Source organism: Venturia canescens, chromosome 1 (genome assembly GCF_019457755.1).
Source record: "Venturia canescens isolate UGA chromosome 1, ASM1945775v1, whole genome shotgun sequence".
NCBI classification, from domain to species: domain Eukaryota; kingdom Metazoa; phylum Arthropoda; class Insecta; order Hymenoptera; family Ichneumonidae; genus Venturia; species Venturia canescens.
Genome location: NC_057421.1, coordinates 17374492 through 17618284, shown reverse-complemented (window position 1 = coordinate 17618284; position 243793 = coordinate 17374492). Strand labels below are relative to the sequence as shown.

The following is a 243793-nucleotide window of genomic DNA, read 5'->3' as shown; positions in this document are numbered from 1 at the left end:
CGAACCCCGCAACGAAGTGTCGCGACGCTCAAATAACCGAAAAAGATACTCCACAGGAGTTACAAAACGAAAAGAATTCGACGGTGAGTCTATAGAACAGAGCGATGCAGATCAGAATTCGAGTCAGTTGATTGTACGATCAATCGATGATTCTAATCATTATTTCTATCTTTAGAAAAATGGTTTGAGCGTTTCTGGTAAAAAAAAAACGACTCTACAGCGCACAGGAGACAAAATTCAAGGGTTTAGGCAAAAGTATCGAATTTTCTAAAATTGTAAGAGAATCGATGCACCAAAAGTGAACATTATCGGGTCAAATTGGTACTATTACGAGTTACGAGAGACAAACATGTAGTCAAGAAATAGAATAGAATCGTTTCCTGTTCGAGTGACATATTGAACCGCGATTTCCGGCATTTGAAAAGCGCAAATGTCAGAAGGGTATTGATGTTCAATGGCGGACATGTTAGCTACTATAATTATAATCATAATGAATCATTGCCATGTCCATGTCGGAATATTTGACACTAAAAATGTGCGATTTCGTTGCAAACAGTTTTCAATGATTCAAGAATTTCAACTCAGCAACTATCTGTGCTTAGTTGGTACTGGTTAGATGTAGCTTACTTGGAAAGCTGTGCCAGATTTTTTTTCAAGCGGACGAGCAACGAGTGCAGTTTCTCTTACATTTTCCCGGAGAAAAAAACTGCTTGCTACGCTCGGCGTGATCTTGGTAATCCTTGTCATTTCTTTCCCAAGCCCATGGAACTTCTTCTCCCTTCAATTCTATTCTCGTCGTTTTATACGCGCTCTTATCTTCTTATACTTTTCTCATTCGTTAAGTCGTAATCTTCGTTAAAACTCTTCCGTGTGATGAGAATAATTTATTAATGCTGAAAGAGATATTTTCTCACGAATTCCTGTGCCCTACTCAGGCTTTTCTCTTCAACTTAGCATGAATTTCCGACCCTCGCAGCTTTTACTTCACACAGTCACACCGGAAATAACCATTTTTTTATTCATCGTTGACATTGCCTTCGGTTATGATACATTCGAATGTACCCAATCTTATACAAGTTTCAATAAACCAGAGCTTTGTAATAAGGCGTTTCATTGAGATCCACCAGTTCATTCACTTCAGGTATGTCAATAAACATAATCAAATGAGAAATCCAAGAGAAAATAATGAATGCTTGCACAATCACGATGTTTTACAAGCAGTTATGATTATACGATGGAAAAATCGATTTTTTTTTATTCACCCTCCTGCCACCCCCTCTCTATTCTGTTTTTTCGACTTTGATTTTCCCTTTGATTCTCTTACTCCTTCTAATGGCCCTCGGGACGAACGTCGTATGTTTTCCCGCTGCGGTTTGTTTTCCAATCCTTCTCAAAAGCAACACTAACAGCCATGGCAGAAATAGGTCCCCCATTTTCTCGGTTAGGGTTTTCTTCAATGTATTTGTACGAATATCTGGCAGCTACGAGCACTAGGGAAATTTATCGATTTTGGTGCAACGCACTTTTCATGCCACGGCACAAATATAAGCCCTAAAGACGAAATATTTTTGGCCTGACAGTGTCCAAGTAAGTGAGGAAATCATCGGTGCTCAGCGATCTGTTTGACATTGCAAATGATTTTTGAACTTTGGCAGCCTCTCGAAGTATTTTTCACTTTCATTTCCTTTGTACGATGTTGATTTGTAAAAGATTCTTGGATGAAGTGAAAAATTTAATAACACTGAAAATAGCACGCTCATTGGCAAATGTGAGTAAAAAAGTGTCTCAAAATAATAGACTTTTGATGACGAAACGAGAAAATAACTGGAGTACATTTCTTTCCGCGGAAACCGACAATTTTCATAAGACATACATTAAAAACTTGTGGCGGAAACGTAATGCAACGATGCGAGTTTCTGAACGATCAGGGCGAAAGGAGAAGCTCCGTCTTGGGGGTTGCTGAGCTTCCTCTAATGGAATACAGCAAAAGGAATTGATACATATACAGTATAAAGAGTATTAGAGGATAAATTGCGACGAGGAATTTACGTAGGAGAAGCACGTAAGGCATTTTCTAGACCGAACTATTATGAGGAAAAGAGCTCTGGTAAGAAGGCAGTGCCAATGGGAAATGGCGTTCGCGATGAAAGAAAAAGAGAGGGAAAAAGGGAGAAAAAAACGTTAAGGTATATAGTGAATGACGAAGGCGGGGGCCTGATATCCCTAGGAGCTTTCCCGTGTCAGACGCTTCCTGTGTTCCTTTCTACTGCTATATAGTATATCGATCCCTCGTTTTTTACCCTCCTGCTCTCGCTCTCTTCGAATCTACCTAGCTACGTACGACGTTTCTACTCTTCACCCTTCGCTACCTTTCTCTTCCTCTTTTCTACTTTTCAATCTATATTGCATTCGGCATCTTTATAACGGGTGTCCTAAAACTACTCGGCCCCTCAGCTTCCTGTGCTCTTTCATCTCTGTAGATTTCCAAAAAAGATCACGTAGAAATCGATTGTACAGCATCGAATCGTTCTCCCTCGACCCGAGAAAAAACAGAATTGGTAAGAACAATGCAGGAAAAAATGTCGCCACGTACAACAACGAGATGTTACACATCATTGCTCTGCTACCAACGGATTTATCAATTTTTTTCTTAGAACTGCGACAGCGACTTTCTTAATAGTAGAATTAAGAGATCTGCGTTTTCAATATATGCGAAAAGCGTAAAACAACAATTGGTCTTTATTGTTATGATCCAATCTAATTTTTTCTTTACTATTTGTACGTCAAGGTACTCACGAGAAAGTAATATTGAAAGTTTTAAGAAGCTTTGAAATTTATCATTGTACACGGATATTTATATGTCTATATATTTGAACAAATCCCTTTTCATTCCTGCAGACCCTCAACCTATTGAGAAAAAGTTTTACTAAACTATTGTCTTCTGACTAAGTCCTCGTAAACGCAGTGGAGAGAATCACTTAAAAAGTTCCGTCTTCCTAATTTATCTTTTTCTCTTCTCTTTCTTCTCCGTTTCAATCGAGGATTGAGAGATATTCATCCTGTTGAAAAATTCAATAGAGCTAAAGATTCGTTTAATGTTGAAGAATTCCGAGAGACTCAAGCTGCTGAGATAATTAAGTATCTCGTAATGAAATTCAAGATACCGTTAGACTTTTCAATCGAGCTTACTCACTCGTAAACGACATACAACCTTTTTTGCTTAATGATTCATTTTTAATAACCTTGACAAAATCATTGATTTCAGAAACATGGATATTCGGTGAGAAAATCTCTTAATAAGTTGCAACGTATGGATCCAATGACGAATACGAATCTGTGTGTCATTGTATAGTGCAATGTTAATGCCTGTTGTGATCGATTGCCACATTTAATGAGCATCTAATGAATGCTTTTCTCAAACAAGAAATGCTCCTGGAAAGTACTTGCGACTGCTCAACGATTGTGTAACCTTTTGTCAGTTACTTGAACTGTTTGCATAATACATTTGAGAATCAGCCTCCTTAAGAGTATTTTAGTTCTAAGCACTTTTGTTGTAGCTCCTTGGATTAGAATTTATTAAGGTCGGGTCGGTGATTTTCAGTGTCAAATTAGAAATTCATGAGAGAACATGGTTGAATAAATTATTCCAGGGACTTGGGTTCGACTTTCACGAATGGAAATTCGGTTTATTCGTTCTCATGAGACAACTTGGTGAATCTTGTAGGAATAAGTGTATCGATATCAGATGATTTGTCTCATTAGGAAAAAATGCAGGGCCTCACGAGAACGAGCATGAACACAAATCCGTAGAAATTAAATTGAGCATAGATTTTTTTCACGACGCTCTGATTTACGTAGAAGTTTAAATCTCGAGTATGGATACGACGCCCTTAAATTTGCGATATGAAAACCATCTTTTAAATATTTGGCGTCTCCAGAAACGACGTTACAGTTAACGCGACTATCGACGTACTCTCGGTTTATGAGCATCCTCAACTTTAAGGTGCCCCTTGAGAGAAAAGCTATCGACGAAGTTGCTCGTCTACGACACTGAATAGGGCATCGTATGTGAATAACATATTGTTTGTACAGTGAATGTAAATTACGAGGACAGAAATAATATTATAACGGATACATGTAACAGAAATACCGAAGATAAAATAACGGTTCGAATAAAATATTTAACAAATTCGCTTTCCAAAAATATCGCTGCATCTTCGTTTCATAATTTCTTCAGTAAAATTGACACTTCAACTCGAATCTTTCTGAATAATATTCTATTGATTTCCAGCGGGAACGCGGTGAGTTTCCCAGCTCCAAATGTATTCTATCGAATTTCGAGAAAGCAGATTGAATCTAGAGATTAGAAACAAGCGTTAGTTTAACGACTAAAGCTCCAATCAAACATAGTTCTATAAGCTCCACTAAGACGTGACCCGACTATTCATCAATTTTCGATTTTGACCGACGAGAGAAATTTCATTAAGTGCTAACCAAAATAGTGGTTAGCACTTCGTGAGAGAATGAAATATTTGAAAGGTTCGTAATCAACTAAATGAGAGAATTTCTAACGTTGAATATAAATGTATACCATGGACACGGAAATTCTTCGACATCATACAGAGATCAAATGAAGCAGGGCAGCCAGAGTCATTCGATTTAACACAGAAACCTGAAACGTGGCCCAGCGGCCCTTACGTGATAACTGAACGAGCACACGAAACCCCTGCAACTTGAACACGTCACGCTTCGATGCATTGTGTACTTACAACGCGATTGTATACACGTACTTAATGTATGTGAGTTAGTAAAAGTCTATACAGACAACGCGTGGACAAACGAAGCATGCTTCCTCGATTGCTCGCCTGTATTATGTGTCCTTGGCCCAGGTTACCCCTGCTAGTATCAGATACATTAAGGGTGGGAGTCTGCCTCACCGAGGGTGCGTCATGTCAACGTTGGGTGATTCAGTCGAAGGCTTACAGGCTTCTCGTCAAAGACAGTGAGGAAGAAGAAGATGCAGGCGCGTGCACACACTGCGGCGGTCCCTCACATCGGAAGGAAAGTCTTCGCGTACGCAACAGAGAGAGAGAGAGAGAGAGAAACAAACGAAACCCGAGAGCAGATTGATTACTCCAGCTCCAGAGAAGATAAATGTGAATCTGAATTACATTGAAAAACGATGTAAATCGAATGGTTGCTCGGAAAACTTGAGCACTCGATTCATATGAAATTCAATATTACTAAATCGAGTCCGAATTTTCTGAAGGATTATAAAACTTCGACTCGATTCCGCAGTAGCCAAACGCTACTGAGAAACACAGAAAGGCTTTGATTATTAAAAATTGAGATAAAAACTAAAGAAACTCGAAGACGGACGATCGATTTTCAATCAATCAATATCGTCAACGCAGCAGAATTTATGAAAAATTTTGAATAACAACAAATATTGAAAGTTCAATGTATACACATCGAAAATAAGAACAACGATGCTCTTCCAAAACTCAGTAAAAGTGCGAATAAAAAATGACCTTTTTTAGTCTCTGCCGTGTCGACGAATTTTAGCACAGACACGAACCCAGATTTGGAGGTTTAGGGCGCGAGTTTATTGTGTGGGAAAGCGGCGGTCCTCTTACCCTTATCCAACAGAACTGCAGACTGCATACCGGCCATTCTACATCACCCTCATTGGACTGAGGTTCATGCGTCGTATCAGAAGGGGACAGCCAAGCCTAGACACTGTGGTACCATACACCGCGTTATACGACGTATATATTGAGCTCCTACACACGTGAACTTGAGGGTGCATGTATAGAGGGAACGTAACGTCATCCGTATACACAAACACTCCCTCGTGTCGCTTTTAGGGGGATGATTCTGTCGTTGCGCGCGCAAGAGACTCGACCACATAATCGAACTGGGAGCGCCGCGGGTTTGCCGTCAGCGACGTCGTCCGCTCGGTTCTTCTCTACGGGGTGTATCGTGAAAAGAAAAAAGAAATTTCGCGCGACAAACCTTGCATTCCGGCGATTCATTGTAGTTGTTGCACACGAAATTCAATCGATCAAGGTCCGATCAGACGAAGACGAGGAGCCCGAGAAAAAGCCGGTTTCGCTTGTGAAAAAAAAAAAAAAAACAAAAATATACAAACAAAAAGTATCGCGAGGATGCGAAATAAGAGAAAAGGTGGAGGAGGAAAAAATAACAAATGAAAACCAATAATCCGCATTGTACGTCAGGTGTGCGTATCACGGAGTAAAGCGAATTTGGGTATTTATTGTGTGATGTAACTCAAGCATCGCACACTCGTTTTCATTCTCGATATAAACAGATCCGGAAGTGAATGGGACGTGAAATTCGGTCGAATACAAAACGCTGCTATTTCATTCGCAGGTTTAATCTTCATGGTGAAATATTTCGAGAGTGATTGTTCAACGAACACTGGATTTTAGTGAATAAACGAGAAGCTGGAAGTTTGTTTGCGACCTGTTGGATGTTTGAAAAAGTTGGTGGAAAATTGTGCATGTTTGACACGAGAAAAGCGGTTTTTTTCGTTAATGCTTGAGCTGTTGGGTAGCTGCGAGTGACTTGGTGCCTCTCTCTTTCTCCCTCTTCCTCTACACTCCTACATCAGTTAGGGGTGAGTTTTCTACGCGCAATGGCGCCCAACGTGACCAGTGAAAACCTCACCGTACTGGCACTACTCGTATTGCCTCGTTGCTCAATCGTCGATAACCGAAACTCAGATTATCGGTGAATACGGTTTTTAACCCTCTGGATTCAAAAATGTACGTTTATGTGTAAAAAAAGAAACGAGAGGAAAGAATTTTCCATTGAAAAACATTGGAGGTGCGAGAATAATTCGTGTTGGGCGGTGGTACAAACGTGATTTTATTTCTTCATGGTAATAATATCGAGTGAAGTGGCAGTCTGATCGAGTCTCTACTGCTTCCACTGAATATCGCGTTCCTCGACAACTGCTCGACTAAAAGTGTTACGCAGAGCCAAGTGAGACCTCCGAATCGCTCAAAAAACCGATTGGAATCTGGCTGTTGAGATATCAAAGTCGAGACAACACTCGAATCATTGCGACACTCCAGCTCTCCTGAATCCACGTTACAACGATTTACAGAAATGTGATTCTCGCGGTGTCCTCAAACATCTGGGCTCTGTCACAGGAATCAGGATAAATTCAGTGTTTTATGGATTCACACCGAAGTGACCCGTAACCAAGGAGAAACGAAAAAGCAATTAGCTCGATATTTAACATTTATAAGTATACGTCGATGTACTTGTCTCAACGTACTCATAAAAATGGAATAGTTATTGGCACTGGTGCAACATGAAAATCCGAAAGAGATGTCCGCATTCGAGGCGAAAGGAGAAATCGAAATTTTGATTCGCGTTGATACGTACATAGAAGGATTCACACGTTTTGGTATATCGGAGCGCAAATACAATCTCTTCGCTTCGTTGGCCATTGGGCATAAAAATATTCATCTTCTTTCCTCATCCAAGAATATGTCCAGGACTCGAAATTTTGCGATGCTTGAAAGGTCGCTCGAGACATCGAGTCGCGGGAGGAAAATAAAATCGAGAAAATGTGGGAAGTACAAGCTTTAAGGTGAAATTAAGTGTTTTGTGTGTGCGTGGGTTCGTGCGTTTATATGTGTGTACGGTGTGTGCGGGCGTGATATTACGCCTGCCCGGTGATAACGTGCAATCCTGGCGGAAACGAGAGCCGATACGGCGGCGATGCAGGGCACGGAGAGCCCCGTCGGGTCCAACACCCAGAAGACCCATCAGTATGTCGGGCCCTACAGGCTCGAAAAGACCCTGGGAAAAGGACAAACCGGTGGGTTCACCTATTTTTCTCGTTTATTGAAATGGACGTACTCGGATTTCCGCTCTCCGCGCGACTAAAATCAGTCTTTCGAGGTTTCTCAAACCTTTTTTGAACCTATCGTGCATTGTATGGTGTGTCGTGAAAATAGCGTTGTTTGGATTACGACACGAATCTGAATTTTAACTCCACAAAATATGTACAATCCTACCGAAAACGCGACGCTTCATTGCCATGAGATTCATGAATGAACACTCGAATTTATATAGCTCCATTGAAAATCAAGTTTTCACCACTTTTTCCTTATACGCAATTCCTGATATTTCACAACAATTTATTTGATGAATAAAGGTTTTTCGAATGGAGTGGAGTGAATAAAAAAAATAGGCAACGAAGGGGAAAGTCTTTTTCCGTTTTGATATCCGGCACAACCCTCACCAACGTGGAAATCTTGTGTCGGCAGCTATTACGAATCCTTGTAGTTCTTAATCTTAGTAATCCCCTTGATTTTTCCTACTGCCAATACTTTTTGGATCGTGCTTAATGACTGCTCGAATTACACCCGCGATTCAGCATTATTTTGAAACTTTCTTTCACACTGGCCCTCACAGTTTGTTTTATTTGCCTCTCTCATTAACGAGATTTATAGTAAGAAGGGAAAAAGGAGGTACTTGAGCAGTGGGAGCCAACGTGTGTTTACCGATTAATCGATTTGTTATTGCTCTCGTAGATTCTGGTTAGCCCTGATCCGTAGTGTTATGGGCGTCTATTTTTCATCCTCTCTTTACCAGAGTCTATTGTTCCCGTAATTGTTGCGTGTATGAGAACTCATAACTTTGGTGTCGATCAGGAACAGATGGCTGAAGAGTTACCATGAATTATTGGATTTCTATACAATGCAACGTGTAATCCTGCGTGTATGAGATCGAACCGTTGGAATTTACTGCGCTCTCGAAATCCTCAATTAAGAGACTCTTTTATCTGATTCCCCTGTGTTCGGTATAGTGAAAAATATTCACGCAGACAAGCGTACTGCAAACAGCGTGGAACGAGCGGTGGATAAAAGGTTTTGACGAAACTTGCTACGCCAATGAAACCGTTAAGTTCATTAATGGAACATCGAATCGAAAATTCAATCATTCGTCACTATGCTGGCGATTGAATTGTCGACTATCGAATATTACTGCACTGCAGTTAACATCAAGAAGCGTGGAATTTCCAGAATTTGCAATCCATCCTTCATTCTTGTCGAGATGATATTGCTCCACGAATAACTCTGTTCTGTGGCGTACTTTTTGGAGATGAAAAATATAACAAGCTCGGTAGTCATGAATTTGAGGAAATTCTGAAAATGTAATTTCGAAATTTGTCAGTTCTAGTTGGCTTTGAGTTGACTGTTCAGGAGTCTTCTCTGACGGAGAATTATTGTGAACAATCTCATGCACGCTGTTGAGGACAAACGTTTTTGGGCGTGACCATTTCGAGTGTACGCGAAATTCATCAACTCGAGAATTCAGGTAGTACGAAGGATCTCATCACGATTAATTAATCTCTCTTGTCCAACGAGACGTCCAGGCCTAATTTTCCGTTACATCGAGTGGATTGCCCAATTCCGCGTGTGGTTGCCCATTCCTTCATATCTCTGTGCGCCTCATTCGCTATAAAGATGGGACGCGTTCGCAGTTAGTGTTGGACCGAGCGAGGGAGATGGGTCGCACGTGAATATAGCTAACTTGATTTCTCATCGTGGAAAACCCAAGTATCCCGATCGATAAAATACCACGGTGACCTCCCTCGCGCTCTCGAAAACCAATAACTTCCGATCTCCTTCACAGACTTTTATATTTGCAAAATAATCCAACTTTGCACTTATCTTGGATACAGATTTATTCTGATGAAAATCGACGTCAATAATTCCTTGAAATTCTCTCGTGCTCACCAATTTCATGAGCTTTTTCAATTCACATTTTTTCTAAGAAAGTATGTTATTCCTCCGAGGTAAAAAGATGCTGGTCGAGCGGTGATCTTGGGTTGACGTTTTAGAAGTTGTTTTACCTCTTCCCCACTGTCTCATAATTAGGGCACCGGTCGAGTTCTCTGGACGATCCATCGGTCTTGGGCTCACTGGGAATTCTGCTGCTCACTTCCACTTGCACCGGAGAGAGTTGAAAGCGAGTGAAAGAACATAGTAAGAAGCAAAGGTAACAGGAATTTGAAAAATTCACTCAAATCTAAATAAGCGAACGCTGGACGGACGATGAATTGGTGATTGCACATAGCCCCCGCGCGAACCCATCAAATATCTGTATCCTCCGCGCACCAAGCAAGTACAACACACGATATTGGTTAGTCCATGTACACCTGACCAAATATACTGTCTCGTACATGGTCACCCTGTTCGATTTTCAAATGTATATCGATGTGCTCGGTCGGTGCCAATTTGTCTCTTTCTCCCCTTCCCCCCCCCCCCCCCCCCGTCCCCACAGAATGAGGCTCTGGGCATTCGGAATATTTGCCAATTGGTCAGTTTGACCCTCGTTCTCAGTCGAGTGTGTTGGTGTACTTTGGTCTGTAGTTCTGTCCCCTTTGTGGTTTAGGATTGATCCAATAAATCAATATATGAACTGAGTGGCTCATGCAGAATGTTTCCCTTTGAACCGAGCCCTTACATGTCTCACTATTTTAAAGCAGGTTCTAAAGGTAAAAAAATCAATCCTCGCCAATTAAAATGGCAGAAAATCATGCGAGGGCGTCGTGCACGAGAGATTTGCCTGAGGCCCTGTGCAATTCTCGAATGAATTTTTTCAGAAATATCAAACATTTCTTTGCCTCTTACTTGAGCGCCGGGAAGAAGGTATTGAAGGACCGAAGTGCTTTCCTTGAGGGAGACGAAGTGATGTGAAAATTGCAGAAATATATTTGCATCCTGTGAGGTAAAAAGCACGTACAATGCCATCTCTTGGCATAGCGAGGGTACTCGTAGAGAGATTGATAGGAGCGATGCGACAAGGGGAAGAAATTTTTCCTCGTCTTTCATCGCATACTTTAGAAAAAAAAAATAATAAAAAAAGGGAGTGAAATAAAACATGGAAATAGAGGCGACGTACAAGATATTTTTTAACCTTGGTACACGAAACGGCCTCAACGATTTGCATAATGTCGCCATAAAAATTGACGATTTTCCGCGCTGCGAGGGGAACGAGAGCTTCTTGGATAGAAGAAATTTCATACATTGCAGAGGAGCATTCTTATCGGCATGTCAAAAAAATTAACCGCTCCTCCCCGCCCCTAAATTCGGGTCCATTAAAAAAGGTGTTCTCTCGATTTTTTACAGTTCATCACTTTTCATTGGACCTGAAAAATAAGCGCCAAATGTAAGTTCGTGCGGAAAGAACCTTCACCGGTGTATAACTACGATACGAGCAATTTTCGAACCTGCACACCTGTACAAAATGTTATTCGTGCTTCGAACGTTTGCTCGGAGGTAAAACGATCCTCGGCATAAATGGGAGCACGTACGTAGTGAGAGACGAATTCAAGAGTGAAAAGCGAAAAATAGCGCATCAAAATTTCAAGCTGACGGTTAAATTAAAATTTGTGGAGGAAAAAAAATAGCTCGCGAGCAATTTCTCCTCGATGGTTCCCGACTTCCGAGCACTCTCTTGTACTTATCATACGTACTTGACTCCATGATTTCGATGTATACTTAACTTTCTTCCCCCTTACTCTTTATTGCGCAACCTTGAAGTTTATAAAGTCGCGGAAAGAAGCTCGAAATGTTCGAAAATATGTTTATATATGTTCGCTCATCTGTGTATGTGCATTGGAAGCGGGTGAGATAGGAAAAACTGTTGACACACTTTTTAGCGCGGGTTAAACTTCAAGACTACCCGCAAACACACGTCGCAGCGTAGCTGGTCCTACTGCTTCGTTGTTGAACCTACGGGGCTTCTCAAAGCCCTCTCTCAAACTATCTCGCGATACGTAGATGCACGTACACGTATTCCTAATGTATAGCTGACTTTTCGATTACGGTACGTAATGTAAGCGTCCCGAGCACGTGCACCGTCACACGTACTTTAATGCGTTTTTTTTCTTAGACGCACCCTCCACGGAGGGAATTGTGTATTCCACTGAACGGGGAAGTACAGAAATAACTTTTTCGAAGAAACTTTAAACAAAGGCCAAGCGTATGTGAATTTGGAAAACAAGAGCAGAGGAGGGAATTGAAAGAAAAAAAGAAACAAGAATTTCGTGAGAGCTTATCCAATAGTTTCGTGACGAAGGAATTTTTCATTCGCATTCGAGTGATCGCGAGGGTGGTTGATTTTTTGAATATCGAGAATTAGATTCTATAGAGCAGTCTTGCTTGTCTCTTTATTTTCGTCAAAAAGCTCTGGATATAAAGTGCTATTCGCGCACTCTAGAATATGCTTTTTTTTTCAACTCTGCGCCGAGTTCCTACCACGCCTTTTGATGAAAATCGAACTGTTCGCTGATGCTCACTTCAATAGCGAATGGTTATTCCTTCATAAGAATCGTTTGATCACATGGAAATGCCAAGAAAGTATCGTTCTTGAACATAAACTTAAATATAGCCGTTGAACTTTCCCAGTCTCAAAGCCCGGTGTGTGCACCAAAAGAGCACCCTTGTACGATCGTAAGTAGGATGGAAAAAAAAGTACCAGAGTCAGTGTAACTTGACGCCTCGTCAAGAGTCACAGCTCTCTTTAAGTGGATAAAGACGCCTCGCTGTATCTTGGACAGACGCCGTTCACACCGTGTACTTTCTTTCGACGGTTTAAGCCAATTTCACGAGTTCTCTGGGAGCCATCAACGCCTGGGATCCAGCCTTGCTGTGGATCATTTAAATTTTTTTTCATCTGTATTCCATTTTCATTTTTATTACATTTTCTCTTTCTCTCCATTTTCCTCAACGTGGTTTTTTCTTGTTCGCTTTTTTTCCTTCTTTCTCCTGTCTTGCAGTAATTTCATTAGGCGATGCCATTTCAATGGACGGTCTGGCTTATCCAACAGAATTATTCTTCATGAAAGCATTGTCAGAGGGCTTTTGAATTCTGTGACAAACGCGATTACTTTTGCTACTGGTTAAAAAGAGTTTTCGATCTCTCCACTCAAATCGATTTTATGCTTCTAATTGTTCGCTCAACTGTTATGCCAATTTTTTTTTCAACACGCGAGTTGTGGCACGCAACTTTTTTGCTTTACTTGAAGTGTGCTCAAATATTCAAGTGGTGCATTTGACTCGAGAGAAATCTCGGATTTTCCTAAATGCGTTCGTCGATTCTGTTATTACCTTAAAAGATTTACGTTCTCATATTTTTTATTGCAGCAAATTTTCAAATGCAATTCCAATAAGTTAGTTCCATTCGTGCATTTGTGTCGAGTGTAGTGACTGACGATGCATACATTGAAAGGATTAATTCATGAGCATCAATCTGCACCTCTGAATATCTTCTGGTAAATGAGAATGGAAACGGTAAAGACTGTTGGAGGCACACGATCGACGTCAACGGGACAGATATCGCTCGTTGAAAAATCAATAGCACCAGCCCTTGGGGACTACTTTTAAGCTATTCCCTTGCGCGATGCTCGTAGCAAAGTTTAAATTCCATCCCATAATCGTGAAATAACATTCATCTATTTTTAATCTGTATGGATGCATATTCGAGGGAAATCACTGCAGTGGATTGAGAGGTTTCAAATGTCCTTGAGAAATTCTAACGTTAAGGGGTCTACCCTTATTAGACGAACAAAAAAAAGACTATTTTAACGATTTTTTTTATCCGTATAAATTATAAATATGGATATAAAAAGTATTGGGCCTAAAAAATACACTCTTTAAAAAGACAAAATTTTTTTTTTATTTTTACTTTACTCAGTTTTCGTACAGAAAAATGGGGGAGAAGAGAGGTCCAAAAAAAAGACGCGCTGCGTTGATAAAATCTCTGGAATGCATGATCAGAGAAAAAAAATAAAGATGATTTTAGATTCAATAGGTAAATGGCTATAGCGCATATCATACGATTTTTTATATTTTAAAATATGATGAAACAACGGCCATTTTTCCAAAAACTACAAATGTGGTAAAATTTTGATAAGAATCGGTTGAATAGTTTCGGAGATTTTATCAACGAGCCGTCCAAAAACGTAATTTCGAGAAAAACGCGTTTGAACAAGGGCAGGTACGCGATACGGCACTGAGCGGTGCGTATTAGCGCGCTCAGACAGCCAAGTAAACGTCGCTCAAAAGTACACTTCGACTGCTCAGATCTTTATAAAATTTTCGTATGATACTTTTAAATACTTTCGAAAAATGCAACAAAAAAAATCGATTTTTTGAAAATTCTAATAGGGTAGATTCCTTAAGCAACTTCTGCAATGATTTCGTGTTGAAAATTCGTTCTCTTAATGCGATTACTTCACTAAAAATTTAGCGATTCATTTTGAACACTAATTTAAATATTTGATTTGACAGAATCAAATACTCAATATCATTTTCCTCGCGTTTTTTTATTCCTTCAACTTCCTTTCGCCAAGTTCTTTATTTATCATCCTCGTATTTCCACGCATCTACTTATATTTGTATATTTCCTTACTTTTTCACTTTTTGCGTGTGTCATGCTATGCATAAGTCATATTCAGAACGCTTGGACGCGGCGCATCCATAGGATAGAAAACTACAGCCAGGTTTACTGCAGTATTAGTGCACATAAAATTCGTATCACGCAATGTGCACACGGTCCAAAAATATGTGTATATTAAAGTGGAATATATGTACAGATAAATTTACGAAGCTTCACTCCGAGTATTTATGGGTCTCTTTCAAAATATTTTCATCCACAAGAAATGAATTTTTCAACAAAGACAAGCTGAAAATACATCAAATTCAATGCTTGTTTCTCCCTCGAAAAAAAAATATTTTCAAAAATATGAGGAGAGCGTAAAAAAATCAGTCAAAAAGGAAACTGTGCAGAGAACCAGCGTCAATAAAACAAACCGCAAATTTCCATTCGTCCTGTTTCTCTCTCAGCACATAATCAGAAGGCTTTTGTATAAATGCTTATAATACCTGTTATAAAACCTCTAATAGGTACACGATGTTCTGTCTCTTCGTTTTTTTTGGCACAAGAAAAGACTGGAAAAAGCTCGCCAAAACTTGTTCGCGACATCGATGTTTTAGTTCGTTCCCTTCTCTCGGCCTTCCTGGAGCACGAAAATGTTACCATCATCAGTAACAATGCGGTGCTCTAGCCCGCCGAACGTCATTTGCAATTCTGTCCTCGTATCACGTACTTCAACAAATCAGGTGCTCTATATAGATCTCGGTCACACTTTTCCCACATATTCTGGGCGAAGCTTATAGTTTACTCTTCTAGTCTGTTATACAAATATCTTTTTATAGCATATGTAGAAAATCTGGGCTATAAATAACCAGGAAAGCAGGACTTTGCAGGATGTTGTGCTTTTTAATCGTGCTTTACTGTCCTACGCTGTTTATTTCGAGCTCAGCAACGAGCCAGATAGCTGGAGACAATCTTGTAGAGAAGATCCAGCACGCATCCGGAGGGACGAGCATCAAAAAGCGTGGGGCTGAATGAGCGATTCATGGGAAAATACATTTCCAGCACTAACGACGTGGCACTGGAAATTCTGCGTTATTTTTTCTACTCATAATTTAATTAAGCAAAAATGTATCAACTATACTCGGTATTCGACCACGTTTCAAACGAACTTCCAGTGCATAAATAAATATGAGCAAGATGAAAAATCTGCTTGCTGATGCTCGATGCTCGTACTCGTAGACCGATGAAATTTTGATGATTCATGGAATTGGTAACCATGCATACACGCGATTTTCATAAGTGCGTTTTGTAATTGGAGAAAGAATTTTTCAAGTTGCTATTATTTTGTAGCGATTCCATTTTGCCCCGCTTTTTTTCCAACTGTCCTCTCGCGAAGCATCCCACCCGTCCTAGTGCTAAATCATGCGAAGCTATTTTCGGACCGTGCTTACCCCCTGTTAATATTAGGGAAGCCGCCTATGAGAGAGGGAGAGAGAATGATGGCTTCCCACCCTTCTCGTGTCCACACGTAAAACCTTACTGCACGCTATATAACACACGGCCAATTCAGCGTGCACGCCAATTTCCAGACTACATCTTTTGCACTCTCTTTCTCTTTTCTGCTCTCGCCCTCTTTAAGAGCGTTCACAACGTTTCATCCTCTCAAAATTTACGGCATAAAAGTTTAAGCCATTCTTCGACAATTGCTTTATATATTCAGTTTTCTATGAACTTTAGAAAACAACTGGAAGCTAGTTCTTTACCCTCCGATTTTAATATGGAAGAGTAACTTTTCTAACAAAACATTTTTTCTTGTCGCTCGACCATTGCATTCCGCCGCATGTGTCTTTATGATGAATGTCCTGTTTGTGACAGTTCACTGTAATAATAACAGTAAAGAAAGAGGCCGTGGCAGAGCTCCGTGTACTGGAGCTCACGATAGTCAAAGCATAGATGCAAAAGTGTTGAAAATTTCCTACCATGCATCCAGGATACGATCTAGTACTTGGTTAGATTTCATCATGTAGTTTAAGGGGGAATCCTCCTATAAAAAGTCCAAAAAATCGATTGTTTTCGGGAATGTTTTTGGATAGACGGAAATAACTCAGCACAAAGAACTTTTCGGTATAGTTTCAAGGATATTTCAAGAGTACAAAAACATTGTTCTAATGTGAGAAATACTAATTTGTACATGGCTTATGCGCAAAGTCAGATTGTCGAAGTTTCTCAGCTGCGTACAATGTGGAGATCGTAATTATTGTCTGCAACAAAAATTCCTAATTTTTTTCCATTTTCATATATTTTCCTTCCATAAGAACGTATAAAAACCCGAAGAAATTGCGAAATTTTATATTTTTAGCGAGTTTGAAAAAAACGCTTCTAAAGAAGAATATCACTCTAACGTGCTTTAAATATAGAATTTCGCATTTTTTTCGGGTTTTTATGGTTTCATATGGAAGGGAAATATACGGAAATGGAAAAAAAATTTTGAATTTTTGTTGCAGACAAGAATTACGATCTCCACATCGTACGCAGCTGAGAAACTTCGACACTTAAACTTGGCGCATAAACCATGTACAAATTAGTATCTCAAATTAAAAGAATGTTTTTATACTTTTGAAATATCCTTGAAACTATACCGAAAAGTTTGCCATCGTGAGTTATTTCCGTTCATCCTAAAAACATTTCCGAAAACGATCGATTTTTTGACTTTAGGGAAATGAAAAGGTAATGTGAGAGCAAAGAACTTGCTTTCCAGAATGGGGCGAGTTTCTCTTCCCTTATCTTATCTTTTATGAGTATTTATGTATTCGTATACATAAATACAATGCTTTGGTGGACGAATAACAGTCACAAGGTGGTATAGGGTCTGGATATATAACTCTCCCAACCTTTGACTCTCAGCTTGACAATTTAATTTCGCGAGATCCCGTTTTTCTGTAATTGCATATAATCCTTCTTCCCCCCTCGTGAAACGTCGTATCGTTGACGAGTGTAATACCAGCGGCTATTGCCCCACGTCTGTATTCTCTCTCCCGCGTTTGTAATCGTTTTTACCTCGAAACGAACTTTTAGCCCATTGCTCTCATGTCTGCTTCCTTCGTTGTATTTTTAAAAACTATTTATACTTTTTCACGTGCGCAGGTCTGGTGAAGCTCGGAGTTCACTGTGTGTTGGGCAAGAAGGTAGCTATCAAGATCATCAACCGTGAAAAACTGTCGGAGTCCGTGTTGATGAAGGTTGAGCGTGAGATTGCCATCATGAAGCTCATCGATCATCCCCATGTACTCGGTCTGTCAGACGTTTACGAAAACAAGAAATATCTGTGAGTTACATTACCATGTGGGAACGTTTATTTCTCATTTTACGATGCTCTCATTCCAGTTTCAAAAACTTCAAGAAACTTTAGATAAAATTAATATTCGTTTTTGAAACTCTACTTAAAATCGATTGTGCAGTAAAAATTAATGTTACTTACCAAAATATATTTAATGATTCTCATCAATACGATCATTCCTTCAAATGATATTGCCTTCTTCGTAATAACATCCTGACGAGACATTCAAATTTAAGAGAATCGAGTCAAGCACGGATCAGCCGTAGCACGAAATTCTCTATCTTCTAGACAATCAGTAGTAAAATTCCGTGCACGGTCAGACAAGTTTCCCCCTCGTAAATCCTTGCCGAATATATGGCTATCATTATATATGCATACACATCAAATCTTACGATACGTTTTTAATGGATCGAGAAACTCTCAAGGAAATGTTTTATCGCTCTATTTTACAGCTACCTCGTTCTGGAACACGTCTCAGGTGGTGAACTCTTCGACTATTTGGTGAAGAAGGCACGCCTAACGCCGAAGGAAGCGAGAAGGTTCTTTCGTCAAATCATTTCCGCGTTAGACTTTTGCCACAGTCATAGTATATGGTGAGCTTTATTTGAAATGTGAATACTAATATTGGCTGATAACGATAGCGAATTCGTATCGATAAATTCTCTCGTGTATCTCGATAATGTAACGACCTTTCAGCAGTTCCGAATCGCCCACTTTTTTCGCTTCAACATTCCAATTCTTCCGACGTCAATTTGACTTTTTTGAGAGTCAAAAAGTGTCAGTGTTTCACAAATTTTGAAATCGTCACTGTTCATCTTAGTTCTTCCTGTTTATGAACCGAAATTTTAAATCGAGAAATCAATGTCTTTGTGGCTGGTCAAAAAGTCGTAATAAAAAGGTGACAAACTCAAAAGACGTACAACACGAAGGGCAGGAAATATGTACGGTGTAGGTGAAATAAACGATTAAACGCATAAATAATGAGAAGCCATTGAAAAGTAAACAAAGGTTGGCGTATCTGTTCACCCTCGGAAAAAATGGGTCAAGCTCTTGTCACGGTTCTCTCGCCTCTTGTTTCGCTCTCTTGACCAAGAAAGGAAGAAACAATGGATGCGGCTACACAAGAGGAAATAGACAAAATGCGAGACAGAGAAAAGATTGCCTCAAAGTCTCGTCGCTTTCGCGATGAAGCCTATTTGGCAAGCTGTGGAATGTTCTCTATTGAGTCGTTGTAGACCGCCAGGTCGATTGAATAAATGGTACACGCCGATCAATTCCCTCTAATAAGGCTTGGGAAATAACTGGCATCGTCATCATTCTATTAGATTGCTAATTCTTGAAGACACTTGCGTGCCTCGTGAGATAATTTATCGAATGACCGGAAATCCGGTCGTGACCTCCATTCCTCGCCGAGGTGGTCGTAAATTTTAGACTCTTTACCAAAAATAGAAATTTAATTAAATTTTTGTACGTCGATAAAATATCAAAACTGTACAAATTGATCGAAGTAGTTTTGAAAATTTCCAATTCACCCAATGTCGCTTATGCATCTCTGTGATTCAAATGTGTTGAACGATCTTCGATCGAGGGTGAATATTATAAAAGAAGAATAATAATGGAAAGACGAAAAACAGCAGCAAAAGTGCGTGAATAACGAGATCACTTCGACTTTAGTAATCCCCCGGGTCTCGTCACAATAAATCCATATGGAAATTCACTCGGAATGATGCAGTCACCGAATCGTTTTTTATGTTCACAGTCACAGAGACCTCAAGCCTGAAAATTTGTTACTCGATGAGAAAAACAATATAAAAGTAGCGGATTTTGGTATGGCGTCGCTGCAACCGGCGGGTTCAATGTTGGAAACGAGTTGTGGCTCACCTCACTACGCCTGTCCCGAAGTTATTAGGGTAAGGACAAATATATGGTGAAATAATAAAATATATTCCATGAACCTGATCTCGTCGATATGAATCCACGTGGAAAACGTTGCCCCCAATATTGTTCTGTATTTTCATCCGCACTAATTCGTTCCGTCACGACAACCTCGAACTTAACGACACACGACAATCATTTCTTGCAGGTAAATATTGCGACGATATTATACAAAGGACTAATCCTGTATCCGACTCGCGTTGGAGAAACGATTAATAAAAATCTACTATTTCCAAATGTCGCAACTTTGTGAACGTACCCGAATCGCTGCTACGATTCTTAATAACGTAGAAATTGGAAAATAATCGAGCCTGGGGTAGTTTTCGATGTGGTCGTAGATCAGCGAATTTTACGTTTGAAATTTACAAGATTTCAATCGTTTCGATTTAAAAAATAGTCGGCAAATAAAGTTTGCACAATATTCTGACTATTATTGCGAAAACGAAAGTCGAAGGCGGTTAACCTCGGAGGATTGAAGGAACGAGAATATGAAATCGTAACAGAGCATTCGTCAAGTATGTACGGAAGTTACAGCAAGCCCTAAACTTTCGTCATAGTCGCTCAAGTGACTCGTGGCGAAACTCTCGTTATCGTGAACGAACCGGACAGGAAACTATGAAACTGCGGGAACAAGCTCGCGGTGCACACCGTCTGCTTACGTGCATGTTTACATCGTCATGAGTACACAAGGTGTTTTACCAAAAATCGAGATAAAACCAAGGACTTTTTATTCAATCCCAAGCACTTTTTTCCTTTTTAATGGAAAAAACTGAATTGATATTCATTATTTGAACCAATCAGGATTCAGAATTTTACCATACTTTTTGAACGTTCCAAAAAAAAAAATTCGATTTCTCTGTTAGCAAAAAACTTTCGAATAATTTCCAACGACTCCTTGTAATTAATGTTTCTATCAACGATCGAGTTTTCAAAGGTTCAACGATCTGAAGAGCACGCACGATTAGTAACTTTCACCCTCATTTTTACAAGCTGCAAAATCGTCGGTTAAAACTTTTGCAAATTAGGGCAAATGGGGATTATTATTCCGTTGTAGAACAACCCGCTTATCAAATTCTATCCGTTGTGTGTCGCTTGGAATTTAGCAATAGAACCACAAGATCATGACGGAACGAAGCTTGGTGGCACGCTGGACGTAACGAGCAATTTCAGGACAATCTGTAGACGCTTTATCAACTCTCTCGTACCCGATGTTTGAAGGGATGTAGATAACGACGTTGACACCCCAACAAACTATCTCTCTTCCTTGCTTCTGATACAATGTCCTGCCACACTCATTAAGCACCAACTTCGTCCATACGGAAATCTCGGTGGGCGTTGATAAAGCTCTCTTGTTTCTGTCGCGACACAGAATTCTTTTCACCGTGGCTTTTCGTGTATATTGTTTCCGCATTCCCATGATCCGCACACGCGAACTTGATGTTGAATTTCGTCGTGTTTTGTGCTAATCGTAATCTGAAATCTTTCGCGATAATATTGAAAAACTTTCATAAAATAATTGACGAATTTTAGCTAGTAAATGTGAGAAGCTCAGCAGGGAAGGCAAATTTGTTTGACTACTTTTATTCGTCGTGCTGGGTGTCGAATAACTTGAATTTGTGTTTATTTGAAACAGGGCGAAAAGTATGACGGGAGAAAAGCTGACGTCTGGTCATGCGGGGTTATTCTATACGCTTTGCTCGTCGGTGCTTTGCCCTTCGACGACGACAATCTGCGTCAACTTTTGGAAAAAGTGAAACGCGGCGTTTTTCACATACCAGATTTCGTACCTCCCGAATGTCAGAATCTTTTGCGCGGTATGATCGAGGTTAATCCTGACAAGCGGCTTACGGTTAGTATTTCGTCAGCGGAACTTTTGTAGAAGCTGTTTCGCGAAGAATCAACGTGTTCGAGAGCTTTGCTATGATAATTTGTTGGAGCTTCGATCCAATTTGAGAGCTGAAAATGAAGATGTTTAAAAGTAAAATACGATCACGAGCCATCACAATTTCCAAGGATTGTGTCGATAAATCACAGATTCTTAAATGTCTCAACACAGTTGGCGGAGATCAACAGGCACAATTGGGTCACGGCAACCGGTAAGGGTGAACTCGAGCTCGAGTTGTCCATGATGGACGTTGTTCAGACCCACGTTATTCCGTCCGTCGATGCTATTGATCCGGACGTACTACAAGCGATCGCGAGTCTCGGATGCTTCAAGGAACGAACGAAACTCATTCAAGAATTGCTTAGTCCGAAGTAAGCATTTTCATTAAAATCTACAGCAGGCCTTCGAGCTCTGTGAAATCTTAAATATCACAATTACAAATCGGCTCAACTACTTTGGCTAAAAGTACTGCTTTAGTTCTGAAAAAATCAGTATTTCCTCAAGCTCGAAAGATCACTTGAGAACGAACGTAGCTTCGATGTCTTTGGAGTCTTTGTGCTTCTTAATTTTCCAACGAATCGTAAGAATTCGTGATGAGTTTGTGTGTTTGAGCCATGACTTTATTGTTGGCCCAAAAATAACCAAATTGATAATCGTTCAAACATACAATGACCACCGAATAATCATGCCTGATGATCATTATTTGTTGTATCATTCGAGACGTGTAGGAACCGAGCCATTCGAGACGGCTTGGTACGCTCACGAACCGTTCGATAATTAGATTCCCAAGCAAGCTTGATACGTTCTCGACACCCTTTTAATTACCTCGTATCACTATTTCAGTCACAATACCGAGAAAGTTATATATTTTCTATTGCTCGAGAGAAAGAGAAGAAGACCAGCGTGCGAGGACGAGCTCGAAGTAATGAGAAGTAGAATTCGTAGTACGAGCGGGCAATCTGAAGCCGATCCACCGAGAAAGAGGGTTGACACTTGTAGAGTGAACGGGAGTGCAGCACTGAACTTGGGTCAAATATCGCACGGGTCCCCATTGACACCGAGAAGACAGTCAAGGTGAGAGCGCGAATGAAAAAAAAAAAAAACAAGAAACAAAAATCGATGTACAACGAGCCCATCCTCGAACCTTTTCCAACGTCATCGAGATCGATCTTTTATTCCTGTAAAAAAAAGCGAGCCCGTATAAATTTTACGATTTTTCAAGTTTTCATTCTTTATTAAATGTTCGATAACCTGACCTGAAATTTCGCCAATCTGTTCACATGCGCTTTGACCGTACTGTTATTTAAAATCAGTCATTCGTAGAATATTCGGATTCATGAAAGGAATACCTTAATTCATGGCGAAAGGATGTTCGCGTGTTGAAAACTCCTCTGCGTTTACGATCGCTCGATTCCCTGGAGGATTATCCTGCATATGAGCATGATATTTAGCGAACGAGAAGACGATTACTTGATTCCGTAGTTATGTCAAACCACTTGACGGTGTGCGCTTATGAAAAAAGAAGGAGAAGCGCCCTTGAAGGTGTTTGGCTTCCTCCACCGAACATTAATTTGAATGACGCGAGTCACAGGATGGGGATGTGGCTGCACGAAAGACTATATAATCAGGCGCGTCTGTCCATTGATTTTGTTTATTTTTTTATTTGTATCGATTATAAAAATGCATCAAGTCTTTCGCGGCGTGAGTAAAATAAACCACACGAGGAAGAAGAAAACGCCGAGTCAAGTCTCGACACGAGCAGTCTTTTCCACCTGCATATTTTCTCGTTTCATTCCAGTATACATTCATTCCGCGTATACATGCAATAAATGTTCAATGATCAACACACGAGAGAGGAAAATATATAAGGGACTTGGCAAGCGCGGTCGCGTGCGATTTACCGTTCACCAACGGGGCTCGCACGCAATCGTTCTACCTGAACACCCTCCCGAGATCTTTACAAGCGCGTTTTACTTTGATTGCCTAGCTCCTTTCGCCTCGCGAATTAACGCAGCTGGACGATAATTGATACTGCTGGGAAACCGAAAAAAAACGTCCATGAACGCAAATTTCGAATCGATCAATGTTTGTTAGTTTGAGCTTCGAGCAAACATTTGAGTTTTCAAAATATCTGGGCCACAATAATTCATCTGGAATTTGATCAGCCGTTAAACCCACGAGGAAAAACGATCTGATGATAAAAACTCTGTTAACTATTTTTTTTCCATGTTTCTATGTAACATCACGGAAAATAGCGCAAGGCACCATCCCCGTCGTTCACCAAGTACGGGACCTCACACCCACGCGTCAGATTCGCTCGCCTCAACACCCGGAAGCTCGCCGCTTCACGGACCAAACGTGGCAGGTCTTTTGAGCCCGAGAAGAGCGACACCGAGCTCTCATCACAGCCAAACCGGAAGTCCTCACAGACTGTCGACTGTCAGCACGAGCGGTGGTAATGGCGCTAGCCCAACTTCCGGTAGCCCAACGCCCATTCCACCGCCCTCGAATGCGGGTATCGAACTCAGTCAGATACCCCCATTCGAGAGCGGTGAGTGTATTCAAAAGCTCTGTACTACTTTTAATTAGAATTCCATGCGGCGAGTCGTTTTATTTACGATCAAACAAGCTTATCGAAATAATGAAAAACTTTTTATCTTTGGTTCACGGTATAGGAAACAAATATTTTACTACAACGACACATTCTTTTTTTTTAACATAAACACATGCAGACACAGCTTTCGAATTATTTACAAAACAAATACACATTTCGTATCATTTTATTTTTACAAAATTCATCAAAGAAGACTCACCAAAAGAAGATAAATTTTCGAATTATTTTTTCTTATCTTCAAGCTTCATTTTCGAGCACTCGATATGACAGTTTAAAAAGAAAAACGACTCATAGATTTAAGCCTACGTTTCACTCGTTCCGATCGACGCATCCTCGTACTTTGAAAAGTTATTGATAAATTGAGTGAGAATTAAGTAGAAAGGGGGCGAAATGAAAGCGGGTCTTATTTGTGTCGACTAAAGTCGTAGATCCCGGGTCAAAGGAGTCAACGTAACACACAGGGCTCAACGGCCTCCGCATAGTTTGAAATTTCCTGCGATTAATGGAGTCATGCTACGCGACATCGTATAGCTAATTCCGATTTCAAGTACAGCGAGTAAATATAGATGACAATGACGTAATGCGGTAGCGAAGGAATATCGGTCGCGTTAAAGCCTCACGTGATCCTGAACAGGGGATGACCTGACGTTGACATATCGCACAAACGAGCCAACTTCCCATGGAACAGGATAACACGGTTTTCCTCCAATACACACATACTAATACGCGTAGGAGTTAACGCTGTGTTTATCGAATTACGTTAAGGGCATACGCCAAGTGTTTACCGTTACACCTCGAGATCCAAGGGTGCAGGTACAGACGCTGCGTAAAAGCGGTGGAGCTCGAGGAGGTCGCATGTGTTTACAGATATCTCATGACTATTCAATGTTTGCTCATCTCTCTTGCGACAGAGCACTCAAGTTCACCATCGAATCTTCTAATTAATCGGACCGAAATTATTTCTGCTACGTGGCCTATCGAGTATCGAGCCTTTCAGACTAATTCGATTGAGAGCTTCTATGGGAAAATTCATTTTGGCTCAGAACGAGCCCTCCCGAAGCTATATATGCACATTTCCAACAAACTGTCAAAAGGGCCGAGATGACCCTTTCGCATGCTTGCGCCTGCAACCCCACTTCCGCTCGATTTCTTCATCAATTCTTCCCCATGCCAAACTTCAAGCTCAGTAGCCTTCTTCACTAGACGACCTCACGCTTACTCTCCTATTCTCTAGACGGCCGCTAAGAGTGTCACTGCTCTCTTTGACTCACCAGCATCTTTTGACCTTTCGAGAAGTTCAGCTCCACAAACCGTGGACGCGTGGACTCTCCCGAGTACTGAAATCATTGCAATGGACCAATCATCCATTTCAAACCCCCCCGAATTCCTTTAATAAGTCTGATTTTGGAGCGCGACACTCGATTTATGGCGAAATTCATGAATTCGTTATCTCTCGGTTATGTTTCATTAGGATGGGGAAAAATGAACTGAACTCCAGCTCCGACATTCCTTTCGCACTCGCACGCCTTACAAAATTCATGCTCGGTACCGAGGCCTCTAAATAGAGGAGTTTTACTAAGCACCGCCCCTGTTCGAGAAAACGCTAACGAGATGCTTTAGCTGCGAGTCAAAGCAAGCTCTCTCGCGTTGGGAGCTATTATTTTTCCTCAGAGTTCTCCAGTTTTAATGTATATTCCAAAACATAGTTCTGTTTCGGTGGTAAATAGATAGGAATTTCTCATCTCGCGACTACTTTTTTTTCTTCATTTTTCATCTATTCATTTTATTTATTTAAACCTCGCGGTAGACGCGTCAAGGCGAAAAAGGTCGACGCAACATAGTTTTCAGGGCTCACTGGAGCAAGCTTGAAATTTAGAGAAGAGCTTGAACTTTTTGACACATTTTCACAGTGAAATTCTTTACTGGAACAGAACATTCAAAATATTTATTTTCGAACAGCGTTCTAGTAGGCTCGTGGAATAACAAGAATCAATAGTGATTGTATATTTCAATCCAATTTCCAAAATTCTTAAAAAAAATAGCTTTCCTCGACAACTTTGAAATCTTAAGTCAATTTTGTACTGACAATATAAAAAGTACAGCAACAAAAAAGCTAAAATGGAAGAGTTGACAATCTGCAGTTTATTTCTGATTCATCGGTTTTCCGAGAATTCAAATATTCTTTCGCCTGATTAATTTTCTTTTTTTATACTTCTTGAATCGCTTATTTATGGGAACTGATTTCGGGTTTGAAAGGAACAATGTTTCGTTGATAGGATCGCGGATGAAATCAGTGCATAAGGGTTTTTTATTTCCGAGGTTCAAGGCTGTTGAAGAGCAGTGAATTGTGATGAGTAATGTATTGAAAAATCTGTTATTTTTTTCACAAGTGGATTCTGGCGCCCATCACTGGAGATCGAGACTTACAAATATCAAGAATTCATTCCTCGGAAGTCCCAGATTCCATCGACGTAAATTGCTCACGAGTACTGATGAGGTAAATTTGTTTTCTTAGTCAATTGAATGCCAAATTTTCACAATCGTGTTAGGCCAAGTTAATTGAAATATTTTTTATATTTTTTCAGGTACACCTCACGCCCGATTCATCGCCAGAACTAACGAAGAAATCTTGGTTCGGTAGTCTAATGACGACCGAGAAAGACGAAACTTTCACGGTTCTAGTTAAGGGAAAGCCTCTAGCTAATGTCAAAGCTGACCTCATTCATGCTTTCTTATCGGTAAGCCTAGATCGGTCTGGTCCAACAATAATGATCCTTCGTTCGTCACACTCAATCTCTGAGAAAGCAACCTCTCTCGTCGAACTTTCAAAACCAATCCATCCAATAAACTTCGTGGAATATTATCATTTTATGAAGAATTTTAATTCGTTGCTTAACCAAAATACACACGCACATTTCGTTCATCAAATTTCAATGAAAACCGCTGACCTGATTACGATGAATCTTTCACGACAGCAAAGATTGCTGTTTGTGGTTTTACATTCTGATGTTTCAACTTTTACAAAAATGTAAAAAAAATTGTAAACAGAATTTTTCAAGTATTATACAAACCAAGTTCTTGATTCTCGTTTCTTGTATGTTAGAATCGCCATCGAAAAAGTTCACGTCACTTAAAACACACAATAATAAGTAACATTTTATTCTTTTAAACTCCACGAAATGACATTTTCATGATTGCAGATAGCTGAACTGTCGCACAGCGTGATCTCGCCCATGTCCTTCAGAGTCGAATATAAGAGAGGAAGTACAACACCTTCGATGTTCCAGCGTCAAGTTCGGTTTCAGGTGGACATCAGTGCAATTTCGAAACAACCTAGTGAGCCGTTTTACGCCATAACTTTCACGCTATTGAGTGGTAAGTTTCAAATATTTTAAGCATTCGTTCTACAACTTTGTTCATTATTTCTGTATTTCGAGAGATTTTTGATGATCTTTCTACGAAACCGTTTCAACGTAGACATCAAAATGCATCCAACGAAACTCCTAAGTCTTGGTCATCCATAAAAATTGCAAATGAACTGGTCAGACAGAGGAAGATTGCAATGCGAGAGAATATGAAAAATTCTTGAGTTCGTGGAACAGCAGCCCTGCCGAGAAAAAATTCTTACTTGATAAGAATGTGAACAGCAGGGTATAAAAATGTAAACGCGAGGGGAGCACAACTATTTGGAATAGGGAAGCGTACACGAGATTTACTACGAGGGGTAGCTCTTGATGCTATTAAGAGAATTCCGTACGCTTGACTTATCGCGATCCTCGAGCACGGGTTCTTCCATTCTCGTTGACAGAAAACAGGGATATAAGGGAGTAAAGGGATTAGGAAGTCTCTCTTGTTTTCGTCGATGATTTAGCCAGCCTGGTTGTGTGCTCTTATGTACTGAGTCAATACATACGTGTATATGCATATCTCATCGGAAGATGTAATAACAACTCTGTACATACATGCAGACGTTTGTGTATGTATCGATGCTGCTTCTTCTGGTTTGCTATTTGGCATTTGGCATCCATCCAAGCGCAACTAGATCGATGTTACCTTGGCACGTTTCGTGCTGTACGCTCGTCCGATCGCATGCCTTATCTATACTTTCCACAAGAGACGACGAAAATCTTGCCAGTTGCCAGCACATAGGCGAGAGTCTTCGATTTTTCTCTTCGTTTCATCGGCCACGAGCACCAGTTCCAACGTATATATTGGTAGTCTCGAGGGCTGTCACGAAATCTGCGTAGCATTGGAAGAAACTCTGTTCCTCGATCGTAGAAAGTTCTGAGCCGCGAATGCTCTATTTCAATGCTTTAATCTCTATTTGATCGTGAATAAAGTCGATTTACTTTTCTCATGTTTTTTTTCGAACAGGCAACATACGAAGATTCCGGAGGGTCTGCGAACACATTCAGTCGCAGGTCTGCTCGAGAAATGCGAGCCTCGCCCTCGGCAATCAGAGCAGAGCTGCTCCGTCGAGTCCGCGGGCCTCTCGAAAGTTCACTACGGAAATGAGCGAAAGTTCGAGCTGCGGGAGCGATACCAGCGAAAGACTGTTTCTGAATCCACATCCTGCTACCAGACAGGTAGTTTGTTTCAATAAGGTATCGCATCATCTCTCATCGTCGTCATTTTTATGAAATTTATTAAATAAGCTCGTGCCATTGGACAATATTTTCATTGACATATCGTTGACACTGTCGCTGTAGAAATCGTTTGAGTCGTCGGATCATAACGTCATCACGTTTTTTTCCATTATCGATACACTTTTGCTCGTAGGTTTAGTGGAATCAAGTTTTCCCATGAAAATTCAATCGTCCATTGATTCATTGAAATTCGTATTTTTTACCGAGTTCCGACGTACCCGCCTCGTGTTTTAATCTTGTTCACCAATGATTTTTCTCGAACTTAGATCGACTCGGATCTTGAATCGGAGACATCGGCGTTCGACGTAAAATCACCGACTCGTGAGAATGGAAGACGCAGCTCAACCTCGACTAACAACAATAATCAATTACCGGGTGAGGTTACACCGACACCGGAGAGTCCACCGAAGGCGGCAGTTCGAAGCAGTTCCGAAAGTCAAAATACACCGGAAAAGAAGTGCGTGACTACCATGAGCAGGAGCAACATAGCGTGATATTATGAGAACTTTCGTTTCGAGTTTCGATCGAGCCTTAAAAATATGTGGGAAAGCGCTCAACGATTCTGGTAATGAGAGAAATAGGGTCGTCACGAACACTGAGAGGACGACAACTGGCATGACGATGGAGACGACGATCGTGGAAGAATTTGTACCTGCCAAAATTCATCGTTCGCGTATGGAAATACGGAGAATAGAAGGAAAAGTCATGCTATATGTAACGAAGATAAGTTTGGCTGGAAGATTTGAAAGAGGAAAGAAAATAAAGTGATCGAAGGTCCGAGAAAGTTCATCTCAGCGAAGGAATATTTCGCGAATGCTAGAAAATGCAATGAAGCGTATTGTAAAGATTCTTGGGGGTTCGGAAGGGTAAAAAACCGGTCGTTAAAAATCGGGGAAAAAGAGATGATTGAAAATACATTTGAAAAATCTCTCACCATTACAGATTTCCTTCCAAAGACGTAGAAAATTTATGAAATACGAAGAATCCTGGGATCGACATCGACGCAGATCGGCCGAATGAAAATATTGCATTTCTTATGGGAATCACGTATTTTTTCGAGACCAAAGCTGTTCGTTGAGCACGCTTGAAACGTTTTCGGGAAAAAAAGCAAAAAATTTTAATCCGTCTGACGTTAGGCTCGTGCGTCTGAACCCGCTGAAATTTCATCTCGAATACTCGCCCCGTCGCCGTGATAATGAAATGGAGATCAGGAGGGAGGATGCTCTGTAGAGGAATTAAAACGAAATTGCATTCGTACGATACGGGAAATTTTGCAGCTACGTCATCTACATTTAATCGAAAATCAGCATTTTTATTTGAGGGTGCTTTGCGAGACGATGGAAAAGAAGATCCTGCTGACCGGATTATTTGCATGGTTGGAATTCGCGTTCATATTGGCCCTATCATTACCAGATTACGCAGATCGTGCAGATTTTAATGTGCAATACATCGTCCGCGATGAAAAACTGGTAACGCTTAATACGGTCGGAATATTAACATATAAAAAATAAAATATTAATATTAATTATTGAAGAAATATTGAAAAATTCAGAAAAATAAGCCGATTAAGGAGAAATTTTGAAATGAAATTCCGTGCACGTGAAACCGAAGTGGTACGAGGTACATCAATTTTACGGTGGCTAGTGTTAACTAATAGGAAGTAAACTTAAGATATATTTTCTCAACAAGACATATCTCACGAAAGATTCAAAGCTCCATAATCGTGATAAGCGATTATATAAAAAAAAAAAAAAAGAAAAAGAAAACAAAAAGGATCAGGGACGTTTTCAAGACTCATTGCAATTTGTTCATGAATTTATAAAAATTCTTTGCTAAAACGCGTCCGATAGTGTTGAAGGTGAATTGAAAATTCATTCAACGTATTAAAAATTAACCATTTCCATATTTCTAGTTATTTCAAAATATCCAATCGAACATACTGTAGAATGTTCGAGGCTCAGAAAACAATAAAATATTCGGTACGTCGATCTAGAGACAGATTGAGAGAAATATGTCGAGACGTTGCCAAGGAAAAACCGCTAAAAACGAGATTCGAATGTTTAGGGCTGATTTTAGATTCGATTCAATATGACACGTTCCAACAGCATAAATATCGTTATCGTCATTCTTGTTTACGTTGTTATCATTCGATTATTAGTATGATGATGATTATTATTATTATTATTATTATTATTATTATTATTGCCATTATTATATTTTATGTATTTGTAAGATAGTCCATTGGGTGCAGTCATTACTCATTGCTTCGCGGTAGCCAAATAATTGAAAGAAGAAAAAATTAAATCCCACGAGCTGTCGATAGTCTGAGAGTACGATGAAGGAAAAGGACGAATCTTTGGTAGGATCGAGAGTCGCCGATCAACGAGAAAATTCTTCATCTTTTTTTGTTGAAAAATAAAAATAAAAAAAAGTATCGCCGACGTAAAGGATATTCCTGGAAAAATGGTACACAATTGATCATGGAAGTAACTGTTGACAACTCTTGTTAAAAAAAAAAGCAGTAAAACGCTATCATCTGTTTCCTGAACAATGAAGACTAATTATCCTGGAAATGTAACAACTATTTGAAGAATCGTTTGGTACAATTATTACACGATAGAAAGAGTAAAAATTTTTTAGCGCAACTCATTAAAATGATTTTCTGTTTGCTTTTGAATAAAAAGTTGTAAAAATAAGTTTATTTGGGATTATTCGAAGCTTCGACGTTAATGGATAGACGTTATTTGTTGGCGTACAAATCTCGAGCATCGTTTCGAGGTTTGGCAATACACGAGACATAACTGTAAACGCGATAATTCACAAAGTAAACAACGCGAGTGTAATATCTAGCAATTATTAACAAAATCATAATTATAATAATAATAAGAATTAAAAAAAATAAAAAGTGTTCGAGAGACATTCATTTAATCGAGGTGAGAGTGCGAGTGTGTGGGAGCGTTTGGATGTCTCTTATAATAGTTAACGTTTGAACGGAAATGTAAAATATACTACTAGGAAGATTGTGCGACTTCAGTTATCTACTTGCGTAATAGTAATTGAATTATCGAAAAAAAATAAGAATAATGAAATAAAATGAAAAAAAAAAAAAAAAAATACACACGGAAGATCGAAGGAGTGAGGGATTAATATTTAGCTAATGTATGAGCGATTCATTGTTGGAGAAGAAATGTAAGGTGAAGAATACTGTAATCGGAGACTGAATCGAAGGCCGCGTTGAGCATAACAATTTTCTTAAATATCATTCGGGAAGACACCAGTTTGTTTACTATTTTTTATATCCGTGACGATGAAAAGTGGCTTTGAACGAGAATATTAACGCACTGAGAGCATTTGTGCTTGCCCGAAGTTTTTGTTTATTAATATTTTTAGTTCAAATTCTAAGATTTAAACTCAAAATAAAAAAGACGTATAGTAGATTTTTCACATTTTCCAAAAAGTTTAATTTTTCAGTCGGAAAAAATGTTATGTAAGTCTTTTCAAACATTACCATTTTTACGCGATGTGCATAATGGCAGTAATGTTAGTAATTTGAAATTTGCACGAAGTACCTTTACATCAGCTGTTATTTATTGAAAAAAATGAACGCGTTTTCACATAGAAATCCAAAAATTTTTTTAAAGTTTCAAATGTTCTCAGTACTTCTCGCGGATTAATCTTCGAACACAAGTAATTTTTTTCCACAATTTCTTTGGAATTTGGACTCTCATTTAAGAATAATTTGGTTTTTCGATTCAAAACCACGTTTATTTGTGTTCTGAATATAAAAATTCTTAACGATTAATGTTGTTTTTTTTTTCACATGTCCTCAGTAAAGTTAAGTAACACTGAAGATCTAAAAATTGAAATTTTCGTGTACAGAAAAGTCCGCAAGTATCTTCGGCTCGGAGCTAAAGTACTTGTTTATTTTTTGCTTCTTGTTCATTTCAAATTCATGCCCATCAGTGAAAGTTTATTAGATACGAATAAAGAAACACTCGCGAAAGAAATTCATACTAGAATATCCATATCCTAATGTCTACTATGAATGACGATTCAGCAAATATTCAATCCGAAAAAGAAAGGAAAAAGCTGACGAGGGAAAATATCGATATATTTTACAATCCAGTGTTGCAGAACGATTTTCAGCGGCCCTTCGATGCAAGTATAAGTACGATTCTCTTTACGATACGTAAAGTCGATGATGTATTGCCATGAATATAAAACGACGACGAAAATCCTCTAGATTATTGTTTACAATAAGGCTTTCGAGGCTCTAGCGCGTAGTAGAGAATTTTTATACAATTCATCAATTGAAATGAGAGAGAGAGAGAGAGAGAGAAGGAGAGAGAGCGAGAGAGAAAAAGAGGGGAGAGAAGAGAAGGATTAAAAATAGCCCGCCGTCATTTTGTTCGTTAATTGCGTGTTTAAATTGTTGAAAAAAAAATACTTAAACAAAAATATCGTTACTTTCTCGTATGAATGCATCCAGAGTATGCACTCCGCATTCTTGGGGATAAAATTTAGTAAGAAAAATTGAAAGGGAAAAAGAATTGAATTAATACTACTCCCGTGTACTTCAACAGCCTAGTGAATACACGGAACTCGACGCGTGTGTATAAACGTGCATTTATCACAAAAAAACTGACGTTCACATATGTGGAGCCTATCTGTAATATAAACTATCGCTTGATGTTTCAATAATTTATCACTGTGCATCTAATATATTTATATAATTATCTCGTAATAGAGTTCGGTCGATACGGTACGTGATTTATTTATTTATTTATTTATTTTTTTAGTATCGAGGAGAACTGAGTATGGAGACTAGTCAGGTCATTTTCTACGAGCTAAAAATCACTGCGAACACAACTATTTTCACGGGAGTTTGTATATTATTTATTGTAGAGAAAAATTAAAAGCTTTTTGAATCGTTTATGCTTATTTTATGATTGTGACGAGCCTCGGGTTCGCTAATCAGGAATATTGTCATTTTTCATTTGCATCGTACTGATTTTCTCAGAGATAAATTCCAACAAATCAAAAGATTCCTCACTTTTTGAAGGCTCAAATTTTCTTCAGATGCAAAAAATCAATTGAAAATCAATTTATTCAATGGGTTAATGAAACTGTATTGATTGTAAAACGTTGACTAGTCTGCATAGCTCGATGGTCCTCGTGAAGGAGAAAAAATAATATATATATTCGCGCCGGCGTGTAAACGAAATGAATTGTCTATATTTCGTCTCGTGTACAGGATAAATCGTACGAGTATGAAGATCGTAAATCACAGAACCTTAAAGATGCTTGTTTCGTTCTTTCTTTTGGGCAATCGTCGACATTGTTAATGAATCATTCCCTCGGATTGAAAATCTTCGATTTCAATGAGGCGGAATAAAATAATCGTTTCGTCATTATTTTCAACCGCGTTCTGCCCGATTTTGATGCTCAATCTCTCCGTACGATCGCTATAGCTAGACAAGATTATTTATTCAGCGTACTTTGTAACTGCCTTTGCGTTGCTCGTTGTAGTTAAATCAATTGGGGTGTTGCGATATATGGATCAATTTGCACGTAAGCTTTGTCTCAAAGGAATGCTAAAACCAGGTGTTCCAGTATTTGGAATGAAAATTTTTCGAATAAATAAAAGATCGATCTTTCACACGTTTGTATGAAACAAATTTCCTTCCCAACTTCATTCGATCATCACAAATAATAACGTACTATAAAAATTTCGCTCGAGCAGTACGAAAACTACGAATAGTTGAACGACCTAATGAAGAAAAAGAAGCAAGCTTCGAGTAAGATCGATCGACAGAGTATTCGAACAATAAATAAATGTTCAATTATCTGGGACATCAATTTGACCTTACCTTCGATCTGCCACTTATTTTCAAGCGGTGTTCACGCATAACGGCGGATTATTTTCTCGTAATAGTCGTGCTAATCTGGGACAATTCTACACTATATTCTTATGTACATACGCGTCTACTTTTATGTTTTTTTTTCCCCCATTCATGCATAAAAATACTTTCAAAATCTTTCATCTAAATAAAAATAACATCGCCATTATAAATCGTGCAGCATTTTCTCGGGAAAATGATGATTGTGCGAGAAACAAAACACCAATAATAATTTAACAAAAGTAAAAAACAAAACAAAAAAGAGAAAAAAAAACAAAATACGGTTGAGTGTTCAATTCGCAAATACCGAATCACTAATATATTTTATATACGACCATGAGTCCACAGAGCACACGGAAGACGCATGCACACTGTATTTCGTAGATAAACTGAAACACACCTGCGTGCGTATATATTATTTATATAATTATAAATACAGAAAATGTACGCAAAGATTGTAACAATAAAAGAGAAAGAAAAACAACCAAAAGAAAAAACAAACGCAAAAACATATTAATTGGACCGACTGAAATTAGTGCTCGCTTTGGTCTGCCACACGCTAACGTTTGCGCGCTTGCTATATTCGATCTGTTTTATTATTTTTTTTTGTTATTTATTGCTTAATTTGAAGAATAAATATGTACATGGGAGAAAAAAAATGGTGAAGTGCGTAAACATAGGCGATTTGTAATGAAATTTCGATGGGAAAAAAAGAAATAAAATGACGAAACAACGAACGATTCGATAATACGACGACGGAAATAAAGCATCAAATTGCATCCATCGAAGGAAACGGATCTGGCGAAATGGGCAAAACTTTTATTTCGTTATAGCGCGTGATTGCGCTGAATAAATTGAATTCGATACGTATTTAGATGAATCAGAAGATGCGTTGTGACTCCCTGATTGACAGCCATTTGTTACTGCGTTTGTTTAATTACAAACTTCATTCGATGGCTCTGAATTATCCTCATTTAGCGTTGGCAACAATCATACCCATCCGTTTTTCTCATCAATGGAAATCAGAAAAGTAAACCCAAACGAGCACGTACACGTTCATTGAAAAATAACCGATTAAGAGCAACGGTTGAAAATAGATTGTAAAATGGAAAATAAAATAAAATATGGGATGAAATCGTTTAATCCGTGGTTAATAATGCGTCTGCTATTAATGAATTAGCGTAAATTTGGTGACACGTCCATGACAACTGACAATAAAGGATGTGGTTGTAAAGGGGCTTCTCCAAATTAGATGAATCAAATTATTAGAGTGGATCAAAGCGAGAGGAATCTTATGAAAAAGCAAACGATATGAAAGAGATGAAATGTGGATTGAAGCATGTCAAATGTTTCGATCTTTGTGTCCGTGTGAACTGAATGATTATGATAATTCAATGATACTTTCAAAGTAGGGCGTTCGTTGATGATATTTTTTTGAAAAACCTCTTAATTACTTAAATTCGTAATCGATCGCCGGGCAACGCTGAATATAGACATAACGAGGCCTGTTCGCGAATTGGCCACCATCCCCGTCCCTATTTATATAATACTCTGGATATCTACATTGAAAAACGAATACATTGAAATAAAAAGTAAAAAAAAAAAAAAATGAAAAAAAAAACAGGAATAGTGAATAATTATTTTCGAAATAAGACGTTCGGCTCGTAACGACTGTTTGCAAGGTACAGAGACGAAAAAACGGATAATCGATGAAAATACACACACGTTACAACTCAAATTAAATTGACGCGGGAAACGTGTTGTAATAATGTGCGTTGGAACTGTGATTCAATTGATAAAAAGAAAAACAAAATAAAGCCATAATTCGATCATGGTTATGCTTAGATCGTGCAAAAATCAGTTACATGTGTAATAAACAGCATCATTTAATATATCAATCTCAATTAGGAGATTATGATTAATCGTCAAAAACGCTTTGTAATAACAATTTTTATATGTATACTATCGCTAGTAGTAAAGAGATATTAAGGATTTACGAGGTGACCCAACCATCGTTACGATTGATTTGTTGAACGATTTATATATATTTAAAACAATATTTGTTTTCTTTTTTCCTCTCGTAATAAAAAAGAATAAGGAGATTATTTGTCCATTTAATTAACCGTCGTATTAACTTTACGAATTCGAGGCGTAGCTATATATGCATATTTTGAGACATATACACTTTGAATACATGTGACGATTGTCGGTCATGAATTCTCTCATATTATCCATTGATTGAACAATATATCAATTGATTATTTGCGGATAAACCAAACACGTATCGGTGATAAAAAATTGAAAAATTTTCAAGGGAAAGTCGTAAAAGAGTTTAAAGATTATTACATATTTGTTGATGGCCAATATCAAATATGTATTGAAACAATGATGGTGTTAAAAATGCAACACTAATAATAAACGGAACATTACTAAACAGGAGTTTATTCAACTTTTTAATTGCCATTACGACACTGCTGTCTGAGATACTACGTCAATATCGAGGCATAAAAATATCGACATTTTATACTTTTAAAGTTATTGATATTTCATGAAATTTTTACGATTTTCTTCTATGTACAGAAACTCTCTAAGGCACACATTGTAAAATTTTTAATTTCTTTGTTGAAGAGGCTCGAGGAAAAGGGTCTCATAATCGTTGCTTCATGTGCGTTGCTGCTTGTCCACAAGTTTTTAATAGGTTTCATAAACTTTCAAGTGCTCGTGTTTATCTTTGTTTTAGTCCCATCCTTTTCACCTTATTTTAGCTCCACGTATTTCACCTTTGGATGATCAAAAAATTTCAACACTTTTTTGTGAATAAAAGGTTTCAAATGATTGTACTACCTCGAGTTAGGGTCGAAAACAGCCACCAGTCGTGTTAGGAATTTATTGTGTCAATATTGCTTTTGCATGCAGCTTTAGTCACTGCATTTTTCTTCTGACGAAGTGACCTGATCGGCGTACAAGAAACGAGTGAGTCAGCTCAACGACAGAGAGTCTGTCGATGCCAATAAAGTTATAATTTCTCGTACATGTCGTTCGAGTTATAATTCACCACCGATACTTTACCTCGTACGTCGCACACGTTGTGCTAAAAGTTTTTAGTCGCTATTAAAACATTTCAACCATTAATTAAATGTAATCGTCTACTCGCGGTCGTACTGTATACTGTACTTCGACAAATGGAAGACAAATTCGAAATTGCACAGCTGTTTATATCACTAAAAACGGAGAGAATAAAAGGAATTCTTTTTTTTCACTGTACAGAAAAAAAGAGCGAGCGTGCATCGAAGCCGGACACAGGGATCAATATGAAAAAGTGCAGGGACCACTACCCATAATTACGTCTCGAATGTATTATCTAACAAATGAAGGGTCAAAAGTTTTATTTCCTTCTTCGAATGAACGGTCCGGTCTTGCGCGATAACTCGTGAAAGGGACTCGGCCGTCTCAGTCTATGGTGAACCATCGTGACGATAACCTTAAAGCTTTTCCGATGGCAGTGAGTACTCAAAGATAATCATTCATTGATGAAGGTGCGTTTGAATCGTACTTTATTTTGAAATATTTATCGGCTTCCAGGACGACTTTGATCGGGCAAAACATTTGTTCAAATTGAACGAGCAAGTATTCACTGTCATGGGTGTATGGCCGCTGCATTCCACTTATGCTAAATTTTCCGTGTGGTTGATTTATCATGTGGTTCATACATGTGCTGTAACCGCCGATTTTGTCGAAATATTTGGAAACTTTGATTTAATGGTTCTCAATATTTCGGAGAACGCATGGAACATTATGGTTATATCGAAAATGTTGGTCATGAGATTCTCTCGGACACTCGTGGGTCTTACCGAACGGGTGATAGAGGCCGTTGATGAAAAATCTTTCGAAAACCACGACGAGAAAAAAATGTATCTCGCTTACAATGGCGTCGCTAAAATCTTTTTCAAACTTTGGGTGCTCATGGGCATTGTCACCTCGGTTGCCATTCATATAAAGCCATTGGAAGTTCTTCTTCGAGCCGGTAAAAGCAACCATTGTTCACGCGATCTGCCATTTTAAGAAGATTTTAGCTGTGTTTTTTTTTTGTCAAATTTATCCTCGTTGTATAGTATACAAGTTTCATAAAACTCACTAATTTCGTCGAATTTTTTCCTCTTTCGACCCTTCTTTATTTTACTCTCACTTTCATTAAGTCGCAACATCCAAATGAGGTGATTTTTCAATTTTTCTAAAAAAGTACTGCAGAGCTGATCGATTTTTTTAACCAGTCTAACGGGATGACGGCGTCATGACAATATAAAGCTTACACTCAAGAATCAAATAGTTTTTTACACGATTATTTTCAATGAAATCCCATCCCCTATCGAAAATGTTTATGCCGAGAAAAACGTCCATTTTTTTTCTATATCAATTATTGAAAATATTGACGTTAATTATTCTTTAATTGCACGACTTTTTCGAGTCGGTTTTTTTGGTAAAAAAATCTGTAATATTCGTATGGACTTAGGATTTTTTTTCACCTCGAACTGAAAAAAAAAAAAATGGTTGTCTTTCATCAGGAGAGCAAAATGAAACCATTCTCCTCGAACTACCCTATCGTACTCGAGTTTTCTTCGAGCTAGACACTACAGCCTTTTGGATTATGTGGGCATATCAAATCCCGGAAATTTACTTGAATACGTTCCAAACGGCAACGATCGGCTATTTGTTTTCCTTGATCCTTCACGTGTGTGGAGAAATGTCCGTATTGGCGCAGAGAATAAAAAACATTGACCTGGGTCCTCGTGAAGAGGATCGGTCTTCCAAATTAGTTTTTCAGGATATCGTAAAGAAACATCGGAACATTCTAGGGTAAGGTTCTAACTTTTACATTTCGAGCATATCATCACCGCGTTGGAGTTCAACTAATTTTGAAAAAAAAAATTGAAAAAATCACATTCAATTACCCCTCAATAATACAAGCTTAGAAATCATAAAAATCCATGTACCCAATGCGAATAGATTGGTAGCAGATATCAACGAAGTATTCAACATACTACTTTTGGAAGAACTTTTTATATGCACCCTGCTCATTGGTCTCGCAGCTTACAACGTTATAGTGGTACGTAATCATGAAATATTTCTTTCGTCGCTATTTTTCGCGTGAAGTCATTCTAACCGATCGATTTTTCAATGGGCATTTCAAGAATCTTGACAATTCAGACAAAACTGTAATCCTCGCCTCGATGTTAGAAAGTACAACGATCCTTTTGTTGATTTATGGCTACTGCGTCGCTGGCGAATATCTTATAACCGAAGTAGGTTATGGATCTCTGTTTTTATAGTGGTGTTTAACTGAAAAAACTTTTTTCTCGTGTATTGTAGCCATGAAATCGAGGAATTAAAGAATTTTTGTACCATTTTTATACAGAGCACAAACCTTTATGCAGCATATTATCAGTGCCAATGGTACGAAATGTCGGATTCCTTCAATAAACAACTAATCATTTGCATGATCGCTTCTTGCAAACCGATTCAATTAACGGGCGGTGGTTTTTATATTTTTTCTCTAGTCGGTTTCACAGGTGTAAGCATAACTTTCGTTAATAACCATGAACACGGAAACTCAGGTGGATATTTCTGTGAAGTTTTATTGTATGACTTTTCTGTACAGGTTGTCAAAACAGCAGCAGGTTACATCTCCATGTTGCGAGCAGTGATATAAACGGAACGAGGTTTTCCAATTTTTTACTAACTCCCTTGGCGAAATGTTGCTCATCCTAAACTTGTGATTTCCCATTTTTCAATCCATCATTTAATCCCTTGTTGTCCGTGCATCACAAACAATAATTTTTGTGTAAATTTTCTAATCATTTGAATCATAAAATTTCTTCTGTTTTTCATGGTTCCTATACTCGATTGTTACTGATATTCAATTGAAGCGCGTTGTTCGCTCAAAATAGTGTTATCTCGTTCCATCGTCGTCCGACCCACCCACTTTGCTATAATTCACCGTGGATGAACATTTTGCAAGGCAATATTCGTAGAATTTCAACTTTGCAATATGAATTGCAAATAACAAGGGGAGAATCGCATGTAATCTGTTTTTTTACGTCAAGCATGAGCTCGGGATGTAACACAATGTCTGAAGATGAACTCAAATATAGAATTTTCCGATGTTCAGTAACTGCACATTGAAACAATAATAAAGTAAATACAAATAGAAAGAGCTTCTCGTCGAATCATTTTGTTCTGTAGGATCCAAAAGAATTTGACAGCTACTGGAGAAAAAAGCTGTTACAAAAACAAAAATTGTAAAAAAAGTTTATGACAAATATGGGACGCGATCAGTTGAAAAACATCCAGCATTAAAAGTTGAAATGCAAACTTTTCGTTGAACAGCGAAATTGACCGTTGGAAAATATACTATAAATTTTTCTAAGATTAGCCATATTATAAGATTTCTAAGATTCAGCCATTAAGAGCTGAAATTTGATAATTAGCAAAAAATTACAATTACATGTCTTCTCCTGCGGAGCTGTGAATATTGTTATTATGACTGGAATATCGTAGATTGCACAGATTTCGGTTGTGCAAATGCAAAGCACCAGCTTTAATCGATAGGATTTCATGCATTGATATAGGATTGATCTGAACTATAGTTCGATCTCTTCCATGAATAAAGATTTCTCAATATTCAAGAGCAGGCCACTTTGAACTCTACAAAACGTGATTGTAATCAAGAAAAATTTGCTGAGTATTGAAAGGTGCAAAAATGATTTCATCCTCAGTTTCAACGACTTAATAAGGTGAGAATAACCTCGCTCTTCAATGCCATAGCGAGATCATCATACGTACCAACAGAATAGAACGAAACGATATCACATCATACAGATCGATTAGCCTCCTAAAACCACACCAAAAATACTAAAAAAAATTCTTCCAAGAAAGCTAAAACCGTACATCGTAAAGAACGAGCTAATCCCACTACACCAGTATTCATTTAAAAACAAAAATTCAAAGTTCCCTAAGGTTTGACATAATGGGCTACTTTCCAATCGACAAAATCAAACGGACCGTACCACAATTTTTCAAATTGCTAAAATCATATCTCACCAACAGAAAATTTCGTGTACTGCAAAGACAAGCGCGTCTTTAAACTCTTGTTCTATTCAATAGACACAACGAAGGCAATGTTTGTGGACGATACCGCCATATTAGCGACCGAACCATAGCATCCAATACACAATCGAACAACTCCTGTACAGAATAGAAGAATAGCTCGAGTAATGGAAAGTGAAAACAAGTGGAACAAAAAATCGACACAAATCACTTTCGCAACAAGGAGAGATAACTGCCCCAGTGTCACATTATACAGGCAGATACTACTGTCGGACAATGAGTTTAATACTTAGGAGTCCACCTGGACAGACGATTAGCCTGGTCAAAGCACACTAAAACAAAAAGAATAGAACTGAAGCTGAAGAAGTGTAATGGCTCATCGTCAAAAAATCCAGAGTTTCCCTCTACGTAACAATACTCAAGAGAAACTGGGCACACGAAATCCAGTTTTGGAGCACAGCGTCGAACTTGAATATAAAAATATTGCAAATCACCAACACGCCTTGGTTTGTCACAAATGCAGACATACACAAAGACCTGCGAATCAACACGGTCGGGGAGGAAGTGAGCAGACTCAGTGAAAATTATACAACTAGAATGAACAGCCACCCCGAACACTTCGTAGTAAATCTGCTCAGAGTAGACCACATCAGAAGAAAATTGAAGAGATGTAAGCCAAGGGATTTAAACATCAGATTCAGAAGACCGAACTGAATGTAGGCAAACCACTAGGGACAGGCATGTGAAAACACCCTCGGGCAGCAAGATGACCGAATGTTATAGAAATAATAAATAGCAGTTGGAATAAATTTTTTTTTAAATGTGTGTCACTGTTTGTGCACAAGTTTCTAATAGATTTCACGAACTTTTAAAGTGCTCGTGTTTATCTTTGATTTGTTTGCATCATTTTCATCTCATTTCAACTTCAAGTATTTCACCTTCGAATGATTTAAAAATTTCAACACTTTTATGTAAATAAAACGTTTCAAATAATTGTACTACCTCGAGTTAGGATCCGTTCCTATATCTTGGATTCGATTGCAATAACCCCTTTTGTTTGGTACTATGTCAGTAAATGACCACTAGCCGTGTTAACAATTTCACGTGTCACTATTGCTCCTGCACCCAGCTTTGGTGAGTGCGTTTTTTATCTGACGAAGTGACCTGATCGGCGTACAAGAAACGAATGAGTCAGCTCAACGACAGAGAGTCTGGCGATGACCATAAAATTATAATTTCTCATACATGCCATTCGAGTTTAAATTCACCACCGATAATTTTCCTCGTACATCGCACACGTTGTGCTAAAAGTTTTTAGTCGCTATTAAAACATTTTAACCATTAATTAAATATAATCGTCTACTCGCGGTCGTACTGCATACTGTACTTCGACAAATGGAAGAAAAATTCGAAATCGTACGACTGTTGAGATCACTAAAAATAGATAGAAAAACGAATTCTTTTTTTCACAGTCCAGAAAAAAAGAGCGAGCGTGCACCGGAGCCAAGACACAGGGATCAATATAAAAAAGTTAAGGGAACCACTACCCATAATTACGTCTAACATCTAACAAATGCAATGTTGTACAACTGGTGAGATCATTAAAAATGGAGAGAAAAAAAGGAATTTTTTTTTTTTCACTGTAAAGAATGAAAGAGCGAGCGTGCATCGAAGCCAGGACACAGAGATCAATATGAAAAAGTTTAGAAAACCATAATTACGTCTCGGATGTATTATCTAACAAATGAATGGTTGCAAGTTTTATTTCCTTCTTCGAATGAACGGTCCGGTCTTGCGCAATAACCCGTGACAGGGACTCTGCCATCTCAGTCTATGGTGAACCATCGTGACGATAACCTTGAAGCTTTTCCGATGGCAGTGAGTACTCAAAGACAATCTTTCATTGATGAAGATGCGTTTGAATCGTAGTTTATTTTGAAATATTTATCGCCTTCCAGGACGACTTTGATCGGGCAAAACATTTGTTCAAAATGAACGAGCAACTATTCACTTTCATGGGTGTATGGCCGCTGCACTCAACTTACGCTAAATTTTCCGTTTGGTTTATTTATCACGTGGTTCATACATGTGCTACAACCGCCGACTTTGTCGAAATATTTGGAAACTTTAATTTAATGCTTCTCAATATTTCGGAGAACGCATGGAACATTATGGTTATATCGAAAATGTTGGTCATGAGATTCTCTCGGACACTTGTGGGCCTTACCGAACGGGTGATAGAGGCCGTTGATGAAAAATCTTTCGAAAGCTCCGACGAGAAAAAAATGTATCTCGTTTACAATCGCGTCGCTAAAATATTTTTCAAACTTTGGGTGCTCATGGGAGTAGTCGCCTCGGTCGCCGTTCATATAAAGCCATTGGAAGTTCTTCTTAAAGCCGGTAAATAAGACAACATTGTTCGCCCACTCTGACATTTTTAGAACATTCGACCTGTGTTTTTGTTTGTAAATTCACCCTGGTTGTGGTACGGTTTATCACAAGCTCCGAATCACACAACTCAGTTTGGTTAAATCTTTTCTCCTTTTGGCCTTTCTTAATTTTACTCCCACTTTTATTAAGTCGATGATAAGACGCAACAACGTAATGACAGGGACCTTAGAAATTTTATTCGTCTTCACTGAATGTATTCTTCTGTACTTCCGGTGCATGACAACACAGAGTCTATACCCAAGAGCCAGATCCCTGATCGAAAATGTTTATGCTGAGGAAAACGTTCATTTTTTTGTATTTATATCAGTGATGGAAAATATTGACATTAATTTTTCTTTAATTACACGACTTTTTCGAGTCGGTTTTTTTAGTAAAAAAAACCTGTGGTATTCGTATGGATTTAGGATTTTTTTCACCTCGAACTGACAAAAAAATTGGTTATCTTTCATCAGGAGAGCAAAATGAAACCAAAATCCTCGAACTACCCTATCGTACTCGAGTTTTCTTCGAGCTAGATACTACAGCCTTTTGGATCATGTGGGCATATCAACTCCCGGAAATTTATTTGAATACGTTCTTAGCGGCAACGATTGGCTATTTATTTTCTTTGATCCTTCACGTTTGTGGAGAGATGTCCGTATTGGCGCTGAGAATTAAAAACATCAAGTTGGATCTTGGCGAGGAAGATCGGTCTTCCAAATTAGTTTTTCAGGATATCGTAAAGAAACATCGGAACATTGTTGGGTAAGGTTCTAACTCTTACATTTCGAGCATATCAACACCGTGTTGGGAAAAATTCAACTCTAAACAATTGAAGTCGGGCAACAAAAGACTTTGTGACTTTATTTTTACATTAAGGTAGTTCGTGCTCGAAGGGTCGTATTTTATGGGTGTTTGAACTCAATCGATTCTTATTCCCGAATTAAAAATATAATTACTTTAAATTAATGTCAGAGTTATTAATTCGAAATTGTAAATAAATTTTTTTAACTTATTTTTTGGCGAATCAAATTACAAACTATTAATTAATCAGAGATCCATCACGGACTGAACCCGAAATTTCATTCATCCCTGGCTAAAAGACTAGTTTTTTATGTAAAAAATCATATTAAAGGCTATGCGAGGAATGGGTCAAGCCAAGAAGATACAAAAAGCAAAAATAAGAAAATGTCAGGTTATACGAGTGCTCATTGCCAATTTTGTTCAATCTTTAACGTAATATATCTTTATTACTAGTAAGACAATCATCTCGAATTTTTTCCCAAACCTTCATTATATATTTCATTGTTATTGTGTACTTTTTCATAAACCTCGTAAGAAGCGTCATTCATTATATGGAACGATAAACGATTTTTTACGCATCGTCCCTACAACCCTGTGTATTTTTCTTCATATTTAAACTCGTATATCTGAATAATCAATAAGACGAATCCTTTTAAATTCAATATGCGTGTCAGTCGACTTCCCATGTAAACTATGTGTCAATTTCAAGAAAATCGTTTCGTGCATGAACTACCTTAAACTGCCGTTGAGTTCAACTAGTTTTTGTAGCCGAAATCAACACATAGACTTCATAAAATATTTTTCAAAAAACGACATTTCGTTGTGGCTGAAACTCGCAATACAAGCTTGAAAATCATTAAACTCCATATCCTACATATGCAGTATAATAATATACCCAATGCGAATAGATTGGTAGCAGATATCAACGAAGTATTCAACGTATTACTTTTGGAAGAACTTTTTATATGCACCCTGCTCATTGGTCTCGCAGCTTACAACGTTATAGTGGTACGTAATCATGAAATATTTGTTTCGACGCAATTTTTCACGTAAAGTCATTCTAACCGATCAATTTTTTCAATGGACATTTCAAGAATCTTGACAATTCAGACAAAACTGTAATCCTAGCCTCGGTGTTAGAAACTGCAACGATCCTTTTGATGATTTATGGCTACTGCGTCGCTGGCGAATATCTTATTACCGAAGTAGGTTATGGATCTCTGTTTTCATATTGGTGTTTAACTGGAAAAAAATTTTTTCTCGTGTATTGTAGCCATGAAAGAATTTTTGTACCATTTTTATACAGAGCACAAACCTTTATGCAGCATATTATCAGTGCCAATGGTACGAAATGTCGAATTCCTTCAATAAACAACTAATCATTTGTATGATCGCTTCTTGCAAGCCGATTCATTTAACAGGTGGTGGTTTCTACATTTTTTCTCTATTTGGTTTCACAGGTGTAAGCATAACTTTCGTTAATTATACCATGAATACGGAAAATCAGGTGGATATTTCTGTGAAGTTTTATTTCGATTTTTCTGTACAGGTTGTCAAAACCGCAGCAGGTTACATCTCCATGTTGCGAGCAGTGATATAAATGGAACGACGTTTTCCAATTTTTTATTAACTCCCTTGGCGAAATGTTGCTCATCCTAAACTTATGATTTCCCATTTTTCAATCCATCATCTAATTCCTTGTTGTCCGTGCATCACAAACAATAATTTTTGTGTAAATTTTCTAATCAATTAAATCATGAAGTTTCTTCTGTTTTTCATTGTTTGCAAACTTGACCGTTACCAGTATTCAGTTGAAGCCATTTTGCCATTCTTGTCGTGTCATTACAAACCTATCACCACACCCACTTTGCTATAACTCACCGTGGATGAACGTTTTACAAGGCAATAATCATAGAATTCCAACTTTGCAATATGAGACACAAATTACAAGGAGAGAGACTCATGTAATCTGTTTTTTTAAGTCAAGCATGAGCTCGGGATGTGACACAATGTCTGAAGACGAACTCAAATATAGAATTTCCCGATGTTCAGTAACTGCACATTGAAACAATAATAAAGTGAATACAAATTGATAGAGCGTCTCGTCGAATCGTTTTTTTCTGTATAATCCAAAAGAATTTAATAGCCGTCTCAGCTACTGGAGAAAAAAATCTGTTACAAAAACAAAGGGTGTAAAAAACGTTTGTGACAAAAATACGAAGCGATCGATCGAAAAACATCCAACGTTAAAAGTTGAAATGCAAACTTTTCGATAAACAGCAAAATTTACCGTTAGAAAATATACTATAATTGTTCTAAGATAGTCAGCCCATTGAGAATAGAGCTGAAATTTAATAGTCAACGAAAAATCACTATTAAAATTTCTTCCCCATGAGTTTGACGACTTTTGATGTTATACCAGGAAACATTTCAGTGCCATCTTCGTTTTTGACGTCAACGAAGTGACGTTCGAGAAGTAACTCAAAGCCAGCTTGAGCAGCAGCTTTCTGAGCAGCTGGAGCTGTGAATACTGTTGTTGTGGCAGGAATATCGTACGCTGCGCAGATTTCGTTTCTGCAAATTTGAATAGCACCAGCTTTGATTAATAGAATTTTGTGCATTGATAGGATCGATCTGAACTAATTCGATCTCTGAATAAAGATTTCTCAAAATTTAGGGACGAGCCACTTTGAACTCTATAAAACGTGTTTGTAATCAAGAAAAATTTGCTGAGTATTGAATAAAGGTGCAAAAATCATTTCATTCTAAGTTGCTCATCTTATTAGCTTGAATTCGAAACAAATATTAAAACCCATGAACTTATATTTGTGGAAATAGAAAAATATGACGAAATAAAGTGATTTATTCAACCCATCATAATAAGTCATGCTGAATGTTATGCCCACTCTTTTTTATTAAAAAAAAACTTTTTTTCGTCAAAATCTTAAGGAAGTTTAGGCTGTACAGTCATTTTTTTTACCCAAAAGTGATGACCTGTACCTTTCAAAAGTTAGGCCAGTTTACAGTTTGGCAATGTTGCATACACTTTAAAGAAAAGTTGGGAAAAAAAAGACGAAAAACTGGTGAAAGCTCAGTCGAAAACACGAACAGCGACGATCCTAGCCTCAAAAAACTGCACGGAAAACAGATTATTATTAATATAATCTCAGCAAATCTCCTAATAAATCTGAAAAAAATTGACATTATTCGGCAAGCCTTGCTCATGTTGCCCGAAAAATTTCATATTTTCAGCATCATTTTTAACGGAGATATCACTGAATGTGTCTTGACTTCCATAAGATTACATGTTATTTGGCCCAAATTGTTATTGATTTTTCTCAGCAACGACGCTCCTAAACTGTCTGAAAATTTAACTGATTTTTTTTTACACTTCACTTTATAAGATGCAATCGGTTTAAAAGCGGTGACATCATTTTCATTCTAATGCCTCAACTTCCTTAAAACTACGAGAGCACCCGAACCGGAATAATATCTTCATTTAATATCCGAGTATCACATTACAGTTAGGGCCACTAATAGAACGAAACAGTTTCCAGATGTCAAAATTGGAAGTATTCCAAACTGCAATTTTCGTCTACTCTCCATAAACAAGTCAGTTTTCCCATTTGTGTGTGTAAGCAAACGATTTTTTTGTGGGGATCAATTGAAGAATATCCGAAAGTTTTACTTTCGAGAATTCGAAGGGACCCATACCCTCAACAATAGAAAATATGAACGAAATATTTACCGTGCATTAAGAAGTTCAACTCCAAGACCCTGACCGCGAAACCGTGAATCAACGCACAAGCCAAACGCCGTCATGAATTTGTCGACATTGTAAACTTCTCGAGGATTCTTCTCTGTCTCTAGGTCGTGCAATAATTTCAATATCTTTTGTGTTACTTCAGAACGAAACTGTAATGGAAAGAGAATGTTGTGAGTCACATCGTTCTATGTGTCAACAAGATTATTTTGGTCTGTCAATTGTAAAATATGCAAGGTGACTCCGATGACCTGAAAGTGGTATTTCACAGGGGAAGAATTTCACCATTTACTCTCTACAGCATACTCTAATCTCGACGTAGGGGGAACAAACAAAATGGGCGAACCACCCCTCTCCCGAAAAGAGAGAAAAACAGATGTCGAATTTGTCAGTTTCCATAAAATTGTCCACGCACGTTGTTCTTGAGATAAAAACATCCGTGCAAGATTCAATCTCAAAGTCTGTCTAAAATGTGAAATGTTTTTCGATTCGTTCCAACCGTACAGTTATCGATGATTAGATAAGGTAATCTCTCACAACAGAAAAATATTTGTCTCCCAAATGATTTTTCAGATTCTGAGAATACCGGAATATCGAACTATTTCTTCATCTATCCCGCCTTACGTAACGATCACTTTCCTCCTCAATGTAATGGGGAGCCACGATAACGTCAGTAGCGTAACAACATAGACAAATGATGATTTCCCACTGTTTTTGTCTCATCATTCCTTAATTTAATCATGACTTGATTGTAACTGTTTTCTCCAATTATTGTTCTATGACGTACTTGAATGATCTGAGAAGCAAGTACATTAATTTTTTTTTATTTTTTCAAAAAGTTCCATGATTCATCTCTACATTTGTTACAGGTTTTCAGACAGAATTTTTTGAATGGATTATTCAATCAGAATATTCAATAGGGCAGTTCGAGTTTAAGAGTGTGACTCGGTCACCTGAGCTCACTGTAAAATATCGAAATTAAATTTAAGACACTGTTTGGCCGAGTAGAAAAACCCTCAGGAAAGACGATTAGGAAAAATGTTTAATTGAGCCAAACCGTGTCAAGATTCCACTTTTGAAGTTTGCAAATATTCTCCTCTCACTCACAGTCCGTGGGGAGATACTGACTGACGCATATTTTTAATTCTAGCTCTCAATAAATAGCGTGCATTTCTTACTGCACAATTATCGACTTCTTGAATTACAGGAGCCTAATTTGTAAAATGCTACATATAAAATGAGGACTTTCTAGACGTCGCTGAAACTTGCAACGTTGGAGTCCAACGAAATGAACGAAAGAAACATTGGTAATTTATCAATTTTTTATTTCGCAAAGTATCGGTGCAAGTTGAGAAACTAGGAATTGCAAATTCGCCAGGAAACGAAATTGAAGAATTATTGGAGGATTTTTTAGACCAATTCGTTGGACTCCAACGCTGCAAACTTCAGCGTCATCTTTTTAGACTGAAAAGAAAATCTAAGGGCAGTACAGAGCCGGGTTTTCCAAAAATTTTTTTACAACTTTCCATTTTATATTGAGTTATAACTTCTGTTAAAAATCCGATTAACTGATGGCTGTGATTCATAATTCAACATGAGAAGGAGGAACATAGTTGCGTTTTTCACAAGAAAACTTCTTCGTCCGTTGTAAAACGTACTCCTAAAAGAATTCGAATTTTCCGATGGCAACGATTTTAAGTAGTTTTTCAGCACTGTCACCGTGGCTCAGCCCGTTAGAAAAGGCGTAGAGTAAACTGGCTCAATCAGCTGATGAACATAGTCACCTGTGTTTATTAATAAAACCCGACCCTGACCCGTCTCGAAACGATTTCAATGAACGAAGCTGATCGTTTAGAGTTTCAATTTGACTTTGAAATTTTTCAAACGGAAGAGCAACCACGATTACCTCGATTCCCGTCTGCAAGGCTTCTTCGGTAGCGTCACAGTCCACCAAAGTCATATTTACACCAGCCAACACAGGTTTTGGATTGTTACCGTCGACAAGAAAAGCTCCAACGGCGACACCTTGCTGAAGACTGAAGCTCCATAGTTTGCAGAAATCATCCATCGATGCGGCATCATTGACAATGTCTGAAAATCCGTTATAATATTATGAGATGCACTGAGGGAATGCCAATTTTCGATTGCACGTCAAATTTACACAATTCGGCTGGAAACTCACTCGAGCTACTGCATATAGGCTCGTCCCTGAGGAAAATCGTGCACATCAAATCCAAAGCATCGTCGAAACGATCGACAGGTATTTCTTGGATAGAAAATCGGGCAATTTTTCCGTCCTCAGTCTTTTTACGACCGTCCACCACGCGCCACACTTTCAACGGTCCTGGCTCTTTGTGCCAGCCTAACATTTCAGGTTTGTATTTCGTGAATTTCGTCATATCGAATGTACTGCAGAAAACTCGAAATAAACGTCGACTCGGCCAGAAATCAAATGTTCGTGCAACAGTCAGCTACCGACTGAAAAGCCTCTTCGTTTTTTTTCCATCCATCCACACTCGGAATGACAAGTAAAAATAAATATAGTGGGGACTACCATCCCCAGATTATTGGCCTTGTGACGTGAGGTTTAGAACATTTTTTTTCTTCCCCTCCATTCTACTATTAATTAGATAAATACATGACAAATTCCAGTGCGGAAATGAATAAGCACGTATGAACGCTCTTCAAGTTCCTCTATTCATGGAGCGCACGTTTGTACTAGTCTCGAAGTAGAAATCAAGTCAATAATTTTCAACATGTCGACGGAAATAAATGGCGTACAGTCATGTCCAATTGAAACGCAACGGGCTCGATTCTGACCGCGGGTCTCGAGCGATCACCCATTTCAACCCAGCATGACAGTATTTCGAAGAAAATTTTACCAATTTTCGAATGTGCTTAATTCTACTCCGGATCAGACGCAGAACGAACAATTGACAGCAGATTTTGTGAACGAGTCGAAAAATTATTATCACGACGTTGTCAAAAACTCGTCGTTTATTGTAATCCCCACACTTGCCGATGATGCACCAAAAAATTATCAATCTCTATGAAAAAACTACCTCGCTTTCTCGTGCGACAATTCCACGTCGTGTTAACCAACTCTTGAAACAAACCCGTCTTTTAAGGAGGGTGGATCTCGACGATACAATGTTGCCATGCTAAACCATGTTAAAAATATTAAGAATTTCGAAATGATAATAAGAATTTAGTAAAGTTTGGTAAATGTATTCTTTCAAAATATATAAGACAATACAAATTTTTTAGATTTTTGAACACTAAAGTTCACGTGTATAAGCATAGAGTTTACACATATACAGTTATACATCTCGTGCATAAGAACTTCGATTTAAGGACGTTGAGGCATTAGAATGAAAATGATGTCATCGCTTTTAAACCGATTGCATTTTTTAAAGTGAAGTGTAAAAAAAATCAGTTAAATTTTCAGACAGTTTAGGAGCGTCGTTGCTGAGAAAAATCAATAACAATTTGGGCCAAATAACATGTAACTTTATGGAAGTCAAGACACATTCAGTGATATCTGTTAAAAATGATGCTAAAGATATGAAATTTTTTGGGCAACATGGACAAGGCTTCCTGAATAATGTCAATTTTTTTCAGATTTATTAGGAGATTTGCTGAGATTATATTAATAATAATCTGTTTTCCGTGCAGTTTTTTGAGGCTAGGATCATCACTGTTCGTGTTTTCGACTGAGCTTTCACCAGTTTTTCGTCTTTTTTTCCCCAATTCTTCTTTAAAGTGTATGCAACATTGCCAAACTGTAAACTGGCCTAACTTTTGAAAGGTACAGGTCATAACTTTTGGGTTAAAAAAATGACTGTACGGCCTCAACTTCCTTAACGCTCAATTATGCGAGAGCCATGTGGTAAAAAAATTTGAAAAGAATTGTATTTGTATACTCGATGGCAAAGAACGTTATCACCAAATTTTATAAAATTCTGATTATTTTTATTTCGTGATCCACCCTCCTTAACGATACACCTTGGAACCTGCATCTGACCGATTTCGCGAGACGCCACTGAACAGTGTATTGTTTCTGAAGAGACATGCTTCTAAAATCGCGACCTCGTAGCCCTCGTAGAGGACCAAAATCGTCCCGAAAGTCTACGGTAAGGGCCGTCCTTGGGATGCGAAAAAGCGCTGGAGTGTTCAGCGGCTTGTACGGCGGACCCGTTCCCGCTCACTTTGCACGCCGCCCAGAATTGTTGCACAGAAAAAACAAAGTAAATTTTCAACGTCAAGGGATTTGCGCGCGAATCATTGCGAATTTTGACGATTTTTTTTTAAAATCGTGCTTCTGACAACCTCGTATCGATGCATCGCGCACTCTTTCTGCTGTGAATCGTTCAGTTTGAGTCCGATCGGAGTGAGACTGAGCTCGTTCGAGAGCTCGAAAAATTCTCCAAAAAATACTGTCCCGTTGCAGTCTTACCGGTAATTTTGCGCCCGAGATCGAACTTAAACGAAAAGTCGCTTTTCAATTGGGCGCGACTGTACACAACTGCGAACTCTCTCGCTCCAAACTCTGCACATACTCGTCGTTGTAGCTTTCAATCGTTCCCCCCTGTTAAGACTACTTGTGGCTCCAATTGCACGGTTATTCTTAAATTGAAATGAGGTTAAATCGCATACGATTGTCCTTACAGTCATTAATATTTTATGAAACAGACACGACGCCTTTTGCAATACATTTGATGTATCTCCGAAAATCGATCGTTGCACTAAAGGCTCGCTTTCATACACTGAAGCGACACCTTATAATATGCTCGTCGGATTGTTGCTTCAAAGTTTCACGATTCATTCACAGTTCGCCGGTTTGCGAATCAGTAAATTAACAAATTCGTTCGACAAAGTTCTGCGGTGACGGGTGAAAAAAAAAATGGAAGAATTCACTCCCACAATGATATTTTCGAATTTCGATCAAATTATATAAGCACTGGAAGGAAATGGCCAACAAGATTGAAAAGTCGAAACTCCTTCCGAAGATTGAAAAAATGGAAAAAGTTCAAAGAACTATCGACAGTCGGACAAAGTGGTTTTCCAGGAAATCTTCGCAGGAATGTCTGCTGGATAATCAGCGCTGGCGCACGACATCGCGATGAATTTGACGTTTCTAAGTACTTTTCTCTCCTCCTAATTAACCTCAGTTTCGTCTAATTATATCGCTGCTTCAGTAGAGTCTCAGTGATGCACGTGTCAACATTGTACGTCCAGTTATATTCGCCTGTCGTTGGGCTCTGATAAAACTCGGGGGTATTAGGCAACAGTCAGAAAAATTTACCTACGTAACGGTCAGCATGATCGCTGGATTGGATAACCGTAATAAACAACAATATCCGGTGAGGAACAACGCGTCATGCCAACTCGAAATTAATGCTTTCGATGTTATGCTGACACTTGCGATTTTTTTATTCACGAACAAGAATATTCGCTCTCGAAATTACAGACGATTTGTAATGTGTGCGGCTCGATACGAATTAGCAAATTTTTCAGCCACACTATATTTTCGTGTTTCATCAAATTTCCAAACTTATTCGAAACATTTTCGGTAAATAGTTTTTAGAATATGCTTTTGAAAGAAAGAAAAACATGATCAGAGACATTTATTATTTTGTTTTGGGACTGTACTTTTTGGAATGACGAAATTTCAATGGGGAGTTGCGTGACGGTTTGGACTCTTTCGAAAAATGGAGGATGAGACGCACTCTTGCTAATATAGTTTTTTCATCCTCAAGAGACTCGGTAGAGTCTCGGGACAAGTACATTGACAGCCCCGTCGTCTGCTGGTAAAACTTTCGAAAATTAACAGTTCCCGAAAAGTCCGGATAATCATAAGATTGCTAACCTCGATATGCTATGACGAAGAATAGACTAGATTATTGAAAAAAATATGAAATTTGTATTTGTTGAATGAGTTCGTGAATTTTTTTTTCAATATTTTCAAATGTTTTTATTTTCTCTCAAATCGTCTCCTCCCCCGGGACCTGCTTATCACTCGCGAATGCCTTCGAATTTCATGAACACGAATTGAAAATATTTACAAAAAAGTGAGCGAAATTTGCCATTTTTTATGGATTTTCAAAATATATGAAGATAAATTGAATAAAAAGAAACTATTTTGAAGAAATCGATATAATAAATTTCCACGTCGATTCGAATACTGCCTACCTAACCTAAAACAATGAATTCGTTTTAAATTATTGTATAAGAATGCTGCGTTGTTGATAGAGTTTACAAGATGGCTGAGCTTGACCAGTTTTCCGAATTAGTTTAAGGTGATCTATCACTTGTGCGAGTGCGAGAGAGATAACTGCAAAATGGTTGCACGGTTTACTCGGTCACCCTTGATTTTTTGAGAAAAATAAAAGTTATACCTTGCTCTCTGATAAAATGAGAATAGCGTGTAACTCATATTTTCTTTCAAATATCAAGCTACTCGGAATAAACCGTGCAACAGGATTTTTACCGACTGAACAAGTGACAGAGCACCTTAACACTTTTGATCAAATGAAATTTTTGTCTGAGAAAAATGTGAGACGTAATCCCACATATATCGTCAGGCATTTATCGACGAATGTTAAATGAAACGAGTTTTCTGTCTATTCTCTGCATGGTCTCGTAGAATTTGACTTGACCCATGAAACACTGGAGCGTGCGCGTACAACCGGCTTCGAATAGATTATTATTTTTTTTTCATTTGCCATGTCAGAATATCGTTTTCCTTAGCGTCTTTTATAAATTAAACGACAATTCTTATTTATTTGCGATTTATTATTTTATTTGATAGTAATTATTGGATAAAATTAAATTTCGTAACGAAAATTATGCCGAAACGAGACTGTCCCTTCGAAGATCATCACCTGTTACCCCAGTTGAAAGTACACGTTGGTCAGAAACACGTTAATAACGGCGTCAATAAGCATCGAGAAATGAGTAAAGTTTACGGTGAGTAGCGACGGAAAGATGTACGAATTTCGATAAAATCATTCCGAAATCGAACGTTATATTTTCCTGTCGTTTTATAATGAACAATCGATTGAATTCTCGCTGCTGGTATGTTTCATCCGAATTTTATTCCAATAGAAAGGACTCTCAGCTTGTTGAAACACGGCAGTAAAGAGTTTGACCGAAAATTGTCGATTAACCAAGAAAGTGAAACGAAAATGGTCTCTCCACAAAAGAATCATCAAGGCAAGACATCTGGTCTCAAACAAATGATCTTTGATGACAAGTTGAAACTTCAGTCTACTGAACATAACATTGAAGTAAATATTATTTTTTTAGTAAGAATATGAGTTTATTACATTTTCCATTGTAGTACATCAATTGAAAAAATTTTTGATCACAGGTATCGGAACAAGAAACTTGTCAAGCATGTAAAACCTTGGCTATTGTTGCTTACACGAGATGCTTTTACTGCAATAATTTCAAATGCAGCGATTGCCTGAAGGCATGCACCAAGTGTGAGGAAGATTTTTGCAACAAATGTTCACTGATTGTGTGAGTATAAAATTATACACAATTATGGTTATATCTATGCATGTTGGGGATAAAATTTCTCAGTATCGCATTCTTAATCCAATAATTTGGGAATTCATTTTCCGACATCTAAATAAAAAGTTTTTTTTTCGTTGCAGCTACGAAGGGGGAGAACACACAGAATGTCTTGCCTGTTACCGTTGAAGGTTGAAAAACTTATCTCATTTCATTCTCAAAATGTTTGCTCTCCATCCTCTCAACTGAATTGTGATATACTGGTATTATTTATTTATTCCACTTTTGAAAGATGATTATTGTATTTTGAAGGTTGTGTAAAAATGCATGCTCGATTTTGTACTATTATTTGATTAAAGTATCAATTGAATTGAATAAATTTGCTTCTTTGCACATTTAACCGCATTTTCTCAATATAAAAGAATCTCATCTCCTGAAACATTGTTCAGATTAATGAAAGTTTTTTTCAATTGAAAATTATTTCTCTTAATTGATTTATATGAACCTAATCATGCTTTGTCTGAAAACTTGTTGACACACGAGCATTGGAAAAATCGACTTGAATTCATTTTTTCGTCAATTATTCTTTGACACCGCATTAACTGTTTTGCCAAAAACGGTTATTTTTGTCACGATTCCAAGACAAAATACCCTGCTAACCAACATTTTTTTATAGTGTCAAAACAACCTAAATTATTTCTGCTGCTATTCACTGAATATCCAGAATATCAACACTTTTCTCGGAATAATAAAAAAAATACGTTCTTGCCACATGTAAAAGATTTTTTGATGAATTTTGCCGCGAAGAGTTGTTGAGCAGACGAAAGTAATGAAAGTACTTACGAAAGTAAATCGAATACGGATTTTCCGGTGATTCACTTAGCGAGGTTCTTCATCGTATTAATTCGTTACTTTGACACACTATTTTCGATTATATATCGATAAAATATTTTCGTTCTGTTGACCTCCGCGTTGTTGTCAAGTGACCTTCATCCTGTAGGAACACTGTTATTATTATTATTGTTTTCGTTGTATTGACTTCGGTTGAGGCACAGTGTTTACCGGGTAGAGAAACGAAAAAGGCGGTATTTTTTACATGCGAGTCGTACAGTCGCGTATATTACCCGGCACCCGCGTGAGTGGTGTTACCCTTGACGGAAAAAAATCGAAATAAACTTCGTGCAAGGATCGATGTCAAAACATCAACATTGCTTCATTTTTATCCCCGTTCCCCGTATTTTTATTAATAAGGATCCAATCATCTCGATAACCAGGTGAGTTTTTAAATTTTTACTGCAGGTGCTGTTCGGATAATTATCTTTTCTGTTTTTTTGTACACGCGGAAAAACTTAAGTTGACGAAGTATCAATCAGTATATCACGCTAACTCGGTTGTTGAAACTTATTTACTATTGTACGATCACTAAAAGTACTTCAACACTGTACTATGATTCTGTTAATTATCTCAAAGTGATTTTTCTCTTCGGTAGATCGTGGTATTTGAAAAAGTAATTACGGTGCAGTTCAATCTTTTTTTCCACGGGCCTAAGACGTTATTAACGAAACTAATTAACAAGGGTGGCGTGGATTAGAAAAAATGTTTGTTCAAGAAGTGAGAGTTGTCTAAAATGAAGGCAAATAAAAATTCAACTTTTTCTACATCGAAACAAGTTGTTAGAGCAAAAATGATTTCATGTGACAACAATTTAATATCATTTATGTCCTATCGATTTTTATCATCGAGACAACTTCCTCAATAAGGTCCTAATTCTATCAATGTCGCAATTACAGAGTCCTTTCCTTTGTGCCATCGATTCAACATGTCCTCAGATGAAGATTATTATCCTCCAAATGAAGCACCCTATAACCGTCGTCAACGCTGCAAGGGAAGAACTCGTTCTAGAATTCGAAAAACAAAGACTGCAACCCCAACAAGATCTCATGGAAAATCAGGAAAAGAATTCCTGATAACAAGAAAAAGCAAAATATCACCAACGATACCGAAAGAAAAAATAGAAGATGTAGAGAAGACAGATCCCAGCAAATTTAGCAGTGAGCCACTAACACCAGTCGAATTGCATCAATTGTTTCTCAAATTCAAAAAAGATGGACATTTTAAATGTGTTCCATCCACTTCTCTGTCATCTCAACCCGAATCGAGACCAAGAGATGGGAAACTTGGTGTTAAGAGGACAGAAGAAACTGAAAAGGTAACGACTTCAGTCAATCCCCAGAGAGAAGGTATGGGAAATAACACTGAGAAAGGAGAAACGTTGCCGCATGGAATCAATCCATTATCTGTTACTTGGTTGAATCCTCTACCCAACCTCTCCGGCAGTACGCTGCACATAAGTCCCGATAAGAGTTCTCTTATTCCATTGATTCCGCTGAATACACTGGAATACAACTGGGAGAAGCCAATGCTGTGCCAGAATTTTTTATCTTCTGGAACTTTCAGGGACAAAAGCAGGATTGACTTGTCTTCAAATCGGAATACTATTTCAAGCTTTATTCCACAAAAACAGTACCAGCCTCCGCTGATAACAAACTCCGGTAAACAAGTTTTTAACAAGCCACAATGGAACTCTGGCTGGAAATGTTTTGATCATGGCAACGAATTGCCCACCTCTCAAAACCAAGCTGATTTTTGCGGATTATATTACCCCAGCAACAATCCGCACATGGCATACAACGAAAAAGGTATGAGTGTGCCAATGAACCAAGCGAGTCGTGAAAACATTGGGAACCCCTACGAGATTTATGCTAAGCCACCGTCTACACAGATTTATCAAAATAACGTTTACAATGGTTTTGGCCAAAGCGAAAATGCACAAGAACATTTTCAAAACAGACCAATGAACCCGACAACTTCAGTTTATGTCTCACAAAATGGGAACGTTCATGAAAATTTGCCAATTGATTGGATCGGGACCACTGTAAATGACATTTCTAGCTCTCTTCCCAACTCCGGTGTACCGACTAACGATCTTCCGGATTCACGAATTTCCCCGCACTACAACTCAATACAACTCAATCATCCGATGCCGTCTAACGGATTTGGTGGAAATGAAAATTCAATAAACGGTTACAACAGCAATCCAAACGCAAACATGCCGCTAATGCCATGGAACAACCCACAGGTTTTTCCAAATCTTTGTTCAACCGCGAACGAATTATGCTATGCCAGTGACTGGTTCAACTTGTCTGTATCTCCTGGCCAACCTGTTGCTTCTAAGCTCGCCAACGAAGCGAAAAATATTGGCACTCAGCAAACTCATAGATTGCAACATAATCCATCCCATAGAGGTGCTTTCGTAAACATTGACAACCAAATGAGCTCAACAATCATTCCTCATTCAACTTACAGTGTCCCTGCAACAACAACAACTGCAAAGCTTGATAAAAATATGGAAGTAACTACCATCAATGGAAACGATACTGATGATTCTATCCTATTCATCGATGACATTTCAAAGGACGTAGATATTTGCCGAATGGTATCGTCGTTTCCATCGTACGACGATGATATAGAGTACGAAAATTATGAGGATGGTAATATTCCTTACAACGAAAATTCCGTTTCAACTACAATGAGTCTCAGTACAGAGTTACACTCTGGTCTGTTAACTACAGTCAAAACTGAAGACAAAAGCTTGTGCGAATCTTCGAATCATCCACAGTACAATGGCCATTCTATGCTCGACAATCAGTCTTCAACTTTTTACGATTTGAGTACCACGGAAGTACTTCAGAAGTCGTCGGATCGTCTTATTTTACAAGATTCAACCAATTTTTTAGCATAATAATCTTGGATAATTCGAATGAAATTGTTCCATTTTTGTAAGGAATAATTTTTCTTTTAAATTAAAAAATATTTATTCTTCATTGTGACCAACGACTGTGATAATTCACATCTTTATTCTGTAATACAAAATATACGAAACTCTCCGTCATAAGTAAACAAATAAGTACAAATTAAAAATGAAACGAACGGTACAAAGCAGCTTCCAAGTTTTTCTTTTTCCTCGTCCGAATCATTCGAATATTCAAGTAAATACATGTCGGTGACTCTTAATAATGAGCAAAATGACATAAGCAGATTCATATTTTTGCAACCTGCTTATATAATCTTTTACAATATATTCTGCATATATATAATTGTTGTAACAAAAAAATAGTTTGACAGAAGTAAATACATATATCAAAGTATTATCTCAAGTACGTTTGGAGAAAAAATTTACACATTTATCGTACACATATTTACATAGAAATTTTTGTTTTCTTTTGCGCGATATTGCTTAAAGTTGGCGAGTTGGTAAGAGTAAGTACAAAAACTAACTACCTAGTCGTAAGAACTATGCGAAAGAATTATTTTAAAAAAATTTTAGTCATGATCTGTACGAAATAAAGCAAAAGTCGCGTTTGGACATGCATGTCCAAAATTTGTTGGAGCGTCCAAAAGATGATTTTTTCTTGTATTCCTTCGATCTTTTACTTATGAAATAGACATGTCAACGTTACTTTTGGACGTTTTCTTTCGGTTGGAAAAATCTACGATGATACCAACTCCACTGGTGTCGTCACCGAGAAGACATCCTTCGACATCGTCCTTGTTTTTTCCAAATAATCTGAAAAACCAATTTTTTAAAATTATCCATATTATTTCGCACATGAGAATTATATTTTATATCCCAATAGAATTCATGCAAAAATTAGAGCCATTACCAGTGCAGTAACGATCGCGGACGGTCGTTTTTTATCGAATTTATGCGTGCATATTTTAATGTAGATAAAAGCTGAATATTTACCTACTCAGCGCACAGAATCAATCTCGTTGGTCCGCATACGAGGGATATCATGCGATTACAGTTAGGTAGAATAGAAATATAACAAAAGAACAAGTTACCAATGAAAAATGTAATGAGAGAAAAAATACGACTCTGCTAAAAAATGAAAACTTTCCAGTTATCTCGATGCAATAATCAAGCAGCACTAGGAATATTTATTTGCAGCGTAATATTTTTTAGAATTATTTTCCAGCTTTTTTATCATCCCTAAATGTTTTGCCCATGAATCAAAAAAATAGGCTGCGATTGAAAAAATATCATTTGAAGACATATCAGTGATGTCACAAGGTTAAATGTGCATTGCTAAACGAATACTGGTGCTTAAATGTTAAGTTATTAACAAAAATATAATAGCCAGTAATGAGATAGAAAATAATTTGAAAAAGGAAACTACGTTGGTTAATAGCTGAAGTTTCAAGCATTTTCGAATATTATAGGTCATAGGTTACTACGTAGGAAAGTCAAGCAATGTTCTCAAACAGATTGTATGTTGGGTATAAAAAGTGTTTAATTTTTTGTCCATGGCTTTCATCATATATCGTCAAAATCGACACAAGATTTCGTATAATCCAATCTTGTATGTAATTCTCATTCTCGTACTCTTTGTACAAAGCTTATGACTAACCGAAGTATACATCGAATCACCTCTTTCCAGAGGCACTACGAAAAAGTCTCGTCGATTCGCGTACAAAAATATAGTTCATGTGTATTGTCATCGAAAATAACATGTTTCTAACTCTGATATGTTCTGAATGATTTTTATCGCAATTCGTTAATCCTATCTTTGGCTAACAGTTGTAATGACATATTTTTTATCAAATAATTGATAAATAGGAAATTGAGTGGCAGTGACTATCTCTTCAGTCATATATAATTCACGTTTTTAAGTTATAAGGTAATGGAATAAACAAACATACAAGAAAATGCAACAAAACGATAGGTGATAGCAATATAACGAGCAAATTGAAATTGAGCCTATTGGCAAGAATTCACGGAACACATGGTTAATTTAATTATCTGTATATTCATAAAATTGATAAAGCCCAGTTTAAAGCATCGGAAAATAGCAAGTTTCGATATCTCAAAGAATATTTGCGAATTTGTGATTGCAACTTTAGTGAATCCATCAAATGTTCATTCAATGTAATTAAATATTAAAAATAAGAAAAACAAATGAGGATCACTATATTTTGGGTTAGTGGCGCGTTCAAGCGTAGGAGTTATCCTGATTCGTAGAAGACTCCAGTATTTGTATGTTCATTCCTCCATACCTGGATATCGTCGAGCCCGTTATGTGAAGCGTGTCAGGTCCGTCGTCAAGACCTCTATGTAATGATATAGCATCGAATTCTGTAGACCTCGCGGCAAAGTGAGCTCTCATTGCTGTCAAATATTCGGTCGTCTCAAGCGTCGACCGTGTCGGCTTTTTGTATCTGTCATTGAAAAGAAATTCGTTAAAAAATGAAAACGAGTATGCTATTCCTCTTTTTTTTCTGACAATTCGATGTATCAATGGGAATTAGGTGGTTTTTATTTGAACCGCTATTAAAAATTAAATAAAAATTAAATTGAATTAAAGAGCGCTACGAAAACTAAATTTATTTAAAAAGAAATAATTTTGCAATCGTTTAAAATTATCAAGTTAAAAATGCATTGCAATTTATCAATTTTCTAACCCAAATAAGCTGGGAAAATGGTACAGCATATAAGAGAATGAAAAAATTGTTTTAGAAATGCATGAACGAGAAAGAGATTTTCCGGTACTTACAATTTCAACATAAGAGAACTGGCTACAACGGAGACTGAACTCAGTGCCATTGCTGCGGAAGCCATCCAAGGTTGAAGGAAGAAACCGAAAGGACTGAATATCCCAGCGGCTATAGGAATGCCTAATAGATTATAAATACTAGCGAAAAGGAAGTTCAATCTTATTCTGTAGACAGTCTTTCTCGAGAGATCCAGACATCCGATTACGTCCAATAAATCGTTCTGAAATCAATTGCACCTTTGCTATATATTTTTAGACAAATTATGAAGTTGTCGAAAGTTGAGTCACTCAATGAACTATTCTTTTACAAATCAGCGACCATAAAATATGAACAATTTGATTGAATAATGATGAATTTTTACCTTCATCAGTACGACATCAGCAGCCTCAACCGCAACATCGGTGCCCGAAGCGATAGCAATGCCAACGTCAGATTGTGCAAGTGCAGGACTGTCATTAACACCATCACCGACCATTGCTACGCGGAAACCTTGTTCCTGGAGCCTCTGAATTTTGGCTACTTTGTGCGACGGTAAAACTTCAGCAAAAACTTTACTGATGCCAACCTATTTGCAGCAAGGGAAGGATTCGGTATAGTTAGTTTTTGGTAACGCTGGAATGAAAAATATATATTGTTCCATTTTTTATTTCTGTTGTACCTGTCTTGCAATCGAAGCAGCAGTTTTCCTATTATCACCGGTCAATAAAATTACTTCGAGTCCCATTCTCTTGAGTGTATAAATAGCGAGATGAGCTTCCGATTTGACGGTATCAGCAACGCTAATCATTGCTATGAGGGCGCCATTGACAGCTGTTAAAATAGCTGTATTACCAAGATCCTCTTCTTCTATCATAATGAGGTCGACTTCTTGGGGTATAAGAATTCCATTTCGTCTCATCCATTCGCGATTTCCGATGCAAACATCGTGAACCTCCTCGTTATCGGGGATCGCATCCTTTCGACTGTCACCGGGTGAGAGTAACATCTCGAGATTTTGATTTTGTTTGTGCTGTTCTTGATCGGACAACGATACGAAATCGATGGCAACATCGTTCAGCTTAAAAGTAGCTGAAGCGCTTTGTCCTTGTTGATTATGGTAATTGGCGATTTTTTCTGATTTTTCGGCCAGCGAAAGCATATTTTCGAGGTGAGTAACGCGGCATCTGAGACCACAACCGGCGACGGCGTGGAAATTTGTACAGAGACCACTAACCTCAGTGGCAAAAGTTTCTTTGACATAACGAACGATCGCCGATGCGATGGGATGCTCGCTGCTAACTTCGGCCGTGCCAACGACAGCAAGGAGTCGAACTATTGAAAATTTCTGATCGTTCGCGAAATATACTATTTTGGATACCATCGGCACGCCGTTCGTCAGAGTACCTGTTTTGTCGAAAACTATGCATTTTATTTTGTGAGCATTCTCCAAAGGCTCTGCACCTTTTATTAAAATACCATTGAGAGCTCCCACGCCTGTGCCAACCATTACTGCGGTTGGCGTTGCAAGGCCAAGAGCACAGGGACAAGCGATCGCCAATACCGAAAGTGCGCAACGAAATGCAAATTGGAATATAATCTCTTCCCGATTGATCGTCGACTCGTTCGCCCAATTTTCTAGAGATATCGGAAGATTTTTAACGTTCACGTAACCAACGATCGTCCACGCTATGAGCGTAAGTAGCGACAAGAGGATTACGAATGGTATGAAATATCCGGCTATCTTATCAGCCAATTGTTGTATCGGTGCTTTTGAAGTTTGTGCTTCTTCTACGAGACGAACTATTTGCGCAAGCGTCGTGTGTTCGCCAATATGTGTTGCCGTTATCAACAATGGTCCAGTTTGATTTATCGAACCACCGATGACGACGGAACCTTTCGTTTTCGTCACCGGCATACTCTCCCCGGTGATTAAACTCTCGTCACAAGCCGAATGTCCTGAAAGTACTCTACCGTCAACTGGAACTTTGGCACCTTGTACTACTTTCAGAATATCCCCACGTTGCACGAGATCCACACTTATTAAACGCTCTGAGAGTATCTCATTGTTTTCACCCAATGTCACCAGTACTGCATCCGTTGCGTTCAATGATAAGAGCTTCGATAAAGCTTCTGACGTCTTACCCTGTGTACAAAGAAACGTGTTCTACAACTATTCAAAATCACTCAATTTCGTCGTCAATAAATCCTATTTTAATGTCAAAGTTATTAATGCCAAGTACATTGAAACTGATTTCCAAAATTTCGAGACCATTTTGAGATACAAAAATTAATAAAAACTTATCAAGAATCTGTTTTGCAGTCCATAAATGAAATTAGCGCAGAGTTGGCAATGAAGTGAATCGGCAATGATTCTTCACCAACGCTAAAGTGTTTAGACACTAGAAAAGATCGACGAACCTTAGCAACGTGTTCCAACCACCGTCCCAAACTTATGAAAACCAACAGCATCGGCGGAGTATCGAAAAAGGTTTGTGGACTCGTATGTTCCTGCATCGCAATTGCCGCAGTGAGAACTCCGATCGAATATACATATGAAATGGTAGTAGTCATGGAGATGAGAACATCCATATTGGTCGTGCCATGTTTTACGGCACGATAGGCTTGTACGTAGAAATGCCACCCACCAAAACACTGAAACGATAAATTAGTCGTTATCCATAAAGGGGGAATGTGGAAAAGAGAAATTTCTAGTTTGGAATACATTTTGTGTATGCTTCAACTCACCTGAACGGGCGTGGAAAAAATAAATAACAGCAAATTTTCCCACGAAAGACCAGGTATTATACAGCACATTTCCTCGTGAGTTTTTTCGCCAATTGCCATTATCAGCATAAAATAAGTCATTATTATCATACAAGGTAATCCGAAAATGAGTGATATCAAAAATGCTGATCTCCATTTTTGTATTTCCTCTCTATGCAACAAAGATAATTCGTTATGGATAAATCAGTGGCTTAGAGAAATAATGTCGCGGGGCAAGGTCGAAGAATCAAAAGAGAAAATGTATGTAATCGATTCAATCAATAGTCTCACTTTTGATCGAGGTAGCCTCGGTTTTCTTTGTCCTTGTTACTAAACAACGTCGCCTCGAAGCCTAATTTATTGATCCTTTCGATAATATCACGTGCACCCGTTTCAGTTGCATCATATTTGAATTTTCCTCGTTGCGTTGCAAGGGCGACTACGGCAGAACGAATTCCGGGAATTTTTTTAACAGTCGATTCAATTTTGTTGACGCAAGATGCGCAAGTCATTCCTGTGATCTAGGAACAAAAATTCGTCATACATTTATTCTAGATACCGATGAGAATACTCGATGTTTTCTCGTCCTTGCTAAGCACCTTTAATTCAACTTCGCCCTCTCCTGTGCCAGGTTCCTCTACGAGAGTTGTGGGAAAACCAAGATCCGTAATGCTCAACGCTATGTCAACTGGACGAATTTTTTCAGAATCGTATTTCACCTCGGCTTTTGCAGCCATGAGGGCAACGAGCACACTCTCAACTCCATATAATTTTTTACAGTGTTTTTCGATCGCCATTACGCACGAAGCGCATGTCATACCCTGAAACAATGTTTTTTCCATTTCAATTAATTTTAAATTAGTAGAATTACATGACAATATTTTTGGAACTCATTGATTAGAGCTCACTGAAATTTCAGTTTGTAAAAGTTTTCTCGTAATCAAAGTTTTGATGGATATCAATGAACATCTAACGAAAAAAAATCGAATAGTTTTTTCTTTCGATTTTTCAGTCTTTGTGAGCAAACATTTTTTTTAAATTTCAAATTACCTTGATTTGTAGAAAGCATTGAGACAACTTTTCGTCAATTTTCGAATCTCCGCCACCTTTCATGGTTACCGCGTCATTTTTAATCTCTAATTTCGTGGTCGATTTCTCAGGGCGAAGCAAATTGTGGCCGTTAACTTCTTTGACGAATGCATCGAAACCCATTTCTTCAATGTACGTTGCGATCTGATCGGCAGTCATGTCCCCGCTGCTGTAAGATACTTTGGCTTCTTTTGCTTCGAGACTAACGCTTATCTCTTTGACTCCTGGTTTTCCTGATATCATTTCTGAAAATGTTTCAATTACACTGCGCATGAGTTTTAACTTTTGAATCATTTCATATGAACGTTTAGCTGACTTTGCTGAGTTTTTTTTATATCGACTGAGGTTCACAAGTGGTCGAAATATTTTTGTTGTTAGACCCCCCACTCCTTTTTTACCACGAAGCTACAGAAACCGATAAAATTTTTCTTACTTTTTTAAAAGCTCTTGAAATTCACTTTTCTACAAAATAATCATGCATGCCATTTGTATCGAATTATTCGACAAACTCTGTGTCATTTGAAAGACTTTTTACCTGTGATACTATTGACGCAGGACGAGCACGTCATACCATCTATGTGAATGCTACAAGTGCTAGTAATCGGTCCAATCTCTTTGCCATCACATGGGGAATAGCCATTTTCCCCGGGTGGTAAAAAAGCGTCGAATCCCATGTCGTTTATCGCCTCGACCAGCTCCGACGTCGTTGTTACATCGGTATTGTAGTCGACATAGCCAGCCTTTTCGTCGAGGAGCACCCTGACATTTGTGACTCCAGCACGACTCCCAATGGTCGATTGAATATTTTGAACACAGCTTTGACAGCTCATACCCTCGATGTTAATCTTTACTGTCGTTATTTTATCGTCGCTAGTGTTCACGCTCGATGCTTTCGGAGCTCTGACCAGGTGAGTTGTTTCGAGATCGAGCTCGTGATCTTCGTCGGCATCCCTGCAACAGTGATTTTCAAATTGACCATTTTTATTCGTGAATTCAATCATTTTATTTTCATTCTGAAATGACAGTAGCGGTTTAATCCTCGCACAATTTTCAATTTTTCTCAATATCCATCAATATCCATTGGCACATAAAATTAGATGCTGAAAACATTTTTAAATAGTAATATGCGAATTTTTGGGTAGTCGGCGTGTCTTTTCTTTGACAACATCCCCGATACGTCGACAACAAAATAATTGCTTCAGTGTTCGGTAAAATTCCTTTCTCTTACCGATAACTATCAGCGGATCCAGACCTCGATTCGATAAGAGGTTTTCTATCGTCTGCCCTGGCCATTTTACTCTTGAGTGGTTCGGAGCACACTTTAGGAATTTTTCGACGCTTTATCGATTCGAAACTGCACATTGACTTTTTCGTTGAATTATGCAATAATGCAAAGCCACGTTAATTTTGTTCTTCGAGCTAAATTATTACGATCGATTTAACGCCAGTCATCGAAAATATATTTATTTCGAAGACCCAAGTGACCATGATGTTTCAACGAATATTTTAATAACTACAAACAAACGCTTCTTCGAATTCGATCGTACCGATTCTCAAATTCGTTTATCCGAAATTAACCATCGTTATTTACTTTCGGAATATTTCATGTGAAATACGATGTAACACAAGCATGTATATAAGATAGACTCGTTTATCGCTGTCTCACCAAAGTCCGATTACTTGTGTGCGTCTGCGATGACGGTCTACTTATCACTACCGCTCGTGCCCATATGCCAGCAAGTTTAATTCGATTCGGATTAGTAATAGTCCGTTACGATATTACCCTCCCGTGTGCGTAGAGGGGACCGGGCAAAACGGGGTGCTTCAAAAATTACGCAATTTTCTATTTCATTCTTTGAATTTTGTATATTTTTTCAAAAAATGAAAAATCAATGGAAGTATTTGAAAATTTCTTCTTTTTTATCAATTTATTTTTAGTTTTCGAAATTCCTTTTTTATTCGTTCTTTTTGTATAAAACAATGCACCTCGGATGCAGAAGAAGCAAAAATTTCACAAATTTTCGAAGATTTTTGTCCGAGAAAATGTGTTTTTTTTGGTTAATTGCAATAAATTGCAGTACATTGCTCGATGTTTGAGAGTGAAAATAGACAAAGCTTCCCAAACTTTTGAAAAGTACAATATTTCCTCAGATACTCCATTTTGCCTCGGTTTCCTCTATTATGGAAGTTTGTCAGCAAGCAACGCCGGGCTCGCAGTGTGACGGAGTCTCGTAAACTGTACGCGCAATGCTGCACGCTCATGTTAGAAGACTCCCAATGTAAAGAAAAGAAATCACGTGGCATCGACATTCAATGGGAAGGGTCCAGAGATAAATCGATAACAATGACAACGATAACGGAGCTACAAGTTTTATTTATACTTCGACGAAAACATTGCGCTTCCATGTGAGTATTACTTCCGGTTTGGGGGCAAATTGTAAAGCATTACACGATCCGAGGCACAATTCATCATCCGCCATTTAATTGCAATTTATTGCGCTCGAAAAAAACGTCAAACGTTCCATGTTTGTGCGCTTATCCATGGAATCATTGATGGACAAGAGAAAGCATTTATTCACCGAATGATTATACTGAAAGTGCGTCCAAATTTCAATCACCTCACGAATATTTTTCCAAATTCTCGTTCACCGATAAACGGTAGAAACTCTTTCATCTTTCTTGCATAATTTAATTATTCAAACAGACTTTATCGTGTGCATGATCAATCCCATTTTTCGCGGGGCCTAACACTGTTCCAAAATCTATGAACTTTTATGAAAAATACTTCTATCATATAAATTTAAATCGTAGAAATGAATTATAGCCATCGATGTTTTAATTGGCGTACGCAACATCGAATATTGAAATGAAACTAAAAAATGTGCTGAAATTCAGTGATTTTGAGTGATAAAAAAATAACTGTATCAAAATACAATAACCAGTTGTGTTCAAATGACTGCTCAGGTAACGTGAATTCAATAAATCATCGAAAAATAGGCCCCTGAATTAATTATATTTTTGAAACTAATCGTTTGAATGAACAGGTGACGGGAAAGTCTTCACAAATGAAAGTACCAGTGCGTACTTTATACAATGAATATACGAACCTCGCGAGTTATTAAAAGTGTAATGAGATCGCGGGTTGACATTTGCCATCTGAAAATGATTCGCTTGTAAAACATTTATTGAAAAAATGTTGTGCTATTTGTTAATAAGTCCGAAGCGATGTCCGAATGTGTAGAGTGTCTTTTCACTTTCACCAAGTCAAATATCAGATTCGTATTACCAGCCACCGAACAGGTGTACCCACATCGAGCAACGATAACCGTTGTTCGTGCTCCGAATCAATATTATGTCAAGCAGCTGTTAATTCACACAGGTTCAATCATTCGGTTTATCCGTTTAATTAAAGCGTGTTAAAATTCGTTATAGTTCGATAATTGAACGCAAAATATGCCTCACTGAAAGCAAAAGATTTTATTTTATTTAGTGAAATTTGCACATTTTCTTCGTAACGAATCCTCGCGTGCATTCGAGCGAATAATAAATATGGCGGGATCTTCATTATTCGGCAATAAGTCATAGATTTTTGACTCCAGCTCTCGGTCCATTGCAGCATCACTGCCGGTTTATTTCCAGTTCAATTGAACCCCTGGATCTCTCATTATTTTAAAACAAAATTCAAAAAAATCCACACACGATGAAGCCACGGGACTTTCAGCAATCGCGCTTAAAATAACGTACCCTCATTGAATAAATTCGATTTCGTTGTCGTATAATAAAATGGAGGATATTCAAAGTGATTCGCATTGCCTATAGAATTATATCACGAATGTGGCGTGGGCGGGACTCGCTGACGCATTCCGAACATTGTTGCGCCATATTCTCCCTTGCTATCTCTTTTATCCCCACAGGGATCCAGCGACCCATATGCTCTCGGAGAGTTCCGTTTACGACGAATTTCGACCTCGCTCTTTTCCCTCAATCCCTCTGGGGGCGGAGGGATGTCTATGCTTGGAATTTGATGAAAAATACTTCCCTGCGTGTTATAAGAAACTGGGAATAATCGAATTCGAATGGATAAAAATTGAGTTTTTTTCCTAGGGACTTCCTAGTCAGTCCAATTGTTTCGACAGAGCTGCAGCATCATGCGAAACTTGCGCCTGAGTTTACAGTGTAACCCTGCCACGGGTAAAATTTGTAGGAAATGAATAATTAAAAGCTACGAAAAAATGTTGAGGTCTCATCGATATTCTTTCGATAAATCGATTCGAAAAAAGACTCGATTTTGATGAATCGAGTGTCCAAACTTAGTGAGCGTTTTATCAGCGTTGAGCGGCGTTGAGACAAACGATTCGACATCGCATGGTGCTTCGACGAAAAAAGCTGCTTTCTGATCAATATGATGAGCACTCAAAGACAGCTTTTCCGGCTCTATAACTCACGAATCGTCACGGTTTCTACACACGAAACACGCTTTCTTAAAAAAAGAAGCTGCTAAGCGAGCGACCACGTGATAGCACGTGACACCTTCTCGCGTTAAAATATACGAGTGGGGCATGTATTTTATTCATGAACAGGTTGCAGCGCTCACTTCAAAGTCATCAATCAATCGAGACGCTTGCGTGGACATTTTTTATCTGAGGAATTTAAAAAAAGTAATATTCTTGATACGGAATACTTGAATGTGACTGAGAATTTAGCCAGCTTCATTAGAATTGTATTTTTTCTCAAATCTCGCATTCTCTCAAACTGAAATTTACTCCCCCGATGATAGTGGTGTGTTACAAATGCCTAAAAATAATCAAGTTTTTCGCATTAAAGAAAATTGCCTCAGATTAGTTCGTACATTATGGTCATTTGGTTCTCCGTGTTGCCTCAGCAACCCATTGATTGCTGCAGGCCCGATTGTCGATTCCATTATGCACAATGCGACCGTGTTAACCCGAACGGTCGTCCAACTTATTTTTCATCTCCAAACTTCTAATATTTATTCAATTTTTGTGATTCAACAGAAGCTTGACACGATTCTGGCTTTTGGATAAAAATCGTTGCGCAGAGATGAATGAACGACTCGTGTCATTTATTCTCATGTGATACTGCGATGAACCGTTGACAGTTGTAATCTCGAAAGTTACGTCACAAAACTACAGAATCCCAGGCCGAGTATGAAATAAAATCAAACGTGGAACGCAGCCTGTGTGTGTGTGTGTGTGTGTGTGTGTGTGTGTGTGTGTGTGTGTGTGTGTGTGTGTGTGTGTGTGTGTGTGTGTGTGTCAACCACCTCGTATTTGCTTCTGCAGAATCACTTGTGCAAACAAACGTGAATATTCTTCTTGACGAAATGAAAATATTCGTATATTCAAGAACGAAATTTCGTTGAAAACGAAATCGGGAACAATGAAACAATCGAGTATGGAATCTTCGTGTTTTTCATTGTTCTTTATCTCGCGGGAATTGCGATTTCGAATAACAGCAATCGCTCATCCCAGATTTTGCGCTCGAGCTGAAATGCTTGGGGCGAGTTAATATTTATATTAAAAACAATTGTTCGTTCGGTATCGTCGGTACTACGGACTCAGTTTTTTCACTGTTTTCTTGAACCCGAGGCAAACCAATCGTTGTGCAGCGTGCGATCGTTTTACAAATAAGAAATAAATCCGCACGCTCTCGTGGTCGAAAAATGTTTGGACGGTTAGAAAGTACTGACCCGAGCAACAGCATGTTTTCTGGCAACGCAGTAAAATTATTTTCTCGTCCGCTGTGCGCGTGCGGTTTCTGGCCTCCGATTTTTGAAATATTGTTGTACATCTGACGCACTTTCTGCCCAGATAGACTCTGGACCGTTGGATAGAACTTGGTCATTCTCTCCTTGAGGAGCAAATACTGCTTGTTTGCGTCGAGGAAAATGGGGTTTGAGGACAAACACTTTTTGTTGAACGGTCAAAAAACAGGGACACTGTGCTCGTCGAATTGCCACGCACTTTCAAGGCCACAGCGATTTCCAATCATTCACAAGAGTCCCTCGAATCATAGTGCGCGCGGGGATGAACCGGACGACTTCGAAAGTGGCAATTTATCGTTCGCGACATTATTCGCTGATATTTGTAAAGACGATTTCGATGAAAAATCCGCGATGCGATTCAATGCTTTCCACTCTTCGCAACAGGAAACAACTTTACGTTCCCACCAATGACAAATCTCAATGAGACGTGCAGCGCACGTTCGAATTTGAAGGCTGTCGGAGATCAACTGCGGTACCTCGTGATTGAGAATTCTCAGTTGAATCGCGAGAGAAAGGAACTCGACTTACTCCAATTCGGAACGAGACTCGCTCTCACGTTCGCGCAGCAATATATAGTCCGAACTTTTGTGTATTCACACGCGCACGTACACACGCATCGGGTGTGAAACACATGACGTTTTAAGCAGACGCTTCAATGCTTTTTTCACGCGAAATTCTGAAGAATTATCCGGTCATTAAGAATTCATTAATTTATTACTTTATACGTTTTTCCAAGCTCTTTGGGTTTCCTGATTTTTCTCTCGGCAAGGAGCACTATCGAGCGGAAATAAAAATAGCAAATATTCGGATGTTGGTGATGAAAAACAATCTCAGCTGCTCGAGAAAAAAATGCAGAATATTTTGTGATTATTTATCAAAGCCTCAATCAGCTGGTATAATTAACAAACTTTGACGTTTTTATTCTTACTCGCATTTGAAGGGGGTTTTTATCCGGAAATTAATTGATAAGTCATAAATGAACTTACGATTTGAATAATTCATGATTTTCTTCAGTCAGTTTAGTGAATACTCCGAGAGAAAGTGCTTTCCTTACGCTTCTATGTACCAGCTTTGTGTGTGTTTACTTGGCAAGTTTCGAGCACACTTTTTCCCCAATCCAATGAATTTATGAAGATTGAATAGAAATTTATGAATGGCAAATTCAAGCAATTTTATGTAGAATAAAAAATCAGTGAGGAAACTTTTATTCGTCAAAAATATAAAGTTGAAACATTCAAATTCACAGTCCAACGAAATGATCTAAAAAAAACTCTCAAATCATTCCAGTAAATCTCGAATTTTCTTCCCTGCCGAATTTGCAATTCGTCATTTTTCAAGCCAGATTAATTATTCGTAAAATAAAAAAATGATGAATTCGAATCTTTTGTCCAAATTCAGATAAATTCGTAACATTTTGTACTGCCTTGCTCGATCAAATTGCCGAAGCAACATTCAGATCGAGTTATACTCTGATGACGAAGAAAGAGTTGGCGAGATATATCGTCGGAATTTCCCATTTAAAGATCTTTTTCCGTGATAGTATCCGCGATGTTAATTACTGCGCCGATACGTCACGCATCAAGCGAGAAACCGTGCTTTTGAATGGCGTTAAAACAGATATCGTGACGTAGCAACGTCGATTCTACTGACCCCGAGTCAGAAGGAACTTTACATGCGTTTTCTCAAAATTTTTTTCATGTTTTTTGCTTTTAAATCATCTATTCAGTGTAACTTTTCATTTGAAAAATTTAATTTCCACGAGAATGTAACAGTGCAATTGAGCTTTTTAGAAAAACGTGAATTCATTTTTACACTGGAAAATACCAAAATGTTTACGCTCGAATATTCACTTAATCACATCTGACTTTGAGGAGGTTGGATCGCGACGATACAATTTTACCATGCTAAACCATGTTAAAAACATAAAAAATTTCAAAATGATAAGAATTTAATGAAATTTGGTAAATGTATTCTTTAAAAATATATATGACAATATACATTTTTTTACACGTGGTAAAAAATTTTGAAAAAAATGTATTTGTGTGCTTGATGCCAAAGAATGTTATCACCAAATTTTATCAAATTCTGATTACTTTGATTTCGCGATTTCGTGATGCAACCTCCTTAACGTACAACTCCGGTATAAAGCTCTTTTGGTTGAATAAATCGTAACACTTCATATACGCTGAAATTCACTGCGCGTTTGACTGATCAATTGAGCTGTTTCTTTCAGTGGCGAGTCCATTGAAGACAAGTTTCTTACAGCGGAAGTGCATTCACGTTTCAAAGCAAAACGTGAATGGCTTTAGCGCAGTCTATTCGCCGTCGGAGCAACAGGGTGCGACTTCTTATGTCGAGTTTTCGTCCGGAAGTTCCGAGGAATCGAGAACGTAAACTCTATTGTCTCTCTTCTACTCTACTGCGACAAGCAGAAGCTTCCTCCCAGCTTATCGTTTGTATTTGAAATTTGATAAAAAAAAGTTCATTGGAATAAAAAATCCATTGAAAATTCGTTGTTTTTTTTTTCAATTTTACGAAATTGAGATACTAAATTTTCAACAATATTTTCCTTGCCTAACGTCACCTTTGATACATAAATTAAAAAAAGTCAGAAATCCTTGACATCCTGTAGGTATGAGGAAAAAATATCATGCCAATTTGGCAGGTACTTTGACACGGAAGCAGTAACGATTTTATCTTGAAATGATCGAAATGTTTTTTTTCCATGGATTCATTTTTTGAGTATAAAAACAAAATTATTGAAATTGATCCCTTTTGTAGGTACTCTGGATTTATGCAAACCTTCACACTAAATCGGACTCACCCCATTAATCGTGTATTATGTAATCGTGAATATTTCCAACCAGAATTCTTCATCGTGTGATTTTACTAATAGCACTTAATTTCACTTGTTTTAACATTCACGAAAAGCACCAAAAAATGGGTTTTATTAGCCTTTCGAGACTCAAATCCATGTGCTTATCTATAATCGCTCCATTACTTTAAAAAACGATCGTACGCAGGCTAAAAATTGCACACATTTGAGCAGCGAGGATATAAAAGTCGTGACTGGTTAGATTGAACACTTGTTGGCGAATTGACGTTTTTCGATCGATTGTTTTGGTCTCGGTTTCGTCTCACGAACAACGATTTACGTCACTAGCTTAATCGTTCAATAGTCTCAAGCATTTGTTTTATCTCATTTTACGTAAATTTTATTTGTCTGTTTAATCGTTATCTATGCCTTTATACCGGACGAAATTTTGGAGTTATCAGTGAGCGAACGAGCAGGTTGAAAAAGAAGAACGACGACACTATTGACTGATATGATTCAACGACACTTTCACACTTTCGGTGTTTTCTGTCAGGGTCATATTATTTGTCAAACGATCAAGTGAACGAAGATAAGGGGAATCGTGACGAAATCGAATGCAAACAGAAGGCAATCGGCGTGAACAATAACAAGACCAGCAAAAACAGTTTTCTTTGTTACGTCTCTTCTCACAAAGTACCAATTGCTTTTACTTTTTCTAAGTAAAAACAAATCCAATTTTTTCTTCGAGTTTTCCTTCCGCTTGTCCAAAGTCTGAAGTACACGGATGATCGTTTCGATCACTGCTTCCCAATCACTTTTATTGATTGTCTTTTTAGCACTAGCAGATCTTTTATTTTCTCAAGTAACACATTCCAAAGATTCTTCAAAATTTAACAGTAAATGGAAATTTTACGGAAGTGAAACTCCACGGATTGTTACTAGAATTTAGGACGAATGAACGTTGTTTTATCGTCAGTAGTGCAACCAAGAGAATGGATCGAAAAGACATCTTTAAACTGTTGAACTGGCGTGCAAAGCTCTACAAGGAAAAACTTTTTCAAAGAACTTTTAGAATAAATTTACAGTTTTAGTTTTCATTCCTTATGACTATTCGCTGAGAAAGATAACACCTGGACTGGGACACGTATAAATTATTATAGATTTCAATATTGAGGATTCGCAGAATAAATCATAAGTTCTAGGAATGGAAAACTACATTTTTTTACTGAAATGTTTATCGGCGTCGATAGTCATGAATTATTTTGTTTATTTGTATTCATCAATAGACTTAGTTGGACTCACTGATTCACAGGCGACTGACTTCTCGATTTTTCCATTTCCTTTTCATTTTCATTTTCTGTAACAAATATGGAAAAATATTAATTCATATATTTGATTTGACAGCACTGAAGATTATATTGTTGGAGCACAACAAAACTTTCTACTTCAATTCAATGTTTTTAAATATTTTTTATGCTCCGATTTTGTTCACACGCTATTTCTGAGTTCAAAAGAAATATTTTCTCGAGTAAGCAAATATTGCATACACATTGAGGATTCTAACGATGCTCACTGCAATCACGATAACAAAGGCAGGGTTTTCAAATCATTTCAAACTTGAGCTGTTCATTTATCACATTGACTGAGAAAATCTTTGTTATTACTTGATTGCTATTGCAGGAAACAAGTAAAATGCATCAACTTGTGAAAGCAAATTGTAAAAGTTCTTCAATATTTTTATGATCCCGGAGTATCAAGATCAATTTTCATAGTTCAATGGCCATATGTACAAAATTTTCATCCAAAATTCCACAAAAAAGGTTTTTCAGAATAGCACTTCTGTGCAACAATAAAAAATTATTCTTGAGCTCTTTGGAAAGCGACGTATTGATTAGTTATATAAAGATGGTAATAGAGGAGGGAACAAAAAAAACATTGTCATTTTATCAGGATTATTAAACAATATGAAATGCAAAAAGGAATCAACAAACCGGGAGGAGTTGGTATTTCTTCCTTAGTATTTTCTGTGCAAGCCGTGATTTCTTGGTTAATCCATAAGTCCATTGTTGCCTGAAAAAAAAAAAAACATTGGGTTTGATAAAGGAATCAGACTTCTGTACGCTGAAATAGAAAATAGCAAAGAGCCAGCTGTGACATTCCATCAGCATATTTTCATGAATGGCTATAATTTTCTTATGCACTGATTCCAAATTCAATGAACAGTTCAAAGTCAAATCATTATTATCTAATAGCTGCAAGGTAATGTATATCACTGTATTCTTTATTTGTAAAGAATTCAAAATAAATGCCTATGTATTTGAAAAATAGCAAGGAATCAATGCACATAACCGTTTCCTAACATTATTATTCATATTATTTATACGAAATATTTTCTACATAGAAATTTTCAGGCTTTGTACTAAGAACGAGAAATAGTGAATCATGATCTTTTCTGACTAAGCGGAAATGATAAAATAAAAAAAAAACTTTATAGATGTTACTATGAAAAGGCTAATATACTTAGATTTGAAACCTTCGTTTTGATAAATACTAATAATGCAATTGAAGAAACATGTAACAATTAGATTGATATTCATTTATGACACTTGAGGATTTTTTTCCCATTGGCATGTCAGCCATAATCCACATATTAGTTTTTTTCAGTATACTAACAATCTATGGCTTACTTTCACTCGATTTAATTCCTGTCAGTTTGAAGTGGAGTAAGATTGATAACACATTTACGCTTGCGTTCGAAGCGAATTACACTCTTCGAATACAACATTGAGATCGGAATTCAAAACCAACTATCAAAGTTTTCTTGTTTTCATCACAACACAAAAAATTATGCACTGTACATTGTACATAAACAACGAAGATGAATTGCATAGAAAGTTTTTTGGTTATGACAACACCATTATAGGACAAAGGAGAGGGCACTGAAAAGTGATCAGAGACTTCTTGCGTGATGACCTACGAATGATCATTCGTCGCAGAGTGCGCTGTTTCTTTAAAAAAAAACCGCGGAAGCATAAACAAATTTTTTAGATCAGTATATACAATATACATACTCCAAAATTTTTTAAATAAATGTGTTAACAATCATCGACAAAAGATCGACAAATGATATACACTCCCAGAAAGTCAAAAAACCAAAACTAACCAATTAAGTTTAAGTCCAGAGAACATCTTTATATTCTCGCTGTACCGGCAATAATAGGTTTTGAGATACAGCTGATTGAAAACCAACTTAACCAGCAACGAATGAAACCTAAACACATATAACTGTCGTATGATGAATGCAAGGAGGTTGGAATAAAAGGTTTTTGAAAGTGCCTATACTTTGTATATCTTTCGGATTACTCCACGTCGGCATTTCTTGTCATCCAATAAATATCAAGTCTTCGAAGTGAAAATTGACTCGTAAACATGTGGAATTTTTGTTGTTTGGCGTAAGAATAATTCGATTTTTAATCAATAATAGGGTTTTTAAAACTTGATGTATAGTAAGGTTATGGTGCACTCTGTTTATTATTTTCCATCCGTTCAAATAAAGTATTGTTTTTCGTAAACAACAAAATTGTACCAATTTAAGCAGCCGTATTTCGTTGTTTTTTTTTGCAGTGGAACGATTGTGGGAGCAGTCAAAATCGTCTCATTCCTAGTAGCATGTAAAATTTTCTGTGTATTGATAGTTTTACCTGCACTCATAATTTACTGGCGGCGGATATTTGCTCAAAGGAGAGCCCAAAAATCGAGAAAAGAAACTGTGATTGGCTTCTTTCATCCTTACTGCAATGCTGGTGGAGGCGGAGAAAGAGTACTTTGGGAAGCTGTTATTGCTTTGCAAAAAGAGTAAAAAATCTATTGATTATTTCACGCATACATTTTTTAAAAATAACAACAATACTTATTACTGGTTCGTTCTGGCACAGATATTCAAATATTCATATAGCCATTTATACTGGGGACCTTGACGCTGATCCGGAACAGATAATCAGACGAGTTGAAAGAGTTTTCAACATCAAACTCCAACCTGGGGTGGAATTTGTATACTTGCATAAGAGGAAATGGCTTGAAGCTAATGTTTATCCTCATTTTACGCTCTTGGGTCAAAGTCTAGGTTCAATTTGGCTTGGTATTGAAGCTCTTAATGCTCTGCAACCAGGTAATGTATTTCCAAGCAGTTTACATTTTTAATGATTCAGAACACATTTGTGTGTTTGCTAGCCTATTTTCGAAAAGGTACACTTTTTTGAATTTGAGATATTTTTTACCCAGCATTTTAAAATGCCTTTTTGCTATGGCAAACATAAAAGTTTTACTTTTACTCCCATCACTCTGAAAATTTTTTCTAATTTTCAGTAGGAAATTCATCGGTATGAAGATACATATGCTCAAGTTAATGAAAAAAATCTGATACTTCTATCCTTGAGATTAGGGGATCAAAAGTAAAAGCGAGCAACAAAAGATGTGGACAACGTAATTCATGAAACACTAAACTTTGCCGTTGCGCTGAGAGTTATATTTAGCTTTTCATATATCAATATATCTTTGTGATATGACTTTTTCACTATCACTTTGTCAGGTTGATTATGGAAAAAACAATTTTCGTTTTTGCCAATCAAGGGAACAGAAATATTTCATTGCAACCAGTACTGAATTTCATGGTTTATGAAAAAAAAAAACATGTGAAGAAGGATAAAATTGCTGACAGAGTAAAAATTCCTTAATTTTTTTTTATAGATATTTACATGGACACCATGGGCTATGCGTTCACTTATCCGCTCTTCAGATTCATTGGTGGTTGCAGAGTCGGCACATACACACATTATCCTACAGTGTCGACTGATATGTTGAGACATGTTTACAAGAGAATTGTGTCGCACAACAATCATCGAATTATCGCAAGAAATCCATTTTTTTCAGCAGCCAAAATATTGTACTACAAGTTGTTCGCCATGGTAATTACATCATCATGTTCTGAGTAAAAACAGAAGAAACGGTGTTGAGTTTTACATCGTTGGGATGCAACGAATATGATTGATTTTTTGAAAATTTCAACTTTTTGAAATATTGACACAGCTTGGAAAATAGATAAATTTGAAAACCTGTTTAGAATTCAACATGGCATTCCTTCAATATAAAATAACCTAATTTGCTAAAAGCTCGAGACATTTCGACCAATGAAAAGCCTATTATGTGATTTACAGATGTATGGTTGGGCCGGAAGGTGCGCTGAGACGGTGATGGTGAATTCATCATGGACCGAAGATCATATAAATGCTATTTGGAAATGTCCCCTAAAAACTCATCGAGTTTTTCCTCCCTGCGATGTCGAACATTTGACACAATTGCCGCTTCTCGAAGACGACCAGAAAGGAGAATTCATTAGGATTGTATCTGTGGCGCAATTCAGACCTGAAAAAGGTCATCCATTGATGCTCAGGGCCATGTATGAACTACGTACAATATTACCAGAAGACGTTTGGGAAAAGGTAGATACTTTTTATCGTAAAATGTTTCAACAAAAAATTCTCGAAAATAGTCACATCAATGAAAAGATTCTTTTCAAATGATTAAAAAATTCATATCAATTGCATTATTACAGGTCTGAAAAATTGAAATTTCTAAAGACAGTGTCAGCCAAAGATATTGATAAGAGATTTATTTGTATTCAGGTTCGTCTTATTTTAATTGGATCTTGTCGTAATGCCGAAGATGAAGCTCGTGTAAAGGATATGCAAGATTTTGCTAAGCATTTATCTCTCGAAGATAATGTTGAATTCAAATTAAACATTCCGTATCCAGAACTCGTTGATGAGCTTCAATTGGGTACGATAGGCTTGCATGCAATGTGGAATGAGCATTTTGGTATCAGTGTTGTTGAGTCAATGGCCGCTGGGTTGGTTATGGTTGCTCACGCGTCTGGAGGACCAAGGTACTTTTTAATCAATAAAACTTCAACAAAAAGGAATTGAATTAATGAAAAATTTGATAAAACTCGATGGATTTTGTTTTGTTTTTAGGGCCGACATTATTGAAACTCAATCTAGTAGTCGAACGGGATTTCTCGCCGATGATCCTGAAGAGTACGGTCGAATTTTAGCACATGTGATAAATATGACTCCCGAAGAACGGAACGTGATCAGAACTGCCGCTAGGTAAATTTCCAAATTCATTTGGTCTTGACTATATTTTTTTTCACTACTAAAATTTTACACTTTATAATGTATCATTTTCCATTTATCGAATTTTTCCTGTCTGACTTTTATTGCTTTTTTGTTGAATTTGTAAATTCAAAGTAGTTTGGAAGTTTGTAAAAGTGAACCGAGTTCTACGCCGGTTTGGCCCGTGTGATTTGTAATAGAAACTCTTCTTTTGACGAAGTTTCTTGTAACGAAAGCTTGACGAAACTTTTTCACCATTTTATAGGGCTTCGGTGAGCAGATTTTCGTGCGAGCAGTTTCAGAAAGAATTTCTACGAGCAGTGGCACCATTTTTTCGACCGAAGCAGGAATGAATATTAGGACCAAAAAAAGAAAACGAAAAATAAATCATTATAAAACCATTGAATTCATGGTAATGAATTGAATTTATTTGTAAATTGGAAACATTATTTCAATGATGAAATTGGAATTATCAGATGGAATAAAATTGGCATAACAGAGCGAATGAATTCTCTGGAACGTGTGGAAGAAAGACAAAAACGGCAACAACGTTTACGACTGGCTTGTACGAACACGTTGATGCGAGATGACTAAAAATTAAAAGCCAAATAAATGAAACCCCCAATTGTTGAAACTATGGCTACAATGAAACTGCTTCATTGACAAGACCACAGCCATCACATTCGAGAATGAAAGTGCCTGTGTCACCATCGCTTGCAGAATCTCGAGAAGTGAAATGGAGGCCACGATCGCCGAGCATGATTTCTGCTATTTGTATCGCTGTTTTCGTATGCTGCGTTAATTTCTGTTCTCCCAGTAATATTTGAGAACGTCCTTTGGCCAGTGCCATTAGAAGTATTATCTGCCAGAAAGGTATTGCGGTTTCAATGACTATTTTTATGATATTAAGTGCGGAATGGTAAAAGAATATTTTTTCTAAACACGAAATATATAAAAACCTGATCTTGTATGTGGTCATCGACGCAGCTTCCACTAATCAAAGGTTGTATAATCAGATCAGCAGCTTCAATACCTGGTGGAGGACCGTCTCGACGATTTGATCCCAAACCAGAACCGCCAAAAACTGAACCACTACTTGTCTGGCAAACTATGCTGGTATTGAAAAAAATGTACAAATCTCCTTAGAAGAATGTCGTTGTTTTCAGCCTATTTCTGAATGTTTATATTCGAGAAATATAAATGAATAGCAATTTTTAAAGAAATAAAAAGAAAGATTACTATAAATCAACACGTGTCGATTGCACCTTTTAAGTTTCGCAAAACTTTGCACACATAAAGGGTTTAATGAAAAACAAAATTATTTTTAAGAAAAACATTTTTAGTCAAAATCATGGCATTGTACCTCAATTGTGGTGTTGAATAAATAGGAAAATATGAGTGATTGCAATAGCATTGTTTCTTGCCTCAAGGCTACGAATCAGTCATTGAACCTCACCTCAAATTTTTCAAGTCAACATTTTTTCACGAGATTCGACTGATGGCAAAAAAGTTCAGACCTATAGCCTCGAACATTTTTTCAATAATTCGTGTACAAAACGTGAGGTTGAAAACTAAACATAACACTTTAAGAATCCACGGGATCTTCTACTCAAGTTTCTCTGTGTCATACTTTGAGATAAAAAAAAAATGGTGATGTAGAATACTAATCAAATTTAACGTACTTTATTCCAGATCCATTGCCCACTGCCATTCCTCTGTCCTCGCGATAAGCCTCGATGTTTATTGGTGGTATTGGAATGCTTGTTGTAGCAAGTCGATCGGATATTATTCTCTTAGCATCTTCAGCCATTCTATGCGCTTCCTTCACAATGAAAATTTATCACATGAATGAACTGTGCTCATACCAGTTTTTGAAAGATAAAAACACTTTTTTGGATAACAATTTGAATTCTTCGGTGGGCATAGTTTTTAAGAGAAGATAATCATTTATACGAACATTAATATTAACAGATCCAGCAACGTATGACCATCCAGATATTCCAGTTGGATCTCCAGGCTCCATCATTTCGATAGCTTTCAAACTCCTTATTGGTTTTATTTTCAAATGCACTTCACCACCTCCCTTCGGATAATATCCTCTGTGGAATAGTTTTTCATAATCGAATGAAAAATTTTTTTACGTTTTTCTCTATCAAGTTAGATTTCACGTTTCGATGCGAAAAGTTAACAGTGTCTAATTCAACAATGCATCTCTAAATCCTCCAGTGTGTCAAGAAAAATAAATTTTCCAATTTGCCTCGATGATTGGATTTCAATTCAAGTATTCCAAATATTTCATACTGAACAATGTTCTGCATTAAGTTTATTGTACTAGCCGAAGAGGAATCAGAAAAGTATGACGATATCCACAATTGTAACGGGTACCTTTTTAGTACGGTGAAGTTAAAATCTCCCCCAAATTTGTTAAGGTGAGGTCGAAAGACTTCAGTTAGATATTCAATGTGAGGGCCCATTGGAACATTAGTACCACCTCTGAGAATGATGGTTATTGGTTCTTCGGAAGGTAAAAAAAGTGCAACTGGAAGAGCTACTTGAGCTAAGAGACCTATGCAACCTGCGGTTTGCGTGTCAGCCTTGAATTCTCTCTTTTGACCTTTGAGACATCCGGGATGGAATTCTAAACGGGTTGAGCCCACATAGCCTCCCTTGACATTGGCATTGCACAAATCTTGTACCAATTCAACACCTAAAAACACAATGTCCCAGATTTTAATGGTGAACCCTGAGTTTTGAAGAAATGGCTCGATACAATCTAAGATAATGATGAAAACTGAATGATTTGAATTGTGGGCTTCTTTAGAGTTGTTATTTTAGCGGTCAATGTGAGAATTACCTTTAAGATGCTGTGCAGCAAGACCAGGCTTTGGCCGTCCAGCTCGAATGTTTTCGATCTCTACAGGTATACCGTAAAGAGCACTGAGGCTTATAGCTATTCGCAAAACTTGGCCACCCTGTCTATCGACAATTGGGAATGAAAATCAGATCTCTACAATATTTTTCAACTATTATGCGCAAAATTAAAATCATTAAATGAATAAGAAAAAAATTCCAATAACTCACGCCTTCTCCCAGACTCCCGTCGATTTTCAATAATTTTGACATGACTGAATAATCTTAGGACATTCTCATTCGGTAATTACTTCGTAAATGAAAGATCCAGACGGAAAATTCTCGAGTATTTATCGTCGAATATGTACTTATACCGCCGAGTTTGTCTACAGACCGGGACGCATTTAGTACCAGAAATGGGAGACACGTGGATTATAAATAGTATCCCTGTTGACAGCTTTTTCGTCCAATCAGAAATTGTCAAGGTCCAAGCTTTTGTTTTTATCGACCTCGCTATTGGTTCAAATTAATCGCTTGCTTTCGACTTAATTTTTTAACGGAATTAAGACCATTTTTTTACTGACAAATTCAGAGATTCTATCAACTCAAGGGTTTACTACAGGTTACATTAATCGCAATTAATCGTCACGAGAGACTCATTTGTCACGTCGACGTCAAGCTGTGCCTAAAACCAGAGTTAAAACGAAATGTACGGATAGTACAGATCTATTGGTCTCTATGGGGCTATCCATCTGTTATATGCGGTTATACCAAAATCCTAAGCACTGAAAACTGAATATAAGTATTGTAGTTTGCAGTACAGTGAAGACGGAACCAGGACGGAACGGTGCAAGACATGTGAGAACTCGAGACTCGAGCGCTACTGTTGGTCATCACTGAACTATCTCTCAGAATTTTCATTTCCGAATACTTTGAAAAAACGAAAAAAAAATCTATTTCTGCTCCAGTGACAGTTTCTCGAACGACCCGTTCAACGTTCAAATATGCATTTTCAAAGAGTTATAAAATATAGAAACAGTTCATAACTAGAGATAAACTAAATGTAGAGTGTATCATAGCAAATGCATCAAATATTTACCGCGCGTCTTTCACTCTATGACTGCTTTATCTTATCATGCAGTATTGAAGCAATCTAACGTCGAAGTCCTTCATTTATCTACGTTGTGTCTTTATTTAAAATTAATTTTACATGACATTTTGTCTTGAGTGGTGCGTATTTATGGTTACGAATAAGGATTCAATCGAATTGCTAAAAAAATAGATGCATTCGGTTGTCGGGAATTCTAATTGTAAGTTACTTTTAAGAAAATTGTTAAGAAAATTTTATGATTGCATATGGATATGAAAAAAAACTTGCTAAAATTGTTATTATAAAGTTATTTTTCCGTTGGTTCGAAGTACCATAAATTTATTGGAAATTCAGTAAGTCACTTATGCAGTTATATGATTCGACTGAATTTGCGCGAAGCAGAACAGATGGACGCGTATATATGTAATAATGAGGCCACGAATCTACAGCGGCAAACAGACGTGGAGCTCGCACTGGCCTGCATTCGACTATAATGTACGTTTTAAAATTATCTACTCGTCTTCTTCAGTGCCGGTGAGAATTTTGCGGATCGAGCGGGACCCGCACTCTTTGAACTCGGTTGACTGAAATCTCCACAATGTATTTTATACCTCGGCAATTGATGTTCGTCTCAAAAAGCTTCCTCGATCGCGCAATCTTTGAATTGGCCGATAACAAGCGTAAATGATCATTTTGAGTTCTCACAAGTTCACCTTTTTTCTGACCTCCGTAGATAATTTGCAATCCCTCGCGATTTTTTTAACACGAGTGGCCTCGGTGAATGTGGATCATAAAAACAAATTCGATGAGAAAAAAATGCTGTATTTTGAGGAAACTGACGGAGGACGGGAATTGCGAAACGATTAGATTTTTAGAGTTCTGTATATAGTGAATACAATCTTATTGGTCCTTTGAATGTGACGTAACGATATCATCGGTACTCGTGAGCGTAAGTAGTGAGCGCGATATTGAAAGGAGAACAGCAGTCACAGCAGATCTGGGCGCGAAAACATTTTTTTTCCTTCACAATAAAATGTCAAAATTGATAAAATACAGTGACGACTTGTTGGGCTGGAAGCGAAAAGCCGGTCCATTAAAAGTGTGGGGGGTTGTTGAAGGTCGCAAGAAAACAAGCGATGGAAAAACTCTGCGGTTTTCCATTCAGGAGGTTCCCGAGGATCGGTTTGACGACGTTCTGGATTTGATGTGCAAGGTGTTCATCAAGGATGAACCCATATGTGACAGCTTGAGTGAGTTTCGATCGAGAATTCGTGTCTCTCCACATTTTGTCACGAAGCATTGGATTCGTGGTGAAAATGTACTTTCCAATCGAATTTTAGATGCCATCGAAGATCCAGTCACGATTGAAGATTTCTGTAAATTATGGAGTTTTCCCCTTCAAAAAGGCATCGTCGTGGGAGCTTTTCTCATCGACGGGGATGAGCCTAAACCCATCCTGGCCGGTGTCAACATGACGGTTGTGGTTTGTGATACTCTAGAAAAAACTTTGAAAACGGCGGTCGAGGTAATCAACGATAGTGATTTTCAAAAGTCTATTCGTGACAGTAAGAGAAAAAAATATATTTCTCCATGTTCGATCGTCCTGCGAGAAAATTGAAATTATTTAAGGTATTACTGGATGGATAGCCCAGCCGATAAATTGTACCTTATTGGAAATTCCGTACTTCGTGATGCAATAAAAATCTGAAAAAATTCAGCAACATTTGGAAAGTTATCAACTACAATTATCAATAATAATATTGCCCAAAAGTTTTTAATAAATTGTTTAAATAAGTAATTTTTTAACAATTTTACAGTAAATCCTTGTTTTTTTTTTACGAATCGAATGTGCGCATTTTTCTGAACGCTCATGATTTTTTTCAGAATTTTCGTGGATTTTTGAAATTCCCTTTTTTAAATTTTTTAAGTGGCTCTATTTGTACATTTTTGATCCAGTAACCTTGAGACTTTTCAAAACTGATGATAAATATGACTTCTAAAACATATCCAAAATTCAAATTTTTAAAAATTTTTTCAAGAAATTTCAAAAATCCACGAAAATTCTGAAAAAATTCGTGAGCATTCGGAAAAATACACACATTTGATTCGTAAAAAAAAAACAATAGGTCACCGCAAAATTATTGAATAATTAATTGTTTAAACAACTTGTTATTAACTTTTGGGCAATATTATTATTGATAATTGTTGTTCATAGCTTTCCAAATGTTGTTGAATTTTTTCAGATTTTTATTGCATCACGAAGTACAGAAATTCCAATCAGATATAATTTTTGGTCGAGCTATCCATCCAGTTATACCTTAAACTCAAATCTTGGAGAGGCCAGCGAACAATCGATTTACTCGAATTTAACGTGCACTGACATTTGAAAAATGTCAGTAGTAAAAAATAATTCAAATATTCGGGATAAAAAGCCCGAAAAACGAGTTCCAATCGCTCTGGTTACGGATAATTTTCATTTTTGTTATATAGAACAAGAAATGACTCGATTTATAGAAAAAAAAAATTAACGACTTCCTCGAAGATAAGATACCATTGAGAGATACTCTCACTCATCCTCACTGTCATTGAGCTCAGTATTGACAGACATTCGATGAAAAAAAAAATAGAATTCGCTGCGTAGTGTTGTTCGATTGGTAATAATTGATATTGGAATAAAAATAATGATTTTAATCGATCTTTTAAGGAAATCCGGTGGTCTATTTTCACGATTTTTTTTGCCATTAAAAATTTAAAAACGATGTTTCAACTTTTCGGGCTTATTACTAAGTTTATTGAGCATACAAAAAAATTTTTTTTTTTATTTTAAAAGCAATATTTATTATTATAAAAATGCCGGTGAAGATGACCCTCTCGAAAAATCGGACTCGGACGGCGTAGGTGATTTCGACACTTCTACTCATCTCAAACACAAAATTCAAGAAGATTCTTAATCGGAAAGAGTGCAGTTATGGTCGGAACTAGAACAAATCGAAAAAATTAAAAATTGGCAAAATGGCGCGCTTTTGAAAAAAAAGTTCGTAAAATCGGGTCTTTTTCACTAGTTTTTGAGTATAAACAATAGGAAATTATTTAAATAAAATTATGATTCTAGTTCCAACGATAGCCATACATGTTGTGAACAACATTTCCAAATTTCAAGTGATTCGGTTGAATAGTTTTTTTGTTTTCACCCCCGCCGTGCCGAAAAAAGTCGTTTCGAGATAAATGAGTTTAAAATTTTGAGACAAGGAGCGCGCGGACCGCTCTTTACCTGGTTAGTGGGCTGTAGAAGCTATAATATAGTAAATTTCCGCATGAAAATTTCACAATATATTCTTAAGATACTATACTTTCGAAATATCGAAAAAAAAACGATTTTCTGAAATTTCTAAACCACCGGGTCCCCTTAAATACTTTTGGAAGAAAAATTTGTTTTATTTATTTTGCAGTTTCGGTCTGAAACAGCAACGAAGATGTTACGACTGATGGGTAGTTTAGAGAAGGAAAAGGATGTCCGAAGATTTTTCAACGTCGATAAAATATTATCGGCGTTTGGTTTGTGCGTTGATCCAGAATTTCGTGGTCAAGGTCTCGGATACGAGCTTCTTCGAGCGCGGTGGGTTTGGCGTTGATGACACTTCGCGTCGATGATTCTGATCGAGGCTGTGCGCAGTGTCGATCTTATTGATTAACGAACTAATCGCGAAATAATTGCATCTTTGAATGTTTATTAGCGACGAGATGGCAGTGGCGTACAATTTGCAAGCTACTTCAACGGTCTTCACATCAACATTCGCTGCGAAGAATGCAGCTCGAGCTGGCTTCGAGGTACTCGTTGAGCGGGATTTTGCCGACGTCAGGAATGAGGATGGCACGCGAGTGTTCCCCGGCATGGTGCACAAATCGGTGAAACTGATGGGAAAAAAATTTTAACTCTTCGTCGTGGAAAAGTGAGAAAAAGCAAAGCAGCACGCGAAAAAGCATTATCTTGGGCATAAAAATCGGAGTTTTCATAAAATCGAAAAATCGTGCATAAGTAAAACCTCGGAAGCGTCGAAGCCTCCGGGGAAGTTTGAATAATTAGGAGTGTCTTTTAAATAAAACTGGTTGTAATTCGAAACGGTGGAACTGATTGAGGTTTGCTGGTCACGAAACTTTACTAAGTAGGCACATATGTGTACGAACGGAACGGTGACCCGCTGCACTTGACGAGGGTCATCTCGCTGTTGCGAATGTTCTCGATTAACCAACGCAAAAAGGGGTGTGCAGAAGGGGGCTCTAAATCCACAGAAGCATGGTGTGGGGCGATCCGATGCGATGCTTCGGCTCGCACGGATAAAAGTTAACTATAACGAGAGCCGAGAAAGACGGAGAAGGGTGAGGGAGCGAGAAAGTTGTAGCGAATTGTACACAGACGTAGAAACGAACGTGAGAGAAAGGCAGCAAATGCTATAGATGAGTGAATGAATGAACGAAAGGATAAACGACGGAGGTTGGTACCCGAGGGGGGTGCACAAGTGGGAAAGAAAATCGAGACGCAGGGGAAAAACGGCAGAGAGAGAGAGAGAGAGAGAGAGAGAAAGCGAAATAGAAGAACGGACTTGCGCCCCTGCGTGACCTGCACGGAGCCCGTGAGAACCCCGTTTGGTAATCCGCGCTAAGGAGAGGGGGCACCTTAAGTGCCGGTGGCGCGTATGAGCCCTCGCGCTTCCCTTCGAGCCCCGATGTTACCCTGTCCTCAGCGTAGTAGTATTTCGTAGTACGTGCCGGCATTGGTGCCGGTAATGTGTCGAAAAGCCACTACTACTCGGCGCAACGTGAGATTTTAATAATCGCATCTTCGATCAATTCTGCACAACGAGAATATCCAGGGACTGGCTCGAAAGGACGAAATTTCATGGACCCCGATATGTCTATTGATCGCATCAAATTTTCTCCGGAAAACTCGATGCGAACACGCACGCACGCACACTCGTACGATGCACATTTTTGCACGAATAAGAATAAATAACTTAAACGAAAGCACATATACGAATCTCGGAGCTTTTTTCCCACTTTCCCAATCTGAAAATACTCGTGAATCATTGAAAATTTAATTCAATGGATTCTCGTACCGCCTTCTCGGAGATAAAAACTAACCGAGAATCGGGTCGACTCGAATCTATAAATATTTTTAGCACACGAAAATAAGGATTCGAAACTCCGGGCTGCGAGATTTTTAATGAAAAGCTCGTGCTCGCTCTCACAGCCCGGGATAACGTTCCACGGCTTGACATAGTGGAAGTACAGTGTGATGTAGTAAAGATATAGGGTAAATGCCGCGGGTGAGTATACAGCGTGCCTCCCAACATATCGGGCACATTATGAATCCTGATAACCAAGCAACCATAATAAGAGTGCTAGGACGCTCGTTTAATTTGCAATTTTCTTTTATAACGGACAAAAACATCATTATAAAAACTGTACTCGATCTCGTGAATCTTACTTCACGTCGAGATTCGTGTGAGGAAAAATCGGACGAGCCCCTCCCCCCATTGGCTTAGAATCGTTCCACAGGAAATGGGACGTTTGAAAATTCACGGTCGAATTTCGAACGCTTATTTTACTGGTCGGGATGAATTTTACTGTGGGATTCCTCTCGCAGTAGTTCATTCGCTGGTTATCGCTGCTAGAATTCTTCCATGTTATCTTGCACTTGAAAAATTTTAGCAGCAATTTGCGTGGACGAGAAATTTTCAATAATACTTGAGACGATTATAATCGTAAAAAGATTTTTTATTTCCGGCGTGGAATAACCTCGTGCGCCTATCCGTTGACGTTCTCCATTTCCTCAGTTCGTCTCGACACTGGGTGAATAAATCGAATAATGAAAAGGAGCTACGTCGATGTTTCCGATCAGATTTATGGCGAAGAGTTTCAGTGAATCGGACGAACTCATTTTTTGTAAATCGCCCGGTACACATGCATATGCGTACAGGAATATTCCGGAGCTCGCGTGTTTGCGCTGGAGGTTGGCGGGCGTGCCTTGGGAAATATTGTGGCGACTGCGCTGCTGCACAAACTAGAGCGACCCGGTGGCCTCTGACACGTTGAGAGAAAGGAATAAAAAAGAAACGAAAAAAGAAAGGAAAATGGTGTGAATGCCGTTCCGGATTCATTCAAACGCCATCCAATCATCGTACGTTTTACGTTGCTAGTTGCTAGTTCTTTCAGAACTCTGGCGTATAAAGCTAAGAGAAACTCTCCTCGCAGTTTCGTGCTCCGATGTATTCACCTCCCTCAATTATTACGGCCTAATTATTATCAATCGAATAACAGCCACCGCGTTTTTTTTCCTCCAGCTGTCTACCGTTATTCCATGCTTCGCGTGATATTTTCGCGATAAAATTTCTGACAATACGCTCATATTTATTCGTATTACAAATCATTTTTCGTGTGCGTGAATGATCGATCCATCCGCTGGCCTCTGCGGCACGCACGGAAGGTTCTTATCGAAGAAATATCTCAGATCCGAGGCCAGGCCTTTTTGGTAGATTACATGTGGCATGGGAAGTTTCAGCAGTTTTTTCACTTGCTCTTTCCCATTATTCTCGAATACCATTAATTGATAATCAACGGTTTCGGCAATTTGATCTAATCTTCTATTCGTTTTTTTCTCTCGAGTTATATAAAAGCCCAAGTGCTCGTAATGATTTCTATATTGCGAACGTCGCCAGGATTCTTCCTCGTGTATCTATGGCTGCTTGGAAACTTGTACGATCTAATGGTATGCAAAGCTACATCTCGAACCGAACATTCTCAAGCGAAATTACACTGTGAACGTACCGTGTGCGGTATGTATACGCACGACACTGAAGATTGTCTGCAACCTCGTAAGCTGTCAGGGCAAACATCTTCAGACGAATAACTTTTTCTACTATATGATAAGCCTCCTCGATTCTATTTTCTTCTGTGCTGAATTTATTGGATTCAGCCTTGTAGTTTGTTGGAAACTTTGATAAATATCTGAAGTACAACTTTGATTAAAGAACGCTACAAAAAAAATGTTGTTTGTCCGAAAGTTAATTTCATGATTTTCTGGTTAATTTTGCACAAAAACGAAGAAAATATACTCTTGTTTCATACAAAGTTTGCTTTTGTGATAGTTATAGTAAATGTACTCATTTTCATAGTGGTAAATAGCAATCAGGCGTTTTGTATAAGCTGAGAACATAGATTTACATGGAACAAAAGGGCCACGTATAATTTGATAGTTAAAATGAATCGAATCCATTTATATTTGTATGGTTTTATACGATGCCGAAGTTTGCAACGTTGGAGTCGAACGAAATTAACGAAAATGACATTTGTAATTCACCAATTTTTTATTTCACGAATCATCGATGTAGACTGAAAAACTACGAATTGCAAATTGGTCAGGTAGCAGAATTGAAGAATTACTGAAATTGTTGGAGAGTTTTTTCAGATCATTTCGTTGGACTTCAACGTTGCAAACTTCAGGTTTTATCATAAAATAAAAATTGAAATCACTGATTTTCAAAAATATCGTTCGAACTTTCTCCTGGATACAAAAGCAAACTTTTTCATGGCCTATCATTTGTTTTCCTTCAAACATGATCCAATCTACCAAAATTTCATACTTAAATGTCAATGTCAAATTTTGTGTTGACCCGCATTATACGAATTGATATGTTGAACGATTCAATTATTTTTCTATAGTGCGCAGGGTCAGTGTACGACGTTTTTAGTGTATAAAATCGATTGGAAAGACAAATATGATGGCAACGAAATCGAGGTAGAGATGAAAAGGAACGAGTGGCCCCAATCGGAAATCGACTAATCTCCTTTTTATATATTCGTCGAAAGACTATGGTGTCCAAGGGATTAGAAATCGTGTTTGTCACAGATTTGGGAGCCAGATCCGAGCCGAGTTATTCGAGCCATGTAGTTGCTTCCTCTCGAACGTCGTTCGAGCAGCAACTTGCCTCATTCCAATTGAATTTCTTGTTTTCCACGCGTGAATTCTCGATCGGAATATTTCCTCACTGCGACGAAAAAAAACACGGTCCGATGTGACGGCAGAACGGCAGGAATCGATCGACGAATCTCCGAACGACGCTATACCGAAGTTATCCAACTGCGCGGGTGATTTTCTCTCATTGGATTATAAAATTCAACTCAAAGAGATCAATTCGATGCACAGACACTTTATTATTCCGCCACTTAAAGTTATTCGCATTCCCTTTGAGAAATCCTCTTGCGAATTTCAGTTTCCTTATCATCTGGGAATTTTTTTCGACTTCTGAGCCAAGTCCACCGAGAATCCTCGACTTTGCGCCGCGTCCTAAAGAAACCTCCGCACAACCGTTTTCACTGACCGTATTCATACAGAGTGTAGAGCAATATATCCGATGCATAGACGAGTACTTTTTGATGCTACTTACACTGTGAATTATGAAGTTCGTTAAAAATTCATTTGCGGCTGTACTTAATAAACGAACGGGACTCTTGAATTTTCTATCGAGCTGCGGTGTGCACTTCCATTCGGCGTTCACAGGATTTTAATCGATTTGCTTTCGTTGCAGAATCGCAAGCGCGCGCGACTCATAATTTTAAGGTTTTACTTCATTATCCTGATTTCTGATAATTGTAACATTTTATCTCGAGAACGAATGAAAGTGGGTGAGAACGATCGGTTTTTCTCCCTCCCCAAATAGCCGAATACACGTTCGCGTGTTGAATCTCTGGAGCAAATCCTTTGACTATATTCTCGAGGGATGTTTAACAGAATCTCTTTGAGACATTAAGCGTAATCCACGAGAGGTTTGCCAAGCATTTTGGGATGCGGCGAATGGAGAGCTTTGACAGAAACAAGGATCGCCGTTGAATCGATATTTTGGGAGATGTGACCTCAGTAATGCGGTCACTAAATGCTCAAAATTCAATTGAAAGCACAGCGATAAAATAGACTGCTTGGCGTCTGCTTATCCGATTGGAGTAGCTCGATAATTGGCCGATGCAGAGAAACATTTGGCCAGCGAACATTTAAGAGTCGTCGATAAGCGTAGCCGCGCATTCGTCGATAATCAATCTGTTGGAAACTATACTTCATTCTCAATAGAAAACTATTTATCGCGTCATTTGGATTAACGAATGTATTAATTATTGCTGTAACCGGTGCATCGAATGCTCAACTCTAGGAATTTACAATATTTTGCACTGCAGCACGTGCCATCATTTTGGAATCGTTGATGTCGGAGTTAACCTGATCGAGATTGACTTTTGCTTCGTCATTAACTATGAGCCGAGGATCATGCAAGCAGAAATGTGTCACGAAATGTCAGAGATGTCGAAATTTTGTTTAGTTTCATCCAAAAGAAGGGATTCGTGCATTGAAAAAAATTCAAAGCTCAGTATGTATTTACTGTTACCTAAAAGTTTGCTGGCAATGGCAATTAAATTTGCAAGTTTCCGATTCGATGAATGATAATAAAGTGGTAAAAAAATCAGAACCTTCTTGGAAGTTGATTTCGCAACGGATATCCACGAATTAAGGTGCTCCTGTCAGGGACCCGAAGAAATTGAAAATACAATTTTGAAAAATTGAAATTACGATTAAGATGCATGCAAATAGATTGGGAAAACTTCCAGCCGCGTTACGGAGAATTCATCGAATAATTAGAACTTTGAAAACTGTATAATGAAGCTAACGGAGATTCCGAGATCGCCACATGCCTATTGAATAATTCACAGTTTGAATATCTTTGAATGTCGGATGCAAAATGCTTGATGGACGAGGAAAATTAGAAGAGATCTGTGATAATGATAAAAAGAGGGGTGGCCGTTGAATGTTTACAGGAAATATCAGAGATAGAGCTTGGAGAAATGTCGCACAAGTAGAAAGTTCGTCGTATTTTCGAACCAGAAAAATCTCGTCTCGCAGTTTGACTGATTACAAAAGAACGTAAGATTTTTGGCACGATCCCACATCCCCTGACAAAGCATTTTCCTGATCGGTCAAACTGTTTGGAAGCATTGAAACTCGAAAAATTCGTGGTGGGCTTGATTGAAATGAGCTGATCGATGAAAAGCGGCTGAGAGCGTGGATCATCCCCCTTAAAATATCGTGTAGAAAAACATATCGTTCAAGTATTCGCCACACCCGTCGTGACGATTGTAGGCAATAAAAATCTTTAAGAACGAAGGGTGTGAAGAATTTCCTCTCGAACGAGATGACTCTCGGTGCGGTAGCTGTCTCAGGTGTCGGCGGCGTACTCCGGCAAAATTACCATCACCATCCACTACCGCCCACATTTTCGTTCCGCTATGGGAGTCATTTTCGTTAAAAGCTGCTGAGCTTTTTAAGCATCTGCATATACATAAGCATATGCGAGTCTTCCATCCCATTCGACTTTCCCTCTGCTGCGTTCGTCTCTCCTATTCTCTCTGGCCTTTAGACACGCGACGTCGTCGACTCAAATACCCTTTGACTGAGCCGAGAGTGGTTTCGTCGAGTCTGATCGAGTTGCGGCCATTATTATATTGAGCAAATATATACATGCGAAGGGGTTTTTGGCGTGCGCCTTATGGAGGGATTGGACCTCGTCAGTGTCATTGGGAACGTCCGAAACTCCGTATACTAAAATCGACTCGTTCAAAGAGACTGCAGTGTCCTGTCGCCTCTGTCATGGAGCGAGGTACTCGGTGCCAAAAAGATCGGCTGTTCAATAACCCTCCGGTAAATAAGCCCGTCGGCGAAATTGGCGTTGCGCAAAATGCGCTGTAAAGAAAAAACAGTGTGTCAATATATGCGGAAAGTTTGACGAGACGCACTTGCCGAGCGATGTACCCGAGCGCAATATTATTACACCGTTAAAAAAGTAGCGAACCGATGAGAGCGCGTGATCGAAAATTGCGCGTGGAGATCGACGAGCAATCGCGGTGGTAAGCCCACCGTGTTTACCCTCAATTTTCGTTGTGCCCGTATTCCACTATAATATAAATATTACAGCAGCATACATATATATTTGGAGCGATGGGGTGTATACATAGTTTGGTGTCTTGTGGACAGGAATACGCGCGCACGTACACACCGCCGTTATACATTGACAGTGGTTCTCAGCCGTTTGAACAGTGGCATTGGGCTGCCGGATTCTCGAGACTCGCTCGCGAATAGCAAAGGCATCCTTGCGGAATGTGCGTGCGTGTGTGTGTGTGTGTGTGTGTGTGTGTGTGTGTGTGTGTGTGTGTGTGTGTGTGTGTGTGTGTGTGTGTGTGTGTGTGTGTGTGTGTGTGTACGCGGGGAGTGCAAACACAGGAATGGAAGGCGAGGGTGGCTAAAAGGGAGAGAGAAAGAGGGGAGATTGGGTGGGATGTAGGAAAGGACACTGTGCGGATGAGGCTCGTCGTGGAGTGGTAATGGTGCTACTACCACTCGGTATGCAGAAGGACAGCGATGTTTGCGGGCTTGGAAGCGAGTGGGTGAGACGAGAGAGCGACGACGGGAGGGGCGAGAGGGAGAGGGACGAGGACGATTCTGCGCGTTCGGGAGCGAGCAAACATGTCCGCCCTCGTTCTTCGGGGTTGAGGGATGTGCAGCGCGGCATCGTGCGCTACCTCAAAAATTCGGCGTCTAGTCCCCGGCGCGCGTTCGTGGGCGTTAGTGAGTGACGGAATAGTAAAGGAACTGAGGGAGAAAAAAACGAGGATAACAAATGAGCGAGGATAAAACAGTACATCCGAGAAAGTAAAGCAAAGGGCGAAGAACGAATGAGTTAACGAAATATCTAAAAGTGACGGGAAATCATTAAAACGTTGGATATAAGTAGTTATTTTATTAAACAAATAAATAAACGAAGTGACAAATATACAAGACGGGAACAAACACATAGTTAAACTCCAAGGAAAAGAATAATTGTCGGTCATCGTGTATATCGGGCAGCGTTTTTCCCTCCCTGCCGATTCTTCTTCGCCAAATACTTCTTTCGACAGGAATCTACGAGGAGAGTTCATAGAAAAGAAAACATATTGACGAACAAATAAACCTTTCTTACAAATATTAACGAGAGCCGTGACTCCACGAGCCAAGGAACGCGGTGTCGAGGATTCGCGTGTGTGCTGTTGGCTTGTTATATTTTTTGAAAGTATATTATATATTTATATTCATTTATCCATCAGCCTCGCCGTTGTATATAAGCAACTCATTGTCTTCACTCTGGAGAAAACAAGGTGCGTTTCGTGTTTGTGCGTATATCCGTTCAATCGAAGAGCTGTACTCGTATATTAGGATAAATTAACGTATGCATATACAACCTTAACTCGCAGTGTATCGGTGCTGGTGCGAGGAGACCAAAGCTTTTTTCCCGCGGTGATGATAATCACGGAGGCAATGTTCCTATAAGTAAAAACGTGCGGAAAAGAAGCGAACGATGAAAAACTTAAGAGAAGCGCGTATTTCATTGACGGAGGGGCGAGGGGAGGGAGGGGTGGGCGAGGGGGGGGGGGGAGGAGAGGAGTGAAAAAGAAAAAAAATTAGAAATATCGTAAGAGCCCTGAGGAGATGGTGTGGAAAAGAGTGAGAATATAAACGTACGAGCCAAGACGCGAGATAAGGCGAAGAGGAAGAGAGGGTTCAAGAGAGCTAGCACGAAATAGAGAACGGAAGAGAGCGAGCGCGATGAAAAACTGGTGGGAGTGAGCAAGAGCAAGCGCGCGTACCGTGCGCAAAAGAAGGAAGAAGAGAGAGAAAGGGAGAGAGAGAGAGAGAGAGAGAGAGAGAGAGAGGAGAATACGGTGGGTCGTATCGATTTCGGGGTGAAAGCGGCGTGACGAGGACGAGCGAGTGTCGGTGTGTTGGTTACCACTGGCCACAAGGGTGGTTTAATATGGCGAATCTTCCCTCCGATTCGAATCTCCCGAAGTTTGTATTAATCTGCAATCTCGCATTTTCAAATTTCATCTCTCATTCGGCTTTTCATGAATTCTTGTCCTGGTCAATAACCTCGAAAAATTTGAAATCATCGTCAAATTCGCTCGCTCGCTGGTTCTCGAGAACTGGAGAGAAATGCGGCTAGAGGGCGGTACAAGAGGATTCCCTCTCTTGATTTTCTCCACCGTCTACTTCTCTCTCTCATTCGAACTTCCCTTCCTCTTTCTCCCTAGCATTTATCATTGTATACGCGTTACTACTGTTACTACTACTACTACTCTGCTCGTACTACTACTGCGACTACGTCCGTCTGCTCTCTCGAAGCAACTTTCCGTCCATCCCTCCTCACAAGTTCGATCCCTCGTTCCCTCTCACTTGGACTCTTACCGAACCCTTCCTCACTTTTCACCCTGCCATGGGGCTCGCAACGCGCCCTTATACACCATGGATTTCCCTCTCTCTCTCTCTCTACTTTTTCTCTCGCGGACTCTGTCGCTCGCTGTAGACACAGAGCCTTGCACCCTCTTTTATCACCCTCTGCCTTATTTTTCTCAACTTCTTTCGCTGTGCACGCTCGTTTTTTTCTTCTTTATTCTCGCCTCATTTCTTTTGTCTTCTGTCCTCCTTCCCGCTTCATTATTCTTCTTCTCGGACTCCTCTTTCCTCACTATTTTTCCTGCTCAAATATCATCTTTCTCACTTTATTCCTTTCTTTCCTCGGTTTTCTTTATTTTTCTTTCCTTTCCTCTCTCTCTCTCTCTCTCGCTCTGCTTCTTCCACACACCCGCACATACACACTCGCTCGCTCGTCGACGCGCGGAGGCAGGCTCTCGAAAAAAGGGTATATCGATCCACGGCTGGTCCGGGACATCGGCTGGCGCGCCACCACGAAATCGTGCGAGCCTCTACTTCCTCGCGCGCTCTCCAGAGACCTCGCTCGCGCTACTGGCGCTTTCTTTCTTTCTTACATCTTCGTCAATGATGATCGTAATGACCATGAGCGTAATTATAGGTCTACTGTACTCGACGCTACTTTTCTCACCTCCTTTTTTCTTATCGTTTTTCTCTTTATCTTTACTGCCGATTTATTTTCGCAAATTCTCTCTAATTTTTATTCTAAGCTACACTCAACGTGCGATTTTATTCCCGAAGTGTTTTTTTTTGCAAACGCTCTCACGAAGGATATTCAAAGTAATTTGGGGCTGGAATTTGTGTGAAAAAATGTCTTCTGGAGTCTCGTTCCGTATTTGGTGGCATGGGTGGCGGAAGCGAGGGTAATGGGTCCTGGGAATGGGGAAAATATGAATTCGCACGTTCGACCATAACGTCGTACGAATTCTTCGACAGCCGCTTCTCCATTTTTAATAAATCTCACAAAAATCGAATTAAAAAATAGCTCATAGTTTAGCTATACTTTATTAAAAATTCAGAGCCGCCGCCGATTTTTCTCTGTCAAATGATCGAAGCTGTAAATTTTGCACAATCGCCGATGCAGCAAATGTTCGGTAAGGAAAATGGGCTTGCGCAGCGTTGAAAATTAAATATTTCACTTATGTTAGGTAGAGAAAATGACTTGTCGGCTCTACGAGCACCGAGTTTGGTACTTGACTTTTAAATACCGGATACTTGTCGTCGTACATATTCGTATATGGCTCTCGTATACTCGTCTAGAGAGGAAGTAACTATATTTTATCGATTTTGCTCGTAGCAGTTTCCTGTCTTCCTCTCTCTCTCGCGTCGCGAGCGGGTGAATGCCGCGAGTCTCTCCGCCGGTTCGTCGCTCTCTCAAAGCGACTGGGCGCGAGGTTCTCTTGCCGCCGTGGTCGTCGTCTCTCGCTCGGCGGGCCCTTCGCCCTCGACGTATTCGCGGTATCCCCGTTGCCTATTGCATCGGCGTGTGGGGCTCGCCGCCCCTTATCTTTCAGGATAAATCTTAGCGTGCTGCGGTCCGAGTCTCATGGTCGCGTTGTACATGAGTTAAATATAGACCCTTAATATCTGCGCCATTTATTCCCCGGGCATCCTCGTCCTTCGCCCTCGGATCGTCGATTTCCGCGTTTCCGTATATAAATTTTCGACGGCTACGTCTCTCCAGCACCGATACGCGAAAGAGAATAATCAAATGAATCTGTAAACCGCATTGAACCACACGGAGGGATTCGTTTTTACAGAGAACGAAGTCCTCGGTGGAGAGAATATTGAACTAAGAAGACTTTGAAGAATGAGGAAAACTGAGCATACCCAACGATCGAACAAGGACCAATCGGCCCTTACAGCGAGAGATGATTTTTAGAAGGTGAGCATTTTATTCTTCCGTTTCTACTATCAACCTTTCATCGCTCGATGTTCTCATGCCAATCACAGTGTGCATGTTCTTACTAAAATTATATGCTACATGCGCTTAAATCATTGGTGTAATTGTGATTGATGTCGAAAGTGATAAATACTTAATGACGTGCGGCTGTACACCACGGTATGATAAATCTATAAATGAGACCAGATTTCTGGATATGCGATGGGAAAAACACATTGACTGTATTCTAATACGTTTGATGCCAGCCGAAATGACGTTTTGCGTCACATTTGTGTTCATTTTCGTTCGTCCAATATACCGCAGCATGTTGCTATTGTTACGTCAACATTTTGGGATGTCGAATTTCTCAGTTTGTGATTTTGTGGATTCGGAACTTACGCGCACTCTCAGAATGATCGGTGAATGTTTGTGACAAATTTACCACGAGTATTGTGAACAAATTGCACAAATTTTGGATCTTCTTTAAGTGAAAATTCATAAGAATCGTTTGAAAATTCCTGAATAATTGTTATTCGTCGTTTTCACTGTATTTTTGAACTAGAAAAAAGTATAAAGACGTATAAGTAGCAACGAATCGTACCAGAACGGATGTTTCGATGGGATAAAAATCGCGAAATTCCGTCGATACGGATCGAGTTTTCATACCACTCGAGCCATATGAGCTCCATTCTGTAAATTCTCAATTTCAAAGGCTTCTTCATGTACAAAAAAGCGAAACTACAGCTGCGCCATTGTTTTTCCTCATAATGGGTAACTTTCCAAAGAATTAACATCGCTCTCCCGATATTGCGAGGACAATTAACGCCATTGTTATAAATCGTCGACTTGCGGTTAATCGTCTTTTCACACAGAAATATGAACGTGAGTTTTCTCGTTTGTTATATTTAACGGTATCAGTACAAGGTGGATATGGTTGAACCGGTTGGCGGAGCAATGCGATTTACCGTATTAGTTGGCCAATGGCTCAAGCGCGGTAAAGCAGTCGTCGCCAGGTTTGCAGCCTCGTATAATAACGTACGAAAGTAAATCTCAAAGGCGCAACAATTCTCTTGCAGTGTGTACAGTGGGGAAAGATCCCCTCTGCTTTTCCCCCATTTCACGTCTTTGCTATATCCATCCGTTGTATTGTGTGCCTCGTAACCCTACGTTGTTATCGTTATTTCGCTCGCCTTCCTCTCGTTTACCGGATTGCATCGCATTTATGCATATAGTTTAAGGGCCACTTCGAGCCCCGGTGCAATTCGCGTATCCTCGAGAAAAGGCCGGCACACTTTGTGTGTACGAAAAGTTGTCCGGGAATAAAAAAAAAAAGATAAAGGAAGAGAGAGAGAGAAGAGAAGTGAGAATTACGATGACCCGAGATGTGCGCGGTGAGCACTCTCGATACACAAATCTTTCACGGTGGAGAGCCAAGTTTTCTAGTCCATGGAGGGGTGCATACGTGTGTTGCAATTTTCGTGCGATGCGCTGTATTATCTTGTTTATATAATACAGTGGATTTGCACGGAAGTAAAAATTGCATTTGCCACAAGGAAAGTTTACTTTTCACTTATTTTCATGTATCTCAATCGCGATCCAGTGCGTCTGTGGATAGCTTCGGAAGAGTCGGAACCTCTAAAGTTTTCTTGCACGAACTTTCGAATGGCTTTTGAACTTTGGCACGCGCTATAGAATACAGTTGGCGTTAGATAAATTTGTTGGGAATGTGGCGCACGGTATTTTAGGACTCGTCGACCGGAACGACGTTTTTCAGTGTTTACGGTACACAGAGAAGATGGTGGTTGTGCAGCTGAGATGAGAAGGTTGTGAGCGCAGTGGAATTAGCGTTTGGCGAAAACGCTCCTTGAGACGATGCTAAAACAACTATCGAACGGTTGAAAGATTCTTTTGTTTTTTCAAAAACACGCACGGAAGCTCGAGGCTATTTTAACGAACACATTTTTTATTGCTTATAAAAATGGTCATTACCCGGACCTTTTGAAATGTTATTCCGCCCGTAAAACGTCATATTCGTTGTTCCATCGATCACTTTCGGCGTTTCCACATGCATGCAGATCCACACATACTCGACTTGATATCTTTCATCCCTTCGAACGTAGCACGTATATTTTCGGCTGTATGGAACAGGCATTCTCTCTTGTTGTTGGGTCAAGGTTACTCGGGCTTTCCAACTACCCCGTAGCGCGCACCACGGTATAGCAGCACCATCGTCACATCTCACCCCTCGTCGTCGTCGACGAACTCGTCGTTGCGAGCTTTTCATTGATTCTTAATGAGCCAGTAGAAAAAGCCTGAGGAATATGCTTCCGTTCCCACAATACCTTTCCCTAAGAACGACGAAAAAGAAAACCGTACAATTTATCATCCTCGAATAGGATCAAATCAGCTCACGAGCTGTCAGGATAAATAATTAGATACAGATTCAAATGAAAATTGATTTTTCTCGGCCAAATGATTGATGCTTTACGCCGTCGAAATTTTCTACAGAAATATTTAATCAGACTGGAATCGATCTTTCTATAATCGACCAACGAAAATGCTCCTATGGGCGTTTTGAACTCGCGAGGAACGAAGAGAAAACATTTTCTGAAAAAGATTTCACTCGATCTGTCCAAAGTCACCAGGCTCCCCTCGAACATTTGCTTCTAAATTCAACACCCAACGTCAGTGTTTTATTTTTTCGCCATAACAAAATTTACATGAAATATTTGATCCATGAAATTAGCGTGTTGTGACATCAATGAAAAGGAATGTCGATAAATGGCAGGTTAAACTTTGCATAGCTTCACCCTAACGAGGATCGAGGACAGCCAAAACACACAACATAATGTACCAATCCGTGTGTAGTACATATGTAAATACACGTACGCATGTGGGCGAGCAAAACTGTGGACTTTCCATGGCTCCTATTCACGCGTTTCGGCGCGGCTTTCAAGTATACCAACCCCCACCAGTTAAGATATACATGTAGGTCGAGGCGTGATGAATCGATTATTTGTTCCTGTTCACTAGTCCCGGCGTGGCGGAGCGACACGTATATACAACTGTACGTGCATATGAATATTTCAATGAATACTTCAATTTTTAAATCCTGACGGTTTTTTTCAGTCGTCGATTTTTATTACGATTCGTTACGAATTTGAAAATTTATAAGCTCGTTGACTTCGATGGTCACGTTGGTTTTCGAGTGTCCACTTCTCTTGGGTCGACCATGCGACAGCTTTAAAGTCATCAGTCGTTACGACACGCCTTAAAAATCTCAGAAATACAGTTTTTACTCTTTGCACAGCAAAAGTGATGAATTTTACTCCACTGTAAACGAAAAATACATGAAAGTTATTGTTTAAGGTGGTTCCTCCACGAGACAGTTAAATTAGGAAATTATTTAAAGTTGGCATACGTATTGTTTAACATATGAACAACACCTCTATAAAATTTTAACAAGTTTCACCATCCCGAACCCGAGATATATGTAATTGAAGTTGACTCAATTAACACGTAACATATGGACCATGCATAAGTAAACGGCACATTATTAATTCTACCGCTAGTACTAAAATTAGGAAGTTTATAAAAAACGAGGAGGAGCTAGAGCAGGATATCACAGATATTGTGAAAAAAAATCAAGGTGATTGACCATCTAGTTTGACAGATATAGCCTCGAGAAGTACGAAGGTTTAGGCTGCATACGATATATTTTGCAAGCGAACAAGCGAATGTCGTCTGTATAGACAACCTTTTCTATGTGTTGAAGCGTAACCTGGATAGTTCCGTCAAAAAATTTACTCACGATGTCGGATCAAAAATACTTTTAGAATAAATTTTACGAAAGCAAATGATATTTGTACTATATCTGCTGGCACCGAGTACGTATATAGGGTCTTTACAAAGTTATTGATTACGATCCGAACGAATTATCAAGCCTTTTAATATGCAGACAGTACATAACTTTTGGTTGGGGCTGTCGCAGAGGATCAACCTTAAGGTCAAACTCTTTTGTTTCCATTTTCACTCTGTGCTAAAGATTGAATATGAAAAGAAATTGGGGTTTTTTGTGTTTATCCAACTTTCGGAGTGAGAACCGTAACTTTTTATTTGTAACGGCGAAATAAACATTGGGGAAGCTCAAATCTGTCGAGCTTTGGGGGAGACACTTTTTCGTACGAGCTCATCAATTCAATATACGTTGAAGCTTGTTCCGAACACGGGAGACCTTTTTATATATACACGAGAGATATGTACCGTGTCGTCGATAAAACGCGAGTTCTGTGGAGCATTTATTTTTTGTTTTCACGAATTTCCGTCGAACGAGATTGATGCCTTGAGCGTGAAAGGGAGATTAACTATCGCGCGTTCGAACATGCGATGATATTTATTTCTCCTAAAGTTCAAAATCACTTATGAAAATATTTTTGTTTTTTTTTTTCGAAAGCATTCGCTCATCGTTCAATCCTATCGTCGATTCATGGTGGACTGTTTCGTTCAGGAAACTGCTCCGATTCCTCAATCAACCGCGCAGCGTTTGACCATGCGCGGATAAATGGAATTCACTTTTCTGACGATCCTACATTGAATTTTATCAGATTTTGAAGAATATGATTCCAATCACGTGTGCCAAACGCACTGATTGGGAGGATCGGAGTGAGTAGAAAAAAAAACATGCGAATTGATGAATTCGAACTTTTAAAATGGAAGAAACTGACTCGCATAAATTGAGAATGCGTTTATCTAATTTCTTTTTATCTCAAGCCTAGAAACTTCAGGATTGAATGATCGAAGGGGTGCTGCCGATGGTTTTCAATAACTAATCAGTTGGTATTGATTTCAGGCAGTGGGCATGACGTACCGAACTAATGCAGTGGCGAAAACACGTGCGCATCAAGTACGGTGGTCGAGTTGGTGTCGGTCAAGGACAGCAGGAGCAGGTGCAGTTGCAGGTGCGGGTGGTGCAGCTGCAGCAGGGAGAGCGGGGCGGGCGACTGAGGTATCAGATCTGCCAGGAGGAGCAGCAGGAGCCTCAACTCTCGTATACTCCACGCCGCAGCTGCAGCCCGACAATCATGCTCTGCTGCGGCCGCAGAAAAGTGAGTCAATATTGAACTCTTGTCTTGAATAAATCAAAGCATTTCAGGCGCCAACCTCGACGATTCCCGCGCAACAAATACGTCAGCGTGAAAACAAATCGATGTGTTCTGGCTTTGTTCGATATTTTTAAAAATAACGTCTACATTGAAAAAAAATGGATTCAAAATTGAATTCGTAAGAAATTATATACCATTTTTAAATCTCTCGAGGTCAGGAGAACGCGAGTAGCTTTTTGTCCAGTAAACTTATTAGTGGAAAGGTATCAGTGAGAGGGTCCCTTTGGAACGGGTGTACGATCAAAAGATCCCGAGCCAAAATATCCTCGATTTGAAAATATCCTATACACTCGTGAGACTGAATGACTTGGGTATTTTTATCTCTATTAATCAAGGAAACCATTGTTATCATTGTCAACGAAACTACGTTGGAACCATGTTCGAATGTGTGTGTCTGTGTGTGTGTGTGTGTGTGTTCTTCCTGCTGCCTGCTTGGCATAAATAAATAAAAACATTAAAAAAACGAATAATCATTAAACAAAGTTACAGATATTGTGCCTCAGGATATTTTGTCTTGGGACTTACTGTCGTAACCTTTTGGAACCGGTGGAATGGGGAGAAATGACGTGAAGGGTTTTTCATGAAAAACCACTTTTAGAGTCTCGTCGATCAGTTGGCGTGCAGGAAAATGGTGAAACCGAATGAAGTCCGCCGATCAGTTGAATTCGAAGAAGCAGCTCGATAACATTGTCTTGATGACAAAGTAATGTGATTGTACCATGACATAAGCGTGAATAAATATTGACAGGGCTTTCGAATAACCTCTTTCGTCCCACGAGGCAATCTACGAACACTTTTTAGATGCCTTCGTGTTCACGTAAGAGTACGAATACTGGGGAAAGAGGCTTGTTTGCATTCGTAATTGGGCCGATTTCTTCGGAACGTTGGGAAAGTCTTTATTGTAAGAGAAAATAAAAAATCAGCGAGAATTGTACACACATACAAGCGATTCTGGAGGGTTCGTAAGCCACGACGTACGTCCGTTTACGTCGTAATCTTCTCGCTAGCTCGGCGTTTTCGATCAGTTTAACGGAGCAGTAAAACTGAACCGTTTAATTTCCTCAACTCCATTCCACCGCGTACCTTCGCAGCCTCGTAGGCTTAGCTCAATATAGTTTGAAACTCCGTACTATTAACGGCAAGTTTTACGTTGAGGATTGTCTTTCGTCGATAGAAAAAATGACTCGGTGAGACGTTTCAGGTTCGAGAAGAAAATGCTTGCAGTTAAGTGCACGAAAATGATTGGTGTACAGCGGCCTTTTCAACATAAAGCTCTGCTATTCCGTGTCCGATTTGGTTCATTGGCACACGCGAGAGCTCAAATACTCGAGCAAGAACGCGTGCGCCGCCTCACGAGAGATCCCGATGTGTATTGCCAACGTAGGTGAACAAGGAGCCGGGGAACATGACCGGAACAAGGGAGAACGAGTAAGAGAGACAGAAAGAAAGAGAGAATGCGAGAGCGACGATCATATAGGCCGGGGAAAAGTTTTACGACTTTTCTCCAGGTCGAAACTGGCATTGCTGGCATACGGAGGAATAGCTCGGCGATGCTAAACCGTTCGACGGCCCATGTCGTTAAAAGTTTCTCTCCATTATTGCCAAAAGTTAAATAAAAAATAGGAGAATAAAATTGAAATAAAAAGCGGTGGGGAGGGGCATGACGAAATGATAGATAAGAGGCTCTTATGAAGATGTCGTTAACTCTTTTTTCTGGTCAATTTTGACAGTTGACAACGTACTTTTGTCGTTAATCTCACTGCGAGTGTACAATTGAGACAAAAAAAATTATATTCTCATACGTTTTTTTTCTTACAAATTTTCAACAGTTTCAGGAGGTTCATTTCGTAATTTCACTGAATCGCAAGAGTGAACAGTGCTCACGTTAAAATTTTCGGAGGCCAAAAGAGTTCACCGAGCTTAACCAGAGAGCGTTGGGACTAAAAATCGTGATGCTACGTATTCGCGTATATAAACAACTGTTGAGAACTGACCGGTGCCAAAACGATTACGGCGCTGGAGGTAGCCTAGTAGCAAACGCTCTCCGTCCATCGTTCTCGTTTTCCATTCGTTCTCGAGGCGAACAAGGGGTGAAACTTTGTTTCACCAACTTTCCCCCTCTTTAGTTTACTGTGGCGTATGTCGTATGGCGCACAACCCTCGAGCCTTTTTCTGCGAGCCAGTTCGTTGAAAATCTACCGCGGATCGCGTACGCGAAGATGTGAAGAAGCGAAATAACGTTGACGTATTTCTCGTTACCAGGGCAACATTTTCCAATTCTTTCCTCAGTTCTGCTACCTCGAACATTCTACTCTTTGGAAAAATCGAGATTCTAGAAGCGTATGCCCCGGATATTGGCCGTTCCTGCGGGTCAGGATGGCTCGACCCAGCTGGCAAGATTATTTTATTACGTGTCGGAAGTCTGAGCGCACATTGACCGTTTTCACTAGCACCGCAATCTTAGGCTCGAAGATTTCAGAGTATTAATCGAAAATAAAATACGTCGCGAGGCAGTACTTCCGCAAGAGGAAATTCTCGAGATTAATTGATTCGAAAAAACGAAATTGAGAGCGATCAGTTTGAAACTGCGCACGGTTGATTCCCCAGTCGTTTGGCTTCGGTTCTCTTTCACCGTTTACTTAACGGGTTCTGCAGAAAAAGCTTCGGGGGTTCGAAATCCTCTCCGGGAGTATCAGTTTCGCATCCATCGACATACAAGCACGCTTCATTAGGAGGGAAATCGTTGCGAAATCTCATTAAAATGTCCGTTCGGGCTGGAGGCGCGGTCAAACAAAAAATAAATCCAAGAACAGTGGCCACGTGAAAGCAAAATTGGCAGAGACGCGTAAAACTTTACGAGCATGTGTCGTATGGAAAATACGTACGAACGTTCGTTTCCGGAGAGCGACTAAGAGTCACAAGTACACGGACTTTTACGTTAAACCTTTCGCAGGAAGGACCCTAATACTTGTATAGAGCTTCGAGAGTCGTTGAAATTTCAACTTGTCAGAATATTCAAACGGCAACGGTCCACCGTTACTCACACACGTGCACACGCGTATGTGCAGCTTCTGTAGGACGTAACAGGGGTGTATAATCGCGTATAAAAACTGCGAGAATGTTGGAAAACGAGGAGTGAAACAAACGGACGTTAAGAGGATCGAGAGCCCGTCCCGTGTACTCGTTTGACACACGCCCTTTTGGACGGGGCAAAAGGGCGGAGAATGTTGCCAAGATATAGGTACGGTCCACAGTTTAGGCGAAGCGAAGGGACGGAGAGAGAGAGAGGGAGCCGAGACAAGATTATTTAAATTCCACTAATGATGTCATTAAAATAATAAACGATGTCGTTTAGAGTAGAATGTAACCACTCGAGAGCAAAAAAGGGGGAAAGAAGGGAGGGGAGAAGGAGAGAGAAAGAGTTGCACGGATCTGTCGCTCGGAGAGCAACCGGTGAACGTTTCATTTTTTGCTTACTCTCCACTCATTGCTAGCTGCTGCACAAGCCGAACGCTCCGTGTCTTTCTTCCCGCTCCTATTTCTTCTTCCTCTCTCAGCTTCGGTCTCTCTCCCTTATTCTCCTTCTCTCCCTCTTCCAGACTCCAGACTTTCCGGCCTTCCGTTTCATCGGCCCCCGCTGGCTTTTTTCCACTGCACCGCGTAACAACCCCTTTCGCTTTGCCGCAAAAACTTGTTCGCTGTAACGCGCCGCACACGATTCATAGTGCAGTCGAAGAAGGACGGGGGAAGGGAGGGCTACAATGTGTTTTGCAGGAATCTCTCTTAACCGGTTTCGTTCGAGCGGCAATATCCAATTCTCTGCGTTTCTCTCTCGCTCCCTTCGCTACCACCGAGCCGGGAAAAAAAGCTGAGGAACCGAAAAAAAACGAGACTTTCAATGTCTCGGAGAAATACGGTCCCGCCTCATTTCCTTGGAAATAAAGAGAGAAATAATGTTGAAACAAAAAAAAAACACTGGAGAAAGAAGCGGGAAGTAACAATAACAGAGGCACTGAAATACAGCGAGAAAGGAGAACGAGAAAAAATGAAAAATATACAACTGACTCGCGCAAAAAATAGCCTAAGTATCTGCAGGCTACTGCCGTCCGATAATTTTGCGAATGCTAGAAACGCGAGAGAAATGGCTCGGGAGTCACGCGAGAGAAACCGTGTAAAAAGAAAAAACTACTAAATGGTATGTAGTGCATCGACACAAGTCTACGTGTTCGAGCATTTTACTGTAAGAGAGACGCGGAAACGGTGAGATAAATAGATCGAGACTGTGTATAAATTTCCGTTTTGAGAGTTTCCAGCTCGTTCCATCTATTTCCGCGAACACTCGTAAGAATACAGCGGAGGAATTTCCGATACGGTAGTCTTTCGGGGATGTAGTTGAAATACGAATTCGAACGTCAACGGACGCGAAAGGGAGGTGGAAAAGGGGGGGAGCGAATGGAAGATACGAGAGGGTACGAAAAGCACTTTTCGATGATCCGCACGAGTTTTGACCTTAAATCATTTGGACATACAATTTTACGAATGCCTCACGATCTCCTGTAACGTTCCGGGAAAAATCTTAATTCGAGACGATAAAGTTTCTCAGTCACTTACTAAAAAATGCTGCAAATAAATCTACGACAAAACAAACACTTTCAATCGTCCAGACTACGTGAACGAATAGACCCGTCGGAATATAAAACAACTTCGAGTCACCCTGTACGCTGGATTCGTTGGAAGTTCGCTACATTTACTTTCTGGAAGTGAGTTTAGTGCGATCTTTCTACGTATTCTTGAGGTTGGATGAACCGTTTGTACAGAGCCGTCGTTTCCATTCTTATTTCCACTGGCTCAACATCGCTACCACATGCACGCTTTTCAACCTTTCGACGAATGTGCGGCCTGTGTACTTCCACGAAGCTTCTCCTCGCTGCGGAAAACGATGCGACTTTCTATAATCTACGTACATCGTTGCACTGCCTCGAGTATAGAGTAGTACGAGCTAGTACATATCCACAATACACGAATATCGTACATCGTACGGCCCGGTGAAGTTCTCCAATGTGGTGTATACGTGATACAATATGCTTCATTTATACACCAGCCCATATGATACATAGTCGACAATTAAGAGTTAACACACGCGAACTGCCCGTTTTCCATACCAACCATTTTCTCTCGTATCACGTAGCTTTGCACAATAAACTCTTCATAACGCGTTGAAGACGACGTGATAAAACGATCTTATCAACGTGCCATGAAAAAAGGAAAAAAGTATAATTCGTCGTGGCGCTATTTCTAGTCTGGCCACATTTTTTCTCGGTGTCTGACCACATGTGGTTTATTCTACTTGAGGGGAGTGCTGCTTTGAGAAGTCAAAAAAATCGATTGTTTTCGGGAATGTTTTTGGACAGACGAAAATAACTCAGCATAGCGAACTTTTCGGTACAGTTTCGAGGATTTTTAAAAAGTATAAAAACATTGTTTTAATGTGAGAAATGCCAATTTGTACATGGCTTATGCGCCAAGTCTGATTGTCGAATTTTCTCAGCTACGTATACGCGATATTGTACGCAGCTGAGATCGTAATTATCGTGTGCAACGAAAATTCCAAATTTTTTTTCCATTTTCATATATTTTCGCTCCGTATGAGCCTGCAAAAACCCGAAAAAATTGCGAAATTTTATATTTTTAACGAGTTTGAAAAAAAATCCTTCTACAGAAGAATATCACTTCAACGTGCTGTTAAGATAGAATTTCACAATGTTTTCGGATTTTCATAGGTTCATGTGGAAGGAAAATATATGAAAGTGGAAAAAAAAATTTGGAATTTTTGTTGCAGACAATAATTACGATTTCCACAGTGTACATAGCTGAGAAATTTCGACAATCAGACTTTGCGCATAAACCATGTACAAATTAGTATTCCTCACATTAAAACAACGTTTTTGTACTCTTGAAATATCCTTGAAACTATACCGAAAAGCTCGCTATGCTGAGTTATTTCCGTCTATCCAAAAACACTCCCGAAAACAATCGTTTTTTTTACTTTCTAAAGCAGGACCCCCCTTAAAAGAACGTCGAGCTCACGGACATAGATTGTCTTCGTTTCGAACCAGTCCAAGAGGGAGGAAGAAAGGGAAATATCGAAGTTGATGGAGAAACATCAGTTATTATAAATCGCTATTCTTTTGATTGATCTACAAGAAAATTTTCCATGGCCTTGTTAATATCGTAAAATAAGAACTCAGAGAAATGACAGTAGCCCTCGTGGCCAGGGGAGATTTCTGATTGATTCGAAAAGCAGCCACGAGTTATGTCCGAACGTTTTTGTGCGAGTAAGCAAGAAATTTCAAAGGAGAATCGATCCTGCGCGTTCATATATTGAATAAAATTCATCACAAAAGTGTGAAAGGTACACGAGCAAAAGAATTCGAAGCTACACGGTTTCACGTCTTTCTCTAATCATTAAATTTATTCATTGTTCAGCCTAATTATCATTTCGGGGTAACGAGGGAGAGTGAGCCTCGGCTTTTGTCTGAGCGGAGTAGTCCTCACCTTTTGCGGTTGAGTCGAGCTTTCCGACCGACATGTATATATAGAAATACATGCGGACGTGTAAGAATACGTGTGTGGCTTTGAGGCTCCCTTTCTGCTTCTGGTATATGCGGAGTTGGGTGCTCTGTCCGTGACGCGAACTCATTATTCATCGTCCAGGAGCAGGTCTGTAGCTCTCCTCTCTACAGCCTGTCGATAACAGATGGCCAATTAAGCACCGGGGTGTAGTGCTCCGAAGGCCTTCTCTCTTTCGCGTCTCTCGCGCGTACTTCGCATTCGGTAAAGCTTTCGCTAACCTATCGTTTCACTCAACGTCACCATCGCGCCTTAGGGCTACACATCACAAAAATATGTTTCAAGAATAAAAAATCAACGCAAAAAACAGATCTTTTTCTTCTCGTTTTCTATTTTATTCGTGTTTCTTTTTGCGCTTTTTTCATATCGTGACCGTTGATGACGTGAACGGCGCGAGAGTACGACATTTTATCATCTGCTCCCATCCCTTATGGCCCACGATAAAACGCTTCGACGAAAAACCTTGAATATCCCCAGACGCACCGAAGGCTCTAATGCAAAATCAATATCTAATTACCTTTTCTCACCGTTAAACCGAAGAAATGAGAATGGCGGGTCTCGCGTATTTCACCGGTTCTATTATATTATTGCAAGCACCATGGAGCCTCCTCTTTCAAGCAATATCCAGCATGGATATATCTATCCCCGAATGCGTATATAGAATCTCCGTCGTAAAATCATAGAACTGTTGATGGGACTGGCCTGGAGGTTTTCTTCAATAGTCTGGGAGTGTGTCGTCGGCTTCGTTGAGATTTCTTACTGGATATTATAAAAGAGGGTGAAACGAAAATGAGAAGGATCTCCGATGGTACGGGGGACATCTAATTTCTGGAACGTTCTTTTTCTCTCTTTCGCTTTACCAACGTCACTTCCTTTTGTCTTTACCTCTTGTACGTTTTGTCTTATCCTTTCAATGCTGCTTCCACAAACGAGAATAAAGTCACGACCGTCGTATAGTTTCTCTATAGTCATGTCCGTCAGCGTTTTGCCTCTCAAAAGAAAATAGTACGAAATAAAAAAGAAACTGTAGCATTGAAACTCAAGTCGTGTTTGAATTTCAGCCATTTAATGTCCCTACACTCAACCATGTCAAAAATATTCTTTTTTTGTGTCAACTCGTATGCGCTTGTTCTTAGAAATTTTATTTTCATACATTTTTTCAATCGGTAAACACCTCAAAATACGAAATTCCGAGATCCTTCGATATGATTACGCTTTGGGGACAAAATAATAAAATTTATTCAATTATATTGATACTGACAGTTCCACCATAGTAAAAAGACCAAGACCCATCCCTTTTATTAGAAAAATTCCAGAATGTTTTTCTCTGTAAGCATGGCAAAAAATGTTTTCAGTCACTTCAAATGTATATATTCTAAAGAATGCTCGATTCGGTGTACACATACGTATTGGGTGTATATTCGTGTATTTACCATAGAATTTGCTATGCTGACAGTAAAAATTTGTGATTTACAATAAATTTCCACTTATCGGTAAGTGGTGGTCTGCCATGAAAATGAAAATGAAAATGAAAATGAACTGACATGACACTCGAAAACAAAACGAAATACAGTTTTCACGTGCATCACTTTTTGCTATGCACATAAAGCTGTTTAGAATTGAAGGAACAAAAAATTTCAAATTTCAAAGATGCTGTTTGTAATCGGTGGCTAAATACTTTGAAAATTCTTGAAAAATAATATATTCTTCACTATACAAAACGAGTCGGTTTTCTCCCTTCACACCTAGCGATTCCCTGTAGAAATCGCTAGGTGTGAAGATGATGAATGAACCATTGTCACATGATGTCGTAGCGATATTTAAACGGGCCATTAACTTATGGTAAGCTATGCATATCGCCGCTTATGTATTTTTCCAACATTTGAGACCTCGAGCCTCTCATCTATCCACAAATCCATGAGAATTATTAATCTTCAGAAAGTTCGTGTTCCCTCGCTGCTCTCCATCTGCTTCTCTCTCTTTCCCTCTGTACCGCCGCGGTGGCTGCGTCTCCTTGTTGCCGTAGGTTAGGAAAGAGGCCACAGAGGACGTAATATTCCCGGTGGAGTAACCAGAAGCACGTTCACTCGCATCCTATTTCCCACACCCTCGAAAACCTCGGCAAGGTTTACAAGATTGTGAAGCAGATGGAGAAGGGGCAAAAGGGAAGCCTCGTCCTATGCTTCGAGGCTCGAGGGGTTGAAGCCTGCTGTACTCTTCACGTGTATCTATGCACACATACACACAAACGAACACATACATTTTTAAATGCATCTATATACATATACTTTAGCAATATGTGTTAGGGAACTCGAAGTTTCCTCCCTTCTCCTGTTCGCCCTCTCTCTTTCTCGGTAACATTCTATCGCTTCACTTTTCCCTTTTCGCATCCTCTCCAACTCAGCTGTCTCTCTCAATCTCTTTCTCACTTAATATATATATTCTGGTTGGCGGTAGCCCGCGGGAATGGGCCGCTGAGCCCTGTGTGTGCGCGTGTGTTCGTCGCAGTCCTCTCGGTTGGTGCTCGACGCGCGTTGTAATTTTCGACATCGACGTCGTCGTCGGGTCTCGTCTGCTATCCGCTTGTGTGTTGGCTCACCGCATAGCCTCTCGGTTTCCGGGCTTTCCTCACTTTGCCCGGCAGTAGGTACTATTACCTTCTCCTTTTTATTTCTTTTCCGCCTTCATACATGACATATATAGTGCTCTGACACTATTACTACCGGCGGTGATAGTTAGTCAAGGAAGCAGTTGAAAACCCCCAGAGCCCTTCTTCTCGCTTTCTTACATTCTCAATATATTCGTTTATCCCGCTTTTCCAACTTAAAAATCACTCGGCACCACCGCACAACGAGACTCGTTGGCTTCTTTTCAAACAATTTCCCAACGAAATGTGTGCCAACTGCGGGCCAAGTTTCCACTGTCTTTCAACCTTTCACACTCCAAAAAATCAATCCATTTTCGTGCTGGAGAAGCAGGGGAGAGTGAGGGAATTCCGGACGCAGGGTAAATATCGACACCGCAAATTTTTTCAGCAATTGTTTCCCATGACCATAAGAAAGTCGTTCCGCCAAATGATGGATTTTCGGGGCTCGGAGGGAGGGAAACGGAGTACCGTGTCAGAGCAAAATGTATAGTAAAAAAGAGTCCGTCAGTTTCACCGCTTAATTGGAAACCTTCTTTCCACCGTGTGTATGTTTACCACGTAAAAGACTTTTGGAGCAATAGTCCGCAAGTGATTCGATCGTGCGAGAACTCGAGTGAGAAATCGATACGAAATAGTATACGTTTTAGAAGAAATTTTCACGTCCAGCTCGGTCTGCTTTTATCGAAAAATGGCTCGTTTTCATTTCGATGTGTATGAATGTAAAATTATCGGCATTTTCGAAAAGAGACGGGGAGTAGGATGTCTGAAACGTTGGGGATGTGGGAAAGCAACTGGCATCGTCGATTGGTTCGACGCTCCATTCTTATCGGTTCGGCACGTCGCAACGCGCCCCGAAGTTCGGAGGGCATCTCGGAGTTCTTGTCCTTCTTTTTGCCTCCCTTTCTCCGAGCAGTTCCTCGTACATGGCCTCGGCTCTGGCTCGATTCGGAGGGGTCGGTCGGCAAGGGCGAGAGATCGTACACACCATTTCGATTGGGTCTGACATTTACTAGCCCGGACGCGCTCGAAAAGACGGGATGAGAAAAGTGAGAGAGTCGAGTGGCAAGTTATGCTATACGTACACACTTGCTATTCGAATCGAATATCCCGAGAGCGTGGCTTCTGTAGACGGTCTTCGTGCTCCACGCTATTTTTCGTTTTTTATTTTCTTCAGAAAAAAGTTGCAGCTATACAATTGGTGGTACAAATTTTCTCGGGTAGTTACAGATAAAAGGCATTCAACTGTCGACGTGACAACGATATTCGATGAAATTTCTATCGAAATAAAAGTGAAAAATTGCCATGTCTGCTTTCACGTATCGCGAAAAAAATCAATAAAAATGGAGAAAGTAAATCCACATCATGTCGGTGTACATGATAATATTGCTCGCGTCAGTACAGGGCACTCGCTCTCTATCTCAGTTTCGCACGATTTATTCGTCGGGGGAGAGGAGCGGAATGAGCTGTGCTACCTCGGCTTGTGCACAGAATAACCAAGATTTCTACAGTGTCAACGAACAATCAACACAAGCGGTTAGAACGAAGACTGTGAAAAGTTGGAAGTTTGATCATGCCCACACCATTTTTCATTGAAGAATACAATCTTTTATTTTTTTTCTGCGCGTCTTTCAACACTTCACCTTGTTATACCGCGCTCTTCAGGATTCTCGGTGCAAAAGAAATCCAGCACCGTTTGAATGGTCGAGAAGAAGGAAAACTACGTGAAAAGCGATTCGACTTTGGTCCAGCCTTCCTTCTCTTAAGCTTCATTGACCTGGTTGGACTGGATGGATCGCTTTGCATGCTCAATATCGACCGGCTCGCTTTGAACCAATTGTATTTAGACGAATCCGCTCATATACGTATATATGTGTTACTTCAACACAAGATCAGAGAATATACCCGCTCTTTATCCTCTCTCTGTGCTCCATTCTCGCCCTCCGTGTCTCTCTCTCGTACTAGGTCAACAAGCGCAGTGTCTCTGCCTCGATGTCTCATGATCGATTGCAATGCCCCAAAACTCTAGCGCAGCTACGTCTTCGTCGAGTCTGAATATAGTTTGGACCAGGAATAGAACATCACGAGGGAATTCGGACATCATCCGGACGGCTAGATCCATCACGAAAGAGTGTAGAATCGATTTGCGAAGGGAATATAAAAAAGCATTGAAAAAATGAGCTTATTCATGGGAACTTTAATGATTCGGGTATTGAAGTGAACGCTTTTTTAAGGGGATCTACCCCACAATTAGACGGGCAAAAAAAGACTATTTTCGTGAATTTTTTTGACCTGTATAAAAAGTGTTAGGCCTAAAAAATACACACTCTTAAAATACACGAAATGTTTTTTTTTTTTTTTCAATTTATTTTTACTCACTCTTCGTACAGAAAAATTGGTGAGGCGACGAGTACAATAACAAAGATGGGCGTACGCTGGAATGGATGATCGGCGAAAAAAGGAAAAATGGTTTTAGATTCGATAGGTAAATGCGGCTATAGCGCATATCATACGATTTTTGGTATTTTCAAAAATGACAAAGTGGTGGCCATTTTTCCAAAAAACTACGAAAAAGCACGTTTTTTTTCATCGTTTTTAACAAAAAAATAAAAATAATTCCACTCACAATTTCAAAATTCGTATGATATGCGCTATATAAAGGAAATGTGGTAAAATTTTGGTAAGGATCGGTCGAATAGCTTCGGAGATTTTATCAACGAGCCGTCCGAAAACGTAATTTTGAGAAAAACGCGTTTAAACAAGGGCAGGTACGTACTAGCGTGCTCAGACAGCCGAGTAAACGTCACTCAAAAGTACACTTGGACTGGTCAGATCTTTATAAAATTTTAGTATGATGAAAGATGCGATAAAAAATCGACTTTTTGAAAATTCTCGTTAGGGTAGACCCCTTAATCCGTAATAGGGATGCAGCGGGATCCAATCGCAAAAATACGGTTATTCTACCGCGCAATTATCCAAGAATCAATTTGAAGTCCCACCGTTCTATTATGAAAGAATCAACCATTGACTCAACACAACTACAGTTTGATCAGAGCGATTAGCTTGAAACACTTGCACTTTTTATGGCCGATGGAGGACTACGAAGAAAACATAAATATAACGACCTCGGTATAAGCAATTGTAGTGGATTCCAGGAAACGACAAGGGTACCTGCTCAGCAGAGAATATTCTCTGAGAATTTTCTATTACGCGAGAAGCAAACGGTTACCTGGAAAACTTGATTTATTAAACGATACGGGCCGGAGGTTTTCTCGAGATACAGCAACCGGTGTATAACATGTGCACGCGGAAAGACCATACTCGTGTGTTGTCGCGAGCTATCGATTTGAAACGGAGTTTCGCGTGTCCACGTACTTACCTTACATTGCTAGACCACTGTGATTCGAACTGAGTGACCTGATGGACAGACCATAATCACATACCTCATTCCATGTTACAAAAAAGATTCTATTTAAGAATTAGACATTTAAGGTAGGCGGTGGTTGTACGATTTTCTTCGAATTTTCTGGCCTGCTGCATCCACGATTATTTATAATGGGTTAGGGGCGAGGGGAAATAATTAGTTTAGGGGAGAAGGAGCAACGAATTGGTTGAGGGTAAGACAATTCATTATTCTCAAATCAAGTTCAAAGGATAATTGAGTTCTCGAATTATGGTATCGAATTCGCTTCTTTCACGAGTCTAAAGGAGATATGAGCTCGCGTGAAACTACACTTTTGTGGCTTATCTGAAATTCTTTCCAACTGATTAACCTGGACCTAGTTTTTGTGAAATTTCATCTCGCGTCTGGGTACTAAATCCATCGGAAGTAGCCGACAGGCAAATTTTTCGTTTCAAGATTATCTTTCGGATTTTTTTTCAACATCCAGCGATAAGACGACGTATAATTCCAAGAAGTTAACATCGTCGGAGCATCCACAAAGTGAAACGTGCGCATGTGATGCGAAGCTCCGCATATATACTTTGCTCGGGGTGAGCAACGAGTAAAGTCCTGCGAATTCGTATGCAGACGCTTCTACACTGTTGTGATATTTGGCAGTAAAAAACGTGGAATTAATTTTTAAGAAAATAATAAAGTGGAGACGAAAAGAGCAGGCAAAGCGTCAGAAAATATATTACCGACCGGTAATGAAAGACGAAAGATCCACACAATCATAAAAGAGAAAGAGAGCGAGAAGAAATTTATCTCTGCGTATCTGAAACTACAGGAGGAACTGCATTCACCCTTTCGCTGTCTCTATTTCTCCTATTCCCTAGTGGATTTGTGCTGTTGAATTTCGAAACGCAGGCGCGTTAGGCGGGCTATAATATGGCGAAGAAGCAAGGATATACTAAGATTTGCCGGTAGGAAAGACTCCCGCGAAGCCGAAATATGAGAAATATTAGACTCCCTTGATTCCCTCAGCAAAACCCAAATGTATTATTGCGTGGACGAATCCAAAAGAAAGAGCAGCACGCAAAGAAAGTAAAAGGACGAGGAAAATGAGCGAAGAGGGTGTGCAGAGCCTTCATACCGAGTGCTTTAATTCCATCGACGTTGAGCCCGCGTGCGTACGCTTGCGTGTGCGCCATTACTATTTTCATCGCGCGCGGTTCTCGAGAGCAGCACAGCAGTGTACGTGCTGTACGCAAGAGAACGGGGGAGTCGCGGAGGGCGGAGAGAAGGAGAATTCGTAGTGAAGGAAAGAACGCGAATGGAAATGAGAAGGAGATAAAACCGCTGCAAACCGTGCGACCGGTTACTATACTACGGCCATTACTACTACGAGCTTCCAGTCGCCGAAGAGGATAAGAGAAAGGATCGTGAAGAGAGGCAGCGGGTATACGAGGGAGTGGGAAATACTACTACGCTCTCTGAGTTCGTTCCTCGAGCGCTTGCTCCGGTGCTCATCGTCGGCGCAACTCTCCTGACACCCCCTGGGGCCACCTTTCGCCGTATAACCTCCGCCGTTTTCCTTATCCTTTCCTCTCTCGTTCCTGGCTCGCCTCTATCTGCGTCGTCAATTCTCGTGAAGCTGAAGATGCTTTCGCTCTCGACCTAGCCTGCGATCATCGAAGCGTCTGGTGGCGGGGGAATCCAACACCGCGGATCTACAGTTATATGTCATTTACCGCATGATTTCTCTCGCCGTTCCCTTTTTGTCTTGCCGGGTCGTTGTTGTTGCGTTCCCGTTCCGATATCCGCCATTTTCGATGGATTCTCAATAGCACTGTTACCGCGGTAAACGATGTTTACGATCGACGTTCGTACACCTTGTAACGTGAGGTGGCTGCTATTGGACGCGTGTTTAACCGATCCCTCTTGTCGCCAGAAAGGCTTTCTCGTAGGGTTCGATATCGCAGTTTATTCTGTCGAGTGCTAAATATCAAATGCTTTTTGAAATGTTGAATTAGCCAACGACTTATTGAGATCTGTTCCATTGAATCTTCAAATTTCGTGTCAGGCGCCTGCAATACGAAGAATGAAATTTTAGGAAATGATCGTTGCTGCGGTGAAAGAGGAAAATCTATCGCACGAGTATACGCTCGAAAAAAAAGTGATGGATGCGACGACGAACGAATATGAAGGGGCAATCGATGAGTTGTTTTCTACGGAAGCGAATCGAACGATCAGCCTCCACGTCAAACCTCGATTCCCTCTCGCAGTCAACGTCGTCGACGTTATCTCGTTGACCTGCCGGCTTGAGGTCAAGAGGGCTTAAGCCTTACGGAGGAAGTGGAGCGCTCTAATCCTACTTTTCCCTGTGGAACGAGAGCCACGCTTTTCTCCGAGTCGCGCACTGCTCGTCGTGTGCGGCGCTGTTACACAGTGTGTGTCCTATGGCTATAGGCCGCGCTACCTGCTTCGAAGACATTTTTTCTCTCCTCATACCTCAAGATTCACCGAGCCGGTGTTTTTTTACTATACGCAAGCGTCTCCCTGCAGTTAAGCGCATGCTTCGATGCTTCGTAAGACAAAACCCGCCGGTAAGCCTTTCTCCCTTTGTGTGTGTGTGTGTGTGTGTGTTTTCTTACAGGGAATCCCGGTCTACTTTGTCATACAAAAGCCGGGCCGATTGAGTTGGGATCGAATTCGGTCGCGAGGAGCGACCAAAATTGAATTAGATTATAATATACCGAGAGCTCCATTTATAAACAAGTCATCGATTCGAACTCAAGCCCTTCCAATCCTACGTGAAATTCTCTCTTCCTCTTTTACTTGTAGCATTATCAGTGGAAGCTAAACGCGCGTCGAGGGACTCAAAATAACCGAATCGAATTAGGAGACCCAGTTTTTTCACTGGTCAAAATCTATCTTTCGACTCTCCCCAGAAAATCGTTAAAGTCGCAACGGATTATTTGGATCGATATATGAAAAAGGCCGGACCGGCGCCAAGTGTATTTTATACATTTTACAAGGGAATATATAACGTTAGTGCGCACGAGGTTGTAGGCATTTCAATTTTTTTCCTGAATGCAACGCGCGCGTGGTGTTGAACGCGAATTGATTTATGGCCGGAGATCTGCTTGAGTGACACGAAATGTGAACGAGTTCATCCCCCTCTTTCCAAACTGCTACATCCGAGCGAGCATTTCAATAGGGGTCGTGGGGGCGGGAGGGGGCTGAGGAACGCGTGATTTTCCGGAAAGCCAAAGTCCGTAAAGCTCCCCTGACAAATCCACAAGCATCGCATAAAAATCTGCGGTTCCCATAACTCTTGGATCCCTCGATTTCTTCTAGACTATTTTCCATGGCGGGGGGCGGTCGCGGAGACGGTTACGGGACGATGCACACGACGGAGCCGGGCTCTGTAACGTAGTCGAGGCAGATAAAGAGAGACGAAACGTGAAACTACCATTCGTGACGTCACACCGGGTCGATAATACCCCACACACCCTTCTGTGCCTGAGAAGACAGGGAGGTTTCGCGCGAGCGCACAACCAACCAAAGTACTACATTGCCGGGTTGCTTATAAATACATAAATATCTGTCTACATGTGTATATATCCGGGGTAGTTTTTCCCAAACATTCTCATCACTTGCGAGCACTTTATTTCGACTCCAATGCGATCATTCGAACACGAATTATTGATGATAATTCTCATAACTTTGAGCCATTGTTTCAACGTCGTTAGACTACTAACGATTGCAAAATATGTGATACGAAAGTACTCCAAATTGCAGTGGGGTAATTCGCTTCTTTCAACGAATGCTGAGCTCTGAAAACTTATGTCTATCGAGCAGCTTCGTTGTACACGGAGAGAATTAAACGGTAATATTTAGTGTGAAATTCACTGTAAAATTAACCGGATATATTTGACTGCGGGGACAAGTTAACGAAAAATATTTATTCCAGTAACTGTAAAATTTTCAATATTTTGCCGAATTTAAAATTTTATAATAGTAAATATTGCAGATTGTGAAATTTACGGTTCGTGTATCAAGAGACGCGGTAGCGGCTCGACGCCATGTATTAAAAGAAAAATACGAAATTGGTGACGATTTTTTTTTCCATTTTTTAATAAAATTTACGAAACGTTTAGCGAATCCTACGTTGCATCGCGGTTAAATGTCTTTGCTTTGAGCACATAAAAAGAATGGAGAAATAGCCCTACCATGTCCCCAGCATAAATATACGTACAAAAATTTTTACAGACTGCAGCGTCGTAAAATTCACCGTGACGTCAAAATTTACTAAATACTCCGGTAAAAGTTCCTACTGTGAACAATGAATGTTATTATTTTTATAGGAAAATTCTTTTCCATAATAATGTCACGAATCGCAGCTCGTCACCGCACTATCGTTACCGAACGGTCATTTTTCAAATTTAATTCTCTCCGCGTGTCATTATAATTACCGTTTAGTGTGCTAATGTAGTTCTATGCAGCAGCAATAGAGAGCAATCGAGTATTTATTTATCACACCGTCTCGTCAAATACCATTTCACTACTGTTTCCAACAGTTTTGTTATCATTTTTCATCCGACTTACTTTCCTGGGATAAGAATCGATAGAAAAAAATTGAGATACCCGACCTACCAGAGAAAAAACGAGTATTGTATGTCTCCCGATGGTTGGGGATTGTACTTTCGATATATACATACGGGAGAAAATGAAAGAAAAACTCTTGGCAAGCATCCGAGTACACCTTCACCATAGCAGTCGTGCTTCCGATATCTCGGACTCGCAACGTTCCCGTTCAACCAACTCTGGTGGCTCTATATCACTGAGACTCGTTGGGCCGGCTCGCTGCTGCGGGCTATATCGACCATGCAGGACCGCTGGTCCCAGCTGCAGCACGCTTTAACCCAAATTGATGAAATCATGATGTAGTATATGAAAATATATGGCAACGGAGGAAGGAAAATGAATGGAGTACTGGAATACAGCACATGTGTGCTGTAACTCGAAGGGAAACTGCAAGATTATCGCATTGACGTAGGAAGTGTGATAAGTGCCCGGATTATAATGCTCTGATCAAGGAAGTGTCGATGTTCGCGCATTGAGAAGGAAATTAGTGTTACTGGATGGCTTGTGTCAATGGTATTACAATTTTTTCGGTCTGGATGAATTTGCATAGTTTGAGCTACAACTAGTGTCCTTGGGTAACAGTTTTTTGTTGCTTTTGTTCCGAGGGGTACTCCGAAACACGAGATTTGGTCGTTGAAAAAGTTTTTCATTCTCGTTGTATGAGGATTCTGAGGGATTTCGAGGCATAACGTGCTTGGCAGATGGAATCGTAATTGAAATTTCCGAGGACTCGAGTCTTCGGTCGCCGTCTGGTTTTACGCTGTTGCTTTTTCGCTCCGATTTTCCTACAATGGGAGACAAATTTTTTTAGTTATTTGACGAAATGTAATAGGAGAAATGTTTGCGGAAATGGGAAAGCTGGAAGCAATGTAGAGCAAGGTGAAACCGAACGATGGGCTTATATACATAATACTTCGATGTAGAGTCCGAGAAGAAAATGCAGCCAAACGCGGGCGCGTTTGGCATCGAAAAGCATAGGAATGTACAGAGAACGAGGAAGAGCAGGAAGTACGTGTAGAACCAAATTGCATATCGATTATCGATTATCGTGCCGAACCAGCTATTAAGAATTGCGTTCGCTTGCCTCTCCTCGTTGCACAAATTTACACCGAGTCCAAACCCCTCGTAGTGGATTGGCCGGAACGTCGATTTTCATTAAGCATTTATGCCGTTTGTATGGCACACAATTCCTCGAGAAAGTCTTCATCACGGTCAGCAGTGTAAATCAGTGATGGAGAAAATAGCGATACGAATACTAATTATGATATTACCAAGACCCGGACTTAAATAGCGAATTATTTGAATTAATTAACCAACTGTCAAAATGAAACTCGCATTTATACAAACCCTTTGACATGGAATTGTAGGAGGGGCGGGGAGAAGTGACAGACATAAGCGCCAGTCCCGGTCGGCAGGCACCTGCCAACCAGTTGCGCCCAAAGGAACCACCCCCGATGGTTATTCAGGGCGACTTCAGAAAGGTAATGAAACACCGCTGTTTGACGTCCAAAACGAGACAGAATCCAAATGTCAACATGATTTCAGTTCGAGTTTAAAGTTTATGAAAATACAATTCATTTCGTGCTGATTGTTACGCACACTTAAGGCCGGGGTGACGACTATTCGGTGGAAAAAAAACCCAGTTTTAAGAATTTTTTTTGACGCTATAGGTAATAGCAAATTAATTATATGGATTGTGACATCATATTACAATATACAGACAATATTTTGGGAATTTTTAAAACTCGAACGTCAATAATTAACTCGATGGTAGCAAATCTTGAGAGGCACTCCAGAAAAAAGTTGTTCATCGGTGAACAGTATATAAATCGAAATCTACTTGACAGATCGTTTTTAAATTTGGCATGCTATACTTCCTTACACAATGGACCAGGTGTCTACGAGAGCATTTTTTTTTCGATTTTTTGCATTTTTTGTGACACTTAGAAGTGAAAACACTGATTTTCGCCTTAAAAATGAGCTTGTTTGTTTATTGTGAAATTAGTAATTATGAAAAATTGGAAAAAAACCCTCTAGCAAATACCTGATTAGTTGTGTACGGAAGAAGCATGCCAAATTTCAAAAAGATCGCTCGAGTAGATTTCGATTTACACTGTCGACCGGTGGACAACTTTTTTCCAAAGTGTCTCTGCTACCATCGAGTTAATTATTGATATTCGAGGTTTAAAAATTCAGGAAATCTTGTTCATATATTGTATTATGATGTCACAATCAATAAAATAGATTTGTATTATCTGCAGCGTCTAAATAAATTCTTTAAATTTATTTCACCGAATTGACATTACCCGGGCCTTAACTCGAAGCTTCAACGTCGAATGGGAAATGGCACATGATTCATGAATTTCATGTCGACGCACAGGATACTCTCGTTTTAGATTCTCGGTAGTTAAAATTTTCCCGCACGACACTGTACGCGTCGTGACCTTTGCCAGGAAATTCACTCGACCGATTGTTTTATAGTGCGTAAAAAAAATTCTTGTGAATTCAATTAACTTTCAACATCGATTTCGAAACTCTGAAACTCAGAGTCGGTAAATAATCTCGATTTTTGTGTATGTCGATAAATTTAATGAATATATTTCGTACTCGATATCTGAGATCGCTCTGGCGCTATAAAATCGTACGGCCGATTGAATTTTTTGGGTAGAAAATTATACAAGCTTCTCCATACCTGAAGTAGAGGGACCGTCTTTCGCAGGTGAGCGGTATCAGCAACGAGATCTTCAAGCAGATCGAGACCGTAGAGAACGACCATGACGCTTCGACGGCAGCGGCACTCGAAGCCGTCGAGCGACGGGGCGAGATGGTTGTACGGGTCATCGAACCACGTCAAATGGGAAGACAAGCTTCTGAGGCAGCCAAAAAATTTATCTCCGCTCAAGTAAGCTCGATTCATACGAATCTATATCGACAAACGTACAAAAGATTTTTCATGCCAACTCGACGTACACTTGTGTCCTGTGACCCCTGCCATTCGTATCAATTTCTTTGTCTGTGACTGCGCCCTCAGTTCAGGAGACACATGGACAATTTTTCGAGATTTTATAAATATTTCAAATGAACAGTCATCATTTTGGAAAATCGAAATAACGCCTCGTTTCAAAAACCTGAAAAAAATTGTGTGAGCTAAAGAAAATAGTCCTCCGAGTTGGCGTGGATTGTAATTGCAGTTGAGTACCTAAGGAAGCTTCTTCATTTTTAACAATTTATTTCGAGATCATTTTGAACCACGAAGTAAAAAAAATCATTAAAGTATCTTTTCAACGCATAAAGTAATCTTTTCAGATTCAAATTTCAAATTGAAGATTTCGTAGAAATCTTAAGGTAGATCATGCCCGAAGGATCGTATTTTATAGGTGTCTAAATTGCATCGATTTTTACTCCCTGATTAAAGATACAATCACTTTGAATTAGTGTCAGATTTATTAATTCGAAATTGTAAATCAATTTTTTCAACTTATCTTTTGGCGAATGAAATAACAAGCCATTAATTAATCGGGGATCCATCACTGATCGTACCCCAAATTTCATTCGTCCCTGGCGAAAGTACTATAGCTTTTTATGTAAAAAATCGCATTAGAGAGCGCAAAGGGAAAACACAAAGGGAAATGTATGAATAAAAAAGTATTAATAAAAAGACAAAAGGCTATGACAGAAATGGGCCAAGCCACGAAGTAAAAAAGTGCTGAAATAGGCACATGTGATGTTATACGAGTGCTCGTTACCAATTTCGTTCAATCTTTAATGCAATATATCTTTATCACTAGTCAGACAATCGTCTCGAATTTTTTTCCCAAATCTTCGTTATAATACTTCATTATTATTGTGTATTTCTTCATACTCTTCGTAAGAAGGGTTCACTTGGTACATGGAAAGATAAACGATTTTTTACCCATAGTCCCTACGACCCTTTGTATTTTTCTCCATATTTAAATAATTTTATCACAATAACCAATGAGACGAACCCTTCAAAATTTGAAACGTGTGTCAGTCGACTCCCCATTTAAACTCTGTGTAAATTTCAAAACTTTCTCAAGAAAATCGTTTCGTGCATAAGCTACCTTAAATCTACTACCCTCAAAATGTTTGCGTGCATTCGTTTCCCCATTATTAGAAAAAAGTAAATAATCCACTGATGAATTCCAACTGGACGTCATAATGAAATTTTTCATGCCAGTAAACATAAAAGAAAATATTATTAGCGTCGTAAATATTCTACGTATATATTCTCCTCGAGACAATAATGTTCTCTTCAAGTACGTGTATTTCATAGCCTTTCGAATGAGAAAGAGAGAGGCCATTTAGCTACTGGCATTGCCAACACGAGATTGTTTCCTCGCTCGTGAAACGAGCCCCTCTTTTTCCTCCTTTTTTTCACTCAACTTCCTCCCACTCTCACATACTCCATCTTCGTACGTATGTAGTACATGCTACGTGCATAGATGCGTGTACGTGTATAAAATGAGCTCTCGTTTATTGTCATATATATCTTATCCCATTCTCTCATTTCTCTCGTTTCTATACGCGCACACCACAGGATCCTAAGCACCCGATATATTTCGTTGAGATAATTAAAAGACCGGGACAAACGCTCGGCCTGTACATTCGTGAGGGTAATGGCGTCGACAGGAACGACGGTGTCTTCATCTCGAGGATAGCACTCGAATCTGCAGTTTACAATAGTGGATGCCTAAAGGTTAGCCTGAAATTTATTCTTCATTCCCATTCTCATTTCTCCGCGCAGAACACCATCGAATTTCACACTTTTCAAGAGCTATATAAAAAGAGCACGGTACCTGGGCACCGTTCTCTGTGTTTGCAGAAAAAATCTCGAATATTGAGATAACGAGAAATATTCGCTGAACGGACGACAAATGTTTGAAATCCATGCAATCAATTTTCACACGAAACGATCACGTTTTTTCGCTCTCTATGGCGTGTGTGATATTTCATCAGAATATTATCGAATTTGAAAAAAAATCTTTGAAATCGTTCATTTTAATTCGACAAAATGATCAACTAAACTTGATCTCCCTAAAAGTTTTTAAAAAATTCTAGTGAACGGCTTCACTTCTTTTGTTTTGAAAATACTTTCATATTTTCACTGAGTTACAATAATTCGGTAAGCCAACTATTAACTTGATTAACTATTTGAAAAAAATATAAAGTCCCGAAAACCTACGACGCTGAAGCTTGCAACGTTGGAGGCCAAAGAAACGAACGAAAGTATCATTACGAATTGCAAATTCGGCAGGGAATTATTGGAGGCTTTTTTTGATCATTTTGTTGGACTCCAACGTTGCAAACTTCAGCATCACGAAAACCTTTATATTTGGATTTTTAAGAGTGTGGCAGGGTTTTTGTTAAAAAAAATGTTATAAATATTGAAAAGTTTGATCGGAAGTACGATGCGGTGCGTGTGCTACATTAGTCGGCGACCTTAACTGTCTGTAAAACTTGTTCGCGAGGTGAGCTAAGTAAAATATTGCGTGAATGATCGATAGGTCGGTGACGAGATTCTTGCTGTAAATCTTGTGGACGTGACGCACATGAGTCTCGACGATGTGGTAATAATAATGTCGATACCGAGGCGATTGGTACTGGCAACGAGGCACGGCCCTCATCAGCCGGTATCGCACAGTCGTCAGAACGAGCACAAGGCACCACCGGTCGTCGTGATAAAGCGGGAGCTCAATGAGGATGAGAGCGATCACGCGACGAGCAATCACATCAGGTACAACCGATCGTTAACCCTACCTTATGATCTATCTCATTTGTAGTCTAAATTTGAGGAAAACGAGAAAGCGAGACAAATTACATTTCAAACGTGCCATTGGATTACGACACTTTTCTTTTCGTGTACGAATTCCTCGGTTTCCAAATGGGTCATTATCGTCATTATCGACTGAAACGAAGGGAGAGCTTTTTAAAAAATATTCACAGTCTGAGAAAATCGAGGCGTTTCGAGGGATGGATTTAAATAAAGTTAATTCCGAGCAAAGCACAAATTTAGTTTTCGAATCCCAAGTGTCTTTAGCGTTTCAAAAAATCTTACAACTCGGAATGTAAAAAAAAAGTTTGTCGATCAGCCAGCATTGAATGCTGTAATCGAACAAGATGAGAAAGCAACAAAATCAATTAATACAAATCAGGGACAGCAATCGCAGAAGGGGTGACGGAAGAGAGATGCTACCGTCCCGTTCGAGGCTCGGTTTAACGGGATTGGGTTCGAGTCAAGATCTCGGCTCGAGCAACGGTGATCTGTATTACAATTCACGACCGGAGGGTCACTGGTCTTATCAACCACCTCCGCCGCCAGTAATCACCCATCAACCGAAGCCCTCTACGACTCAACACTTCCAGCCTTACGAGAGGGGCTATCCGAAGACCCTCGAGAGCCTCGCCGAGAAAGTAAGTAAAAAAGGAAAGTTCGTATCCGACGAACGAAAGACGAGGAGAGTCGTGCGATATGCTTTGCCGGCTGAAGTGATTTTTCATACTTTTCTGTACAATCGGGATTATTCTCTGGGATTACGCAGAGTTTAACAGTATCTACGGCATTCGATTGAGGCCATTAAAGTTTGGGATGCGTTCGCACTCACGGAAATATCGCTTCAGCCGAAGAGCTCTTTGGTAGGTCTAGATGTCCTAGGCGATGTGGATCGAGCACCCTTTACATCTGTCTGCACCGTTAATCACTTGTTTGCCCTCTGTTACTCTCACTGAAACCAAACGCCTCTGCTGTTAACAGAAAATAACGAAGTAATGAGACTAAATCGATAAGAGAAAATCCAAACTTTGTGGTCTTTTGATTAAACGGATTGAATGTTCAGGCCTAGAATATCATTGAGATTTTGTGATTACCCACATTTGCGAACGTGACTCTGTCCAGTGTGTATCCGTGCTTATATTGAGAAACAAAACAAAATGATATGCACGATCCCAAGGGGTAGGCCGGCCAAGCCTTCTTCTGACCGCGTCCGATCCGTTCGGATCGCAAGCACCGGACAGACATCCGTGATTATAGAGCTAGAAATAAAATTTTTCATTATTATTGAAAGACGATTGTTAAATAGTGCAATAAATAAGCTTCCGAAGTACGCGGACATAGTGGCGTCGGTCGGCCGGCCGACCGCTATACCCGTGTCGACGTGAAACTTTAATCACTAATTAGTTCTCAATGACAATGCTACGTTTATATTAACCAGGATTTCACGAAGGTAAAGATAACACAAATCTTCTTGATACTGCTATAGAATTTGTAACCATAATAAGTAATGTTTTACGATATAAATATACAATATAAAGATTTATATTCATGTATACCAATAATATTAACATGTGATTTATGTATCGATATTATGTATATATTTATATACATCTTTATAGAGATTTAGATATCGAAGCGAGTGATATCTCAATTGAATATTTATGTATAATTGCTATGTGGCGTGTCATCCCTAAATTTTCTGTTAACCCTGCTACTAAGAAGCTTTCTTCACATCCTCGTTTAATTTTTTCACCTTTTATTGTGTCTTTCTCTCTCTCTCTCTCTCTCTGTCACTCCGCTGCTCTCGCTACCATCGAGACTGATTCGGCAAATTTTTGTCACGTCATCTACGACGAGAAAATGCCGAATAGGAAAACACATAAACGAACAACGTTCAAGAGTCCTTATTAACGGCTGAGAGAAATCGAGCACAAAGAATAAAATTAGAAGCAGCAGTCTCCGTGATATGCAGAGCCAAGAAACGTGGTGTCTACCACAAAACATGAAAAAGGCTATAACCCTTTATTTTTCAATGCTACATAATTCAGGTACACTCGTTCTACACCGGTCCGGTGATGCCGACAAACGGAAGTCGTCGCATGTCAACCGGCGGTGGTATGCAGTCCGTGAGTGGCCGATTGACCGGTCAAACCCAAAATTATGGCTACGGTCAACACACTGCGAGCGGAAGAATAATGCCTCGGAGTGGCTCTGATCAACATCTACCGCGGGTCGATTACACGAGCATAACGACGCCGGCGAGACACACGCTCCTGAGATCGAGTCTCAAATCAGGTTGGTGATTTTTCTCTCATCCTCGATGATGGGATTACTTCCGAAGGTTATTTGTCAACACACAATTGGTGCGGTGGTCGTGTTGCATCGGGCCTGAAAAGTGTGTCACAAATATTGGGAGTTTTCCGGGAATTGTTGGGCCCCGAAAATTCTGTTTGCACCGAAAATCTACTTGCTGATTGTGAGTTATCCACATTTTTGAAATCCTCCATTTTGGGACTCAGGCTCTTCGGCGTTGCGTTACAACTCGAGATACAGTACGCAAACGGACACGACGACGAATTCTCAGCGAGCAGGTCAGGGTCAGTTCGGTACATTGACCAGGAGACACAGACCGTCGCTGGATTACGCTTCGGACACCGAGGCGACGTGTTCGAGCTCACCGAGGTCCGCTTACTACTATTATAGGCACAACGTCAATAATCCGGCGCAGAGTAGCGCCGTGTCGCATTTAGCAACACTGTCGCGTTCGCAAATTGGCCAAAGTTCGTCCGGTCTTAGATCGAATTCGTTACCACGAAGTGGCCGAACGTTGCCTCAACAACCTGGCCTCAGAACCGGATTGAGTACTGTCACGTCCGGGCTTATCGATCAGGAAGACAGCGATGGTGCATTGTCGGCGCCTGAACTCCCATCGATCAGGCGAGACAGAGGTAACAATTAGCTCTGATTTACATTCTCCTGTTCAATTGGTAGGTTCGAGAAACCCCGATATCTTCCTCTTCTACTTTACTTATTCTCGATTCAAGACGAGAAGTAGGCTTGACATTAGCCAAAACACGTTCCACTCGAATGCTAATCACCCAAGTGCTCCCAAGTTTTACGATCGATAGAACGAGAATTCTTTATTTCCCACTGAAACTCGTTGAATCGCTTTATTTTTGAGAGAATCGAACGCTCGTCTACATTGAGAAAATAAACTAACCCGCAATGAGAAATGACCTTTTTATTTCATCATCAATATAAAATGTCAAATCCAATCAAAATTGAATTCCAAAATTGACCTGGATTCCGAGCATTTATTTTTTTATCTAACTCCATTAAATTAACTATTCATCACTTTGGAAGAATCATCATGACAAATGACCCAATTGATATAAAAATAGGGAGGCTGTTTCACAGTAATCACGTTTGAAAACTCAAATATTCATGCGTATCGATTTTTCCACCGATATTCCAGAACCCAAATTAGGTTTTCTCATATTTATATTTTGATGTAGCATCCCTTGCTTACCGTGGCAGCGTAAATTCGATACGAACTTCACTATTTCAGACAAAAGCTACAATCTGTGATGTTACGATATTAGCACGAGTACGAAACAGCATTTACGAAACAGAAATCACTCGATGAAAAAACCATTCCAACGCTAGGATAAATCGTAATTGTGTAGAAACTTTCGTCATTCAGATTTTCTAGTACTGATAAATAATAACTTAATGTGACATCATCATACACGATCCTCTCCGTTATGCAATAACTGCAGAAGAAACTTTATGGCTTTGTATGAGGAGCTAAAGAAACGACTTCCAGTAATTGATTGCTCTCATTTCAAGCTCAAGGGAATATAATTGATTTTTAAATTCCATAGAAAGAATGAACAAAAATTGAATGAAAATTGACCGAATGAATCGACACAGGGAGGATACCATCGTCCCCGAGTGTCTTCACATCGGATGAGTACAGAGCCTGGCTGAGTCGGACACCAAGTACGAGTGCGTTGTACGAACAAATACGAGCTACAACGAGCAGGCCGCCCCGTTATACGTACAGCGCAGAAAATATTCACGCAGCTGCAAATGCGGTAACTATAAAATCCAAAGATACAAAGGTTTCTCTGAACGTAGAATTCACTCGAAATATCGCAATTGTCTTTGTCGTGGCTGGATTAAAAATTTGAATTAAGGATTCGATAACGAACGGAAGTTATTCCCAGTGAATAATGTGGTCGATTGCGATCTAGAATTCTGACAGAAATGTCGTATTTTTTTTTTCAACGAATGAATATACGATGAATGCACATAATTTTTGTAAATTCACGAAAGTCCATGTACCAGAAAAAAAATCTGACACTTGTGTAGGAACACAAAGTTGATCGATTTCGAATCGTTGCTGACGTAAAGATTCATTAAATTTCGATGTTAAATATTTGAAAAACACAATTTTGGTTGTCTGACTTGAAAATACATAAATCTCTGTATCTTGGTGACTTTAAAGGCCGAATACGGGGGCTATGGGTCGTACAGACCTCTGTCGAGTACACTGGATCGTTTATCGACGAGATCGGCATCTGCGCAACAAGTGAATCTCGCAAATCTTCGAGCTTCGACGGCCATAAGTTCGTCGAGTCATCGAACTGCTCCTGGCGGCCAAAGACCAGCCTCGGTGGCGTCCAGCGCGCGTGCTTCATTGGCCAGTCAAAAAGCTTCGTTGACGAGTTCGGCCAGTCAAAGAGCGACTTCCGTCAGGAGAATTAGAAATTTACTCGATCTCGAGTCAACGAGAAATATTCCCACGCCCACGCCTACCAGAACTCAGGATCAAAGACTGCTAGATATTAATCCTGCAGGTGAATTCTTTCCCCACAAATTTAACGGTTTTCTATTGACTCGAAAATCCAAGTTTCAGTATGAGCTACTTTTACACTTTTCGTTGCAATATTTTTCATCGAAACTGAGTTCGATCTTTGATTTCAGAGTTCCTTAAGTATAAGATAGAGAAACCACCGACAGTCGGTACTCCGAGCTCAACGAGCTCCCTACTGAGTTCTTTGGGTGACAGCGGAGGCGGTGATTTGGCTGGGGGTGTGAGTGGTCTCCTCTGGGTTCATTTACTAGCAGGCCGAGGGCTTCGTTCGACGACGTCATCATCGGCGGCCACGACGCCTTCCACGCCATCGGGTCAGCCTAATTTAGGTAACGCCTTCCTCCCTTATAAATAAACCAGCTAATTATTACTCTCGAATAAAATTCGTTTTGTGCTTCCCGATTAGGCGATGTTTTGTTCCATTGTTTTCAAAGTTACGTTGCTTCGCATCAGTAATTCACGCAAGTGGGACAATAAAAGTCGAAACTAATCGAAGGCACAATCAGTAGTTTTATATCCCAGTCGATTGCAAAAATGTTCTACCAACGATCCGGTGGTCCTGAAACCTGTAATTTTCTTTATAGAATCCTTGATAGTTTCGAACTCTGGTGTTTTTAGGGTTCGTCAAATCTCACTTAGACTTTGACTCGCACACTAGCGGGGGGGAATAATATTTTTTCACTGATTAACCCGAGCAATTAATAGTGAGACATTAGAATGAAAAAAAGTTTTCGATCGATTTTTAGTGACGAAAATGGGACGATTCACAGGTTGCTTCTTTCAATCGAAACTTTTCATGAAACTTTTCAGGTAGTTGCGGTCTGAGAGATCTTTATTGCGTTCTTGAGTGCGATAGAGTTCACAAAGCACGTACGGTAGTGCGCACCGGTGATTTGATGTTCGACTGGGACGAGACATTCGAGCTCGATCTCGTCGGGAATCGGCAGCTCGACCTGCTCGTTTACTCGTGGGATCCTCAGCACAGGCACAAATTATGTTACAAGGGTTCGGTGCATCTTGCAACGTTGCTCAAAGAGTCGCCTCTCCACCAACTCGCTCTCAAGGTCGAGCCGCGTGGAACGATTTATCTGCGATTGCGTTACACCGACGCCCATCAAACTTTCAAGCGTCGCGGGTTGCCCGTTATCTCGTTGGCAACGAGGGTCGCACCACTCTTCGGCGTCGATCTCGACACGGTCGTGAGTCGTGAGAGCAAAACCGGCGGAGTTCCTGGCGGCGTTTCAACCGCGTTAGCCATGGGTGGGGCAACCCAAAATGTACCGATCATCGTGTGGCGGTGCGTCGAGGAAGTGGAGAGAAGAGGCCTCGATATAATCGGTATTACGCTAATTATTTATTATCGAAGTCTGAATTATTAGAATGCAACGAAAAATCTTTGCATCTTAACTCTCAATTTCTTCGTTATTCAAATTCGGATAATCCCTGCTGACTTTTTTGTGGTTTCTGAGAAGATTCCAAACAATTTTCCATCTATTTTCGCAGTCCGAATCCTTTCTTTCATTCAGATCGTGTTCCGTTCTCATTCAGTCATTATCTCCTCTCTGGCTCGACAGGCTTATATAGACTTTGCGGTTCTGCGACCAAGAAGAGAATACTCAGAGAGGCCTTTGAGAGAAACGCGAGGTCGGTTGATCTCTCGCCCGACAATGTTCCCGACATAAACGTCATAACGGGAGTTCTCAAGGATTATTTAAGGGAGTTGCCGGAGCCACTATTCACCAAGTGTCTCTACCAGATGATGGTCGATGCACTTGCCGTATGCCTGCCGGACGACCCCCAAGGCAACGCTAAACTGATGTTCAGCATACTCGACTGTCTTCCCAAGGTCAACAGGGTGAGTTTTCATGTAGATTTTCGTCAGGAAGCCTCCAGTCTCATTTCACACGATTAGGCTTTCCAGAAGGTGCTATATAGAAAGATCCTTGAAACAAGCACTGCAGTGTGAGTGTGCTCATCGAAATTTTCAAATTCTCAGCAGCTTCTTTTAATCCGAATCCATTACCAGAAGATTCCCTCGACCTTGAATAATAATTAACTGCGCTCTACAATCGAATAGCACTGGGAACGAAATTTTCTTTTGTCTTCCAGTGTACTCTCATATATTTGTTGAATCATTTGGCAATGGTCGTGTCACAATGTAACAAGATGTCGCCAGCGAGTTTGGCCGTTTGTTTCGGGCCTGTTTTGATGCTTCACGCGGAGGACACTGGTCCGCCTCTCGACTTTCAACAGCCGATAGCCGTACTCAAATATCTTTTAGAGATATGGCCAGTGAAGTCAGGTAATGTTATCCATGGATCGACAACGACGACGACGACCCCGAGAGGCTCCAAGAGCTCTCATCTGCGGGCGAGTTACGAGACGAGACGTTGACGCGACGTGGCGTCATCGAACTCGTTTGCGTGCGCCTATTGGGAGGAACGAAGGATAAAGTTTCACTCGTGACACGGTACAGATTCATACGTAACAAACACACCGTACACACACGACACGACGATACACCACAATTACATTCGATACATTGAACACATTTTATAAGCATTAAATAGTTCATATTAACAATGACATCAACACGGAGACACAAATACATATTAAAATGCTTGATATGAACGTGTAGCGGAGTTATGGTAGTTTTGCATTAGATCGTAGATGATGAGAGGAATGATATTATGATTAAAATCTCGAACCGTTGTAGACGATTGAAATTTTATCGCGCCAATCAGACGTCACGTATCCGTCGACGTGTGGTTTTTTGAATAAATAAAAGAAAGAAGAAAAAAAAGAAACACTTTTTTCAATTAAAAAAACAAACATTTCTTACGTTGCTCTTGAGTTTTGTGGAAAAATGAACGGATTTTATGTGAGATTGAGAATTATACGGAATCAATATTTTCTCTAACTCGTCTGAAGGTTTGGACAACGAATAATATATTAATTGACGAAATACGAGACGCGAAGACCGAGAGCTTTGAGCTTGAATAACAGTGATTACGAACAGAGAGAAAAGTTTACGATTGTTGCCAATTCCGAAACGGTCATGCCTCGATTCTACGAGTTGAATTCCGTTGAAATTGATGGAGTTTTTAGTTCCACGATCCGTTCGATAAACTGAGGAGCAACGAGAAGAAATGATTTTGGCTTATAAATGAAAATGCGGAGTAAAAGAGCCGAATAATCAGTGGCTCATTTCACAGACAGTTCGGAAGATTTCTTCAGTCGCTTCAACGCTCCCTCGAGTTACGCTACAGCAAGTCGTGCGCAGCAGCAGCTCCAGCAATCATCTACATCAGCAGCAACAGCATCACCAGCAAATCCAACAGCAGCAGCAATTGCATCAGCAACTCCAGCAGCAAGTGCGACAGCCGGTGCAACAAGTTCATCAGGGAACTTTGGGACGGCAAGGTCTGCCTTGGCAGCAGCAACCCTCGCTTCATCATCAGGAGCCCACTTCAATCCCCGCATCAATCGCGTCCTCCATTCGTCCTCCACCACCGGTCAAACCACGACAGGTTTGTGAAGCTATGAGATCCTTTGAACTAATCCATCCTACTGAACCGAATCGATCGAAATAAAACACGAAATTCCTGATAAATGGGCCCAGGAGCATCACCATCTTCGACACTTATTACCTTTTTACTCATTATTCACTCGGTCAGTGTATCATCCAGGTGATAACGTGTGCATGCTCTCTTGTTCGCACTTTCTTTATCTTTTTTCTCTCTCACTTTCTCTCTGTGCATAAAATTTGACTATTGTTCACATTGTCTTGTCATCACATTCACTCGTCTCTTCCTTTCTTCGAGCTTGACGAAAAGAACAACATAGAGCGCACCGAAAGAATATATTGGAGTTTTTCGCAAGCTCCGAGCTTACTTTTGTTCGTTTAAGCTGTAGAGCAAGCTTCAAAACATGCGGAATAAAATATACCTAGAAAATGTGGCCTCAATTGTTCTATGGATTGCGTTTCGGAAGCTCGGAATCACTCAAATTAAATTCAGGTGTGCATACAGTCGACGAACAAAAAAATTGTCTTATTTTCGGAGAGCGATTTGAATAATTGGGGGAAAATTTTTTGGTGGGAAATTTAAAAATCAAAGTGGAACACGGTGGTCATTCGTTGTCACGAATTCGTTTTTTCATGTAGTAGATATGAGGCCTGAATATTACACGACCTAATTTTTTCTGTGTCGTGTAGCCAAAGTTGTATGTTTTTCTTTTTACACAACAGCGAGTTCTGAACTGAGAGAAACGAGTTTTTTTTTTTTTTTAATTAACAAATCGAAATCGTCATCAAATTATTGAAACGATTTGAGAACAACTTTTTAACGTCTTCCTGGTCTAGTTTTCCCATAATCAACCTTCCTGATGGGTGTGCGATAACATTTTTTTTAAAGCATTCGTTTTAAATTCATTGCGGGTATAACTCACAATCACTATCGCTCCATAACTCGTAACACGGCCGCGTAAAGGGTATAAGGGAAAGCCAAAAGAAAATTAAAAAATCAGATGAGAAAGCCTTTGAATTTCTATTATAATTGACAATTATTTGAATTAGCCTTCTCAACTATTCGTACTCTTTCTTTTTTCGCACGTATTCAGAGCAAGCGCAAATTGCCGGCTCTACCAACCCGCTGACAGCACAGAGACGCCGCTTCTTGCACAGGTATCATCTCGTTATCAGTTTATATCTCATTTTGACTCTCCAGTTTGGCTAAATTACGCCATTCTCCTGCCACACTCGTTTTTCAAACTTTCCATCCCTTATTTCCATTAATTTTGAGCTGTTTTTACTTATCGAAAACTCCTTTCCTTGACTGTGCGTTTGACTACCGCATGGCCACCTCGCTCGTTGCAAAAACTCAGAAATAAAACACAAGTGCATTGTTAAAAATGTTTTACGAGCATGTTTTACTTCATTAACCAGATATTTGGGTCACAAATACTCAAAAATCATTTCACCCCATTAATTTTTTCTCGAGATTTCATCATTACGTAATACAAGCACGTTAGGATCGTTCCCCTCTACCCAGTGAACTCGAACGAAATAATTATCCCCGAAGTATATAATCCTACGAAATACAGGAAGAGAAGAAATTGGTATAAATTTTGTACACAGACGTGTATATTTTCACGAGACTTTTATTCATGACTCTTCTGATTTCTCGGCAACAGAATATTTCTAGCTGATCGATCATTGCCTGGAATTTATATCACTTCTTTTTTGCTGTGTGTGTATTATAATTCCCTCAAGATGAATGTTGATGACGACCTAGGTCATCGATGTTGACTATTGTTTCCAGCATCATCATTTCACCGAAATAAATGATGCAGAATTCATGAGAATAAGTAGTTGAAATAAAAAATTTAAAAACCAGCACCAACGATTTCAGGATATTCGGTGCACCTATAAATTGTGGGAATTTGATAAAAAACAAAAGAGCCCCGTTCATTCGATGAGAGCTCAGTCAGAGCAAAAGTGGGGGGTTTGGGCGAGCCGAAAACCGGGTAATCCCAAGAAAAGTGGGACCGTTCAATACCGAACTCTCAAAAACTTAGAAGCCTCTCAGAAAATAGGTCTCCATTATTCTGGAAATGGTCTGAGCGAGTGAAAATATTGATTGGTAATGCGATTGCCCTTTAAATGAGATCATTATTAAGGACGAACCGTTCTTCCAACTGGGAGTTGAAAAATGTTCAGCCATAAAAACGAGTTTTACGAGTTGATTCGATTCGTCGCCAATGAAGTATCAATCCCAAATTTTCAAACTACTCGCATTATTCCCTGGGACGAAGGTTTTCGTGCGACGAATGCCACCATAAGAAAAACCTGAAAATACCATTCGAACCAAGTTTCATTGATCTCGGCTCTTTTCGTTTCTGTTTCTCGCATGTTTAACCAGGTGATAGTCTCGTCTCCCGGTTCACCTAGCAGCGAGGAGTCAGCATCGCCGGAGCCAATTAACAAAGGTGCCCGTACGATAGCTCGTGACGCGATGGGTTTCAGCAATGCCAAGGGTGAGGCTACAACGACGACGATAACGACAACAACGACGACGATGACGACGATCACTCCTACAACGACGACGATTGATCAAATAACACCAACCAGTAGCGTCGACACCGAAGAGGGCCATCCTTCCCACACGGAGGAGGGTGAACGTGGTGTCGAGGGCGACGCCGAGGCGAGCGACGACGACCACGTCGCGAAGCGCAACGGTTCTTAATTTTTTCTTCGTCCGCCCACTCGTAATCTGCTGGTTAATAAATGTTCGCAATTGCTGTCGATCCTATTCATATTTAGAGAAAGAAAACAATACCGACCAGAACGTAATACACGCGACAAGAAACGAAAGCCACGAATACACGAGTATCGATACACTATCGAGGAGAGCAAGAGACAAAGAGCACGTAACGAACCAAACTGCGTAGCAGTGCGCAAGCGGAAGACTTGCGGTAACGAGACACCTCAAATCACGGGAAAACGAATCTTTCTATTTCCAACCATTTTTTCAGCACAACGTCAATGCCAAACAAATTAAGTCAGAGAATTTTTATAACAAATTCCTGTACACGAAACCTTCATTGTTACGATTATTACAATTCATTGCAAAATGGTAATCGATCGAGGAAGAGGATTTTTCTAATCAAAGTCCTTGCTTTCGTCTACCTTAAATTTTACTCCTTCGGAAAACAAATGAAACTAAAAGAAAAGCAAAATGGAAAAAAAATTTAAAAAAAAAAAAAAAACACGTTACAGCTCTTATTATACACTATAAACCTCTTTCGTACTTTATCAAGCCAGTCTGAAACGCAGTAATTTTTTCGAACGTTATATATTTGTACGGGTCGCGAGTTATCGTATTATCTATATTATTGTGTAATACACGAGACAATATACATACGACTATTGCGATTTTCTTGTGCTTTATAAGAAAAAAACAAACAAACAAACAAACAAACAAACAAATAAACAACCAATGGAGGGAGGGGGAGGGAGGGAGGGAGGGGTGGGGTGGGGAGGGGACGTTTGTATCGACACTGTACACGGAATTCACGTTCGATTTTTACTATTAACGAACGACGCCTATATGAAAACTAAAAAAAAAATAAACAGACAAACGACTAGACAAATTCGTGATATACGCGCGACAAGGAGGGCGTCTTTTTCTGACCTTTGTAAAATCTTTTTTACATTTTCTTATATACGCGAAATATATCCTCCGTCTGATATTCGAGAACGAATGACAAAGTCATCGATAAGCTCCAACCTCATATATTCTATTCTTCATAACGCTCTCTACTTTTTCACAAATATTATCGCGAAAACGATATTGAACCAATGAAGACGAACAAAAAGGAAGAAAAGAAAAATGAAAAAAAAGAAAAAGAAAAAAAAAACACGAAAGCAAGAATAAAAGAGAAAAAAAAAGTGCAGAGTCCCTGTGTGCAAGTATGATTAATTTTTCAATCCAGAATGAATGCCCAGAAGTGTCTTTTTTTCCAAATAAACTCATCAAACTTTGTTCGAACGAAAAATAATCATCCACGTGAAGAGAGAACAACAGAGGCTAGAGTTTCGTCAGGTTACTAATAATCGAGGAAGTCATGAGAGAACAAAAAGTTTAACGATCTTAGGTAATTCAACGAAGAAAGAATACAAAGCAAGAAAAGATCACCGCGACACTGAGAGACACGTGACGACATAGGGATTTCAAATAATCACACAAACTCACCAACACAAAATACATGCTAAACATTTAAGGCTATACGATAGAAGAAAAACAAAGAAAGAAACATCGAGGCGCGTTGGAGGCGATGATTAAAGTGAGATATAACAAATGAATCCGTATAATAGTAGAGAAGATGATTTAAATAAGGAAAATATAAGAAATACAAAATGGTTTAATTGAAAACAATGACTCGAACACAAACCAAAGTGGCATAACGTAATATAATAATCGGTTTATATACGATATATTATACCGTGTACACATACTATACATATACATATGTAGAATAGCGACGAGTATACATGTGCTTTTGATAAAAACTATTAATTAATAGCGATTAGTTAGCTCTCGTTCCAAACTACTAAACGATTACATTGAAAATAATTAATAAATCTGTATACCACGAGTATATGACACTAACAACAACAACAACAACAACAACAGCAACAACAACACAAATATTACTAAGGAATAAAGAGGCGAAAGGGGGATACGGAGAAAGAAGAAAAGTTAAAGAGAATTGGAGATGAATTGTGCTCCTCGAATAAAAGGGGAAAAAAACGTATAAATATATACATAACTGAGCATACCGATACGATGTATATACGTAACTTCACGTACGAGCCAGTCACGTAGACGATTATTTACGATGTTAAGTACGAGCGAAAACGAGAAGCCGTGAGCAAGCGTTACGAATAAACTAAAATTCCACGGGGCGAATACACATGACACTGTACGAATATATTTGAGTAGGCAAAAAAGAGAAAATAGTATAAATAAATACCAGCATTGTTGTAAAGTGTGAGACTAAGGAAGGGGAAGAAAAAAATAGACGAAAGCGTGTTGAATCACCGAAATGATAATAATTACTATCAGATAATTCAAGATAATCGAACCGAAGGCAAAAACCATAAGCATTAACTCAGAAAATCCGCTACCTTTTAACCAGTAACATAGCCAGTATTATTAGGCGTCTAAAATAATAAGGAGAACGTAACATATGTAAAATAATGAAAAATGGAAATCCGTTAATAAGGTAGACGTCGAACCTCGTGCGATCACGTTCGATCGATCATCGCCCACTGAGATTCAAATTTACAAATTCTATTATTCATTCGATATCGAAATGCGGGCGGGTGCTTCGGGAACGAGGAAACGTCGACACTATGCGAAGCGAAATCGATCGTACGCGCGACCCTACCAATATCACAGCATCTCCGTCAACGTATACCCACAACACTCACTTGTCCAGATACACTCCTATATGAAAGAGACAAAAATGATGAGAATCCTCACTTCGATTGTAATATACACACACACGCAGACACACACTACGATGATTCGCACAGTTAGTTGTACTTTGATCCGCGGGAGGTGACATTTATAAAAATAATTAACGCGCGACGGTAACCGGGATAAACATTCGATCGCATTAGCAAAAGATATGTAATAATTCATAATAAGAGTGTCGAGTATCGATTAATTAGTATGTACATTGTATAGATATGAGTGTACCATAACGCGTGTTTAAAATTCATTAATTTGCATCGATTTATTGTTCATCCATAACGCAATTGAATCCGAAAAATCGTGTGAGTTCGTATCTGTCCCCCGATCGTGTGTTAACGATTCGAGTATACGTCGAATGCTGTTAATACTTGTTTTTTTATCAATTGATGAAAAAATTTTGTTTGGGTCCGATCGAGACCAAAATTCGGGGCATTCGCTGTGTTCTTTTGAGAGGAGCTCGCGCGAACCGTTGATCCGTATTTTTAAGGAACAAATTCAAGCTCCGTAATTTCTGGGGTTCAAACAAACGGATCGGCGAGCATCAAAAGGACTCTACGCAAATGAATAATTTACGTTTTGGAGATTCGTTCGGAGTTAAAACGACGTGAAATTACGACCAAAAGAGTGAACACGTTCGTGGGACAGTAGGGAAGAATGATAACTGATACGAGAAAGCACACTGCCACAATTTTATATGAATTGACTGTTATACGTACCTAATATCGATCGATCGGAATGTGAAGTACTTGGGACCGAAAGAAAAAATGAGAAAATTCAAAATTATCAAAGATGGTGGATCAGCTCATCGGGTAAAAAATGGCAGACGCGCTTGAGCGTTCCGACCATTACAAAAAATAGGGAAAACCGCGTCCGTCATTGCGATCGATCGAGAGGGGTATTTTTTTTAAATTGTAAGGGTCTTCTGAGCGCACACTTTCAATTCGTTACGTTGTACAATCGAATTGAACTCTCCTAAAGAATGAGATGACGAGAAACGCGAGAGACGGACAATGAAAAGAGAGACATTTAAGATGAATGCTATATACGAACGAGAAATAAGATGAATCGTGCTTTTTTTTTTCGAGACGTTTTTTTTCAAACGAAATGATAAAACCCAGCGGAGCAAGAGCCAAAAATGAAAATGGAAGATCGAGGGTGAACAGGAATTACAGTTCGGCGCGTAAAAGTTAAACGAAAAAAAAAAAGAAAGGAAAAAAAAACGAAAACAAAAAAAAAACAAAAAATGAAACGAAAAATCCATATACAAATCTAATTTTTTAACGTATAAGAAAACGTTCGGTGATTGTTATCACGTGCAATCGACGTTTACCGAGTTAAATTTAGATATTTATTTCGAGGATTTCAAACGAGCTGCGCCCCGCGTTACATATGAAAAAAAAAGTCACGAAGAAGATGAAACAAATGTTTGTTCGATGGGGGGAAAAAATATGTATAAATATAAACTTCGAGCCTCCCTCCTCGCGAAAAAGCTCTTCGTAGCGCATACGTTTACTATATGAATGATAAAATATAAGTACGATGGACCACGTTTGTCATACCGAAACGTTTCTAAAGTTATAAAACATACGCATACACAAGAAAATGAAAGACACTCACACGTAATATACACGAAGGAAAGAGGGATCTCGTGAGAGGTGACAACAAATCATAACACAAAAGAAATTCGAGCGTTAGAAAGAAAAAAAGACAAAAATAATAACGAACAGATCGGGGAGTCGATTTGCATTTTTCGACTCGTTTGCATTCCACGTTTTCCAACCTCGTGATTTTCTAGTCATTTATCATTAAGAATTTTGATTGAGAGAGAGAGAGAGAGATAAATGGAGGAAAAAATGAATGAGAATTAAAAACCTAATAATGACCTGAGCAGATTCTTCGTGTCCCGCGCGCGACGACTCTCAACGATATCCCACGTAGCAAATACCATAGTGATAAACGAATAAAAAGTATATATACAAAGATGATGAAAAAAAAAGAAAACGCGACGTGCCATACTCGCGGTTTCATTAGAGTGTTATAAAACTCACGGCTTTTGTAAAACGCGTGCCTCTCTTCCCATTGACGTTCTCCGAACACATATCCCCAAAGTTTTCCGCGAGCCTGTGAAAATAAAGTTTAAAATATATAAATAATAAATGTTCGCTGCTGTAGATAAGACGTGAGGACGGACGAGTGATTGAAATGATGCGAAAAAGATGAGCAACTAGAGAAAAAGAGCAATCGTTAGCCACCGTTCATGCCCAAGTAAATGACACGAGAAACAAAAACGTCATAACGATGCTAATAAAACACGAGATAAGTTCAAAGGCGCGAAGAATCTATCGATTCGGGAGCTACAGATGCGTTTATCACGACAGTCAAATTATGGTACGGGCTTCTATCGAGCATTTCATTCAAGATACATATCGATCTTCGCCCGGTGGCATAAAAACAAATATTACAAAAAGGAAAATGATTGATAAGAGTCTCATTAAAAAAAAAAAAAAGAAACGAGAAATAAGCTTGAAGTGGATCAAGGGGTCGAAGAGCTTAAACCGGATATCTCGAATCAGATAAATACAGAAAGGAAGGACTATCCCTCGATAGAATTATAGATCGTTCCCACATATCACGTAGGCGGTGTTTCCATTAGGGAACCTTCTCGCGGAGCGCAAAAAAGTTGAGACGAGAGATTAATCTAGAAAAAGAAATGATTTTAAAAAATTAGGTAATTTAAAGAGGAAAGGGAGAGTGCGAACGGAGCGGGTGGGGCGGCAAGGGAAATGACGTCGAAGGGCCTACTGCACGAGGTGGAGAAACATTGAGAAGCTAAATAAAACGTAGATATGGAAAGGACGATACGGTTGATGGTGAAAGAGCAAAATCCAACGGACACACGCAGATGATAAGACAGACAAAAATATTTACACGATACACACAAATTAACGGGCCTCCTAACTCCTAATAATAAATTTAGCTATTACGAGTGTGAGAGAATCGTATATGAGCATCAACGCGCTTTGACGTACGTCTTCAGTACAGCCGAGTATATGAAACAATCATGAGAGTTTAGTTTATTATATCGGCGCGACGCGAAATAAAAAAGTAACAGAAACGTTAGAGGGGATCGAGCAAGGCGGAACGTCCCCCGAAGAATTAGAATTATTAAATCGTTCGAAAATTGGGAAATTCGATCCTTTGGCTCCCGTTGAAAACGCTGTATTTCGCATGAATCGACCAATTTTTAATTGAGGAAACGTACAATCGGGACGCGGATTGGCGACCGGTATGAAAATAGTACGAATCGTGATTTCAAATTCTACGATATCGAAGAAAAATGTTTCAAATTCAATGCGATGACGAAACTATCAAGTATAAGATTACTCCCGAAGGGACGCGCGAATGGATTCCGATTTCGGTCGTTTTACAATCCACACCCCGAAAAAAAATGCCAATGAAATATATGACGATCGCAAGATTAAACATGGCTAAACGAATAAAATAGTTTTAGTTAAAACTGCAGATTCATTCTCTCCGAAAACAACTTCTAATAAGATCAATTGCTATTGAATCAACAACTTAAATTCCTCTTTAAATTCCTGTTATACATTCCGTTAGTTTGAATATCACTTTTTCCGCGATCGAAACTCCATTGAATATTCACCGTTGAAATGTCAAACGAATTGAAAATTTGCAAAAAAAAACTGATCGTTTCATCGAATCGTTTCCAAAACGCATCCTGGCTCGAGTGATCAAATTTACCAATTTTCTATCGAGTAGAGAAATCGACTTTCCCGGCGGTTGTGGTCCGCCCTGCTCGGCCTTGGACAAAAACATTACGAAGAAGTGTAATCGTTCGTCGAACGTATATCCGTATAATAATAAGCGAAAATAGGCGTGTCAGGAGATCATCCGTTATACACGCGAGACGAAGAACCTTCAGTTTCGAACATATCCACCTTCTTTTCAATCCCATTTTCACATTTCGCATAGTTTTTTATACGTCAACGAGATAAAAAGTAGAATTGAGAGAAAAACAAGATAGGAATGGAGAACGGAAACAAAGATGAGAGAGAGAGAGAGAGAGAAAAGGGAAATCCAATTGCATAGAGAACCCGAGTGAAGCAGGCGGGAGTGCGAGAGCAATGCAAGAGCGAAGAGAACAAAATAAAAATGAAGAGTTTACTTGTTAGCTATCGACAGAAGCGTGTTGTTAACGAGAAAGGATTTATTTTATAAAGAACGGGGTAAAAATAGAGTGGGAATTATAATTAGTGCACGAGTACGAGGTGTCGGAGTGATCGTTAAATGTCAAAATTCTTTCGCCCCTATTTATGTGTCACGGTCCACAATGATGACGAAAAAAGCGAGCGTTTAAAAGTACAATCGGTACCGATCGAAAAATCGCTCGCTATAGAGATTGCGCACCCTTTAATTCAGCGAAGGAAATCATTTCGGTTTTCCACTACGTTTCATAAGCCATGGGAAGACAAAAAACCAGTAGAGAAGTTTTTCCGGAGGGATGCCGTTCAGTTATCCAACAGTTCGCACACGAATCACATTAGTTGACTAAAGTTCGGGCAGGTTGGCCTAATCGAGAGCTATAAATACGGTATTATCGAGGAGATCATGATTTCGAGATGAAATTATACTTTGTAGAATGAAACAAGATCGAGGGGACAGGGCAGGGCGGGGGGGGGGGGGGGGGGAAGAAACAAAAAAACTTTGTTACGTCGAGTTGAGTGAAGGGACGAGGCGATTAAATCGTATCAACCGCGACAAATTATTGTAAATTAATCACCGTTGTGAATGCGGGCATGATTGAAATAATGCGAGTGCGTATGAAACACGAGGGAGTTTCCTGTAGTGTGGCAAAAATATGAGAAGAATATGACGATGAGAAAAAAAAAAAAAAATGGAAAAACAAAAAATATGAATTAGATAGCGTATAAATGTAAGATGTTAGCCGCGTGGCTGCGCCACGAATATATAGATCTGTACATCATCGAGTCCTATGAATTCCCAAATCCTTTGGCGGGCCCCTGCGCTCTATCCTCTTGTGGAGGAGTTGATAAACGAAAAGAAAAACAACAACAACAACAAAAGAGGAAAGAAAAACTGTATTATAGTTATAAATAATATATGCAGACTGTGTAATTAGAAGAATGATAGTTTGATGTAAAAAAAAAAAAAAAAAAAAACACACACACACGGACATTGACACACAGCGAAATTGTGAGCTGCATGCTTCGAGAATGGAACGAGGAAAGATATTCCAAATGAAGATAAAACATTTTTAATCGTTGGTTCCGCACTCGGTTCGAACGGTTTCAATTGTTTTAAGTCATTTTCCAGAGACGTCGCAATCGCCATTGACTCGTTTTTATATCACCAGTGGAATGAAAAGCCTCGTTTATTTATTTACAAAACATTCTGCAGAGTAGCGAAATGTTAATAGTCGTTTAGTGGAGTAAATGAGATAGAGAAAAGGGGAGAAAAATGTATGATGTACATTGTGAGCATGGCGAATAGCGTTTTACATTTGCCATCGCTCGCGGCATGAGAATTGAAAATGATAAAGAAACACGAGGAGACACTTTCTGCGAGCACAGAGCCAAGCCTCATTCATTCACACGGACATGGTAACAACATTTCGGGATGGCGGGGGTGGGGGGGGGGGGGGGGGGGGGGGAAGAAAATGCATCGCTGTGACAACAGAATAGTAAGAGAAAGGAAGCAAAATATGAGGAAATTTATCGAAAACTGAATTCCCGAATACTTCGGCGATGAAAACAATGGTGGAATGAAGGGGAAAAAATGTAGCTGCTGTCGGCAACCACACGCAGGCTCGGAGACAAATATATCTATCAGTATTTACACTTATGAAATTACCAAGTTTGTAGGATTTTCAAGTGCGAAAATTACAACGCTAAAAATTGAAAAAAAAAAAAAAAAAAAAAAAATTACAAAACGACGCAACGGCGTACGTACCGTTTAGACAAATATTGATACGCAAGGGAATGTGAAATGCGAAATTCCCATAGAGCGCGTATGTACGATACGTACAATTTATTGTAAACAAAAAAAAAAGAAAAGAAAAAAAAACAAACAAACGTCGAATCAAAATGACGAAAAAAGCTTTTGAATCGTTGAATGGGACATTCGCGATAGACCACTGACCATTGGACGCTCTTATACGAACCAAAAGTCACTAAGATATACGAGAAATGAAGCAGGCAGAGTCGCAAAACAGCCGTATATTTCGGTCAATTAAAGCCCCATAATCTGTCGAGTTCGTGTGTATTGTTCATGTAGAATCAACAAAGAAAAAAGAAATGTGAAGACACGATGAAAACTGCACTTTAAGAGAAACAATGAAAAAAAAAAGAATTGAAAAAAAAAACATCACATCTATACGTGTACACACAAACACAATAGTGCCGCATAAAATTTCTAAAATACCGTGCGTATAATGAAGAAAAAACGTGAAATCTTAAGCTAATAGTTATATTATTAAAGTTGTTCCGTTGATTGTTTTTCTAATATAGATTTTATTGAAAACGTAATTCACAATCTCACACGACGCGTGACACACTCGCGAGATCGTTCATTTCGTCGAATTATTGAGGGGGGAGAAGAAAAAAAATAAAAACGATGCACGATCTCGTAAAGTCACAGGGAACTCTTGGAAGAATGAAAGAATAAATGAAATAAAAAATAAAAAAATAAAAAAAAAAGCGCGCGCGGACTTGGACTGGGAATTTTTGGAAACGGTGCTATTTAAACACGGTGTTATTTCATTGAAAAGAAAAATAATAATAGAAAAGCGAGATTACGCCGTGCGTTATTTTGTTTGTTTTTTTTTTTTTTTTTTTTTTTTTTCGTGGAAACGCAGCGCCGATTTTAACCACAGCGCGTTTGTTCAACTTCTGCTTTGAAAATCAATCTCGATCGGCAGTTTGAAGCCACGAATACGCGATGAAAGAAAAAAGTGATCGCGGTCAGCGGAGAATCGCTCGTCCATCAAACGAAAAAAAAAATAAATAAATAAAGAAAAAAATGAAAGAAAACAAACAAAACATATGAAAACGAGACGAAAACAAATTCGGTCAATTTTCGCGAGTATACCGGATTTCCTACTAGGCAATTATCGTTAGTAACAAAACAAAGGTTCTTAGTCAATGCGAATTAATATGATATATAAACAGAGAAAAAAAAATACCTAAATAGTTGATATATCTCGCTTGTAGTATATATTTATTATTGCCGTTTATTGGATTCGTCACTCCGATTGTTTATCATCATCATCATCATCATCGTATAATTACGATTATTAAAGAATCATTGTAAATGGTATGGTTGAATCTCGTTTTATAATCCAAATTAGATCCCAATTATATTGAATCTTGTTATATTCCTATAGAAAATATATTGTTCATTGTTTTTTCTCGTCTACGGTAGCGTAATAGTTATTTAACAAAAGATATATCGTCTTATATCGATTTTTAACTTTTGTCTCCATAATCGCGGGATCCACGTTACGATCGGCGGTATATGTATAGTGAAAAGAATAACAAAAAGAAAAAAAAAACCAAAATAAGCGGAAAAGTCCTTTCGTCGTCGTTTCGCCTCCTTACCACACCCTGCGCGACATCCTTTTATGTATTGGCCGCTCGGAATTATATACTAACGCATTAATGGAAAGACACGGATTTACGTCACGAGACGAGACACGGTCACGGTAGCCCCTACACGAGTATTTTTCTAATTTGCAAAGTATAATAAATTAAAAACGTTGCATTATCGTTATTAGAGTATATACGAGTGAAAGAGAGAGAGAGAGAGAGAAAAAAGTGAAGAAGAAAAAACAAAGGAAAACAAGACAAAATATAAATATCTATATACATATATATAGAAATATATATGAAATATATAGTGAATATTTTAATTAGACGAGTAAAATGAAGAAGAAAAAAAGAAACGACGGGATAATGTTATGGATATTGTATTATAAAGGATGGTTTGGAGCGTTCAATGGTCGAGAGGTATCGCGAAAGTCTCGTTATCGAGGCCCGAAATTGCGCAATTAGATCAATGTAATTTTTCATTACGATACCGTTTCAATTCCAAAGATTGAGAGTATAAAAGAAGGATTGATGAGAAAAAAAAATAATAATAAATAAAAGTGGTGGGAGGCGAAGAGAGCCGACCCAACGATCGCAATGAATAACAAAGTCGAATAAAAATGTCGACGAGGTTGATGGGGCTCTTGTATACGCATCGACCGATCGATTAAACGTCGTTGATAATTAATTAAGTAGGCGCGTGGACTAAAAAGAGGGTGATATCGTACTAGAAAAGATATGAAGGAAATGAATTTTTAAAAAATAATTTTTAAAAATAATAAAACGACGGCTTGACACTTGAACGGGCATGAAATACTGGGCGACTTATTATAAATGCTGAATAAAAAGTAAAACAAACGGTTTAGCCCTCAATTATATGAATGTCTGCAAAAATGATTCATTTATTAAATAATGAAAAAAAAAAAGAAAACAAACGGAATAAAACATTGAAGAGGGCCAGCGTCGGAGAAAACTTAAAAAAATGAAAAAAAAAACGTACATGTTGAAATAACGAACGAGGAGACCCCGACAGGATTATAACGAAACGCGTATATATGGAGAATATTAATGTAATAATTACTTTGTGTGTGGAGGGCAGTATGAGAGAGTATGAGAGCGAAAGAGAGAGAGAGAGAGAGAGAGAGAGAGAAAAAGCGAGCGAGTGAGAGAGAGAGAGAGAGAGCAATCGAGAAACAAATCGTTCTATCAGTCACCTCACCTATAATATACAATGTCATAATAATATGCTGCCATACATATAAATATATGTCTACAATAAGAAGGTATATTACTAAAATATTACGAAATAAATATGTTATAAGTATTATGAGGAAAGCTATCTGAATTTAAAAAAAAAACGTTGTGAAAAAATCACCCAAACTCTGACATCTTTGAACTCATCACATTCTTACATGTACATTCGCCATATTTTTATTATTTTCATCAACAATTATTCGTAGTCAAAGATATTTTGATGGTTCGCATCTACCAAAAAAGCACACGCGAATCGATGAGCGAGGTTAAGACGAAAATGGAAATCCTGAGAGCTCGTGAAACGGTCTTGTTGAACTGCATACACAGTATTTTCGATATCCAACACGAAAAAAAAAAAAAAAAAAAATAAACATGGACGTCACACGTAACTGAGCACACCGAAGGAGCTGGACTCTCCGGTGTAGTGCGTCGGTTTGTTTGTGTCGAGACACTCACAGTTATTGCGGTCACCGGGCGAAAGTACTGAAGAGACAGAAAGCCGCGATCCAGCTAATCGGGAGGCAATTCGAGCGGGATACGTTAAATGTTTTTTCTCGTTTTCGTGATCAAATATATCAAATCGATCAATGAAATATGGAATTTTGTCGATGACCCGCATTTTATACGCCAACAAGTTTCCCGATGAATAATGTGCACAGTCGAACAAGTCAACAAGTTTTTTCCTCAGTGTTAAGCCATGCGGATAGCAGGAGCGAGTAACAACAAAGAACGAGTGAACGTGTTCGGTGTGGAGATCGAGTGACAGTCGGCGGTAAACTGCGGGCAAACGTTCACGACGAACGCATTGCGACAGATTTCTGCTTGTTTTGGTTTTTTTTCTATTCTCGTTAACTTTGACGGTGATGCGGGTCTTTGGCAATTTTTACGTATATAGAAGACGCGAATCACGGAATTAAGGCAGTTGCCGTTCGACCGAAAGAGGGAGAAACGCAAGGAAACGAAACTTCGAACGAATCGAAGATCAGAACGGAAAAGAAGACAAAGACTGAAAACAGTGTCGAATTACTTTCTTCGGATTGTTGAGTGAATTAAAAAAACAGATTAAAGTTTTCGTTTTATTTATAGATCCAAGACTAATGTGTGACATCAAGGAGGGAAAGTATTTGCAGTTACTTTCGAAAACTTAATGTCGTCGTCGAAACAAGGGAAAATAATGAATTTTTTTTGGAAATCGAACGGTGTGCATCGCGTCAGTTTTTTTCTCATCGTCTCCGTTGCGGTCATCGCGTCCGGGCATTTGGATAAAATTCGAAACGGTATTCCACCCATTTTTTTATCGATTCAGTGCACTTTTGTTGAATATTTTCGGTAACCTTTGATTCGACGAAGATCTCATTAATTCTTCGAGTCTTGATGAAAATTACAGCAAAGTTTATAGGTCGAAGGAATCGAATGATAGGACGACGAATCGGGGGTCGCGAGGAATTCAAGCCGAAAGTCTGTTTCGGTGAGTCGAGTTTGTCCGCGCACATTTTGTTCCGGTGAAATAACCAATCAATGCGATTCGCTACTGTTCGTTGGTACACAGATCTACTCGGATGCTTTTCGGATCCTGCTCTGCCCTTGAAACGACCTCCCGAGCATCCGAGCGTCATACAGACTCGATTTTTGCTTTATACCCGAGAGAGAATCGACGCACCTGAAGTGGTGGCGTACGGGGACGCGACTGAATCGATGCGCAGCTCTCATTTCAACGCGACGAGGAAGCTCAAAGTCATTATCCACGGATTCAAGGGCAGTGGAAGTGATCCCGGAGCCATTTTTGGTGCCAAATCATTACTCGAATTGGTGAGAAGCCGTTTTTATTTTTTGTTCAACGCGTGACAGAACAAAAAGCAGAAAGATATTTCGATTCTCAACTTTATCGCATGTAAAAATCTTATTTGTGTGGGCTCAGGAAGACGCAAACGTGATTATTGTCGACTGGGCGAAGGGAGCTGGAACGACTTACCAGGCTGCTGTCGCAAACACCGAATTAGTCGGTCGCCAATTGGCGCTCGTTCTTCTCGATGCTGTTAAATTGGGGACAAGTCAACGCGACATTCACGCGATGGGTTTCAGTCTTGGTGCTCACGTCGCAGGTTGCGCCTCCGAGATGTTGAAGAAAAAGAATCTCCTCATAGGACGCATAACCGGCCTGGATCCAGCCTCGCCACTTTTCCGTCGTCACCTCGTTCGCGAAAGATCTCGCAAACTTGACGTTACGGACGCAAGCCTCGTCGACGTCATTCACACCGACGGCTCGGACGATTTTAGCGACGGCTTCGGTCTATTAAAACCCATGGGGCACATCGATTTCTTTCCGAACGGCGGCAAAGAGCAGCCCGGCTGTAACGACGTCAAAAATTCGGTCGTGTATTCTCATTTTCATGGTACGCATTCGCTCAAATTGCCTGACTAACCATGTCCGAGAGAATTTTCGAAAAGTTCATTCTCTTCGTGACAAAAGAATCGGGGAGTGAAATGGAGTATCTTTACACCAATACTATGCAAATCTTCCGGACGTGTTAGAAGTCCTTGGCCGCCCTGTAAACAAAATGTTTGAATAAATAATACCTGGTTCAAGGAAATAGTTTTAGTTTATTCAGATGGAAAATCAAATATTTTGAGAGTTGGTTAAATTTAACATAAAATCGTACATTCGTTAAAATAAATAATAATCCTAAAGATAAACGGTACCTGTTTCTTGTTTTTTCAAAAGAGGTTGGAACATACAGCGGCATAACTTCGATTGTAAAGCGGTATAATTCTGGTTAAGTAATCGTACAAGCGTGCCCACACTCATGTTCAGAAAAAAGATCGAGGAGATGAATCTGAAGACAAAGATTAACTGGATCGCGGTGGTTTCTGGTTCCGGTTAATCTTTGTCTTCAGGTTCATCTCCTCGATCTTTTTTCTGTACATGAGTTTCTGAACCAACTCTCAAAATATTTGATTTTCCTTCTGAATAAACTAAAACTATTTCCCTGAACCAGGCATTATTTATTCAAACGCTTCGAATTCACTGCGCGGAGCGTCCTCGAGTGCTGCATTTTTCGTTACCTGAAATAATAATTTTACGAAAAATATTTCGCAGAGGAAGTTCTAGACCGTGACATAGCCTGCAGCCACTTGAGAGCATGGCAAATGTTCGTCGAGACCGTACGCAGCCAATCGGGAAAGTGCAAATTCACCGCTTGGCCCTGTCCCCAAGGAGCAGATTCGTTCGAACGAGGCACGTGTTTCCCTCTCGAAACTGTCAAATGGTCACAGGAAATGGGATACGCTGCGGATCACGGGGCCCTTGGAATTTATTATCTGCCGACGCGAGCTGAGCCACCATTTTGCGGTAAAAACAAAACGATCGAGCGCATTTTACTCTTCCCATTTTTCTGACAACCGTGGAAAATATTTTTTCTCCTGCGTAATATTCGATTCGCGAGATTCCACTCGAGCGCTATTTTTCTGCAGGAGATCCCATCAGAGCAGCTGTCATTATTTCCGAGGATGCTCCCAGGACTTCGGGTACATTGTACTTGAAAATAAAACACGCGAACTCGACGACAACCGTACCAATTCGTTGCGAGTAAGTCGATCCGGTGGCAAGGCGATACAGACTTCCGTTCAAAAGCAGTAGGATCCTCATTGAATTTTCAAATTTTCAATAGATTTCGTAGGCTGAACGAGAGAAACGAAGCTCGAACAGCTTTTTATCGTATAGCTGCAGTCGAGTTTCAATCGATAACCGATAAAGTCGATACAATCGAAGGGAGCATTTGGTACCAGGTCGATAAAGTCGAGCTCGAGGAAGAATCGTCGAATACTGTGTCACAGGCTCGTACAATTCAATTGGATAAAATGATCATCGAAGACAGGAGAGGAAACAGGTGCATAATTTATTTTTTCTTTTTATTTTCCATGCTTGAAGTGAGAAAATCACACGACGAATCAATGCTGATGAATCAACTTTGATTCATTTTCACAATTTAATAATCTCATTCAGGAAATATGATTTTTGTCTGGAATAAGTGGGTGAGCGAATGCAAAAAACTTTTTTGTTCCTCTATTCGTGGGCTCCGACGAGGACTCCTAAAATTAATCTTTTTCGTTGCATCTGAAAAGTCATTGTCCCAATATTGAAGCTTGACAATACCAAAAGTTTACACTGGAAGCGAAACAAGGATTTCGTTACTCTTGTTTTTTTTCCTCATCCATTTAATAAGTATAATTAAAGGAAATGAAAAATGAAAATACAGGTGGGAGCATTGCAGAGCCAAGACGACCGTGGGCACGAACGAGAATAGCGTGATGTTTCACAACAGAGCGTGCACGATAAACTAATTTTGTCACGAATTGGTACCAGGTGTATGGGTGTTGGGGAGTTAATAATAAAGGCAAATTGACAAATCTCTATTGTACACACAAGTTTTACCAAGTCAACCCATTTTTTTATTTACTAACGCGAAAGATATGATGAAAGAGAAAAATTAAACACAATGTTGGGAAGACATGCGCAAACTTATCTACGACTGATAAAAACGTTCGAGAATTACGACGTGAAACAACACTAATTTGAAAAGTCACGTTATAAAGCTTACGGTTAGCCGCAAGAAGAGAGAAGACTTTTCTTCGTATTATGATTTTCAATGGACGAAAAAAACGTTGCTGAGTTTTTCGCGAATACTTTAAGGTTAACACTTCCATTTGTCAAGCTCGGGGACGTTTTTTGTGGCACCGAGAACGTTTTGTAATTTAAACTTAAAAAAAAATAGATAATATAAAGCGAGTGAACAATAATTCATCTGCGAAAGTGAATAGAAATTATAATTGAGAAACGAGAAGAATAAGAACGACTGTAAAATAAATCGACGGCTATTGATTTGGAATTAACCACAATAGATTATGCAATTCTCGTTTTTATCGACTAGCCACAAATGCCCGCCTACAAAGCGATTTTCAAGATATTCCAAATATTGGAAAAAACTTTAGCAAGGAAAAGAGAACAATGATATGACTGTAAAACTATCATATGACAAGGTTATATTCAAATGTACGCACCCGATGCCAAACCGAGTCCAAAGTCAAGTTCTCAGATTTTTTTTCCGCGCATTGTAATCGACAGTAGTCCGCAAACAAAAGCACACCGTCACTATTAATTGTAACACGTCGCGACTGCTCGCTTTTATAATTCTTTTTTTCATCAAATTTTTACACGTATGAATATAAATATGTTCACGTGTATCTCGATCGCATCGTTTTTATGATCAACCTGATCAACGAACGAAAGATCGTTATTACTTCCATGATAATAATTGGAAAGTTCATGAGGTTATTTGTTCCGCAACTGGTTTGAATTTTAGGAATTTTGGTCGGCAATATAGACTACGCAGGAATTTTGCTGCTGTCTTGATGGTCGGTATAAATTGAAAACACTAAACGCACCAATACATACTGGGGTTATCTGCCCAATGTAAACACAACAAGAACGTTGGGATACACGATGCACTGCACAGTCGTTCTCTCCTCGAGTGGGGATAATACGAAAAGATTTGAATGTGTGAGAAGGACGCAACGGCGAGGAGGGATGATGGGATTGCACTTTCGTTATTTCCGTTTCTCACCGGTAGGCGTCCCGCCCGTCACTAGTCGCGCGCGCGCGAGGGCTCATTCTCGTAATGGCCGCCGTACTGTGGCGTTGTCGGTGTGTACAATCGAAAGAGACGTCGCCGTCGTCGTCTCCGTTGTCGGATCTTTGATCACCATAGTTTTTGTGTATTATAATTTGAACAAGTCTATGCCAAGAACCGTTTGTTTTTTAACAGCGCTCTTGTATTAAAAATAAAACGCAGCAATCCATACATTTATGTGGTGTAGTGAAACGAAATTCAGACAAATTCATCTTTTTTCTTTCTCCGTTATACATTCATTCGTTTCATGCGAATTGAAGCAAACTTAAAATAAAAACCGCGCTCCTTCAGTGTATTTGTTTTTCGTCTGTCGTCTTTGCCGGGGAAATGATCGTCGGAACTTCGTCATTGTTTACGCGTCTGTCCGCAGTAGAAAACGAAGCTCCGTAATTCGTTGCGTTTCGATCGAACAATATTTTTCTTCCTTACAATTTTTGCATCCTTGTTTTGCAAACTTGCCTTTCAACTTGCTAAACTGAGTGCCAATTTTTTCGTGTTTTCCTTTCGTAACTCTTTACTAATTGAATATCTGTGGTACCTTGCGCGTATTGGACGAACGGAGCACTAAGAACAACTGAACAAAAATAAAAAAAAAAAACAAAAAAACAACATCAGTATTTTCGAGGTCAGAGAAATAAAAGTCTGATGTACGAGGACTATAAACATGGAAAGTGACAGAACGCTGAGTTATTTATCTCCATCGAAGCATCTCTAACCTCACTTTTTTCGAGCAAATGATCGGATAAAACGACAACAGTCCGATTCGTCGAAATACTAAAAATATATTGCCAAGAAATGTTACGGAAGTGTTTTCTAATCCAATTAACAGAGAATGTTGACTAAGAAAAAGTGAACAATTGTTACGAAACCTTGCTGAATCAAGGACTCGATAGTTTTTTCCGATTCGATTGTGATTGTTGTTTTTACGATTCTCTCGTTGTTGTGTGAAGTTTCAACGTCAATGTTTCCGTCGCGTATTAGTGACAAATAATTGTTGAGTGAATAGATTGGAAAACGTAGCATAAAATTGGGTAACCACAGAATAAATCTCGCCAAGAAATAGATCGAAATTCCGAATGAGAAATTAAGAGATTCGTGTGGACATCATAGACAAGTGTATAAGAAAGAAATTTTGGCAGCGCTTGGTAGGAAAACAATGATTTTTGAGGAAAAACGAGGGTGCAGGAAAGACTGATGAGAGAAAAGTGAGCAACGAAATAAGCTGCTGTATCTCGATATGTTGATAGTTGCCGAATGCTTGAACTATTTTATCGTCGTGAAGAGAACGACGTAACGCTCGATGCAATGTTCGGCAATGTTTCGTCGTCGTCGAACTCTCCTGGTCCACCGGGAGGACAAACGACAATTGGAAAAGTTTGTGCGAGGCAAAGCACCAATAATTGTTTATCCTGCTTCACCTCGGAGGAGAATTCTCCCTTCAACAACGACGAGAGACTGAAGCCTTGGCGAGCCAAGGAAAATTGTTGCGTCGTCTCGGAGGCGCCTTCCAACCTGCAATCCTCAACGGTGAATTATTCCTCTACCGTAGAAGCGGCAAGACCCTGCAGGACAGAAACAAAAAATGCTCATTCTTACGCCAGCAAATATTCTGTCCCGAGGGAAGGAAATCAGTGTGTCAAATCTGGGAGCTCACCAAAAATTGCTCCCGTTGTAATATCGAGCATACACAAATGTTCCTCGAATCCCAATTGTCCGAGTGTTTCAATGGCAGGGGGCACGCAGACTATGAAATCCTGTACAATATTAAACCCTCCCGGTAGCTCTTCCAAAATCCTCAAAAATTCATCCTGCCAGCAGCATAGCGAAACAATGAATTCCAGAGACTCGTCCAAGGCCAAGAGACTATCTTTGTCCGGGGCTCGAGACTGTCATCAGGCGAACGATTCGCAAACGAGCAATAAATATTCAGTTCCAAGGGAACAGCTCAGAACAAATAATTCCACGAGTATGGGAATCTCGAACGTAGGTAGAAATTTGTCGGACGTTGATAATCACGGCGACAGATCATCGGATATAAATTCTTCCAACGAGCTTTCAAACACGATTGTCTCGTCGGCTTCACCGTCCAAAGAAAGTTACCTCGATCAGCTAAGATTTTCTAAAACTCCTAGGCAATCTTCCTCAAAAGGCAAAGAATCCTTGACGAGTACACCCAGTTACGTTAGTCGTGATAAAAATTCTTCCTCCGAACACAACTCTACCAAGGCTGTTGCACCAATCGATAATTTTACAACTTCGATACCATCCCGGGACGAGAGACGCGACGAGTCTCGATACTACCAACAGGATCTTGACGGACAACAGAGTTGTATGAGCTTTTTGCAACAAGATTTACCCACGGAACTACAATCCTCACCTAGAAGTTACAAGGATCGTGAAAAATGCCGAGATTCTTGGAGGCCCACCGAACTTGAAAGCAATCCTAGCGCTCTTCCAACCGTTTGCTCTAACGACTTCCTACCACAAGATCAATGCACCAAAAGACGGACCGGTGCCTCCTGTCAAGCCCTCAGACACGCTGTTTCATCCCTCAATCGATTGGATGACTTTTATCTCGAGAAAATTGGTGCTGGTTTCTTTTCCGAGGTTTTCAAGGTGAGAAATCTCCTCTGTACCATCAATTCTCATGAAATTTAACGACGCTGAAGTTTGCAACGTTCGAGTCCAACGAAATGAACGAAAAAAACATTTGTAATTCACTCATTTTTCGGTGCGGATTGAAAAACTACGAAATGCAAATTCGACAGGGAACGAAATTGGAGAATTACTGGAATCATTGGAGGGTTTTTTTTACATCATTTTGTTGGACTCCAACGTTGCAAACTTCAGCGTCATTGAAATTTTATTGTATGAAAGAAAAATTCTTCCATTCACTTATTTCTGCTAATTGAAAATTTTGTCAAACTGATTAAATTTCATTTAATCTTTTCGTCAACACTGGGACGTCACCAGCGATTCTCATACTCAGTTTTCTCTTTTCTTTGTTCAATGATTGTCTAGTTTTATCACGAATATTTTCTCTAAATTGTCAGTTTTCGTGGAATTATTAAAAGCTCAGAATATCGTGGAGTATCCTTGACTGGTATTGACTTTGGTATGAAAACTCGTACAAAGTTCTCAGGCTTTTGCAATCACAGGCCAATAATCGATAAATCGAAAGTTGTCCAGTTGCAGCAGAAAAAAATCCGAGTGTCTCGCAGCACCTCGACTTTTACAAACGATTAAAATTATCATCGAGTTCTTGTAAATGCACTTCATTCAATGAGACAAACTCGATAAATTGATAACTCGATAAGATTTCTAACAATTGCAATCATCATTGATGACTCATTGACAGCTGAATTAAACATTTTTTTAGTCTTTTTGTATTTATTTTTTAACGCTCCATGGACGAAAGGCTCAGTTACTTTTTCCATTATTATTCCCTGCCACATTCGTGCAGACTGAAACCTTCGAAAAAAAAATCCAAAAGTAAGAATCCAATTCGGTGAGAAATCCAAAAAAGGGAGAACCATGGCACACGAAATTCTGAATCTGAGTCTAAAATTCTAAACCCACAATTATTCGGAGTCCAAAAACCAGATGGATTATTAAGTTGCCATCAATGAATATGGCTGACGATCCTCGATTTCTGGACCAAATTTTATAAAAACAATCTCGAAAAATCGTGTCCACTCACTTTGAAAATAGTTTCCCTTAAAAAGTCCCCACATTTTATGTTTTCTCTTATTTTTTCTCTTATTCGTATTCTCTTATTAGAAAAAACTTTCTGAAAAAAGTTTCATTCGCATCGACTTTTTCCTAAAAAGGAAAACTTCAATTCAGCTATTTTTTTCGAACTTTTGGTTTGAAAAATTTCGGATGTGCAAAATTCGCGAATGACGAGATTCAACGTCGTTACACCTGTACTTTAATAAATTCTCGACGATGCTTAAATGCGTATAACTCACGTAAGTTTCCGTTCTTTCTTATCTGTTGGATTAATATTCGCGCTGATTAGATACGCTCGTTGCGAGAAGGACGACTAGCCCCGTATAGACCTGTAATCATTCCTAAGCACCGAAGAATAACGTTCTTCTTCGCGTACATTCCAACTTCAACACATATTCATATATTTCTATACATACATAAATAAATATAAAAGTAAGATAGTATTTATACGTAAGACATGTGTGTACAAACGTAATTCATGCGAAGCATTTTCGCGTGATGTTTAAGCCATCGGTATGATCACGGTCGGATTTACTCGCGTGTCAAAATTACGTTCGTTTTTCCTGCTGTCTTTCTACGCCTGCTTTTATTCCTGTCAGTACGTTTTTTCGACTTTTTGCTGCGTTTATTGCGGAAAGATTCGTTTCGGACTCTGAAGATGAAACTTGTCGAAGGGATATTTACAAATATCTTGCGCAGACGAGGCGTTTTCTTCGGAAACGATATGATTTTTGTAAAGCTTATCTCCGCGATAGGTTTTATCGAATTTTCCGAACTTTTGAACAACGCTGGCGACGATAAGCTCTGCCATCTTGTAAGATTCTTGGGAGACGAGATTTTTATTTTTTCAACGCGTAATCTATCATAGAACTTTGTTTGCGTTTTAAATCGTGTGTAACCAGCGACGTTGATTTCTGTACGAGAGTCGAGGGTTTCGAGACATCGAACAAATAATTCGAAAGCAAATCTCGATAGTATTTACGAATTGACTTCATTTTTCGCCTACTCCTGCGAAAGAGGGCTCGAAAATTCCGCTGATTTTGCACGCTGTGGCGGTATTTATTTCGCAAATTTTTTCAGGCTCGTGATGATTCTGGAAAGGATTTATGACTGCGAGAATGTTTGAAATCGGATTAGCAAGGCTCGCTCCAATTTCTCAAAACTCCATTTTTCGAAGCTCCGCGTATTTTTGTCAGGCTGAAATAATCGTGATGCAACAACGCTCATAATCGAAGTCATGCCACGTGAAATTTTCGAAAATCATTCATCGAATCGAGTATATAAAATTGACTGAAATGAGGATCTCTTCGTTCGAGGAAAATTCTTTTTCTCTCATCAGTCAATGTGTACTTGCAGTCAGCCTGTGCCCATGATTTGAAAAAGTTTTGAATGCCAGTTCCACTGTTCAATTCCACTGTGCCTCTTTCGAGTCAAACTTTTTACGAGAATCTTGCGAATTTCAATTATAATTGAATTCAAAAGTTTCAAGTTCCTCCCCAATTGCGCCATGTCCCAAGCGGAAAAGAACCTGGTGATGTGCAGTGAAAATGTATTCCTTACGTTCCAGTACACCGGAGCAATTTCAACCGTGCGAGGATAAAATGAACATCCTCAATAACTTTGATAGATTGTTATTATACGAGGAAGACTTTGAGGGGAGACAACTCATTCGAAATGTATTGCGTCGTATACGATTCGTGTGAGAAAGCAAAAGAGAAAGAAATATAATTGCAGAACATAGAGAAAGAATCATCGGACTACCCAGCACGTTGATTCTACGAGTATCGCATGCGCCGGGCGCTCGCGTCAAGTCGTGCGTATGAAAAGCTTGTACGAAATCATTCAAATCAAATTCTTGTAATGTGACGTGGTACTTTTGCTAGCATGAATAACCATATGTCAATTCCATCGTAATCGTTGTACATACACGCATATTACTGCAACTCATTGCAGTAATGTTCACTTATCCATCACGCCGTGATCATACGCCGCGTTTCTTTATGAAGATATTTTCTCTCGGTTATTCCGTAATGGAGTCCGATATGAACCGAGGCGAGCAGCGAGCACCCAGGAATCGTGGTGCTGTATTTGTGTCTTCCGTTTCACATTTGAAGAGAAAATATTCAGAGTCGCGTGCATAATTAAGGGGGGGGGGGGGGTGTCCTGTTTTAGAAAGTCAAAAAATCGATTGTTTTCGGGAATGTTTTTAGGATAGACGGAAATAACTCAGCATAGCGAACTTTTCGGTATAGTTTCAAGGATATATCAAAAGTACAAAAACATTTTTTTAATGTGAGAAATGCTAATTTGTACTATTGAAATATTCTTGAAATTATATCGAAAAGTTCGCTATGGGTGAGTTATTTCCATCTATTTTAAAAACATTCCCGAAAACAGTCGATTTTTTTGACTTTCTAAAGCAGGACCTCTCGCTTAAAACAAGATCTGCTGGCCAGACAAAAATCCTTGGTCCTCGCGGGCACTTTCGTAACGCATGAGCAACGACTCGTGTGATATGTTAATATACGAATACAAATGATTTTCGTTAATTCGGAAAAGTAACGTAATCGTAATTCATTAAAGAGGGTGATTCGAAAGAATTTAACGAGGTTTCTCGCGTCTACGGTGCTGATGGGATCTTTCGCTGCGAGTTGCTCCGATAAAACGAGCATGAAACATTAACCATGCCGCTATGAAGCAGAATCGATTTTCGCTACTCCACGGCCAATTCCTTCCCCCGAGACGCAAGCATTAAATTTCCCACGCAAACTGTCGTGGCTTTTGGACCTTTTTGCCAAAGCTCGACGCGCTTTAGTATAGTGCGCTAAACTGACGTGGGATGTACTTTAAGAAAAGACTGACCACTGCGCCTCTCAACGAATCGTATTTATACGTGCACTGAAAAAAAAAGGATTGGTAAATTTGACTCACCAAATGCGATCAACGAAAATGTGTTAATATTGATAAAATTTAGTTAAACTTGAACACGTAATAGTTGATCTGAAAAATCGATTTGGTTAATCTACCACATAGTTTTATTAAGGTAGTTCATGTACGAAACGATTTTCTTAAGAAAGTCTTGAAATTTAGACAGAGTTTAAATGGGTAGTCGACTGATACGCATTTCAAATTTTGAAGGGTTCGTCTTATTAGTTATTGAGATAAACGTGTTTAAATATGAAGAAAAATACACAGGGTTGTAGGGACTATGCGTAAAAAATCGTTTATCATTCCATGTAAGGAATGAACGCTTCTTACGAAGTTTATGAATAAATACACGCAATAACAATGAAGTATATAACGAAGATTTGGGAAAAAATTCGAGACAATTGTCTGACTAGTGATAAAGACATATTACATTAAAGATTGAACGAAATTGGTAACGAGCACTCGTATAACCTTACATTTGCTTATTTCGGCATTTTGTTTCTTCCTGGCTTGGTCCATTCCTCTTACAGCCTTCTGTCTTTTTATCAGTACTTTTTTTTTTTATCTATTTTCGAATTAATAATTCTGACATCAATTTAAGGTGATAATATCTTTAATAAGGGCGTAAAAGCAACCCAATTTAGACACCCATAAAATACGATTCTTCGGGCACGATCTACATTAATGTGAATTACTTCATATTTTTCAATCCAATCACATTTCTATTATAACAATCAATTTTTTTTTAACTTGTCTATGCACATTAAACTACGAGATCACATGCCGAATAATAGACACGACGTATGTGAGCATACACACTCGAGATGCTCGTCAGACAACAGTTTAAACTCCATTCGAAGTGTTGAAACGCAGGACTTGCGCCTTTTCCTTGTTAACGACGAACGACGTCGCTACGTACACCCGTGCATGTCGAGGATCGTTTGTCATAGAGTCTTTCCGGTCCGAGTCAGAAGACATTCGTGCTCGGATCGCGTTTAGTTGGAGAAGTAATCGCTATTACGACATTCGCGAAGAGAGCACATATATTTGTGCGACATTGCGACGGTTACGTAAATAGTGCGGTTCGAGTTATTTTTTTTTTTTTTTTATATATCTGTCTCCCGTGGTGCCCCCCTCGTATTTACAATTTTTTTCCTTTCTTTTCTCATTTTTATAGTATTGTGCCGATGCATCCATTGCTCGGAGGAAAAGGAATGAGCGATAGCCGTTTCAATTTCTTATCCGCTCTATTTTCTCAGTGAATAGAGCGAGCTGTGCGTTTAAAAATCGCGTCGATCTTACACGATATTTAACCAGCCGAAACGTCTTCCCATAACGATCCTTCAATCTCGTATAAATATCTTCACCGTTTTATCGAGCGAGAAATCTCTTCGAACCGATCGCTCGATCCTCCAGCTTTTATTTCCGTTCCTGAAGAACACACACACAACAAAAAGAGAAAGAATAACTGTTCGTCGCAAGCGATCTTTCTCTCTTTGCAAAACACATCGATCCCGTAGATTCGCTCCATAATCGGACTCTCTCATTGTGTGTGTGTGTGTGTGTGTGTGTGTGTGTGTGTGTGTGTGTGTGCGCGCCTCCGTGTACGTGTCCGTCTGTTGTAATGCGACGAGTATCCGGCCCGGCATCCAAGTTCTGTTCAATTTCATTCGCCGCGCTCTTTTCTCCTCCCTTCGTATATATCCTCTGTCTATAGAAATATCCATTGATTTATAACACACATCAGTAAAATCTTTCTCGGTCCATAGATTCTCATTCAATTAGTTGCCTTTTATGAAGAAAGAAAAGAACGACGAGGGATCCATAATTACCAGTCAGTACTTACCATGTTCGATGCTCCTTAACCATTATTTTTCTCCATATCGACCAATCGACTATCGAATCGGAAATATTTATTTTATATGCGGCCTTCCTTTCAATTTCCCATCTATCACAGGTGACCGATGTCAAGAATTCTAGGCAATAAATCATCATTTCGGTTTAATCGATTCGATAGTGTGTAGTTTTCTAATTAATTGCAACGATTCGTGTTACTTTCTACTGGAATCAGTCCAATCATGGGTCACGACCTACCTTAATTCAAGGACATAAATGCCAAAGTTTTATGCAAACTGATTTGATACTCACTGGATTACGATTGTTTGACACGACGCTGAAGTTTGCAACGTTCGAGTCCAACGAAGTTGACAAAAATAACATTTGTCATTCACCAATTTTTTATTCCACGAATCATTCGTGTAGACTGAAAAAATGCGAATCGCAAATTAGGCAGGTATCAGAACTGGGGAATTACTGGAATTGTTGGAGAGTTTTTTCAGATCATTTCGTTGGACTCCAACGTTGCAAACTTCAGTGTATTTGTTTGACTCGATTTTTTATTTCGGACCGGAAGTACGAATACACGAAAAAATTGGAAGGACTCATAAGACGACACGGAAAGTCATAGACGGAAAAGAAAACTTGCATTGCGTCTCAACGTCGCGAGCTTCGATACCATGCGGATTATGTCATCTGATAGAAAATCAACTCCGCAGCACCATTTTTCCATGTCCACGAATATTTTTTCTCACCTTTTAATCGATGCTGCACTGAGCTAAGAATATTAATAATGAAGCAATTTCTGTCGCAACTAAAATATTTCTTTGGATACGGGAAGTAAAATATTTCGGAGATGAGACTAAATAATTGGTTAAAAAGGTGATTCCCAAATCAGATTCATGGAACCAGTTATTCGACCGAAATCGTCGGACTTGGATGCCTCCATTGATTTCAAAGTAATCTTCATCATTCGATTTCCATGATTGAGTGAAGAAATAGCGTTATATAATCTTCTCTCACATTTGAATTTCTAAAATTAAAATTCATCCGAAAGTTTCTATTCCTTTGAGCTACAGAGCTGCATTTTAATCAAATATGTTATGCCGTCCCGATCGACTTATTCGACTGCTCCACGTCAAAACTTCGTTTTCCACAGCCATCAGCATCCTCGCATACGAATTGCACTTTGGATGTGCATATAGTACACTGGGAGCTAAAGTGCTTGTGTCAATCTCATTCACTGAGGCTAAAACCCGAGCGTGAATTTCGTGTTCTATCGAAATGCAATCAAGTAACATCGTAATTGATTATGGTCTGATTGACATCACAAATATTATGAATTATAATGTAACAATGGTTCGTACTCGAGTTCCATATTTGCTCGATCTTAATTAATTACGAATATTACGATGTAACAAAAAATATGACGTTTGTCGAAAATAAGAAAAATTGGAGGCCAGAAAAGCAAAAATTTATGACGCTGAAGTTTGCAACGTTGAAGTCCAACGAAGTGATCTAAAAACAAATTTATCTACAAGTCTTGTTTTCCTTCATTTCGTTGGACTCCAACGTTGCGAACTTCAGCGTCGTAAAAACGATGCTTTCCTTCAACCAGTAGAGTCGACTCGAGGTTTTCTCAGGTTGCATATTTCGCGTGGTTTTGTGACGCGCGTTAGGAAATTTGAACTCTCGCATTTCCTCGCGAAATATGTATTGGCAAAGGAGTTGCACAAAGTCGCGAGTTTCTTGAGAAGGTCGAGCCTCTAAACCAGGAGAAATGATTCATAATATTAATAATTGGCACGAAGCCCCTCGTTTCGTATATTAGCAGGTTACTATCCGGCACTGTTGACGAATAAGAATTATAAATATATCTGGAGACTTATTATTGAAATGTTGAGGGAGAAACTGCCAGAGGAAAGGGGTCCCTGAAATAGTGTTTGGCAGATAATCGGGATCGTTCATCGCGGACGCACATCTTGGAAAATTTATAATTTCGCATTGATTCTTTAAAACTCATATTCTCACGTGAAGAAAATTTGACAAAATGCTATCGTCTTCGACGAGGGAACGCGATAATTCCAAAGCTTTCCGTACGATCAGCAGGGAACCTTGACAAGCGTGTCGTTGTCGGCGTCGTTGCCATCGTCGTCGGCGTCGACGTCGCTACGAGAGCACAGCGAAGCGCGTTATAAATAGGTCAACAGGAAATTAGCAGCTGGTGGTGGTTCGCCGATGGTGTGTACGCGAACGAGCTTCGTAGCTTCGCCAGCGTTACATAGCTTGCGTGTCACCTACGGAGCAACAGATTCAAAGGCATTCACAGTTTTGCGTCATACATGAAATCAAGAAACCCCTCGCGGTCCTGGCAACTTTGATGGAACCCCGCTTCACGGCTGAACACTCGCCTCTTTCGTCCCGTCCCTCGAGAAGGTGCAGAGCCCTGACAACTTCTTAATCTCATCCAAAAATATATTTTTCCAACGCATCTTCCAATGCTCTCGGCGCACTCGTTACATTCTTTTCAATATCTACGCGGCCAGCACGAAAATAAATAGATGCATCCGAATGCGTCACTCTTTCCGGCCAATTAATGCGTTTTTCATAGCAGATTTTCTACTCAATGACATTTCGGTGCATCAGTCTAAACGGACTTGACAAAAATTTATCTCCCCAAACGCGAGAACTCTTTTTAATGGCATTTTTCGACTCTGTGGAATGAAAAAAAAGCTTGGGAAGCTGTGCTCGAGGAAAATATTGCACATTGATCGAGTAGGTTTCTCATTATCGTGCAAATAGCAATACACTGAAAACAAAACTTGGTTGAAACACTTGAAAAATGTTGAGTTTAACCAAAATATTTAGTCCCACACGCACGACAAAATATTTAAGTGATGATTCAATTAGATAGCGGTTTGGATTAACGAAATTGAGGGTTACGTGACCATATATTGGTTGCTATAACGTCATATTTTGTTCCAACGAAAATATTAGTTAATGCATACGAAAACTAGGGAAACATTAAAAAAAAAGTTTTTCGTATATAGCAACAATTGAAATAAAGAAAATCAACTATTTGATCAGGCAGAAATCTAGTTGGTTAGTTAAGAAATAAGCAAATCTGTTTAACTAAATTATACATAAAATATACAGAACTTTCTTTCGAGGTAGACAATTGATTTGGTTCGTCATCGATAAGATTTAGTTAAGCTACATGAAGAAAAAATCCGACGATCAAACTTGTTTGTTATTTTTCACAAATCACGTTGGCTAATATAAAAATACATTTCAACAAATTTTGGGTTATATTGAACTGACCAGTATGATTCGATTTACAAAATATTTATCATTCTCAACAAAACCGTTCAGATACTTCAGTACTTGATATTCAAAGTAGAAATGAACAAGTGTTTCGAGCTCACATAAAGAAAAATTCATCGGATAAACGAACTATTCTTTATTTACCGCAAGCGGATGTTGGTTAGATCAAGCAACAAAAATATCAACTACAGACATTAATTTGTTGCAGCTATTTTTTTTCTCAGTATAAAAAAGCCATTCAATCAACTACAAAATTTTGGAATTTTTATTAAAATTTTTACGACGGTCCGTGACTCGAAGCGCGATAAAAAATCGTATAAAGTTGAAGCCGTGCGATATTAATGTACAGTTTTTGTCCCGCTCGACGGAGCTTTGTAGAGCTCATTTTCGCTCTATTTAAGTAAATTAAAATGCATCCAAGTGATTTTTATCACTTGTCAGTGGAAAATTGCGCTTCTCAATGGATACTGGGACATAAAATATTCGCACGAATCATCGCTCTTTTGTCGGTTACTTTCCTGTAATTGGATGTTGTGAATCGCGATCTAACCGGCTGCACCGGTTTCCTCCTCGAGTATATACTACTTGTCAACGTTGTTGCCGATACCGCGAAGATCACCGAGACGTCAACTTCGTCAGGCGAACTTCATCGCGTTCATCCTCGTATATATTTGCTTCATCCAGACGCGTATTGTAACTCCTTAAAAACTCGGAAAAAAAATAGAACAAAAATAAGGATAATGGTTGAACGCAGTTATACAGCGGAGAATGAGAGTCGCAAGATTGTCACGACGTATCAGAGGTCGTGCATTCCTGGCTCGAAGCCCGGGAGCACAAATTTTACTGAATACCGTCGCACTTTCGAGCCAAGAAAGATTTTTAGTCTCGTTGGAACATGAAAAGAATAACGTTAAGTAAATAACACAGTAGAAACAACGACAAAATCAACAAGAACCTTGGAAAACAGCGTAAAAAACGTTACACCCGATCGCAAGGATATCAATTTTCCCAGCAGCGAGCTTTTCAAACTTCTATGTTTTTTCTCAACATGTTTTTCTTCCTCGACTCGCCAGACTGTTACGCGCATAGTCGGAGTGCCGGGAAATACATGAGAAAAGAAATACTGCATAGTGATGCTCAAGGAAATAGATTAGTGGAAAAAATAGAATCTAAAAATGCGCGGACTCAAGAGATAGAGCCGCACATGGAGACCAATGAATATACGCATGACGCTGAAGTTTGCAACGTTCGAGTCCAACGAAATGATCTAAAAAACTCTCCAATAATTCCAGTTATTCTAAAATTCTGTTACCTGCCTAATTTGCAATTCGTAGTTTTTCAGTCTACACGAATGATTCGTGGAATAAAAAAATTGGTGAATTACAAATGTTATTTTGGTTAATATTGTTGGACTCGAACGTTGCAAACTTCAGCGTCGTGAACACGCTCATGTGTGCGATACATTTTTCTTCCTCGTTACGACGAGGATAAATTCTTTACGTATAAATGCGTCAACACACGATTGTATAGAGCGAACGGTCTCGTAACGACAATTTTCGTTTTCTTTTTTCCATATCTCCCGTCAATGGATTCAAGGATGCGTTTTTTATTCATATTTTAAGCATGGAAACGTTCCTTTGAACGATAATTCTTCGTGATTCATGCTCCATTGATATTCTCGCTGAGCTATTCGCCTTTGAATTTTCTTTGCTTCCACTTATGAACTATACGTAAGGCGATTTCGTTTTTGTATTATGCATTGAATGAATTGCGCATCACTGGCATTGAGAAAACAGGCGTCTGCTGCAGTTTTCCTCATGCCAAAAACAAATTGATGTTCAATGAAATGGTATGCAGGAAATCCAATGGGCCGGTAAGATAGAATCGCGCGGTTATGCAACGTTGAGAATATTGTAAGCCAAGAACCTCTCCGAAAATCGTCGGTTTTTATTCATTTTGCGAGCATATTTCCCACCTCCGAATGCGAATATCAAACGATTGAAAATGTTTTCGAATTTGTATCTCCGCACTTCTCGGTGTGAATGGCACAGATAAAAATTCTCGGTTTTCGAATCTTCGCGTGACCGCGATATGCGCCTTCAATTTCGGAGCCCTGGAATTTAAGGAAGTTAAGGCATTAGAATGAAAATGATGTCATTGCTTTTAAACCGATTGCATCTTATAAAGTGAAGTGTAAAAAAAAATCAGTTGAATTTTCAGACAGTTTGGGAGCGTCGTTGCTGAGGAAAATCAATAACAATTTGGGCCAAATAACATGTAACCTTATGGAAGTCAAGATACATTCAGTGATATCTCCGTTAAAGATGATGCTGAAAATATGAAATTTTTTGGGCAACACGAACAAAGCTTCCTGAATAATGTCAATTTTTTCAGATTTATTCGGAGATTTGCTGAGATTATATTAATAATAATCTGTTTGCCGTGCAGTTTTTTGAGGCTAGGATCGTCACCGTCCGTGTTTTCGACCGAGCTTTCACCAGTTTTTCGTCTTTTTTTATCCCAACTCTTCTTTAAAGTGTATGCAACATTGCCAAACTGTAAACTGGCCTAACTTTTGAAAGGTACAGGTTGAAAGGTACTTTTGGAAAAAAATGACTGCACGGCCTCAAGTTCCTTAAGGAGGGTGGATCGCGACGATGCAATGTTGCCATGCTAAACCATGTTAAGAGGATGGATCAGTCGGTATATCGCAACCGTGAGTGCGAGAGAGATAGCTGCAAATTTCGAAATCGAAATTCTTTGACACAGTTTAACCGATTAAAAAAAGGCTCTGTCAGTCGATTTTTGCTATCGTTCTGCGTAGGCTGACAGAGCTTTTTTTTAATCGATCAAACTGCATCAAAGAATTTCGATTTCGAAAATTCCAAGTGAGGCCAGTCGACTGATCCATACTCTTAAAAATATTAAGAAATTCAAAATAATAAGAATTTAATAAAATTTGATAAATGTATTCTTTTAAAATTTATAAGACAATATACATTTTTTTAGATTTTTCTACCGCATAGCTCTCGAGTAATTGAACACTAAAGTTCACGTGTATAAACATATATATAGAATTTACACATATACAGTTATACATCTCGTGCATAAGAACTTGGATTTAACGCTCAATTATTCGATAACTATGTGGTAAAAAAATTTGAAAAAAATTGTATTTGTATACTTGATACCAAAGAATGTTATCACCAAATTTTATAAAATTGTGATTATTTTGACTTCGTGATTCACCCTCTTTAAGGCATTTGTACGCGGGTAAAATACTTGGAGCGTTGATACCTAACGAATGATTACCCTAGAAATACGTTCGGCTGCGTTCGCGTCCTTTAAAAAATTCCAAAAAGAAGATGCAAAGACGTAAAAGCGCAGACGTTGATTACGGATTCGGTAATTCGCTCTTTTTTTCCTTCATGGTCGAGATATATCGCTGATACGTGTGTGGAGCGTCCGGTAAAAGGTGAAAAGGTTCTCTAAAGTTCGAATGTAGGCGCAAAAGGAACGATGAAAAAGGGGCGGGAAGGGGGAACTGAAGCTCATCAAGTTCGAACCGAGTCCTCAGAAATAACACATTTTTCGCTCCCGTTTCTGTATATCCGGTGGAGAAATGCTCTGAGCATTCGAGGGAATCGCATTGTCCCTAATTGCCGCTCATCGAATTATTCTTCGACATTGTTCGTCGCAGGATTGTCGGGGCTTGTGTGTGCAATGGCAATTATTCGGTGCATGGAGATGAACGCGCTCGGGCGCGTATATTCGATCCGTGGAAGGTCTAATCAACGATCCGTTGCACTTTTTGCTTCCTCTTCGTTTCCTTCGTCAAATAGTATCTTTATGATGTTTTTGCTCTTGATGAAATTTAACTCGATCTCGTTTTTTCCTGTAGCGTTATTTTCTGCGGACTCTTCGCTTTTTTTTTTTTTTTTACTTTTTACAGAATTTTCGCATTTTTTTTGGCTTCGGCTCTTCCTCGAATGACCGGTACTTCCGGTTTTTTGATCGAAGATCAAATTATATATTCGAAGGTTTTCCAATGCGTCGCTTTCCAAATCATTTATTTTCTGAGACCAAAATCTCGTAATAATTTTTCGCTTCCTTTCGTCTCATCTTTAGGGTTTCTATCACACTGGTTTGTTTTTACTGAAACATTGATAGTCGAAAAAACAAAAGATTGGTGTTTCGATCGAAATTCCTCGCAGCTCGACGTCTCAGGCTCATTCTCAATTTCTTTTTCCATGCGATGCTCGTCTTCTGCGCTTCTTCATCTCCGCTGCGGTATACAGATCGTGAGAGACTGTCGTGGCGTTAGCCACAAAATCTATTTTCAAAACGTATCTTAAGCTGCGTCGTCGTATGTCCTCAGCATCTCGTTTCTCTATAGATACACACTATGAATTATGAATATTTTCGTGTGTATCTCCCAGTCTTCGCTTTCTCCTCGTCTACGTCGCTGTGCGCTTCTTCCTCTTTTTCTACTCCGAGCTTACTCGCCCGCGGTATCGTTATTTTATTTGAATTTCTTTCTCACTCTACCCTGAGATCTCACGCGGAGACGTTAACATCCGAAATGACACCGTTGCGCGAGAAAAATACCGAGCACTGCGACGAGAACACGCACGTGCCCGAACAAACATATTTTTTCTTCTCACTTCTCGTCTGCTCCTATGCTCCCGGCGCAATAATCTTCTCAGTCATCCCAACATTTAAACATCCGGCTGATCCGCGAATAGGAAATTCGCTATTTAAATCCCAATTTATTTTAAATCCCAACGTTTACGATTACATAATATTCGCTCTCTCCAAGTTTTTCTTTTGCGATTTTCATTTTATTATTTTTTTTAATTTTATTTTTTTTTTAAAAATCGTTGCTTCTTTGGCTTCTGTGCCAAATTCTTTCTTCTCGGAGCCTCAGTTTTGTGGCCTCGAGCCACTTTTTTTTTATTCTGTCGAATGGACCGGGAGCAGAATAATCGCAACGATGAATCATTACGTTTTTGGTATCGATTGATCACCGACGTTGAAATACTTTTATTTTCGTCTTTCATCGAATGAAGTATACACTCAATTCTCGGCCAAATTATTGCAGTTTTCCCATTGTTTATAATTCTTCAACCAGAGAGAATTCGCAGTGTCAAATATCAACAAATATTCTTCGCACCCTCGATTCATAAAGATAACATGAAATTTTTGTGAGCAAAATAAAATAAAGTCCACATTCCTCGCAATAATATATTTAGCGTTGTGCGACTTTCGTTCCAAATGCAACATGTGTGTCTCATTAACACGTTCCACCGGGCACATATGCTCCTTCATTAATTCATATGCACAATCGCAAGCCGTGCGATATTAAAAGTTGCTGTGTAATTTTTAGAAAATTCGTGATTGCGCAAAAATGATGAATTCGCTTTAATTGCAGGTTGAATTTATCGCGGTAATGATTCGTCCGTTTTCTCACGATTTTCGGATCGAATGCTCAGCTGAAATTCCCGTTGCGTAATGCGGAGTGAAAATTAGAGATTGGGCTGCTTGCGGTTTTGTTGAAACACTTGTTACGGTTTTTTCATCTTTCTCCCTCCTTCGCGTCTTCCTCGTTTATTACACAACTCGCACGGCGCTTAGTATGAGTCGGCGAATATATATATATAAGATATTTTGATCTCTCGCCAGATGAAAATGATTTTGGCCATCGGCGAAAACGATCGAATCCGCTTTTTCTCTTGGACAATTTTCACCAAAACATTGACGAGATTTTCCGATTTTCCCATTCGATTTACATTTATTTTTGTATCCTCAGGCGAATGGGCTCGGGAAGCTCCATGATATAATATTTTCCGATCGCGATTTCTCTCCGGTCTCGTTCTGTCATGTACAAATCCGAAAAGTGAGAACGTACAATTTTCTTTTTTCACGGGCGATGTAATTACGTGTGATTATTTTCTTTGGTTTTCGCGTTCGTGCGAGAGCCTTGATGCGATGATTATATACGTGCGGAGTATACTACTACCGGTGAATTTATATTTATGCAGAGTAGAGATCGGACTAGATGAGCCAGCGATGCAACCGAGTATAACGCATACTATGCAGACAGAAGCATATAGCGAAAAGCCTCTTTGAGCTTTATTCTTCTTACGTATACGTGTACGCAGGTTATATGGCGTCCGCGCGCGCTCCGTAAGTGTGCGAATGGAAGACTTGAATTTTGTTTCCGTGCTCGATTATTCTCGCATCCTCGAGCACGTCTGCGCTCACGTCTGTATAAGTAATGAAAGAATTCGGTGCTAACTCGGGACCAGAATTTTCATACTCGCTCGGAAATCGGTTGCCTGCGAGGAACGACCTCATCGTCGAATTGACGATTTTTTATTCCGAGAGAAGTCTGAATATCGAACGTGTGTTCGTTATTATTTTATTCCAATATAAATTCCTGATTTACCTTCAATCATTCTCGAATGTATACGAACCGCTGTGTCACCGAATTTCAATTTCTCGTGAGGTTGAGTGAGCGATCGACTGTCGAATGCGAAGTCACAAGCTTCCAATCGTTCGGAATCTCGGATTTTCCCAAATCGTAACTTCGGTATTTTCGGCTGGTACCCAATTGCAGTTACAGTCATGAGAACCATCGTCAGAAACGTGAATTTCGTCCATCATGCACGCGCCTCAATTTTGTCGATTGAAAAACTCATAATTTCTTCATTCCTAAAGATTTTCACTGAATAAAGTTGCATCGGCAATTTCTCTACGCCTGTGAAGTTCGCCTTAAGCATGCGCGTGGCTATTAATCGAGCTCAGGTTATAAGAAAGCCTAGCGATTCCTCCACAGCCGAGTCCAAATTCACACCGATTCTCCTCTATAATTATGCATATGCATTGAGTGTCCAGTGGATCTTCTGCTTGTACGATGCCAGCGAACGCAAGAATTCTCGTGCGTGACGAAAGCGAGCTTAACCACGCAGCGAGAGAGGCCGCGCGATTAACCCGAATATCGAATCTGCGGTGGCCGTATGTCGCGTGGAAACACTTTAATGTATAATTGTTGAGGATGTACGCGGATGTGTATGCACGTACGTGCAGTACCTCGTTATCGTATACGGCTTCATGCTCGTTTTATTCAAATCGTGCCTATGACTTACTCTACGATGATAACGGACTCGAAGAGGATTTTACCAGCTCACGTTCGAGCACTAAAAATCAAATTTCGTTGAAATATTCAGAGGTTTTCTTACGTGTATATTTAACGAGAAACAGTTTTTCCAAGCCAACGAAATTTCAGATTTTACAGCAAGCTTTGTTACACAGAACCGAAACTTTGGCCGAACTCTAAACCGTTTTGTCGCATCGGCGAAATGTTTCGTTGCGCCTATTCAACAAAGTGTTATAATATTTCAACAAAATTTTGTCATCAGTGAGTTGGTTAAAAGGCAATCAAAATGAAAGGTCTCGCTTAACGAAAACGCATTTTCCGCAAGCAGATCAATGATCGGCTCCTTTTTGAATTTTCCGTTTTGAATAATCAGCGTCGCTACCGGCGCGCTTCTCAATATGAAACGTTAGCTCAATAGTAAAATGTATTAAGGATCACCATAGACTGAAATAAATTTCTGTCCCCGTATGACCTAGCCGAAGATGAGCTTATTTTTCATATTTCCAAAGTGGGTACCGACGAAGAAGGGAATTTCCATTTTTTCATTTTATATTCCATGCGACGAGCCTTATTCAGCTCAACCGAATTCGAGGACAGATTAAATTTTCCCATTCTGTAGGATTTTATATTTCGTAACGGTAAAAATAAATTTGGAAGCGTCACCTTGAACAGATTTTGAAAAGGCCTAATAAAACTGGGATTCTCTCCGAGTCGCTGCGATATACTCGAGATTTTCCGACTGACCTCCATAAGAATTCAGAGTCATCGGAGATGAGCACGACGATCGTAACAGAGGAAAATCATCACAGTGAAAAAAAAAAAAATAACAGTGAAAGAAAAAACAATTCATTTATGTATTTCTCGGTTCGATGCCCGTTTGATCTATCGACGTATAATCGTGCCGCGACCGCGACCAGACGCAGCACTGTAGTGCATCGCTTCTGCGAGAGACGTAACTCTCGTGAGGTTGGTGCAGGGCCGTTAGAAACGACCTTGCATCTTGTCTCTTTCGGTCTCGTTGCAGGCTTTTCTTTGCTCGCACTTCTCTCTCTCTTTCTATCTCTCGCAATGTGACTCGGAATGAAGAGCGGGAGATAATCTCGCGGAGGCGCCTCGTGGTATGAGAAAATCAGAGAGAGAGAGAGAGAGAGAGAGAGAGAGAGAGAGAGAGAGAGAGAGAGAGAGAGAGATGAAGAAAGACAGAGAAGGCGGGAGTGAGAGGGCATTTCCTCCTTCTCGTCGTCACGATGATGTTACTGCCGCTTATTTTGTGCTCTGTGTAGTGCTTACTCGCCATAAGAATGTTGGAAACAGACGTGAAAGCCGGTCACGCCTGGTGGCCATGGAGTACGCGAACACTCTCTAATGAGCCTCTTACGCTCGTTCGCTCATTTTCGTTCTCAACCGGCAATTCCTTCGCCGAATATATGTGTATACGCACATTTGTTGAATGTATGTACTCGTGTCTTGAAGCATTAAAAAATATCCATGGACGTATATTCTTATTAAAACATGATATCCGCGGTGCATTAAAAGTGTGTGTATAAGCGTGACACTGAATCGTTTCAAGTACGATTTGCCACATATACTTTTCCATTTATTTTGTCCTCTCTCTCTTTCTCTCTCTTGCCGAGCGCTCTCTGTATCGCTCCTCGATCCGTTTCGCCCTCCAAAAGTGGCCGCATTCCGCGACACAGGAAATTGACTTGCACGTATCGTCTCTGAGCTTAAAAGAGAGGAAATTAAAATATGGAGCGAGTGGACCAGCAGCAGACTTTATTTGTACCGACGATTTATCATCCTATCAATTTTCCGATCGCTCGCTCTTCAGGCTCGAAGCGAGTGAGCCGATTGCGCCGAAAATGTGCTCGATCCTGCGGTATTTTTGTTGGAACGATTTCTAATTTTAAATTGACATTGAAGCACAGTTTGTCCGGAGTGCACGAATTTGCATAAATTACTTTAAGAAACTCTGTTTCTACAGATATTTGCGGAGCGAGAAGCAGCCCGAGAAATCTGTGTCGAAATATTTCTTTCGCAGAGCAGTTCTAATTAATCCGTAGCTTGTAAAAGTTCTTGACTCGAACGAGCTGCGCTTATTTTGTACGCAGGTACTATAGAAGTACGAAGAGTCGAAGAAAGCGTGAGCAATAAAAATTTGATTCTGACATCGGTGCACACCGCGCGATGAGCGCTCTCGCATGTGATGCACCGCGTGCACTTCCTGCTAAACTCGACTCCAGTTCATACCATTATTTCGACTAACGGCGGACGTAGCTGTTGATTGTTGCTCGGATCTTCGTTTAGAAATCGCAAGAAAGTCCGAACTCTCCTGGCACTGTGGAGAACCTGCTGTATATGTGCGTACATGTTCACGCGCAGTTTTGTATGTAAGAATATCTTTGAATATTGCGATCTCTTCGCGAATACACTTTGTGGGTATACAACTGGAGAATTTCGATGAGTATCACGTTCAGGCCTACTCGTGGCATCCTCGCAAAATGCACGTGTTTTTGTGCTTAAGCGACTATCGTATGCTGTAATTTGGCATCAAAGTTCCGATACGACGTACAAGTCGAAAATGATGACGGATTTTCGACGTGATACGAACACTTAATTCGTATGGAAATTACGCTCAATGTTACAGCAGCAACGAAACAATTTTACTTCGATCACTTACATGCTTCATTCATATGTTTTCTATGGAACAAAATGGAAATGATTTCCGTATGGTAAATTCATCCCGAGCTTTTAGAGTCTGTACATGAACGAAGCGAAGGCTCTTTCCGTATATGTTAATCCGTCGCCAAATCAATGATGTTCTGTTGAATAAATAATGAAGTGTACGATAATCCGGGAACATTGAGACGATCGAATTGTTCGTTTATGCAAAATCAATTTCTCAGTCAATGACCACGTGCAGCGTCCGAATACAGTCGACTAAATAATCATCCCACAAAAAGTTATTCTTATTACATTCACGTTTTTTGTGATCTCCGTTCTGAAACTTCGACGTACGTTAATGAGAAATTATTTTATTTTTGTTTATTTTTTCTTTTCTACTCGATTTCTACGAGCACATTTAATATTGAGATGAAGTAACGATCATTTATCGTGGCCTCTGCTTTCAGCTTCGAGTTAATTCATTAAATGATTAAAAAATTGGATAATGACGATTGGAAGTTAAGGTAGTTCGTGCACGAAACGCTTTCCTTAAGAAAGTCTTGAAATTTAGACACAGTTAAATGGGTATACTCGACTGACACGCATATCAAATTTTAAAGGGTTCGGCTTATCGGTTATTGAGATAAACGTGTTTAAATATGAAGAAAAATACAAAATACAAAAAATCGTTTATTTTTCCATCTAACGAATGAACGCTTCTTACGAAGTTTATGAAAAAGTACACAATAACAATGAAGTATACAACGAAGGTTTGGGAAAAAATTCGAGACGATTGTCTTACTAGTAAGAAAAATATATTACGTTAAAGATTGAACGAAATTGGTAATGAGCACATTTGCTTATTTCGGCATTTTGTTTCTTCCTGGCTTGGCCCATTCCTCTCACAGCCTTCTGTCTTTTTATCAGTACTTTTTTCTTGATCCAATTCCCGTCGTGTTTTCCCTTTGCGCTCTCTAATGCGATTTTTCACATAAAAAATTATAGTATTTTCGCCAGGGACGAATGAAATTATTTGGAGTTCAGTCAGTGATGAATCCCCGATTAATTAATGGCTTGTAGTTTCATTCGCCAAAAGATAAGTTGAAAAAATGTATTTACAATTTCGAATTAGTAACTCTGACATTAATTTAAAGTGATTATATCTTCAATCAGGGCGTAAAAATCAATGCAATTTAGGCACCCATAAAATACGATCTTCCGGGCATGATCTGCCTTGAATAAAACTCGGTTCACTGCATTTCGCGACGATCGTTATGGCTTTGACTACGAAAAACGAAATAGTTTTTTTTTTTCATCTGAAATATCGTGTCGAACGACTCTGCGCCAGTTTTGTTATATAAGCCAGAATGTAGTATTTCATAGACTAAATAACAAAAATTAAGAGTCAATTGAGCAAATACTTTCTGTATTTACAGACATGTATAAGGGATCGAGACATAATGAACGGAATTTGTGAGAAAACGGGTCAAGCGTGAATTTTCACGTCCAACCAGTCACTGTTCGTTGTTATTATTATTATCGATTCCACTACTATGTTTTTGATTCCTTGATATTAGCGGTTGTGGTTAACGTGCGCCTTTCAAAATGACATAAACCAATGAAATCAAACGATAAAAAAATTGGAATAGCTCATGAAACGAAGCCGGCGAGTTTGCGATCGCGTTTTGGAGTTCACGTGGAAAGATGCTCGTCGTGGTTAAGAGAAAGTAGGGTGCTATACGAGCCCCAATGCAGATGAGAGAGAATAAACATCCATGTATCCGGTCCCATCAGGCACGGTATGTGTTTCACAAGAAGCACACGCGCGCGTGTGGCAATATCGGAGAGAAAGAGAAAAAACGAGGGGGAGAAAGGCCCGGAAAAAAGAGAAGGATGAGGACGAAACTGCGATGGAGATTGACGCGGAAACTTACAACTGAGCCCGGCATCCATTCCTGAGAATATTAATCGACTGAAATTCCTGATCCCATAACGAGTTATTTCGTGAACTCTTAGTGATTGATTAGCGCAGGGAATCATCTTCATGGTAGAAATCTTCGTTTCTAACTTTTTCTCGGATTTTTACATTCGTGAGAAATTCGACGACGAAAATATCTGGTCGGAAAGAAAATTAGTGGCTGCTCGAACATACGGCAAATAAAATCGAATGGAATTTCGCTCGTGTATTTAAACGAGTTGTAAAAAGTTTTGAATTCTTTCATATTCCGACCTCCCGTACTTCCCTCTTTATTTTCACTTTCTTCCTTCCATCTCTCGCTCACTTCTTCCTGTTTTCATCTCGGGACGTGTGCCCGCACGGCATTATACGATATTTCAAGGTGCATCTCGACGAGGGCGTCAAGAGGATGAGAAGTCAGCCACGAGAGCGTCATTCGAGCACGCTGAAACCTCAGGTGACTCCCTAATTGGTGAACTTCATACCTCCGCATAAGTACCGGAGGAGGCGAGAGCTAGTGAAAAACGAGATTCTGCCAATTATCGCATACTGCTATCCCGGGATGTAGGAAGTAGCGACGAAGAGAACGACCCGAGAGGGTCAGAGAATAACGAGCTTCCGGTTGTGAGGAAAACAACGCGATGAAAATATCGAGAAACATTTTTTTACGCAATAAAAATTATGTTTTCGTACTTCTCGGAGGTCATTCCTCGATTGAAATCATACCGATTAGCAATTTTGTTTTGGCCCGGATTTATGCTTCGTTTTTTTTCTTCTAGCGCGCTCTTTCATTGTCTAAGCCCATTCGCTCGTTTCGTGGAATTTGGAGCGAATTGTACTTTGCAAAATTCCCGATTCGCGCCGGCCTTCTTGTTTACCGGTATCCAAGCACTAACATCAGCATTAGTCGAATCCCGGCTCTCGCTCTCCTTCTCGTAATCGCGTGCTCGCGATTCATCCCTCTTATTCGTCATCGTTTGGCAAAGCTCCAACTAAGTCAGCCCCTGCCAAGGAATCTTGGCTGTACAACGTATCCGCTCTCTTGAATCCACTGGCAATTCTCATTTTTTTCTTTTTCATCTTTCTAACGTTCGTGAATGCTGTCCTTTCTATGCCCTTCGCTTTTTCTTACGGTCATTATCGTAATGCATCATTTTTTATTCCCATCGATCGATATTTCATACAATTTGAGATAAAAACGTGCAAAGATGCGCATCGCTGTTCAGAGTCTGTGCAGCACGAAATTACTTTTATGGCTTTTCTATAAAGATATAAAATATGATGAAATTTCTAATGAAACTCGTAAACTCGTATACATTTCGTCTTCGTATTAGTCATCCAGCGTTTCATGTCCGTCGAATACTTTCGAGCAAGTTTCATTTTGTATTCTATACGATGTATCATTAAAAATATTCCAACTGAACGAAACTCAACGGTACGATTGACACAAAAAATATTATTAATCCGACCAAGTATGGAGTAAATTCGAAAAAAATTTCGAAAAAATCCACTTACTAAATTAACATTAATTTCAAATAAAAATGAAGAATGGAACTCCCACGACACAACGAACGAGTGAACGCCTCCGATCACAGTCAAAATCTATCGAAAAAAAATGTTGAATTTCGAAAACGAATATAATTCCCTGTGAGAAATCGTTGTACGAGCGCATCGCCCACGACATGCTCAGCATGCCGTTCCTTCTCTCACGTTAAATAGTCGTTCGAGTGTGCAACATCCACGCAGATGCATTTGCGTTAATCCCAACTCCGGAATTTCCCATGCATGTGTTCAACGCTCGACACTCCGACGGAGTTGAAAGGTCAGCGACAAGTATCTCTTACTTTTTCTCTATCTCGTTAAATACACGTTGACGATCTATAGATTATACCTATGTTTTATCTATTATCTCGGTATACGTCGCTTTATCACGATATTATCACGGTCTTGAAATCTTTAACGGAAGTATATTGCCTGCCCCCCCCCCCCCCCCTCCGCCGCTCCCCTCCCCCTGTCGCATTCATTCTCAAACACATTCAGCCACAAATACCCCATTTTATAGATAATTCTTTCTGCTTACAATGTGCAAGGAAAATATTCAAGAATTCTTGTCCTTCTGCTCTCTCTCTATACGCAAGAATAACGATGCACAGAGATCCGATAACTCGGTGACTATTTATACGAAGAGCTTTCATAGAGAACTCGAAGGAGTATAAAAGAGAAAGAGGCGCAGTCGTAAACGAGGCTACCAGACACCAACGTTTTATGAACGTTTTTTTCTTTTCGCCCACTAAGGAATTCGGTCTCCGCGATATCATCCTTGTCCCCGAATCGACGTTGCCTCACATATCTTCGTTAAAAAAGAAACAATGTCAAACGTCAAATTTACTTGAATCAATGAAATTTTATTATTCCATCAATTTGGCTCTTTTGAAACGAACGTTTCTGCTGTATACTTCATATGTCAGAGCTATACACGATGTTGATGTCTAACAGTTTGTCCGTGCACGTATCGGTCGTGGGGGGCACAATTTATGCGCTTAAATATCCATTTTTCTTCGTATGTGTACGCACCCGAGGTGAAATGAGATGATAATATAATGGGTTTTCTTTATTCCTTAAATGGGGGGGGTTTTTTTTTTAATGCATCATTCATGTATCACGAGATGCGAAGAAGAAATTAATATTCGCTATTAAAATGATTTTTTATTGGTAAAATGAAGTTTTATTTTTATATTAAAAATTTCACAGTGAAACTGGCATTGTAACGTTGATGACTTTCTGAATTTTTTATATTTAAACGTAAATCATCGTCGGTCGCCTATTGCTGTATCAGAGTGAAATAATAGCGCCGTAAACTCATCGAGTTTTCTAATTTCTCAAGATTTCAAGTAGCAAAAAATTAAACGCCGGTAAATTGAGTGCTCGGAAAAAAGGAAAGGAAAAAACAGCGAAGAGCAAGTAGCAACGCTCTAAGAACGGCGTGACGGGAGAAAAATCGCTTAACGGGCTCAAGAGTACTTGTCGAATGGCGAAAACGGTCGATTTAACGATCACACGCCGCGAGTGAATCATACTTACACACATAGATATGCACCGCTAAAAGTGAATTTGATCGTTGGTAATCACGCAATTGCGCGAATGACCGCAGCGTATAGAATCATCCTCGGACTCCTTTTTTCCTCACGTTTCGATATTCACCCGGGATTTTTTCATGACAATAGAAATTCGTCTAGCAGCCGCGTTACTAGCTTTCATCACACCGTACGTGTTTTTTCCACGTTAAAAATCTCGTGCATATCCGATCCGTTTCATTAACGTGCGCGAGATTTCACTCGTGTGAAATTTTCCTCATCTCACTCTCCCACTTTCGTCTTTTTCATTCAAAATTTCTCACGTTTCATCGTTCTTGCATTGAAGTCTCGTTTCGTCTCTTTCTCACGCAGTCGGAGAGAGAGAGAGAGGAAAGACGCGTACAAGCGTGATGAATATAATAGTCGGGCGAGGGAACTTAACATATCAGAAGACTATTGCGACGACGACAAAAGCTCTTTCACTCACTTTTTCTCTTTCTCCTTCGCTCTCAACTTCGCTTTCTGATCATTTTTTTCTTCTCCAACTCTCGCTGGGGATTCCGCGCGCGGGTGATAGCGCGTCGGTCTTATACGAGAATGGGCCATTGTGTCTCGCCAGACTCTCTCGTTTCGTTATTATTCGCGAAAATACTCTCTCCGCCTGTAAAAAACGGTGCACGCATCGCGAGCGCGAACGCCGCCGCGTCTTCACCTCATCCTAATACATGCCCATAAACGTGCGTGATTTTGTTCGCGTGTGCGAACTTAAAACGACAAGCCAAAACGCCAGGGAGGGAACGATTGAAGAAAGGAACTGTGGACGCGCGCGCGCCATGGCCTCTAATTCCGTCAAATTAATTACCGGCGCACCGATACACCGCTGCTTCCCCAGGCTCCCATTGATACCGACGAGAAACGGGTAGTCCAGGCCAACAGGCCTGAGACATATCGCCGACACGCCGTGAGAGAGTTCGAACTTTCTCCGGTTCTTTCGTCTGCGCGTATATGCTGCTGCTCTTACATGTAGTGCCGTAAACATAGCAAGTAAATAATAAAGGCGTGTGGAGATAATTGGAGTATCTTAGGTGCGATAATGCGCAGTACTTACTCGAGAACTTCCAAAGTCTGTACCGCAGTTATGAGCGAAATAACTAGCTGTCGATAGCGCACGTACTCGGGAAAACAAATTTTCATTTATGGAAAAATGGACGAGGCGATGATCGTCATTTGAATAATGAGAACAGCTTTTATCGTAAATTTATTTGCTCATTGCGCCTATACGATGTGTTTGCACGCAGCTGTGAAAGAATAAATGAGAAAATAATGACGCGGTAGATGTCGATTGTTGCTACGATAATTGCAAAGATAGCTGACAAATCGAACGACGCTGGTTTCACGAATCATTGATGTGGCTTGAAAAATGACGAATTGCAATTTCGACAGGAAACGAAATTCGAGATTTACTCGAATTAATTGCATTTTTTTCGACCATTTCGCTGGACTCGAACGTTGCAATCTTCAGCGTCATACGAATCGGATGATGCTTCACTCTGAACAGGTAGCCGCACGAATTCCAAAGTGCATTCACTCGTATGCATACGCGTGCAGTAAGCGCGAGCGTCACCATCCGCGATGAAGTAAAGTAGATTCATCGCTGAAAGGAAAAAAGCGTACAGAAGCTTTCTTTCCCCTCGAACAGGCTCTTTTTCCAGGAGAGTGCTCGAGAGCGCGCGGGGTGCGCGCGAAAGTGGTCTAGCTCTCAGCTTTGTTTTTCGCGACGCCGGTATCGCGAGTATCAGCGCACAAACTCTCGCCAACCCCGATACACACCTGCGACAATTTGCCTACGCGCGATATCACTCGGTGGCGGCTTATTTTTTGCATCGATCCTCCCATCTCTGCTCCGCGAGACAAACTTTCCAATCGATTATTAAACGGTCGCGATCGTTGGAATAGCCCAAGATGTCCTTCGTAGGTACATTCGATGCTGCAAAAAAAGCGATGAAAACGTTTGTGTGTGCATTTACGTATAAATATAGGCTTCGCCAGATCTTTATCTATTTTCTATCTCATCGTTATGGAATTCCGTATGAGGAGTCGAAAGTATCGTACAACTTTATAACGACTATACGTGATCTTTCGTTGCACGATTCATGTGTATGCACTCGTACGAGAATGGTGGGAAGAGGCGCTCTATGTTTTTATGTATGAATCTGTTATATGCTCTTGTTATTTTATAAACTTTTGAAGCTGTTGGCCATCGCGTAACGATCTTCCCTAATAATACATTTCGCGCTTTGTTATTTTATTTCTTTTTCTTTACCTTCAGAAAGTGATATACGCCTGCTGACGCGCCTCGATTCGATGCTTCGTTTCTTTCACGGTGCGGTTTGAATATCCGGTGAATGTTTTCAGCAGCTTGCGTTCGCGTGTCAAATTCCAATCGGTCGTAAAATCCAATTATCCGTTCTCATCACATTTACGATCTAACGACGTTATGTTTTTCATTCGGTTTTCAGGTCACCCACAAAGTAACGAGTCAAGTGATGGTCCTAAAGATGAATCAGCTTCCTGCGAATAGGCCGAACATGCTGAAAGAGGTACAACTGATGAACAAACTGAGTCATCCCAACATACTTAGGTGAGCAAACGCAACTTTTCGTCGATTAGGTACACACGCATCGCGCTGCCACACATGTGATCGGCATCTCGAGCATTCGCTCGTTGTACGTATGTGCTTCAAACCCCGCGGACGTTGCACAGCACGTGATCCAAGTGCTGCGAGTTTTTGCCTCGAAAGAAAAATACAAATTTCAAGGAGTCGCGGAGCTCGATCAGCGTTCTGGCTTAGTTTCTATGGCACTGCGCGGTTTCATTGCAACTGAAAAATCCTTCGAATGAGGCTAAGTTTAGCTAATCTTTGGCTAATCAAACGGGAACAACGCTAAAGGATGTCAGATCGGTTTCTGTAGTTATAAACGAGAATCGAAAGGAGGATCGCATCGAAAAAACAATGAAAAAAAAGTGAAATACTATGATTGGGATCAAACGAATGAAAGCTTCGATGTAAAAAGTCGCGACCGAGTCCTCGGGCGAGTCTCCTTTGCGAGACACACTTTTTTGTCCTGACAGCTTTTTAGAACGTTGATTGGGTTTGCGAGGAGTATTATTTTACGACGCAAAGACATTCAATCCACGTTTATTATTTTGCTGATTTTTATTAGGAAACAAAAACACGATCCTGAACTGTTTTGAAAAACTGTTGGAACAAATTTTCTCATTTATTGTTACAAAAAATTAGTAATTGCGTGGCAGATCTTAAGGAAGTTGAGGCCGTACAATCATTTTTTTACCCAAAAGTTATGACCTGTACCTTTCAAAAGTTTGGCAATGTTGCATACACTTTAAAGAAGAGTTGGGATAAAAAAAGACGAAAAACTGGTGAAAGCTCGGTCGAAAACACGGACGGTGACGATCCTAGCCTCAAAAAACTGCACGGCAAACAGATTATTATTAATATAATCTCAGCAAATCTCCGAATAAATCTGAAAAAATTGACATTGTTCAGCAAGCCTTGCTCATGTTGCCCAAAAAATTTCATATCTTTAGCATCATTTTTACCGAAGATATCACTGAATGTGTCTTGACTTCCATAAGATTACATGTTATTTGGCACAAATTGTTATTGATTTTGCTCAGCAACGACGCTCCTAAACTGTCTGAAAATTTAACTGATTTTTTTTTACACTTCACTTTATAAGATGCAATCGGTTTAAAAGTGATGACAGCATTTTCATTCTAATGCCTCAACTTCCTTAAGGACGGGGGGGTAACGTCAATTCGGTGAAAGAAATTTTAAGAATTTTTCTAGACACTACAGATTATACAAATTTATTTTATTAATTGTGACATCCAATGTATGAACAAGATTTCCTGAATTTTTAAAACTCGAATATCGATAATTAACCCGATGGTAGCAGAGGCACTTCGGAAAAAAGTTGGCCACCGGTAAACAGTGTAAATCGAAATCCGCTCGACCAACCCTTTTGAAATTTGGCATGCTACTTCCTTACACAATTGGCCAAGTATCTAGGAAAGCTCTTTTTCCAATTTTTCATAATTATCAAATTTTCAATAACAAATAAGCTCATTTTTAAGGCGAAAATCAGTGTTTTCACTTCTAAGTGTCACAAAAAATGTAAAAAATCGAAAAAAAAATCCTCTCGTAGATACCTGGTCAATTGTGTAAAGAAGTAGCATGCCAAATTTCAAAAGGATCTGTCAAGTAGATTTCGATTTATACTGTTCACCGATGGACAACTTTATTCTGGAGTCCCTCTGAAAATTTGCTACCATCGAGTTAATTATTGACGTTCGGATTTTAAAAATTTCGGAAATATTGTGCATGTATTGTATGTCAATGAATAAAATAAATTTGTATTATCTGTAGCGTCTAGAAAATTTCTTAAAATTGGGCTTTTTTCCACCGAATAGACGCTACCCTGCCCTTAAATAATGGCAATTTCTCTTACTTAGTAATTGAGAAATTAAACGTACGTACCGGCGAATGTGTACCTCGCAATAAGAGTAATGGGATGTTCAAAATTCACCGTGTGGTCCAAATTTCTATCGAATGTAATCAAACGCGCTTATATTCCCGTAAAATCGCCGACGAAGCAACAATTTTTTAAGTGAAAACACTTTCGCAACAGTTGTTTGACTTCGTCAATATAAAACGTCGCCGCATTTAATAGCTCATACGTCGACGTCGGCGGATAAATCAACAAAGACGAGGAAAAAACAAATCGATTGCGTCGTCGTCGCTGACGAAGGAATAAAAAACATTTTATTCGGTTAATTTTTTATCGACGACGGTACGCGACAACTTTTGTCTCTCGCGACGAGAGAAGATACGTTGTTGACTCAAGGCTTTGCGAATTCCTGTACAGGCCGATTCGACTAAAGTGAAATTCGGTAGAAAAAACTTGCGAGAAGTTGCGAATCGGTTTGCAGCCAAATATTTCTCCACTGAAATGACATAATTTCAAAGTAAAACACGTTCGTTCAGTTTCAACATATTTTTTTAATTTCGTCACAATTGTCCAGCCCAAAAAACCAAAAACCTTTTGAAAAAGGCGCTCGCACCTGAAACGATGAAACTCTGCATGGAATCTCCTATGCGAATATATATAAAAACTCGTATATATGTCGAGTCCCCCGTTTCGACACTTTCATCAATGTCCGCGAATTTATTAACCGATAAGTCTTTGAGTTGTAAGACGCACGTGACCAGTTTCTCGCGGTCAGTACTTTGAACTTGTCCCTCATTATTCTTCCCTTTTTTTCCTACACTGCCTCTGTACCGCGTTCGAGGCCGTTTAACACGACATGCGTGTAAATAACAAACGAAAAATAATTGTCAACTGGCCAAAAGTTTGCGTTCGTGAATGCCTGGGGTAAATTGATTAAAAGTTAGTGGCCAGCACACGACGATTTTCCACTGTTTCCAATCGAGTTATTCAATTCGGGTTGTTCACACATTGACAATGAAAAACCGAGTGCAGAAAATTTCGAATTTCGATACTATTCTCGACAAATCATTGAGCAACGTGTTGAGCATTTTTTGGAGAAAAGAAGCAGGAATAAGACGTTGCTTCTCCTCACCGATCGAAAGTATTTTTATCCCTGAAACTCGATTTTATTCTTGTCAACACCGAATGTCGTGTAAATGTACGCATATATATAGACACTTTGTACATTGGAGTGTCTCGTCGAAAACGAAGACGACGACGACGACGACGACGGAGACGATGGAGACGACAAACACTTGGCCCAGATTCAGATCTGTTTATCGCAGGTCTCTACGGATTTTATTGCTGATACTTCTGCCCCTCCCCCGTCCCTCCTGGCCGCCGCTTCTCTTCTCTCTTTTTTCTTGTTTCTTATGCATACATGTGTACGAAGAACTTGTAATTTTTCGTTCTCTTTCTGACTTATTCTCGATTTCTATAGCTTTCTCTCTTCCCCCCCCCCCCCCCCCCCCCCCCCCGCCCTTTCTTCTCTGTCGTCCTGAGCTGGGACTCGCTATCGGATATTCTTTTAAATACATTTTTGCACGGACTCAACGTGTATCGTTGACACAAACTACTCTTATACGTATAAATGTGTATATACGTTTTTTGTTAAGAGCTTTAGCAAGCCGAGCAACGTTTCTTGGGTTTCATTGGATCGATGAAAATATCGTTGCGCGCTGTATACACGGCCGATACCATCGACGAGGATATCCGATGAACAACACGACTTTAGCCACTTTGTTTTAACGAGAAACGGGGGGCGGCCAATCCTCGTTTTGGGTTGGGCCAATTTGCAACAGTCACGAAAACATCGCATTTCCAGTATTTGCCGATAGAGACAAACCTCTCCGTTTTATCAATGTCCCGATTGCCTTTCAGCGCCGCTATCCGAAAATCCAGTGATGGTGAATACTGAGACAACTCACCGACGTCGAACCGCGGGAGGCGGTCCGAACACTCGATCGAGTCATTCCACCGTGTAAAGAAGAGCTGAAGATTCTAGCGCGGTTCAAGCAGAAATGGGGCAATAGGAGAAAATGAATTAGAAAAAAAAAATAACGAAATAAAAAGAAAAACAAAATATGAAAAAATAAACGGAAAAAAAATTCAAAATAAACAAATAAATGTTAATCGCCATTGCCGGAAATTGACCTGAAATCAGAAAGCATTGGAATGAGTTTGATAAAATGCCTCGAGCCGATTCTCCCCGACGCGTGAATGAAGAGACGAGAAAGTTGACGTTACACCGGAATAACTTCGTGTCGCACGTTACAATTTTAACTCACCCGTTCCCGAATCACTTGCCGAACCCTTTTACCACTCATGAGAGAATATACAACGTGAGAGCAAACGGACTTTGTTTTGTCGAAATGACTCCATTGAAAACTCGTAATTGAAGTATTGGTCGTTTCCGAGGCAGGGGAAATGAAGATACGTTTTAATTGAGTTCCATTTGTGTTTGCTTTGTGTGACAACGTGATGAGAAAAGTTTTTAGATACAGCAGATATTTTGACGTTTTTTGTCAGCGAATGAATAGAAAACTCGGTGTCTTTCGTAGAGGAAGGTAGAGAGGATTTTTCTTTTCACGAACCAACGATTTATCGCGATTAAAGTAGATCATGCCCGAAGGATCGTATTTTATGGATGTCTAAATTCGATCGATTTTTACGCCCTGATTAAAGATATAATCACTTCAAATTAATGTCAGAGTTATTAATTCGAAATTGTAAACAACATTTTATTACTAGTAAGACAACCGTCTCGAAATTTTTCCCAAACCTTCGTTATATACTTCATTGTTATTGTGTACTTTTTCATAAATATGACACTGAAGTTTTCAACGTTGAAGTCCAACGAATTAAACGAAAAAAACATTTGTAATTTACCAATTTTTTATTTCACCAAGTATCGGTGCAGGTTGAAAAACTACGAATTTTAAATTCGACAGGTAACGAAATTGGAGAATTACACTGGAATATTGGAGGGTTTTTTTACATCATTTCGTTGAACTCCAACGTAGCAAACTTCACTGTCATTTCATAAACTTCGTAAGAAGCGTTCATCCGTCACGTGGAAAAATAAACGATTTTTTACGCATAGTCCCTATAACCCTGTGTATTTTTCTTCACATTTAAATACGATTATCACAATAACCAATAAGACGAACTCTTTAAAATTTGGAATGCGTGTCAGTCGATTATACCCATTTAAACTCTGTCTAAATTTCAAGACTTTCTTAAGAAAAGCATTTCGTGGACAAACTACCTTGAATCGATTATTTTATTCGCCTTATCGAATCAAAGTTTCTATGTGCACGTACCTATGCATCGCACAGATGATGAATGCGCATCGAATGCAATTTTTATTCGTATTTTTCTAAGTAAGTTTTCTCTGCTCATGTCCTCTATAATCTTGTGTTTTTTTTAATACTAGTATAAAATAATTTAATATATGCATAGCAAACTGGACATTCGAACGTGTGTACAGTGTCCATCTCATCTTGTCCTAGTTTTCGAGATGCTCGCTCATCGTTTTCTCCGGATATATTAATGCGCCGTCAATTTTGATTCTAATGCCTCGCGTCTCGGCTTGCACATGATGATGTTTAATGCCGCAGTACACAAACGTGATCGCGTCTGTTTACAATGTGCGACGATAAAGATAAACTCTTTTCCAATGTCCGTCGATGACAGCAGTTTTCACCGGTTGATCCCCCGGTAGCGTGTCATCATCATTTTCCCTCTCCGATTAAAACGCAGACCTATAATTTTCTCCATTCGCGTCCTTTCTCTCGGCTTCTCGACTCAATTGAGCAACGAAAAATGGTTGCAAATGTCAAGCCCGTTTACAACAAAAAATGCCAAGTGGACAATGTCATGATAAAGTTCAATCGACTCATGATGGAAAATTGCTTTCACGCAAACAGGGAATCGATGAAAAAAGATTGCTCTGGAATCAATATTCATACGTTTGAGGTTCGTTGTTCATGCAAACGTTGTTAAGACGCCCTGAAAGAGACTGGGAAAGATTTTATGACGCGGAATTTGATTGAAAGCTGATTTGGAGTTTTTTTTTTGAGCGAAATAAGCTTCTAGTGGAACCGTAAATTGAGCCAAAATCTTAGGTTATGAAAACGACAAAATACCAAAATATAAACGGCCAGAACCCCCAAATCAATTGACATTGATCAGCTTTCAAACATACGTTTTCTAAGCAGATTTAATGTACGTGGAAACTAGAAACGTAGAACGTGTGCCACTCAGCAGGTTATCAAAGTTTTATTCCGGAATTCCCGATCTCGTCGATCGATTTTTTCGATCCTCATTTTTTCCTCCCGTCTATCGATATCCTCGCACGGACTATCAAGATTTACGACCGTCCCGACGCTATTGTTTGTCGTCGCGTGTAAAACGCTGTAAATTTTACCGGCGATAAGAATACCGGAGGTGATAACTGTATTTTTTTCAAAACCTTTTTTTTATATACTCGTCCCTCCGTAACGTTAGAAAGGCGAAAGCGTGATGCGAATAAAATCATTTTCAATCCGAGATTATTAACATGACGAAAATTCTACTTAATATAAATTCAATAAACAATAAATATTATATTAAAAATCGAGCCACATTCGCATCTCGTTACCAATTTTTTCTTAACCGAACGTTGGTGAGCTCATGTCTCCAACCAGGAGGGTCCTCTTTTCGTTAAATTTCTGCAAATCAATGGAAAAAAAGCACTACTCAATGATTCACTCTCTTGTGCAAAACGTAAACCAATTTAACCCCCCTAGATTTATGGCTCTGTTCAGTTATATTTCTTTGCCTCCTCTTTTTTGTTTTCCAACGCGTTGCGCAAGCTGCTGCTTCAACCGAGGGACTTTCATGTTCGAGTTTAAAACACACGACGATGATAAAAAAAAATATCGAGAGGGGCTTACTGTCCTGTGGCTGCACTCGTGTGTGGGGCTCACGCAAGTGGGTCAGAGACCTTCGATTCTTGACCATACTCAGAACCAAGGTCACCAGACTTTATACGGAAGTAGATTACCGAGCGGCACTGATCCACTGTGCATTACAAACGGGCCTTACTCCCAGTGATATATACGAAAAAATATGTTTATATATTTTTATTCGTTCACGACTCTGTGTTTACGAGACTGGAAACACTGGCTTTGTGGTTAAGGAAGTTCATATGGTAATCGAATTAACAAAGAGATTTCGATTTAAAAAAATTGAATGCAGTAATGAATAATAAAAAAATGGCCTGTCAAAATTTTGAGGCCCGAGAATACTTTGTTCGTGATTTATAACTTTATATATGAAATTTGCAGGCATTGACAAACAGCTCTTGCAGAAACTTCCATAAGTTATAGCAAAATATCGGAAGAACATGTTTACAGTCGCAAAATCCATTCAATACTTACAAAGTTCGCAATTAATATGATTGTTTCCTCGAAAAATGGAATTTTCGAAATCGAAATTCTTTGACATAGTTTGACTGATTAAAAAAAAGTTTCTGTCAGCTCATGCAGAGCGATGGCAAAAATGGGCTGACATTTTTATTATTTCGATCCGGCGAAAAATTTCACTTTCAAAACGTGTCTCTCGCACTCACGGTTGCGATATACCGACTGATCCATGCTCTTGAGTATTTAAAAATCCTCTTGTTTTTTCACCTGATTTCATAGAGGTTTTAATCACTGAAATAATTGGATTTCCGGATATTGTACAGCTTTGGAATCGCGTATGCGATCAATTTTAATTGTAGTTTCAAAGGCTCGTGAGAAGTTCCTTGGAAATTATTGATAATATACGATCATTAGGAAAAATGATGATTGGTATGAAATTTAGTGCGACCGAGAAGAGTAAATTGCTTCGAAGAGGCGCAACATCCCACTTTTATTCATAATTCGTAACAAATTTTCCACCTTTTCTTCAATTCCGTGGTACCCGCGTTTGTAGAAATGAAGACGAAAGAACTGATTGTTCCGTTTTTTATTGTAAATATTCAGAAATGTATTCTAGTAATTTAGTCTACTTCAACATGATTTAGCAGCGTGAATTGTTCGTGATTTGCCGCAATAAATCAGCCGGTGCAGCAATTTTGCAATGTTAAAAGAGTCTTTCTTGCAGTACCGCGAAACACACACCTCAATCGTATTATATAGTTGTGCGGCACGGCGGTCGTTGGGAAAAATGTTACATCAAATTACGGCCTCCGCGGGACCGGCTTAGGCGGGGCTTCTAAACGCCTTTACGATTCCGCGAATCGCTCGTCGTTCCTCACCAGCTGACTCGGCACACTATTTCCGATAACTAAATTGCCCTATACAAATTCAACGTCATGCAAATCTTTGCAATCCGCGCACGACGAAACCATATTCGAAAAAAATAAAATAAAAAAAAAAGGAAAAGAGCATCCAATATTAATTGTCTTGATTGTACGAGTAGTTATACGAATATCCGGTTATTTTGTCACGAGTTTACGGTGATTCATGCGTCTACCTCGATGAATTATGCGAAAAATAAGTCGTCTGAAACTTGTTTCCTGGTAAATGATTTAATTTTTAAATGACATCCCATTTTTTTCAAGCGTATTTCGTAACTTTCGTGAGGTGTTTTTAAAATTTTTTCGTAAGTCGATGAAGCAGTGTCCGTATCCGAAATCCTTTCTCTTAATCTCCAACACAAATTTGGTACTCGAATAAAAATAATGGAAGAGCCAAGAGGCGGATTCGAAGCTCATCGACTTTTCATCGTTTCCTCACAGTAATTTGCGTACGATAGACAAAACGAATGTGAAATATGCAAGCTTTTAATGGTCAACGTACGTTTTTGACTCCACAGGTTCATGGGGGTTTGTGTACACGAGGGTCAGCTTCACGCTCTTACGGAATACATAAACGACGGAAGTTTGGAGCAGCTCATAATGTCGAGGCACACGCCGCTCAGTCACCTCGTGAGAATGAAATTGGCGAGGGACGTTGCACGCGGTATGGCCTATCTCCATAGTCGTGGAATATTTCATCGGGATCTAACCTCGAAAAACGTATTGATAAAACGTGACGAGGCGAGTGACGATCTGACCGCTGTCGTCGGGGATTTCGGTCTCGCTGCTAAAATCCCCGATCCGAACTCGGGCTACCGCCTTAGCACAGTTGGGAGTCCGTACTGGATGTCACCCGAGTGCCTCAAGGGTCAATGGTACGATCATCGCTCGGACGTATTCTCATTTGGTATCGTCGTCTGCGAGCTCATCGGTCGTGTACCAGCAGATCCTGACGTTTTACCACGTTCCGATAACTTTGGCCTCGACTATCTTGCCGTTGCCGAAATATGCGCTGCCTCCGATCCGCCCGCAGCTTTCTTACAATTGGCTTTTCACTGTTGCACCGTAAGTTTTTTTTAAATTATTATTGTTTTCCGAGCATAATTGTTTTCGTTGTCAAGCTATTTTTACAACGATCCGATTGATTGCAGTACGAACCAAAATCGCGTCCAACATTTCCGGAGATCGTAACAAGCCTGGAAAATTTAATAGCGACAACCGAGGACGAGGACAAGGCCACGACGTGCGCGAGAGAATCGGTCGATCCGGCACTGATGACGAGCATGGACGCGATCGGCAGGGTTGGCAGAGGCCCCCGAAAGCGTACGGCGCGATTGAGAAGCCATTCGGCGGATGCGAGAGGCGGTGACAATGCCTCGCCATCGGACAAGGCGAGATGTCATTCGGCGAGGCGAGTAGCCGAGCTCGCGAGTCGTCGGGATCCTCACTATCGTCCTATGACGGCAAATCCATTTCACGCGCTGGGCGGTGTCAAGAAGATACTCGGTGATTTGTTCTCGAGCTGTTTGGAACTTCCGTCATTGGAGGATGTGAGATCTGGAGCGCTGACGGATGGCCCCGGCTCGAAATTCAAACCCGCACAAAACGACAGCATCGCCAAGATATTGGAAAGGAAAAAGCCGAATTCGGAGCCGAGCAGTCCAACCGCACGTAAAAAATGGGAGAAGAAGGTGAGATGGCGAGTTCGTCTATTGTACAGCGATTGGGAAATGGGATTGTTGAAAAATCGGCGGGTTGGTGGTGACTGCGGAGTTGAAGGGATGTTTGGAGGAGGAAACCGAGGCGTCGGTGGTGGAGGAGGAAGAATGGAGGACGGAGATGTTGTCGTCGATGTAAATGATAACGAACGTTCAACGGAATTCGTTTCTCGCAGGTGGCTACGAAGGTGGGCGCTACGAGTCTCTTCGCGCATCCGCTCTTCCGCGATGGTTGGGAACCTAGACGACGTGGCAGCTGCGAGTCCGGCTTCTGGAGCTGCGTCGGAGAGGATCTGAGCCCTGAACCACCGCATCGTCGCCATGCATCGACCCTCAGTAGTTCAGCAGCGAGCAGCCTCTTTCTTCTCGATGATCATCGCACGAGCTCCATTTATACCGATTCTTCGGAGGACATCGCCAGTCTCGGCGGCGGTGATTCATCCTGCTGGGACGATCGGTTCGGTGGTTTTGGCTCATCGAGCAAAACAATATCGAAAATCGTCGAGTATTTCGAGAGAAAACAGGCTAATGGTGGTAGCCTTAGAATTGGTGAGCACGGCTTTGATCCTGGCCCTAGTAGGATCGCACTGTTGCGGGCTAGCCTCGAAGGCACCGTGCCACTCTGTAGTATCTCGGCCGCGCAACGTTTGGTTGTCTGCGACGGTGCTGTACGAAGCAAATTACCACTTTTCGATAAAAAATGATCCGCAATTCATTTTTCAATGTCACGCTAATTCACTTTTCAAAAGTCAACGTAACTCAATTGTATATACGTGAACATTCAAGGTTTTATATAGCATAGAACGAGAATCGGGTTGTAGAGAGACAGGGAAAGAGAGAGTGTGTATATGTATGTATAATGTATATTTGTTCTGCGATCACCGCAAGGGTATTGTCCGTTACGAGGATTTTTTTCTCTCCATTCAGTCAAAGTTTCTCTATGCGCGTATTGGCATCGAATTTGACGTGACAATCATATCACAACGATCTTTCTTACGCCCTTAACTTCTCGTGATGAAACTCGGTGATGTGCTCTTTCTTATATTCCGGATAAACGTTGATTTCGCTCGCTGGTTTCATGTTTCAGTTTGTTATAAAAGTGCAGTCGGTCACTTGAACGAATCTGATTTGTAAAATTTTCGATACCTCTTGTTCTTTTGAGATATCGACAGTTGGTAATTGAGTAAACTGTAATTCATTTTTTTTTTCAAAGCCTTATCGATAAACAAATTCTTCTAATGGGGGTTAATCGTTCGCTATGAAAAACGAATGATTATATTACATTTCATATGGAGCCGAACGGTACGTTTTACTGCGACTGAACTTCTAAAGATCTTAATTTACTGTCAGATCAACCGCAGTTATGAAGTATTTTTGTAATGAAAAAAATAACGAACTTTTTCGTGCATTCGTATATGCGGAGAATTGGAAGGCAATGTTTCACTCGTATAAATGTTATGTCAAATTTGAATATTTTTATTTTTTAATTCGCATTCGTATGGTAATCATCGAGACATCATCCGAGCATCGGTTCAGAATGAATTCTTTTATGATAATGATCAATCATTTTCCACATTGCAATTCACTGTTCGACGAGAATAAAAAGGCAAAGAAATATACTTTTGTAGGGTCGAGCCTCGCGAACTGGGCTCGATCGATCAAATTCACTTTAGCAAATTACCGGTGAGATCAATCGTGTTACGACTAATTGGTTTAAAATACAAGGTCTCGCTGACCCCCCACGCTCTCGCGAGTACGTGATCGTCAAGAAACGAATGAGAAAAGAAAAAAAACGGTAACAAACAGAGAATTCGTTAAAAAGTTTCACCAAAACCTAGCAACGTGACTGTGATGTTTTTTGATAACTTATCTACAATATGAATACGTGCTTGTAATGTACTCTGGTGAATCTAGCATAGAGAAGATTTCTCGTGGATGTTTGATCAAACCGGTAATTTTTTATTAAACATCGAACCCTTGTCGCTTTCAGTTTTTCAAATTTTTTGTATTTTCCAAAAAATTATTCTTTTTTTTCACACTAGTTCCTAATCAACCGAAAGAGCTCCGTCCTGCTTTCACGTCAATGAGATTTCAATCTTCAATAAACGACGATTCTTTGAGAGAAACAAGCAGTAATGTATAAATGACAAATCAAAAGGAAACCAACGTCATTGGAGTTTTTACCATTTCCAAATTACTTTCACAACAGCTTTCCACGAGAATAAACAATAATTTTTGTCCATTCCCGACCCCATGCCAAAAACTTCCTATCATTTCGGCTTATACGAGACAGAAATCAATGGAATCACAAAAATATTCGTTTTCAAGTATCACAATGTAAAATCATCAAGGGCCTAGGCACAATAAACGTCAGTGAGATAAATCCCTAGCGATTCGTTAGCTTGATCCTCGGAATGAAATTAAGGATACAAGAAAACAAATGGATTCACATCTTTCGCGTGTTCCCAGAGGTGCATGCTGATATTTATGACTCAGGATGCATGTTAGCAATTAATAAGCTACTCCACGAGAAATTACTCCCAGCTGTCACTTTTTTTACATTCAAATTCCTCGTCAATGAATTAATTCAAGCTCAACAAAAATTGAATGTTCCAATTAGAAATGCTATGATGTTTTTTGACCAACCAAATCATCTTTTTTAAATCTTATCGATTTGTATATACCGCGCTATACATTTACCGATCAAAAATTCCGATATGGGCAATTCAATTCAAAGAATTACCCATGAATTCACTTTTCTTGAATTCGTTCTTAGTTTTTTTTGTCACTGTTTATGAGCTCCATTCACCGACATCGCGATCAAGATGAAAGTGTAAAAATAAGTGTCTAAGTTTGTCCATTATGCTCATTTCTCGTGGAATACCTTCTTATTAGATGAATATAAGTAGTATATTTTGTTGTCACAGAGAGAGAGAGAGAGAGAGAGAGAGAGAGAGAAAGAGAGAGTGAGAGAGAGTTTGTGTCCAGGATATTTTTGTTGATTAGAGAAATAGATGTGAAACGAGAGGAGAATAAAAATCATTGTAGGTTTATAAACGACAAAACGAGTATTGCCAGTGTCTGAAAGCGTCTATATGAAACTGATCTAGTCAGTGTATTAATATGGCGGCCTTATTATTTCAATGTCGTAGTATGGAATTAAAAATGAATTTAAAAAAACCCATTCGAAATAAAAAAATAAAAACTAGCGAGAAATTGAAAAAGGACACTTGGTGTCCTAAGAAAAGAAAAAAATGTCTGTGTGTGTGTGTGTGTGTGTATGTGTGAGGCGAAAATGTATAAACGAGTTGAAAACATAGAGCCGAATAATTTATCGAGAGCAATTACGAAGGAATTGTACCCAGGAAAGTCTCGTATTTTGTACAATTAAACGAGAAGTATTCTAAAAAAATGTATAAAACTTTTTTTCGTCTTTAAATAACAACTGAATGCGGCAGCCTACAGGGAAAATATGAGCGGTGAAGAATTTACGAGTGCCTGGGGTTCGTTTCTACGAATCGCTCTGTTCAAATGTTGTTACTTTAGAGTCCGAGAAAGAAAAAACAGAAGGAAAAATAATTTTCGATAAAAGTTCGGTATTGTATTAAGATAACAATGGTAAAAAAAACCCCAAAAACAAAAGAAATAAGGGAAGAAATCGAGGGAGAAGAAAATATTGATGGCTTCGTACCAAAATCAATCGTAACACCGTACTCGTGTAAAGGTGAATTAAACCATTTTGTGTTATTTTTTTCTGTTTTTTTTTCTCCGTAGCACAGCTAATGAACTAATAATTTTATAAAAGTCAAGGGGGATTGTGAACCGCGATTTGATTCGCGGCCTTCGAAACAATAAGACTGCGTGTTTGTTAAATATCGTACGTAAGGTAGCAATTTAGATGAGAAACATTTGTTTTTCCCCATTTCAGCATTAATAGAAACCCGCAAACATTGTTGTTTTCTTTTTCTTTCACAAAAAACTGTTTAAACTCTTTATGCTTTTCGAGAGTGGGGGGGGGGGAGGATTACTTCAAAGATTCACGTTACGGATTCGTTCACCAACTCGTTCGTTAATGTGGGGTTAAAAGTGGAAAAGAAATTGTAGAATGATTGCGCCTTCGATTGATTGACTCGCAATATCAACAAAGGTACCTGACAAGTCACACGAAGGGAGGAGACGAGAAAAGAGAGGATGAAAAAGACCGAGATTGAAAAGGAAAGAAAAGGTGAACTGGGAAGTGTATTTACGTTCGAACATATCAGGAGTGTGCGTAACCTGACGTTCGTTGACTGAAATATAATGCCGAATGAGAGCGAACAAGTGTCAAAGAGAGAAAGTGAGAGCTAGACGAGTAATAACGAATATTTAAAATGGGCGAATGGCGTTGTTTTCTTCACGATAATAGAAAAAAAAAAACGAAAAACCTTATGTATTTTAAGTAAAAAACGAAAAACAAATGAACAAACAAAATAGCATATTATTTAAAAGAACAAAAAAAAAATAATCATTTACAAAAACACAAATCATCTCTTCCACAAACATTTGACTATCGTCCGTGATACGTTGTCGCTGTTGTTGACCCCCCGGGGAAAAAATATCTTTATGCGAATGTGTACAAACGCAATGTATATTTGTTTTTACACTCGTCAAATGTAGAAATGTACATTTCGGTGGCAAAAACGAAAAAAAAAGAAAGCAAAAAAAAAAATATTAAATGTATAACTGGAATATATATATTTTGTCAAATTTTCCAAATAACCGTAAAGAATATAACATAAAGAGGTGTATTTCTCTCGCGAAAAATTTCCATTTTCTTTTTTCGTTTGCATATCAATTTTTCTCCGTGGGATTGAATCGGACCTTAGACTGTCTATATACACATATTATGTATATATATATATATATATTAATATAAAATCTATCAATTAATATTATTGCATTATCAACTACGAGAGGAAGTGTGGAAAATAAAATACCGTCAAGTGGCTGGGCCTGCGAATTTTTTTTACTTATGCCGCGGGTTATATACAAATATTCAAAAATTAACGTAAAAAGAACGAAAAAAAAAACGTTATAAATTGGCCGTGTGCGTCGATCATCATAATCATTAAATTCGTCGTATAAATAATTGAATGAAAAAAGAAATAAAAACTGAAGGAAAAAAAACAAACCAACGGAACCGACGAATACACGCATAAATACACATGTGGAGGGTGGTGATGATAATAATAATTATTATTATTATAACAATAAAAATAATGAAATATTGATAGAAATAATAATGTAATAATAGTAATAACAATGAATAATCAACAGTAACGAATGATACGTGAGAGGATTTCAGCGAAGTTACGTTATATTGTAAAGATTCCTATATACAAGAAAGAATAAAGTTAAGGGCTCCCAATTTTTACTCCAAACTATCGAAACGATTTATTTCAATAAGCAAATAAATAAAAGTAAAAAAAAAAAAACGAAAAAAAGGATCGAAGGCTGACTTTGCTAGCCTCACTTAACAATAAATTATTCTTCATTCTCGTCGCTAATAAATCACAATTTTATCGTTCTATTTTTAGCCACTCCACCGTGCTCTGATTACAAGAGAAGTGGGTACTTAAAAAAACGACCTTTTCGAATCGGCCTTCTCCCGTTCAAGTCGCCGTTAAAATAGCAACTTCGGGGGAAAAAAATCACAAGATTCCATTATATTGTTCTTTATCAATCTCGAAGGAACGCTTGAGAAATTCGGTTCCTTAAAAATGCAGGTTTAATGCTATTTATTTTGTCTCGGTCTCAAGCTAGTTTTATAAAACAGTCGCTCATCTTGTACCCGTAAATATTTAACGATCTCTCTCTGTTAGAGGATTAAACATTCCCATTTCCTCCTCGGGTATCAACGGTATGTACCTGGTTCGAGGATCTTTATTGCGCTCGTAAGCATATGGGAATAAAATAGCTCGTTTGTTGAGGGGATTATCGCGGGGTTTTTCAGTCGCGACAGGAATTTTCTGTATGTGCGAGGTAATGCTCGTTGTTTCTGTGGTTCGCTGACTGGTCGATTGTTCATTGGTATCTTTCGGGGCGAGGAAAGTATCGCGGTCTGCGAAATCGACTAGCGGTATGTACTTTCGCTCTTCCGGTTTGTCCATCATCGACGAATTCACGTTCGATATCGAACTCGATGATTCTCCGTATTTTCTTGCGGAAGCGTCGACGCCGAACTCGGAATTCGCCGTCAAAGGGATCGGACTTTGAGGACTCGTCGACGCCACGTTCCAACCTGATCTCGAAGACATTCCTGCCTCTCTTGCTTCCATCGAATTCTGACGATCGCTCAACGTCGCTTTCGAGTCACCGGAATCACTCTTGTTCCTCGTCTTGTCAGTGATAGGAACCCAATCGTCGATCTTGGTGTCAGGACCCGCCTCGGTATCCTCGATTGGCGGATTCCAAACTACAGCCCCCTCGCTCATCCACCTACTCGCGTAATTCTCATTATTCAACGATCTCGAAGAGTTCCTTTGACTTTTGTCGCTCTCCCTCTCGATCGGTATCCAATCACTTTGCTCGCTATTCAGACTCTCCCGCTGTCTCGGTAGCGCACTTTTTTCACTCGTTGAGATCAATTCCGACGTCTCCGATTTACGTATTTCGCCGGGCAACGCTGCTCTAATATTTTCTCCACTCGCCCTCAAGGCTTGCAGTCTCTCCATTTCTTTGCCCGTTCTCGATGAGCCACTCGTCACTTGTCGATCGTTCGCTACACCCCGGCCTTCACTGTTGTCTACTTCGTTGTTTTTCACTGTATTTTCCGGAGATGCAACATTATCCGGGACAGGAGAGTCGCTCGTGGTATTTTCCTCGAGATCGGTCAACGGAGGAAAGTACTTGACTCTCTCCTGTCGCGCACTCCCACCGAAGCTGGGCGTGTACTGTGAAATCAGTGGGAGCAATGTTTGCCTGGCGTATTTTTCGGCTTGCGCGAGAATGCCGACGATTCGTTCGGGCAAAAATTGCACTGTGAACGCTCTTATGGCTTGGGTCGAGTTGGATCTCGAGGCATCTTCGGGATCCTCGTTGCTTGTTTCACCTTGAGAATGATCGTCGTTTTTTAAATTTTGTCTCGTAGCGCGTGCTCGCAAAATCGGTTCAATTATTTCCGGTAATCTCATTGATCTCCCGGTTTCTTTTTTCGCGACTTGAGAACTGACCTCGCGAGCCTCACTCGTGTAATTCAGCGAAACGGTTGTTCTCGAGGCAGTTTCCGGAGTGCTGCTCGGCACGAAATTCGAGCCGGAGAAAGCTCTTCCATTTTCGATCTCTGTATTTTCCAACGAATTTGAGCCAGCGTCGCTGACGTCCACGTAGGACCAGGGGCTGGCGATGGACTTTTTCGAGTCCGTTATCGACGGACTATTCTCACCGTCTTTTGGTACGAATGCTATTTGTACGGATTCTTCTTTCATCGCTGGACTTGTGTTCTGGTCTTTGGTAAAGGGGCCAAGGCCTTTTTGAGGACGTTTGTTCTCGCTGACTGCATCGCCTGGATAAAGATCCTTCATTTCGTAATTTTGCTCTCTCGTGAACGGGCCAATCCCACCGGCAGGTTTCACCTCGTCGCTTTTCTTTTCCATCGGTTCCATCCGCATCGCAGCTAATTTCGTCGCGTTGCTGTGGCTCGATGTTGAATTATCGAGATCCATTGGGTTGTTACATTCGCCCGGATACAACGGGAGAAATACGGCGCGTCCGGATTCAAGGGGAAGGCCTCTCATGCAGACTGACAAACTTTTGCCGAAACTATCGAGCACCGAGACCTTGTCAACGCTCCATGATACGAGGCCCGAGGATATCCAGCCGCTGTACGCTGTGTACTTGATCTGAAAAGGGGTAATTAGATTGAAGTCAGACAAATAAGGTTCGGTAGCTTGGAACGAGTCTGGCTGTTGATTTTTCCTCCTTATCCTGGCATACTTTTCACATTCATTCGAGATTTATACGACGAAAAGGAAATTAGATACGGAGCAGTTGAAACGAATCGATGGCCGATTTAAATTCTCGCTCAAATGTGCTGAGACTTTTTTTTTCCTTATTATTACTATTTTTATTTTTCCATTACCTCGATCGCTCCTAAATCCGCAACCGCCGGATGAGGTACGACGATTTTTTGGAGTATCGAGCCAACGAGAAGTTCCTCGTCATCTTTGCGCGTCATTGTGAAAGTTTCATTAAAGTTGTTTTGCCCAACCAACGTGACCTGCAACTTGCCGTAACTTCTAGCCGGTCTCTCGCCTCGGCTGTTGTAGACCTTGACCTGATATTGATACGCGCAAAAGGGTTCTTCCTCCCGGGTTACCAGGTAGAGCTGACCACGTGCTCCAGTCGCGTCGCTGTAGTATCCCATGTCGCCGCACGACCGCTCGTCGCCATTAACCCCGCATGGAAAGCAATCCCCCTTCAGCAAACCATCGTAACCGCTTTCACAGGGAAACGCCGGAAATCGGCACTTTGGGCTGACCGAGTCCGTGAAAAGTTTATAAGCTCGTCGATGATTGCACAATGACCTTCCCTCGATCGAGCCACCTTAACGAAATTCAAAATTCATTATCAATCTATTAATTTGCCTCCATCAAATTCACGACGATAAGTATACGAACATTTCAATATTCTACTTTCCCCTTCTTCCCGAGGGAGAAGTACTCGTACAACTGTATAACAATGTGAATTTGCCAAGTGCCACTATTTCGCTTCCTTTTTTTCATTCATGGCTACCGTTTTATTTTAAAAGACAATTGCAAAACGAATTGCTAATGAACATACTCTTAGACGGTTCCATGACTGTAAATCACACGACAAAATATCACACAGACCTCACCATTAAATTATTTTGGTAAAAGTAAAGGTAAAGAATTTGTAACGAGTGGTCTCGAAGCCAAAGTACAAACCCAAACAAACAAACACCCACACACACCCAAAAAAACAAAAACAGACACACACTTTGGGCGATTGATACTAGACTGCAATCACGATTGTCTACATATAATAGACGGAGTACATCAGGCATTACCACTCACTCTAACGTTACTGCTAACCGTTGGCTGTTCATTCTGAGAGAATGAACAATACTCAAAACATACACACACAACATTGAGCTTCGATTAATTCGTGATAAATGCTTGCTCTTCGTATACAATCGACGTGATATTTTGTCACAGTTATTTTTGGTCGTGTGAGATTTTGTGTGTGTGTGTGTGTGTGTGTGTGTGTGTGTGTGTGTGTGTGTGTGTGTGTGTGTGTGTGTGTGTGTGTGTGTGTGTGTGTGTGTGTGTGTGTGTGTGTGTGTGTGTGTGTGTGTGTGTGTGTGTGTGTGTGTGTGTGTGTGTGTGTGTGTGTGTGTGTGTGTGTGTGTGTGTGTGTGTGTGTGTGTGTGTGTGTGTGTGTGTGTGTGTGTGTGTGTGTGTGTGTGATATTTAGACGTGCTACCCTCTTAGCCAACCGGAGGCTGAAATAAATCTTTCTTGTCTTCACATATGTAAATTTATCCTTCTCCGGATTAACGCGTGGACTAAGCCAATAATTAGTAAAATCCTTGAGAGTCTCCACCGAATAGCTATTTTATTCTTAGTTTTTTTTCGTAATATGACACTTTGGATAAGAGGTCTGAAGGACACGTGATCGGAGTTTGGCATGCGGGAATGTGTTTTTGTATCTTTCACGTTCGGATTCGGACTATTCGCCTTTCTGTCATAAATTCGTCAATAATGAGCATCCAGAAATGACGGTGTCCTACTTTCTTCATCTCATTTGTATAGGCGAGCGTCATATCGGACACGTCGTTGCCGCGTCGACCTGAAGGATCATTTTTCCTGCCAATATGAGCGTAGGAGGTAAAACGATCCGTATAACTCTCATCCTATCTGGTGTGTAACGCTCACAGAATGAACCGTTGAGAAGTGAAAAGGAGACGATGACGACAACGGCGATGAGGTTGGACCGTAGCTTTCTAATCGTCACGAAATCCGGGCGAGACAGTTATGTGCGTTTGTGTGAATACGCGTCCGTATGTGTGTGCGTGTGTCTGTTTACACCTGACTCTGTGCGAAGAGCTCGATCCTTTCCAATTCGGTCGTGAAATGTGAGGGAAAGAAAAAAAATAATAAAAAGGGGGAAAAGAGAAACAAGGGCGAAAGAATGAATCGAGAGGCAGATATTCCGAATCCCCAGTGACTCCTCGGAGTTCAGTGACCAAGTGACCACTCGCATGTAGAAATCACTCGTCGCTGGTCTGCTCTCGACGAACTTGATCTACTCAACGACTAAGAAAACCCATACGCTTTCGTAATAACTCACTTTTTACGTTTCTATTTATCCATCGATAATATTTTTATCGATTGATGCTGACTGATACTTTTTCGTTGATGCTGGAATAAGCCGACGGGGGGGGGGGGGGGGGGGTAATGGAAACGGTTATCTGCCTGAAACTATTCATCAACTTTGAATCTTTTTTTCTTAACGTGGAGCAGCTGTTAGCAGTACAAGAAAGGTTGATTATTATGCGATATTTATTAAGATAGCAAAGGTAAATTTATGGGTAAGAAAGTGGATTGAGAAAGTAATTGGGAAAATTGATTTCATTGTTTTTCGCTTTGAGGCTCCGACCTTTTTTGTGCTGCAGAAATCGAAAGAGTTGACAGGGAAAAAGTTTGAGTGTGCAGTTTTCTCGATAAATTCTTGTGTCGAAATGCATTCCGAAGAATCACTTGGCACAAAAATCGCAGTTGTTTATAGTTTTTACCGGAATTATTACGACACAATTACAATGCGGAATGCAGTCGGATCGAGTTGTTCAGTCAAAAAGGTAAACTTACTCCAAATAATATCGGAAACAGCTCCGACGAAGAGATTGGAGCAACCAGTTTGCATTCTTCCACCGTTTGGATAAAAATCAACATCGCCCATTGGTTGCCAAGATCCCAAACCGCCTAGAATGAGTTGTTCGCCGTTGCTGTGAATCACGTCGACGTAATTCGCATCAGTTTCGTCGAGTCTTGCCCGTGGATCCTGCGATTCGAACAGCGGTCCGGCTGGATCAAGACCTGTAGGCAAACAGCGGCCGGTACATGCCTCACAATCCATCAAAACGAAAAGGAATCTTGTGCTAATATCACGATAACCATTTCTCGACTAAACCATAAACGCACATTCTTCATAGACCCATATATAAATACGTGAAACAAGAGGAACTCGATAGGAAAGTAAAATATTTTTCTAACGATTGAAGAAGCTTTTGCCCCGAGGATCTCGGTCCAATTAAACGAGTGTGACGACTCGTTGCGGTTTCTACTTGCCCCTCGGGGATCATTTACCGGAACGTCCGTACCGAACGTATTTATTTATTGTAATAAGCACATGCATATGGTGCGCTTCAAGTGCACTCGAGTCTGTCTATTAATTCATTGGAATAACTAGTTAGATTAGTGAAAAACGTCGCTTCTCAGTGCTTAAACTCCCCGGAAGTTATGTCGATAGCTCATCGTAAATACTGTTAAAAAATCTACGTTTTCCCACCATTTCACCATGAGAACTATTTTTTTCAATCAGGCCCGTATCCTTCAACGTCGCGTATCCACTTATCTGTCTGGAGTAGAAGCTAATTTATTTATCGGTTTATATACGATATGGAACAGCCCGTATGAACATGTTTGCACTATTTTATAGCAACTCTCGTATAACAAGTGGTCGTTGTGCTCGCTTTCGAAGTGATCACCCGTACGCGACGTGTATTTATCGGTGTACAATGTGAACGTAAAACGATATGGTATGCTCGTGTTCTTCTTTTCGTTACCCTACTATTTGTGTGAGGGGAAAACGACAAATCAGTGAAATGAAAACTTCATATGAACGGGAAAAAAAACGTGGATGCGGATCGAGATTATTTATGTCTTTTATAATTGAAATCTTTTTTTTTTTTGTTATTTTAGAACTTGGAAAATTTAATAATTATGGTTACTACACGTAATAAAATTTCTCTTTCCCAATAGCATTTATCTTCATTCTAACGACTTTCAAGATTTCAAATTCATTTACGAGACGAATACGAATGTCAGAGATCTGCAAGTCTGCAAATTTTCATTACTCGAGCAAGATGCAGTTCTGGGGATCCGGAAATTCTTTTTTCTATCGTTGACACGCTTCATGTCTCATCGACATCAACGCATTACTGTCATTGCGTACCAGTGATTCTCGAAACGTTTGCAAGCTCTGCTCCAGCGAATCCAGCCACGTGAGCACCCAGACTGAAACCTATGAGATGAACCTTCTCCAAAGGAACGTTCAAACTTCTAACGAGCTTCGCCAATTGTCGCCCCACGAGTCTCGTGTTTGCGGCTGCTCTCACGTAGTTCGGTATAGCACTGCCGAGGCTCCAGTCAACGCATACTAAACGAAACCAAACAATTTCATCAAACGTCAATCAGCTCTGATTCGCCACTGTCACTTACGAACTTCTCAAATGTACTTTGAATTGTTCAAGCTCGATACATTTTCCACTATCGAAATATAGAGGGTTCTGTGCAAAATCATCTTTTCAATTAGTCTGTTCAAACGATTTTTTTTCCATCGGTCATCATTCCGGATGACCGAAATTTCCAGCAGGATTCTTTAGGCTCGACTCGTGATGTTCTTTTGTCTTCAGAATGCTCCGGAATACAGTGATTCAATTTGTAATTATAGGGTTTGGGTCCATTGAAATTGTCTCGAACCAGATAAACTCTTCGCTGTTAGTGCTCGGGGTCGCGAAGCTATTTTATTTTATCACTCACCAATGTTGCAATCGTGAACGGACATCAGAGCCGAGCGCATTTCGTAGACCCACACGTGTTCGCACCCCGAGCCAAAACCATGGACTATCACTTTGGTCGGGAGATCCGGATCAATGGCATTGTTGACTTTGTCATTAATATCATCAGCTGGTACCTCCATGGGCACCGAGCGCGCTTTCCTACTCCCGTACATGAAGAATCTGGCGAAACGAAGAAAATATAAAAGTTAGAAATTAAGATGAAATTTGTACGCAAAAGAACGAGACGAATGAGGAAACGAATTCCGCACCTGGTACCGACGTCTTTCGGAGGTGATGGAAGCATCTCGAGATAACTGAACGGCCCAGTGTCCTCGAAACATCCAACTTCTTCGTAGCAAACTCTCGAGGTAGCTCTTTTCATTCTGTGAGAATTTTTTTTATGATTTTCCCATTGTCTCATTGACTCGACGACGGCGCGAAAGATCTCGGCGTCGTGACGCTCGTCCAGCGATTCGTCCAAAACGCTTGCCCATTCTGACGCCTCGGTAGGATCTCCTGACATGAAAAAAAATGTTTTTTACCATTCTTTAGACTCTCCCCATGTCACAGAGCTCGTCGAGGATTCAGAACAACAAAATGTACCTTTAATTAACAATGATTTGAGTAAACATTTTTCATTCTCAATTCTGAGAGCTTCGCTCAGATTAAATAGTAAGCAAATTATCTCACTGGAGGGTTTTCATTGTAAAATTATTGCCACCATTTGTGTTTTAACGTTGAATTTTTCTGTCGATTCGAATCCTCCTCATCGGATTATTTGACGGCCACAAGCACCGGCTGATGGCATTAAATGGTATTGCAACGTGTCACTCGATATCAATTATGCAAGAGTTTCATGCAATCGTAGTAACAGGCTGAATGAAACGACGTTTATGCATGATTTTATTTTTGTCAATGTGTCGATAGTCGTTACGAGTCTAAAAGCTGAAATTAGCATTATAATTATATATCGCTGAATTGGCATGCCACTGAAAGCGTGACGCAAATGAAATGATAGGGTAACGGTACTGGATCACGAACGCGATTGACAATTTTCATCGATCTTGTTTGTTATTTCTCTTTCTCATGTTCGCTCCTCTTTTTTTTACCGCTTCACAGAGCCCTCATTCACGCGCGGCACACGTGCCGATTCATTACGAATGCTCCCGTCGCAACGGTACCTATGAAAACGAACATATAGGTACGATGACTAATGCGAGAGACGAACCGACCGTCAGACTCAAATTCTTTATGCGTGTGTGTAGAATTTGAAGTCGACTTAAGTGGACGTATGTGCTCCCTTATGAAATACTTTTGTGTTTCTATATATTCCGGAAATTATTTATTGAATTTTTTTTAGAAGAACCACTCTTCTGCATGCGCAGAGTATAATTAAAGTAGGTTCAGCATATCGAGCGTATGCAGATGGAAGTGCGCGGCAACGAGATTCATTCGTGTAACGATAAAACATAATGATCAATTATTTTTAGAAAGTTGATCATTTATCTTTGATAGAAAATGCGTTTAAGCACTTTTGGCTCGTTAATGCATTTGATCGCAATGATTTTTCATCGATTTGCTCAGGCGATCCGAGAAAAGCGAAATTTCCATAATTTTTAAACGAATTATCGTAATCCTTTGAGAATCGATATGGAAAAAAGTTATTTCTGCATTTACTGTTCAATTATGACTGAATAACAAGTAGAATTTGAGGTCTCTTAGGAAAAAAGTCCGGCTTCTCCTAATTTTTTCCACAAGTTATCACACACGTCACCGTTCATAATCTATAATTTCTAAGCATGTTGATAAAAAGTTCAGCGATCATTCGATCGGAGCACGTCGCTTCGGCTTGTTCGATATGCTCCTATTTTAATATTATTACTTTCAGTCACGCTCCTGGGATTGATCGCTCCGAGAAAATTGCTGCACCTGCCGTTCCCTAGTCACGACTCTTTTTTTCCCCCCTGAAATCTTCCGTATTCCCTCATCACCGGTGAGTCCGGGTCGAAGACTCATCAACCGCCGCGTGTGACTATTTAGCAGTCGCAATAGTACCATTTTTCATTCCAGTGTCACGCCTCGTAACTTTTGAACTTACGACCCATATTTTCGAGTCCGTCGTACGGGACGAAGTTTCACAGGGTCTTTCGACGTTGCTCTGGAAATTACAATTTTCCTCACGAAATGTAAAAGCCTCAAATATTCCGAGCTCCGTTTCCAATCACATTTTATTGCTATAAATAATCGATGAAAATCCACCAGAATTCATAACGATTGCAACAAGATGCGATACTTGATAATCCCTTTTTTCCATCCCGAGACATATAATGTTCTCAAGAGTTGAGTAATTTAATGGCGTGCGACGGCAAACGACAGGCAAAATCGATCTCGGTCGAGGCAACGAGAGTGTTATTTTTATAACCATTTTTCAACTCCATTAAGTCCGACATTCTCTTTTCTTCGTCGTCTTGTTGCGAGACCCAGTACAGAGAAGGGATCTTGCGAAATGTAAAGGTGGTAAATTTGAGGTAATAAATCTCAATATGCTTCTTATTCTTCAGTTCCATTACACCGAGCGAGTCGTGCGATCGTTCACATCCTAACAAAGAACATTTCCAGAGATTCGATGCCTCGAGATTCAGGAAATTCCGAGGCTCATTATAATAACAGTTGTTTGCTTGATTTATCTTTTGATATAAAAAGAATATTCATGACTAGGTTACCGGGATAAGGTCGGATGTTATCCAGTCCGTTTCTCCGTGAGTTCTCATTCAACGTGTCCCGCGTGTATGTGTAATAATGACTATTTTTATTTATCATTTCGCATCATCATAACGTCTTGTTCATTGTATGCACGAAGCATGCTCAGAGTCTAGGTCTCTGGGACAAAAGCCTGTTACAATCTATGTAGGACTTTGCTGAGAGTTCCGCTTTTTATTCCAACTCGACGTCTCCCGGGGTCTCCGTATCTTCACGATCCATTTCTTGATCGCGTGAACGGGTTTCCCGTGCGGACCTCGCCGCGCGTACGCGACGAGACAAGCTTAATTCTTTGTTACGACCGATTCTCCCTTCGCTTCTTCCTCTTCTTCGTCGCTCCTCATTCTCCTCTCTTATTGTACGGTCCTTTTCTCGTACGAATCCTGATAACGGAAAGTAACTTACGTTTTGGTATGCGGAGAGGAGTCAGTCAAGGATCTATGCTCGACCGAGCGAGCTGAATAAATCCTACAAAACTGTATGAGCGCATCGGCACGAATGTATTCCGCGAGATGCTGGGCTCGAAAGGACTAACGCAGGATCGTAGGCGTCGGTACATTTTGACAAAATGATTATTTCCAATGCTTGGCTCAAGTTCGTCCGTTATCACCTTCTGCAAAGAAATCGCTGTGACGTTTTTTATGCACTCAAACTTTTGAGACTGTTTTATTTATTTTTCTCAGAGTAATCGAACTCCATAACTGACGTTTCTCTACAAGAAAATCGAAAATTCCAATGTTCTCTTCACAGTATAACTGTGTTTGGTTACGTACAGAAAAAACAAATGTTTTCTACGATAATGGATCGTGACGAAATGTCCTGAGGCAGTGATGAAAAGTACCTCGTTCGATGATTCAAATGAGTATCGTCCTGTCAGCAATAAATTGAAGAAACCGAGTCGATCAATCGATCACTACTTGAGATTTTCATCGAGCATCCTCCCTGCTCAAACTGTTAGTATCTGTGCGCATTGAACGGTGAATAAATAACGAAATGATGATTATCGTTGTAGAGAGATGAGGAATAAAGTAAAATTCGACATTGACGAGTGTAATAAACACCGTGGGTCAAGTTCTCGGTGAGCACGCTTTCTCAAAAATAATGATTACATCAAAAAGAGGTAGCCGAGTGTCTGACAGTGATCAATTGAATGAAAACAACGAGAGAAGAGAACGAAAAAAGCAACGGCAACAAAGCGGTTAAAAGGGTTCACGTGTTTGAACAAACACGAGAAAAAAAAACATCGAAACGAACGGATCATCAACCGGGGCTTAACGGGTGTTGCGAGACAATGCATCTCTCGGTTTCGACGCGCGTTCCACGACGTTCTCTTCCATCAGGGCCAGCACGAGACACGGCGGGGGATACCGGTGCGCCGAGTCTTTTTCTCGATATCAACGGATACCGTTGCTTCTATTACCCTCCTTCCCAACTCCATAAACTATTGTCAAACAGTAAGATTGGAATGAAACTTCATTCGCTAAATCTTCATGAATGATTAACCGAATCCTAAAAAGATGGCATTGTGTCTCAAAAGATTTCTCGTTGGACGGGAGAGTCCTCGAAACTTGTATTCGACCGACAACCTTGAGAGGTGCTCGAAGCAACTTTTGCGATTGAGCAACATACGCCTGCCGAGACTCACTTTAATCGACTCGCCGATACCGTTTTCAGGCCATGAATTAAGGTAGATCATGCCCGAACGATCGTATTTTATAGGTGTCTAAATTGGATCGATTTTTATTTCCTAATTAGAGATATTATCACTTTAAATTAATTTCAGAATTATTAATTCGAAATTGTAAATAAATTTTTTCAACGAATGAAATTACGAGCCATTACTCGAACGGGGATCCATCGCTGTGTGAACCCGAAATTTCATTCGTCCCTGGTGAAAATAATACTATAGTTTTTTATGCAAAAAATCGCATTAGAAAGCGCAAATGGAAAACACTACGGGAAATGGATCAAGAAAAAAAGTCGAAAAAAGTATTAACGAAAAGACAGAAGGCTGTGACGGGAATGAGTCAAGCCAGGAAGAAACAAAATTCCGAAATAAGCAAATGTGAGGTTATACGAATGCTCATTACTAATTTCGTTAAATCTTTAATGTAATATATTTTTATTACTAGTAAGACAATCGTCTCGAATTTTTTCCCAAATCTTCGTTATATACTTCATTATTATTATGTATTTTTTCATAAACTTCGTAAGAAGCGTTCACTTGGTACATGGAAAGATAAACGATTTTTTACCCATAGTCCTTACTACTCTTTGTATTTTTCTTCATATATTTGAATACTTGTATCACAATAACCAATGAGACGAACCCTTTAAAATTTGAAATGTGTGTCAGTCGACTACCCATTCAAACTCTGTGTAAATTTCAAGACTTTTTTAAGAAAATCGTTTCGTGCGTGAACTACCTTAATTCAATACACGTGTGCATCGCTAAAGTACAGTAGGTGTTCTATAAATGAGGTTTTATTGTATTATCAACTTAATTGCAGGTCGAAATAGTCACTATTATCGATTTCTTTCTAAAAGGGTCCCCCGTGGTCGAGGAGACTCAAAATTAGAAAAAAATAAGAATTTATACGTTTATATCCATTTTTTTCATGAGCATTTCGATCTCCACAGATTTCTCAGTGACACAGTTACCGGTGGCAGGAGACGGTGAACTGCCGTCTTAATGAGAGGGTCACCGAACTCTGTAAATGTGCTCGTCACACTGGAGATTGATGCAGAGGATGCAAAAGAAATAATGAGGAACGGGTCTTATGAGGTGGAACGTAAAAAGCTGTAGCACACATACAAGTGCTCCACGTGTCACATGAAACTGTATAATCTCTGAAAACTGACCCGGGCTGGAGAATGTCAGCGTCTGAGACACCTTCAAATCGCCTTGAATTATAACTTTTTTTTATAATGTTCGGTCTCGGTTCAGTTTCCTTGAAATGATAGCAGGTGGGTTCGAGCTTTGCCAGCATTCGAGGCTGACTCGTTCACGTTCGGATGAATAAATTAAAATTTTTTTTTCTATTATATTTTATGTTAATTGCGCAATTTGTTATTATTTTAAACATTCGACAATTTTGTTAAGTGCATCGATGTTTGCACGAGCCAAGTTGACATCCATTGATGTCGAATTCTTTGTTGTTGACGATTTATTGTTATTCCTGTTTTACAATCTTTCGGTTTGTGCCTTTGGACGAATAAATTGGATTCGAATGATTTTTTGATGAAACGAGAGATCCTCATTAGCAGTGCGATTCTCGTTGGTACTTCTAGACACCGCTGTTCCTGCAGCAAAGTGCGGTGGTGTTTGCATACTAGAAAAATAAAAGGTTTACGAGTGTACCGAACCGTCTCGGGGCGTTATTCGTTCAATGGACCGCGGGAAAACGAACGGTAGTCCAGTTACTTTTTTCTTCTTCGTCTTCGTTTTCTTCTCTTGCTGCTTTTTTACGCCAGTGATTCACAGCAGCGATACGCGTTCCGCTTTACGAAGATATCGTGATGTACCGGCGCGTGTATATACCTCAAGCATTGTTGTGATGTTTCGTTCGAACTATTGTCTGTGCTTTGAAATCCTGAAGCATGAACTCGACGAAAAAGGAAAATCTTGGCGTCCGGTGTTTTGGTGTAATTGCATGCTTTTTTTCACGATCGTTCGTTTCTAAATCTGTCAACAATAAGCATTCTATCGGACATTGTGAAATTCTTTTTTTTTTTTGTTATGGAATAATCGCGACACGTTGATGTGCCCGAAATAATCTTTCGACGTTCCGGCTACAAGGATTTACTATAGGAAATAATCAGCGAGAAAGTATCTTAATTATTTGACTATTTCAACCATCGTTCGGTGACACCAATCGGTATTACGCAGGAGAGACTGGGACTGAGTGCAGCTAATCGTGTTTCCGCGCAGTGCAACTCGGATTATGTATACGAAATTCGGTTTTTGAAGAAAATTCATGTCGCGAAGCAGACGTTGAGTTCAACGTTCACCCACACCCATGTCGATGCACATTGCACAAAACTTTTGCTCTTTATTTCAGATTCGTCACGATTCGCTGCCGAATTTATTTCCCGCCAAACTTCTTTGACGCGAACATCTTTTTTTGATACTGGAAATAGGGAGGCTATATGAAACAACAGGGAATAATTAACGAGCCATTTTGCAATGTAGATTTTTCAAAAACTGCACGAGCTGGAGACAGTTTTTGGTTGCAGGAATCGGCTGAAACTCAGTGAAAACATGGTCTCCTGCGTCGACCAGTTTTTCACAGTGGCCCTCTCTCGCAAACGCAGCACAGCGATGCATTGAGAAAGAACGGCTGAGCAACACTCTGCGAAGTTTTGTAGAAACAGGACCAGTGAAGTAAGAGGCAAAAAGGGGTTCGAGTGATGGGATGGGCTCGTAAAAGCCTAGAAAAGTATACGCGAGAATAGCCAACTTCCAATACTCGCTTGGGTAACTCGCTTTGTCTCAGTCTCTTCTGCTGTAGACCCACCACTTTTCTTCTGTTAAATACTTGAAATGAGTGAAAAACAAAATTGGTCTGTGTGCTCCATGCGGTGTGGCTAAATTACGCAACGGTTTCGTAAATTCTTTGGTACACGCGGCTAAGTTGGTAAAAGTATTTTAAAAAATGCGCAGATTTAACGACGTTTTTCAACAATGCGTTGTCATCTCCATTTACCAACCGTGAAAGTAATTTCTGCTCATTATATACGTATGAAAACCAACACCACACAAAAATTCGCTTATTTGGTTAGTGATCGTTCGTCCTTTGTTTTCATTTCTAATCTGATGAGAGAATTTTTCTCGAATCTTGAATCGTTGACCTTTAAAAACATGCTCGAGGCTCATTTTTTATTTTCGAATCCTGAAAGAACTTCTGAACACTTGAAATCCATCAGCTTTTCAAGTGTTCTGAGATGTTTGCTTTTTTCAACGAGGCGTCCGAATGAAGGCTGGCAGAGATTTCACGGCAGATGTATGCAAAACGAAAACTCGTATTTCGTGTATCCCTGTCAGCACGATTTTCAAACTCACCGATGGATGAAAGAACGGTTTCTATTTTCTTCCCACTTCTGCGTGATAATTCGAGTACAAACCTTTTCACTTCCGCTCAATGTTTGTTCGCCAGGAAATTAGGCTGGAACCCACAAACTGTTGACTCTCCTCCGAGACGAATGACCCGATTTGCCGTAGATCGACAGAATTAATTATACAAAACCACCTGTTCTATCCTCGTAGCTTCAGACGAACCGATTAATGAATACTTGAACAGCTTCCTCGAAAGAAACTGTTCCGAGAGAGTTGTTTTTGGCACTGTACGTACAATCCACTGCGTTAATTTTCAGACTCACGAAACATTGATCGAAAACAACTTTCTTTGGAATTAAACGAGGCTTTCGATGGTCCTTAAATGGGGAAAAGAATGATTTTTAAAGGATCAGAATAACCGAGTTAACAATTTTCCTGGTAGATTCAACGATTTGAAGAAGACAATTTCTCTGGATAATTGTTTTATTAATACAGGGACGGTATGAAATTAGAAATAATTCTTGGGACTAACGGTAAATAAATTATTAATCCTATTTCATCGAATAAACAAAAAATCAAGCTTTTGTTTGAGTTTCAGCACGCCTGCCAATTTTCTGGGGATAATTACTAGGCACTTAAGACCAATTCGTGACTCGTGACTTTCCGAGATACAAATTAGTGCTTCAAACTAATTTCTGAGAGGCTCTTTACTTATGTCACCCCTTGCGGTGTCAGATATCGTGATTACAATGTGCTTCCTATTCACAGGAATCCACTATTTCAGGAAATTAGTAGGAAAATAGTGAAAATTTCAAGTTTTTTAAAAGTCTGGCAATCGCAATGATTTCCTAATATCCGAGGAAGAGTACTCGCGTTGAAACTTAATTTTCTTTCGCGCCGACATTGAATTTCGAGTACTTCAACGAAAGAAAATAAAGTTAATTATAAGTTTCTGCGAATAGTGAAAGTTGGATCGTTACTGATTGAATTTACTACCGGGGAAGTTCCGGAAAAATTTTCGACAACCATTCCACAGTCCCTCGATGGTTACTTGCGTCATAAAACGAAAGTCGTTATAACGTTTTTAAAACGAGAAGATCCGTCCGATGTTGATGCACGACATCTTGGAAGCGAGTCACTTTTCCTCGAGGATAAATTCGACTTGCGTAAGGATAAATACCCCGTGAAATCTCAAACAACTCGCAGTTTCGAATGTCAAGATCCGGATCCGGAGAAATTCAGATCCGGGAACTCTGACTCACCTTTCAATCGTCGATCTGGTCGATTTCCTAACCAAATTTTGCAGAATTTCATAAATTCCTGGAATTAACTTCGACTAAACTGTGTGATAAGCTGAACAATGGAAATTTGTGGAAGGAAATAAAGTTCTGTTTTTTTGAAAAAATTCCAAAACGTTAAATGAGTATTTTAATTGAATCGTTGAAAATCCTTTGATACTTTCTGCTTTTGACTATACACCGGAGTTTTATTCAGTCATTTAAATCCTCAAAGGAATACAAGTAAGTGGTATTGAACGCTTCTTTGGGACAGTGCCAGAGTCCATTATCCAAGACGTTTGTCACGATTGTGAGAAAAAAACGAGTAAAATTCTTTCATGTATGAGAAAGTTTATAGCATATTCATTTCCGGCATCCTGCTCTCCGGTGAATAAACAAAAAAAGCGAAGAGAAACTTCGATTCCGGGATGCGAAGAATAGCCAAAATGTAGATAAATTAAATTAGTCGTTCGAAATTTGAACAATTAACAAGTAAAAACAACATTTATAAATATTTCATGAATTTCAGGCCTCTAAAAAAAATACTTTGCGGCTTCCAGTGAAAACCGCGTTGTAACCCTTTTCACAAAGCGTTTCGTTATTGAAAGAAAAATTAGTCGTCGTCATTGAGAATAGTCGGAGTCTCTATTTCCTTCTCTTTCTATCATACTATATTCGTCAGTGTCGTATATAATATGCCGATACGTGCATTCAATTACAAACGAAATTCGCTTTCACTGCTTCTCGTAACGCGAGCTTGTACGTAGGTTTGTCTGTACGCACTAAATCCTCGGGCCCAGAAATAGAAGCTCCACTGTTCACTAAGTAGCTACAGTCGTGATTTCTAAGTGAACATTTTCCTCTGTTATTGCCGCAGTATCCTCAGAAATGGGGCTATTTTTCGTGATTTTTTTCCATTTAACTGTCTTCCAGGTTTGTCATTGAATGAATTTTTTTTTCACGGTTTACTAGACCATTTAAGGAGGGTGGATCACGAAATCAAAATAATCAGAATCAGATTTAGCGTTAAATCGAAGTTCTTATGCCCGGCGGGATGTATAACTTTATACATGTAAACTCTATGCTTATACACGTGAACTTTAGTGTTCAATTACTCGAGAGCTATGCGCTAGAAAAATCTAAAAAGATTTATATTGTCTTATATATTTTTAAATAATACATTTACCAAATTTTATTAAATTTTTATCATTTTGAAATTCTTAATATTTTTAACATGATTTAGCATGGCAACATTGTATCGTCGCGATCCACCCTCCTTAAAGAAATCTTTAGAATTTATTTGGAGAACAGTTGAACCTGTGAAGTTATTATTGATTTCTGTTAATTATAATGGAATCTGCCTCTTTCTAAGATCCATTGAGAATAATTCTCATTCGTTATTGTTCTTTCATACTTACGACGTGTCAGAGATGATTTTAATTGTCCAATATTTTGACGAGCAATTGGTCATTCTGACATTTTGGAGCAGGCAGAATAAATAACTTCAAAGTCGTAATTTGACTGCATGAAGTCTACCAAGAGACATGCATTACTTGCAATGTCATAGCGAACCAATCAGAATTTCAAAAAAGCGAAAATTATTCGGGAAACTAATTCAGGTGTCATGTTCCGATGCTTTATCATCAAAGAATAGTGACGATTCTAAAGCGTAGTTTGAACACTATCACATTAATCTCAACATTATTCGAAGCGTTCAAAGAATTAAAAAAAAAAATAAATAAATAAAAAAACAATAAATAAAACCTGGGAAATTGTTTTTCATCATTTCATTCGAACTTTCAACGAATGTTTTTTTTTACGGGATTGATCGAGAATAATGATCTTCTTCTGTTGTTTTTTTCTGTTCACGACGTGTCAAGAACGAACATTTGGGAGCGCATGGAAAAATAACTTTGAAGCTTTTACTCGAACAGAATCGTGGAAAAATGGTGCCAATGGTCAAGTAATTCACGCGTCATAACTCTAATTTACAAAAAGTCATATATTTTGAAAACATGATTCGAACTCGGTATTACAAAGTTTTTACCTTCAATTTTAAGGTTTTCATTACTTCAATACTCCAACGAACCCATCGATCAAGAATAAATTGCTAAGAAAGAAGTGCAATTCTGCCTGATAAGACATGGAATAACTTCGATGTCTTATCCGCAGACATGGTCTAGACATTGGAGTGCGGACGACGAAAGAACAAGCGACCGGGGGACTCCAAAGAAGTTTTATCCCTCTCTCTCTCTCTTCCAATCAATCAGTGCGATTCTCGAGTTTTTACTTCCAAGAATTTCACATTAATCTTCTCCTCGTTCTCGTAGACATGGAGCAAAACAAAACTCATGATTTTTCGATTTCTTGACCTCGAGCAGCAGGTCACTGATGTCGACTTCACTCTTGCGATTAGTAACGAATGCTCTTCAATTTTTTTCAAGAAAAAACCAACGAGGGATCTCGTATTCTTCTGACTACATTTCCTATAGCAATAAAGAAAAAGTACTTTGACTCGAGTAATTTCAAGGTCATCAGGTAAAAACTAATATAGACACCTGCCAACAGTAATTCTTTCCTAAAAGTAGCAAAACTCTGTTGATCAAGCACGTGCGATCGCATTACCGCATCGTGTTATGGTTAGCTCCCAATATTTCACACGAGAAGATTCACGCAGGTGGATGAACGTAATGCACGTTGCTCTTACGTTTCACCCGAATGGGCCCAGTATGCACGGAGGTCGATATGATTTTGCGGCTCGTTTATATCGTTCTGCGACCTTCGCTGAGCGAATAACGATTAGTACCGCCCTCGTGAGTTAGTTTTGTTGCTCTCGTCTCGTCGATACCGGTTTGGAGGAGTAATTCAGAGCTGAATGGCAACAAGAGCGGTCAGTCGCCACGGGAGGATAAATTTGTTGGAAACTTTTGGAAATTTCTGTACTAGTTTACACGTGGGCCTGTCAGACTGATTTTGTTGCGCGAACGTGACGTTTGTACGAAATATTAAAATCTTTATTTCTCATTCCGCATTCGAGGAATGCGATAATTTTTTTTATCGCTGAGAGAGAATAACAGAATTAAAATAATGATAACGTTGAAATAAAAATATTTTGGGGGAGATCGAAAAGAGCGTCTGCATGATGGTAAAAACAATACGAGCAGAATCACAAAGGCACGTGGAAATTCAACGCCGTTGACGTTTGACAGCGACGAGAAGTATCAGCACTTCGAGTCGACTGTGATCAACACGCTTTCACATTGTGATAAGAAATTTTCGTAAATACCTACCGATTATACTAATCCAAGGAAGTATTAAGAAAACGATGAATGTTTTGCTGTTCATCGCACGTTTATTCCCCCTCGACCCGCTCCGACTCTTATCTCTCGTTGCTTATTTTGATTAATCTTCTTTATTCTTGCCCTATTCGTAAACGTCTCTTCGGCTGTTAATTATTCATCAGATCCATCGTACCCTTTCACTGTATTCGTATCCGTTCGATCGGCTGATAATGTCATCGGGTGTTCACCATTGAGTGACAGATCGATCGGATGGTTTGTCACGGAAGACGAGCGAAGGATAAAGGACGAAGGAGCGAAGAGATGTGCAAACAACGGGTCGATGCCACACGAGAGGTCCGACGCGTGCGACGTTTCCGTTACCAATTTCTTTAGCACTTTCACCATAAAATATATAAAAGCGCGCTCTCAACGCGGACAAACGAACGCACGAACACACAATTATACGCACACGGATGCATGTGATAACAACACACACGGGCACATGCACCGGAACAGTTGGAAACTAGCGAATGCTTTCCTCGCGAAATTCAATGTTTTTCAATCTCTCATCAAAACGATTATTTCCGTGGGTAAGATCGCTGCAGAATTGCTCGGAATTTTTCTCCCGTGAAGATCTTTCAATCGACGATTGCCACGAGCACTTCGCCAACGTTGAAGTTTATATTTTCGTACTAAAATCCGTGCAACACACTGAAGACACCGATGCTCCGAATTCCACGATCGCTCGATTCCCCTAGCTCGAAATCCATTTAAAAAATATAATCTGATGGATTTTCCGCCTACAAATCCGCACGCTTTCCAAATCTATTCGCACAGCCGAGCGCGTTTCCCGGAGTCTCCTCTCGTTTGACGTTTCACGTCAGAATCGGTGCTCTCATTACAGCGATGCTTTTTTTTCCTTCCCAACGCACGTACATCAATTTCGAGGGTTTTCAAATCCGCGGAATTACTCAAGCGTCTTCAATCGCCCGCACGCATCTCGTTTTTCACGCGCTTTTCGATCCCACAAACTCTAACGCACTTTACTTTTGTGTGTTTGCGTTGCCGCTGTTACATGTATGTGTCTCTCGAAGTCGTTGAGGATCGCGGAGGCCTTAATCCAGCGAAGAGAGAGTTGCGAGCATGCAACCAGGAACGCGCTTACTGACTTGGCCTGCCTCGTGGCCTACTATAACAGAACTGACTCCCACCGATCCTCGGTGCCGAGACTTTACCTGTGGTGACTGGCCGCCAGAAGAAACGGTGTTTACAAGCCGGGTGTGAGAGACCGGCATGAAAATGTGAGCGTCTGTGTCTCTGTACGTACGAGTATTTGTATTTCAAGTGTCACTCACACGTCACATAAAGTTTAACAATGTATTAATCGATAAATTCGCGGAGTACTGTGACGCTGAAGCAAAAGTCAATAACAACGAAGCACGGTGCGTGCGAGACTGTTTTGCCAAGCGACGGAGAACACCGGAACAGATTCCGATTCGCGGTGAAAACGTATTGGCAAAAAAAATATTGAGTTTCCTGAAAAATCGGTTCCGGGACTGCCCTGGGTCGTTGGAAACGCAGAAGCTTGGAGGACAGTTTGGAAAACGTTTGTAGCTGTAATAAAAAATCGAAAAAAAACGTAATCGGGGGATTGAAAATGGCCAAAAGCATTTTCGCGTGACGAAACCCACGGATCGTTCTCCCGGAAAATTGGTCTTGGGGTTTACCGTTCGGGGCTCATTCTCGGGTTATCCGACCGACCTCGGATTCTTCGATTCCCCTCTCAGGAATCCATTTTCGCACATTTTCGAACGGAGCCTCCAATCCGATGAAAGTTTACGACTCATTTCCATATACCCGCATCAGGACGTTGCTGCTTGATGGTAATTCATTATTTACTCAAATTATGATAACTGTAGGGAATTGTGAAAATGGCTCATTTCGTGATGAAACACGCGCAAGTATTTTCAAATCTACCTGCATAAATGTGCATATGCATAAATACGACGATTCTTGTCAATAAAACAGTGCATGCAGGTGCAGCGGGAAATGTATATGTTCGAGACAGGAAACAAAACTTCCGCGGTACGAAACGATGAGAGCACAATGAGATCCAAGTACAATAACACAAATAAGAAGCATGCATTACGCGAGCATTACACGGTTCAAGTTCATTCGTCGTAAATCACGAGGAGTATTCAATGGAATCGTTATACAATAATCTGGTGTTTGAACAATGGGCGAACAAATGATGGAAAAGTTGAGGGAATATTTGTCTGCAGTGCTCAATGCGATTTAAATATTATTTCGTTGTGCGCTGGTTCGAATGATCCTTCGAGAAAGTTTAAGTGGAATGATCTTCGTCTGTGGCTGTTTCGCGAACTTTCAAAACGTCTCTTTATTTTCAGGATAAATATTTAGCAAGCGATACGTGTGCGAATGATTAGTTTCGACTAGTCGTTTCAGTCAATTCATTGCATTGATTAAATATGAGTTTGCATTTCATTTATTTATTGACTGGTTTCATAAAAATTATCTCCAACTGCTTATGATGAAAGTTACTTTTCTCCAGGTATTTCCAACGACGGTACTCAAAGAAGAGGATGATCAAATTTTTATCTTCATTGATTCAATCTCATTTTTCGATCTCTCTAAAGCTGTGGATACGAAGTAGAAAGGGAAGAATTTAAACCACAAATTTCGTAAGATTCATGGCCTGTGCAGAGATCGCGATGAAATCGGGAATAAAATAGAGCGACGGGGAAAAGCTATTCGTCTATTTGTAATCCGCGTTTGGTGGTAAAAAAACGTCTGAACAATGGGAGATCACGTTCCGTTACGCCGATCGGCTTCAGCGTGATTGAATTCTCAGCCCATTTTTGCTACGTGCCGATCGCGAACCGCCAGCCGAACATGGATCCAGAAATTTTCCGGAGCTGTCGCAATCGACGAGTTTCACTGAACGTATTAAAGGAGTGGAAAATCGTGAAGCAAAGTTGACACTCTACTTTAGCCGAGTTATTAAACGCAATGGAAAAATACGCTTGAAATTTAATAATGTGTTTAAAAAGCAATGAAATCGAAGCTTGCGTTATACGAGTGCAGATAAGAATAATGAATGAAAGTTTGCGAGGAACGAAGACGAGGATTTATGCTGACTGTTAGGAATGATCTTCAATGCTGCAAGAAAAAACGGAAACGATGAGTTTTTCACACCGGAAACGCATGGACTTTATTTCCTCGTCGATTTTTCAACGAGTAAAAGATGGATGGTCACGGAGAATCGCCGCAGAGTCCCTTGCAATCAGAGCCCATTAAAGCGAATACAGTTTCATCTTGTGCAACGACGATGAGCTTCAGTTTATACGTATATACATTTGAGTTTGATTTGAGTTTTATTCGTTGTTTCATTGCAACATGATCGTTCGCGAGGGCCACCAAGTGCTGTAATACGCTTCTCGTGTGTTTACCGAGCAAAGGACACGACCATTGAATCATACTTTGATTCCCCTCAAGCGATTGCGATCTCGTGTCTCGAGAGAAATCAACTAATGACAGAGAAGCTTCGAAGGAAAACGCAGTGTACGCAGGAATAACGTAACGTCGTTTCATGCTCATTCAGAGCACTCGTTTTTACAAATAAACTCAGTTTTGTCCAAGGTCAAGGTGCAAAGTAAATAAATACGTTCTCCCCTGGTTTTCGGTGCGAAACATTCCTGTCATCACGATTTACATTCACTCGAAAAACATTTGTCCAACCTTATGAGCCTGTCACGAAGATTTTCCTCGTTACGTTTCTTCCTAACGTTTATCTTTCATCACTTCCTGTCCAGTGAATTCGTGTTGCTAAGTACCGATTGAAGAATTGGTTATTACTTGGCAATACAGCATTGAGAAAATAGTTTAATAATGTCACGATCGCAACTCCTTTCGATGTTCATCGAAGGATCTCGTCACGTCGACTCAACACAGAAGCAGCAATCACCTGATGAGCGATTCAAACTCCGGGGAGGAATTGATCGGAGTCGGTGACGCCTCACTTTCGCTCATCGACTATCCTTTTCCATCTCCGAACCTTCATTCATACACGTATAACGTTGTTTCCAACTGTATCGACGAGTGGATGTCAATTCGAGGTGACGTACCGTTTTCGAAACTCGATCTTGAGCTCTTTCGATCTTAAATCGCATTGAAAAAGCGACAATTTTATCATTCTCAAAGGAATTTCGGTTGGGTCCCAGTATCAGGGCTAGTCTTAGTTCTAGTCTTAACGGATTCAAAGCTCCGGAAGAAACGAATTTTCCAACAATTTTTCAACGAATTGCCAATTTTTTCCTAAGCATATATTCGACCGAGTCGTGGAAAAGTTTATCGCCAGATTCCGCTCGGAATCTCTTCAGTTCCTCCGCTTTTATTTCGCTAAACTCGTTTCGAAGCCTCGCCGAATGTAAACGTTGCGACACATTGAATTTTTCGCTTCCCATTTATGACGAAAGTCTTCAGACTTTGGAATTGCCGCAACCTTCGGCGAAGGATTTATTTATTTATTAAATTTCGGGTCGATTTCTCTATTTTACGTTTGAATGTATCTTCGCTGATTTTTCAAGGCTCCCGTTCAAATTCGAAGTGACACGGCGGTGCGAAAAAGCTATTGCAAAAGATGCACGCGTGAAGGAGACTCGAGAAATATCGATATGTGTTATTATATTAAACACGTACATAAGCCATTCGTAAAACGTGGACTCAAATGGAAAGACGTATCGCGACGAACGGTCGAAAGTTCAAATTGCTCTTGTGGTTAGCGGTACTCCGAGAGAAAAAAAGGAACAGAAGCAAAATAATGTACAAAGGAACTACGAGGAGTTTCTTTGCGACGGTGAAAGTCATCCTTGCAGAGTTTTAAATGTACAGATGGGGCGCGTACACACCCGCATGTGCTGTCTGACGCCCATTTGCGTGTACGAACTGTACGACCAAACTATAAAAGGCTCGCCTGCTATTATTATTAATAGGAGAAAGAGCCTGCGATTGATCTTTACGAGGGACTCCATATTCGCGAACCGGTAAAAGTTCCTTCTGTCAATTTCCGATCCTACTTACTTCCTCGAATCACACAGACACATTTTTCCCTTTTTTTTCTTTTATTCTTTGTTCTTTTATGAAATGCAACCCATTTCGAATGAAACCCTTTACATCTCGATTGACGAGACGAGCAATTTGCCGATCTTCGCCTGCGTTCAAACGTATGTGAAAAACAAATTCTATAATTGATCATCATAAAATCGGATGTGTTCTCGCTCGTGTTTGTAGGATTAAAAGGGAAAAAATGATTTTATCAGATGTACTTATGGTGCTGAGCTAAAATTTTCAGAATCGGTTGCAGCAAGATCTTGAAATTTCCATCGCTAGGACGCAATGAAATTCGTTATTTTTTTTCTTTAATGAACTTCGAAAGAAAAACAAAGTCGAAGGAATAATAATTTCCAACTTTCGAGCCATGTGACATTTTTCGAAATGAGAAAATCGTTTGAAATTTTGTTTTTCCATTTTTCAAATGATCTACAAGTGAACAGGTTCGAATTAACGCTGTTCAATGATAATTTAGAAAGTAGTACACGCCTCTCGTAATCATCGCGAGTTCGCCACTGAATTGACGACGGTACTTTCTTCTGGATCGTTTCCCGAGGGTCTCCGAGTTTAAGGTCAGGAAATACGAACTTAGCTCCGGACATCCTGAATCGTGGATGCATAATAAGCCCTGGAATTCGGGTCGACTCACAAGTATTTATTCGCACGCGATATTACACCGCAATCGAAACGAGTTGGTAAAAAAACATGGGCTTTGTCGAGCTCGACGAGTTACAAAAGCTGCGCATTTCATTTCAATAGAATATCCTGTTCGCGTGTCAATGGGAGATCAACGATTTTACGTGCTTCGTCATTCAATTGCAAACGGAAATCAAATGATCTGGTGATCTCGTTGAAAATCTTTCATAACTTCCGGCTTCATTCAATACTTTATTTTAAAAAGGGGAAAAAAAATACACACGAATGGTCCGACTTTGTCAGAGTTTCATTCGATTCTCTTTGAAAAATCATTTAAATTATAACACGCTGTTCGAGCTTTCGATGTTTTTTAAGCTCAAAACTCCGAGGGATCCTCGCATTGAGCTTGGACAAAAATGAACTTCTACATATTTCTCAAAGAAAATAATGTTCCAGGAGATTGGTTCGAGTTCACAGATCTGTGGCTAATATCATCGCTTGACAAACTTGAGATAACGATTCTCGTCATAGTCATCTTCTATGTCCTCGACCAGCTTAACTCTGGTTTTTGGTTTACGTGCTTCCAGTCTTGCCTTCTTCTCCGCTTCTGTTAAAAGACTGAGATCCAAAGGCAGTGCGACAATCTTTTTTGGCTCGTGATAATCCACATTCACACTACTGCCATCTGGTAAAACTAGTACCGTCGGATAAGTTCTTTCGTAGATTTTTCGGTGCTTCTTCGTTATCCCTGCGGTCCAACAATTCAATTCTCTGCAGATGAGCCCAGTACTCCGACTGATTTTTACCAACGTAGATAATAGTAAAAGCATTCTGCATAAAAAAGGATGCAAATTTTTTTTAATAAGTTACATCAAAAGAATCGTTTTCCTACAGTTACATTCAAAAGTAAATTCTTGGTTTAAGGAAAGCTTCGATATAACTGGCTCCACTTTAGTCGGTTCATTCCACAGGAGCTGATAACTCATAATCAAAAAAATGTCTCTGTTTAGACTATGAGGTAAAATTTTCACCCAATTTTTTCAATAATGGTTTTTGTATAATTTTCACAGTATGATTTGACACTGCTCATGTTTTAGAAGTCTTATTGCATCTGACAAAATCATCAACAATCAATTTAATTTTGATGAAATCAATTGCAGGTGCGTTAGTACAGGATACCACCATCACATTTGTTGATGGACTTATTTTATCAAGTTTGAAAAATATGTATTCCATCTATCCTTTCACAATTTTGAATAATTAAAAATCTTCAATAATTGTAATTAAAAAAACAAACAAGACATTAATTTATATCGCTGAAATTTAGGTTAGCCCGCGCTGATATTCTATTTTTGGAGTTATTTGAAAGCGACACATTAACGAAAATATATAATAAAATTTTATACTTTATAGCTAAACAGGTCTTATATTGTTTTTCATGAACTATTTATGGATAATGTGTAACTTGATGATTTACCTGAGGATAGTTCTGTAAAAATAATACACAAAGTGTTTACGTCGGTAATATAGATATGGCTGGCACACATGCACCGGGGCGGAGAGGGGACGTTTCGATGGCTCTTACTGCGCATGCGCCACTTAGTTCTACAGCGTCCCGCTAGAGCATTTTTGAATATTCCTGGAATATTCTTTATAAACAAACCGGCATGAACATGTTTTGACAAAAATGGAGTTTGCAAAATCCAAGTGAAAGAGTGCGATCAAGGAAAAAGAGCCGATACGAACACAGCAAAAATGAAAAACGAAACGTCGACATACAGCAGTTTCGGTGAGTCACATATATACTTTGTGAATGTACAGATCATAAAATAATATAATAATTAAAAAAACCGTATTGTAAAACGAAAACAATTTGCGAAAATTTTCGTTTTCATCCTGTCAATCGTCGTTGAATTTTCTTCTGAACGATTTTCGCATCGTTCGCACAATCACTGTAAACTTTTTATTAAATATATTATAAATATCTTGTTATATATAATGCAGTTATTAACTGTTTATATATATATATATATATATGGAGTCAAAAAATATGCTAATTAGTCTTTTGTTTTGCGTGTTAGCCGAGCTTAGCTAAAGATGCAGTGATTTTATGCCAAAATGCCTTTTGACGAATCCTCCGGTTGATACTCCTCCTGCTGGCATGTTCCTGGTATCTCAGTATATTCCCTTCGATCCCTGTGAAAATGTTTTGATACAAATGTTTTTTTGCACACTAAAAAAATAACCTTTGAATATAATAGCTTAAAAAAAATCATAATAACACAAATCTTAGCCAGCATAACGCACTTAAAAATTATAAACTCCAAAACCTGCTACCCCTATATGGGAGCCGAAATGCTGCAAGGCTTACGTTTAAAAAATGGAAAAAGCTGTGCGTGTATGACCTTGTCCTTTATTCTGGGGTATAATTTTGGTTGATCGGGTTCTGGTCGTGCTTTATTGTTGAGACATGCTTCATGCATTGGGCTTACAACTAATTCATTCTGACTCGCATCATTATATTTTCCACACTCCAATCTGTTGTAACGTGCAATCTTCAAAAGTGAATTCACGCTTTGGTCACACACTCAAGAAAAACCACGCATGAGTTCCAGTATAACGATGCTGAATGTTTATTATTTTCTTTCCACATGAAAAATAAAGACATGAGAGGATCGAGGATAGGGTCGGATGATAAGTGATTAGTTTATTTATTTATTTTTTTTATTTGAGTGAACAACACGCTTCTGAATTCTATTTTCCTACGCTTTTAAATACTGCGCAATTGTCCAATATGCTCATATTTGACATTACACATACATAAGTAAATTTTTTTTTTCTATCAATGATGAACACAATTTACTTTGCGAATAAATCGCAATGAAAAAATCAAACAACCGTCGTATACATTTTTCGAGCTCGTATCGCGATGTAGTGGTTCAGGTAACAAAATGTATACTTATACAGTACGAAAAGAAAGAAAAACATTAAAAATAAAAAATAAAAAAAAAACAACAACGGCGACAACAAAAAAGTGTATAAAAATACTGTGCAATCGAGGCAGTAGAATCCTGAACATCACATATTTGATCTAATGGAAAAAATTACTTGCACTCAAATGCAAATTTGCGTCATCAAGAAATGTTTGACATTTCAGTTCAATAGGGGACATGCTGGCTTAATTTAGAATTTTGGTATTGAATCATAGGTCAAGACTTTTTAGCCATAAATTGGCCATCAGCATTCGGATCTCTATAAGAGTTCGCAGTCATGTATCAAAATATTTGAATCATGATATAAAATGATGCAGACAAGAACGAGTTTGACAACATAATGACAAAGAAATTCACAATGGCAATTTGAGCATGAAAAAAATTAAAAGCAACTGATTGAGCAACTTTTCTAATGTAATTTTCAAATATTTTTATAATGAAATTTTTCTCAACTGAATCTAATGAACGGAAATTATAGATTTGTTGTACCCTGACATTAATTAAATACGATAAATTGACCCTAAAAGAGAGTTGAAATTATTAAAATACCAGAGAATATCGCATAATCCTCAAATATGTTCGATGATCAACTAATATTATCATTTTGTTATAGAATTTTGTTATAGAATTTCCCATTGGAATCTAATGAATTATAATTTCTGTGCTGAATGGTAACATACTTCCTCATAAATGCGTTTCGTATATCACTCAATATATAAATATTTTCCTTTGGGTGTGATATTCTAAAGAGTTTCTCCAAGAAACATGACAATCGTTATAACCGATCATCTAATGACTTGTGAATAATTAAATATGCGAGAATCGCATTCGGAAATAAATATAAATAGGATCACAAGCAGTAAAATTGTAAAATCGCATTCAGCTATTGACCACTATTTTTTCTTTTGAATTAAAATAATGAATGTAATAGTTTAAAATTCCACATCGCATATGGTATGCATGAAATATTTTCATGTAACGGAATTTAAAAAATTTTAATAGCATCAATTCAATCAAGCAAATATCAATATGATTTTTCGTCATAAAATTACCCACCTATTCAATCAACGTTTGTGATGTAATGGCGTGAGAACGATATAAAATTAAGAGAATGAATGTTTTTTGGATTTGAACGATGGAAATCTTCCAACAGGATTGCTGCATACTCAGGTTAAATCGGGAAAAGACCCATGACTTATCTATATCGAATCTGATATCGGTTTCATCCTCATGCAATATATTTATCTCGGTGATTTTGATATTCATGAAGAATTTGATATTTATGATGAAACGCGGAAGGGTTTGAATACTGGTTAAGATAAACGTCGTCAGAGTAGCAATGGAAATACGGTTAGACGCGCTTAACAATAACGCTGGCGTATGTCCTCCGGATTTTAGACTCGGCCGTTCAGGTCGATCACTTTTTTCTTCGTGTGCCTGGAAAATTTAAAATTTCTTGCTCGCAACCCCCGTAGTAACACAGCCTCGATGTCATCCTTTGTGTGTTTTCTGTGTTTGCTTTTGTTTTTGCTATATACAAGCCGTGTTACAATAGCGGTTTTACGAATGCTGAGCTTCCTAACTTATGACAAACATGCCTGCAATTACGGACATCAGTAAGCATTTTTGTAAACGATGCAACAACTTTCTAATTCCGCTTCTACACTTTTTACCCACGTAAATTTCTATGATTATCGTTCGAATGAATAAAAACACTTGAAAAACAAACCCAAATATTGAATGCAAATAAAATCACATTCCAGCGAATCATTCGGTAGTGCGATAAACGCAAAAAAATTTGGAGTAATTACGTCGATTGCTATCTCACGATTTTCTTACATTCGAACGGTTCTCATGAATTTTACTATCAGCAAGCATTTTTAAAGATCGCAATTTCTCAGCGAATTTGACAGCCAAAGAACGTAAGCAATTACGATGTTGTAAGGTTACAATAACGATGGTAGATGCAAGTATAATTCTGTTGTGAAAATTGTGATGTATTTTTCGATAAACTTTAGCTACTCATGCTTCTACATCTAAAATATAGCTGCAAATCATGCGATGGAAAAAAAGGAAGAAAAAAATAACGTTTGCTTCAACTTTCATCTGACAAATAGCACATAAGCTTTCGAAACTTTTGGCATGAAACAAGAAAATTCCTTATTCCACATGTTTCTCTGGATCAAGCCAAGTAATGTGTGGATAATTTATTCGCTTTTTGTGATTTTGTATTTCTATTAGCGAATTTGCATTTTTTGAAGCGTATCCAATAGGTATGACGTACCTGTAGAGCACGTAGTGTTGGACGAGGAAGAATATGTCGAATGCTACAGAAAAGAATCCCAGACCAAACTTCGTGGGATCGCCAAAAATACTTTCCCAATCGTCTGTTGAGAAATATCAAAGAAAAATTTTAAAAAATATTAAAGACGACATTCGTGCAGATTTTCCAATATTTTTTGTAAAGCTTATTCGGATCGCGATGTTTCTGTCTTTATTAAATGTAGGTTCACACATTCAGCGCACGAAAATTCTTATCAGTTGATATTGCGCGATATCTACCGATTGATTCATTTTCATCAATTGAAAAAACTCGATAATAAATAGAACATTGTGAGCACCGTTAATCGGCCTATTCTCTTCTTTGTAACACGATTTTTTAACTTACCGTAATTATAAGCGTTCAGTATCATCTGTAGCATTGATAAAATTCCACCGGTAAAATCCAAAAATATATTTCCAATGCTCCATCCGACGGTTGATTTTCTCTTATAATTGTAATATGCCTGAGGCACGTATTTGATTAACGTTATTGCCAATTTGACGTAACTGCAGTAGTAGAGGAAATCAAGCCACGCGATTGTCTTAACAATGCCAAGTATGGCAGTTATCAATACAAACGTGGCAAATATCCCGTGAATTATTCGGGCAGTCGTAGAAACTCTTTGGTTCCCTATCTGCAGCGTGAGAATAATGAATAAATAAAATAAATCAATCATTCAAAGTACATTCAATAGTGGGGATGAGAAAAAGCAGTGTCGATGAGCACAACGTTAAAAAACAACGAACGTGTTTTTTTTTTTTTTTTTTTTACTTTTCAACCACTGAGTTGCTTGTGAAAACGAAAAATAAAAAACCTCCATCTACTGTTTGCGTGCCAAATGAATCCTGAAACATTGGCAATTCCAGGTTAAAATATTACTGCGCTTTTTAACGATGTGCACCTCGGGATGAAAAAAGGGAGGAGAAAAAAAAACATTATTTTGGCCGTTAAATTTACCTCATAAAAAAAACACTGTCCTATAGTGACAACGGTCGCTATAACAGCGTGCAACGAAAAAAAAATATCATTGATCTGGACGGGATTCAATCCTTTTGGATTTCGCATAAAATACTGATGCTGTGAAAGAGAATAATAATATCGATTAGTCCATTGAAATAAAAACGAGTGCGTTGAGAGCAAAGTACAACTTATGTTCGAGTTTGTAAGCTCATTTTTTATGCCTTTGTGTTTTACCTCTATCGACGGTATCCAATAAAGTCCACAGTTGAACAGAGCGTACATAATAAATCCAACGAGATTTAGCGAGAGATAATCGAAGTTCAATCCGACTACACTTTTTCGCTTGTAATTGCTGTACATTTGGGGATAAAAACTCACGCTCCATGCTATAAAATATATCCATCCAACCACCGCGCTAATGTGATAAAGAATCTCCGATCTTTCAACCGTTACCCTCACGAATGCTTCGGAGAAACTGAAAAAAAGGTTACCAGAATCGGTCATTCAACGTTTTGACATATTTTTTCGTCTTTTTTTGTATCTCTTACTCTCGTACGATCATGACAACATTCGTCGATCTTTGATAATCGTTTTCTCATTAATTCAAAGTTATTGCTTTTATTGAAATCATTTGAGAATTTCGAAGTTTCGATATATTTGGTATTTGATAAAATTTATTTGTACACTTTCATTCGTGAGAACAATATTAAAGTTTTTTATTGACATTTTTTGAATTTTTTTATGAGTTTGGAGTAATGAAAAAAATTGGAATATTCTGCAGCTCTAAATATGTCATATTTTGCACTAAAATTCAATAACGTCTTGTCTATAATAACGAAGAGAAAAATAAATGAATATAAAAAAATATCTCACTTGAGATTTAACGAACCGAGTTGATCCCTCGGTACGATAATGATTCGGTATCCGCTCATTCTTCTTATTTTCTCAGAGATTAATTGGAGCGTGAAAACTCGAGTTGAAACTAACTACTGAATAGTTGTAATGAAATATTTATTTGACGAGAAAACTTCCGAGTAGTCAGTCGATAATCTTAATCACGTATGAACGAACGTGTGTCGTTATATCCATTATATTTAATACACAAAGTTCACATTTAGTTAAAACAATGGATTGCGCTTGGAGAAAGAATGAAAAGAAACATTCGCACTTGGGGTCCGGAGAAAAATATCGCTGAAACGCTTGAGAGACGATTAGAGAAAAAATTGACAGTCACAAATCTACGACGCGAGAAGAACAAAGTGGGAAAATATCTGAAAGGAACTCTAGTCGATCTAGTTGCCTCAAAATCCAAGAACTGACTGACGGGAAACAAACTATCGGATCCGAAGACAGGTCGGGGTCAGAGACTCTGGGAAGTTCAAATGACCCCCTGCCCCCATCATCAGCCATTGCAATCAACAAGGCAAAACACTTTCTTGACCGGAATATTTTGACAATTACTCAAGATAAAGAAACATTACTGCAACTCTGTGATACATTTCGATCTGAAATGCTCGAAGACCATCAGTCTACATAATAAATATGTTTATTGTGTCTTGTGTATTTGAATAAAATTCAAGTATAAATTCTCAATAATGCTTATGCTATGAATTCATGTCCACCGACATTGAACTATGAAAAATCAGATAAGACTTTGATACAAGATTTTATATGAATATGGGACACGGTCAAACCTATTATCTTCTCACTGCAAGACCGTTGGCATGAATGATTCGTTTTTTATTCATGTGACAATCGCGTGAATCGTGTCAACTGACAATAATCGATTCATTATTTAGTGAAATTTTTGCAAAAGTATTCGATGGTTTAAAAACTAGAAGATATCTATTGAAATTGAAAAATGAGTGGAAAATTCTTTTCTTCATTTTGTGCTATGTTTCTTTACTTTACCATTTAAAAAAAAATACTGATATTCATAATCTCACTTGAGTCTTGATTTTCTTGTTTCTTTTTGCTTTCATCTCAGTATTTGAATTTGAAGAAAAATATATAAAAGTATAGCATGCTTATGAAGGGAGCTATATTATCATTTGAAAATACACAAAGTGTACAAATTTTGGACAAATTTTCAACATGCTTTGTCATACTTACTCTGTAATGTTCGGTGTGACATTTGCACTAATTGTGCTGTATCCTGGATTAAGACCCATTATTGTTATATTCCATAGTGTTTCTGGATCGTTGGCAGGGAGATTCAAAATAGCCGGTACAGTTCTAACTAAATCGCTGTGCTGTACGTCCATTGATATACTAACATTCACCGTTAAAGGTTCTCTGAATAAACAAGTCAAACAAATTGTTGTCTCATATAAGTAAATATCCATGAATTTGAAAAGAACAGATATAAAATTTCAATCATACGTTAGTCTTAGAATAAAATAGCCCGTTCCGCCAGGTGGAATTTTCACATCATGCTCATTGACTGTAAAATCCGCTAAAGCCATCCTTAAAACTGCAACAATAGGAACATCATTTAACTTGAACATCTTCATCATGATATACAATGCCGTGTTATTAGTACCGTTGCTTTACCTAAAAATATTGACAGCCACAAAAGCCACATCCTGCCCATGTTCGAGTGTTCCTAAAAAAGAAAAATTCAATTTTTTAAGTACGTTGTCAAAATTTATATTATGCATATATCAGCTTTAATAGCGATTGGTACACAAAACTAATAATAAATACCAACATAATCAAATAAATAAAAATAATCAATAAGATGTGTTCTCTCGTTTGATAAATTTCAATAACTGTTAACGTTGATAAAAAGAGCAAGAGAGGGAAAGAACAATTATTTCTAAATAATCATAAACTCGAAAATAATAAGAGCTTGAACAGTTATAAAAAATACAGATTTTTCTAATACTACACACACATGCACAAACTTTTTGAAAAATGTGAATAACTTCACGGTATTCTTTCACATGTATAACCTATAAAAACAACTGTCATCGTGACAAGCTTGAAACTGTAATCGAATATTTAAATTAGCACGACAATATAGAAGACGATAATTTGTACATCGATGATGAAACGACAGATTAAACCCCAATTCATTTTTGAATGGACAAATATTGCGTCATATTAACCTTAATTTATTGAAATGTCAAACATTTTTTTCCACCTCACACTAAACGATACTTTGTACTAAATAACACGTTTCGCGTGACTTCACGGATCATTGTTTTGGCCGGAATATTCATCATTATTGAATATTTTTTTTGAACAACTCGGGTGTTATGTTTTTTTTAGTAGATAGGAGAGGGAAAGAGATAGAGAGAGACAAATGAGAGGAGCGAGTGAAAAGGATTGCGTAGAGAACGGTGAGGGCCGAACGTCAACTAGCTGACGGAAAGGTTTTACTCGTGATCGTTCCATGTTTGTCACATTTGAGAATAAAAATGAGTTGAAACGATTGTTCCATTACGTCTGAGCAAATATATTCAACTGTGAATTATTCGTATCTCATTTCATAAAACGTTTGTGATCACCATATTATACGATGATTTCCGATAACACGATCAAGTGATGTACAAATTAACATTTTGTTTTTTCGAAATTAACATTTCGATATTTCGACTGACGAAATATTTCATCATTTTGAAATTTCGAATGTTTCAACCGGAACAAGTAAAACATTTATTTGCTTTTCAGAGCATGTAAAGCTGTTGTGATTTTTGTGCAAATTTTTATCCGTTGTTTGTTTCACTGTTCAAAACTTCCTCATTCACTGGCTTCTCTGGTAACTCGAAACTGTTTTGTGCACGTTCTATACTACTCGGTTGTTTTGTTTGGGTATTTCATTTATGCCAGTTCAGAGTCGCCCATTTTTTTTATCACAGTATTATCGCTCTTCCGTTTAAATAATGATTTTTGACTGTTTTATTTCCGTTTAAAATTGTCCTCAGTTGCTATTGCGTGTGGGACGGATTTTTTTTTTTATATCGTTAAACACACGCACGTTTTTTGCGATAAATCTGAAGCAACATTTGATGACGAGGATAATATTCTTCGAATAGAAATCCCAATGTATCACCATCCAGTGATATTTCGATACTAAAATATTCACATTTCGTTCGACTTTTTCCGTAACTTCATGACAGTTGTGAAAGGTACAGCGTTATCTCGTTACTCTCCTTCTTCAGAAAGAAAATCGTTATGAATTACAAATTAATGAGGGAAAAGATTGAATCATTGAAACAGAAGATTGCTGAAGTTCTTCAATAATACCGAAACCGATTGCTTCGGTTAATACGCTGTAAAAGGAAATCCTCAAAGTTTGATTGAATAAGTTATAGGTTATTCGAGCAGAGGAGAACTAATTGTCATGAAATAAGTTACTTGTTCGTAAAGTAAAAGGTACGACTCACTGCACGGACGAATGAAATGATTGGAGTGTAATAATAACGATCAGAAAAATATGACTCAATATTAAATTCGATAATTGCGTCATTTGCGATAATTTTCAACACAAACGTTAAACGAAATTGAAAAAAATATTGAAAACCGCATAAACATACGATATACAAATTTATTACCCAGAATCGCAATCACGTTTGACGCGGCGAGTGAAAATGACTGATCGCACTCTACGTGACGCAACAAATGGACGATATTTAAAAAAAACGCCTGCGAGTCGAACATTCGCGCAACCATCGCACATACCGATAACAATAAATTACGTGACAACGACTACACTGGCTTTGATATTTATGATTATTATTACGACTTCAGGCAACTCCTGCGGGGATCTTTTGAGGAGGAAGCCACTCCACAAAACAAGTGTCACGTTTCAAGGACACGGGAAGGCTAGTCCATCAATATATTCGCTCGAAAAATCCTCGTTATAGACCGAATATATAAATAACTATGAAACTTTGGGAGTGAGCAAAAATTTCTTCAAAACAACTGACGCACTGTAAAGTCCCATGTTTTGCCGGACGTTATCAGAACTGCTATGAGCCATTCTTACAGCTGCTCAGTTCTCATTTTCGGGGCATTTAATCGAGGGCGTTAAAACTCGAGCCTGTGAATATTGATAATCATTTTTATCAGCATATCCAATTTCTTCTTTTTTTGTCCGCCATCTAACATAAAACCGCAATATAATTGCTGATTATTCACTTCAACGGAATATTTTAATAATATCGGTTACTACGTGCAGGGTATAAGTTCAAAAAAAAAAAACAAATCGATCGAAATTTGATTGGATCGAAAAAATACGAAGTAATTCAAGTTTAAATAAATTTAATCAATTTTAACAAGCATTTTCGTTTATCGCATTCGGTGAGATAAATTAACCAATCTTTTTTTTTCGGTTAAAAAAAAATTGATTTAACAATCTAAATGAGACTGGATCGAAAAAATATGAAGTAATTCCTATCAATAAAACTGCGTAATTAACCAAATCGGTTTTATTAGATCAACTATTACGTGTTCAAGTTAAACTAAATTTGATAAACTTTAACACATTTTCGTTGATGGCATTTGGTGAGTTAAATTTACCAACCCTTTTTTAGTGCGCATTTGAATAATTTGTCCACCAAATTTATCGCGGTATATCAGGAAAATTTCGATGATTTTGACCAGAACTAATTTGAACTTTTTGTTCCTATTGAAAATTCATTACGAAGCCGCCACATGGTCGGAAGCTTTTCAATTTCTCACAACTATTGTGCGAACTGCACTTCCTGGATGAATAAATTATTCCCTGACCGTGTTCCTTGGAGTCTGCACTCATCTTGTAATGATTCCATCATTTGTCGAACGTTTGCTATCAATAAAACGATTTCTTTGCGTTAACTAGAGCCGGATAAAAGGTCGGGGTTAGCCTTAATGTCAAGTGCACCAAAGGTTTTGGAAGCAACGATCTCTGCCCCAAGCCCTAAGGGTTACCAACATTAAGAGCGATTTTTTGTCGCCTCGAATCTTTTCTCGTACTGGCAAAAAGTCGGTCGGTCAGGGGCCCGGTGAGCCAGAGCGACTGAGGCGGAAAAAAGGGAGAGACTGAGAGGGAAAGAGAGATCTTTAATCAATGGGTATACAGGGCTGTCGAAAGGCTGATCAAACACGAGAACGTCAAAGAGCTTCGATGATGCGAAGCCCGGAGTGACTTTTTTCCATGGAAGCGTCAGCACGGGTCATCTATACACACATATACACGAGTTTCCTGATTCTCATCGTCTCGGTATAAAGTGGTCGTCGACGTTGATCTCACGTTTTGTCGCGGTTTGCTTCTGTATCTTTGTTCAGCGATAAACGGGCGAAAAAGATGGGAAAGGCGCGCGCGCGCGCGCGCGCGCGCGCGTGTGTGTGTGTGTGTGTGTGTGCGTGTGTGTGTGTGTGTGTGTGTGTGTGTGTGTGTGTGAATGAAAGACGTACACATGGAGATCGGCGCGCATACTCTTTTCCGTTACTGGGTCAAGCTTCCCGGTGAAGTTCCATCGAGATTGTCGAGCTCTCAATCCCCGCAGTGAAAAGGGTATGTATTCCGATAAAGTTCGATGTGCGGGTGGATCGAGAGGAGGCACACATGTGCACACACACACACACACACACGCACACACACACACACACACACACACACACACACACACACACACACACACACACACACACACACACACACACACACACACACACACACACACACACACACACACACACACACACACACACACACACACACACGAGAGAACGAAAAAAGAGGAGAAGAACGCGGCTAAAAATATATATAAAATTCATAATAAATCGGTTTATTATGATTGAAAAGAGGATTTTAAAAAATACGCTTTTACACTGGCTGCCTTGGTAATAATGCTTCGTTTTATATTTTTTTCGATGACATGAAAGAAGAAGTGCATGTCCAAAATTTTCAATCGACGATCCCTACTTACTTTAATCATGTAACGTGAAAATAAAAAAGTCAGTAGAGAGAGAGAGTGAAGACATTGGTGTAGGATGGCAAAATGATTATCAAGCGATTTTGGTTTGTTGTTTGAATTTTAAAGTCTGCGCGGCTTCCGGGTATATACTGACTGTCGGGTCATCACGACAGGAAATCGCGCGTCTCGCTGCTTTCGATTTCACACTCGAATGAACTTCCGTTTCAGAGTACCTTCGGTCTCTCAAAAATTGTTTTCTTCCTCTCTCTCTTTCTTTCACTATTTTTATCTCCTTCCCGAATCCTCTTTGAGAGAAATTCGCCGATGGCCACCGCGCAGTAATCGAATATTAAACTGCACGAGCTCCGGATGCTGTGTTGGTTTTCCCCTTTTTTATCTTGCCTCTTCGACCTACTCCCGAAAACGAGTCCAATACCCCGTCCGACGTTCTCTCTCGCCTTTGTTTTTTCTTTCGCTTGATCAGCCAGCTTGATCGATCGCGAAACAGCTTCTCCGTTTATTTGTCAAGTCATTTCTCCGCGGAGAATCCGGAATACAATCTTATGCCCAACTGCATTTTCTTATCGCGTAACCTGCTCCCCAGCATGCAAGGAAAAAATATACGCAAAACGGGACTGACTTAGATACCTCGCGAATTGCTGGCATTTCTTTGTTTCGACAGAAAAAAAAGGAAAAAGAAAATAATAAACGTCGAGAAATGAAGTAAATCTTATCGCGTTTTATAAACCCCTTGGGTCACCGACCTCCTCTCTCGTGTATTCCATCTGCTCGTCGTAGAGCTTTCCGATAATCGTTCGTGCATCATTTAATTAGACAGCGTCTGTGGGTTTTATATAAGCGAATGGTTTCGCACAAATTTCTCACGTATATACATCGAGGGGCTTCCCTTTTATCGATTAAAAAATGCAAAAGTTTTATTTAAATGCTCAATTGGCTAGGAAAATGATGAAAAATGAAGGACACGTGGTCCGAGAGATCGATGTGCAATAATTTCGTTGCAAACTTTTTTGGAAAACATGTTGAGTTATTCGTGAGTCGCGCAGCTCGATTCAGCACGTTTTGCCTTCAATCGAAGGGCATCTTCGGTCCTCATAGAAAATGTCGTTACGTCGCGACCATCCGTGAATATCTTAACGATATTATTCCGGACACTTGAGAGCACGAGTGAGATCAATTAAATTCGATGCTCGTCGATCCGAAGTTCGTCAGGATGATTTAAACTTGAAAAAAAGTGTAAACGAGACGAGCGCAAAGGAAACGAAGGATGTTCTCGAGAGTTATCGTTAAAAAAGTACGAGTACCTCATTCATCAAGCCTAACGATCGGTCAGAGCGTATCAGACGCGCTTCGTAAATGTACCGCCGAGAACTCGTTAAAATATTAAACTCGAGCTCTCGCTCTTCCCTCAACTGGAGCTGCCGCGCAGGCAAGATTTTCGGGTTTTTCAACGAAAACGCTAAGCGAAAAGAGTTTCGGCGGGTAGACCACCTGTTCTTGCTTCCATCGTCTGTAACATGTATTATGTATATGCATACGTAATGTAACGTTATATACATAAGTATTCAAGGCCTTATGAGACTTTACGGCGATGCTCCATGCTCAAAACTTTTCCACTAAAACATTGCTAGCATCTCGCTCCGCATACTTTTCCTTCCTTTATTTTCACTAGCTTGTGACACTCGAAAAACTCGATATTTCGTGGTGATTAAACTCATCCGCGCTTCTAACATCAATTAACGCGCGCCAATAAAGAGGAAATCGGATCGTTACAGCATCGAAGTTTGCTGTAATGACGGACAGGGGAAATCGTTATGGACGATCCGTGATTTCTTCCCGTTCAACTCTTCCATTTTCTCTCTCTCTCTCTATCGCTTTTATTTTTCGACCTAACTGTCAGCTGGTCGTAGCATGAGAGATCGCTCGCGTCTTCGATCTGTGTTAAATCATTTTTATAATGATACGAATTATCTGCCGAGCATTGGAAAACGCCGGAGCATTATAAGCTTCGTCATACTAATTACACGCTTATAATTTATCGCATTCATGTACGTTCATCATACCAGTCGACATTGTTTAAGAAACTTACTGATCTGAGCTTTTTCCGAATTTTACGACTCACGCAAGGGTTTGACATGTGATTCGTAATTGAACATTTTTTATTCATTTTTCGTTCGCAGTTCCTGATGTCACGACTAACTTTCGAAGAGGACACGCTTCCATAGCTAAGCAAGGTAATTTGGGGACATTTTTCAGTCGTGACAACGAGAAAAATTTCATTTTTCCAGGCTTCATTTTTCTGACTTGACTCGTCACTGGAAAACTATTTCAGTTTTTTATTACTTTAAGCACGATGCCGCGCAGCGAATTCAGCTTGAAGAGGATTTTACGATTTTTCATTTAATCGCGTGTTGGCTTTCTTGAAAAACCTTAAAAGCCACCAAAAATAATTCGGTATCGACGACGCATCGAGTAACTAAATCCAAAAAATAGAGTACACGTATATTTTTGAAAATTTGCTGAATGATAGAACTTGAGTTTTTTCTAATCTTTAAAATAGACACGTTGCGTAAGCGAGTGTCTGTTTCTCTACAAATACAACTGTACATACAATTTTTTTCAAAACATCCACACTAGTGAAATTTGAATTTCAGCATGACGAACGTTGAATTTTGGATTAATTTCGCCGCAGTATTATTCGGTGACAGATCATTTTTTTAATCATCGTTATTATATTTCAAGTTTGAAATTGTAATTTGATATCTCATTCGATAACGATTAGGTGGATGACTACAAAAAAAGTGTATATCAATTCTTACAGCTGTATTTATCAC

General features: G+C 39.3%; 16 protein-coding genes and 1 long non-coding RNA gene across 40 annotated transcripts; 10 read left to right on the top strand and 7 right to left on the bottom strand.

Moving 5' to 3' along the window:
• The first annotated feature begins 5935 nt into the window (after positions 1-5935).
• Positions 5936-36849, top strand: sff (sugar-free frosting). 4 transcript variants are annotated; one of them, XM_043414247.1, is made up of 13 exons: positions 5936-7855; positions 17575-17755; positions 18220-18360; positions 19527-19677; positions 21336-21551; positions 21759-21958; positions 22431-22661; positions 23843-24042; positions 26592-26698; positions 26787-26939; positions 27402-27576; positions 28576-28805; positions 29114-36849. In XM_043414247.1, exons 1-13 carry the CDS (start codon positions 7756-7758, stop codon positions 29339-29341), a joined length of 2313 nt encoding a protein of 770 aa, XP_043270182.1. In that variant the 5' UTR covers positions 5936-7755; the 3' UTR covers positions 29342-36849. The 4 variants fall into 4 exon arrangements, with proteins under 4 accessions (XP_043270182.1, XP_043270175.1, XP_043270166.1 ...); XM_043414240.1 differs by having other exon boundaries at positions 23843-24066; XM_043414231.1 differs by having other exon boundaries at positions 23843-24138; positions 28576-28787.
• A 1368-nt stretch (positions 36850-38217) lies between these two features.
• Positions 38218-40827, top strand: LOC122410134 (odorant receptor 49a-like). The gene is made up of 7 exons (XM_043418201.1): positions 38218-38249; positions 38330-38768; positions 39343-39601; positions 39752-39851; positions 39937-40047; positions 40161-40316; positions 40404-40827. The coding sequence occupies exons 1-7, from the start codon at positions 38244-38246 to the stop codon at positions 40452-40454; spliced, it is 1122 nt and encodes a 373-aa protein (XP_043274136.1). The 5' UTR covers positions 38218-38243; the 3' UTR covers positions 40455-40827.
• Positions 40828-43684: 2857 nt separating this feature from the next.
• LOC122419123 (uncharacterized) lies at positions 43685-44259 on the top strand. Its single transcript, XM_043433414.1, has 2 exons — positions 43685-43729; positions 43810-44259. Exons 1-2 carry the CDS (start codon positions 43685-43687, stop codon positions 44257-44259), a joined length of 495 nt encoding a protein of 164 aa, XP_043289349.1.
• A 2329-nt stretch (positions 44260-46588) lies between these two features.
• On the bottom strand, positions 46589-51550 carry LOC122412939 (uncharacterized). Its single transcript, XM_043422937.1, has 4 exons — positions 51031-51550; positions 50755-50939; positions 48834-49000; positions 46589-47659 (listed from the first exon to the last, which is right to left on the bottom strand). Exons 1-4 carry the CDS (start codon positions 51245-51247, stop codon positions 47461-47463), a joined length of 768 nt encoding a protein of 255 aa, XP_043278872.1. The 5' UTR covers positions 51248-51550; the 3' UTR covers positions 46589-47460.
• A 3993-nt stretch (positions 51551-55543) lies between these two features.
• On the top strand, positions 55544-56766 carry LOC122407247 (uncharacterized). Its single transcript, XM_043413330.1, has 4 exons — positions 55544-55817; positions 55956-56137; positions 56221-56372; positions 56510-56766. The coding sequence occupies exons 1-4, from the start codon at positions 55697-55699 to the stop codon at positions 56553-56555; spliced, it is 501 nt and encodes a 166-aa protein (XP_043269265.1). The 5' UTR covers positions 55544-55696; the 3' UTR covers positions 56556-56766.
• Positions 56767-56896: 130 nt separating this feature from the next.
• On the top strand, positions 56897-60368 carry LOC122407239 (uncharacterized). Its single transcript, XM_043413317.1, has 2 exons — positions 56897-57640; positions 58157-60368. The coding sequence occupies exon 2, from the start codon at positions 58186-58188 to the stop codon at positions 60166-60168; it is 1983 nt and encodes a 660-aa protein (XP_043269252.1). The 5' UTR covers positions 56897-57640; positions 58157-58185; the 3' UTR covers positions 60169-60368.
• Positions 60247-78378, bottom strand: ATP7 (copper-transporting ATPase 1). Of its 4 annotated transcripts, XM_043413297.1 has the most exons (14): positions 78100-78378; positions 77404-77482; positions 76715-76769; positions 67348-67763; positions 66774-67057; positions 66323-66544; positions 66015-66244; positions 65706-65895; positions 65379-65612; positions 63640-65103; positions 63343-63546; positions 62981-63201; positions 62484-62645; positions 60247-60993 (listed from the first exon to the last, which is right to left on the bottom strand). In XM_043413297.1, exons 2-14 carry the CDS (start codon positions 77474-77476, stop codon positions 60861-60863), a joined length of 3888 nt encoding a protein of 1295 aa, XP_043269232.1. In that variant the 5' UTR covers positions 77477-77482; positions 78100-78378; the 3' UTR covers positions 60247-60860. The 4 variants fall into 4 exon arrangements, with proteins under 4 accessions (XP_043269232.1, XP_043269223.1, XP_043269240.1 ...); XM_043413288.1 differs by lacking the exons at positions 76715-76769; positions 77404-77482; positions 78100-78378 and adding exons at positions 68041-68231; positions 72523-72642; XM_043413305.1 differs by lacking the exons at positions 76715-76769; positions 77404-77482; positions 78100-78378 and adding an exon at positions 75422-75719.
• A 286-nt stretch (positions 78379-78664) lies between these two features.
• Positions 78665-82219, top strand: Alg11 (ALG11 alpha-1,2-mannosyltransferase). Of its 2 annotated transcripts, XR_006260751.1 has the most exons (9): positions 78665-78864; positions 79037-79267; positions 79348-79580; positions 80159-80376; positions 80626-80910; positions 81094-81353; positions 81442-81576; positions 81848-81994; positions 82082-82219. XR_006260751.1 is itself a non-coding variant. In XM_043417511.1 (8 exons), the coding sequence occupies exons 1-8, from the start codon at positions 78842-78844 to the stop codon at positions 81933-81935; spliced, it is 1473 nt and encodes a 490-aa protein (XP_043273446.1). In that variant the 5' UTR covers positions 78666-78841; the 3' UTR covers positions 81936-82087. The 2 variants fall into 2 exon arrangements, 1 of the variants encoding a protein (XP_043273446.1); XM_043417511.1 differs by having other exon boundaries at positions 78666-78864; positions 81848-82087.
• On the bottom strand, positions 81989-85319 carry LOC122409750 (RNA 3'-terminal phosphate cyclase-like). The gene is made up of 7 exons (XM_043417527.1): positions 84664-85319; positions 84437-84554; positions 83968-84289; positions 83540-83681; positions 83265-83404; positions 82542-82695; positions 81989-82444 (listed from the first exon to the last, which is right to left on the bottom strand). Exons 1-7 carry the CDS (start codon positions 84703-84705, stop codon positions 82223-82225), a joined length of 1140 nt encoding a protein of 379 aa, XP_043273462.1. The 5' UTR covers positions 84706-85319; the 3' UTR covers positions 81989-82222.
• Positions 85320-86078: 759 nt separating this feature from the next.
• Positions 86079-89642, top strand: LOC122409757 (uncharacterized). Of its 3 annotated transcripts, none has more exons than XM_043417550.1 (4): positions 86079-86772; positions 86863-87005; positions 88972-89138; positions 89257-89642. In XM_043417550.1, the coding sequence occupies exons 1-4, from the start codon at positions 86556-86558 to the stop codon at positions 89453-89455; spliced, it is 726 nt and encodes a 241-aa protein (XP_043273485.1). In that variant the 5' UTR covers positions 86079-86555; the 3' UTR covers positions 89456-89642. The 3 variants fall into 3 exon arrangements, with proteins under 3 accessions (XP_043273485.1, XP_043273494.1, XP_043273475.1); XM_043417559.1 differs by having other exon boundaries at positions 86080-86772; positions 86863-86999; XM_043417540.1 differs by having other exon boundaries at positions 86088-86772; positions 86863-87047.
• A 7523-nt stretch (positions 89643-97165) lies between these two features.
• On the top strand, positions 97166-140803 carry RhoGAP100F (Rho GTPase activating protein at 100F). Of its 10 annotated transcripts, none has more exons than XM_043432901.1 (20): positions 97166-97750; positions 100622-100746; positions 105593-105848; positions 124579-124692; positions 125913-126113; positions 127770-127928; positions 128737-128966; positions 129385-129643; positions 130441-130452; positions 131051-131297; positions 131522-131950; positions 132936-133099; positions 133513-133864; positions 133992-134210; positions 134692-135219; positions 135456-135736; positions 135991-136183; positions 137101-137411; positions 138502-138565; positions 139803-139911. In XM_043432901.1, the coding sequence occupies exons 3-19, from the start codon at positions 105618-105620 to the stop codon at positions 138535-138537; spliced, it is 3966 nt and encodes a 1321-aa protein (XP_043288836.1). In that variant the 5' UTR covers positions 97166-97750; positions 100622-100746; positions 105593-105617; the 3' UTR covers positions 138538-138565; positions 139803-139911. The 10 variants fall into 10 exon arrangements, 8 of the variants coding, with proteins under 8 accessions (XP_043288836.1, XP_043288803.1, XP_043288738.1 ...); XM_043432868.1 differs by having other exon boundaries at positions 137097-137411; XM_043432803.1 differs by lacking the exon at positions 138502-138565 and having other exon boundaries at positions 125931-126113; positions 139803-140803.
• Positions 140804-148611: 7808 nt separating this feature from the next.
• On the top strand, positions 148612-156210 carry LOC122418190 (pancreatic lipase-related protein 2-like). 3 transcript variants are annotated; one of them, XM_043432388.1, is made up of 9 exons: positions 148612-152661; positions 152888-153078; positions 153189-153269; positions 153351-153610; positions 153720-154194; positions 154899-155150; positions 155273-155387; positions 155470-155688; positions 156058-156210. In XM_043432388.1, the coding sequence occupies exons 2-9, from the start codon at positions 152949-152951 to the stop codon at positions 156140-156142; spliced, it is 1617 nt and encodes a 538-aa protein (XP_043288323.1). In that variant the 5' UTR covers positions 148612-152661; positions 152888-152948; the 3' UTR covers positions 156143-156210. The 3 variants fall into 3 exon arrangements, with proteins under 3 accessions (XP_043288323.1, XP_043288388.1, XP_043288243.1); XM_043432453.1 differs by having other exon boundaries at positions 148612-153078; positions 153201-153269; XM_043432308.1 differs by having other exon boundaries at positions 148612-153078.
• Positions 156211-157463: 1253 nt separating this feature from the next.
• On the top strand, positions 157464-202199 carry cdi (center divider). Its single transcript, XM_043411629.1, has 5 exons — positions 157464-160104; positions 186682-186803; positions 195580-196126; positions 196213-196752; positions 196956-202199. The coding sequence occupies exons 1-5, from the start codon at positions 158743-158745 to the stop codon at positions 197481-197483; spliced, it is 3099 nt and encodes a 1032-aa protein (XP_043267564.1). The 5' UTR covers positions 157464-158742; the 3' UTR covers positions 197484-202199.
• Positions 185445-188933, bottom strand: LOC122406272 (uncharacterized). Of its 4 annotated transcripts, XR_006259945.1 has the most exons (4): positions 188724-188933; positions 186486-186753; positions 185993-186149; positions 185445-185816 (listed from the first exon to the last, which is right to left on the bottom strand). It is a non-coding gene; the product is annotated as an uncharacterized lncRNA (long non-coding RNA). The 4 variants fall into 4 exon arrangements; XR_006259943.1 differs by having other exon boundaries at positions 185445-186149; XR_006259944.1 differs by lacking the exon at positions 188724-188933 and adding an exon at positions 186819-187137 and having other exon boundaries at positions 185445-186149.
• A 127-nt stretch (positions 202200-202326) lies between the features above and the next one.
• LOC122406259 (uncharacterized) lies at positions 202327-223178 on the bottom strand. Its single transcript, XM_043411615.1, has 7 exons — positions 222004-223178; positions 209890-210136; positions 209601-209800; positions 209014-209217; positions 207648-207875; positions 204899-205362; positions 202327-204659 (listed from the first exon to the last, which is right to left on the bottom strand). Exons 1-7 carry the CDS (start codon positions 222056-222058, stop codon positions 202620-202622), a joined length of 3438 nt encoding a protein of 1145 aa, XP_043267550.1. The 5' UTR covers positions 222059-223178; the 3' UTR covers positions 202327-202619.
• Positions 223179-228251: 5073 nt separating this feature from the next.
• Positions 228252-228590, bottom strand: mRpL55 (mitochondrial ribosomal protein L55). Its single transcript, XM_043433413.1, has one exon. The coding sequence runs from the start codon at positions 228588-228590 to the stop codon at positions 228252-228254; it is 339 nt and encodes a 112-aa protein (XP_043289348.1).
• A 954-nt stretch (positions 228591-229544) lies between these two features.
• On the bottom strand, positions 229545-237573 carry Ctns (Cystinosin). Its single transcript, XM_043415957.1, has 9 exons — positions 237549-237573; positions 236590-236641; positions 236419-236509; positions 236149-236331; positions 234271-234511; positions 234034-234153; positions 233422-233710; positions 233038-233140; positions 229545-229956 (listed from the first exon to the last, which is right to left on the bottom strand). Exons 1-9 carry the CDS (start codon positions 237549-237551, stop codon positions 229869-229871), a joined length of 1170 nt encoding a protein of 389 aa, XP_043271892.1. The 5' UTR covers positions 237552-237573; the 3' UTR covers positions 229545-229868.
• Positions 237574-243793: the final 6220 nt, after the last annotated feature.

Bases quoted from the DNA above. Each gene is read 5' to 3' on its own strand.
- sff (XM_043414222.1), top strand. From the start codon at position 7,756: ATGCAGGGCACGGAGAGCCCCGTCGGGTCCAACACCCAGAAGACCCAT. The intron at 21,552-21,758 runs GTTAGTATTTCG...GTCTCAACACAG, and splicing joins ATCCTGACAAGCGGCTTACG to TTGGCGGAGATCAACAGGCA. The intron at 27,577-28,575 runs GTAAGTTTCAAA...TTTTTCGAACAG, and splicing joins AACTTTCACGCTATTGAGTG to GCAACATACGAAGATTCCGG.
- LOC122410134 (XM_043418201.1), top strand. The intron at 38,769-39,342 runs CCGGTAAAAGCA...TCCTCGAACTAC, and splicing joins ATTGGAAGTTCTTCTTCGAG to CCTATCGTACTCGAGTTTTC. The intron at 40,317-40,403 runs GTAAGCATAACT...TTTTCTGTACAG, and splicing joins CTCTAGTCGGTTTCACAGGT to GTTGTCAAAACAGCAGCAGG.
- LOC122419123 (XM_043433414.1), top strand. From the start codon at position 43,685: ATGGTGAACCATCGTGACGATAACCTTGAAGCTTTTCCGATGGCA. The intron at 43,730-43,809 runs GTGAGTACTCAA...ATCGCCTTCCAG, and splicing joins TTGAAGCTTTTCCGATGGCA to GACGACTTTGATCGGGCAAA.
- LOC122412939 (XM_043422937.1), bottom strand. From the start codon at position 51,247: ATGACGAAATTCACGAAATACAAACCTGAAATGTTAGGCTGGCACAAA. The intron at 50,940-51,030 runs GTGAGTTTCCAG...ACGGATTTTCAG, and splicing joins GCCTATATGCAGTAGCTCGA to ACATTGTCAATGATGCCGCA. The intron at 47,660-48,833 runs GTAAATATTTCG...TCAAATTTGCAG, and splicing joins GTTGAACTTCTTAATGCACG to AAACGAAATCTGCGCAGCGT.
- LOC122407247 (XM_043413330.1), top strand. From the start codon at position 55,697: ATGCCGAAACGAGACTGTCCCTTCGAAGATCATCACCTGTTACCCCAG. The intron at 56,138-56,220 runs GTAAATATTATT...TTTTGATCACAG, and splicing joins CTACTGAACATAACATTGAA to GTATCGGAACAAGAAACTTG. The intron at 56,373-56,509 runs GTGAGTATAAAA...TTTTCGTTGCAG, and splicing joins AACAAATGTTCACTGATTGT to CTACGAAGGGGGAGAACACA.
- LOC122407239 (XM_043413317.1), top strand. From the start codon at position 58,186: ATGTCCTCAGATGAAGATTATTATCCTCCAAATGAAGCACCCTATAAC.
- ATP7 (XM_043413279.1), bottom strand. From the start codon at position 72,677: ATGACCAAGTTCTATCCAACGGTCCAGAGTCTATCTGGGCAGAAAGTG. The intron at 65,896-66,014 runs GTGAGACTATTG...TTTGTTGCATAG, and splicing joins CGAGGCTACCTCGATCAAAA to AGAGGAAATACAAAAATGGA. The intron at 63,547-63,639 runs GTACAACAGAAA...TGCTGCAAATAG, and splicing joins CTGCTTCGATTGCAAGACAG to GTTGGCATCAGTAAAGTTTT.
- Alg11 (XM_043417511.1), top strand. From the start codon at position 78,842: ATGTGGAATTTTTGTTGTTTGGC. The intron at 79,268-79,347 runs GTAAAAAATCTA...GTTCTGGCACAG, and splicing joins GTTATTGCTTTGCAAAAAGA to ATATTCAAATATTCATATAG. The intron at 81,577-81,847 runs GTAAATTTCCAA...ACCATTTTATAG, and splicing joins GTGATCAGAACTGCCGCTAG to GGCTTCGGTGAGCAGATTTT.
- LOC122409750 (XM_043417527.1), bottom strand. From the start codon at position 84,705: ATGTCAAAATTATTGAAAATCGACGGGAGTCTGGGAGAAGGC. The intron at 84,555-84,663 runs GTGAGTTATTGG...GTCGATAGACAG, and splicing joins ACGGGAGTCTGGGAGAAGGC to GGTGGCCAAGTTTTGCGAAT. The intron at 82,696-83,264 runs GTACGTTAAATT...TTTCAATACCAG, and splicing joins GGCAATGGATCTGGAATAAA to CATAGTTTGCCAGACAAGTA.
- LOC122409757 (XM_043417540.1), top strand. From the start codon at position 86,556: ATGTCAAAATTGATAAAATACAGTGACGACTTGTTGGGCTGGAAGCGA. The intron at 86,773-86,862 runs GTGAGTTTCGAT...ATCGAATTTTAG, and splicing joins ACCCATATGTGACAGCTTGA to ATGCCATCGAAGATCCAGTC. The intron at 89,139-89,256 runs GTGGGTTTGGCG...AATGTTTATTAG, and splicing joins TACGAGCTTCTTCGAGCGCG to CGACGAGATGGCAGTGGCGT.
- RhoGAP100F (XM_043432560.1), top strand. From the start codon at position 105,618: ATGCAGTGGCGAAAACACGTGCGCATCAAGTACGGTGGTCGAGTTGGT. The intron at 126,114-127,769 runs GTAAGCTCGATT...CGCACACCACAG, and splicing joins AAAAATTTATCTCCGCTCAA to GATCCTAAGCACCCGATATA. The intron at 135,220-135,455 runs GTATTACGCTAA...CTGGCTCGACAG, and splicing joins AAGAGGCCTCGATATAATCG to GCTTATATAGACTTTGCGGT.
- LOC122418190 (XM_043432388.1), top strand. From the start codon at position 152,949: ATGTCGTCGTCGAAACAAGGGAAAATAATGAATTTTTTTTGGAAATCG. The intron at 153,611-153,719 runs GTGAGAAGCCGT...GTGTGGGCTCAG, and splicing joins CCAAATCATTACTCGAATTG to GAAGACGCAAACGTGATTAT. The intron at 155,388-155,469 runs GTAAGTCGATCC...AATTTTCAATAG, and splicing joins ACCGTACCAATTCGTTGCGA to ATTTCGTAGGCTGAACGAGA.
- cdi (XM_043411629.1), top strand. From the start codon at position 158,743: ATGCTTGAACTATTTTATCGTCGTGAAGAGAACGACGTAACGCTCGAT. The intron at 186,804-195,579 runs GTGAGCAAACGC...TTGACTCCACAG, and splicing joins AGTCATCCCAACATACTTAG to GTTCATGGGGGTTTGTGTAC. The intron at 196,127-196,212 runs GTAAGTTTTTTT...GATTGATTGCAG, and splicing joins TGGCTTTTCACTGTTGCACC to TACGAACCAAAATCGCGTCC.
- LOC122406259 (XM_043411615.1), bottom strand. From the start codon at position 222,058: ATGAACAGCAAAACATTCATCGTTTTCTTAATACTTCCTTGGATTAGT. The intron at 210,137-222,003 runs GTAGGTATTTAC...TTTTCATGTCAG, and splicing joins TCCTTGGATTAGTATAATCG to GAGATCCTACCGAGGCGTCA. The intron at 205,363-207,647 runs GTAAGTTTACCT...AATTTCGTTAAG, and splicing joins TGTTTCCGATATTATTTGGA to GTGGCTCGATCGAGGGAAGG.
- mRpL55 (XM_043433413.1), bottom strand. From the start codon at position 228,590: ATGCTTTTACTATTATCTACGTTGGTAAAAATCAGTCGGAGTACTGGG.
- Ctns (XM_043415957.1), bottom strand. The intron at 233,711-234,033 runs GTAAATTTAACG...CTCACGCTGCAG, and splicing joins GACAGTGTTTTTTTTATGAG to ATAGGGAACCAAAGAGTTTC. The intron at 233,141-233,421 runs GTAAGTTAAAAA...ATTTCTCAACAG, and splicing joins ACTGAACGCTTATAATTACG to ACGATTGGGAAAGTATTTTT.